Genomic DNA, 249,029 nt, shown 5'->3' on the forward strand with positions numbered 1-249,029 from the left:
AACTGTAGATAGCTCACACTCTTCTCTCGATCTCCAAAGAAAGTTCATATATAAAAACTTCAGTTCTCAGGGCACTCAGCACAGTGGGCCAAGACTCCAGGTCTGTGCTGCAAAGACAAACATCAGAAAGGCTGCTGCATAAGACCTTGGGTTCAGCTGACCAAAAATGACAAAAGATGTTTTGAGAGAAGAAAAGCATCAAAAAAAAAAAAAGAGGTAAAAGAGGCTGGAGTGGGAGGTCTGAGGGATCCCACTGAGAGCGGGTGAAAGTCGATGTTTGGTTTTGATAAGCACACATGGCTTTTGATAAGCATGGCTTTAGAAGTGAAAGATTCGGGTCTTGTGTGAGGTCAGGTCTTTCACACCCTCAAACAGGACACCCTGGCTTCACAACCCAGTGCAGGATGACACACCGAGCACCACTGAAGAGTCCGTTGTGTTTCAGCAGTGGTGAACATTCACACCAACACCTTTCCCCACCCACTACTGCACACCCAGGCAGGCTGCTCACCAGCCCACACACACCAGTGACAGCTGCTATCATCCATTGCTCTGTGCCCAGAATTACTGAAATACTCTGATGAGTTGGGTTATTTCTTATTCTCACTCCACGGCTGTGACTACAGCGTACCTCAGAGATCAGGGTCCCCGTAGGAGATGCTGTACAAACACGCTGCCAAACAACAACCCCTGTGGAAGCGAGGAGCGGAGTAAGGGCCTCCTCGGTGACACTAGAGCAATCCCGAACAGCAGAAGCAGCTGTGACTGCAAGCCCGGGTGTGCATTTCACTAGCATTTATGCAACAGGGGACAGGCAATTTGGAAAATCCAGCTGATTTTCTTTGCAAAGCCCAAGGGGAACCTTGGCAGCACAACCCTCTGTCTGAGCAGTGGAAATAATTATTGCAGTGTGAGCTGTGCTAATGCAGCAGGCAGGGCTGTCCTGGACCCAACATCCACTGCTTCTGGTACTATTTTTAATATGTTTTCACCATGCTTGCCTTTTTTGTGTGTGACAGCTCCTGACAGATCTGCTTTCTGTTGCACTGACCTAGCAGACAGGAAAGGAATTGCATCTCACTGGAAGGTGGCTGGAGGAACAGCTTAATGAATCCTGCTACCCGGCTTTGACTGGGTCAGGGGGTGAGCCAGCACCAGTCACAGCGTGTGCCCCCCCTCTGCATTACTGCAGTGACGCTACCGTGTTCGCCAGAGAAAAGGAGCATGTCAGGAGCGTTGAATACTACAGGGCGGCCTCAATGTCCGCTCTGTCTGGGCAGTGCTCTTCCTCTCTGCAGCTGCCACTCGAGTTGTTCCACCAGTAGAAGCTTGGGGATCATTTTGTCACCATCTGGGAGCTGTTGTAATAAAGTTGGCACTTAACTTGCTTCTCACAAGTAGGGCCAGCTACCTGCTAGCCCCGAGGACTGGAGGAGCCCAGTGGCTTTTCTTGTGGCCCTGATGGTTGCATGGCTGGCACAGGATCAGGGTCTTTGCCGTGAGATGGGCAGAGGAGGGAGTTTGTGCTCCCCTGTGTCATACTCCTTCCCTGGACTCTGTCACTGCTGAGGCTGGATGAAGGCTCCAGGAAAGGCCATTACACTGCCTGAGAAGCTGTGACCACTGAGGTTAGAAAATCCTGTTTCTAATTACCGGAGCTGAGAATTTCCCAAGAGCCTCTGTTTTGGCACTGCAAATCTGTTTGAGCAGGGGCTGGGCTATGTGCCTCCCAGCTGCCCCATCCCAAGCCCTGAGTTCATTCCAGAGTCTAGGCCACAGGGTTCCTCGAGCGTATCCCGCTGCATTTTGGCATGGAGGCTGAGAAGAGGCACCTCTCAGAAGGGGAGCTGTTCTTACACAGAGCCAGGACACAGCTCCATTACAAGCAATCACAAAATCTCTCAGAGTGGCCCATTTCTGACAGGAGTAGACAGGGTCAGAAATCTTGGTGGATAACTGGGACATATACCTGGACAAAGCAGGCTCATCTGTATCATCTCCAAAAGCTGATCTCAACTCTACTCCTAGTTAAGTACAGGGACAGGTCCAAACCAGAGAAAAAAAGAAAAAAAAAAAAAAAAAAAAAAAAAGCTTAGGAGAATTCCACAAAGAAAGTCTTGTTCCAGCATGCGAGCCCTCAGCTCTATCCGTGCCCCCCCCCTCCTGGCAGTGGAGGTGTGATCTGATGCTGGTTTTGAATGATGCTCTTCATTTTTAAGTAGTGAAAGGACACAGGAACTGGTCAAGGGTGAAAGGAAAACACCTGAACATTTAGTGAGCAGATCTTGCTTGGGGGTTCATTTAAACAACAGCAGAGACTTATCAGTGATAACAATTCTCACATATTCAAAACAACAGGGACAAAAATATTTAGAGCTGACCCTCCCCTTGGCAGGCGAGTCTTTGATATCCTGAATTCCCTTCTCAGTGAGGGAATCCAGCTGCTTCTGGCAGCCTGGGAGCTCCGTGCAAGGACCACTCAAAGCATCCACCTCCTTGCTCTGCCGATGGCACCTCCATTGCTGGGCACATTGAACCATCCTGAACTTCGAGCCATAAGTAGCATCCGAGACAACAGTATTCGTGTTGTGCTTCCTCTGATCATTTTCCATATTTAAAAAAAGCCAAATCCAATGGTTACAATCCAACAAACAGGTGGCAAAGAAACAGATTGCTTTAAATTCTTACTTGCAACTAAGTAAATCCCCTGCGATTAGGGCTATTCTTGCTGTGCTAGTTTGAAAACAAACTAGTGGGAGACACCAAGTCAGAATAACAATTGAATGAGGAGGAAAAAAAAAAAAATTATAAAGGCAGATAACACTGAGTTAAACTAACAGAGTCAGGATACAACCTGACACCCTGTTAATCAGGGTGGTGGTAGCAGTCTGGTAGAATGGTGGTTGCAGTCCCCCCGAAGCAGTGATTCTGTAGGAGAAAAAAAAAAAAAAATCTGCTCTTCCTCAGAAAAGTCCAGTGGTGGCTAAGTAGCTCCTGTCCTCTGGAAATCCAGTAGAAAAGAGAGATCTGGTGTTCAGAATCTCAGGTTATACCCAGGATGGAATGCTGGTTTTCTCCCTCTGGGTGGAGCATCTCACCATGGGATAACGAGTCATGCTGTAGGGCATTGATGGGCCGTTAGCAGAAAGATAGTCTGCAGGTGGGGGGGGAATCAAAGAAACACTGCCCCACCTGATTTTGACAGCTCGTGAGGATGGGAATAGAATACACTGCAACCCAGGACATAATCCACCCCTATTATCACCTCCATCATCCCAAATCAACACCTTCCTTAAACTCTACACACGCCCCCCCTACACATATATATACACAGTGAAACCCTACACACAGTTCTCACCTAAGATTAGGTCTCCTTGTGGTACACAATGGGTTTCCCCATCTTTCTGCATTACCCACCAAGTGTAACCAGGTCCTTGAGCAAAGACAATCCCACAGATGGGTTTGCCTTTATCTGAGGTGGGATTAATCCCAACAGTCGTTCCTAAAATACCTCTCAGGTGTGCCACAGGGACTCTGTCTCCATCCACTGTGTGCAAGGGTTCAGACTCGGCGGGACCAGCTCGATTGATGGACCCTCGGGTACTGACCATCCAGGCGGCCTTTGCTAAATTCACTTCCCAATTTTTGAAGGTCCCCCCACCAAGTGCCTTTAGGGTGGTTTTAAGTAGTCCATTGCAGCGTTCAACTTTCAAAGAAACACTGCCCCACCTGATTTCGACAGCTCATGGGGATGGGAATAGAATACACTGCAACCCAGGACACTTGCCAATAGGAGAAGTTTATCTATAATTTTCCATTTTCACAGGGTGTGAGCTCATCAAGACCAAAGTACAGCTACTGTTTAGTGCGACCAGTTCCGCATCGTCCCGTTAAATCACAGCCTCTAGAAATCAGTGGTGCCTGATGACACAGATTAGTTGAGATTTCGAGCAATGCACAAAGCTCTGTGATTACCTTAGAGCCCTTGGATGTGCTTGGGTTCAGGGGGCCATCAGGAGGCTTCAGGCAAACAGAGTCACTCGAGCGAAGCAAACAAACCACCATGCAATGCAGTTAGAGCAGATTGCACAAGCAGCAGCAAAGGGCAAGAAAAAAAAAAAAAAAAAAAAAAAAAAAGCTGCCTTTTTCTGAGGGCTGTGGTAAAACTCGAGTCTGAGTTGTTCAGCATCATCATTCCTTAAGTCACAACTAGTGGGACTGTGGGGAATGGCCAGAGAGCTCATTTTTAAGGGGCTGCCTTGAATGCTTACACAGGAGAGCATGGCTCTGGATGGAAGAGTCAGATACTGCCATGAGCAGAGTGAACCTTTCCCAGTGAAGCAGTGGAAATGAGCCCACTCAGTCTGGGAGCTGACTGTCACCTTCCTGAAAAGAAGGGACTGGGGAAAGAGGGAGAGGGAGGGGAAAGCAAGAACCGTCCCTGTCTGCTCACTTCCTTCACAGCGAGCCCTGTCCGGTGACAACCACTTGCCCTCCAAATGCTGGCTACCCTCTTTTTGATAAGATCTATGGTCCAAGCCAAGGTGACCTCTCGGCACCAGGTCTGCCAAGCACATCCCCTCCCCAAGCCCCCACAGTGGTGTTGACATTTCAAATGGGAACGTGAGGGCAGAGGCATCCCGAAAGAAGATTATTTCCTTGGGCACTGCAGCTCTCTACATTGATCTTGAATAATAAGACCGTGTGCTTTAGTGCTTGTCTCCAAAATTCAGGAAAAGTAAATACGTCAACTAAATTGCTAAGCATGTTAAATATCCATTGTTATAAATTGAAGCCACAATGGATCATAATACAATTAAAATTTTATTAATTATAGCAAGTAGAATATGAGCAAAGACAGCGCTGGACGGCGGGGGAGTCTGCGCTCCGCCAACTGCCGTACTAAGCAGTTCAAACAGTCCCTTTTTATACATCTTTTCTTCCGTGTTCATGAAGTAGTGGAGGTACACTGCGCACGCTTCAGTTGTCGTTAGGGGTCGTTTTCTGCCTCCTGGTGGTCGTTGAGGCCGGAGAAAGAAGTCTTCCTCCTTTGTTCCATAGTTGACCCCTCACTCATATGGCCTTATGTGGGGTTGTTCGTCCTGTTTCTGTCGGTTCCTGGAAATCTGGCGGTTATCTTGCTCAGGCAGTATCTGGTTTGGTTTGTGTAAGCGATTGTGGTTATCTTATCTGACACAAGCGGTGTCTGGTAGCTGTTTGCATAAGCACTTTCATATCCTTTGTTGTCTAGCCTTTACATTAAGCTTAACGTAAATCTTAATAAACAATACCTTAGTCCATAGTTTCTCACACCATTGTCTTTTTAAGTTCAGGTTTCACGACTAATATAAAACATGATGCATAATCCCCAGAGCCGAGCAGGATTTGTGAGGCTGCAGAATGCCACATTAAACTCAAAGCTCCTGGGCCAGTGACTGCGAGTCCATTTTGCAGTAATGAATTGTTTGTTATCGACACATCATAGAGCAGCTGCCTCATCATTCACTGCGCCAGAGACTACAGCACTCGGAGAGGCTCAGAAATCATTCCTGGGTTATGGTACAAAATTATGAGAAAAGAGAGATGCAAGTGTTCAATCTCAATCAGAGCAACGTTGCTGTTCTGTTCCACACCTTAACAGACAATGCTGACCGAGAAAGCAATTGGCATCGTTTTCACTGCCTTGTGTATTGGACTATAAACGCTTTAGAGGAAGGCTTGGCTAAATTAGAGCTCAGAGAGCAGCCCCGGGGCTCAGGAAGAGGAGAGGTGCTCGTTTTCAGCTGCAGACCATCTCCTGGCCTTGCTCACATCATCACTCCGGGCTCCCACTGTGCTGCTGGGAGGGTCTGATAACTGTAGCAAGTGACAAAGCATTCACTTGGGAGCCAAGATGCAATGAAATAAAAGAGGTGCAAAAGAGCTGGTGATTATTTCCTTGCAAATTCACATGCTCCAGGTCCTCAATAAGGCACACAGCTGAACACAAAGCATGCCTTTAATTAAACACACCACAGCAAACTAACAGTACCACTAGGATAAGCCATTAGTAAATCCTCCCTAAACAATTTTCTAATGAACTGGAGTGTCTTTTCATGATTTCCCCCCCTCCATGGGGAGTTGGCTGCTCTGAGCTCCCAGTGTCACCCCCCACAGACGGACCCAGACTCTTCCTGTTTCACCTACTCGTACATCTCCTCTTCTCCTCCTGCAGAGTGAAATTCAGGTCCTTTCCTCTGCCTCTGCTCTTGGATGGAGGGTGAGTGCAGCTTTGCACTGCAACGGTGCTCAGGTGGAGCCAAAGGCTTCTGCCCAGCGCATGGAGGGGGGAGCACTGCATTGACTCCCCACCTCTGTCCTGGGCCTCCCCCTGACCTCCAGCAAGCCCTGGACATCCCAAAACCCCCAGCCCACTGCCCCCTGCCTCTGCTCTGCCTTGTGGGCTCAGCCAGCACTCACCCCTGCAGCGCAGGACAAGATTCCAGACAACCCTGGAAGCCTCTGGTTAAAAAGGGATTGGCTCCCTCAGCTCAGGCTTTTAGAGAGAAACTTTTTCTATTACCATCTTCAAGCCAAGGCAGCAAAATTGAATGCAGCTACAAGGAACAGCTAAGAGCAGAGACCCTATTTTTTGCCAGGCAGTGGGAAGGAAAATGCAGGCTGACTGGAAAAACCTTTACACTGAACCTTATTCTGGAGCAAAGCTGAACTTCTTGAAGGAAGCTACATAATTGCTGACAAATAAAAGCTTAGACTTATTTCTTAGCCTGCATGTAGTACTTTCTAGTAACAAACTGTCACCGAACACTAACACTGCCAAAAACATTTTAATTCTTACAGCTCCCCACTTTATCACATTATTAGGATATTATGCAGGTTTTTGGTTGGTTAGTTTCCATCGGTGATTACTGGTGGTGAACAGCAAAGCAATAAAGTATCTCCAGTGACAGGTTGCACTGCCAGGCAACATCACAACATGAGAAAACTGATTAATCGGGTTGTTGGAGTAAAACAGATTATTGCTACATAATGTGTTAGAGGTTACTGGAACACTTGGCTAATTCTCTCATTTTTATCAACAGCAGTTTCTCTCCCCTTCAAAAGCTCTTAGAAGGGTTTATCCTCAGGGAAACACTCTTTGCCTTTCCCACTACTTACTCATCCTCCAGCAGCCTCCGTGGATTTTGTTAACTGCTCTTTGTGTGTAGTAGGCACAAAACCCCGGAAGGTGAAGCTGTGCAAGCTCAGTAGATCATTGATTTCTCACTGCTATGACCAGTACTAGTCACCACACTCAAGTCAGCATTACAAATACTTGGACTACTGGAGTGCAGCAAAATTTGGAGCATATTCAATGCACATAACCAGAACCCAAAACTTATATTCCACTTAACAGCAGAAAGCCAAAAACATTCTGTATACATTGATCTACATTTTACAACTTAGTCTCTGCTTAGGTTTTACCTCATTTTAAGCAAAGCCTCATCAAGCTTGAAGACTGAGCACTGTATCCCAGAGCAGAGTGCACGCTATTCAGAAAAACAGTTGTTCACCTGACTCTGGTTTTCAGCTACCCCAGTCTCAGGGCCATTGCAACTTTGATGAGATTAACATCGGCCCCAAACATTGCAATTCTGATTCACAGTTGTGTTTTGCAGGTTAAATTCCCAATAGGCCTTCCTTTCCCGTGGTTGTGTAAGAGTTCAATATGAATGTATCAGCACACAGCACTAAGCAGCACAGCAGCTTCTCAGCAGTGTAAATATGTCCACAGTTTCGTTGTCTTTCACCCTTCCCTTGCCACCGTAGAGTGCCACTAAGGAGGGGTCCCTGCATCGCTGTTGAACACCTCACAATGCTTTAGCTCAGCAGTGGCTGCATTTTTGGCTTCAGCCTGACGCTTGGCTGACACAGGATGTGCTTTAAAGGAGAAATGATTGTCTTGTGATTAAACCACAAAAAATAACACAGTGGTACCCAAGAGATCTTGCTAAATTTCTAACTTTTGCCACAGGCTTCCTTAATTTCTTTCTACAGTTTCTCAGCAATTGTATCACGATTCCCTTTTCCCAGCCTCTGCACACCTGGTGTTCAGCACACCCCCTCCACTGAGCAGGGATTGTTCTTCGTTAGGTGTCGGTACAACTCCACAAACCACCCCTGATGATCTCAGACACAGCTCTGGGTACACCTGCAGTGCTCTAATAGTCGTGCTGGTGTCTTCAGTGAACCAGGCTTTTAAGAACAAGCAGCTATAATAAGGGCTTAGCTCTTTCAGGGTTTATTTTATTCACAACTGATTTACTCCAATTTGTAATTTGCCAGACAGTTAAGATGGTCCCCATTTGCTTTGCAAAAGTTCAGCAACGCGGAAAGAAATCAGGTGGGGGGGTGCCAGTTTAGCTTTTGCTGACTGAGTGTTGATGTTCCATACCTCTGCTACCCCCCACACCCACCTCTGAGACCCTCCTGGGGACCGCGCCAGAGATCCGTCTTCCAAGATGCAAGTGTCACCAAGGGGGTGTAGCTCTGCCACACACACTGCAGGAGGGGGTGCGACCTGGGCTGCACCCTGGGACTGCTGTGCAAACACCAAGCCCTTTTGTTCTAGAATAATTTGGAAGCCCTGGAGACTTTCATCAGAAGTGGCACCAATGTGACGTTTGTATTTCATATTCTCGTTATTTACGCAGAGGTCTCGCTCAAGCCAACTCTCTCATAGTTCTGTTTCAAACCCTTCCCCGTCCCTCAGACCTCGGGGAGTTGGGCTTCATTCAGGTGTAGCCTGAGAGAAAACACCACGCAGTGTGTTTGCTTGATTTCCCCGTCTCACACGCCCAGCCTCGCATTCCCGAGCCCAAGGAGCACCCACATTATTAGAGAGGAGGGCACGGGAGATCGTTCATCCCAGAATTCCCCAAAGCCCCCGTGGTGACGGTGCATCCCAGGGCAGCAGATCCAACACCCCCCAGTGCTAACCCCACCGTGCAGTGCCCTTCCTCTGCAGCACTGAAGAGCTCAGCTCCTCGCTCGGCTCCAGCTCCTCGCTCATCCTGCGCTGAGTCAGGAGCCGGGTAACAGCCTGGATCCCCCACCCCTTCATCTACTTTGGGGGCGTCTGCGCTATCTAATGCTGCTGCATAACAGCTGCTCTATTGCCAAGTGTCGACCTGGGCTGTTTTGAGCTATATTATAGCAAAATGAAGCTTAAAGGAGGCAACTGCTCTCATTATAGTCTCAAGAGCAATTCCCAGACATTAGCCATTGTCTACATCAACTCCTTCATTAACGTGTCGTATTCAGACCAGGGAATATGTATACATGCACTCTTTGGCTTCATGCTATCCTCAGCTTAGTTAGATCCATTTAATTACCTCCATTAATAAGCAGTCAGGCTCTTAAGAGTAACAATTTCCTTCTGCTGATCATTTCTCAGCCTCCGGCACAGTAACTGCTGTCTTTTAACTGGTAGGACTGAAGGAGTAAAAAAGCTTTCCAAAGCTGTGAATCATGGTGGAAACTGCAAGCAGTTTTAATGACTAGGGTATTTTTAAAATGCAAATTCTGATACACTTTGCTGTTTTAAATGCCCTGTTTTCTTACAAGAAGCTTACATAATCAAACTCACAGCCTGTGGCTGTAGGCAAATTGTAATGAAGGATGACCATGGCTACCAGAGCACGTGCATGAACGCCAGGAGCCCACCTTAACCGCTGACAGAGAAGGAAGGGTATGGAGCTGGGGTCTGTGGTACTGAGGGAAGTCCCCCTGAAGCACAGGACAGTCTTGGCATCAGTTCCTTCTTGGGCTGATTTAAAGGACAGGTAGCTCTGAAAAGCCCTGCCAAACGTGTCTCAAACAACAAGGCAAAAGTGGGTTTACAGGGATGCAATCAAGTGCTTTTTATCTCTTAGATGAGCACGTTATGGAGCTCTCTCTGTGATTTCGTTTGCCTGTTCTTTAGATAAAATTATATGCTGATTAACATTACTAACCTGTTTGATAGCCTGACAGATGAGCGAAGCCTTATGGACAGCATAAAACCCCTAAACCATCCCCTCACCACCAGTAGCTGTACTGCCTGTAAGGAATGATCCAGGGGCTCTCAGATCCAGCAGTCAGGTTTCCCAAGCAAAGCCAGTGTAGTGGCTCCATAGCAATAAATGCAGACACTGATCACTTCTAGCTGAGGCAAGGCTTGGTTTTGTTGATGAAGGATTTCAGCTGGTTTGAGGTCAGCCTTAGACACTAATTAAAAAAAAAAAAAAAAAAAAAAGCAGCAGCAAAAAAAACCTTCCCATGCTTGTTTCCCCAGGAAGAAACAAAGGAAGGTTTGGAGTTTTTTCAGACATCATGCTCAGCGAGCTCTCAGGAGGCCGAGCTATAGCACTGAGGAGAGCTTTGTGCTGCTGAGCTGGAGAAGTTCACGTCCAGTGCTGGGAGCAGGTGACTTGTTAGAGTTGACCTTCCTCCCAGCTGCTGAGATGTGTCTTTACTCCTAAGGCTCTAAAGTCAGATCTGTTGCAGAATCACTGACAGCTGTAGATTTCCTACTTTGCCCTTTTAGCTACTACTGGTTCTTTCTGTAGCCACTTCCCTGCACCCTCTTCTTCCATAGTACCTGAATGAGAGCTTAGTGCCTTTGCAATTCTTCTGCTACCTGTTCAAAAAGATCCCACTTCTTCCACTCTTCCATGCAGAGTGATTCAAGTTTGACTCAAATGTCTGGCACACAAGTTGTAATAATACCTCCAGAGATTTTATTCTGTAAAAACAGAAGGACCAAGATGCAAAATGCTACTGAAAATGTAAGAGAAATTTGACAAAAGAAAAATCCCACCCTGCTACTCCAAACCTGGACAGACAAGGCTTTAGAGGATTCTTGTCAGAATGAAGTTACCAAAGACATTTGCAATTATACAATACCTGCTTGCTTTTAAAATATAATGGTGCCAGAAATGGTTGATCTACAGCCTATACATTCTCTGGAAAATGTTTTTAATCTAACGAGGCAAGAAATGTTTCAAGATGTTAGTGTAAAATTCATGAGTATTTTTGAGGCACAGGCTGTGCAAAAATAAAAGAGTCCAATGGCTTTTAAGTCAATTTAAAACTATACTGCTTTTCACAGCAAGAAAAGAGTTCCTGGTGTGGGATCTGCAGTAAAGACTCATTCTCTGTGATGGAAGCCGTTTTTAACAGGACCATAGAAACCCAGAGAAGCCAGAACTGAAAATGCTCGTATTAGAAAAGGGCACAATTAATCTCTCTTCTGAAGCTAAGCAAACACAAAACATCGGACTCAGATTTCTAGGCAATGTTCCCATCTGTACAAACGCTGCTTAAAAAAGCAGCTAGTGCTGCTTCTCTTGTACCTGAAGGGCAACCTCCAGTGCTCTCAAACTCCTGCTGAGACATGAGCACATACTACCAATGCAACATTTTTTTTAAGAAACTGGAGTCGCCTGTGTGTCCCTGAAAGAGCATCAGGGCTCTTGGGTGAGTGAGTTCTCCGGGCTGAAAAGCTGCAGAGTCTGCCTTTGCTGCTACATCCATGAGGAGTGACGGCAGAGGTAACACCCTGGCCATTTTCTGGCCATCCCTGAAATAATAAATCTGTGTGTGTGGTAGCTGGGCTTCTGAGCCCACCTGCCTGTCAGCAAATTCAGAGTGGCTGTCAGGAGAAGGAGGACACGCTCTGCTTCAAGTAAGATTTTCGGAGACAAAGTAATTGCAAGACTTAGGACTTTGTACCTCTTGCAACAAAAGTAATGGGACAATCCATGTGCATGCTAGTCATTGGAAAAATTCACGCTCAGCTGCAAGGAGTTCATCAAAAGCTGCTGAAGCAATTGTGCCTTGATTTGTTGCCCTATGTTTTCATTTAGTTTTCTGAACAAGAGCAGCAGTGAATATGAGAGTCAGTGGCCCGTGAAGAAATACCAAATACTAAGGAAGAGAAGCAGAATATATTCCCCCAGCTCCTGAACTGAGAAACCCGTGCTGTGGGCGGTAAATGAGGGGGGGTGGGCTCATCACTAATCACTGAGCAGCCCCATCCCTGCCTCTCCCCATCCCACCTGCAGGGCCCAGCCCTGCTTTGGGCCACAGCTGCTGTTCACAGGGAACCCCGAGCACCCTCAGACAGGGCTCCCTAGCACAGGCCCCCCGAGCAGCCGGGCTGTGCCTCTGCCCCGCACTCGGAGTCTGAGGGATCTGACCGTGTTCATGCAGGGTCTGTCCCAGAGCAAGGAACTGAAGTAACGGTCCCACAGTAGCCCATTCCTCATCATACTAGCAATCCTCTTTCCTGCCTGCCTGTACCAAGGTTGTTCCTTTCCCCCGTTGCGAATTACATGCAGAAAATTTGCTCAAACATCTGCAGAACAACTGTCACTCTATTTTTCTTTTTTCCAATTTATTAATGTCAATTCTGTCTCTTTAAGGCTTCTGCCCAAAGCATACAAGAAAAGCAAAAAAAATAACAGCGTTTCTTCCCTTCATATTAATGTTTCAAAGCAGACTTGGAATCAGTGCAGCAAAGCTGTAAATTATGCATGGCAGGCAACCCTTGCAGCCCTCCCCGAATCAGAGCAGGAGGAGGCGGGGGAGTGTGGTTCTGCCGCTGCTGTTGTGTCCTGCCTGCTTCTGCTCAGCACAGTCTCACAAAACACCATCCTCTGCATCTCTCAGAGCCTCCTCTTTCCCATCCCCTTCTCACTACTTGGGACTCACCAAATCTTTTGCGTAGGAGCCGCCAGAAGCTCCAGCTGCTGGGTCTGGGTTATCACATGCTGGGGAAGGGGGGGGGCAGCGACACGGATTTACAGACGCGCTGCGAGGAACCCTCATGAGCTCCACAGCCGTGGGGATGGTGGAAGGGTGGAGGGAGGAAGGGCTGCGCTCCCCTAGGCAGAGGTGATGCTGGAGCTCTTCCTCTGCCCCATGCCCCAGGAGCGGGGCTTGCTTCAGCCGTTGCTGGACCCCCCCTAGTCCGACCCCCAAAAGCGGAGAGCTCAGCAAAGGGCAGGGATGGCCCAGTGAGCTCCAGCTCTCCAGGCTCCACCAGCCCTCAGGATCACCCCCAGGCACGCGCCGGGGGCCCCAGCCCACAGCCAGCCTGCTCTTGCATCCTGGCACCTGGCCCGTTACTATCATTTTTTGTTCACCTGGCTCTAGCCATTTGCCAGATCTCCCTAGGACACTTGGTGCAGGCAGAAATGACTATTGCACACTCTAAAGAGGAAAGATCAAGGAGCTGACCAAGTGCAGCTGTAATTTAAGCGGAAACAGAGCCGATTGCAAGTGAAGGAGGAGATGTGGGCTGCAAAGCCTTTCAGCCACAGCCCAGGTTTAGGTTTCTATCGGTTTCTTTGATGAAGCACACCCAAGAAATGTAAATGCTGTAGCTGTTCATCACTTTCCCCTGCATCAGGTGGGATGCTTTGTCTTCAGCTGAATTCCTGTGCAGCTCCTTCCCTTTGGGAAGCTCCTGTTACCAGCCTGCACGCCGCAGCTCCCGCCTCCTTCCTCTAGCTTCAGGAGACACCAGGCAAACAAGCTTCTCTCTGATCCAACAACTTCCTCTTGCTTTCCTCACACCAGCAACACTGGGACACTTTCATGGCCCCGCAGTGCCAACCAGTAGCCCAAGGCCCCTGCACACAAGAGCCTTTGCTGGTAAAAGCAAATTCTGAGGCCCTGGGATGTCTGCGCTTCCTTCAGTGGGAGGAATTGGAGGGTCCGGAGCTCATGCAGAATCAATCCCATCCACAAAATTGGAGGGAGAGATGTAAACCAATTTTCCTTTCCACCAGTGGATCCCAAAGCTTTTGAGACATCTGAGGGAGCTGGGTTGTTTGTCTCTATTTTACAAAAGGGGAAACCAAGGCCCCAAGTGAGGGACATTGCTGAGCTGGTCGGTCAGGGTGGACCTTGGGTGCTCCCAGCTCATACCATAACAGCAAGACCCTGTCCACCCCCACTGCTCTGAGCATCTCTGGGCTCCTCACCCTGCAAACCATAAGCCACGAGGGCAGGGAACAGCCTGTGCTGTCTCAAGGCCCAGAGCTGTCCCTGAACCGGCAGGCCCAAGGAAACACTGAATGTGCATGTTCACCCTGGTGAGCACGTTGCCATGGTGATCCTTTGGTGATGCGGCACAGATACAGAGGGGCAGTGAAAAGGACTGTAATTAATTTAAGGCATTAGGAACAATTAGGATTTATTAAATGAAGTTTATTGAAAGAAGCACGTAGCAAACAAATCAGATTCTTAACCCATAAAATAAGGAGATCTTCCTTCTAATGCAGACAATGCCCACTGGAGAAAACAGTCCACAGGAAGGAAGAATGAACTCAATTACCAACCATATACAAACAGCAAATCTCATCCCTCAGCATAACTATTTACTGTTCATGTGAAATGAAAACTATGTGCTGTTAACCCAGTTCATCCAGAACAAGGATTTCTGAAGATTAAGAGGTTGAGAGGAGTAAGTTAGTTGCGGATAAAATACTTTGGTTCAGGGCCGTAAGCAAAGATCCCTGTGGTCAGGATTGATAAAGCCTTATTGAAGAGCAGGAAGGCCATTTGTCATTCTATCAGTCATCAGGAATGATTAAAGGCAAAGGTCTAGAGGTGCCCTCCAGCACAGGAAGTCCTCAAGACACTAACAATCTGACAGCAGCACTACATCTACTCCACGCTTTGGCATTCATCTCAAAATACTCGCTACTGCTATTGCCAAAACCAGGGTGTGAGACCCAGTTCAGTACTTCTGAGCATTGTCTGTCCATCCCCCTGTCTTCATGCTGGGTTTAACAGCATCGTTTCTTTGCATAAACTGTGATAATGAAGTGTGTCATGCTCACTTTTAGTGGGTCACCTCAAAATGATTAACAGCCTCCTCATGCTGCAAGCACTTGGAACAGCTCCTGCCTGAACACGCTGTTGATCTGTGCAAAGAGGAGACTGGGCAGCCAGACCTGCTCTGCAGGGATCAACCCTAACACGATGCTTCAACCCTAAACCAGAGCTGGAGTGGCTCATCTTCGTGGCACTTCACAAATGTGGGGGCTATAAAATCCACAGCCCCTGACAAGGCAGAGGGACGGACGCTTCTCAGGAAAGAGCTGGAGGTTACACTGCAGCGTGGGGTGTGCTCAGCTGAACAGCAGCTCTTCTTTGGAGCACTTTCCAGTGGACATGTTTTTGCAGCTGTTCCCAGCAAGCAAAGGGCCTTGAGCGTACAGCAGGCAGCAAAGAGCCTCTGCAACAACTTTTGAAAATATCTGTCCTGCTTTATTCCCCAAATCCTCTTCTTGGGACCTCCCTGGGCTTCACAAAGGTCAGTGACAAGCGTGGGGATATTTCCCCACTACAATGATGCCACAAAAGCAGAAATACGAGTGCCCAGTCCCATCACGGGATGGTATAAACTGGAATGTAATTAGGTCAGTCTCTAGCTACTTTAAACACAGATGTCCTGATTCAGGAGATTACAGATTTATTGGGTATTGATTAAATGAAAAATCAAATAAGAGCTAGGAGAGTCAGAGATGACTGCAGCAGCCATTTGCCAGCTCTCCCTGAGGGCATTTGAGGCAGGCTATAATTAATATTACACAGTCCTGACAGGCAAGATAAAAGTTCTGGCCAGGCCAGGGTGTAATTTAGCATCTATTTATTTTCCAGCATAATTTATTAACTTGAACAAACATAGTGCGGGCAGATTTGTAGCTAATATGTTATGATTTCTCTGTAAAGGGTGTCAGGAGCACACTACACATGCTGTTGTTCTCTGTCCCCAGACGTGGCAGAAAGCTCCACCGCAAACAAATGAAGCCTCCAGCTGAAAATCCAAGCCTGAAGAGAATTTTGCATACAGAGCTGCCAACTGTCCTCTGTGAGCAGGGAACTGGCTCGTGCCACTGCTATCCCGTCAGTCCCTGGGAAGTTACACCAGCACCAAGCGCCCTCCTGCAGCAGCAAACCTGGGTCATGCAGCTAAAATAAATGCTTTAGCAAACCTCTGCATTCATGCCCTTGGATTAGTGCCTGCTTTTAACACTGTCAGTGACAGGAAATTCTGGCTTCAACTAAATCAATGGCAAAAGTCCCATCAACAACAACGAGCCAGAATTTCAGCCTGGTTCCCATAACCTTGTGCTGCAGCATACATAGCTCTGTCCAAAACCAGTTCTGTTGATCTCAGTTCAGCCTTTGTGGAGCACTGTCCATAATGAATATGGGCTTCAGGAGCTGCCCTTTCCGAGAGCTGGTGTAAATAACAGACATACCTAGGCATAGCTGCACAGGAAGAAGGCAAACCTTGCTTTCAGGTCCCAGCACTCAGCTTTCCTGTACATTTGGGACAGAGACTATTTATTCTGTCATGTTTGATCAGCCCATAGCATCAGAGGCATGACCAGACTGAGTCTTGCATCGACTGTCCAGTGCTTTTCAGAAAGTGAGAAGTTAGTGATGCACACCCCTTGGGATTCATTCGCACTTTCATTGGGTCAATATTTTCTCCCGAAGGAAGACAAGTGTGGCTTTAGGAGAGGGGATGGAGTTTTTACCAATTAAAGCAGGACTCGTTCCTTCTCCTCACTTCAAACACATTACCAATAGTGGAGATAACTGTAAGGAAGAGATTAAATTAGTGAAAAGCTTGAAAAAATGCGGACTGGCATTGCCTATGCCTGTGATGGCCCCGTGCTCTCTCTTGCAACAGCCAAACAGTATTTCAGCAGCAGCCTCCACTGCCTTGCAGGACTGTACGGATGTGGTTAATGGAGATGAAACACCTCGAGACCAGCAAGAGGCCGAGGCACCACGTTTCTCACTGATTGGTATCTCATGAGCGAGGCATAAGTCACAGAGCACTGAAAGCCTGTGGTTGGCAGCAGCTTTCTTGTCCCAGATGAAGCAGATTGAAAAATCCTAAATTAGTTCTACCAAAAAAAAAGGAGAGGGCAGTTTCTCAGGGGTGCTCGGGGGGGTGAAAATGTCCACTGAAAACCACAAGCACTCCTTTCTTTACAGCAGAAAGATAAGTCACAAGAATCAAATTCTTCTGTCAAAAGTCATACAGTTAACTGGAACAACACCCACCCCACCCCCTAAAACAGGTAACATCTACTTTGGTTTTTATTTTCTTAAAACAATTCCTTACCCCTTCCTCCATCTCTACAAAATACCCCCTCCTGTCAGAGGGGGAGGCCCAGACCACAGGCAGCTCCTACCCTGGGTTTATCAGGTGGCTTGTTCCTGCTGTCATTGACAAGAGTGTTCATAATCCTGTGAACCAGGCTGTGGGCCATGCCCGGAGACACAGCGACTCTATTTGTTACTGTGTCTGTGGGAAGGTAACACCAGCTACACACAGAATACTGATTCTGAGCAGCTTCTAATCTCAGAGTTGAAATGACTGCTTAAAGTTAAGCCTGTCTATTGAATATAGTGAAGCCCAACTTCAGAGCACTGGGCACTGCCCTAGCAATAGACAGTCTGACAGTTTATCTTCCAAAACTTCTGGATCAGTTATTATACCTGGAGCCTGAAACTTAATGTGTTTTGTGTGAGAGATGAGCAGCAAGATCACTCAGTGATCTCTCTTCGTCTGAAATCAGACACTCTGGAAAGAGCTGGGAAGTTGGGAGGTGGAAGGTTTAATCACATCGAGTTTATCCAAAGCTGCCTGTCTCTTTCAGATTCCAGATGTTAGAAAACATCTCTGTTTTTCTGAGATGAAACCCCAACTTCTATACTTTAGGGCTGTCTTGAAAACCCACATCAGACTGGAGACACTGTGTCTCAGTGTCAGTCTCTCAGGTCAGTCAGCTTCAGGTGAAGACCCCTCTAGCACCCTGGGGACAGCACAATATGACCTCATAAAAGTCCTTGGGTTTACTATTAGACACAGATCTGAGTATCACAGTTGAACAGTTATTGGCTTTGCACTTTCTGCTGCTAATCCAGTTCACTAACCACTGTCCTGAAAATCCAACCCCCTGTCAGTGAAGAGCAGTATCTCACAAGATGCAACCTCTCATACAGCTGCTGGCCCAGACACTGCACTGCATATTCTCAAGATTAAGGCACTGGCCCAACGTGAATGGAGCATGACACAGCCCAGACCCTGAATCTGGGTGTGCATACACAACTATTTGCTTATTTTCCACAGGGGACTTGAGAAACCCTCTTGATGGAAGTTACTGCAATAGATACATTTCCAGGAAAAGCTTCTAGCCATCAAATGGATGTTTACCAACAAAAAAGCCAATTAGGGCTGAAAAATCCTCAAATGCTTCTGGCTTCTCTCTGGTCTTTTTAAGCACGTGTCTTCCCACCTCCCTGATCTCATGATAAACAGTTACTGCAGAGACTTGGTTGAAGAAGGAATGTTTGTTTTGTCTTTAGAACAAAAAAGGTATGTTTGACAGGTATGATGAAAACATTTATCAGCAACCTACTTACCTGGGAACAGGGTAAATGTGTCTTCACATCACAGTAATATGCGAGCAGGCAGGCTGTGCCTCGCTTGGCAGGATTACAAGGCACACAATTAGTCAGCGAGGCCAAAGATTGTTCTCTGTGCCATTAAGTCCTTTGTGAGCTGATAAGAAACGAATGCCAAGGAGGAACACAAAAGCTTGTTGAGACAGGACGGGGTTTTGCCAACACCCACTCCCTCAGGTTCAGACACACACCACTTCACCCTACATCTGGGCTGCACAGCTCAACGGGGACAGTGCTTACCATCAGTGTACTCATTTTTAAATGATGTAATTTATTTCGATGACAAATGCCTGATAATTTCCAGCAGCTGAAGCATGTTCTACCATCCCCTGCAACAGAAGCAGTCAAGCATCCCTGCCCCAGGGCACTAGCAGTCATCTGGCACGAAGGGAAACTCATCACAGCAGCCCAGACAAAAAAGGCAGACAGGCTCATTAATAGACACACGGACAGCTGACTCAAGATGGAGTTTTTGGACAGTCCAAAAGTGTCCCTTGGACTCACAGGGGATGTCCCAGGAGGTTATGTTCAGGCTGTTCTTCATTATCGGTTTCGGGTCCTCTTCCACTCATCTTTTCTACTGAGAATGTGAGGTCTTCAGGGCATCAAATTCCTTCTATGATGAGTTTATGCATGAATCAAAAAGCCAAGGCATCAGTCTTTCTTGACCTGGTACATAAAAGGAGGTATCTTAACAAATAACAGTAAAGTTAATGTTCCTGGAGAAAGAAGGTGGTGCCGTACAAGAGAACGAGGTCTGGCCCCCGGTACCAAAGGCACCCAACAGAGCATCAGTGTTTTGACATCCCCATGCTTCAACCTTCCCACTGTTCCCACAAGCTGAGCTGAACTGATCCTGATTAGACAATTTAGTGGATTAGTCTGTCTGGGGAGCTTAACCACCAATTATGTGTGCTTCACCTCTGTAGACCTGATAATAACAACAATCGTCATCAATATTTACAGGGGTCTTCGCATTTTCAGAACTTTTTGCAACCATTAACTAATTAACACTCTTAAAAACCTTTGTTTAATTTAGAACACCTTTAGATGGAGGTCATTCCTCCAGCACACAGCTGGGAACATGAGGTATCTCTGAGAACAGCTCTTTCGTTGGGTTTATATGCACATGCATGTGTTCCTACCTTCACATTTTGGAAGAGAAAGAAGGAGAATGGCAAACAGGTTCAGATACAGCTCAGATGAGACCATACACTGCCTTTCCGTGTTCTTCTGTGGGCTCCTCTCTAGCGCTCCATGCTCAGTGACTAACTATTAAGGTTCTTTGAGAGTAAATCAATGCCTTTCAATGTATTTAGCTGAAGAAATCTCCCAAACAATTCCTCTTGAAGCTGTTCCAAGAAACAGGAGCTAAGCCAGGCCATTTTTATGGGAATATGGGTTGACTCACATTTCAGTACAAGTGCAGAAACATGCTGATTTCAGCCCTTTACTGCCTTAGGAAAGAGTCTTGAGCCAATCAAAAAAAAATATTTACATTCAAGCAGCATCTTCTGTGCACAGGCCCTCCATGCACAAGCTCTCCTCATACTCCTCCTCTTCTACACTTACCACAAAGAGGCTACCAACAGTTTTATGCTTTCATCACGACCTTCTGCACAGAAGAAAAGCCCCACTTCTCTCCTCTGGTAGCTCCCGAGAATACTTGGCTTGGCATCGAATCTGCAGTGACATCTCATATCCAGAGCGCCTGGCAGGAGCCCACCTCTGCCTTCAGCCTGCCTGGATGTGCAAAAATGTGGAGGAAGGAGTCACTGGATTTGCAGAGGATTTGAGAGGAGGAAGCTTGCCTTTGAAACCTTAGATATAACCCAGGTAAATTTAGGATCTGTTCTTGCCAAGCAGCATTAGGATAAGGCTTCCAACCATTGCAAATAACAGGAGCTATGCCAGGTCCGGTGTAGCTCAGCAGACAGGCTGGGACAGTATAAAGGTACTAGAAATCATCTGCACGGTACAGAGAGCTGTACGGACAGCACATGAGGGAGAGTGGCAGGAGAAATGGGATGGATGAGCAACCTGAGTGGCTTGAAAACTAAGAGTTGTTTTTTTTTTTTTTGTGAAAGAGAAAGGCACTCAAACACAAAACAGATTATACTGAAAACCCCTACAGGAGGAGCAAGTGGCCTAGAGCTGGATTACATGCCATGAGTATCATCTCCATTTCAGCCCAGATGGCCAACTCATGGGCGCCTGAGTGGGACCAACCGTGTTTATATAAATCCCAGAGCACTTCATCACACACGCACCACCGACTCCAGGCCTTGTTTTCCTCCCAGTCAGGCACTGCGCCAGCTATTCCCTTCCATGCACATTATCCTCTTTCTCTGTCCTGCATGATTTATGTGGCATTTAAATAATAAAATGCATGGACACTGGAATTTATAGCACTCAGAGTAGGTCATTAAATAAATCACTGTATAATTCATATGAACGAACCTGGATCTTGCAGTGGGAGGATTTCATTGGAAAAATCAATCCACATAGTTTATAAAATTGATGGATTGTCAAGGATTTGCAATTTTTAAGTACTGTGTATATTTAGATTAGGAATATGACTGATTTATGCAGGATGACACTTTGGTTTCCACTCACTCAGCCGGACATCTCTGGCTCTGTCCCTCAGCCTTGCCCCTGAAGGATTTTCATCTGGGGAAATCATTGCCCTCTGAGGGAGACAATACCTTCCTCCCTAAATCCTCCAGTAGGAATCTTACAGTGGCCTTTATTAGAGCTGTAGAGAAACAAGGCACAGTAAATTAGTATTTTGTCAGAGCTAACCCTGGGGTGTGACTTCACTGTGAGCCTGGGGGGTGATAAGCTTCAGCAGAAATGGAAAGTCTCAATTGACAGACAAACCCACTATCCTCAGAAAAGGGCCAACTACAAGTGCCAGGGGTAGGCTAGGCCGGGAGGCAGAGACAAGTTGTCTGTAAGGACAGAGAAAACAGTCACAGAGCATTCAGCACAGAAGTTGCACTTAAACAAAACTTGCAAGAATCAAGCTTGCATCTAGCAGCAGCTTAGTAATGATCACTGAAACATGAAGAAATAACAAGAGCTAAAGTTTAAATAAGCAAGTCTGGTAAGAAAGAACTGGTTTACTTGCAAATCCACGGGCCAAAGCAAAGAGGAAAGAAAACCTGGGACAAGGCAAGCCCTACTTTCCTCTAGGACATGACAGCAAGTTAGAAAGATTTGCATCCCAGGGACCTAACGGGACCCAGTACCTGCACACTGAACAACTAGGCTGTGAGAGGCTTAACTAAAGCCCTTCATGTTATATTAATATAATTCTTGGTATATAATTAACTCTGGTCCCTCTTCACCTTTGATAAATTGAGCACTGGTGCCCACATGTGCTCTCCAAATAGCACCATTCATTAGTCTGTCATTCCTGGATGCTACTGTTTCGGGGAAGATGCTAAATCTTACCCAGAGGCAGAAGGATCAGCCACAGCTAGCTCCAACTGGACAGCACAGCTCAACTGGAGCAAAAAATCTGATCACACGGTGCCAGGTAAACATCAGGAGAGAGACCAGGGCAAGTCTCTAAGCTGGGGAATCCCACAGTCCCCAGAAGTCAGTGAAAAGCAGGAGCCCTTCCCCTAATTATTCACCAGGTTTCAGAGTGGTAAAAGTGTCCTTCTCGTATGAGGTCAGCTCAGGTCATTCTCTTGTACAAAATGTGGAGGTATTTGTTTATTGGGTTTATGCTCTCTGTTGCTCTTCCTGAGCCAGAACTCCCTCTTCTTCATGGTTGTTACCATTGAGGTTAACTGCCAGCTGCCTTGGGTGTGCTTAAAGTTGCTCAGAGCTTAGCTGAAAGTTGGCTGTGCAGTTAAAGCACAGGTCTGGGAATTTAGAAGCAATTCTTGGCTCTGATATAGACCCTCTTTATGGCCATGGCACATCACTTAATCCATCTGCCCCGTGCTTCCACCCCTGCAAAAGAAGGTGAGAATAGAAATTTTCTCTTCCTTTGTCTCTCTCCTATTCAGATGGAAGCACTTAAATGAAAAGACAAGCCTTATTTCTCTCAGGACAGTGGCTAACACAGTGACTTGAGGAGAGACTTTTCACAATTACCATAATAATACAAGTAGGTGATAATAAAGGGCAAACCGAGTAACTTCCTTTTCCCCCATCAGGACAAGGCAGCTGTGTGCTGTTTACTTCCTCAGTCAGTCTGTGCTGGCACTGGCACAACTCCAGGCATTTGCAGAGCTCACAGAGCAGAATACATTGATGTGGTGGGTGTTCTTGGATAAAAACATTTTTTTAAAAAAGTTTATCCGTGACAAAGTAGACATTCACAGAATCCACAAAGCCTGCTTATCAGAGTACACGCCATTTTAAGGAACATTAAATTTAAAGACTTAAACCTAAATCACGTTAGGCTCTTTCAAAGCACTGCACTCTTGAGTACAACACTGCAAAATGCGGTTTGCTTGATAAGGTTCACGCTGTGCATTAGTTAATGGGAAATTTTAGGGGTTCTGGTCTCCATAAAGGTCTGGGATACTGTGCTCACTCTTAACCAGCTCAACCCAGAAGGAAATACAGAAACAGATAAAATTCTTGTTCACGGTAGGAAGCTGAAATGTGGATTGAGCAGGATGCCCACTGCGCTCTCTGTCGGGTGTTGAAAAACAAGCTCTATGCACCCCTCTACATCTCCCACTCCAGTAAATCTCATCACTACAATTTATGACTGGATTTGCCCAGCTCAGTCTGTGGCACCTGGAATCCTCCTCCACTGGAGTCTTGACAGGCTTCGTGCTTCTTGAGAGCCTGGCTTCCTCTCTGAAGAAAGCAAAGCTGTGGGTATAACTACTGCTCTGTGGATATAAACCTCCTCTCTACTCCCTGTACACGCTGACTAGATTTAGGGAGTTCAGAGATCAGAGGTTTGCCCACTGTAGCACATCATCCGCCTCTCACTGCTGTAACTGAGGAGTAAGAAAGGTTTTTGGATTAATTCTCAGTTTCCCATGCTGCTTCTCTTCAACAGCATTGGACTCTGCTGATAGATAAAGGGAGGGAAAGAGGAGGAAGAATTAACAAATGAAAGTGAATAAACAAATGCAGAGGAATGTATTTACCAAAGTACCGGCCCAGGTCCAGAGCACAGGGGTTAGTACTGCAAGAGCTTTGTGCCATACCAATAGCCAAGGAAACTGCTCCTTGCCCCCACGGGTGCCCAATTTAAGTAACCACAGTAAGCAAAATTATAGGAGAGGGACAGTAAGTGTTGTAGCCTGCCCTTACTGTATTTGTGTAACTGAAAGCATCCCTGGGACACAGCATCTCTCTCAAATGAGCCTTCATCAAACATCATTGTTTAAAGCCTTTGAAAACAAAGCATCTCATTCATATTCCCAGGCTGCTGGAGTATTTTTGTACCTTTTTTAATGTTAGCACCTAAGAAATAGCAGGTGATTTACATGTAATTTATCAACAATGAGCAGAGGTGTTCTCTGCTTGGAAAAGGGAGCAGGCATTGTTCTGCTTCAACAATTTACTCAATCAATATTGTCAAAGGCTCTGCATGCCCAAGCAGGAAACAGAAGAAGACAAGAGAGTTGAGAAATACTGCAGTGATATTGGTCCTCCATGCTGGACTTTCAATTATTGAAGACTGATTTGCCACTCGTGGTTAAACTACAATGTAAGGAACTGACTGCTTTCATCAGCTGAAAAGCCTTTAGCCAAACCAGAAAAGAACATTGTTCCAACTGATTCCACTTCGGAATGCATTCCCCCCTGAGACTGGCTATGGGTTTTCAGGAAGGTAAACTAAGCCTTGCAAACACTACCAGGGATTGGGCTAACTGGGTTAAAGCTAGCTCTTGTATATCCCTGAAGGGTTTGTGCTGCTGTGTGCTGCCAAAAAGTGAACCTCATCCATATCTTTATAATTGGGGTACTCTTCTAATGGAATTTGGAGCAATCACTGTGGTTGGTTTGGGACTCTCTAGCCCTGTACCAGAGCCACCCTAGAAAGCCAAACAGGAGCAGAGATGGAGCGGACAGTCCATGCAGTATTTACCTTCTCTCAACTGGCTAGTCTCCCTGGCCCCAAATCTGACCCTGGGGCTCCTCTCAGCTCTCTGTGCCACTCAGAGCTCCTGGTGCAGCAGCAAAGAGCAGAGGTTTTTCTCTGTGTGGTACCACCGAGGGTGTTTTTGTGGTGAGCCAGCTCCCCCCAGTGCCATCCCTTTTCCAGGTTGCCATGCAGCAGACAGGCAGCCCTGGAGGGTCAAGCTTGCCCATGTGCCTACTCCCTGCAGAAATCCAATTACTTATCCTCTCCATGCACCAATACTGACCTTGTCACATGGTGAGAAGAACATGCTAGCACTCCTCCAAAACACTATCAGGTACTGTAATCTGCACTTTGCTTCCTGCAGCCCTAGTGGAAAATTTCCTTTTTTTAATCTGGAGAAGGGGTGTGTAGTCAGAGATGCTGGGAAATCCTGTGTCAAAGAGGGTAGGAAGCAAGCAAGGATAGGAGACTGCTGCAATTTTTTTTCTGAAGAAAGTAAACACATCTCTTTAAATCAGGGCCAAAAAGATTACTGGGACAGCAGCTGAGGGAACATCCCTGGGGGAAGATGTCTCACATTGAACAGTCCAGTGTTGATCAATAGAGATTTACTGAGGACAAAAGCAGCTCTCTGATTTCCCCCTGCTGAGGGATTTCTTCCCATGGTGTCTCTCCCAGCTGGGCCTGCGTCCATCCCTGACAGCTCAGCAGCTCTGTCCGGACCGTTGGCCCATTCCGCAGTCACACGTTGCTCATGTGTGCTCGAGCCCCTGGTGTGGGAGAACCTCGAACAAGGGAGATCCCCCAGAGCCCATCCCAGTGCACGGAGAGAATCAGGCTTCTTGCACCAGTCTGCACAGACCACGGCACCTGCTGACAATAAGAGTTTTGCACTCTTGGGCAGTGATTGTGCTTCCCCTCACAGCCAGCCCTGTGACCTTGATATTCTCCATTATCTGGGCAGATGTGTGTACATGCATCAATACACGTGTGTAAGCATAATCTCCATCTAAATATGCCTTCACCCACCCCTGGATCGGGTTTGTTGCTAGAGCATATTTGTACCTAAACAGAAACAGCTCCATGGCCAGGCACTCTGTGAGGAAGAGGGATGGAGAAGAAGGAGAAGCCAAGATCCAATAGTGATCTTCTAAGTGGGCTTTTGATAAATATTCTCATTTTGAGCAGCATGGTAAGCTTGGGAGTCCAGGAGCCCCTGGCATGCTGCAGAAATCTGGGTGCCTTTATTTCACTTGTTTTAGAAAACATTTTATTTGCAATGCCAGCTTGCTCTCACGGCTGTGCTGCCTTCTCTGGGACTGAGGTCCTTGTCACTTTGAAGATCCTAGCTATTTGACTGCTTTAAATTCATTTGTTTAATGAACCTCGGGGGGCCACTGCACTAAAGCATTCCTAAACATGCTCAGAGCTTTGCAGTTTCTCCACTAATTAGGGACTCCTTTGGGGCTAAACACAAGAGGTTCTGCTGCTGTGTTTGAAGCCAGCAGTAAACCAAGACACTGCTGAACCTCCAACTCAAGTGAAGTACTTTAAATAATTTTCTTCCTCTATTTTTTTTTTCTCCCTAATCAATGCAAAGTTGCCAGCCAAAACCACAAATGATTCAGGTCAAGGTGCTCTGCAACAGAAGGAAGCATTTTATTGAAGCATGAATAAAGCAGCCAAGTTCTGCAGTGCACTTTTTTCACATGTGCTCTTTCCTCAATAGACATTACATAATCCTCTCTCTCTTCCACAAGCCCTTTCCTCCATGCCCATTAACCCATTTACTCACTATTAAAGGCTCGTAGCAGCTAAAACTACAGATCAGATTGCTCATCAGTCACTCCCCAGGAGCATGCCAACCTCAGTGCTTGCAAGATCAGAGCATGGCCCAGCTGGCCACCCTCATGCAGGCACAGGCCACACCTTGCATTACTTACAGGGCTTTAGGGTGGGGAAACAGGAAAAATCTCCTTCTGAAGTGCCTCAAAGATGGGGGAGTGTAACAGCTAAGAGATGCAAGACAAAATCCACTCATAGCAGCTTTTTGTAATGCTTCTTTCCTTCGTCTGCAGTGCCTTACAGCTTGTCTGCCAAAAAGGGAAAAATGTGCATGTCCTGGTTTAAAAAGTAAAAATTCATATTTGTCAGAGGGAACCAGGAAAGAAATTGGTATCTTTTGCAATTCACTACAGCAACTTTATTACTCCTCAGAATTTCCCAAAAGAAAGAATAGTCTGCTCAGAATCCACTCTGCAGTGCTCAGGGCACCAAGAGTCCTGCAGAATTAATTGCCAGACAACTTAATTACTGATTAAATAGGAAATCCCCAAATACCATCAGAAAATAATGATGAAACATGTACCACTGATTGGACACACCCTCTCTCACTCCCAGTCTCACTGTAAATCACCTTCCTGTTGACAAACTTCAGAAGGACAAATGTATAACAGGAGGCAGCAGTGGAAAATAAATATAGTTTCATCAGAGAGCTGGAAACCACCTTCCTGGGATAAAGTTGCAGATACCTTATCCAGGACCCCACATACTGGCTGGAGTCGATCTGAAGCCAAGAAGATTGCTCCTTGCCCACCTTTAATTTGGCAGCTGTATCAGTAGCATCAGGCATTCTTCCAGGTGCAATCTCCTGCCTCAGATATCAGATTTTTGATATGTCCCATCTGCCCTATCAAGTGTCGCCAGGAAAGGTAACAAGGCATAAAAACCTCACAGAGTCTTAAAACATCTGTGCCCACAGAGGGCAAATCTGGAGCTGGGAATGGGCTCAGAGTTAAGGCTCATGTTTGGGAAGACAATTCCTGCCCTCAGAGCTCATGGTTCAATGGGAAGGCAGAGCACAACCAAGTCAGGGACTTGTGGTTGCTCACACAGCGCTTCCTAAAGGCAGATACAAGGGGATACGTGCAGGATTAGTGGGTTGTACTAGAGCTATTTAATGAGCTTCCCTCCTAAGCAGAGGATCAGGAACTCAGCAGATGTTTTACACCCAAAACCACAAGGTTGGGCAATGGTCTCTAAAGCAGAGGTTCCTCAGGTCCAGACAGTGCTCTCAGAGTCCTGTGGTCCTCCCCATCTCCCCGTGCTAGTAGTCGCAGCATTTCCACAGGCTGCAGCCTGCTGTCCAGCCTGGCAAAGCCTTTCCCAGCTGGCAATCAAGAAGCACCAGCCACTGGAGGAAGGCTCTCCATCCAGCCACCATCTCCCAGGTTGGAGAGAACAAACCTAGGAAGCTGCCTTGTAATCCTCACAGCTCTCACAAGAGGACACTGCTGTCTAGTTAAAGCCATCAGTACTCCCGCGCTGCTAAATCCAAGACTTAGAGCAGCCTCCCAGGCAGAGCCTGCGGGACTTTGGACCAACCTTCTGTCTGGCCAACTCCTGGGACCTATAACATCTCCACAACTGGTCACTGTGGCCTGAGCCATCTCCAGCACCTTCTGACACTTCCTTACCACCTCCAGAAATAGTCTCTTTCAACAGAAAAACGACAGATGAACACAGCTTTCTACCCCATCCTGTCTCCCTTCTTTGCTCCCTCCACCTGAAGTTTGAGCATCAAGGAAGTGATGTGGGGTGTACCCCTGGCATGCAGAAAGGGACCGCAGTGACTAGCAGAGATACCCTCCTCCCAGCTCTTAAAGGCTGGGAAGCGAGCCAGGCAAATTCCAGCCCAAGACTGCAGTCCCCAGAGCACCACAACCACATCCTCTCCTTTAGAGCCCCTCTTCCCTCAGACCAAATTTCTCCCAGACCTTTACCCCGACAACACAGGAAACGGTATTTGTAGCTCTCCCACTCTCACAGGGGTAGGAACAGCACCAGCCTGCCCCAGCCCCACTTAGATGCTCAGCAGCACTCACATCCGTGAAGTTCAGCCTCAGCCCTCTCGACTCTTTCAGCCCCTCACACAACCACAGCCCCCATCAGTCTGCAATGAAGGTGAAACAGAGCTTCCCCTTCCCAACGACACCTGCACCCCGCTCGGCACCCCGGGCCCTGTGGGAAATGTGGATGTGGATTGTAATAAAACATATACGGTATTTGTTATTCAAATCTCAAGTTACGGTTAAATATAAAAAGAGACTGTGTTAATGTCAGATTGCATGGTAACTGAACTTTGTTGTGGTCAGGCAGTGTTATGATTCTCTTATGTATAAAATTTCTAAATGTTTTGCACTTTCTATGTAAGCTAAGGTTTAAAAGGAAATAAGAAATAAGGCATTATGTATTGAGATAGGGAATTTAAACAATTTTAGTTAGATGGCGCAGGACTGAGGAGCTTGCGCCAAGATGAGGGGGCTATACGTGAAGACATACCAGGGGCTGACACTGTTGCTAAGATATTATTGTAATAATTTATTGTAACTAATTTGCTAAGTTAAGCAGGGTGGGTGTTGTAATAAAAACTATTGTAACTAATCTGCTGGGCTGGGCAAGGCGGGTATGGTACACTTGAACGACCTGTAAATGTTAGACAATTAAATGTAAAATGGGCCATTCAGATTGGAACAATGTAACCCCGCCTAACATTAGATGGGAACAATGTAACTATGCCTTAAAAAAACCTCCACCAAGAACTGATAAGTAATTTCTGTTTGAGAGAAAAAAAAAAAAAAAAAAAAAAGCCCGCCAAAAGGATGAGATCATGAGGCTTTTTTTAAAAAAAAAATCCAATAGGAGAAAAGCGCGCCAAGAGACCAAGGTTTCGAAACTTTCAAAAGACCCAATAGGAGGAGGACCTGCACCCCAGCAACCCAAATGATCCAGTGAAAAAGAGCAGGACAATCATCTGATGAGAAAGGCTGGTTAAAGACGATGACACAAGAGTATAAGAACGCGGGGTTTTTTGAAATTCGGGGTGCGTGTGGCAGAGCTGCGGCTCTCCATGCACCCAGCGCTGCTTTGCCTATTGCCTCTCACCCAAAATTGATTGAACCCAAATAAAATGATCTATTTTTATAAAAATTGGCTTTGTCTGATTATAACATTATCTTCTGGCTCAAACAGAAGCTTCCTATTGTCCTTGAAGTAGTACAAATTAGCAATAGATCACCTCAAATCCTAACACTAATTGGCCTTGCGGTTTAGCTAGGAGCCAGGGAACAACTGAGGCTGCGCAGAAGGGTAAGGTAAAAAGTTCATCAGCGAGGAAGAGGAGATACTTCATCTGTACGACCCTCGCCCAGGAATTTGCGACCACCAAAGGAGCTCAACGCGCAGACGCAAGAGGAGGAGACCTAATTACCATGAGAAGCGAGGGGAGGCGGGGAAATATTATGTTTATGTATAAGCATTCTATGAATATGCATTATTTTGTAATATATAAGCAGGACGAGAGCTGCAAGGGGTGCGCATGCTTGCGGAGGAGCGATCCTCCATGCGCCCGGCGCTGAATAAACATACCCGCTTTACAACTTCACAGTTGTGGAGTTAGTTTTTTCCGCAAGTCAGTATATCGTTTTCATGGTTAAAATCAGTTGTTAAAAGGGAGTTAAAATGGCCGCCGTCTTCAAGCCAGACGCTGTTCTGTCCAGACCTGTCTGGACCATGGATACAAGCACACCTGCCTGAGCCATCCCCTCCTCCTCCCCGGTGGAAAGCCCGCGAACACTCCCTGGCAACGAAAGCCCGCGAAAGAAAAGCCCGCGAAAAGTTGTTTACGACTTCGCAGACCCCTCAGGGAGCACCCCCACCCTCATGAATATTCATGAAGGCTGCACTTTAAAAGGACTCCGATTCGGGATGTCAGGTGTGTGTCGTGGTGGAGCGGAGACTCCTGGCACATCCAGCGCTGTTTTGCTCACTTGCTAAGAAATTTTATTGACCGCTAAAACAAATCTAAAGGTGGTTATTTCCCTCTAAATTGCGACTAATCCATAACATGGATGATGCAAGGGCTGTGGACTGCCCTTGAGGAGCAGAGGGCACGAGAAGCAGAGCTGGCTGAAGAGACGTCCTACATCCTCTCTTTCGCCTTTGCTCCTTCCCGAGGGTTGTTTGCGTGCAGTCATGGCTGGGCTCACCAGAACCCCTGTCTCCGCCAGCCCAGCGTTGCCTGCTCCTGCCCCTGTGTGACAGGGTGTGTATAAAATGTCTTTCCAGGAGGTGGTGGGGCTGAGTGAGAGCCATGGTACAACCTGCCCCCCGCCGGCTGCCTGCAGCCTGCCCTGCTCCCCTCTCCCTGCCGGCACTGCGACCCCCCCACCGCAGGGCAGAGAGGGAGCAGAGAGTGTGTGTGGGAAACGGGGAGGCTGGTAGGGCTTCCCCACACCTCCCCGGCTGCAGCAGAGACTCACTGCTGGGTCAGCATTTGGCGTAACAACTTGCGTGGGTTCCCCCACAGCCACCGCGGAGAGGGAGAGAGTTCCTGGGGAAAGCATCCCCCACGATTCGCCACAGGACAGTGTGGCCCAGGCTCCCAGGTGGGGAGCTGAGCTGAGCCGAGCCGAGCCGAGCTGAGCCCCTCTGCAGTGGGGCAGGCAGAAGGGGGGCAGGGTTTTAGCCGCCCCTCTTCTCGGCGCTGTGCCAGCACACAGCAGAACCGGGACAGCAAACCCAGGCACAGCTGGTGGAAAGCTGCTGCCATCTCCTGGGCAGCCTGTCTCCATCCGCTACCTTTTTCTCATCGGCTGCTTTTCCCAGGCTCCTGTCCCAGCTCGCCACCCCCGGGGGTACCAGCCTTCCCCCGCACCCCCCCGCAGCGCAGGAGCCTCTGACAGCTGCCTGTGCCCGTGGCAGAAGCCATCACCCCTGCAAAGAGGGGGGTACCCTCTGCACAGCGTGATGTCACTTCTGCACAAACACGCTTCCTTGCAAAGGCAAATAAATACCCCGGGCGACAGGGTGACAGCTGCGCTCCTGCTGGGTTTGGATGTGCAGGGCTTGGATTCCACCGAGGCAAACTCCGTTCCCCAAGGAGGTGTTGGAAGTACCTGCACCCCAGTGCTGATGTCTGCCCTCATCCCAGACCCGCTAGAGATGGCACGGAAACACCTGCACGGCTCTGGGCAGATTTCTCTCCCTTGCCCATGGACGGGTTTTGGGATAGAAGGAACTGTAGTGGAAACCTCCAGAAACCATCCGAATGGTGAAACAGGAAGGTGTGCAGTTGTAGCACCAGGACAACCGACAGGTCTTTCTGTCCGGAAAGGCTCAGCAGCCGTAGAAAGAGGACAGGAATGACTTGTCCAAGGGAGTTTGTAGGAGACAGCAGAGACTTCGTCTTCATTCTGGGGAGAGAAGAGGTAGAGGAAGCAGGTAAACCCAGTCACTGTTCTGTAAACAAGCAAGCTCCTGGCTGCTATTTCTCCTCTCTCTTGTAATCAAGGATCGTTTGGGGCCTAACCTCTTGGGCTGTCCACAGCGCTGAACAGGAGACGTGCAGTGACCTCTGCGAACCCGCCAGGAGAGCTCCTGCACCTGGGCTGTCGCACCCTCCTGCCTTTGGCAGGTTTGCATGAGCAAACAGTGACCATTTGCATGAGGATGTGACAAGCCTACTGCTCCAGAATGACCAGGCTCCTTTTAACATACTCTTCAGCAACAGGCCCTGCCTTCCCACACGATGGGATGTAACTTCATGCATGTTTTGTCTCATAGGTGAAGACATACTAAGGTCTGCCAACCTTTCCCTGCCCCCCCAGGCGATCCCAGCCTGCATCACTGTGGTGGTGCAATTCTTACCCCTCCCTGCCCTCCTTGTTGGGCTGCTTGGTGCCAGGTGTGATTCCATCCACATCCCCCCGAGCCATACACCATCTGTGGAGACAAGGACTGATAACCTTGAGGAGCCTGGCCCCTGCCCCCCCAGTTGCTTGGAAAGGGTTATACTGGCCCATCACCTCCTGATGGCCTGACACCCCTGTGCCTGGATGTGATCGGATGGAACAATAAAGGGTTGCATGTTATTCAAATTCTTGTGCAGCTGCCGGAAGGCACCAGACAGTATTTGACAAAAGTCAATTATCTTGGATCCTACAGACTGCGACCACCAGAGAGGCCCTTTGAGCTCTCCTGGATGGCAGCGGGCTGTGACCAGCATCTCCCCTGAGCTGGGAGCCTCTCGGGTGTCGTCTGCTCCAGACGGACGGCCAGGGCCAAGTCCCCCCGCTCGAGGCTCAGTTATCGCCCGTTGAGGAATGCCAAGGCATTGGGAGTGTTTGCTCTGAACTCGAGAGGGAAATTTTCTTTGAGCTCGCTTCTATTTCACCTGTTTATTGGTGTGTGTGTGTGGGTACGTACCCTTACCCTTGTCCCTGTGTGTTTGTCCCTTTTGTGTTCATTTTACCGAATCCAAACCCCTCTGTTCCTGTATGTACATGTCTGGTTTGTGTATGCACATGTACATATGTGTATAAGTTAAGGTACCGTTAAGTAAGTTACAGTGAATATTGTCATTTTAGAACCTGAATAAGTCGCTTTTCTTTCTGAGTTATTTTGTATTGACAAATAGTTGTTAGTTATTAATAAATCTAGATTATTTTTACTAGATCGTTACCATGCTAATACTTTCATCTGAGAAGCCCTAACCCTAACCCTAATGGCCCTAACCCTAACCTGAACCATAATCTTAACTCTAACAGTGCCCTACACCAAACCCTAACCCTAACCCTAACTGTAACCCAGCCCCTAACCACAACCATAACACTAACACTAACCCTAACCATAACCCTAACCCTAATGGTGCCCTAACCCTAAACATAATAATAGTAACCCTAATGCTAACCCTAAATATAATGGCCCTAAGACTAACTGTAATGGCCCTAACACTAATCCTAACCGTAAATCTAACCATAATAGCACTAACCCTAACCCTAACACTCGGCCCTAACCTTAACCCTAACCGTAATGGCCATAAGCCTAACCCTAATGGCCCTAAACCTAATGGTTCTAACCCTAACCCTAAAATTAACCCTAATCCTAACCTTAAACACTAACCATAACCCTAACCTAACGCTAACCCTAATGGCGCCGTAACCCTAATCCTAAACCTAACCCTAACCCTAATTGTGCCCTAAACCTAATCCTAATCCTAACCCTAACACTAACCCTAAATATAATGGCCCTAAGACTAACCGTAATAGCCCTAACACTAATACTAACCCTAAACCTAACCATAATGGCACTAACTCTAACCCTAACCCTAGGCCCTAACCCTAACCCTAAACGTAATGGTGCCCTAAACCTAACCCTAACCCTAACCATAACACTAGCCATAACCCTAAACCTAATGACGCCCTAAAACTAAACCTAACCCTAACTCTAACCCTAATTGCACCCAAACCCTAACCCTAATGACACCCTAACCGTAACCCTAACCCTAATTGCAGCCTAACTCTAAGACTAAACCTAACCCTAACCCTAATTGCCCCCTAACCCTAACCCTAACTCAAGGCCCTAACCCTAACCCTAATTGCCCCCTAACCCTAACCCTAACCCTAACTCAAGGCCCTAACCCTAACCCTAATGGCACCCTAACCCTAACTCTAATGACGCCCTAAACCCTAAACCTAACCCTAACCCTAATTGCACCCTAACCCTAACCCTAATGGTGCCTTAACCCTAACCCTAACATTAATTGCTCCCTAAACCTAACCCTAACCCTAATTGCGCCCAAACCCTAACCCTTACCCTAACTTTAACCCTAACCCTAACTGCTCCCTAACCCTAATCCTAATCGCGCCCAAACCCTAACCCTAACCCTAATTGCGCTTAAGCCTAACCTTAACCCTAATTGCGCCCTAACCCTAACCGTAACCCTAACCCTAATCGTGCCCTAACCCTAGGCCCTAACCCTAACGCTAATTGCACCCTAACTCTAACCCTAGTCAGAGTTTCTGACTCTACCCTCCACAGAGCCTCCTGGCTCACCCTGTACAGGACAGCATTGTACAGGCCTCATCCTTATTTGTGCCTTTATGTTTTCATCTGTGGGGCCAAAGCTGAATATTTAACAGCATCCAGAATAATTTCAACCCCCCGCCACACCACAATGAAACCAGTAAATAATGTGAGGTTCAAGGAGCCAACTTTCATTCCTTAATTTATTTAGATTAGTTTAAGAAAAAATTACTTTCCAGAAGTTTGAAAATTTCTAAATAAACGCTATCCATATAAAAATACAACAATATTAATAAAATCAAGACATTCAGTGACCCATACAATCTTGCCCTACAGCAAAATCAGCTGTTGATTAAAAAACAAGAATAAAAACCACCCATCCCGCCACTCCAGAAAGCCAGAAGGAAACCAGAGAAACTTTGTGAAGCATCCACTGGAATAACAAAATTTAGGGAATGCTGGACCAAATAATAACATGGAGCATAAAGTCCCAAGGCCTGGGCCTTTATGGAGGATACCCTGCCAGCAGGATCTCCAGCTTGTCTTGGAGAGAGGGTCACCTCCCCAGGTGGAGGGTTGGTGGGTGTGCTTATTTTCTCTGTACTTGCACTGGAGTTTTTAAACTGGTTGGGGTACATGAATCCTCATTTCCCCTCCCAGTCTCAATTCTGCTTCCAACAGTTTTGGTGCATATACGGTGTCAGACTGTCCCTGAGACACATGCGCACACAAACCTGCCTGGTGTGAGGGCAGGTCCCAGGCTGCACAGCCAAAAGCAGACCTCTCTGAGCTTCTCTCTGATGAGAAGAGGGCCTTTTCCCTCTCAAGCATTTTCTTGGGTTTTTGTGCTTCGCAGAACCCCAAGTGATGAGGAAGGAATTAATTCATGCAGTGTTCCTTTGCTAGACAGGGTCCGCTCTTGACCATGTTACGCTTTTCTAGCAGAAAATCTAGAACAGAGTGATCTGTGACTTGCTCTAAAACATTTCATCTTGCTCAGATTGCTGGCCCTGGGCGAGGGGAGTGAGGGGAGGATCAGCTCTGGGTCAAATAGACCATTATAATTTGATGTAAAACTTCAGTTACCATCCTAATACACAGAAGTGGTGAATAGTTTTCCTGAGTAGATCAGCTGCCTGTCCTCCCCTGCATACCACAAGCAAGGAGGAAAGGTGCAGCGAAGCTGGGTCGTCTCTTCCTCCTGGCTTCTAGGAGAGCATTTTGACTGTGACAAGGAGGAGCAGTGGCAGCTGGATGACAGCTACGAAAAAGGAGCTGCTCTGAACCATGGAGACGGAGTTGAAGGTGGTGGTTGGTGGTGCTGTGGTTGTTTCCAGTTCTGAAATGGAAGGGAACCCCCAGGGTTAATCAGAAGTCCAGAGGAGCAGCTGAGCTACAGACCTACTCCAAGAGGCTGCATTTAACTCTGATTTCTCAGAAATTAGGGGTCAAAGCCGTGGTAGGGGAATGGGATGTCTGAATATATCCGCTGACATCAGTGGAGCATCACCAACACGGGCTCAAGGCTCCTGGGTGGTCGGGGTTTCTCTGGAGTACCAGAAACATTATCTGTGCTGGCAAAGCCACAATTTCCACTTAGTATCTGTGTGACATAGTGAACAGGGGGATGAAGCCTGTGCCAATATCTGCAGAAATAAATAAGCCTGTCCTCTTGTTTGTAGCTGTTTAATGTCCCTTAAAGCAAAAAGGAAGCTTGAAGAGGTTTTAAGTTCAACATTATAACCTGAAAAACCTCTACTAGCTCTAGCACTCTAGTGTCTGCCTTGTTTCCTGACTGTTGGAGAGATGAGATATTCTTTACCTGGAGGTACAGAGTCCATGTTTTCCCCTCTCCCAAATCACCAGGGCACAAATGAAGCCCTTGCTTGGTGTGTCATTCACCTTGCTGGTTGAACTGCCCCCTTGAAGCTTATTTACCTTTGTTCAGAGTCACAGTCTTGAACTTGGCGGATTTATCAGCAAAGATGATATATGCCCTGTGGAAGGAGGGAAGAGAGAGGACAAAAAATTCAAAGAAGAGAAGCTGAGTGTGTCATGTAGACCCATGGAGGGGTATGAAGGGGACATTAAAAGCAGATGAAGAGACAGGAGCTCTGAAGGTATTCTGAGCTCACTTATACTGCCTTCTAACCATATTGCACTTTTTTTTTTTTTTTTTTAACATCTGAAACACTGCTTCTTCATGATGCTTTGGCTGCTTTACTGCCCTTCTCTGGACAGGACAGGAATGCCTTGACACAGGGTGGCAATTTACTGTGACCATCTGCTCCTAGAATCACAATTAGAATCACTATTGTCATGAACTACTGTGTTCTTCCTTCCCGCAGATAAGGCCATTCGGGCTAATGGCTGCGGCTTGCTTTGACAAATATTTGTCACTGATGCAACTCCATTAGTGTGAATGGAAACAAGAGGGGTGTTCATTCATTTTCACAGAACTAGTCTACAGCCCTACTAATGTAAGCAAGTCTTTCCGCTATAGATAGTCCATGGGGTGACCTCTAGGTATGACTTTACAGAAAAGGTTTCCTTGGGATTTTCAAGCGAAAATCTGAAGAAGGCTCCAGGGGTTTTTTTCAATCCGTGATCTAGAGGTGGGGGTCTTGATTCTGGGCATTGCCAGGAGTTTACACAGACAACTACTGTCCCAACTGAATACTTCAAGGTGGATATAGTCTTACCTTATTTCCACAGAAGGCACGTTACTGCCTGGAGATGTCCAGTTTGCTGCTTTCTGAGTGTCATTTAATACTGCTGTGTTAATAGAACTGCAGTTCTCTCTGTTTGCCACCTCCCATTCTCCCATGGAGACATTTTGTGGGGATAAGGCTTGCAGTAAATAGTTGGCGACATTCTTGTCAGTGATGTTTCTATTGTCACTTATTGTAACTGGAAACAGAGCAAGTTAGACAAAGTAAATTGTCTTTTCTGTAAGACAACCATCTCCAGGGTCCATGCCTTTAGGGTTTTCAGCCAAGGAAGTATTTGCTCGCACAGTGGTCTCTATGTGACACAAGTGTACCAGAAGCCTGCAAAAAGAAGGTGTAGCGTAGCCCTCCCTCAGCCACAGGAAGAACCCTTCTCTGCCCCCTCCCCAGTCAGGGAGTAGACTAGGAGGAACCCCTCAGCCACCAGATCCAGCCCCTGCTGTTGTGGGTACCATGTCTGTAAGTGAAACCAGAGCCCCTTTCCAGCAAATCTCTTCTGGACCCCATGCAAACGGCAGGGGTGGAAAAGCTCAAGGGGACAAGCCTTTGGGCAGTCAGTTCCTCCCTTCAGCCCCTAGCTTAGTGTGACAGACCCCACCCTTGCTTCGCCACGTCTCTGCTCCGGGTCACTGTTAAAGAGCTGTGACTAGTCTGCACAGTGCTCCTGCGTATCATGCTTTTGTTCCAAGCAGAAGTTGGACAATAAACAAATGAAGCAAGAGGATCTGCTCGTCAGGAACGAGTGACTCCCCAGCAGTGCCACCCAGCCCAGGTTGCTTCTGCGTGCTGTGCTGCCGTGGTCCCCTTGGTCCTCAGCACCCTTCAGGTCAGGACTGTTTCAATTAAGCTGCCAAGGCTGCCAGAAGGTACAGGAGCTGATGTGAGACAGTAGCCAGAATCAAACTTGAATTCTGTGCTCAAACAATGAAATAACAGCAGTGAACAAAACACCTCTATTAAAAACCCAACAAACTGCAACGAATGCTCCTTGGGTGAGATCTGAAGGAATCTAGGCCAGTTTACACCAGCAGACTACCTTCTCCCTTGCAGGATGGGATTAGGATGTCTCTCCTCCACTATTTCCTCAGCATTTAGGTTTTGTTGAACCTTAAGGCAAAGGCAGATTTCTCATCAGATCTGGGAAACAGGGTCAGGCTGCCATTTACTCTGTGCCTACATTCTTCATAGTATTAAAAGCTATTTGCTATGATTGATGCTGAATATCTGTCAGCATCAAATCTCTTCACCTTTGTCTTTGCAGCCATTTCCACGGAGAAGGGCAAATTCTCAGGAGGAAGGAAAGGGAACAAAACCACAAAAAAAGAAAACCAACAACAAATTCTGTGTTTTCAAAAGCATTCAAATCCTTCTATGCAAGTTTAGGCAAAAAGATTAAGGGAGAAAAAAGCACCCTAAGGGAGGAAGGAGAATTTGGGACTGCCCCTGTAGACATGATCATGAAATAGGAATAAAGAGGTTACAACTACTGCAATTTACCTATCTCCTACCTGAAATTAAAAAACAAAAACAAAACCAACCAAGCAAACAACAAAAAAGAGTGTTAAACCTCACACCTTTTAAACACATCTAAGAACACAAGACTCAAGAAGCCAGCTGGGTTAGAGGCAGAGGAAACACATTTCTGTGCAGTGTGAAAACAGAAATCTAGACAGGGATGGCTTACCTAGGTAGGTTGTGTTTGCCTTATATGCCGCAGGTGTCACAATTACAGTGAAATTGTTTGTGGTTGCATTCAGGAGCAAACTACATCTTTCTGTCTCTGTATATGCTGGAACGATTAGCGTCCCAGCAAAGAGAAGTTGAACCAAGAAGAGGAATGTTGTCATGATCCACTTTGATGTCTCTGCTTCATGCACCTGCACCTGGGAACTGAGAAAGCCTCACACTTTCCAGCCTTTTTATACTCTGGTTTTGATGAGGTAAATGCAAATATTTCCTCCTCCCCATCCAGCTCACATGTACACACCCCCAATGGGAGGTTTCACTCATGCTTTTAGAGATTACTTCCTTCTACCTGTTTAGCCTCTGAGTGAACTGATTAAAATAAAGTCGTGACCAGCTGAGAGGGATTAATGTGGACAGTGTGTATGTCACTGAGGACCCCACTGTCTGGAAACAAAGTCTCTGCATGCCCATATCCCTTGAGCTGCTTTTGCGTGCTCATTGTCCCTCTAACCTCTTGCAGAAGCACACATTCTGGAAATGTGGAAGAGCATATGCAGTTCTGTTTCCAGCCCTGGTCCAGGCTTTTCTTAAAGGCCAAACAATTTCAGAAAATGTGGAAAACCCAGCAGGGGTACATCCTTGTAGGCATGTTCAAATGTAGCCTTTACTCTTGCTTGGGGAAAGCTGGGTAGCGAAGGCCCAAGAGCCTGAGAAAGGATGGTCTCTTTAACCCTGGACCGTAACCCCCTTTCACAGTTCACAGCATGTCACTGATGAACACAGCAAGTTCTTGTCAGGGGGCAGATTCCGTGATTCTTCTTGAGTGGTACCATGATGAGTAATTTTGGCTGTACCCCTCGAATAATATTATATGAAAAAAAGACCAAGTTCCTCTTTTCACTCTTTCCTCTTTCCTGGATTTCCCCATTCTGCCCTGCAGGCCACTGGCTGGGGTTTTCAGAAGCTGGTTTTGCAAGCTGTCTGTGAGCTGTTGGGGCAGTGCCATGTGCGGTGAGTTCTATCAGCACTGGTGAGAGGGGGAGCGCTGCCCCAGTTCCGCCAGCACGAAGGGTTCCTCCTGCACCCCTTCCGCCTGGCTGGGGCAGGCCAGAGCGAAACCCAGAGTGTGTGACACCCAGTCATTAGAGATCCTGAATCAGCTCCCCTGAAATGGAGAGAGCTCCAGAACCTGTTCCCAGTGCTCATTCTGCTGAGGGCAGTTACTTCCAGCAGCCAAAATGAGCAATACAGTGAATGCGTAGGTACTGCCCATGAGCTGGATCCTCAGGAGGAGAAAGGGATGCTCTTTCTTTCCACCCATCTGTCTTACACTTGCAGACATATCATTTGCAGCCCACAGGAAGCTCCTGTAGGCATTTTTTATGCCCTTGTGCTGTAGTTTTGCCAAGCCCACCTCCTCCAGTGTGTCCCAGGCTCTGCTGAGTCACCCGTGTGGCTGGGCAAGTCTGGATTTCCCTCCCTGTGCTCATCTTCCCTTTTTTCAGCCCCAAATCACCTCGCCCAGGCAGGCCTCACCACCCCACCAGAGGCCCTCAGGTTTAGAAAGAAGCTGTTGTGCTGAATGTTTCCAATAAAAGTTGAACAGAAGTGGGAGAAAAGGGCAAATGCAAGAAAAGTAGATGAGTTAAGGACAGAGCAGCAGGAAAGAGGTCAGAGAAAGAGAGGGTGTGTTCGAGGAGCAGATACATGTTCAGTGATGCTAACATTGGTCTCTAATGCAGAGAGTGTGGAGAAAATGAAAAACTGAGCTTTTCTGGCTTCTTAAATTCACAGAATTGCATAGTCTCGCAGGGCCTCATTTCCTTGTGGTTTTCTTCCTTGCCTTCTTCCCCACTGGGAGCTTCTCTGCGCAGTGTCTGCAGCTCCACTGATGCCCAGGATCAGTGAGCAGCACAGTGCTGAGTTCTGAAATGCTCCACATGTTCCCCACGATGCAGAGAAGCAGGAGAGGGTGCTCTGAGGGACTGCAGGGCTTCAAGTCCCCTGGAAATAGGAACTGTTCTCCCGTACTTACTGCACAACCTTTTCTGCAAGCACCTTAAGGAACGTGGAAAGTAAGTCAGCAAAATGAGAGCAAATGGAATGGGGAAAAAGCAAATAAAAACGGAAGCAGAGGATTTTGCAAGCACAGCTTCACTTGTGATGCTATTTGCCCTTGGCAGCTTCATCTGAAGTCTCCTTGCAAAAGCTCTGTGCCATCTTTCAAGCGGTGAAGATGACTCAGTATCATGTCACTGGAACAAACAGAGTCAAAAATAGATGTGTTTGCCTCTTGGAGATAATTAATTTTTGGAAAAGGCAGGATGGGACTGTGTCACATATATCAAGGAAGACTGCTACAAAACTTATCCAGTGCAAAAGAGATCTTTGGAAGTGATGATGGAAGTGACTGTTTCTTACATGATGTACGCTCAGTGGGGCTTCTCAGTTTTGTTCCTCACTGGTCCTTGAAGAGGTTGAACTTGCTGTGGGAAGGTGGGAGCCTGTGGAAGTAGAAATAGCCAGAGAGCTCTGTCAAGAGGAAGGCTCTGGGAAACAATAAAATTAATATTTTTAGCCCAAAAGATGACTTCATAGTCATTACTTTAGCCAGGGAGAAGCCCATGTAATGAAGCAAATCAAATGGGTGTGAAGCCCAGTGGGGGAAGGGCACTGTGGGAGACTCACATGTGTGTTACAAAGAGGCACTTGAATCACAGGACACGTAAGGCTTTCAAAGTGCCCAAAATATTTGGACCGACCATCTGAGATAAAGCTGGCAGGGCTTAGACTGCTCAGCTGTGCTCAGAGCAGCATTGAAAAACGCTCCCAAGGAGCTGCAGGACCCTGGCAGGGGCTGGCAGAGGAGCCTGGAACACCTCGGGGTCCCTCTGGTTTAACAGAAACAGGCCTAGGGTGGGGAAAGCGGGTGCTGGCCCCTTCTGGCCTGGCTGCTCAAAAGCCTGGTTTTCAGATACCAAAATAAATAGAGCCTCTGGGTAACAAGCAAGCACTGGGCTCCCCAGCCACAGTTCTAATCTGTGGTTCCTCAGTGAACTCAAGGAGGGTTTGGAAATGATTTAGGGGTGTTTCCCCATCGCCCACCCATGCTGCAGGTGTTACGCCGTGTGGAATGACTTGGGGTTTATTCCCTCTTGGCAAGCAGACAGAAGCTATCCTCTAGCACAGCAGGTGTGGTTCCTTCCCTATCCTGTCTTTTTGTCCATTTGTGGGCAAAGCTTAAGCTAAAGCTCTAATTTCTGCAAGCTTCTTTCAAGGTCAAGTCACGGCCATTTCTGAGAAAATTTATGCCATTCTCTGCTTCCTTTCTGCCTCACAGAACCAGCAGGGATCAGCCATTTGGAGCAGAGCCCTTTGCCTTGTTTGTGTGGGGAGGCTCCGCTCTGCCCAGTGTTCCTGTCGATGCCATGCAGGGGGAGGTGTATGGAGGTGGACAGGAGCAGCAGTGAGACCTTGGGCTACAGAACTCCCTCCCCGCCATGTGCTGAGGGAACAGGTATGAGCACAGATGACTAGGACTCTGCATCGCATTTCTCTGTATTCCCCAGAGAAGTGACCCAGGGAGTAACTCAGAATGTGCAGCCCCCCCCATGCCTCATGTCTTCCAGGGGCTCCCTGAGGGCCTGAGATGATCTGGCTCTTAGGAGTTGGATGGGAGGTGTCTCAACAGCTCCCTTGCTGTGTACAACCAGGCTTCTGGGACTGCTGGTCCCTGGGGGATTCCGGCTTTCTGAGCTTCTCAAAGGCTCCATCTCTGCAGACCAGGAGCCCGTGGGAGCCTGATGCTAACTCATTCAGGACTCGTGGTGCTGAGCATCTCTGGGCATAGGAATGGAGGCACTGCAGCGTGGCTCAGCTCAGAGCCTTCTGTACTGACTTGCACAAGTGTCTCTGGTCCCAGCCCCCATTCCCTGCAGCAAATCCACCCCTTTTTCTCTTCCCAGAGTTAAATGAATCTTCCTTTTTGTGGATGGAGGACTGGAGTCCCCAGGTGAACAGCAGCACTTTGAATTCAGGGCTCTGCTTCAGGAATGGAGGTGAAACCCTTCAGCGTATTGGCTGAGAGTTAATAGTCTGGGGATGACTAGAAGCCAGGAAAGCGAAACCTCCTCCCACATGCAACCCAGTAGGAGGAGATGGCAAGCGAGGGGCTGTGTTGTTGGCAAAACTGCAGCAGTCTTGCAGAGAATAAACTGCATGCAACCGCTGGCTTCGGGGCATGGAAATATGAGTCACAGCTAAACTGAGTCAGACTGTCTCTCTCTGGCACTGTGGTTGCAGCAAGCAAAACCATTTAGGTCAAGCAGGGGCTAAGCTAGGGCCAGGGCAGGTGCTGAGGAAATAAAGGGACAGAGTCAGCAAATAGAGTCTTCTGGAGTCCATGTGCTAGTGCTGGATGGGACAGTCTGGTCCGTGCTGCAATTACCCTGCACACCAGGGCAGCACAGCCTTGGCCCTGAACAACACTCTGTTCTGTGACCCGGGAATCCTCCCCACCTGCCTGCTGGCCCTGCATGGCAGAAGGGGACTGTGCCCAGCTCAGGGCAAGGAGAGGTATGTTTGCTCTCAGATCCTCTACATAGGGTTTTCTGGACTGTTTTCTCTGGGTGAAGAACTCAGGGCAGTAGAGATTTACTGGCCTGTTTTGCAAACAGCGTGTTTTGTAAATGCAGGATATTTTTTACTGCTTGGTCTGCTGAACTGGCTTTAAAAGATTCCTTGTCCTGCTCGTGGTGTGGGGTGAATTACCACTGCTGAGATGGGCTCTGCACCTCTGGTCTGTCCAGGGGCTTTGGAGCTACTGGTGTCACAGCAGTTCTCTGTAGCTTCCAGAAAGCAGATGGAGGGTCCTGATACACACAGAATAGATCCATACCGGAGAGGAGACAAAAGCAGAGAAGGGAGGAAGTAGGGCAGGCAGTGCCCTGTGGCTCGCTGGTGTTACAGACTGAATGAGGAATGTATCTTGCATCATGAGGGAGCCGAGAGCCTGCCAGTCTCCCCACATGTCCCAGGTTCGCTGCAGGGAAACACCTCAGTCCTGCTCCTCTGCCAGCTAGGGTCTCAGGCTGTCCCTGGCATAGGATGTCCCACAGACAAACAGCAGAAGGAACCTTCCGTTTTAAGGCACTTTATCCTAGTCTGTTAGCCCTGAAGGGTCTTTATCCAGGGTCAAATAAGAAAAGGTGGATTGTTCTCTGCATTTGCCTCTGAGGGATACGCTCCTGAAAGCCTCCTTGTTATCTACATCAGAAGGGCTGCAGGGAGAGGGAGGACAGGTTTGCTCTGGCAGTTTGCAGGGTAGGAATCTGGTTTGAAGGACAAACATTTTGCAGAAGGGCACTTCCCTAAAGTGGGCAGTTTAACAAGGGAATTTTCCTCCTTGGCCTCCATTGCTTCTTTGTACTTTCTCATGTAAACTTGTGGCCATTTGTCCCCTCCTCTCGTGGGTTTTACAGGTACAACTTCCCATCACGTTGACCTTCTGCCAGCCTGGCCACCTTCTCAGCCAGTGCACCCTGCTCCTGCCCCAAACTCAGCAGGTGCTTCCTCTGGGAGGTGATTGTCACAGATGAAAGTATTGACATGGTAATGATCTAGTAAAAATAATCTAGATTTATTAATAACTAACAACTATTTGTCAATACAAAATAACTCAGAAAGAAAAGCGACTTATTCAGGTTCTAAAATGACAATATTCACTCTAACTTACTAAAGGGTACCTTAATTTATACACATATGTACATGTGCATACACAAACCAGACATGTACATACAGGAACAGAGGGGTTTGGATTCGGTAAAATGAACACAAAAGGGACAAACACACAGGGACAAGGGTAAGGGTACGTACCCACACACACACACCAATAAACAGGTGAAATATAAGCAGCTTAAAGAAAATTTCCCTCTCGAGTTCAGAGCAAACACTCCCAATGCCTTGGCATTCCTCAACGGGCGATAACTGAGCCTCGAGCGCGGGGACTTGGCCCTGGCCGTCCGTCTGGAGCAGACGACACCCGAGAGGCTCCCAGCTCAGGGGAGATGCTGGTCACAGCCCGCTGCCATCCAGGAGAGCTCAAAGGGCCTCTCTGGTGGTCACAGTTTGTAGGATCCAAGATAATTGACTTTTATAAATACTGTCTGGTGCCTTCCGGCAGCTGCACAAGAATTTGAATAACATGCAACCCTTTATTGTTCCATCCGATCACATCCAGGCACAGGGGTGTCAGGCCATCAGGAGGTGATGGGCCAGTATAACCCTTTCCAAGCAACTGGGGGGGCAGGGGCCAGGCTCCTCAAGGTTATCAGTCCTTATCTCCACAGATGGTGTATGGCTCGGGGGGGATGTGGATGGAATCACACCTGGCACCAAGCAGCCCAACAAGGAGGGCAGGGAGGGGTAAGAATTCCACCACCACATAGAGTCATTAGTGTTGGGGTTAGGGTCAGGGTTAGGGTCATTGGGGTTAGGGCTTAGTTTTAGGGTTAGGGTTAGCGTTAGGGCTTCGTTTTAGGGTTAGCGTTAGGGTTAAGGTCAGGGTTAGGGCTTAGGGTTAGGGTTGTGAGAGTTAGGGCTAGGGTCATTAGGGTTAGGGCCTTTAGGGTTAGGGGTTTTTTCCTCCTACAGAATTGTCTGAAATATTAATAGCTAAAACAGTACAGCTCTGATTAATACCTGGCTCTTATTTGTTACAAACAATGCTAACAAGCTTGTCTTGCTTCACAGATATGCTTTTGTTAGCCAAATTTTTCAACAGAGGTTCCATTATCCTCCTCTACTATCATCAGATGCCCCCAGGGCCACTAGCACAAGGGCTGCTCCCCTGCGTCAGTCCTTTGCACTTTTTGTTTCTCTGCTCTTTTGGCATCCTGTCCTCTCCAAATTGTGCTGGGGATGGGATCAAAGGATCTCTCCTCTCACTCCTGCCGCCTTTCTCTGATAATATTACTGCTTTAAGTGAAACTCTCTACCATTTAAGTAGGCAAGTTAAATAAGCAGGATGGCTGCTGGCTTTGACCAAGTGAGCCCTCCAGCTCTCAGCTGCAAGACAGGGCTGGGCCCTCTCTCAGCAGCTCTTACCCACAGCAGCTCCCCGTCTCCCTCCACCTCTGTTCACAGTGACCTTCCCAACAGCTCTGCAGAACAAAGCTGGGCGTTCCATGTTGCTTCATTCAACCTCCCAAAGCACTGTCAGTCCTGGCACTGAAGCGGGCAGAGGTCCTGTGTACATCCCTGCAGCCTTCGCTGCCTCCCAGGCACTGTGCACGCACACAAAAAGCCATGTTACAGGGGCAAAAGTCAATTCAGAGATTGTAAGACTGATGGTTGTCTGAATTCACAGGAACAGCTTCGGAGGGGCCTCCATGTCCGACACACAGTCCCTCATCAGAAGCAACGTCTGGATGATTTATTAACTTGGTCATTGTTGGGGCTACAATGGACTATAAATAACAGCCTAGGGAGTGGCAGAACTTGGTTCAGTCCTAGCTGCTGTTTTTCGCTTTGTTGATCCTTTTGTAATGGTGTCCCTTTTGCTCTGTGCTGTTTCATAATTTCACATGTGATAGGAAAATTATCAATTCCCACTCCCCACACTGCAAAAGCTGTGGCTGAACCCAGAGTCCTCCTGTGACCACTCTGTTTCAAGCACAGAAAACAGAACAGGGGCTGGCACCACTCCTCTTCAATATAACCTGATGATTTATTTCTCCGTGTGACAGGAAGGCAGAACTGGGTCTTCCTCCTCAGTTCCTACTGAACACAACACAGCACATTTCTGGTCTTGCTGTCATTATGCTGCTCTCGACATTTATGTGCACGAAAGCTGGATGTCCTGCTCCTAGAGTACCTCTCCTGGGATCAGCTTTGACCCACCATTACATGAACAGTTGTCCTTCAAACAATTTCATCACTCAGTAACTAAGTTACAGCACAGAGATGCTTAATGTATGTGAGTTAATTCTCTTGTATAACCCTCCTTCCCTAACCTGTGAATTTGGAGGCTGATTCCTCCAGAGACTTCCCTACATGGAGCTCACACACACCTGAAAAGATCAAGACCCCTCTAAGCTGGATAAGGGAGATAATACACTGTAATTTCTTGGGATGTAGGCAATTACAACTCCAGCTCTGATATTGCCAACTCCCTTCATCCAAGCCACTACCCAGTCAAACAATTTATTTCCATCTCCCCAGATCTGCTGCCATTTAAAGTGGAACAATCAGAATAAAGGATATGAATACATCTCCAACATGCAACCCAGCAATAAATGCCCAAGCTATTGTGGGACTTTGTCAGGGCTATGTTGCATTGCAGTAAAAGAGCAGGAATTTGGGCTAGTTTTTTCTGGCCTGGCACCTGACTTCATGCTAATAACAGCAATGGGTTGTGCTATATGGATGTAACCTTTTGTTTGCTTGGGTTTTGTCAACAACATCAACAGCTAAATTACCCTTCTGATAAAGACACCACCATACGTTTTGTGACTCACTGAAGACACCAAATACTTCATGAATCATGAGCAGCTATCATCCAATATGATTTACATCACTTTAGTAAACCGGAATGACACATCACACCAGTGAACCACAGACCAGCAGGAGTGTTCAGATAAGCTGCAAACCCTCCCTGGCCAGAGCCCACACTGCGAAGAGCTGACTGGTTCCACATCTGGGGAAAAGGGGCAACAGTGTGTCACCAGTGTGTTCCCTTCATCTGATGCACTGAGCACTCTCTATTTGCATGACACTGGAATGAACCTTCAGCCAAAGCCATTACCTTTAAGAGGGAAAGAAAAACCAACGCTGGAGTTCCCACGGCAGAGTTTTTGCTCTGCCAAAGAGGGAAGGTTGGAACATCCCTCATCTCCAGCCTTTTCTTACAATTCACTTTTAGAAGTTCACCCAGGAAGTTTGAGCAAATACGAATAAAGGTAAGAGATAGCACAGAATTGGCCCCTCATAAAGCTGTCACAGTTTAAAAGAAAGCAGTCAAAGTATTTTTTGGAACTGTAAAAACTACTTTCTAGCAGAACTGGTAGCTACAGACGGATACTTTACCCTCAGCCTGTAGTAGAGCACAAAGGTTAACTATAATATTAGGCGAGCTTCATTAAACCTCTCTAAATGGTGCTGTTTGCCACCATTATTCAAATGCTTAATTTCCTTGTGAAGCAAGGGGATTATTGCCCCGGCTATCACTTTCTTCATTATATGCATTAAGTTATGTTTCATGACCATACTTACTTACTTTCAGGACATTGCTCACGTGATAAAGAATCACACACAGTACTATCACTTCTGCCTCTGGACAGACAGGTTGATTTTACGGCTCTTAACCACGAGTTGTACTGTAACTGTTCCCTAACTGGTTTTACATGCATTCCTCTTCCAGCACTTAGCTTTCACAGTATGCCTGCAATTTCATGAATCTTCAGAATCATCTGGTTAGTGTTCATTTAAATTCATCTCATAGGTTCTTGCAAAAGATGAGGCTATGCTGAACAGTGCTGCATCTCCTCATCTGCAAATGACAGCAGGAACCTGTAGCCCTGCTGACTGATGCATAGCAAGTGCTGCTTTTGTCTACAAGGCCTTCCCAGTGTGGGATTCTGAAGGTGAAAATACCAAGTAACTGTTGATCATAGCAGCAGTAACATGAGCTGACTGCTCCCTCCAGAAAGATGAGAGAGTTTGATCCTGTTCCTACAGAACTCAGCGTTTTGTGGCTGGACAGGACATACATTTTGCCAGGCCATCTCCTCTCTGGAAAGCTGCTTTATTTAACATGGCACAGCTGTAAATCTCACATCAGCTTGGTGGATCAGGTTTGCAAAACAGGAATATCTTGAGAAAAAGCAGACAACAAATTCTGAGAACCCAAACTGCTAGACTGCTGCAAGAATTCTTGTGAAACATCTGTGTTTGTCCTTACATAACAGATAACCAACATCTAGATGTAGGAGAAACAGTCAGCAGGGTTGAAGTAATCCACTGATCTGATAATGCAGCAGTTTCTGACCAACTGAGCTTAAGCTCATTTCACTTCTCAGAGATCGTTTCTTCTCCTTTATAGACGACAATGTTCTGGTCTGTTTCGTACACTTTGACTTTATAAAGAGTCCCCGTGGGCAGCAGCTTCTTGAGGTTTTCCCAGATGAACACTGCGATGTTCTCTGTGGTGCTAAGAGTGAAACACAAGAAGATTCAGAACTGACAGCAAGGATATTTGAAGGAGCTGTACCCAGAATGGCCAGGCAGGATGCTAAAGGCCACTGGGAGCCATGTGGGCAGCTTTCACATAGTGACCCCCTGAATGTAAGTGAGGCTTGAGCCACTGCCAGCAAACATGGATGAAACAAGGTCTAATTAACAGGTCACATCTGCCTCCCCAAGCTGTCCACAAAGCAGGTTCATGTGACAAGTGCTAGTCTGCAAAAGGCTCCTCAGATGCGAGGAAGGAAGTGGTGCCTTCCTTGGTGTGTGGGACAGCAGGTGCCCCAGCAGGCCTGCACCCGCCTGGCCCAGTGAGGCAGCTGCAGGGCAGGAGGGCACCCAGCACCCCACATGCACGGGTGCATGTCACAGGTGTGTTACACACGCAGGTATCAAGGCTGCTGTTTCAGATGTAGGACTAAGCCTTGAAGAGTGTTCCTTGACCCTGCAACCAATGCCACGAGGAGTCCCCATCACCCACCTCACCACCTCAGCAAAGTAGGGCACATCCTTATCCAGGTTTTTGTGGTCAAGGGGTTCCAGGATCGCCTCCTGCAGAAAAAACAGTGATGGATCTTGTCCCGGTTGGTCAGCGGACTTGAGGTTCAGATCACCACGTGCATGGGACTGGAGTAAGGCAACGGAGTGTAAATAAAGGATAAAAGCCCTCCATCCACCTGTTAACTTCCTAGAGAGACACATGGTACTGCCTCATACCACAGTGCTAAAGCATTTTAGTCTTAAATCATTCCTTAATTTCTTCTTTATTTCCTACCATCATCAACTCACCATGTCTCCACCCTGGTACTAGACAAATTGCTAAGCTCCAACCAGTTGTCCCAGGGGATGTGTAGGAAAATAGTGCTATTACCTGCATATACTCTTTCAGGTCTGTCAGGTTTATAACCATTCCCGAGACTGGGTCAATCTGCAGGGAAAAAAAAAGGGATATTAGTAGCCTAGCTATGTCCTGATTACCAAGGCTGCCATGAGTCTGTACAAATCAGACTGTGAATATCTATGCACTCGGGACATCTGAGTCACAAGAAACTTATCTTTCCACCTTCACACACTGAATACTCCTGTGATGTTCCCAAAGGCTAAATACAAACAACTCCAGTGGTTCCACTCTCTCATAAAAGCTGACACCATGGAGGAAAAGCTCACTGAAACACTCAGTCTTCAAGCAACAATCTAGCCAGGAAAACAGACATTAATCTGCTGGGTTGAACAATCAGGGACAAAACAAGAGACCAGCCTGAGCCCAGGGCATCCTCCCATCTGGAGAAGGCACAGCCACAGGAACAAAATCAGATTGTGTAGTTCACAACATATTTGGGGAATAGAGAAGAGACTTTAAACTTTATTTTCAGTTCTGAATAGAAACCCCCTTTCCTATGAACTGGAAATCCTCAAAAAATTGTTTGGAAAACATCAAACCCGAGGTTCTGTCTAAACAACTCACTCTGCAGAATACACAGAATGGTGACAGAATGAACGGTGAAAAACAACTGCAAAAGCAGAATTTCCTTTTATATTTGCAGTAAAATACCTTGATAAAACAGCAGACAGAATCAGTTACTGTAAGTGCTAAGCCTCCCCGTGGCTCACTAGAGAAGTGAGGTGCCCCACAGATCTGACCAGAGCTATTCTGCAGTAAGGCTCTAGCAGGCTGCAGTTACCTGCCCAGAGGATGATTACAAGCCTTGGACTTAAATATGGTCACTTACAAATCCTTGTTCAAGGCAAGATGAATAGGACAGTGATTACAGAAAACCTCCTTCTATAGTGATGTGTACAGAGTTTCCACAAACACCCCGGGATACCCTAGCAATTGAGCTAGCACTTCAGTACTGCGGAAGATGGGGGCCCATCTCTCCTGCCCCCTAAGGAATGGAAAAAAAATGTTGATCGCACTTACCTCTCCATGAACAGTGACTATAACTGAAAAAAAGAAAATATCAGGTCACGATAACACCATAACCCTAACAACAAAGTACACTACTGATTGGGACAGACAACCCACTCATCGCTAATCCACAAGGACTGGGACTATTTTCATAAAATGGGTACCCACTCCATAAAGAATAATGACTCAGGAGTCACCCAGCTCATCAAAGAAGTCATTCTCCAGGGTCTGATGCCCAGAGACACACCACTATCCCTGAAGTGCCCCTTGCAGGCAGAGACAAGACTACTCCCCGTGACAGCCTGTACCCTGCACACTCCAGGTCAGAGCCTCTAGAGCAACAAAATCTTCTGGACAGCGCAGACACCATGGATACAATCACCAGACACCGGAGACCACAAGATGTGGAGTCAGCTTGTAAGCCTGACATAACAGAATAGCAGAGAAAGAAAGTAAGGGATGAAGTGGCCACCAACTCTAAGAACTACAATTACTGCAAGGTGTCATTTCAACCCAGAAGACCTTTCAACAAAGACACAAACACTTGGAAACATCACCCTTGTAAGCTCAGCATTCCTTCCCACTAACCCCAGGAGCTGAGAACAAAATCACAGATCAGTGGGGAACTCACAAAAATAGACAGACAGTGATTTGAGCCTGGTTGCGATTCTCTGGGGTGGAAAAGCCCCTTTGTGCTCTTTTTCTCACTCTCTCCCCCTTGTTCCCCAAGGAACAGTTTTAGTAGCATCTCCCTAGCTTTTCAGCAATTATTTTTAGAGTGGAAATGTTCTTCTGTGGAAAAGCAAGAAATGTTGTGCCTGTAAGTCAGCTTTAAAATGAGGGACAGGTCTTCACTCCAGCAAACTGTCAACCTGTCCTCCCTGGTAAAGCTAGCAGCTCTGTAGCAGAGGTACCTACAATACATGGTGGTAAACAGGGAGCCAGCCTAGTAACTGGAGAGATTTCATTCTGTGAGCACAGGCTATAGATGGTAGGAGAAGAAGTTGTGAAAACAACACTTAAATAAAGTTTATGGGCTGTTTAAATTGCATGTCTTTTGCTTAGAAAAATCTTCACTCAAAACACAATGATTCTGCAGATTATAATCAAGTTGATTTGATTCATGAAGTGACATTTTGAGGTAAGCGTTTATTATCTAACTTAACAGCTTGCAAACCCATGCCATGGTTTAAACCCCCTGCTCTTGAGAATTCTTTCTAATTCTAAAAAAAACCCAAAACAGCCACGAAAAGCCACACCAGACTGCTGAGACAAGACTGGCCCAGCTCTCCCATGGGTTATGCTGCATTAAAATCATCTACCTGGGAGCAGCCTCTGTCCGGGACTCCACCTGTAAGCCTGGAAACCAGCTCCTTACCTCTGTAGTTGTGTCCGTGGCCATTTGGATTGTTGCATTTCCCAAACAGCTTCAGGTTTTCTTCATCACTCAGTGATTTACTGTGAGAGACAGACACAGCATTTCAGGATCCATTCAGATTTTCGTGGCTTCACTTCAGCTGCAGTTGCTTTCTAGCTCTTCCATCGATTCACTCTCCCAAATTTAACCCACCAGCTTTTCCTACTGAGGAGGCACAAAGAGAACCAGAGGAATATTGGGTCCATGAAATGATGTTGACAATGGGGTGTTTTTGCAGTGGGTTTGTAGGTACAGAGGCAGGTTTCGTAACAAGTGCCTGATGTATACACACTAGAGCAGCAATTCCCACGTGAATACACCAAAATCACCTGGGCTCCCAGGAGGAAGTGCCTGGAGCAAACTGTACACAGAACCCCAGAATTGTTGAGGTTAGAAAAGCCCTTGCAGCTCCTCCAGCCCCACCATGACCCTCCCCCTGACCGTTCCCAACTCCCCCAGATCCCTCAGCGCTGGCTCAGCCCGACTCTTCAACCCCCCCAGGGATCCCGGGGACTCCCCCCTGCCCTGGGCAGCCCATTCCAACGCCCAGGAATGCCTATTTCCTTCTGGAAACCCTTCTGGAAAGAAACATTTCCTAATATCCAGTCTAATAACCTATTATTATTTAACAAAGCTTGGAGAGCTTCTCCCAGAAGCACGAGGACACCTTCCCTCTTTGAATCTTCCTTCTGAAGAAATTCAAGGGCCTACTCCGAGGAGTATTTCAGGTCAAGGGATTCTTTAGGAATGTAAGTTTTGGGAAAAAGGCGACAGTTGAGGGCCGCAGTGATTTCACCACAAACTGGAAGCGTTAATTCGTCCCACTGCGAACCAAGACTTCAGCTCTGCCTGAAGCCAGCGGGTGTCTGGACTCAGGGGTGGCCGCTGCGGCCTAAAGGCCGGAGCCCCGGGAAGCGCCCGACGGGCTGGGCCGGGCTCCGAGGCTGCGCGGCCACGAACGCTCCGCGGAGGCTCCGCGCCCTCCCGCGCCGGGGGGGCTCCCGGGGGGGCCGGGGCCGCTCACCTGTGCAGCCGGTGGCTGGCGCTGAAGGAGACGGCGCGGGAGACGCGCGCCAGCCGCGCTGCGGGCGGTGCCATGGCGGGGCCGCGCCGGGAGCGGTTTCCGCGCTGGCGGAGCTTCCGCGCGGGCGCGGGCGGCTCCATCCGGGGCGAGGGGGCGGCTCGGCGCAGCACCGCCCGCCTCCTCCGGCGGGCCGGCGCTCCCCGGGCGCTCCCCGGGCGCTCCCTGAGCTCCGGCCTTGCCACGGGCTGGTGAAACCCCCGGTCGGGACTGGGTAGAACCGCGCCTAGGGAGTCTGTTTCGCAGCGCTGGGGATCGCTCCAGCACAAGCGCTGCACCTTCTAACAAAACTCTAACGTACCCAAAAAGCACGCATATGCGTTAGATTTCTTGGAAAAAAACAGTCTGATGCTAACGGGTTCTTAGAATTCATTTACATAGTCTGAGCGCGCGTAGTAAAAATAGAGTGAGGGTCTTCTCCCCTCCTTAGGGGTCCCCACGGCCTTCCTCACGCTGTCCCTCAGGAAACTTCAGGTCTCTCCTGTCCATCTCCGTTCACGGAGTTACTTCATCCGTCCTCCAGCTCCTGTTTGTTCCAGCTTTCAGTCGCTTCTCTTGACACTGGTGTCTTCTTAGGCCCTTGTTTTCTTTAGGTTCCTGCTATTAGGGATGTACTCAGGGAGTTTTTCAGACTGTCCAATGTCTGTCTTATCTTTACTAGGCAAGGAGTTAAAGGTTTTAAAACATAAGTGGGTAATGACTACAGAGGTAGTTAGGAAAAAGTAGAAATGAAATTATAGACATTACAGTAAAATACAGGGAAAAAAATAGGGGGGAAAAAAAGCTAGTAAAACATAAGTGATGTCTAACATTAAAATTAAATGTCTGATTTTACAGGTCCCTGTACATTAGCAATTTCAAGTATACTTGTAGCAGCTTCCCTTCACGGCCGTGCCTCCTTGTCCCCAGCCCATGTCTCCTGCACACACGTGGCGATCTCAGATGAGCCAGTGATGCAGAGAGAAAATAAAAAAGGTCGTTAAAGCCACTGTGTCAGCCCTACCAAATGCAGAGGTGTGCCAACAGCTCCAACGGACCACTGCTGTAATCTGCCTCTGGGTGGTAAGTGCTTTCCTGCACCAGGTGTTTACTAGCTGACTTCTCGCTGAATCACTGGGCGATGCAGAAAACTGGAAGCTCTCTGAGAACAGCAGTCAAAATCATGGGAATCAGCAGGAGGATAAGAAGCAGCTGTTATAACGTTTCCACGTGGGCTTCCAGGGGAGGGAAGGATCAGCTCTGAAGGACAAAATGTGAGACGGAAAAACATGAGCTGCATTTTCCAGTTGAATCATTGATGTTCATCCGTGTCCAAGTGGGCTTGGTATGAAGATGGTACAGGGAGAAGTGATGCTGTTGAGTATCTATGAGCTAACCTTGCAGCTTACTTCAAATTCTGCTTTAGAGAACATGCACCAAAACTATCTTGGACTATATGAAAATTCCTCATTTGCATTATCCAGGCCCTGGGCTAGTGGATGCGAGGCCAAGAAATGGAATGACTGGAGATGTGCAACAAAAAAAGTGCATCAGTGAAAAAAGCTCAGGCAGCAGAGGAGCTTTATACAGGGCAGGACTGAGGTTTGCTGCAGAACCAGATCAAAGACCTGAAATTTGTGCATCCTGCCTTTTGTCTTTTCGTTGATGTTCCTCTTTCAAGGTGTTTCATCCTCTCAGTCATCCTGTAGAGGTAATGTTAGCAATGATTCGCCCTGTGGGACAGTTTGACTTGCTTGTGTTTTATTATATTATGACAATTGCAAGAAGTGTGTTTATAAATGGATCAGTGCACAGGGGTGGGCCTGCCAAAGGAAAGCTGGCACTTGTAAGGTGTTTACACAACAGTCCGAAGAGAAACAGTTGGCAAAGCAATACTCACCTGAAGGCACTGCAAAAACTTCATGGATTTAATTCCTACCCACCTAAAATCATAGAACAATTTGGGTTGGAAGGGACCTTCAAAGATCATCAAATTCCAACCCCCGGTCGTGGTCAGGGACACCTTCCTCTTCTTTCACCTCACCAAGAAAAACAAGTTTAAAAAAGAGCAGCAATGGCCACTGTCACTAAGCACTTCCTCGGCATCATTCGGCTTCCAGTCCTGGGGGTGTGACCTGGCTGGGGTTTGTTCTCTCCCGCTGTGGGTGACAGGCTCCAGGAGGGCAACTCCGCTGCCTGACCCGGCAAGTTACTGACAGGGGGCCGGCTGGGAGCCCTGGAGCACCAGCAACGGGAGGTGTTTGCCATCTAGTGGCTTTGTCACGTCAGCTTTGGCATGAGCCTCTCCCTCTGCCTTCTCCCAGTGCTGCAGCCCTGGTGTACAATCCTTGTTTCTCTCCCTTGTCTTTCCCCAAGACCTTTTCCCAAGTGAGGTAAAGAAAGGTCAGAGAAGAGATAAAGCTAGGTTGTTTGGGTAGCGTGAGTCAGCTCTGAGTTGGTTTGGTTCTGTCTGGGCTGCCTCCAGGACATCAGGAGTCAAAAAAAAAAAAAAGCAAAACAAGTTTGCAAATAGGAAGCAAGGGCTTTCCTTCAAACCCTAGGGCACCAGGGCTCATCTTTTGCTCAAGGACATGGTTCAAAACAATCTCCAGTCTTCTCACAATGAAGCAATATAAAAAGTCCTTAAGCCAGGAGAGGAATCCGTTTTCCTGGCAGCCTTCACTTTTCACAGTGTCCTAAAGGCAGAGCCTGCAAGTGAACTGTTACAGAGGGCTCCCTTCAGCACACCTATCCACCCACACCTCAGAGTTCAACAACTGCAGGAGCCTGGATGAGGAAAGAAGCATATGAGAGGATGTTTGGTCTGCTCAACTTCAGAGCAAAGGGATATCAAAGCCGCAGTGGAGCTGTACACGTTCCATACTGGCTGAACTACGAGGAGGGCAGGAGCTGTTAGCATCGGAGCTGGACCCAGGGATGCTGCTTAAGCAGGAGCATGGTGGAGACATGTTGTGCACGTCTACGGGACCATGTAGCATAATAAGGTGCATGTCAGGGTTGCGCCTTGCCTCTTGTGGCACAGCACAAAGTTGGCCAAGGGTCCGGTGAGGGCAGGGAAAGAAAGGAAGAAACTTCACAAGGTTTTATTTGAGGGCACTGTTAGTGTACAGAGGAAAGCACAAGTACAAGATGGTTGCATTGACCTTCTGGAGTTTACTGCAGGCAATTTTTATGCAATTGGGCCCACCTGTTACTAGCTGGTTTTACTCCTCTCTTCTGCTTTACATATTTCAGCCAAAGTCACTGCCCTAAGCACCGATATTCTCTTCCTTTCAGAGCTCATTGCCACCACCTGAAGGTAACGGTCATATTAGTTTCCATTTCCTCCCTGGCAAGCCTTACGCATGGCAGGCTGTGTGGTCTATCAATACAGTCAGAAAATTAAGATAAAGCAGTGGGCTGTTTGAGTGGAGGGCCTTCTGCCTTCCTCAGGTGCTTTGCTGTATGTTGTTAGGAATACAGCAGTAACTCAGAGGTTATGATGGAGACAAAGCAGTTCCTTCATCCAGGGCATCATACAAAGGTGGGAGGTAAAAGAAAGCTGAGGTTTCTTTCTGAGCCTGACCTGGCCCTGAGTGACAAGGTGTTCAGTTAGCGGGAAGTAAAAATGCCGTGGAATCCATAAGGCATTTGCACTGCAACTTCTGCTCGCCCTAATTCTGTGAAGGTCTCTGCATCCAAGACAAGCAGGAAAGCACTTTGGTTCTGCAGGGTAAAAAAAAGAAAGCTGCGATGAATTCCCAGGCTGCACTTCCTTCTGCTGTCCGACCCAGTACATCCGCCACACACCAAGGAGCCCAAGTGTACAACCAGGCCATACAGACTAAACCTGTCAGACAGTTGGCCAGGAGCACTAACAGTCACAGGTGCCACTCAAGAAATGATGACATTCCAAGGTCCACTCCGACTTGAGGTCTGCCTGGCTGTGGCTGGCAGTCGAAGAGGCACACACCTTGGGGAGCAGGGTGCTAGAACTATCTGCCAGAGCGCCTCAAATTCAGTTTTGTTGTTCGGAAGGTATATCTAATGCTATGGGACTTGGATGAACTAGTAGCAGTAAGTTACCTCAGTGGGGGAGACCACAACAGACAAGATGACTCCGCTGTCTTCTGCTGTAGCATTAGGCACTGGCACAAACACAGGCTCTGATGGGTAGGATCCATCCTCCTGCCAAATCTAGCAAGCACAGTAACATATGAATGTGTTTCATTTCATTAATACTTGTCTGCTCCAGTTAGCAGAGTTGCAAGTTGCAGTGCTCCCCACAAAGATACCCAGGCATACTCTGTGCTCCAATAAAATCTATAGTTCAACCTTTTAATTAATTCTTTTGATCCCAGTAGTATGATGGTGCCATTGTTGTGACAGCATGCCCATTGTGCCAGGCATCATGCAACCAGGCAATGAAAAGGGTTCCTATTAATTATTTCATCCAACAGTTTGTGCTGGCACAGGTATAAGCTACAAGCTCAGAAAACACCACCACCCTAGATGGCACAGCCACCTTCACAGCACCCTAGTCCAGACCATGTTGTGCCCAGGCAGTGGAGAGAGAGTCTCTATCACCATCACCACCTGAGGGCATAGCTGCTGCTCCTATGGCAGGCAGAGCCACAGAACCCCAAAGCTGTGCTGAAGGAGGGCACTCTTACTGCAAAATGAGTGTCTGGAGCAGAACAATCAAAATGGGCATCTCTTTCTAAGGATTCCTAACTCTCGCCAGCCTCCAAGAAAGTTTCTGACTAGTAAGTGTTTAACGCTTTGGAGATCATTATTTCCTGCTTAAGGGAGCCACAGGCAAAATTCCAGCTTGTGTTTGCAGTCAAAAATATCCTAAACCTTTTTTTTGCCCAAGTCATAAATATTTTGGCAGTTTATCTCCAACTGCCTATGCTACTTGGGTATTTTCTGTACTGTATGGTAAGAGATGACTCTTCTTCGGCCTGGAAGACACAAGCACACTTTCTCCAACCCTTTCTGTTCCGTCATCTATCTAGGAACCTGGAGTGGTATCCTCTTCTTTTTGGTAAGAGTCTTCTCCTTTTTGGTAAGTGTGCCACATTGATAGGTGCTAGGTGAGACGTGAAATTAGGAATCTCATCTCAGACCCATCTGAACGAAGACCCCTAAAGTGCCTAGTAAATGACACATCTTCAAGGGCAGTTCAGTGGAATGACTCCCATTGCTGAAAAAAGATAATCTCACTTTGCCTCACCTTGAAATTCTTGGTCTCCACATCAACCTTGATCAAAGAATCTCCAACCAAATGCCGAAAACCACATCCATAGACATAACGGTACCTCCTGCCATTGTACTGAGAGTAGTTGATCTGGGGGAACTCCAAGCCCCCAACCTTTTCAAAGCCCTCAGGGTGGAGGTTTTCATGTGTGCACCAGACCTAGAAGAAGCATTACACGAGTGTCACTTTAGCTTTGACTGGGCAGTCCTGACTGGTCCCACCAACCCACTGCACCACCACTGTGGAGAAGAAATGTTTAAAGATGAGCCTGACGTTGCACTGAGGCAGGTGGAAGCACCAATTCTGTCTTCCTTATCTGTTTCACCCATCACAGACCTCAGGAACTTCAAGAATCAGTCTAACGTGAAAAACAGCAGCAAGTCCATGTATTCCTGCACTGCTAGCTCAGAAAATCCCAGGTCCAGCACTCAGCAATCTCATATACAAAGTACACACAGAGATGACTCCACTCAGAGTGGACAAAGCATGTTCTGTACCACCAAATGCAACTGTAGGGCTGTTCAGAGCTGGAACCAAAAAGCACTTCTGTACCCGGGTGAGAGCATGGAGGATTTTGTCAATGAAGAAGCTGAAGCTTGGTCAATTATCATAAAGGCTCAGAATCCACTTAGGCATTTTTGGTAAGTCACAATCTGTCTTCGCTCTCTCATTTAAGCAAATGTGATAGTCATCTTAGTAATGACCAAACCTTGCTTGCTTGCTTGATGGACAAGATCTGAGAAGATAACAGCAGAGGATGGTAACTGTTGCAGGCGATCTTGCCACAGCCATAAATGCAGTTTTTAACACATACCTTGCCATCTGCATCCTTCACAGCCCTTGCCAGTGTATAGGACAGTGGGTTCAGATTCTTCCCCACAGGTGTGTCTGAATTCACATTCAGTGGGAGAACAAAGCGACGAGGGAAAGCTCGGGATACTGAGTCATAAATCTATTGCAGAGACAGAAAGTTATGGTGATGGAGAGAGAAGAGAGTGGCATGTCAGGCTAAGTGCCCTTTTAGGGAACAATTCTGAAGTTTTAGACATTCCTCCCACCCCTGAAATCTTCTTTCTATAGTGTGTTTTACCAAGTTCTGGTAAGGGCTCTGCTTGTTCCAGTACTTTACAGTAGAAAACAAAAAGACAACCAATTAAATGGCTTAGCACTGCTTTCACAGTAACTAATGCTGAGTTGGAAATGCAAATCACCCAGTTATCCTCCAGATCCAGCATTGGGACATATGCTGCACTGTGTTCTATTCAGTTAAAACAGACGTACATTGATTCTTTTTACAGCATGTCCATATATGCCCCACTGACTGGTTGGGCCCTTCTTGCCCAACCAAGCTCATGAGCTAATAGGGGAATTGCACAAAATGGGACCTCCGTGGCACTGAGCAAGCCGAGGGGAGACCCGTGCTGGAAACGCACCCTCTGCAGCCCTATGGTGACTAGTGGCAGTCCCACTTTGGAAGCCTGAGGAATTTCCACATTAATTTAAATAATATGAACCATACATGGCAGAAGAACTTTGTGAGTATATAAAGCTGCATGTGGTTACAAAGCTTCAGAAGAAAAACTGCTTGACTGCAGACTGTCTCAGATCTTTGTGGGATGACAACATGATACGGACACCGACCATACTGCTTGCTGCTCATCTTGGAGCATAAACGTTGGCTCTGTGAAATTAATGGAAGGAAGGGCTTAGTCCAGAGGATGACTGGAAATATCTGACTAAATGATCTACATCAGTCTCTGGAGGAGCCTCCCTCTCCCCTGGATGATGGGGCAAGCAGCAGTTCAATGCCTGCAGTTGGCCTGCATGATTTTCCTCTTCCCTTCCCAGGTACACGTGGGCTCCACGTTTGGGAAGTTGAGGGTAGTGGTGGATTTACTTGGGGAGCAAAGGGGAGAGCAGACCAGCAGCCTCCAGTGTGGCAGACATTCAGTGGGTTGCATGAGAGGAATAATTCCACCATTGCCACTAAAGTTCTGTCCAAGCCAAGTTTAGAACACATAATACTTTCAGCCTCCTAAATAAAATAGGTGGCAAGGACCCTGTTCTGGTGTTTTTCAGTTACTTCAACTCGTAACTCACCAGTTCAATGTGAAACTTCACTTTAATCATATGTGTTAATCTTGAAACCCTATTTTCAAAACCTGTGTTTTATGTAGCCACAGAAAACTGATTGGTTGAGGAACTCTGCCAGACAAAATGTGGTTTTGTCAGCAAGCAAAAAGCACTACGCATGAGTTGGGGGAAAAGACAAATCATGCTCAGGCATGCCTTAGTCTTTCAGTGCAGCATAAATTTAAGATTCTGTTTTGAAATGACTTGCACTTGTGTGTGTGTGTGTACAGTTTAATGGCTCTGCTACTTGTCAGTTAAAGAACGTGGGTGTTGGAAACACATGCCTAATGTTGACATCAGGACACCTTCAGACAGATCAAATTATAGCTCTTTTGTGTTCATAAAAAGCCGAGCAAAAGCTGGAATCAGTTCGCAAAGCAAACGGTCATATAAACACTATGCTGTACTGGAATTAATTAATGTTCACCACATCTTTGCCAAAAAAACCAATACAGGAACAAAAAGACCCTACGGAGACACAACTATATACTTTTCGGATCAGAACTGACTTGCTTCTAGATAGCTCAGAACATAGACAGGGGAAGTTCAGATTTGTCTGAACATGTTGTAGAAATTCCTGCCCTTCACCCACCATATGGTGGGTTTCCAATAAATGCATCTGCAGTACAAGAAACTGAAAGCACCCCCACTTTTCCAGCATATGACCTATGCAAAGTAATGCCTCTTGTATGGCTTCAAACGGTGTTTTTGACAGAGTTGGCCATAGTAAGTCATTTCTGAGTACATGCTCTTGTGAGGTGGATGTGAGGAACAATGTAGGGGTTTCTGTGATGTTTGTGTTTCTGTGATTTACATAATAAAGGCTGGTAATGCCTTTAAACGACAGGTTTTCTTTTGCCCTTTGAAAGTCATGAAAAAACTTATTTTGCATACTTCTTGGGGGAAAAATTTCATTACGCAGGGATATGGAAAATTAGTATCATTAAAAACAATATTTTAAAACAGGAATACATTCTGCGAGGCTCATGGAGATCTGTGTTACACACCAGTTTTAAAAGTTTCAAGGAAATGCTCCACAGAGATTATCTGCTAAATGGAAATAAAAATGCCAACATTTAAATAGAATATAATTTTAGTCTTTTCATATAGTTGTGGTTCCTTTTCCCAGTTCACATCCTCTGCCTCGTGGTCCCCCAGGGTGATCTCCATTGTACTAACCTGAGCCTTGCTTCAGAAAAATAACTCAAGCAGCATGTGGCCCCACCAGATCCTGTTCAGCACAAGTGCAGAGATCTCACCTGATCCAGGCCTTCCCCGCTCCTCCGCAGATTCTGAAGTTTGTAGGTAGCCAGAGTTGTTCCATCATCCTGGCAGCACAGATCAAGGACCACACAGCCATGATCTTCAAAGGCATTGATTTGATGGAAAGTAGCAAAGGGCTTGCTGCACCACTGCCCTGGCAGCACCTACGGTGACCATACGGGAGGCTAAATTCCCCCTCTAAAGATCCCAGCCACACCTCAAAAAGTTTTCTCTTCTCTCCCCCATTTTATTCCCCACTCATTCCTTGGTATTTGTCTTGTGTCTTTGTGTTACAATGGAAGAGCTGCTTTAAGCCTGTCAGTAGGCAAAACCAGATGAAGAAATACCAAAATGTAAAGCAGTCCAGGATAGGGCCCTTGCTGTCATGACTCCATCCCTACAGCATCATTCCCAGGCTATGACTGACCTTTTCATACTCCTCAGTACTCGGGAATTGCATTTCAGTCCCTGTGCTGCAGTCCCAGGAGCCCCAAACTGCTTATTTCTGCCTGTTCTTTTAGGGCTGGCAAAGAAATGAATCAATAAAGAGGAAAATGCAAGCATGAATCCCTTTTCTAGCAAACCTACGCCTGTGCTTATAAAGCCTGTATTGCAGTAACTTCCGGACTGATTCATACAGCTATCTGTGGCTGCTTCCCAGCACTCTTCTCTTGGGAGCTAAGATTACAGCTACAGGCCAAAGATCCACCTACCTCCCCAGTGTGCTTATTCACCACATGGAAGCAAGTATTGTACTGAGGCTCCCAGCTTATCCCTTCAGAAATGGCTCTCCCACGGAGTTTGGAAGTAATAATCTGCAACAGATTCAGCTTGATGGGTTGCTCAATGAAAATGATGTAGTTTTCGCTCATTCCTGAAAAAAAAATGGAAGGAAATATCATCGAGCATTAGGTAAATGAGACAATAAAAAAATCTCCAGGCAGACGGCAGTGAACAGCCTTTTCTGCCTCACAGTAAGTTAAAACCACTTAAATTTCAGAGTTTGAGATAGAAAGCATTCTTACCAAAGCTGTGATAGTAGGAGGGTTTCAACTTATCCATTGGAGCAATGGAGCAGAGCACTTTCGCCCCCTCTAATGTGTCATTACAGTTGGACTTTTGTGGAGGGACCTGAATGATATTATAGACAGACCCTGGAAAGGAGAAAGGGTCTTCAGTACCACTGAGATGTGAGACTTCACCTTCATGAAAACTAAGTCAGGCTCTGTCCCCTTCTGTTTCCCTAGAATACTAGGAACCATGGTCATAGCTAAACTGAGCAGAAAACAAGAAGCCAGTTACCAAGTCGACAGAACAATCTAAAGAGGCTAACCTAGCAAACAAAGAAATTGAAAGGAAGTAGAAGGATCTTCTCAGTCTGGTAGAATGCCATCTAATTTTACTGTCTGGAATGCATTCCTTAGGTTAACCTAGAGTACCCTGTAATAACAGGATCAAGAAGAAAACCAAGTTCATAGCTTGCCTATCAAAGGAAATGAAAATTTTGAGCCTTGGCGATGACTGATGCTCATTTAATAAATCTGAGCATATGGGCAGGAAAGAATGGCACGTTTGAATAGTAATCAGTAGTTCAGTCTCTCCAGCTGAAAACAGCATGTGCTGCAAAGCTAGATATTGCTAAAGACAAAAGGAAAGGAAAAGAACAAGAATGAAAAATGGTCAAAACTGGGCAATTGTTTTGTGAACTGCTACCAGCCTGAGGTATCACATTAAAGGGCAGTTTTCACAGGCCTCAGGCATCTGAAAAAGAAGGCTTTCATGTAACTAGAGGGGAATGTTAACTCTGAGCAGCCATGTCAGTGTAACTAGATCCCAAATAGATGTAATGCTCAAAATTTTGGGAAGAAGAAAAATATCTCAGAAAATTCATCTTTGCTGTAAGTTAGCCAGGGCATTGTAATAATTCCTTCTCTCCTGTATAAACTCTTATAGACCTTATCAAAACCAATTAATGTAAGTGGAAGTCATGGGGCTAATTGTGAAAATTCTTTGGCTGAGCTTCAATGCTGGATGAGACTTTAAAAATCATTCTCATGTTTTCCATAACAGCTTAGGAGAGGAAGAGGGGAATCCATTGGATATTCACAGGCCAAAGTCAGAAGCATTAGAAACTAACTGCTGAGAGAAGCCAAATTTATGAGACAGACTGACACCCTGCAATAAGAACTAAACTTGTTTGCCATTATTTTGACATAAAGAGAAACCGCAATTTCAAAGTCTCTTTAGACACTGAAGTTTCTTCAACACCTGCTCCTTGGAGCAGCAGCAGAGGCAGCCTGTGTACCCTGCCCACGGACCAGTCTCACCATGTTTCCCGTAGGAATTGCCCATGTTGTAGGTTGTCCCATCAGACTCATAATGAGGATGAGCAGTGGCTCCATTCACCGCAACAAATTTGCTCCAGTCTACCTGCAAATGCAAAAGGTTTCCAGTCAGTAGAGAAGTTTCCTGTTGCTCTGTAGCAAGCCACAGCCTTTCTAAATGTCAGCTTTGTGAACGTCTGAGGAAGATCAGCTTGATGATTACAGCCCTAACGTGGGATCTAGACTTAAGCCTTCATTTTGCCTGCAATATTCCTGAAATCCTTGAAAATTAACGAGTTTCTCTCTGTGTTACTACTACCAGTAAAATGGGACTAATGGCACTAGCTATTTCTCTGGGAGACATGATCATTACTAATGGCAGGAAATGCTGACACAGTGCGAGTTTTGCCCATATGAACATTTTAGCTAGGGCCCCATGTAATAACGACAGACAGACAGCTGATCCTGTAGGAGAGAGACTCCTGGGATGCCTCCCTGGGGATCTGAGGGTGTGCTGAACCTGGTATTTTGTGGTATTAAAGGGGCGGTAGTTAGTACTGATTTAGGAATGGTAGAATCCTCCCTCAGTCCTTCTTACAGTTGTCCAGCCCAGCAAATCCCCAAATTCCCTCTAAGGGTGCAGGTAGGGGGGACACAGGGTTTATGCTGTCATTTCACAGGTCATGTTCTTCCCTTAAATACAGCCACACTCCTGTGAGACGATGCACAGAACACACAGGAAGACTTCCACTCTTTTTGTTTATTTGCTAGCATGGGAGAAAATAAAGTGGCAGCTGAACTTTAACTTGACTTTACACTGACTTCATCACCCATTTGCAACAGAGACTTTGAAGGGCCATTTTGGAGCGTGTAAAGCTGTGGGTGTAAGAAGGAGATAAAGGGAACAGATAGGAAGAATTAAGAGACAGGGCAAGAATACAGAACTCAGATGAGTGATGTTAACTTCTTCCTGTACGCACTTTTATTCTTCACACACTGGTAGGTACAGACAAGTCCAGACAAGCAGCAAGTACACTGGAAGAACGCCAGCTGTACCCAAACGGAAATGAGGCTGTATCTGTCTCTCCCCTTGCTTGCTGCTGTGGGCAGTGAGTGAATCTTCACTCATGAAAGCCGCCTTACTGCTAAGTAGATTTTTCAGGGACTCAAGCACCCCGTGAAGAGATGTTTATGGCCATGGGCCAGAGCTGCACTTGTCATTTCTTTTGGAATGTGGATTCCCCCTTGCTGCTCTTAGAAACAGCAAGGAGGGATTCTCCTGTACCGTAAGGTATCACCCTTATCCCATCTGTCCACACCTTTTCCTTCGTTTCAAGTGTTTCCGGGTCCACTTTGTACATGAAGATGTTCTCACTGCTGACATAATAGTCTCCTTTATACACAACGTAGTTCACACTGGCATTGTCACTTGGTTCTGAAATGAAATTCTGGAGTTGTACACAGCACTGTTTAAATTCGCCTGACATTACAGCATGTTAGAGTTGTTTAAACAAATAAACCCATTTGCAATGTCACTGATCCCTCTGTGGTTGATTAGGAATATCTCACACATCAACAAAGGCACTCAGGAAACTGTCTGCACAGGTGAGTTCAGGATAAAAGGACAAGGACTGGTTCTTGTGGAAATCACTTCAGTGAAGCCAAGACAGTCTTCATAATCCACATGCCCTTTGTTTCTGACCTCTTACTTCTTCATCTCCCTCTCCCCTTCCTCCCCAGCCATAGTCCTCTCCTCTGACAGCCACATGAAGAGCGTCAAGCACTGGAAACAAGAGGGGCAAGACTTCAAGCTACAACTTGGGTTCAGGGGAGGGCAGGGCTGTTATTTGTGTGACACAGCTTGGACAGGGAATGCTGCTTTTTCCCTGTTCTCTTTCTCTTTAAAACTGAGTCAAGGAGATGCCTTTTGAGAGCTACACGCACACAACAGCCAGAGCTGTTCTGGCTGCTCCTAGGGGAGCTGAGGCTTACTAGCCAGGCGGCTGTGAATTGCTGAGAAAAAAGTGATTCCCCCCAGCTGGACATCGTGTGTGTGGTGAACACAGAGCCTGAAGCTGATACAGGAAAAGCCTGGAGCACAGGCCTTCTTGTAGTGAGGAATACATGTGTCTGAAGAGTCCAATAGGCAAGGGTGTGCAGGAACAACCTGCTGGAGCTTGGCAAAGAAGATGGGGATGTAGGTAGTTCTGAAATTTTTTGAGAGACCTGGGGTAGGGTGGGGAGTTGGGGAGCTGGGCAGACCAATGAGTGAATGTAGGAGCACCTTTGAAGGGAACGGATGACATGGCAGGACAGGATCCATCTCCTCAGGGAAGATAAGAAGCAGAAGATGGTCACACACATGAGCAACAGGTTGCAAACTTTAGATCTGTTCTGGTTTTAGTGGAAAGTACTTTGCTTGCATTTAAGCCTATTTCTTTCCTGACATAGAAGGAATCCTATAGGTAATGGTACTTCCGTTCCTGTGCAATACCATCTCGCACACTACTCAGCACCTTAGTGCAGGAAGGGAAGGATTAGCCCACTTACCCTACAAGCTTAGCAAGGCAAGGTGTTTTAAGGGCAAAGCTGCATCTCAGATAGAATCAGATTGTAATGCTCATTATCAGGACGGCACAGGGTGTTCTTCGGGGAAAGATTTCTGTTGGAAATGTGCAACAAACTCTGGAATCGAGAGAGCTGAAGTGGCACTAAAACATTAAACCAAATGTGCCTCTCCCAGCTAAGTCTGACACCAACTTGCATTCTTGATGTTGTTGTGCCAAGAAATCATCTTCTAAGAAAAACATGGGCTCAGAATAGGCCTACCAGCCTTCCTCAGGTCTCCCTTTAAACCCAACCACAAGCTCCCCAAGAAAACCTCAGAACATTTCTTATTTCTTAGAAACCCTCTCACGTGGCATCTCAAAGCGTGACATGAAGCGCCCAAAGACACTCTTGCACGGGTCTGGCATAGCCAGTGTCCCAAACTCTGAGACCACGATGCGGTTGTGCTGGCTGTTAGTCAGGTAGGAGCTGCTCTGCAGAAACTTGCTCCGGTATGTCACTGTGCCATTCTCCAACTGGAACTGATGCAACAGGGCCATGCCATCAAACCAATGGTTAAATCTTTGAGAAGAGAGAAAGAAGAGAACAAGAGTTGGGCACTATATGATGTTCTGCTATACTGCTCCCTCTCGCCTTTAGGTTTATTGTTGTTTGTAAAAAGCTAATGTCCAGATCCCACGAACATTTAAACATTCACAGCCTTGTGATGAGTCTGGGAAAATATTTGAATTGTGTGGAACAAATCAGATGTATTTACAGCTGTGGAACCTGAGGTTAGATGCTGACTTTCAGTGAGATTTGGGCTCCCTATATTACTTTTGAAAGTGGACCTCAGGGACTTCTGGAAATGCTAAAGCTTTTGGGCGGAAATAATCTTTACTGGTAAACCAGTCACTGCAGACTTCTGCACAGGGAATAGAAATTGTGGTTTACTGTACAACAAGAATAGCAATTATTACTGAAAGCTGAACCGCACAAGAAGGAGCCTTTAGTTCTCAGGAGGATGCTATCATCTCCGAAACGAGAGATCTCTGAGACTTTGAGAAAACCTTACTGTCTCTGGAAATATGCTAAGATTATCACCTTTGGCCAGTTGCTGCCATCAGCTTTGTTGGAGGAAGAGCCAAATTTGCCAATTAGCGAGAATGTCAGATTCCAAGGCAAAGGCAGTAGTTGCCTTCTTGAAATATTTTAATATATTATTTTAAAAATTAAATGAATTTGCTTCTAAAGCAACTCTCACAATTTAGTGCAATCAACTTTACAAATCTTGCCCCGGAATTTACAGTGCTTGTGGGATGGACTTTTGTTAACGATGAAGGACTAGGAGCGCGGATGTTTTAATCCCCGGCTCTGTTCCCTCATTATACCCTTCTGAGTAAGTCACAGCCTCTCTGTGACTCAGGTTCTCCATCCTTAGTAAGTGAACCATGCTCCTATTTGCAGAGAGCCCACTGGGAGTTTCCAGATGAGGGAGCAACTGTTCTTAAAAGAATAATAACATAAGCATTTCTTCCATCTCTTACTTAAAAAGAAATTACAAGGGGCTCCAAACAGTGGTGAGACATTTGGGGGGTCCCCTTTAGGTTCAGGTAGTGCTCAGGCCAGAATCATTTGACAAAATCACCAAACCTGGACTTACTTCTCCTCACCAAATTCAAACTTCCCAGGACCATTCCTCAGAAGATTGCCATTAATCCATTTGGGAATATGTCCTTTGATCTTCGCTGTGATGGGCTGAGGGGTCTCCTTCACCGTCTGAATTAAGGGTGAGATGCATTGCAAACCCCTGGGGCTGTGGAAGGTGATTTGCTCCTTTGATGTGCTGGGCAGGAAATTCTTTAAACCTGCAAAGAAAGTAGTGTGAACAAAAAGCAGGTAACTAAGATTTTCACCTGAATAAACAGAAAATTGCTCGAGCTTGAGTTTGGATGTCCGCAAGAACAGCATTCAGCATCCCGCAAGCAGCCAAACTGTAGTGGATGTTTAAACTAAAGCTGTGTTCTCATAATACCCCACACATCCACAGGGAGCTGAAAATCTAGTGGATTTAACTCCACGGCAGTTAATCCATTAGAGACACCTGTTCTGCAGTCCAAATCAGGTAATAAAATACATGATGATAGGAAAGAAGAGAACTTTTCTTTTAATTAAAGGTCAAAAAGGCAATCACCGACTTTTTCCCTTGAACAAAAAGTAACCAAAACCAAAAATAATCGCAGCCCCCCCAAAAAAAGTAAGTCAGGAAGAACACAAATGAAACGGAGCTGAAATACATCTACAGGACAGTACAAAACAAATTAAGCAGATTTCCTTGGTATGTAAATACACGATAACAGAAAAGGATCATTTCTGATGAGCCTCGTTTGAATGTAGCATCCCCTTTAAACAATTACAGGACAAAAGCACCAAGCAAGCATGAAGCGATCGGAATGCTGTGTGCGTTATTGGCTCCAGCAGGCTGGCGTGCAAAGCCTCATCCACACAAGGATTGTTTTAGCAATCCATTTAGCTGCAGAGGTGGATTTACCTAGAATGTACACAGGCTGTTGCCTCCCCTCCCAGTGCTGTTGCCTCCTCCTCATCTATCACGGGTTTCATGTCCACAGGTCATGGAGTTCCTTTGCTATCCTGCTTCATCCTCACCACAAGACCACTGAGCCCTGAACTAAAGTAGAACTGATGAAGATTTAGGTGTGAAATACTGATAAAAAAGGACAGCATGGCATACAGAAATCCATTCCTGAACCAGGTCCAGTAGAGACCAGACCACACACTGAACAGAGTCCAGACTGATACTGAACTTCATTCTGGTTTTCTGGAGTGGCAATTTGTTCTGGTTCTACCAGTCACTTACACCACTGCTGCTTGTAGCCTACATACTTTTACAGTGTTACACCACTGCTGCTTGTAGCCTACATACATTTATCCAGGTGATTACATGAAGCTGCTGCACAATTTACCTGTCAGCCTCTGACAGTATGTGCTCACATCTACAGAGCAAATTTGCTATTTTAGACAGAACATCTGCAAAAGAACTGAGTTGGCAGACAGCATCTTTCTATACTTGCTTCTTTAGAACAGCCACAGGCAGAATGGGCGTTAGGCATGCAGGAAGGTAAACTGCAAGATTCCTTCAGTGTAGTTCTCTGGTCTGCCAGTCCTCAAATCCTTCTTTAGATCTCTAATATGGTCAGTCAGCTAGACAAAGAATTCAGGCTGCAGCACTAACGTAATTAACCTCAAACTACCAACATCCTCTCCCTCTTAAAATTCAACTAAGCTCTGATTAAATCCTATATGAAGCAGTCAGATCCCAACACTAGTGCTTCAGAGTATTTCCTTAGACGTAAGGAAGTAGAGGCTTTTCTTACCAACCAACATCTGGCAGGTCTAGTGACAATATTTGCAGAAATGCAGCTTTAGTAGGTCAAGCTACAGTTTGTAAAGATGTATAAAATATACTGAAAAAATGAAAGCAACATGTGCCCAAAGAGACATTTTTGCATCCAAGCCGGAACAAAGATGGCATGACCAAGGACGGCACTACACTGAAACTCAGCGGAGAGCAGTGCAATTACAGACAGGAATTTAGAAAGATAAACTTCACAAAAGAGCCTGAACAGGCCTGGAAAAGACCTCCTGGGTCATCTCCTCCCAAGTGCTGTCCCCAGAAGTCATGTATATGAACTCTGTTTTAAAAGTTACTGTGTTTCTTGGCACTTATTCCCTCTTTGGAAGACTGCTCATCGACCAGATGATTAGAGAAATCCTTTGAATTTACAGAAGGATTTTATTCATAGGACAGTTTATCCCCTTGTTCTGTCAGCACTTGTGTGTGTCTTTGGTACTCCTCCCTCTTGTGTTTACCACACACTGTATTTAGAGCAAGGAATCCTATCACTTTCTAAGCCAAGCAAGAGAAGTTCCTTTTGTTTTCCTTCCCCTGCCTTTCACATGATCATCTTAGTAATCCTTCCTGAAATCTGATCTGGTTAGAATTCATCTGCTTAGGGTTCATTTCAAGACATAACCCAGAAAGTGTCTGAGAACAGGCTATATACTACAAGAATGTGTAAGTTAACACCCTGTCCTATCTGACCAGAAAGAAACAAGCCTAGCACAGTAACGTACTATCTTTCCTTCTGGGAGCTACTCAAATGAGCTGAAGCTCCTGACAGTCATGCATGCAAAATGTAATCAAATCATAATACCCAGATGAATCAAAACAGAAGATTTCAGAAACATGGTAAGTCATTCTAGGACAATGCTGAAAAGCCAGGAGGAGGGGTGGAAAAAAACCACAAAAAAACATAAAAAACAACAAAAAAAACCACCAACAACAAAACCCAAACAAAGCAAAACAAAAAACCCCACCAAACAAACCAAAAAACCCCAGCAGGTTTGCTCTGGTGAGTTCCTTCTGAAGAGATTCAGGACAAGAAACAAAAGACAAAAATAAGCAACGACCTCCTCGAAACTTGGCACAACACAAAAAAAAAAAAAAAATCTTTTCCTTGCATTACGTAAACTGCCTCACTCTTGCAGATCCTAGGTCTGATCTGGAAATAAGATGTTGTCAGGGAGTGCCTTAGGGACCATCATCTCCAAAGCACTGCAGCATCCCAGAGAGGCAAGGGTGGGTGGGTGGGTGTGGTCAGAGAGGTTCTTCGTGGGAACTTTATGCAACCTGCCCATTTTTTTTCTTTTTTTTAAGGAAGCATTACCTTTGCAAAGCACTGAGATTTGATCAGTAGCAGCAGCAGCTGATACCACAGGCTGTTAGGCCAGAGGGGGCTACTGCAACTCATTCCCCTGACAGCACAGGAAAGGCTTGCACTCCTTCCAAAAAAACCAAGCTGCTGCAATACATAGGCAGGACAGTACAATACAGAACAAACACATCAAAGGAAATCTTTTTGTTGCTAATCTGTGAGTGACCATAGCTGTATTTAAAAAGAAAAAAAAAAAAACAAAACACCACACAACACAGTGGCTGCACATCCTACACTTCTTCTCTATAAAAAAAAAACAAACCAAAACAAAACCAACCTAACAAAGTCTACCCTCCAAATGTAATCATAGCTCAATACTAAAAGCTGTTACATTTACAATCTTTTTCTAAAGATCGTAAGCAATTGCTACAGAGTTATCATACCCTGGCATGTCTGTTCATGTACTGTTTCTATTCAAAGAGTTGTGTGCCATGATTTCTCTGCCAGTCACCAACTGACATCCTAGCACTGATTATTTATATCCAGAGAAAGGGGAACCAAGGACAAGGATCTTGAAAAAGTTTCTGTACAGAAGAAGCTACTCCACTTGCTTTGGGTAGCAATGAACCAGGCATTCAGTTGTTCTTAAACAGCAATGGGTGGGTGTTGTTTATCCCCAGCCCGCAACTAAGCACCATACAGCCACCCCTTCGCCCCTCCTCACCCCCCCACTGTAGGACTGGGAGGAGAATCAAAGCCAGGTAGAACTCTTGGGTTAAGAACAGTTTAATAATTGAAATAAAAATAAAGATTAAAATATAATAAGTTATAGTTGTAATGAAAAGGAAGATAAGAGTGAAATAAACCCCAAGACAGACAAGTGATGCACAGTGCAGTCGCCCAGCACTCACTGATTGTTGCTCAGCCAGTCCCTGAGCAGTGAGCCCGCCCTCCCAGCCAACTCCCCCCCAGTTTATATACTGGGCATAATGTCCTATGGTATGGAATATTCCTTTAGCCAGTTTGGGTCAGCTGTCCTGGTTGTGTCCCCTCCCAGCTTCTTTGTGCCCATCCAGCCTTCTTGCTGGCAAAGTATGAGAAGCTGAAAAATCCTTGACTTAGTATAAACATTACTTAGCATCAGCTAAAAAAAATCTGTGTGTTATCAACATTATTCTCATACTAAATCCAAAACACAGTGCTATAACAGCTGCTGGGAAGAAAATTAACTCTATTCCAGCTGAAACCAGGACAGTGGGACGGAAAATCTTAACAGCAGATGGAGGAAACACAGAAGCCATTTGCTAGCCATGAAATTGAAATCACACTGGATATATCAAATCCACTTTGATTTTAACCTACGTATTCAAATCCAAAGCACAGGGACCACCGATATTTGTCTCTACATGCAACTGCGCAGTCTAATTGCTTGACTCAGAAGGACATCCAGGACCAGACTTAAGGGCAGATTTTAGTAAACAGAATGCTCATAGTTGATATTCTTCAAGCAGGGAGAGTGAAGCAAAAATTCTGTTTTCCCTGAGGATTTGTGCAAATTCAGAGTAACCATACAGCTGATTTGGAAATCCTCTGCCACAAGATACAGGCCACATTATGGTCCCTGTAAATCACAGGTTGGAATAAGAGGGCAAGGACACGAGCTCTCCCCCTCCCTTCACCCCAAACTGGAGTTGCTGTCGCGACTCATTTCTGCTGTCCAGACTCTACACCCTCTGCCTCCACCAGGGTTGAACCCCTCGGCTCACCTGAGTGTCCCACACTGATTTCTGAAGTTGTTGCACTTGCCTTGTGTCTGCTCGGAAGTCCCCATACTTGACTCCTTGTTCCAGCCAGCCTGTTGATCTCCCATTGTCAGGGGCTCAGCCACCCACTTTCTTGCTAACAGGCAAAGAAGCAAAGAACATAAAAGAAGTGACAGAAAACACAGGGGGAAAAAAACAAATGAGAAAAGGAGTGGAGAAAGGCTTGTCAAAGGGAGATAAGGGAGAAAAGCAACTGTGAACTGTGCATACACCTTGCATATGAAATATCTGTTGATTTCCCAAAGCCACCTGTAGAAACAGATTCTACACTTCAGGGTTGGTTTTTTTTTTTTCTGACACAAAGAAAGTGTAATTTCTGTGTTAAATATTGATTTACACAATCAAGTCCTTGGAACACTTGTCCTAGATAGGCACTATGAACTGGTGAGGTAGGAAAACTTTGCCGGTGTCACAGGAAACATATCGGATGGAATAAATTTTATTCACGCTTTTTTATTATCACTGTCTCACTCAAATGTCTGAACAAATAATAGAGGGGTTTCTTTTTAATGATGCAACACTCACCTTTAGCTAAATTATGAAAATTCTGTATCAGCAAGCTTTATCAAAACGACCTTAGTAAAAGCCAGGGAAAATCCATAATTTTCAAAAAGATACAGAAAATGAGGCAAGGAAATTTTCAGACTTCTCATGTCACTCAGGTGATCAAAACAAGAAACACAGTTCTTTATGTTCCTACAGAGTTCAAGTTCAAAGCATAATGGAAGAGGTAGAGTGCAAGAGAATTTAAATTTAGCAGAGATCCCCAGTTTAAACAAGATTACACGGTTGTTGCAATCTGCTAGCAGATCAGAAGGGCATCATGATTTTGTGCCTATAGGCTTTTTTCCCAATGGGAAAGTACTTTATCACACCCTGAAATGCTAATACAATAGGTTGTTTCATATGACATTCCCAATGCTAGACTTAGTATTTCGTCATTTATTTTGCATTAATTACTCTGCCACTGAATTTTCTGTCTTCCATCTCACAGCTGTAGTTGATGACACACACCTTACACCAACTTAGTAACGTGCAGCGAAAAAGAAACCTCCTGGACTGTTCCTAAATTTGTATCCATGGTTGTGTTCTAGTGGCACAACAAGGCAGGTTTGAGAAGCTTTCAGATCTCTGGATACCCCAAAAGCAATCCTTTGATTCCAAAGGGGAGAAAACCAGCACTACCATTAAAAAGCAGAGATTCTGGTGAATGAAGTCATGGTCTTTATTGGTTCCTATTTTGTGATGAGAGATCTCACTCTCAAGACAAAAAAAAGTTGAAGTTGTGCAATAATGGCACCGATTGCAGAGTTCGGTGGTGATACAAGATCCCTTGCAGTAGTTTCCCACTTGTGTGTTCAGATCAAAGCTTCAGTAACGTCACCGCTCTACACAATCCTCTGCCTTGCACAGCCCCCTTACCCGTCCCATGGCAGGTTCCTTTGCAGAATCTCCTGTCTTGTGGTTTCCCAGCTCTAAACCATCTGTATATGCTAGTAATCCCAGGGAATCTCTGCAATATATTTATTTGCCGCTGCTGTTTATCTTTTCAATAAATAACCAAGAATTTTTGGCTTCAATCGAACACTTCAAGTCGCTTAGTTCCTAATTTCTGATCAACAGAAATTAAATCACTCTACCAACCTGTGTCAGCAGCAGCTCTTAACAGCAACAGAAAACCCTTTCCCAAGATGCTGGGATAGAAGGATTTGTTTATGCACCTTACCTGGAATGAATTGCATCAAAGAGCAGAGGAAATGCTGCAAATTAGCAAGCAGGAGGCTGATGGCACTCAAAAGGATTTTGGAAAACATATTCCGCTCGGAAGGAGGCATCCGATCGGAGATGGTCACGCAAAGGTACTGCTGCCAGGATGAGAGTGTACAGCCCGCACTGGCTGAGGGTTGGAGAGAGCTGGCAGCCATCATCACTTCAGAATAAAAGCCAGGAATGGCTCTCCTCGCAGGGCACGATGAACGAGCCTCCACTGCACGCCCACAGCTCCGCTCAGGGCGAGGGGGACCCTCTCGGCAGCTGAGCCAGGCGAGCTGCTGAAGTGCTCCAACAGACATTCCCATCGGTGGGAAAAACGCTTTAGCACTCTTTGCCAGTTGTAGCCGGAGAAATTGGAAGAAAGGGGACAAGAGGAGATGTAGCCATGTACTAAGGATGTCAGGATTCAAGACAATTCTTTTAAAAAGTCTCATCACTTTATCTTGTCTTTTTCACCTGTCAAAAATGCTTTTTCTTTGTTTCATAAACCTGAGTAACCATTTTGCACCCCAGAGCATCTCAAGGCTTCGCGAATACCGGTTGCCACACCTGATTAGACCAGGAAGGACCAGTGACGGGCCATGCTCTGCTCTGCCCAACTTAGCCGGGCCCTTTCGTTCAGGATGCCAAGAGGAAGCTGCTAGCTGTTTGCAGGTATTCAACAGCTCTTAAAATCTGTCCTATCCTTTGAGAGACAGCAAGGCAGCATACACAGTACTCTAGGTAGCCCATTACACCGTCCTTAAAATGGGACAGATTATTACTCATCCTAAATTTGCTGCTGCAAATTACTCACACTAAATCTGCTGATTTCTTCTCGTCCTTTCTACAAGACACAGTGAACACCCGACTACTCTCCTTTCTGTAACTCATCTGTGATCATGCCTTCCCTTGATTTGTGCTTTCTCTAAATGAAACAAACTCAGCTGCTTCAACCCTGCCTCACAGATCGTGTTTTCTTCACCCTTTATTATTCCTGTTTCCCACTCTGCCCACTTTCAATAAGCAGACCCATCTCCAACTAAGATCAAACGAGCGCAGAGAACAATGATCCTTTTATGTCTCCCCTGCTACTCTACAGCTAACACAGCTTTTACCACACAATAACATCATACCAACTCTAGCTATTGTTCTGGTTTGTAACATATGATTCCCTTTGCTAAGCACAGTGCTTTTCCCTTGTCTCTTTTGAATTTTATCTTGATTTCAGATTAGCCTTCAGATTATTGAGATCACAGTGACTTTTCAATGTTTGATAGCATTTGTGATCTCTGGTAGCTTGCTGCCATACAAAAAATGAATTCTGTGCTCTAATGTCCTTCTTCTGAATCATTCAGGATAATATGGAATAAGAAAGGCTTGAAGCAGATCACTGTAGGATGCCATCTGGGCCTTTTAGAAAAAAGTAGTATTCTTTTCATTGACCTTTTCACTCATTCATGTGGCCCGTACTGCCTGGTTGCTCTCATTTATATATAGTATCACACAGGACGGTGTCAGTTATCTTGCATCAAGCTATACCTCATCTGTCATTTTCTCGTATTAAGTCAGTTATTCTGATAAGGGAATTCCCCCCCCCCTTTTTTTTTTTTTTTTTTTTTTAATTTATTGTTCCCCAAGTGATTATAAAGTCATTGTTAGGAAATTTACTTCAGACTCTCTACAGAATGGGAGATAGGCTGATTGCTCTATCATTCTTTGCCCTCCTTTTTTTCTGGCTATTCACCCTGATGATGTAAAACACTCACTCTGCTCTTTTCCAATGCTGCCCGATGGTTTTCAAAGACAAAGCATATTCTGTGATTAGCAAAACTGAATTCTGATGAGTTCTAGACAGAATGTCATGAGCCTTAAACACATCTACCACCCTACTCGATTTGGTCTTTTTTTACTATGATCCACATTCCTACATCTATGCTAAAATGCAGTTTCATTTTAAATAAAGTCACAAGTAGCCTTTTCTCAGGGAAGAATTCTCTTCACTGAATACCCAGGCTGTCTCTGCATTATCTGTTCTTTTCCATTTTTAGCTTTTAGATAATAAAAGAGCAATGAAAGGAATGGAGTATTAGTTTTTCATCACTTAGACTTTCTAGATTGTGGAGGTACCACCAAGCTCAGAAATTCAAAAGACAGTCACTGTCAAATAATCCCATTGACTTCAAGAGGGTCTAAATTTTGTCTGTTTCCACATTTAAGGAAAAAAAAAACCACATTGATATTGTTACTGATCTGTCATCTTAGATGTTCTTGTTAATTTACTAAGGCGCTGCAGCTTAAACAACAGGAGGAGATGCTTAAAGAAAACATAGTTAACAGCTGAGCTTTGCTTATCAGATTTGGCAGCTTTAAAGCCAATTAATTTTCTGTTCAAACCTCTTTCAGTAAAACTGGAAAGCAGACAGTGATGGGATGGGTGCCAGCTGGATTTCACGGGTAGCTCATTCCTCAGAGATGGAATCAATGAGTTTTTAGTTTCACATCAGGAGAGAGTAAAAAATTTGGTTTGTTTCTCCCAATACCACAATACGTGAGAGAGGCAATCAGTGCAGAAACACCTTTAGCACGGTAAACAAACTGTAGGCAAATAGGAAAACGGTAAAATTTTCTAATGGTTTAGAAGAAAAACTGTGTAATGAGTATTCCCATATATAGAGACATTGTGCAGAACACTGAAGGGCAGCCAACAGAAAAACACTGTATTTTTAACCTGAAAAGTAATTATGGAAGGCTCCCTTTTAAACAGAAAGATATTTATGTACGAAAACAAACAGTAAGTGGGTATTTCCATCGCTGAAGTATTTTTTAACTTCAAAAGGGTCTGGTTTATTTTCAATGGACATTTTAAAATTTCTGAACTTAGCATTTCAAGCTGGAACTTTATAGAACTACGTATTTTATACATTTTACTTGGTCAGTAGTTATTTTTATACCTATCCTCACATAGATTCATGCAGCAAAAACAGAAGTTGATGCTTTTAGCAATTTAAACCTGATTTTTAAAAACACCTATTTCAAAATCTTACCAAGCTATGAATTACTTTCCTTTAATAAGCATAACCACACTGTTGATAATCTCAGCTCGGTTACTGTGGCCATACTTACTGACTTTACTGTAATGTCTCTTCAAATTCTAAAATCCCCATAACGCCACAAAGATCCCAGACTAAATCATAACATGCAATGACAACCAACTGCTTAAGAAATCACTGTAGAAAACCAAGAGTCATCATTTAGAGAGGTACACCTTGAATTTAACTGCACTTGAACACCAGACTAAGCAGTTCTTCGTTCTTCTAACTATAGTTTTACTCATTTTTATTGGACTTTATGAAGTTTTAAAATGGAGCAAACTCCCGTGAAGTAACAACATGGGTCTGTGCCCTCCTCATCATCTCCCAAGAGAAGAAATTTAAGTTTATATGATCCAATAGTTTTCTAAGTTCTGTTTCTTAATAATACTAAAGCCAAAGGTTTGCAACTTGGATATATTAGCCACATAAACTAAATCTAGATGATCTAACTCCAGGTGATCTAAAAAGGTTGCATAATTTTCCCAAGCAGAGATAAAATGCAGCAAGCTTCTGACTTCACTAACAGGCAAATATTTAACAGTAATTAAATTTGTGTAATTTTTCTTTCAAGACTTACATGAATAACTACAGGTGAATTTCTAAATTCAGATACTTCATACATGACAATTTAAAACTCCGCTTTTTGTCATTATTATAGATGCTCGTAGATTTTAGAAACACTTAGCACAATGTTCTAGAAAATTTAACTTCCAAAACCTTCTTTTTCTCCCACTTTCTTCTGTTTAAACAGCATTACCAAGACTGATTACAAAATGAGAGGCAATTATTAGGAAAAAAGTAAGAGACGGGTAAATATGTTGTAGACTAGTGGTGAGATTTTTGAAAGTCTTTAGATGCTAAAGATGCAGATAGGCACCTTATGGGATTTTCAAAAATGCCTGAGCGTGTTAAGGCACTTACGTGCTTAGGCACTTTGAAAAATCCTACTAAGTACATATCTGCATCTTTAGGTATCGAAATACCTTGGAATATCTCTCCCTAGATGTCGTTTCTCTCATTATTTGTTTTAAATACTATCAGTTTGACAGGTACCACATTTGCTTGTGACTTATCTAACAAGAGGGGGAAAAGAGGATTGATTGAATCTGAAAGGATTTAAAGAGAAAATTAATACACAGTACTGGTGTAAAGATACAAATATATCTTATGCTACCAACAGGGCTATCTAGAACTTTTCTTTATTACATTAGCCACACAATTTGCACAAATGATGCTTTGTACATTTTATTTTTCATCTTTTTTGACAGTCAAATGACAAGAAAGAAAAAGTGCTCCAAAACCTCCATAAGCATCCTTAAATAAACTGGATATACAGCAAACAATAGTGATGTATCTAAAAAGAATAAAAGAGAAGTGTAATTCTAGATTATGTTAACATTATCTAGTTATTTATTGACATTACCAGCAAAGTTTTGATGATGTGCTTTTATATCAAAAGGGCCTTGGTTTTGTATTAAAATATATTTTCAAATTAAGACTTTACACCTCTTTTATACATTTCCCAAAGCAGTATTCTTAATAGAACTCTCCTATTTCTAAACTTTCTTTTCAATTTATTTCTATTCGGAGACAAAATGGAAATAAGAGTGCAAGTACATTGTATTATGATTTTAGCACCAAAACATTTTCTAAAGTAGAAAGAAAAAAAAAAAAAAAAACAGAAAATGGTTAATATGAAATAATCTGAGGTCCTTTTCCACTTACATTGCAAAATTCTGTTTCGTAGAAATGTTTCCATACTACATTCTAGAGCAAGACTGGTTGTGACAATAAAAGAAAAAACCCATCCTTAACCATGGCTGCTTCTGAATTCAGCTGTACTGAACTTCAACAGCCTTAAAGCCAAGCAATGCAAAATTCATTCTACTTTCTTTTTTAAATGCTTCCAGTATTTTCTAGGGATGGAAGAACAGGGACAGCCCAAGAGATGGGCCAACAAAAAAAAGATGTTTTAATGTGTAGTATCCCTTGGAGTCATAGGATTTAAAATGGGTATTTACTATTGTTTTTTACTAACTACCACTACTAGTATTTAGTACTGTTTTTTACTAACTACCTACTATTGTATCTATCTATTTAAAACATAAGTTGCTGCTTAACGTTGTTGAAAGTCTCCTGAACTGCTAGAAATATTTACATAAGCCATTTATGAAACATGCATCATAGCACTCATCATAGTTTGTATTTTAATTCATGAAATATACTGCAAGTTTTGCTCTGCATTTCTGCAATCTAACAAGCTCTATTTAGCTTTGCAGAGTATTTGCAATCACGGTGAATCTCTGTTTCAGACTCTCTCTTTTCTCCTTTAAGTGGTTTTCTATGGTCCTCGCTTCTTTTAGGATTCCATCAAGTTCTTGGACATAAGAAGCATCCATCGCTGCTCTCTCACTTAATTGAAAAAAACCAGTAGTTAAAATCAATACAAACACCACTAACTTTCTCACTACTTAGAACTGCTTTTATGCTTTTCTTAAAAATGTGTTATCAGTGCTCAGTTTCTGACCAAATTAGTTCTCTGTTGTAACAGAAAACAGCATTTTTCTTTCAAGATCTGTGTTCAATAGTTTCCAGTGCTGTCTAAACTGCAGCCACAGTGATCCTTATCTAGAGAAATTAGAAAGGTGCTGTACAAATTGGACAATGTTAACTTGCCTTAAAGTGTGAGCATATTTTGATAGCAAGTTCATAATTTCTTTGTTGATCTCTGTTAAAAGAGAGAAGTAATTTTATTTAAACATTTGAACGAACTTTCATCTCAACATCAAGTTAGGTAATGACATAGTTACTTTCAGTATGTTTAATACATCACCGTCTAAAACTTCTTCCAGTGGTTCAAGTTTGTAAGGGGACTGTGAGCCCTCAGAAAAAGCCGGATCTGTTTTGTCGAGGGAGGACAACTGAGCATTTTCTGAAGCTTCCTTCTAATAACAGAGCACATAAAAAAAAAAAAACCCCAAAGGTTCTACGACATAAAACAAGCTTAGCACAGATAGTGTTTAACTGAGAAAAAGAAGCATTTGAAATATATCTTGAGAGACTGTTTTCAGAGAAAGTGCAAGTGTTGGCTTCACAGCATCACTGCCATCCCTGGTGAGCAGGCACAGCATCCAGGGGAGTGGGTGGGAAGCACCAGTTTGAGAGTTTTGCTTCTATCTGTAAAACCTGCTGTACTTCAGCTCACACTCAAGAAGTCCTACGTAACTGCGTTGCAGGCTTTTTGATCTTTGAGCACTAGGAGAAATTTTACGGCCTCCTCACACAAGAAAGTCATAACATTTCCCTTAACCTACGGAAGGTGACATGGAGCTCTCTGCCTTCCCTCCCTGACAGGAACCGCTAGCAACGCCAGAGGAGGACATGGGGGTGGCGGGTTGTATTGCTCCCCTGGGGCCCGAAGGGTCCGGGTCCTCCCTCCCTTCCTCATACAGTATCGCTCACCTCCATGCTTTTACATTTACTTCTATTTTCATCAGATTTTTGTGTGTTGCTCGTCATCGTTGCCTGCTAAGAAATAAAATGTTGGATTTGGTAAGTGGTTGGCTTGTGCAGCTGGAAAAGAGACCTATAGAAAAATGTGTGAATCCTTTAAGCAGTACTTCTGTGAGCTCCTCTGCAAAGGAGCTCTCCTCCTCACTGGGGAGAGGCAGAGCCTCGAAGCACGGCGACAGCACCGACTGGGGCTGGAGACAGCGGGTCCAAGGCCCGGATGGCCCCGGGCCGGCACTCACAGCCCAGGCGCCCCGAGAAGCGCCGGCGGGTGCGTGAGCTCGGCCTCGGGCTGCTGAGGCCAAGTCTGCCTTGTCCATAAGAGCGTCTGTCCCTCCCCAGCTCTGCCTACGCCTCCCCTGTGCCCCCCGCCCTTGAGGACATGGGGCACCCCTCCGCCCGGGAGGCCTCCCCCTGCCCGGGTCTCTCTGCTCAGGCAGCGCAGGGCTCAGCGCCTGGGCCGCGGCCCGCCTGCCGCAAAGGGGCTGCCAGGCCTCTCCTGCTGGCTGCCACAGCTGGGCCCACCTCTGGCAGGAGGAAACCCCGAAAACGCCTCTTGCTGCGGCGATCCCAGGAAGGAGCGTTTCACCCCAGTGACACGTCTGAGTCAAAGCACGATGAGACCACCTGTAGCTATGTAAAGCTCCGCACTGTCCACTCAAACAATTCCAGTCACATTTTGTCTTCGAAGCATCTGTGAGGGGCCTTGTCACCACTGGAATTGCTGGAACGTTCTGGGGTGAAAGTGAAATGCCAGACGAGGCCAGATGGATACATTTCAAAAAACAAGCCGTGAATTAGTAAAATCTGGGAGATTACTGTCACTAAAATGATTAATGCCACTAAAATAGGTGACTGCCAAGACCAACTTTTTTTCCTAAACAATGAAAAATAAGATTTAATTTTCCTTATGTTGTGCTGCTCTTCTGTAGGTAAACTGTATCTGGTTTCATCAAGAAATGACTGAGTCAGATTACACGATGAGGTGGCTTGCTTACAACAGGAGGAAACCTGACACAACGATTCACAAGAGCTCTGTCAGTATTGCACTTCATGTTGTGAGCCAAAAACATGTAACGCTGCATCAAGTTACTACTTTCCTAAATCCTGGCTTCATTAGCTACAGGGAGGAAAATCATTGCTAGATCTGAAATTATGCTGGAGTAAAGGGAATTTTTCCATCTTTGATTTCTGGTTTTAAGAGAAGAAAGGATCTTAATCTTACATTTCTTATCCAAATAGGCTCTGAAAGTCAGAGCTCAGGACAAGAAATTAAACCACTGAAAGAATGAGAACTAAGCACTTCCCCAAAGTAGAAACAATATTCAATATGTTGCCATGGCCCACTTCATTCAATTCCCCCAAAATATCAGAGATTTTAATGTTACTCGCAATACTATCTAGACCTCAAGAAAATGATGCAGAAGAATACATGAGGAAAATGTTCCTAAAGTGTTTATCTAATTGAGTTACCATTAGTATGCTATTTTTATTAACAGACCACCTGAATTAAAATAAATGAAACATCTGAATTGTTTTACCACTTTCAGTACTTTGTGTATGTGAGTCTATGGAGAAATCTCAGACTAAAAAAAAATAATCATAATTATCCAAACCATAGTTATCTAGGCCTGTAGCTCCTGTAGAATGTCAATAGGCCAAAAATATTAGTGCCAGCAGTTAATACAAAATAAACAGTGTTGACTGACTGGCATTGTTCTTGGTGCTTTTGCACAGATTTTGGTTCCACGTACAATATTATTTAATTTGAATGTAAATTTAAACTGAATGTAAGTTTAAATTTAATGAGAAAAAAATGGCTAAATAATAAACCATTAATTCAGCATTAATTTAAAAAAAAATTATTTTTTTTTGTTGTGGAATTAAAAGTTCGGTATCTGGGAACAAGAAATGAAAGCAGTATCACCCAAATGGGGAACTCTCCTGAATAAAGCTCTGGTGCCCAAATTTTCAAAATATGTTAAAAGTCAGTTGGAGTGAAGAAAATAGACATGAATATTATTTAGAAGGTGAAGAAATTACTCATAGGTAGAATCTTAAAGGGCTGAAGCTGTTTATTTTAGCTGAAAAAGACCAAGAGGCTATTTGATTGTACTTCACAGGAAGGAACTATTTGTTACGAAATGGTTATCAGGAAAATGTACAGAAATGGGTGACCAGAATCAGAAGCCAGCTAAATTTAGAAAGAATTTTTTTTTTTTTTCCCCCTGTAAGAACCAACCATTCAAATCAAGTACCGAGCAGAACAGTTTGCAATTACAGTTTGTAATTACAGTTGTAGATAGAAATCAGCTAGACCTAGGTGTTTAAATCACATTTGTCTCTCTCTCTGGCATACAGGTTTAGGTAAACATCACGCATGTTCTGAATGCCATGTAGCAAAAGAGGAAGTTGAAAGGGGATGATACAATATTGCTGTTGAGACAGAATTCACTGTGTCTGAAAATGGGGACATATACTTCTTATCTGAAAGCAAGAGATGCCAAAACCGTATTTTTATTTGTTTGAAACAGGTTTTACTCTGTTGCTGAATTCTTCTGCTTTTTTCAGTTCTTCTGAATCAATATCATTAGTTTCTTTCAACACCTTTAAAGAAAGAAGAGAAATTTCTAAGCGCACATAGTTTTTGTCTTAACGTGTCAGAAAAATACACTGCTCCCTGTGGGCAGAACAGTCAAAATCCGTTGTTATTAGTAAAACAGACAGTATTTTTTTAGGATTATTATTTCAGATGAAGCTGGAAGATGTGCCTTTGACCTCAAAATTATCTCCCTAGTTTTATCATATAGACATTAAAGCATTCCATACAGACACGTATCGTGCTTTTTTTTTTTTTCTTTCCTCAAAGCAGTAACAGGCACGCAGACAGACAAGAGAATGTCAGGTTCAGTTGGAGGGTTTTTTGAGGTTTGGATTTTTTATGGGTTTTGGTGTGGCTCTTCCCTCCTCAGCACCTTTAGTCCAGTGTTAAAACTTGAGCCTTGTAAATTTACCCACGGAGTTACACAGCTGAAGGCCTCATTGCCTTGCTGGGCAGCATCATAAAATCCAGACCTGGCAATTCCAGCTAATGCTGGCAAGTTCTACAAACTATATAAAATATTAATTAGCCATCCCTAAGTTTGCTTTCGGGTTCCTTACGGCCTTAGTTGTCCCATCACTATCATTGCAGCACCATTTGTCAGAGGGAGCACTCCACAACCCCCAAAGGCAGCACTTACATTCTGAAAAGCATCACGCTCTGAAGTTGCAGCAGTCAGGTCTCAGTAATGGCTAAAACCATTTTATTTAGTTGCCATTAAAACACCTGGGAAACAATTTTACAGCTGGTATATCAGGAGTTATCTATTACTCTGGCTTCAACCAACAGCCACCGTTTCTGTCTGGTTGTTCCTTTGAGAGAAGTTTATCTCCCCTGCAGCTACTTATGTATGAAAAGGATGGAAAATAATTGGAAGATTTCTACAAACGCTCGCGGCACGTTCCTTGGTGTCGGTAGAAAGAACTAGCTACACGCAATGTGTTTTCAATCCTAAACCGGCTTCTTCCGAGGCAGATGCGAAGTTTATGAGCAACTTGTAAGAGCGCGGAGAAGGGGAAGTCGCCGGGCTGAGGGTCAGTGCCCCTTTCAAAACCGCTGCTTGAGACTGCGGACCGAGCAAAGAAACTGCAACACGCCGGCGTTGTGAGAAGACGTCCCCCTCTGACGACATGGGCGTGAGATAAAGGGAGCAGCAAAAAGATGCCTTTAACCTGTGATTTGCATGATTTGCTCTCTCACCCCGGGGAGGGGAAGTGCCGCAGAATAAATGCCGACGTAGACACGTATCTTGGGAAAGAGCGAGCCCGAGTTTCCCTGCAGCCCGTTCAGCCGCCGTGCTCCGCCGGGCGGTGATGCAAGCCGCCGGAGCTGCCCCCCCCCGAGGCGTCCCCCCCCGCCGGACCGCCGCGGAGCTCGCTCCCCTCCCCGGCGCCGGGAGCGCGCAGCGGTGACGCGCCCGCGCAGCTCCGCGCCTCTCGGCTCCGCCGCCCGAGGTAACCTGCGCCCCGGGGGGTGGGGGGGCAGCGGGGGGGGTCCGGCCCCTCGCCCGTCCGTCCCGCCGCCAGCCCGGCACCGCCGCCCCGCGGAACTTCGAGAGCGGCCGGGCCGGCGCGGGGGGGGCTCCGCCGCTGCCCCCTCCTAGCGCCGGCGGGACAGTCCGCCGGGGCACCGGCACCAGCGCCGCGGTCGCAGCAAGCGGCAGAGCTTTGCCCTCCGCCGGGGGGGGGACACGGGGCATCCCTGAGCGAGCGCGGTCCCCGCCCTGTGCCGGGTGCGGGGGGGGGTGTGTGTGTGTGTGAGTGTCGCGGCCCCGCTCCCCCCTGCCCCGCATCCCGGCTTCTCCGCGGGGAAAGTCATTTCGCAGCACCTGCCGCACTCTGCCGAAAACTTTCAGCTTGTGCCGCGCCTTGCAGACGCGCTCGGTAAAAATCCTTCGCTACACCCCGGGGAGGAAGTGCAGTCGCTTTGGGTGTGTTACCCATTAAACCAAGGGCCACCTTTTCCCTTACTCCTTTGTCACAAAGTCCCGCCTGTGCCTTCCACTCTAGAGTAGTCCTTGACTTCTTGGTTTCCTGCGCTACATCTGAGGCATGCACGCTTTGGTGTGGAATTTAATTTCAAAGGCTTGGGTCTACGTCTTCGGAAATAATGGTCACTGTGGCAGAAAGCTCAAGAGTATCGTGTACCTGTCTGGCTGTCAAATGTGTGAGGTTGAGGATATGAACAAAGATAAAACAAATTATTCTTCTGGAGTTCCTGGAGGGAGTTGTATGTTGACGTTAGAGGCACAGTGCAGCACTGGGCTAGTTCTAAATTAACCCTGAAGTGTGTAGAACTGGGGCTGGAACCCTTCAGGTGCAGAAGTTGCTGGTCTTCGGTGATAACATGCCAGCCCTGTGACAGTATTGTGCACTAGAAGAGAGTTAGCCCACGATCTCCCTTGCTTTACGGAGCAAGAAGCTTTGTTCTTAACTCTGCATCCTCTCCAGGTGTGTTTGGCAGAGTGAAGATGAGTGGCGAAGAGATTCTTGTGTGTGCAGTACAACTTGGAGAAAATTTCTGCCTCTATTTTGCAGGTAATTACTACCCACTGCTGAAAGACAGACACGGTGTCTTCTTTCTGCATAGAATATCAAAATCTGATACACAATTCAATCCTTTTTTTTTGGCTGGCATCCCAGGTTTTGTAGAATCTTGTTTTTCCCCCTCCCCGTGTTACCTGAGCAATCCTCACCCACTTAGATGAGTGAGAGTTCTTAGATTATGGAGCCAGGCTGTTCACTGTAAAAACAGTGAGTTTGGGACAGTTGTCCCAGTGTGTTAAGAGGTCGGTACCAGATTATTGCTGAACACCTTAAGCATTTAATAACTTTTTTGGTTTGAATACTGATTAAAAACAATTCCTTTATCAGTCTGATTTAATGTAATTTTCCTATAAGCTTCAGTCTGAAGTACTGTTAGCCAAGTATCTGACTCAGTGAAATATTTGTTGCTTCATACAATAAATTCCTGTAAAGGACACTCCGAAAGGCTGGAATACTGTGGGGTGAACTGGGAATAAGTGGATAACTTACGATCTTCCAGGATAAAGTTAGTCAGAAAACAGTTCCTTCTTTAGAAGCAATTTGTAATGACTGTTACTTGTCCTTTTGCTCACTTAGAATAAAGGTGCCAACAAAACCAAAAATTGATATGCCGTTTATTCCTTGATTTATAGGTTTAAACGGACCTGAGCTGCTCACCTTTAAGTAACCCTAAAACATTTTGCATGCCTCTTGGTTTGGTGGTAACTCCAGTTCTCAGATGACTGGTGGTTTCATCATTCTGCTGAATTTTATTTCTTACGCTCACAAATAAAACAGGCTCTGGGGCTAGAACAGCTCAGCTGGTGAGTCAGTGATGCTGGAGAGCACAACTGAAGCGCGTAGGTGGCTGGCTGGTGTCCAACCTTGCAGAACAAAACTAGATAGAAAGCGGCGCTTTTTTTGTGGGGGCACAGTTTAATGTTGTTTTTTCTTCCCTTTTTTTTTTTTTTTTTTTTTCAATGCTTGCTTGGAACCAAGATGATGATGGTAAGATGAAAGCTCATAATTTCTTAACTTCGTTATCAATTTTACCTGGACTAATCTGCTCGTGCTTACTAACCCATAAATGCTTTGTGTGCCTTGGAGAACGAGTTTTCAAACTGATAATGGCTACTGGAAGAGAGCTACAGCTTCGCCCTCAGAGATGATGTTGCTTTGTTTCTTCCTAAGGTAGAGAGTAGTGTCTCCCCTAACAAGAGAGACCTTTTAATACAATTCTAATTGTTGGGCAAAAGAGAGAGTAATAGCTACAGTAGCTTACTTGATTATGCACAGACTGCTGTATTTTAGGAAATCCCTTCGGGGTTGTTACAAGCTGGAGGTGGAAAGAATGATATGGCCTCCATTTTGTTTGGGATTGCTATTCTAAGAATTTATTTCACCTGGTATTCTTAATGACAAGATTAACCCTGTAGCAAACTGTTAAGATCTGAGGAGATTACAGCTCTTTTAATATTTCTGCAGGGCTGGAATGTGATGCCTTTTGTAAGGAGAAAATTCTCCACAGAGTCCTTCGAAATGTAAATAGCCAGTTGCTTGTGGTTCGACCAGATTTAAACATGGCAGCTTTTGAAGATGTGACAGATCAGGAGATGAAAGCTGGTACGCTATTCTTCAAACATATACTGTAACCACTGCACTGCTGCTTTATTCTAGATGTGCTCTTGCTCTTTGTAATCACTGACTCTGAATGGTAAGACTGCGAGTAAAAAAACTTAATTTGTAAAACTACAGCTAAATTGAGATGAAATTTTCTATCTTATGCATTGGTAATGGATTAGATTCCTGGATTAGAATGAAGCCTGCAGGATGTCCCATGCAGAAAAGGGCTGTTAAGATATTTGGTTAGCTCTGATCACAAACTAAGTTCTTTATCCTTTTTTTGGTTTTTTGTGTTGGATTACAACAAATAATTTAGGTTTAAATAACGTATTTAGCATTAAAAGCTCTTCGTTTCTTCTTACAGCAGTAGTTAACAATGTACTTACAGTTTCGGCTTCAATTTGGGGGGGGGCGCCTTAACAATTCACTCAGAACTGTATTTGTTGAACATACGTATCTACAGATTGCATGTATACAGATACAATCTGACTTACAGATGACTATTTACAAATCCAATTCTCACTTTATGCATGCACGTAAAAGGATTTTAACATCCTACCCGTGCTAACCGGTAACTTCACAGGCTTTCCTGCAAATTTTGGTTATTGAATGACTGCAGAAAGTCAAGTATGTGCTACCAGCAGTCTTAAAAATTCAAGTCCTGGCTCTCCTGTCAGGAAAAGTATCCTGGGAAGACAGCAGTTGCCAGTGGAATGGTAAGGCATAATATGGTTAAGTTGTTCAGCTCTCTCCTGAGTAGACTACTAATAATAAACAATTTATATTTAGGCAGTGGAATGCACTTCAACATTCACTACTACAAAACCACCACACCTTCAGCAGGGATGCCTGTTGCATTCAGCATCCAGGTAGAAGATAAAAGTTATTACATGTGTTGTGAGAAAGAATGTGGGAAAATGATAGTTCGATTTAGGGTAAGTATCTGCTTTCCAGACCTTATGTATGTATATATAAGTAGTAGGCACAGTTAAGACTTGAAACATGTGAGCTGAAACAAAACTGCTCAGCACTTGTGCTGGGACTGACAAATTCCCTTTTTCTTCCTCAGGAAGGAGAAGTTCCCAAAGAAATTCCTGGTGAAAGTAATGTAATCTTTTTCAAAAAGACATTTACATCTTGTAGCTCCAGAGCTTTTAAGTTTGAATACTCCCTAGAACGAGGAATGTTCTTGGCCTTTGAGGAGGAAGGCTGCTTAAGAAAATTAATTCTAAAGAAACTGTCAAGAGAAGATGAAGTGGATGAAACCATGAAGATAAGTTTCTAACTTCAGTCAGAATGAAAGTCACAACCTATTACATCAGTCTTAAAATATATTTTGGCTTTTAATAAAGGAAATCTTACTCTTTCTTCATCTGAGGCAAGCCAGTTTTATGTTTTTAGCTACTATAAGTCAGGACAAAAATGAGCATCTTACAAAGGAAAATAAATTAAAATTCTTAGCAAAAAAAAAAAGCAGAAGAATGTTTTCCGGTCAGATAGAAGGAAAGAAAATTACACAATGAAGAAACATGAATGTGCATGTCTATACAGTCCTGTATAGTTTGATCCCTAAAATCTTTACTGCCTGTTGATCAAACAGCTTGTGAATTCTGTTTCTCACAGATGTAGACATACTTTGGGGAGGGAAAGAAAACCCCTTAGAATAACAGATTTCATAAGGAGACTGGCAAATAAAGACTTTAAGATTTACTTTTTTGCCTCAAGATTATTTCCTGAGCATCTTCATCAATCGCAGTTTCACAGTGACATTCTCACTCACCTTCAGATGAAGTAGAAACAACAGACAATTTTTAATTTACTGGAAATCTTTGCTTAGAAAACTACTAACTTACCTGAAGAATTAAAGTTCTAATAAAGCAGTTTGTCCTCAGAGAGCCCAAGGAAAAAAGAATTATGCTTTTAAAAGTTAACAGTAAATTGTAGGTTAGTGATGAAATGAGACATTTGTCCTTCTAAGAATTTGGAACAAAGGTAGATAGAGCTGGCTCCCATCTTACTCTGTGTATGTGATAATGCAGCATATATTGGGGTCAAGCTGTGAACACCATTTCACATTCAGAGCTGGGCAAGCACTGGATTTCACCAAAACCAAAACTGATGTTGTGTATTCTGCATATTTAATACTGAGGAAATTGACCTGGCATGTATTCTTTTCTCTATGTGTTAGTCTCCCTCTTCTGTTCCAACTCCAGGTAGTGATAACCTGAACGCTGGGTGCAGCTGGGGCCCTTCAACTTTGCCACGCAGAAGAGCCGATACAATTGTCATACCCCAAACAGGCAGAAGTTAATCAGAGAAAACAGGAAGGCCTCTGTCATGAAATGGAGAAAAATCCTCAAACTTGCAGAAGAGATAAGACAAGTCTCAAGACTTGTTTTGGTAAAAGCCAAACCAAAACTATAATTCCAGGAGCTTTAAAAAAAGCAGGGGCATGAAATCACTTGTGCTAACCCTGACTGTCTCAGCTTTTCATGTTTGCTGCTCCTGCCATTTCACCTATCTGGCTGCTACCAGAGCCCCTAGAGGCAGTGGGAAACCAATTTAGAATAAGATACAGCCACCACTGAGTGCGCTACGGCTTAGGAAGAATTCACTGGAGGGGCAAAAACTTGAGAACGTATTTAACGTGTCTGGATACTCAGTAGGGCTGAGTCCCAGTTTTATGTTCCTGATGAATGTTCAAAAATGGGATTAGACCAAATGGTTACAGCCATCACAAGAATTAAGAGAAGTTAACGGTAATTAAAGGGAAGTGATACAATTTCAACAAGATGGAGGAACAAGCAGATACTCGGAGAAACCTTTTAATTTTGCCTCAAAACCACAATGAAGCTCTCAGAGTTGTGAGCCCCTAACATTCCCAGAGCTCTTACACAACTCTCTTCTCACACAAGATATCTTAAATACCACATACAGAAACATCTTGTGTTTGGCCTCAAAAGAGGAAACGACAAACACTTTCTATGATACATGCTCCAGTTGTACAGAGGTACTTACCAATGACTCATACATATGCATCTTCCTCACTATGACAAAATACTGAATGTTACGTTGATACCTAAATCGGACCACATCAGACAGAAGCAACCCTCTCGGTTCTGACCACAAAATTAGCAAAACAAAAGCAACTAACTACATGGTGTTTCCAATGGTTACACAAGTAAATCAATAAATAAAATATTTCCAATCCAGATTTAAAAAAAAATTAAATCAGTAAGTCTTGTAGAATCCCAAGGGCAACTTACTGTTTATTGCATAATCAGACTGATGGTAACACACAATTCTCTTCCTCTTACTATTAACAGTACCACAGAAGTACCATTAGGATGTGAAAACAGCTAACCACTCACTACTACGAAAGTCAGAAAAGATAAAGCAGAGAAGAAAGTTAAAAACCAGCATCTCCTTTCCCTCCGAAAACACTCTAAAACCTACAGACATAATAAAGAATGCTGCCTCCATCTCGTGTCAAGCTATGATGGAAAGGGTGTGGTGGTTGTCATCACACAGGAAAATGTACCGGTGTTTATTTAGGAAAAAAAAAAAAACAAAAATGTTGCAGATGAACATACACATTCTAGGGAAACCATGAAAGCCAGATGCTATTTATGACTCCTAAAATTAATCTGCGAAGGTCTTCTCAATTATTTCTGTATTTTCTAATGGGCTTTGCTCTTGTATTAAGTCACCTCTAAGAATTACAGCCAATACATATTCATAAAAAATAATTTGTTTTATAACATCTAAGTGAAGTAATGCAGAGTAACAGTATGAACAGTAATGTAACAGTATGAATTAGTAGTTGAACTTGATTTTAGAAAAAAAACCCAACAATCTGCAGAGAAAACATTTTTAGTGACCCAAAAGTAGTAAAAATCATGCACAATCACACACACGCAAGTTCTGTAAATTCTTTATTGTATGGATTAAGAAAACAGTATTCCCTTTTCTACATAACTCTCAGGGTCCAAGGAGTTACAGGGTGTGCCTTACATACGGTGCAGTTGTTGTGATGTCAGAAATAAGAGTTCAATTTTCTGCAAGTCCAGTTGGTTTTACAAAACAGGAAACCAAACAACAGTTGTTTTAGGAAAACACTCATTAAAGCTGCCATTACAAGGAAAGTTACCTTCAGCTATGTAAGTCTGTCAGTGATACAACTAACTGCTCCCAGTTTACAGTGCAGCTTAAATCAACTCACTCTCACCTGGACATTATCCACTTTAAATCTACTTTTTGTTTTCTAACTTTTACTGCTGTTGGATATTTCTTTCTGAAAGCCTAGCTTTGAACTCGCTGCAGTACATATATATATACACTATGGACCCTTGGTTATTTGTTTTGCATTAAATGTTGGTAAAAATATGATGAAGCAGAGGCAGCAGTGAACAATCATGTTTGTCAGGAACTCGGTCGCATCTTAGAGGCTCCACAGCATGGCAACAGCCTTGCAGATACCAACATCGTGATAGTTAAAGTAGCAGAGGCCAGCGAAGGTAACAGCTGACAGTACGTACAGACCTGTATTGGCCAGTTTAATGGGTGTATCTCCATGGACATAGTCAGTTATTACCTGTCCAAGACCCCTACAGAATAAGAGGGAGAAAAAAGCTGCAATCAGGAAAGAGCATTCCTCACTGAAATCCACCCAGATTGTGCAAGCATTCTGCTAAAATGGATCAAACACGTAACTTTTTTTCCCCTGATATCATCAGCCTTTCCTAAAGAATGCCCAGTTCCCACCCAAAAAAGAAGACGCCATTTATTTAAAAAAAACCCCAACTTTTCACGTACTCTATTAAAAAATACACATATTGGCTCAGAGTTTTCTTAATGGCACTGAGGAAACAAGGTGTCGAGCACAGCTCTCAGACAACAGCAGCTGCAGAATGTGTCCAAGAAACAGTGGGCAGCTTATCTGACTTCCAAGGACTGAAGAAAAGAAACCAAAGGAAATATCCTTGTTTGAACAGCAAGGTGTGGGACCAGCTATTGTCAAAAATGTACAGAAGGTTCCAAGATGTGCATTTAGATTAGAAAACAGTGGCAATGAAAAAATGAGCATATTCCATTTTTTTTTCCTAGGTCAATCAACTGGGAAGTGAACTCTTGGCCAGATTTAAACTATCTAGCCACAGGAAGACAGAGGATGCTATTAAACCGATGTGGTAGTTCTCTTCCTGAAAGCACAGTTTTATTTGCTTTCTGCAGTGACAGATGTCAACTTGGTAAAAAAAAGAAAACCATCTTTAATGCAAGTTTCCTTCCTAGGATTTTCTCTTGATCTAGCCTGAAGCTGAAGGGCCCATGTTCCAGAAATTAAGATACACTAGTGACCTAGCAAGGTTCAAAGTCCTGCAGCAGATGCCACTGCAAGTGAACACCGAGCTCAGTTTCACTTAGATGGGTTTCTAATACCATAAAGATGTCAAAAGGGGCACAAGGAACCCCTGAATACACAGCGAAGAAGCAGAAAGGGGAAGCAGTCTGAAAGGTGACTACTCTCAAACTGATACAGCTATTTTTTACAACTGGACAGTGCAATAAGGTCAAGTGCAAGCAGCACTTACTCCTACCTTGAGCCTTCCAAAGTGCAAATAGATAAATAAGGCACATGCAACTTGGAATTCACAGGCTGCCCTTCAGCTGTCGTGCTGATAAGGCATTTTTATAGTTCTTCTCTTTGTCTGGCACAGTAAGACTGAGTCACACTAAGACTTCTCAGAAAAACTGGTGCGTGACTTTACAGCATGCTAATTAATTCACACAAAGCAATCACAGGAAAAAAAACAGTGGCCCTGAGACCAAGGAAAGGAATTAGTGAGAAATAGCTGATGTGTGGTAGACACACAATCTAGCTCACAACACGACAGCTTCACTGGACAGAGAAATCTTTATTACATGCCAGCAAAACCAGAACACGATGAACGTGGCTTCAGGTGTCCTGAGTGAGTCTATTCACAGGTTAGTGTCTGACTGATAACCACCTATCTATCTGAAGCCCTATTTCCAACACATTTTAGGACAAAATTTCCTAAGGAAAAACATAGCAAAAGGTGAAAGAAAAACACCTCAAAAATATAAGCAACACTCCTCTGCAGTTTCTGATCAGCTACTAGAGGGATTATCTGAGCTGTTATGGCAAGCAAATGAATGCTTACAATCTTTTTTCTTTTAAAAATATTCTAGCACTGAATACCTATGAAAGTACAAGCAGAGAATTTTTCCTACATAGAAATGCCTTAAAGTTATTAAGACAATGTTTTCCAAGGTTAAGAGTTTAATACTTGAGAAACTTTCCAGCTTAAAAAGAGAACAAAAAACCCCACACAAGTAGGGGAGGAATTCACTCTGAGCTGCACACAAGGCATATTTCTCACGGGGGAAGTCCCTGCACTGTTTATGGAAAAGGGATTTCTAGTATGAACAATCCTGACCCTTTTGTCAACAAGAGACATTCACTAAAAAAATCAAATGTGCGTGCACTGACAGAAAACGTCATCCAGAGAACCCATTTCAACACATCAACCTGCAACAACCTGTTCTATTGCCTGGAACTTCCCCCCATGGTCATACCCAGCATGGCACCCACATGCACATACAAAGAAGTGATGAAATTCTCCAAAGGCAGGCAAGCTTAACTTCACGTATTTTATATTTGAAAGAGCTCAGCCAAATATGTTCAAGGACAGCCACATTTCAGAGTAATTCTCTACTAGATGAGGGCTTCAGGAAGAAGCTCCCAGTCACAGTAAGGCAAGAATCCCTGGTACAACTTCATAAGGGCAAAACTCAGATTTAAGAAAACCCGGCATCCCGATCTTGTCAAAGACCACGACTGACACAGAACTTGAAGAGTAAGGCCTTTGCTTGCATCCTTTCCAGGTGTTTTATACTAGATCAGGAAATGTCAGTAGACTTACTGCCACATACAGATTTAAGACCTAAGGCTTGGAGCCACCCTATCACTTTACTCTTAATTCTGAGGGACCTACTGTGCTTACCAGTGGCCATGGAGAGTGAGGGCTGCAGCCAGTGAATAATCCATGGCTGGTCCAGGATACAGGTAGGCTGCAGGAAGGAGACCCAGCAAGAGGACACTGACAGCTCGCTCACCTGTCCAGTGCAAAGACGCAGCCTTGGAACTGCCTGTAAGGAGAAGTATTTTTCAGTGCAAAGTTCCTGTTTGAAGTGCTGTAATCTTAAAACCAGATACCTCATCCTGAGCAGCACCACACGTTTTTCTCTCTGACCTGATTACTAAGTTTTCATCCAAGCAAAACTTAGGTGCCTTTGAATCACTGCTACAGAATATGCACCTCTTTTACGATGTCTAAAAGGTTAATTTTAAATATTCTTCTCTTTGCTGCTGCTAAGAAAAAGAAGCTTCTTTTACTATAAAGGAAGAGAAGTTCACAGGTAAAGTCAAAACAAACACCAGTCCTACTTTGGCAACCTGTGGTTCAGGCCTAAGGTCCAAGTCAACCATCACAGGAAAGAAGTGTCTCCGAAGGCAAAGCCCTTTTCTCTAATGAATTTCCTGACTTACATACTAGTTACTACTCCCACCTTTTGAGAAATGGCTTTGAGATCCAGATGAACACAATTACAAGTTCCAGTGAACGGCACATCATGATAACTCTGTGCTCAGTTCTGCCCAGGAACCAATATTACTATTTTTAACTGTAAACAGCAGATTAAACTTCTGGGACCATCACAGTGATGTATATGGTCTAGAAGTAGCCTGAAGGCCAAAGGATTTCCGTCCTGCATTGATACTCAGCTGGGTACAATCTGAACCACGTGACAGATGTCTCTAGAAACAGAAATACCAGTTAGGGAGCTCTGTAACCAGCTCTTACTTTTTAGAAACATGCAAATACTATTACGGAGAAAAAAAAAAATCCAAACATCTAGAAGGTTCTGGAGCAAACCAAAACCCTAACAGCATAAGGAATACTTTGAACCAGGATGTCAGCATCAGCCCAGGCTAAAAAAAAAAATAATCAAGAACCGACTCTGTGAAATTCCCTTTATAATACAATAGCCCCAAAGTGCTTACCTAACACACAGATACTCTCCATCCATCTAAACCAAAATGCAGATGTTTTTCTTTGGTTTTGCGAGAAGAAAGAAATTTAGAAAAGTGAAAAGATAAGGAAAGCAAAGGACTTGAAGTAAAGGGAAAGGGACCTAGGCTACAGACTAATTGAGCTGCCCCTGTAGAACTCCCCAACCAAGAAGGCTGCACAGCGCATGCATGAAGGCTGTTGTTAACACCAAGTCCTGAATAAAAAGAAGGAAATGGCTGAGATGTGTTGAAGTCCGTTTCTTTTACGAGCCTTTCTCCATCCTCTCCACTTCTGAGTTGCACTGTAATGACTAGAAAACACCCTTAACCTCCAGTCACAACATTTCTCCTATCTAATTGAGCAACTTGCACAGACCAGAGCTTGGTCTTGCCAAGGTTATTTTTCATCATCTCTGTATAGTCTTGCCACATGGGGAGAGGGAAAAACAAGCTAAGAAATACCCTCTGCCTGCAGATCAGACTTCTCAGATTAATCTCAGTGAATCAGAAGCTCTACTGTTCAAAGAAAGAAGGCACAATTGCAGCGTTTTCGCATTATTACCGCTACTGACCCAAAAGAAACGTTTAAACCCCGATTTCTTTTAAAATCTTTCAACCGTTTTCCCACAGCCGATCATTCTACCACCTTTGTTAACAAGCAGAGGTTTACTTGTCTCACGTTAATATCTCCCATTTAAAGCCTTGCAGCATTCACTCCAACACTGACGCCGCAAACCTGACTTTCACATCCGAGCAGCGTGGAGTCACACGGGCCTTGTTTTAAATCCGAGGCGGGCGCAGAGCTGGGAGGTGCGGGGGACGCGTTCTGGGGACAGCAGTAACCCCACCTCAGCCCCCCCCGCCCCGAGGAAGGGTTAATTCTTTCCAGCCCTTGGCTCCTTGGGCCATTTCAAATCTCCCGCCGGGCCCAGGCACCGGCGGTCGCGGGGGCAACGTTCACACGAGGGACGCGCCGTGGGGGCCGTTCCCAGACCGGGGGGGGGGGGGGTGTGTGTGTCACCGGCTGCCAAACCCGGTGTCGGCCACGGGGACGAGGAGCCCCCCCGCGCACCCCCTCCCCTCCCCGGCCCGCACTCCGCGGAGCGGGACGTACCGTGGCCCTGCTGGGGGGGGCCGTGGCTCTGCCGGGCCGGAGCGCTGGGATCGGCGGCGGCCGCCAAGCCGGCGGGGCGGCGGAGGGTCCCGAGGAGAGCTGCGGAGAGAGCGGGGACGAGCGGTGAGGGCGGGCGGCGGGGCCGGCGGGCGCGGGGCCGGCGGACACTCACCCGTGGGGGCGCCGCGGGGCCGCGCCAGCCCCGCCCGCAGCAGCAGGCCCAGCGCCGCCATCGTCCCCAGCACAAGGGCACCGGAGCGGGAAGTCGCCGCCGCCGCGGCCCTTCCGCTTCCGGGCGGAGGCGGTAACGGCCCCGCCGCACAAACCGGGACGCTCCCGGGCCGCCGCCAAGGCGGCAAAAACCGCTTCGGAGATGCTCGATCGTATCTGAAAATCCATAACGATGGGCCCAGGCGCTCCTCACCGGCACGTTTGATAACGAGAAATGTTTGTGCGAGCGAAGCCAGAGAAAATAAACAGCTTCTCGAACATTCCCCGTGGTGCAGGCACAGCGGCAGCACTGCTCTGCCAGACCCGGGCACACGCGGAACGGCTTCGCACTTGGGAGTGAAAAGGGGAACGAGGACCCAGGGGCACGGTTTTGTACCTCACAGAATCCTCTGGGTTGGAAAAGCCCTTGCAGCTCCTCCAGCCCCACCATGACCCTCCCCCTGACCGTTCCCAGCCCCCCCAGATCCCTCAGCGCTGGCTCAGCCCGACTCTTCAACCCCCCCAGGGATCCCGGGGACTCCCCCCTGCCCTGGGCAGCCCATTCCAACGCCCAACAGCCCCTTCTGCACAGAAATCCTTCCTCAGAGCCAGCCTGACCCTGCCCTGGGCAGCTTGAGGCCATTCCCTCGGGGCCTGGCGCTGGCTCCTTGGCTCCAGAGACTCATCCCCCCTCTCTGCCCCCTCCTGGCAGGGAGTTGCAGAGGGCCAGGAGGTCTCCCCTCAGCCTCCTCTTCTCCAGACTGAACCCCCCCAGTTCCCCCAGCCGCTCCCCAGCAGACCTGTGCTCCAGACCCTGCCCCAGCTCCGTTGCCCTTCTCTGGCCACGCTCGAGTCATTCAATGGCCTTTTTGGGGTGAGGGGCCCAACACTGAACCCAGGAATCGAGGGGCGGCCTCCCCAGTGCCGAGCCCAGGGGTACTTGTTTAGGCGTAGACTAAAGCTGGAGCTGTGCTCAGTCACTGACAATCACCCTCAGCACAGCACGTTTCTGTGATGGCCACTTGCCACTCCAGCCTCTCCTTTCAGCCCTCCACAGCCACCTGGTTCGGTCAGGCAGAAACACATGGCACAGGGAGAACACAAGGACCACCTAGACTCCTCAGGCCTGTGCTCTGTCCCCGGGCTTTACTCCAAAACAATGACAAAAGCATCAAACGTGTCTGGATTTATTTATTTTCTTAAAAGGCTTGGCTGTTCAACTGCAGGGAGAACGGCCCAGTACCAATTTCTCCAGTAATACACTGGGCAGACCAGAGACAGAACACAACACCCACCAAGGCATCTCTGTCAGCACAAACGGTTTCAGCATCCCCCTAGAAAGAACGAAGGAAAGGTAGACACAATGGCCAGCCCACGCCAGGATTCAGAGAGAAGTCTAAAACAAGCAAATGCACTGGTGTCTTTTCTTCATCATTACGGAGGGAGTCACTGCACCTTCAGCTGGAGTGAGAGCATTCCCTCATGCTCCCTTCTGTGTCCAGCTGACCACGGGCGTGCTGCCACAAAGGTCTGCTTTTGTTGGAGGATGGGAAGATAAAGCTACTGTAGGGTTAAATCCAGTGACACTTCCTCTGTTACGAGACTTTTTGTGTCCCCCCCTCTCCTATTGCAAATCTTAGTCATTGATTTGGTAGCCCAAAAAATGCAATCTGTTAAAAACTGAATTTTTAAAAAAATAAAAATGGTGCAAACATGCCTGTTTTCCCCCTGCAGACAGCCTATTTTCGTGCATCAGAGGTCAACCTGGTCACAGAAAAAGGATCTGAAGTTGGCAGGACCAGTCAACCTGTGAGACAGGCCACTGCCCCCCTAGTTTTCTGAACGTCAAGTCAATGAAAAGCACTGCAGGATGCTGAGGCTGTTTTTCCCCCTGTGGGCTGGCAGGATGTGTATAAACCACAGTGTTGAAACAAGTTGTACCACGGGGCAGTGCTGAAAGATAAATACCTGCCTCTGTCCTCTACCTTATGGTTTGAGCTGCAGCCTAGACTCATCAGTCTTCATCTGAGCTGTCCTCTGATTTTTCATCGCCAGCCACCTTCCAGTTCTTCCTCTTGCTCCTCTTCTCTGGTACTTCACTGTGGCTCTCTGACACAGAATTGCGACGTTTCTTTCTCTTTTTTGTGGGCCGTTTCTCTTTTTTCTCCTCGGATTCACTGTCCTCGGAGCTGCTGGTGGTTGAGCTGCTTGCATGAGAAAAGTCACTTTCCTGCCCAGAAGAAGAGGTAGGTTCCCTGGCAGGCACTTTCCGGGTCTTTTTCTTACGCTTGTGTTTCCCTTTCCGGGTGCTTGAAGTCTCCTCTTCTGAGCACTCACTCTCCCGGGAAGAATCTGATGATGTTCTCCCTTGCTCCTTTTTCTTTTTCTTTCTCTTTTTGTGTGATCGCTTTTTTTGCTTCTTCTTGTGCGATTTCTTTGTCTTTTTCCGTCTGTGCGACTCACGGGCAGTTTGCTTTCCCAGATGAGACGACTTCTTCCCATTGATGGCGTTTTGTTCATCTCGTTCTTGCTGGTCACTGTAAAAAGAACAAAGGAGGACCAGAAAGAAGCAGACAGGCAGGCACAAGGCAGCTGAGCCTTTTCTGTCTCAAAGTTTTAAGCAAGCCCATCAATTCGTTCGGCTAGAGCAGGGAAGCAGGTACTTTGACAGGTGTGGTAGGTGCATTTTTTTTTCCAAGTACTTGTTAACAGCTTGGGTCCACACCTTGCTGATACCCCTGCATAAGGTATTTGAGCCAGAACCAAGGAGAATGTGTACTGAAAGCCACTGAGTGATGAAAACTCATTTATAGCAGGTTACTTCAAATCCATATGCCTGGCAGATATTGTACGTAATGACTGTTAAATGTAGTTTAAAATTAATTCTATCCAAGATCTTATTTTACAAGTAAGTCTCCACTCTCCAGGATACTACAAGAATTTATATTCTCCAGATAAGGAGAAACAGAAAATACAGGTGCACTATAGTGGAAAGAAGAACCCGGAGCTGGTATTTGAGAGGGTGTATACTGAGTTGATGTGGATTCAGCCTACTACAGATAGACCTTCCAGATTCACTGCATTTTAGTAACTCAAGGTAAAGCTGACTGTCTAATTACTACTCCCCTCCTAAGACTCAGACAAGGGGGAACCACATTCATGGACTAGATTTTTTTCAGTGGGTGTCTGTAACTAAAGAGCGCTGCTTTTCTGTATTAAAAACTTAAAACTCAGTTGGCAAAATTCCCTGCATAATCGGTCAGAAGATTCTGGATACATTAGTAAGCCTGTGTGCCTTACCTATCTGTATCAAACTCTTCAGGGTACAACTCTTTATAGCCACTGTGACCCCATCTGTAAGAAAGCAGAACCACCTGTTAGGAACAGACAAGGTGTTTAAGGAAAAAATATAATTCCGAAAAGACAGAGCCACAGAACGAACGTGAGTTTAGAAAGCAAAGAACGCCTATCAGAACCTTCTCAACAAAGGAAGGGAGGAAATATGACTGATTTGGTTGGTACTATTTAAATACATCTTATGTTCTCAGACTTTTTTCCACTTCAAATTATGGAAAACTACAACTAAAATTCTTTTAAATAACCCTAGCTTGCATTTTCTCAAGGTTTTTTTAAGATCCTCGGGCAAAGTAATAAATACTAAGCTTAGTTCCCATGCTTAGGACTGAGCTTTTGCCAGCTTACTGTGATTTAGGAACTCTATAGATGAACTCAAACTAGGTATTCTGTGACACTGCAGAAGTTCATGCATGTTACTTATTCATTCTCAAAATGAGAACAAGCATTATTTTATGGGAATACATACTGAACATGTACTAACTTTTTGGTACAGGACTCCAAAAAGGTGTTTTAATTACAGCTATAATCACAGAACATTAATTCCCCCACAGACCTGTCTGGCATGTTGGCTTCACACTCATAGAGCTTTTTATTCCAGGATCGGGCCCTAAGGAGATCATCTTCAACTAGGTCAAGAAAGTGTGAGTTCCTTGTTTTCCAGTCAGCCCTGTAGCCCTCCTCATCAAATCCATCACTGCGCATCCGACTGCTGCAGAAAGAGAACAGTTGTCCTTCAGCTGCCAGCTCTGATGGAGAAACTTTCTGAGCAAGGGGTTAGTCCAGCGAGAGGAGCAAAAATCCAGCAAGTCTTGGATGTCCATCTATGCAAGAAGACCAGCTATCATTTTAACAGACAGTCACCGACAACAGCTCTCACAAAACCAGTTCAGTAGCTAACACTGGTTTTCAAAACTTACTACAACCCTCTGGGCACAGCAAAATTCTTGACAGAGATGCTCCCAATGCAAAATTAGAGGAAGGGGTTATCCTGCCTGTCACAACAAATGCAGTTCTCTAGAATACTCTGCAGGAGCAGCAAAAAAGGAGAAGCTGAAGGAGCCAACTTACTAGAACTGCAATTTGATCAGGTACCAGGACTAAGACCCCAAATCCACAGAAAGCACCAGCATTTTGACTGCTCTCACATGCCTGCGGCTTTAGTTTTGTTTCCTGAGCCAAGCAGCAGCCATGGACTTGACATGAGTCTGAAAGGTGGTGTACCCCAAGATGCTAAAACATTCCTGCAACATTCACTGTAAAGTCTTCATGGTAGTAACCTTCCCCCTGCCCTCCCCAAACCCAGCTTGTGAGATCCTCAGGCACGTCAGAATGATTTAACAGGTACCACACAAGCAGCAGTCAACACTGGTGTGTTACAATAGTGCAGGACCCCACACTGTAACAGTTTTGTTTACTGCTGACCTAAACAGCAATACGTTAGACTTTCCTCACAACATTCTGACATATTACTCAAGCACTTCCTAGCCCATTCCTTCAGAGAGCCCAGCCTACTTAACGCTGTATTTTGAGGACTATACATCTAGATGAAGAGATAAAAGGTTCGACTTGAGCAGAAGTCTGACCTCTTTTCAGGGACTCATTAAGGAGAAAATCAATGCATCTGTAGTCTTCATATATTGTAAACAGAATGCTCTGAAAGTGTTATAACACAAAAGGGTTCAGCAACTAAGTCAAGACAATTATCTCCTCCACACAACTGAAACACACCTGGAGGTGTCCGACAGCATTCTGCTTTGCCTTTTCCAGTAAGTCTCTTCTGTCTGCTTCTCCCACTCCCTTATTTTCCACATTTCTGTCTCTTCCTGAATCTGAAAGTCACAGAAAGGAAACAAGTGTAACATTAGGGAAACTTTACAGAGATGCAGCATGTAAGGTCAGCTCCTAGGTCAACACTCCTGCTAACAAAACTCACAGCAAACTTTCCTATCATACTAAAACTAGTTATTATTTGTAGCTATAACCAAGGTAACCAGAAGAGAACCTCTTGATGGTAATACCCTACCAAAGCACACAGGTACAATACCACCAGAAATGTTGGGTTTGCCTGATTTTATCATCTCAGCCGTTCTGGCTGCCCTGCCTTGTCACTCACTACCATCCCAGACACACGGACTGTTAGAGAACTCGGTATGGAAATACCATCTGGAAGGACCAAGCCAGAATGAGAAGTTACACCACAGGCTGAAAAACCACAGCATGCAAGTTCTGCGTGGTCTGGCACAGATTTATGTTTACGGACACTGTAAATGAGTGATTTCATAAACATAGGAAACAAAATGAATCCTGCTGGATGATGTCAGGATTTAATAGTTTGCTAAAGTTAAGGGAGTTTCTTAATCTTGCACTAAAATACTGGCTGTGCACAGTAACAGAAAGTTTAAATTCCCTGATTCAATTAAAAATACGCACGCAGCACAACAAGAAAAAAAAACAAAACAAACCCAAACAATTAAAAGTTTGCTGCTTTTAAAAAGGCAGACCACGATTTTAGTGAAAGTTCTGAGGGAAGATGTTTTACATAGGGCAGCTCGTACAGGCAAATACACCCGGACATTCCCTCGCCAGGGTGAGAGCTCATGAAAACCAGGCGTAAACCGCAGGCGAGACGAACGCTGCTCACAAGCCCCTTCCCGCCCGCTCCGCGCCCCGCAGCACCGGGGAGGGCCCGGCCCCGGCGGAGCCCCGGGCCTCGCGCTCGGCCCCGCCGCCTGCAGGCGCGGGCACGGGGCAGCGCCGGGCGGAGGAGCCGCCACGGAGCCGGCGGAGGGCGAGGGGCCGCCGGCGGGGCCGCGGCCGTACCTTGTTGTGCGCGCCCGTGTGCCGGATGACGTTCCGCAGCAGCACCTTCCCCACCGGCACCCGGGACATCCTCTCGCCCTACGCGGCCCCGCGGACGCCGGCCCGGCGGCAACCCCCGGGGCCGGGCTGGCGGCCGCTCGCCGGGGAAGGCCGGGCCTGGCTCTCGGCTCCCCACCGGAGGCCGGTTCCCGCCAGGTCGCCTCCGCCCGGCAGCGCGGAGCCGCCGCGGGGCCCCCAGGCGCTGGCGGGCAGCGGGCGGAACGGCCCGGCGGCGGCTCCCAGGCGCGGCGGGCGGCGGGCGGCGCGGGGCCGGGCCCGGGGGAGCGGGGCGAGGGCGCTGGCGGGGCCGGAACTCGCGGCAGCAGGAGGCGGCCGGGGCGGGCGGGCGGGCCCGCGGCCCTTCCGGTCGGCGTCGCTAAGCGACGGCGGGCGGCACGGCGGGCGGCATGGCGGGCGCGGCGGCGGCCGCGCAGCTCTGGGCGCTGCTGGACGAGATGGCGGAGAACGACCCCCGGGGCTACCGCCGCCTCCTGCGGCAGCAGCGCGCCGAGGCCGAGCGGCTCCGCGCCCCGCCGGAGCCTCGCCTGTGCCTGCGCGCCCGCCCCGCGGTGGGTGCGCGGGTTTTGGGGCCCGGGTGCTGGGGAAGGTGGGGGGGCTGCGCGGGCGCGGAGCTCAGCCGCGGGTCGGTCTCTTGCAGGGCGCGGGCGCGGGGCCGCTCTTCATCAACGTCTGCAGCTGGAAAAGGGTCCCGGCGCCCCGGGCCCCCGCCGAGCCGCTGCCGGTCCGCGCGGGGCCGCTGCAAGAAGCGTCTGGCGAAGGAGGTGGGTGCGCGGCGCTGCGCCTCGGCCCGCGCCTGCCCGCGGAGCGCCCGGCGCGGCTGGGCCGGGGCGTGCGGCTGGGCCGAGGCTGCTCTGAGCGCGGGGGGGGAAAAACCGGGGAAGCACAAAAATGGGACGCACCGAAATCCTGAGAAGTGCTCCGGCACCGGGAGCCTCACAGTCGCGCCCGTTAACTTGTTGCCGTGCTCCTCCTCGAACGCGGGCTGCGGGATGGGCACACGGAGGGGTCTCACCTCTGGGTGAGGTTGATAAACTCTGCCCAGAAGCTACAGATTCATTTCCTTTGCTTTTATAATAAATCAAGCGATTATAAAGAATGTCAGCATACGGTACCGTAGCACTAATTCTGACACGTAACTTTTTTTTATAGACGTCTACAGCATTATAGATATTGCATATAGCCCAGATGTTCTCCAGAGGGCAGAAGAAAACCCAGAAAAAATGCAGCACTTGATCCACTTGACACTTAGATTTGTTGAGGAGCGATGCAAACTTGTCCTTTCTTATTTGTACACCGTTGAATCATTCAAACTGAAGGGAAGCCTGGAAAAGATGCAGCAACGTCTGACGGGACAGCAGATGCCAACTCCACGTTTCAGTCAGAGCACGAGGAAGGGTATGTAGAGATCTGCTGTCCTTTCTCTTTCAGATTCTCCAACATTTATTCAGGCTTCATCTCTCTAACCCCAATCCTTGCCATAAGCATAAACCAAATGCTTCTTTAAGAGTTCAGAATAAGGCAGTAGGATTCAGACCAGACTTTAGTTTAACCCTGCTGGCCTACCTGTGTTCATCTGTTTTACAGTTGAGAAACTGTAAGGACACTGAAACAGCAAATTCCCTTTTTCTTATATCCACTAGACATGGGAACTCCACTTGGGTTTGATCCTTTGAGGCGCTAAGTTTCTTTCACTCTAACCTGAGTAAAAGGGATTGCTGCTGTAACTAGTAGTCAAAAACTTAACCTTTAACCTATTGGCAATAAAACCAAATCATGGCTGAAGGAGAAACTGCCAGTGTGTCTTCAGCTGACAAAACTGCTAATTACAGTTAAAACTTTCGTGATACGATTGTCAAGTGGCATAACATTACAGATCTTAGTAACTGAGGGATATGTGTGAAAAACTTATTTTTCTTGAAAGAACTGACACTTGATCAGCTGCTGCACACTCTGGAAGCTGAGGACTGCAGCAACGCTCCCGTGCTCCTGAAGGAAGAAAGTGTGACACAGTCTAAAGTGCATCTGATAGAGGAGATTACCAGTCCTGAAATGCCAGAGAAGCCAAGTGCCCCTGTCTATGAAATGATCACTGTGAAGGATGCAAACAAAAACCCACTCAAAATTGAACTCAGAATTGAATTGCCTAAGGTTAGCTCTGTTTCTGAGTGTGATCTGAGAATTTCAAAGGTAAGACAGCAGAAAGAATAACCTTGTGTTTTCTGTCTAGTATCGAATTCCTAGAAACGCTTACTGCTAATCTGTTGTCAAGTAGTTAATCAAGTATTTTAATTTTCTTGGTTTAGGACGACGTAATTATTGAAGTCCCTGAAAAATACAAATTACAACTAGATCTGCCAGAACTGGTGGATGAAGAAACAGCTACAGCAGTATTTAACAAAGGAAAACGGGTATTGTTGATCACAGTGCCAGTTGCCAAGAGATCTTCAAAGCCTGCCTTCTCTCCAGGTCACGGTCACAGCTGAGAGCACAAAAAGCCTCAAATGAGAATCCTTAATTTTTAGATGGTGATGAGGTTGGTATTTTTTTTAATGACCTTCTAATCTTCAGTGGTGAATACCTTAAATGCCTTTAGAAGATGTATGTAGAGGAACACCAGGACCACCCAACTTGGGAAAAAAAATAAGTAAAGATTGTAAATATTCAGGGAGTACCTGAATATGTCAACAGTTGTAGCAAAGAACCATAAATACATACATGCTTTACTACATCATTAATTCTGCCTTCAGGTATAGCAAGAACAGTTGTGAAGTCTTTTTGCTAAATAATTGGTTACTAGATTCCCATGATTAGAACAGCTCTCACATTTTTTAATGCCAGAACAAGCAGCAGAGTGTCATACACAGTTCTACCAGCTGCCCTGCACGCTGCTGCTGTTCTCTTTAGGACAATTCCTGCTGATCTTACCTGGAGTAGGCTTTGTGGTCTTTTCAGTCACTGAATATGCTTCACCTCACTTCTTACCAGTTTGGTAAGTTCTGAACGAGACCATAAAACAACGGGCTTACTCTGTACTACGCAAAACAGCACATAAAGATTCAAAGCTCAGGAACCCTCAGCATGAAGCTAGCAACCAAAACCAGTCTTGGAGCAGCACTTCAACTAGGAAAACCATCTGCGTTAGTTTACCCAGATACACAAACCACAAAGGAATACAAAGCAACACAAAATTACTTCAGTGATTAGTAAGCATTACTAGAATTAATTGAGAAAGGGACAAAAGTTTAAGTGATCTTAGTTTCATGACTGGTTTAGTAGTAGGGTCATTCTTACGGCTTCCATGACACATTTGCACTACAATCTGTACTGATACCAGATCAGAAACTGCTGTTTCTGATAAATTGGTTTTGAGCTGCAACTTTAAAATGCAGCTTTACAAACGAGTAAGTACTCCCAGTTTTCCCCCTTCTTTCTTTCAAAGAAACTTAGATTTTGCGTTGAAATACTGTTCAGTTGCAAGTCCAAGCTGAAATTGCAGCAGTGCACAAGCTGTCCTGTTGCACCAGGAGTCACCCTCAGCACTCCAAGCACACACAACTCAAAAAACCCTACAGAGTGCAAGTGTTCCAGTCTGACAGTCACTCACAGAGTGTTTCCGCAACATGAACTATTTCGTGTTCTCACTGCAGGAGGAAAGTGGAAGGTCTCCGTAGCCAGAACTTCGAGGTTCTGGTGAAAACTGCAGCAAGGAAGCCAGGAAGATTAAAGTTTGCTGCTGCGTGACAGTAATAAAGCATGTACTACTTTGGAACATTTGTGATGACAGTTTAAAGTTAATAGGGTGAGTTTCACTCTCAGACTGAGAGGCTGAACAGCTCTGACTGTGCTACAGCAGTACAGTAAAGCCACACACAACTGAACAGAAAAGCACCAGAACGTGTTTTAGTAGTTGTCAATTCCAAACATTTAATAGAATGTAGGTTCACTAGAGCAGGTCTGGAACCAAGATATTTTAAGATAATGAAAAAAACAAAACCTTAATGCACTTTTTTTTTTGCTTAAGCCAGACATGAAAACCAGGTATCACAGCAACCGGACATTAAATAGTTCCCACAAAAATATTTAATTTCCACAGTATTTTCTTTCAACATCTTTAGTGAATTTTGTAGAACTTTACAGGAAACAGTACTTGATGCAATATACAGAATAATAGATGAGCTTTAACTTCTTTCTTTTTTTTTTTTTTTAAAAACTTTTCCCCCCCTATTTAATTATCCTGGTCACTCTGTAGTAACTACACAGTCGTCCTTTTTACACTGACATTTCCCTGTGGAAAGTGGAATTTAAGAACGTTCAGCACTGCACCCCTTTCAGGATACAATGACTGGGGTAACTGGACACAAGTCCAACAAACTACTGAAGCATTGTACATACAGTATATACATGGGTAGCACATTCTGCAGCTCACTGGGGCTGGGACAACATAGACAATTCAGGGAAGAACCACAGTACCAATGACTAGTGTCCTATGTTAGAATGCTTGAAAAAAATAATTCCAAACATTCGAGTCATCACATGATTAATATCCACGGATGGGATTATCAGCATGTGTGATTTGCCTATATTGGGTTCCAACACACAGATTCTCTTGAACGTTCTGCAAAACAGTTACTTCCATGTCATCGTAGTCTTAGCATGAGGAATAGCAATTAAAGAGTTTTCATACAAAAAGCACATGTAAGTGAAAGTCCATGAGAAGACAGCACATTCCCTGTGGCATCTGAGAGCTGTGATCCCACAGATATCAGTGCTCTTTCACCTTAAAGTGCTCAAATGGGATCACATAGCTGAGAAGGTCCAGACCGGTGCCAAATTCCAAGGGAGATTTGGAATGCGAGCACTTGGCCTTTGAGAAACTATTCCCAGGCGCTTCAGTCCCTTAGTGCCTCTGTCACACTCACCCACCCCAGCAGAACAGGATAACGAGGGAATTCACCTTCTACTAACTTGCACGTTTCAGTTACCATCTCATCTGAACTCCTGGGAAAAGGTGTTTATAATTCAAATTTCTGAGAACACTGAGGTCATGAAATTGCTTGGTATGTACCCCCCTGTTCATCCTAGTTTAGAAGCAGATGGCAGTATGTGTACTGCCTGCATCGTTTTTAAATCTGGGATGCTTAACTCTGTTTTGGAAGAGTTTGCAAGTTAACTGTATAAAAATACAGTATAGCTATAGTATTGCTCCGAAAAGCACTTTTGCAAACTTTTTTTCTGTACATACTGGTAATAACATTACCAGATAATATAATACATATTTAAAATAAAAAAGGAACTCTTTTAATAAGTCTGAACACTAAAGTCTAAATAGCTTGTTTAAAACAAAACAGTGTGACCCAGGAAAATTTTGCTTGCATGGTTAAATTATAGCAGCATGGTTACTGGCTTTTCAAGGAAATTCTTGAACTCAGCAAGCCACTGTGCTCCAACTGCTCCGTCTACAACACGATGGTCACAGCTAAGTGTAACAGACATCACACTAGCCACATCAAATCTGTGAAAAAAAAAAAAAAAAAAAAAAAAGACAAACGTTAACACAATCATCTGCAGGTCAGTGCCACTAACAAAGCAAAAAAGCTTTTATCAGAGAACCAGCAATAGGAGTTGGTGCTAGTAACAGAGGTTTCTCCCTGTGGACTTTTAAAAAAAGATTACACTAGACAGCAGATCATATTCATTCCTTTTCTACAATTAAAAAACACATTTGTATGTTCCCTTTTTACGACAGCAAGCTCCTCTTCCTTTGGATCACAAGAAGAGCCCAACACGATCAAAGAAAGAGCCATTTTAACCAGCAACCTCCAGTTTCCCCATGTATCAGTGATAGACATCTAGGACTGTTAACAAGCTCAAATAATCCTAAACGTGCTCCTGGGTCTGTGCTAACTCAAGCTCCAAACCTGGTGATATTGCACACGGGACACTTGCATTATAATCCATCCCTTAGGTTTTCCTTAAATGCAAATTTAAGCAAGTTGTTAAAGAGGAACAGGTGCCTAAATTGTTGTGGATCCCAGACCCTTTTCCACAGTTTAACCCTTAAAGAAAGAAACAGCATTTAATTAACTTGCAAAGTAGGTGCAAGAATAAATCTATGGCAGATCATTCCTAGGCACTGTGTTTAACACCCGTGTGACCCTTTTATACAAGATCTCACTGCACTTCTTCAGAAGGTACTGAAAGCAGTACGTCAATAATTCATTTTGGTTTTTACATTATAATCTAATAGAAGTGTTAGAAAACTAGCCATTATTTCAAAGTTTGAATTCAGAAGCTCAGTATATGCAGAATCAGATGAATACTTGCCCTTTCTCGTTATCAGCTGGCACTAGCCTTTTCTCTGAGGAACCAACTGCGAGGATGCAGGCTTGAGGTGGATTGATTATGGCAGAGAAATTCTTAATCCCATACATTCCTAAATTGGAAATTGTGAAAGTACCACCCTGCAAGAAAAACACATTCATAGTCAAATTCACAAAAGCTGTTTCACGTGGAGTATTAACGAAGATGGCTGAAACATCACAAAACAGGCTTTGCTCATTCTGAACAGGGCTTCTGAACAGACGTCAAGGGCAGCAGTGTTTAACAGCAATCCGAGTTTCTCACCTGGAATTCATGAGGCTGAAGTTTACCTTCTCGGGCTTTAGTTGCCAAAGAAACCACATCCTTACTAATGGAAGCCAGGCCCTTGATGTGGGCATTAAACACAATAGGGGTTATAAGCCCTGCAGGAGTACTAACTGCAACACTAACATCCACGACGTGATTTCTGCAAGACACAAGGGAGATGCCAGTTAATTTAGCAAGATAACAAAAAAAATTTTCAGCATTGTTCAGACAACTCTAAATTAAATCTGCAACAGTTATTTCATCTTGCACACTAGCCTTAGATGCAAAGTTCTTAGCACTTTAACGAAAACTCCTCAACCTTTGCATTATAGCTGTTCCCCCCCCTCCTCAAATCCCAGGTCTGCTATTTAGCCATGAACAAAGAAAGTTTCTGGCTTCGACCGTACCATAAACTTACTGCCTAATAACTGTGTCCATCCATGAAGAATTTGCCTCAGGCACCTTCAAGCATGCCAGAGCAGAAGCTTTAATTATGAAGTCATTGACAGAAAGCTTAACGTTATCCGAGACCTCCTGTAAATAGAGATTTGAGGCGTCAGTTTGTCTCTTGCACATTAACTCTATTAACTTGGATATCGCTGCCGTGCAGCCTTGTTTAGAGAAAGCATTAGAAAACAATCCCACTACTTCTAAGCATCAATATTTGAAGTGCATGAATACACCTCCTTCATAATTTAAGGCGGCCCAATCTTTCTTAATGTCTGTTTTTCCCCAAACTTGGGTTAAAAGTTATTATTTTGCTTGAATTTCTACCCTTTTTTTACCCTTAAAAACCTTTTTACCCTTTTGCCCTACTTCCCAGCTGGAAGAATCAAACACCACCAAGCAGAGCACAAAGTGGCCCTCTTAGGGAAGTCAGAAATCAGTGCATGGGTAACAAGTCTTACTCTGTCACAGACAGTCCAGAACTGATCTACAACAGGTAGAAATGGCACTGAAAAAGACTAATTTTTTCAAGCCAAAATGGCACTATCAACAATAAGCAGGGTGGGCAAACCTGTGAGAGAATGCAGCTTTCCCCACACACACATTCTCACCATGCCTAAATGCTTTACCTGATTGAGTTCTTTCCTTAGCACCAGTACTTCTCCCATGTTTACATCAACAGAAAGGTAATAGTGAGGTATTGTTTGTTTAGACTGCATCAGCCGCTGAGCAATGACCTGCAGGTATACAACGAAAACAAGGACAATAAATCCATTTGGAGAGCTCATGGCTGCAATTAATGACCTCTGAGAGGAATCAAGTCTCCTCACCCTCCGAATGTTGCTGATAGGGATATCTGTGAAGGTCCCCACTGGTGCTGCTGCAACTGCAGCAGCTGCAGGAACTGCCTCTGGTGCTGGAGCCTGCAATCAGAGAAAGGCAGCACAATTCACAGCACTGTCCAAACTGTACAGAATAATTCGGTATGTGGGATGAGTGTTGAGACTGAGGTGTCTCTGGCTTAAGAGCAGCAGGTCTTTCTACTCTCTAACCTCACCTCTCCAGTACCCACTAGATTCCTCAGAATTCCTATATTCAATGATTACATCGAATGAGTTAGAAATACAACACTGATACACGCTGCTACGAAGCCCCCAGAGTAGGAAGCCCCGATAGATGGCTGGTTTACATCCAGCAGGGGGGTGTGCTGGAGGGCACTCTCAAACTGCACTTGGCCACATCTCTTCCAGCAGCACACAAAGCAACACTTTCATTGTCTCATATAAATGACAAGCAATGGCACAAGAACAGACCTGGGGACAGGCTGTTGGTTCCTAAGTCTGGTTTTCATTCTCATTGCCTCTTTTCAGCAATGTTGAATCAGCAGGGACTGAGTTCACCTCAATCAGTGAAATACGAAAAGCACAAATAAACGAAGAAAACTTTGTGTTTCTGACAGGCTAAGCTTTACAACCTAACAGTCACCACAGCCCACATAGCATCATAACCAATCCAGCAATAACAGTTCCACACAGTTACTGCGTTTCTCCAGAGCATTTCCATCACTACAATAAAATATCCATTCTTGCAGACCTCGAGCCTACTCACTGGAGCGGCCTTTGGTGGCACAAATGACTCCACATCTTTCTTTGTGATTCTACCATCTGGTCCAGTACCTAAAAAGGTCAAAGAAAAACATAAAGAGGATTTCAATTATTTGTAACAAGGCATTGCTTCTAAAGGCACCAGTTTTATTCAACAGAGGTAAATCACTTAACACAGGCACTGGTGAGGACAGCTGCACAGTCAGCAAGTCTCTGACAGGGATGAAAGAAAAGAACAGGCAAGTATGTACCTAGAGGGACAGACACTTGATAGTGGGAGCAAGGAAGCAGAACAGCAACCTACCTTTCACTTGGGCAAGGTCAATTCCTTTTTCTGCTGCCATTTTCTTTGCCAGGGGACTAACCAGGATCCTTCCTTTCCGGGGAGGTGGCCCAGCTGTGGGGACTGCTGGAGTAGAAGGAACAGCAGGCTGGGGAGGAGCAGCAGCAGGAGTTGCCACCACCTTAACAGAATCAAAGTCGTTAGCTTCGGGATCATTCAGCAAAAGCTTTGAAGGTACAGTAAGAGAAAAGAACCATCTAATTACCAGTCAAGAGAATAGCAAAAATAGTCACTAATCTGAAAGAATTTTCAGATTCAGAGAAGTTTCCCAGTTGCAGAAATTAAATCAAAAACTTCCTTGGGAAGGAGGCCAACTAAGCTGCTGAACCATACACCCAAAAAACCTGAAATAAATAACTTATGCTCCCAGTTTTCAAGGATGAGGCATTATTACTGGCACAAGCAAGAGGCTGGAGAAGAGATCAGAACGAACGACCATCTGCTCCAGTTTTTGGAGGGCAAACTAGCAATCACTTCTTTGGTCACCTGTCACCAACACGTGTTAGCCTTGCATTCAAAGAATCATAAATGTTAATGCTGGAGGCTTAATGCTAATGCTTAATGTTAATGCTGGGCTTCACACTATCAAGCCAGCAGAACAGTTCAGATCAGACTTCTTAATGGTCCCTGTAATTTTTCTCACAAGCCACGAATGGTTCTTACAGGAGGAGGAGGAGGAGGAGGAGGAGGAGCAGCTTGTGCCTTCATGTCAGTTACTGCAGTGTCCTGGTAGTCAGCAAAGGCTGGGATATCACTCTCTTTCTCCACAATGATGCAGAGAGTTGTTCCTAATGGCACATCTCTTGTTCCTTCAGGCACTAAGATTTTTGCCAAGTAGCCTTCTTCCTGCACTTCAAAGCCTGTAAGGGAAAGAAAGAAAACTGGTTTGGTGCCCGATGCAGCTGACGAGTTCCTCTAAACGCTGCTTCTAAAGACGTTGGTAGCTAAAGCGCTGCCTGCTAACTACAGGACAAGATAATCCTTTTCAGTGCAATTAGCAGGGAAGCATCTCCATGCACTGTACATTACTGAGAGATATTTGATGAAGAAATAGAAGTGTTTTAGGAGCTCCAATGTTTAGCTCTCCAACGGATCGAGAAGTTAACAAAATTTCTTTTAGCTGCCCCACAGCTTCACACCCTGGGCAGCCGGGAGAACAGCTGGCACAGAGCCCACTCTGGATCCTCCCCTTTGAAGGGCACCTCATCCATTCTTGACTTTGGAGTTGACTCACCTATTGTGGCTTTATCTGTCTCAATTTCTGCCAGTAAGTCTCCCTCATTCAGTTTTTCCCCAACCTTCTTCTCCCATCTCTGCACTGTGCCCATTGTCATGGTAGGTGACAGGGCAGGGAGAGTGACCTGTGAAGCCAGAGGATACAAGAGAATCAGATTCTGGTAATCCAAAAGGAACACGGTTTTAACTCCTGACTAAATGATGCCAACCTAAAGAACTTGCCAGCCTTTAATGCACTCCTAGATCTGGCTCCATTACAGCAAAGCACAGTGCTGTCCCATATTGCTAGTTTGGCTTCTTTTATCAAGGCCTAAGCAAGAAAACAAGCAAAAGCAAAGAGCATGAAATCTATATAGCAAAATAATTATTAACACCATCGCACTGGGAGTATCTTGCAGCTGCTATCTGCAAGGCTAAAAGGAAGGAAGAAGCAAGTCACTTTGCCTGTGACAAACAGGCAAGGCCCCTTTAAAAGCTATACAGACTTGTCTTCCAAGCAGCACTCGGAGATGCATGTTCTGTGCGCAAACACACGATGTGCGAGCACAGAGCAAAACGGAACAGATAAGGCAGGCAGTGGGAAGTAAGCAAGTCTAGTAGCTAAAACACAAGTCAAATTAAGAAGCCTTTCATTAATTCTCTGTTCAGTGACTGAATGCATAACATCTCAGACAAATCAGTTCCCACGTGTCATCTGTGGAATGAGGTTTTAGTATTCCAGGTTTTCGTTTTCAAACAAATGTCAGAAATACCCCACTACAAAGTGCTCAAATACAACAACAGCGGATATACCCTTCAGTATCTAAGCAAGGTACAAAGATTATCCTCAAATACAACTCATTATCAGTCACCCACACACACATCTGGTGTGTTCATCAGAGTATTCACCGACTTGAGTTCTGCTCTGAGACGTAAGCAGGGCCTTCAGAGCTTATTCGCACTTAACACCAGGTCTTTTTCTACCAGAACTGCCCAAATAATGCAAATGTAGCAGGTTTTTCTAAACTGCTGGAGACAAGTCTCTCCTCTACTAGCAGCTGGGATGCTAAAATTATTTTCTGATAAAAAGCTTTCTGGGACCTCCCCAAACACCCAAACAGTTCAGCTGGCAGATACTCCTGCAATTATAGCTAGTAACTATTGGTAGTAACTGGAGCTAGCAATGCCAAAGACAGAAAAAGAGTATAACAAGCCTTAAATCATCAGCAACGCTCTCTTACCTGCATGTGGGGAGGGTAAGAGCTGCCAGGAGCCTGAGGAGAAGGCTGAGTTGGTGGTGAGGGAGCTGCAGCTTGAGGGGGAGGCACTGAGGCTGCAGGGGGAGCAGATGCTGCAGAATCCAGAGTATAATTTTTAAAGGCATCAACATATTCAGGCCTAGAAGGAAACACAGAACCACAAAACCCGTCAGATGACTGTCTGCAAGCCAAGGCACACAAGAAGCCCCGAGAGAGAAAATTCAACTCAAGGTTTAGCAATATACATACTTTTCTACTGTGATACATATTACAGCCCCAATAGGAACATCTCTTGTTCCTTCTGGCACCAGGATCTTGGCCAAGTAGCATTCCTCCACACTCTCAAAGCCAACTGTTGCTTTGTCTGTCTCCACCTTTGAGAGAGAACAAGATTATCATGGCAACGGAAAAGATCAGTGAGCTCAGAGCCTTCCAGTCTGACCGTGTAGGGTCACAACACACACAATTCTGCACAAATTACCCCGTGGCACCAGCTGTAGGAAAGCATGCTCTCAAACAGGTTACACGCTGCTGCTGCTCAGGAAGAGGAAAAGCAGCAACCAGCTTTGAAAGGCTTGTTCCCAGCAGCATCTGTTGGGATCTGTGATCTTTAACCCAAGATCTGTGTTCAAGCGAGAACCCAGGATGAACACGCAGCTCATCAGAAATGCAGCACAGCCTGTGCCCCCAGGATACCTCTGCTATGAGCTCCCCTTCGCCGATCTTGTCACCCTCCTTCTTCTCCCAGCGTGCGATGGTGCCCATCTGCATGGTGGGGGACAGAGCTGGCAAGGCCACCTGTGAGGAACAGGGCAGTGGTACAACCCAGACAGCCCTGACAGTGGGAACCCCACATCCAGGGCACAGGCTGGGACAGGGGGCACAAAGGGGAGCCCATCTGCAAATCCCCAGCGGGTCAGAACTGCCTCCAACCTGCTGGTAAGGCCCCAGGACAAACCAATACTGGGCTGCTAAGACGGGGCTGACCGAGAAAGGGAGAAGCTACGCCAGGGGAGCCGGAGAGGTACAGGGGAAAAAGACTCGGGGTAAAGGAGGTGGTGGCCGGTGACAGTACAGGGATCTGGGGCAGCAAGGCCATGAGAACCGCGGGAGTGGGGAAGGAAGAGCTACAGTTCCCCAGGGCAAACCGAGCTGCTCGGTGAGGGGGAGCAACACCCGAAGAGAGAAAGCGAAGGGGCTGCCCCCGAGGCAGGGAGGGGTACGGGGACGGGACAGAGTCCGTCCTCGGGGGGCCCCGGTGGATACAGAGGCACGAACATCGGGGGGTGGGGGGCACCCAGGCTGCCTAGGATGGGGGGAGGGGGGCGGCTCTCACCTTCTGGTGTGCCGGGAGGCTGCAGCGGCGGCACGGGACGAGCCGGGGCCAAGCAGAAAGCAGCAGGAGCCCTTCAGGCCGGTGCACGGGGCGGCCCCACGCTGGGCCGCGGCCCAACGGCGCAGCCCCGACCCCCACCGCCGCGCCGCGGCCGGCCCCAGCGGTCCCGAGCGCCCGGGAGCTCCGCGCCAGACCGGGAGCTCCCGCCGCGTCCCAGGCGACGCGTCGCACCAACACCCGCCACATGCTGGAGCCGGAGCCGGAGCTGGAGCCGGAGCCGCGGCCCCGCCGCCGCCGCTCGGTGACCTCCTCTGTCCGGGCACGGCGCCGCACGGCGCGGCGCGACACCACCGCGCTGCCGTAAAGCGCGGCGGGGCGGGGCCGCCGTGTCATGGCGCCGCGGGGGCTGCGGGGCGCAGCGGCGGGGGGCGGGCGGCTACTCGGGGCCGCAGGAGCCCCGCCGGGCAGAGGGGGCGACCTGGGGGCTGGCCCGGCGGCCCCCGGGATCTACCCCAAGGCAGCAGCGCGTACCGGGCCCGCCGTGCTCCCGCGGGGGGCACTCGGGAGAGACGCGTGCTCGCGCCCCCAGAACGGGGTAGAGGAGCCTGCTTGGTAAAAGATGCAGCCTCGCATTTCGCGTCAGTGACAGGAGCTTGTCCCCAGGCAAGAAAATCGGGCTCCAGCCAAACCAGAACATCGTATCTTCGCATACCGCCCACCCGAAATTGCAACAGGCCCACTTGGATTCTCCCTGTCGCTATCGCAGGGCCTAGGTTTTAACGATTCTAGATTTTAGCAATTTAACCGTCCCAGCTCTGCACGCGAACACATAAATCCAGAAGCTATTCTGCGCCGGGATTCAGCAGCCCAGTTCCCCCACACAAAGACTTCCTCTACCTGCCTGGAAAGCAATGCTGCTCTGCAAGGGGGGGAAAGCGCAAGGGCGGGGTGGATGCTCCTGAGCACACAGGACTTGCCCTGGCAGAGCTCGGCCAGGTGCAGCAGTTTACACAACCCTGGGGACTGAAAGAGTGAAATTTGCTCTTGTCAAGGCAGCTGAGCAGAGCTCCTGCTTCAATTTTGTATTGTTCATGCCAGTTGTAAGAGAAAAAGCTAATTTTACTAACAGTTGAAGCCTGCTCTTCAGGGCATCTGATTTTAAGTTTGCTAATTGCACAAGTAGTACAAAATCTATGCTTTCCTAAAACATTGTGGAAAAGCGACAGAAGAGGTTTTCTCCAGGACCTACGGGAGGCTAACCTTAAGCACTCCAAGTGATTTATGCATTATCCCCATCTGTGCTGTATCCTTCCAAAGCCATCTTCTCCTTTACAAGCACTGAACAGACTCAGTTTGCAAACCCCATTTTATCGAGATAACTGGTCCACTAATCCAAGGCTTATCCAGTCACGTATGTCTGGTTTAGATGTACAGATAAAGCTTCACTTTCCTAGAGAGCAGGCTTCAGAATAACTGCCCTAAGAGATGAATGCAAACCTCAGTTTCTATGAAAATATAATTTTACACTGAGCATGTGCATTACAATAGTAAGCTACAAGTATAGGAATAGGAAAGTAACTCTGCAGAAAGTTGGACAGAAATAAACAGATTCAAAAGAGTGAAAAATTCAAGCCCTGGGTATGATATTAAGAGCGCATCCCCAGAATAAATCGACTGAAGTCAGGGTTATAGCAGTGCCAAACTGATTTAAAACCAGTATCTTTTTGCTTTTATCAGAGAGAAACATCTGGTCAACGGCTTTTCCACCTGATACCCCTTATCCCCGTGCCGAGGATTCTGTACCTCCTCCAGACCCCTTTCTGTCAATCACACAAAGGTAAAAAGTCTGAAGGCGGCTGCAGTGTCAGTACAGAAATAATGCTGATCCCAAACTGTTTATGTTTGCAGCTTATCAGAGCAGCAGCTCTTCAGCTTCAGGGACAGCAACTCCAGGAATTCTACCTTGGCTATCGCAGAGGGGAGCTGCACACAGGAACCCAAGAACAGAGCACTGCTATCAGTTCTGTCTCCGGGGATGTCTTCTTTTGTCCTAGCTTACGCGGGATGTTAGCATGGATGAAAGGTATGGACCTTTCTGCCAGCCCCAAAAGCAAGCCTTTTGTCCAGTCTTGCTCCTCCTCAAACACAGCCCATTGTTGCTCTGGAGAGCGTGTGTCCCCACACAGTGCTTGGCTCTCTGGTGGCAATAAGAATATTAAATGTGACCATGGTTAGTCACCTGCACCGATCTAAGAACAAAACCAGGCTGTCTCCTGTATCAGCTAACAACTGTTTTCTTCATAGGAAAACTGGATAGCTATGGGCTAATGAACACGTATCCATTAGAACCTCTGATCACATTAACAGCCTCCCACGTCTGCAGCGCTCCAAAACCAAACTGCTCATCTCTGAGTAGCAGAGGGGGATACGGAACTGGCAACCCCAGACCTTGAAAATGGTCTTAATTTTCTCCATAAAATTCTAGCCTGGGTGCGTGGCTCTTGTTGAAATAAAACTGATGAGCAAAACCTGAAGAAAGAAACACTTGAGAAAAATTTGCAATTCAAATACAATTGATTTCAGTATAACAACCCCATGCTCTCTTTACCAGCCCACTAGAGATCATGCAACAGAGAAACTATTTCCAGGGAGGAAGAAAAATCTGTTTCTTTTCCAAGAGAGATGTATTCCCCCCCTTGCAGCCCACTGATGAACTTGCTCATTGATGAACTTTTCTACTGCTGTCTGTGAGGAGAAAGTCACCATAACAAATTGTCCAGAACAGAAGGCATGTTGTGTTGGGCCAGTCGGGCACAGAGCCACATAAAGGCCTTGAGCTACTTCCTGGACAGTGAAGCAGTGAGAAAATAAATAGTATTGTTGCTGCCTATTACAGCTGGCAAAAATATAAAACCCAGTAGGAATCAGTTGGATTTCCATAGTAAAATAAAGTTACGAGCCCAGTGTTGTGTTAACAGGAGACGATACAAAACATCTCAGCATCCACTAGAAAGTGAGTAAAACACAGTATAATGCGTGCAGAAATATACAGAAAGCACTTGCACTAGTATAAAAATATTCACAGTCCTCAGACAAATGTAAACTGGTACAAAATAATTCCAAGAACAGAAACATGTTTACAAAAGGACATGTCAATATAAAACAGTAAAACCAGGTTCACCCTCCCCTAGCCTCATGCACAGCACAGACACACAGGTAGTCGACAGAAGGGCCACATGGACTGAGAATGAGAAGAGCCTTGACTTGCCTTTTGACCTTCTGAGTCAACAGTGTCTGCTGCACTCGCAGCCAGCCCTCTGGAAGTACAGCTGACTGGCAGAAGGGCAGAGACAGGCAATGCAGAAACAAACAAAAAAACCCACAAAACTGAAAAAAAACCCAAAAACCACTCACAGGGATTTTAGGGCCTGGTCTTTCCTAAGCAGTCATTTAATTCCTGATCCTTCAGGCACCCCAGGAGCAGGCATACCAGGAAACTGGTGGTGTAATTGATGGGGTTTATCCCAGTGGTGTGGGTAAGTGTTTGGTGGCCCTGGCAATGAGTGAACAGCAGCACACGGCGATGCCTGCGCACAGGAGGCGACCAACTGTCTGCCTTGCTGAAAGAGGAGAGGGCAGGAGCAGAGGGAAAGAGCCTCAACAAGAAGAGGGGTTATAAGTACCTCAGGGAAGTAGCTGATTCCAGCTCCCTCACAAATGAAATCGTTCAGCAGATAAGCAAGCACCAAGATCCCACAGTCCCCATGACAACAAAGCAAACCCAGAGGGCCTCAGAAGTCAGTACAGCTTTGGAGAGCAAGTGGGAAAGTAGGGTTAGGACATGGAAGCCTGAGTTTGGGAGAAAGGGAGCTTTGCCAAGCTGGTGATCTTTGCTTTAGACGATGTGTAAAGCCTCCAGAAGACTGTCTTTCCTCCCCAGGTCAGATTTCTATACTGTTCACTCTGCTCCTGCAGCTTGTGCAAGTCCGGGACCAAAGCTAGGTCACACCTTCAGTCACATAATCTAGTGGCTTCTTCTGACTCATGAAGGCAAAGCTTCACATTTTTGCTATCAGTGCAGATTTATGTAATACCATGTACAACAAAACCAGACTTGAAATGCCCAGATCACAGTCTGCAGCACATGTTGCAAGAATGCAGAAGCAGGGAAAGGGAGCAACGCGTCATTAAGGCCTTCAAGGTTCAGTGCACAGGACAAAGCGAGGTCTTTCTTTCCCACAGACCTGTCATTTCAGTCTCAGAACACTGCATTTGGGCATGGAAAGTCAGATGCCAGGCATCCATGCACACAACATGCATTACCCGTTGTTTGCAGAGAAGCCCTCTATTTTGGCAGCTTGAATTGGACTGCTTCCAGCACACAGGCTTTTTGGTCATTCTTTGAGCTCAGCAGCCAGTTACAGGTTTCCATAGTGACAAGACTTAAAAGCTTGTTTAATTTTCCCCATGGTCTTCTTCTACCCAGGCCACAATTTTCCCCTCCCAGCCAGGAATGATGTCATCATCATGGAATACCTACCAAAAAAAAAAAAAAAAAAAAAAAAAAGAGTCCAGTCATGTCTGGAGTCTGGGCACCACTATTCTACTGTGTAAGTAGCATAAGGGACAGGCATTAAGTCAGAAATCCTAACTCAGATTTCACTACACAGCCCAGAGAATGTGTACCTCATCCATCATTCACACGTCTGAGTAATCTTTTCAGGTTTTAGGTGAAAAACAGATTAGGGCCCTTCTTCAACCAGTAACCGTCAAGATTATCATTAGCAAGTTTGACAGGAAAGGTAAAATAAGGACGGGAAACATGCCTTTTCTGATCCATACTACAATCTCCAGCTGTTTCTGCAGAATGGCCACCTAGTCAGCTGGCCCCAGGGAGGGTAAATCTTGGCACTTGTCTTAATCAGTTGGTGACACAGAACTATCCCAATAATCTTTACTGAATCCAACCCACACCAACACCAGACTGAGTATAAACAGGGTTGTAATGCAGCACACAAAGGAAAAGATGCTGCAAACACAGTTCTCTCTGAAAAACCTTTAAAAGCAGGAGAATATTTTTCTGAATAAAGCACGTTCCCCTCACAAGTGTGTCTCGTTGCAGCAGGTTTATAAAACCACTTAAGGGGCAAGAAGCATAGTCCAGGTTTTGGCCTCGTGTCCCCTGAGCCATGCTGTGTCACAGACTCTCTTTGCCAATCGTCAGCTCTTTGCCCAAGGGGCTCTGCAACCCTCAGGCAACTGCAATCACATTCATGTAATTGCTCTGTCTGGGGATGAAAACAGCCCGTTTTAGCACCTTGCAAGAGGTTTCAGCTGGAATAAAATTAATTTTCTTCCTGGTAGCCAGTATAGTGTTGTGGTTTGGGTTTAGTTACAAATGTTGGTAACACACTGATGTTTTGGTTGTTGCTAAGCAGTGTTTATCCCAAGTCGAGGACTTTCCAGCTTTTCATACAGAGGCTGGGAGTGCACGAGAAGCTGGGAGGGGACTCAACAAGGACAGCTGACCAAACGAGCCCAGGGGGTATTCCATACCATACAGCATCATGCTCAGTATATAAACGGGGCAGAGTTAGCCAGGGGTCACCACAGCTCAGGGACTGGCTGGGCATCAGTCAGCAGGTGCTGAGCAATTGTATTGTGCATCACTTGTTTTACATATTCTATTTTTGTTATTATTTTCCCTTCCTTTTCTGTCCTATTGAACCGTCTTTATCTCAACCCACAACTTTTACTCCCCGCCCCTGCTCCAATTCTCTCCCCAAACCTATTGAGGGGGGAGAGTGAGCTAGTGGCTGTGTGCTGCTTGGTGGCTGGCTGGGGTTAAGCCATGACAGGAACTCAATCTACAGCTGTGAAAACAGACATGTCTGTTTGGGGAAAAATTCAAAGATATTATTAGTTTAGGAGCGAGGTGCCCACGGTCTCGAGGGTTGTGTGGTGACACTGAACCCGAAGGGGCTGATAGCTGAATTTCACACTTACCTCCTCCTTGACTGTGCCAAACTCTGGATCCAGGGCTTTGAAGTGGTACCGGTGGGTTCCCTCACGATCGATAGCCACCTTAAAATCCTTCAGAGTCACTTCCCCTAACCTGCAAGGGAAGAGTCTGGCACTATCCCACGGTACATCATTACCAGATTTAGCTCAAGTGTCACTACATGAAATGCAGAGCCACAGCTCAAGTCTAGCTAGGCACGTGGTGGCACTTGGCCACAGGGATGTGAGGAGCGTGCCCCTCCAGGAACACACCCGTCAACCCCAAGGTCCTCTTCAGAGGAAGAGCTGCCTCCTGATTGACCAAGAACCACCTCAAACCAGCCTTTTTCACTTCCCCTTTTGCATTGACACTCACAGTTGTTTTGACAGGAGTGTTCTGCCCTACATGCCACAGTAGAACAGCTTGGCTGCTTTCTCTTGCTCTTGTAAGTTAAAAAAAAAAAAAAAAAAAGAGAGAGATGTATTTCTTGGGCTCTAACACAAATGCATCAGCCAGGGGACTGCTTCAGGCAATTTCCCCAGACAACTGTATTAAATCCAACGCCCAAGTTAAGGCACAGCAAACCTGTGCTAGTGGTCCCGTAAGAGATCAGACTGAAGGAGACGAGCACCTCCCACATCAGTGTCAGCAGGGCAAAGCCAGACCTCACCTCTTTGGTATGTTGACCATGAAAGGTGTGAGGGAGCGGTCGGTGAAGTACAACACTTTGGTGCAGGCACTGGTGCTCATCACGGGTGTGCTGTGAGAATGAGGCAGTTCTGCAGAGAAAATAGCAGGGTCATTGGGGAACAGCCCGTCTCCTGCCACAGCACGAGACAAAAGGGGTGATCTCAGCAAATTTGTCATCACAGCAGAGAACCTGGTGAAGGGAAGAGATTCTTAGCAGGGTGGCTCATCATCCCTGTTGGGAAGGACCAGGTGTTCTCCTGCTCACTGGAAAACTTTGCATTTTAAGGTAAGGTCACCATCCAACTGTGTTGTTAGCACGGAAGATTTGCCTAGCACTGTCCTCCGGGATTAATGTCTCATCCACAGAGGGGCCTGCTGACACCATTTACTCCACAGACACTCTATTCACTACCTCAGCAGTGACAGGGGAACCTTTCTGGAAGAGAAAAACGACTGAAGTGTACCCCATCCAGTACAGCCACATTATCACTGGCCTTTACTTGCAGATGTGTGAAGCAGGATGAAGTTACTGATCATAATCAAGGCAAAAGGTTATCTGTCTCCTCCCCATCCTCCCATTCTAGTTGGCCAGGATGAGTGTTCATGCACGGATTTTTCTCTGCTCATTTGTGTTTCTCCATCTCTGGCTACTGCTTTGTTTCCTGCTTCCCTGCAACACACTGTGCCAAAAGCTGAAGCAGAGGAAGGTTCACACCGAGTGACTCCATAGTTTTAAGATTCCCAGCATGCAGAAAACACTACGGACACCCATTCAAAGGCTTTCTAATTTAACAACTCTTCGGAGCCACGTCTTAGAGCTCTTTACACCCAAGACGTTCTACATTTGTGGCTGCACAACTCATATTTTCCTGCTGCACTGGAGGGGGATGGAGCTGGTGGAAAGAGAGAGGTATAGTTTGCATACAGAAAACATGACTGGGGCTGCTCTAAAAACTGCAGTTTATGGGAGAGGAGGGCGAACCCAGCAAATCCTCCCCACAACCTACTTCAGGCTTCTGAGTTCCTCTCCTACCTTCCTCCACATCTTGCACCTCCAGGGCTACCCTGCTGCTGGACACTACAGTACAGCTGAAAGGTGTGGGCCTCTGTCTTTCCCCAGGACCTACAGTCCCCTACAACCTCAGAGACTTTCTAGGAGAGCTTTACAATCAACATGGGAAAAAACAGCCTTCATGATGAAAAACAAATGTGGAGCTGCTGCAGCTGGAGCCAGAAAACATGGTGCCAGAAAGGGCTGTGCTGTTATGAAAGGAGCTAGGCACTGGGGGGGGACAGGAGAGGCCACTGTACAGTTACCCGTGTCCACTAGATGGTGCAAACCAGCAGAAAAGCTGAAATAACATCACATTTCTCCCTCACCCAAGGGATAATTGTTTGTCAGACTGTATTTATACATAATATTGTCTTATAATATTATATATTTTAATATAATTTTAGAATATTTATATATATTTATACTGCAGTACTACCCAAGTGGCCCAGAGAGACTCCCACTGTGATGGGGCTTTACAAACAAGCAGCCATAGATTGTCTCTGCCCTCTTTCCTTTGCAGTGAAGTCTAATCTGTACTGTCAATGACTAAAGAGAGGAAGGTGAACTCTGGTAAAGGGAATAAGAAGCTGGAGGTCACAGATTCCCAAAGGAATGCTATGCCCCCAACTCCGGCCAGGAAAAACGAGCAGTGAATTTGGCAGTGGGAGGGCAGGAGCTGAAAGGCACTTACTGGATTTGGGAGGCCAGGAGTCTCTACACTCATTTGTTGCTCTGCTTGCTGGTGACTTCCCCCGGATCTAGGGCGAAAAGCCGAAAGAGTGAGAACACAGTATCACTTCCCAGCCGGAGCTCTCATTGCTGCTTAGCTCTGGGTTGTGTGTGAGGGGCAGAAGTTAAGAGCTCAGTGCCCTAGGAAGCCTTTACCCTTCTCTCTTGCCTCTTCTGTGTTTCCATGCGGTACAGCCGTTCCATCAGGCTGGAGATGCCCTGCTCCAGGCTGTCAATGGTGTGGTGCTGTGGATCATGGCCACTGAAACTGTTCCTGAGGCTGCGAAGGGCATCACGAACCAGCTGCAAGTCACTTGTCTGCCCAAGAGACCACAAGTCAGTCAGACTAACTCCAGGCTGCTTTCTTCCCACCTAAAGCCACAGAAGAAACATCTCTAACATGATAATAGCTTCCAGGATATCTGGAGCCCTCATCTGCATCTGGCTGGGAGAAATATCCCTTAGGTGCACTTACCCCTCGGTGGGCTGTGGGAGCAGCTCCTTTTCCTGCTGTCTGGAGGAAGCCATTGCTCTGAGCACTATGACCACCGTAAGCCATCACCTGTTCAGGGGAAGATGCATGTACCACTAGGAATGTGTTAGGATCTCCCCAAAGATCCCAACTGGTGAGCTTCAAAATGATGAGAGGGCATGAAAACTTTCACATCAGTGATATAACTCCCATTTTCTACCAAGCAAACACACTAAGGAGTGTGCAGGCAGCCTTATAATAGGTCAGAGCACAAATATGATTCCTCATACCCAAGCAGAGAAAAAGAAGCAGAGAGAGGAGGGGGCTTGCTGCTACATCAGAGGGCTCTGCAAGCTCTAGTGAGCACAACCAGCGTTCAGGTGGCACTGTGCAGGGACAGGTATTGGGGCTGACACTCTTTCCACCAAGACAGTTCCAAGTGCTCAGTACCAGAGTCAACAGGAAAAGGACAAGAAGCTAAGTCCTGGTCTAACCATTAGCCAGTGTCAGAGCTGAAGCTAGAAGCCAAGAGTCTCTGGCTTGCACTCACTCCTGTGCTCCCCTCACCGTTTCATCACTTAGGATTCTGACACAAGAGGCTAAGCCAGAGTGCTACTGCTGAGAGCTTTGGTAAGCTGGATGCTCTGTGGAGTGTGGCTGCATTGATTGGGGCACTGACAGTGAGATTGCAGAGCCAGGCATCTCTGGAATGAAGTAGATGATTTCTGGAGATAGCTAGAGGGTGCTGGACAGAAACGTCACTCCAGTCTCATCACTCCAGTCTGATGTGTAGACCAAGGCTTCCCATACCTCTTCAGCTTCTCTCTTCATGCAGTGAGCTAGCAGGGCCTCTTTGTGCTCCAGCTCCCGTTCCAAATCCACCTGTGAGGGGAGTAGAAGAGTCAGCACACACTGAGTCACCAACACAAGTGCCAGCTCTCAGGGTGTCAGTGCAGCCCACCTGCTCCATACCTGTTGGTAGCTGGCCTCAGAAAGCTGCCTAAGCAGCTCATCCAGTTTGGTCTGATGCTGCTGTAAATGCCGATCCTTCTGGCACAGTTCTTTCTGCAACACAGTAATCAAGAGAATCAATAGGACAGTAAGGCTCACAATCATCTTCCCATGGCAGGGAAGGTTATGTCATCTGCCAGAATCAGGTGCCTTTACAGGCTGACTTAGTGTGTGTACTTCTAGCTAGATGTTAGAACTGAGTGTCAAAACTTCCTCTTGAAAAGATCAGTCAGGTTGTGTTGCCCGGAGTCCCCCTGCCTAGCAAAGATCCACTACTGAGGCCAGACAACTGTCCCAGAGAAAAGCGATTCCTGAGGGATCAGTGGACAGCCAGGTGACCCAACCTAACTGATAGGCTTCTGCACAAGTATTAGATACTCAGCAAAGCACCATAGAAAAAACACAGTAAAAGATCTACTATAAAAAGCTGTGGCAGAACACAAACCCCATGTGATCCCTCTATCTCAGTGCAAACATCCATGGCTATTGCAACTTATTCACTATCCACAGTGCCATTCCCAGAGGTGACCGAGTGCCAGGGAAACAGCAGTCACATTCACAAAACTGAAGAACCACCAGATGCTGCCCCCAGAAAAGCCTCCAGTGAAGAGAGGTTCCATTACTTTGTATTCTGCCAGTAGCCGGCTTCTCTCTTCAACCTTCCTCTGAAGGTCAACCTGCAAAAATAACACATAGGTGTAGGCAGGTATTCCTAGAGAGTTAGTGACAACCTCTTTACCCCTTGAGCCAAAGGGTGACCTGAGACCAAATATCAGCAGAGTTCAAGGGAGCTAGTGTCTAAAGATATCAACCTCTTGGACAGGACAGTTCCTTCCTTGCCCTCCTCTCTCCAGAGAGGCACTGTACATGGCAGCTCCACCTGTCACAGTGCCTCTTGCCAACTCAGGGAGCTCAGTGAGAAAGGGAGAATGCAGCTGTACTGAAAACATCATGGGAATCCTCTCCCTGTTTCAGCTGAAGGTCTTGGAGGACAGGAAGTAGGAGTGAAGAACGGGAAACTCCAGCCAGTCTCACAGCTGGCTAGTGGACTGTGTGCAGTTTTTACTATGCAGAGACCTTTGACTGATCATTCACTATCCCATGACCCCAAGAACTATGCTGCAACCAACTCCACCCTGTGGCTGCTAAATCCCTTAAGGCCACCAACCTCCTCCTAAAATAATCTAACCCTCAGCAGCACAGTGACTCACGTTCTGGTTGTGCAATTCCTCCTTGTCCATGTTTGCTCTCAGCAGTTCCTGCTTTAGCTGAAGAACTGAAGCATCCTGTTGAATCAGCCTTTGCTGTAAAGCATCCTAGGAAAAGATGTTATCTATAGAAAGGTGCAAGACAGAGGCAGAGATCCTTTCCTGGGAAGGGGGTGACCTAGACCAGTGGCCATAACAACACAGTGGGGCCACTCACAGGGCTGAAATGTTGCCAAGGGCCCAGGAGAGCCAGAGGTATATGGACATCTGGCCCAGTGAGCTCTCAGCCCTTCTGCCTTTCTCTCACCCAAAAGTGATTTCCCTGCCAACATTCTAGCCATCCAGGACAGAGGGATTTCTGTGCTTCTACCTGAACTTCCTGCTCCAGAAGTGGCCTGACAATTTGCTCTTATGGAAGAAAACAACAGTGTCTTTGCAGAGTCTTTTCACAGCCTACAGCTAGTGTCTCCAGCCACGCATCTGCAGCATCCAGAGGGCAGAAAGGGGCCATCAGCCAAGGACACAAGAAAAGTTAAGCTCTGTGTGTGATCTAGTTATGCAATGAAATCCTCTCCGAAAAGGCCAAAGTCAGGACTAATTCTGCACATTTCACTCAGTGTCACCCAGAAGCAGAGGCCCACCTCGGACAGCTACTGCTGTTTGCTTCCTTCGCGGGAGCCTGACAGGCAGCTCTAAAAATACCTCTGCTCAGGAGTAGATTAATATTAGTGTTCAGAACTCCAGAGGAAGAAACTGAGCAAACGGGAGCAAAAGTTGTGAAAAATGCTGAAGATGACAAGAATAACCCTGTGCTCTTTTTCCTCTGCTGTCAAGAATGAGTTCACTGGGCCAATCCTACTGTGTATACCCCAAGACAGAGGGGGGGGAAGCCACAAGAACCAAGCAGGCCTCCTACACCTCGTATTTTGTTTAGGGGAAGGAGACAAGCAGGGACATTTGACCACAATCCTACAGACAGAAAGCGAACCCAGGAGACCTACCTCCTTGTGCCTGCCCTAACTGCAGTCTCTGCCTGGAGCCAGAAACAGACCATATGACTCCCCACCTCCAAGTCCCCTAATACAACTCCCTCCACCATCTGAGATTCCTCAGAGGTGTCTGGTTGCTGCTGGCCCTACTCATGGGCTGCAGCAGACTCTAAGACTTTACTGTTTGTATTTGATGAAATGCTCCTTTCCTCACCTTTATTCCCTGTAGGTTTCGAGCTTCTTGTTTGTATTTCAATAGCTCCTTCTGTAAATGCAACACAATTTCATTAAATGGCATCTTGTCACCTCTTCAGAATCAACCCAAGTCAGTGTTCTCTGTCCCTAGACACCTGCTTCAGAAGAATGCACATCCCACCATCTCCTACAGATCAAAGAGCATGTCAGGCCCCAGGTCATTTTAATAACATGACAAAACAGTTGAGCACCTCCCTAAGGCCTGCTATTAAATCCATGAGAGAAAAAGATTGCCTAGTCCCCCAAATCTGGCCTTCAGGGCAATGTCAAAAACTTCTTTCAGCATCAGAACTGGTCCCAGAGCCAGCACCATCAGAAAGCTGAACTAAGGCAGGCTTGACAGGGCAGGTTCTTCTTAGTTGCATTTATTTCCTACCTGAAAGGTTGTTCGAATCAGACACGGCTAGAAACTTAACAGCTCTCCTGGATAAAGTTTTGTGATGCTAATACAACTCAGAACTCTCCAGCTTCAAGAGCACGCAGGAAAAAAATCTATTTCAGCCTTCATTTAAATTCAAGTAACACTTAGATATTTCTTTTACCAGCACTGGTTTGAAGCAAAGTGGCAAGGCAGTACATATTTTTCTGGTGCTATCCCACAAACTTTATTAACTGTTAATACAGTATAATAAACACTTCCCAGCCAAGTATTGCAAGTGCTCTCTCTAGGTCAATTAATTACTGTCTCAGGGAAGAAGATATCTACGCTCCCAGAGGGATGGAGATCCTGCACAGCAGAATATGGGAACAGAGTCGGAGCCCTAACACGATATATCCCCCATGTCATCCATTGTGTTATCCACCCTCCCCTGTCCCTGCCCCATCCGCCCCACTCCTCCCCATCAATTAGGACAAAGTCTGCAAACATCTCTTGACCAACTCTTGACCCAAAACCTCACTTTCCCCTTCATCCATTCCCCTCTAACCTTAAGGTCTTGATTTTCTTCCACACTCTGATCCAGGCGACTTCGGATTATGATCTAAATGCAAAATAACTTTGGTTATTATTGTGCAAGACACGTGCCTGTGGCAAAACAGTGCAAAGGGCAGCTTGATCAAAGAGATATAGGTACAGCAATGTGCTCACCAGCTGCTCCTCAGGGCAGGCTCCACGTTCACAAAGTTCAAAGGACCCTTCTTGCTCATCCTCAGGTAAAGACCCATTGAGCAACAAAGCCTGGGAAGATGAAGGAAAAAAATCTCCTCTTAAGGAGTTTCAAAGGAAAATAGTCTAGCTGCAGCCATGGCTAACAGTCATTCGTATCAACAGTCTCTAAACAGTATCATTTTCCATTTCTGCTGACCATTCCCCTATTCTCCAGGAACAAACAAGAAGATTTATCCCCTGAAAAAGCTCTCCCAGAGATATCTGTCAGCCAATATTCTTTCCCACAGAAAGACACCAAACAAGGACAACTCAGATTTTCAGGGAGTAAATTCCGTCTCAGGCTTCAGTCCAAGGGTTGCCTTCACTACAACAACAGATTTGAAGTCTAACGCACAGACTGAACCAGGTTTACATTGTAAAGCTTCTCTTCTGGAATGAGACTGAAGTATCCCCTGCTGAAAGAAGCCATCCTCCTAACCACACATCTACAAAACACTTTAGAAACTGGATGTTCAGGGAAGCCTAACTCTATTCTATACTAGACAAGACCAAGATATATTCAGAACCGTTGTCCAAGTGAGGGAAGAGCCCTCGCCCACACAGTCAGTGAAAATCTTAAGCTATGCCCTGTGCTTGAGGAAGGCTACTAGAAGCACAGTATTCACTCCTTCAGCAGCTCCAAGTAGCCCACATGTCTGTAGGAAGATGCCAGAATTCTCACAGTAGACTGAATCCAGCCTGAAGAAGGGAAAAGCATGCACTGTAGGAAGTGTGACTAGAAAGAGGAGGCCAGATCTCCAGCAGGGTATACCAGACTGGTTTTCTCTAGCCTATGGTTTTTACATTGATCTTTCTGTCTCTTCCAGGATTCAGGGCTCCTGGTATGTGCCAGGATGTTGCATAGAACTGGACACACTGGAAAGACTCATGCCTCTTTCTTTCAGTTAGCTTTCTAGTTTATTTCTGTTTGAACTCCATGGCTAAACCCAAAATATCCCATTTGCAGTAACACTCCAGCCCCTAAAGACTTCAAGGCTGACAGGCCCGGTTCTGCCTGCTGACAGAATCTTCCACTAAAGAGCTGCAACTTGCTGCCAAATAGCAATCTGTACTCAGTTAACGCTAAATCGCTTTGGAAAACTGTCTTCTGAGTGCATCCCAAAGTCTTCCCAGCAGGACACTCAAGCAGGAATCACACAGGAACATAAAAAGCTGCCGTGGTTTTAGTGCCTGATGAGGTAAATGTACATCAGGGTCCCTGATACTTCAACGAAACTCTTGTGAACTGGAGGCTTTTAAGTATTGAGTAAGAGGGGGAAAATCAATTAATCAAATCCAATTTCTTGGCTAGCAACATCAGCTGCCTCTTCCTACTCCCAGAGGATGAGGGGGCAGCAGTGGCAGCTGCTCGCCCTCACTCCTGAAACATGGGGCCAGGGTTGGAGGAACAGGACATGCCAGTGCTGCCTCTTCCTGCTCCCAGTGGGCACACAATGCAACCAGATTTTACCAGCGAACCTAGCTGCTTTTTTTTTTTTAAAAAAAAAAAAAGCCTTTTGTTTCCTGCCCATTGTCCACAAGGAAAGGGGCAGCCGGCTCACACCCCACCCTCCCTCCCGGCAGCCTATGCTTCTCACACAATCTCTGCTTTGTTTACTGGCACATAAATATTTACAATTCAAAGCCAGTATGGTTCCCAGCACAAACAGAAAGGAGTATTCCTGAGAGAGTTCAGGGTCTTTACCATATGGATCAGGGGCTCTACTCCCCATGCAAAGTCAAACCCATCAGGCTGAGGGTCATTTGGTCGGGGAGGGACTGGAATAGGTCCGCAAGGAAAAGGTCCCACAAATAAACAGTTGCATAGAGAATGTGCCAAATATTATAGTTCAATCTAGCCCCCTGAAAGACTGATGCAAGCCTATACGACCCCTGATCAGCTCTGTGAATTCTGATTGATTTCCTGACATTTCTTGTCTCTCTGCATTACTTCCAATCGCAAATTGCAGAAAGACTGCTCCATTCTCTCAGGCTGCTAACAAAACCTGCAGGCTGCTAAGCGCCCTGGTGAAGAAGGGAAGTCCCAGCCCCAGCATGTGGGAGAACACTGCTGCATCTTTGCTGGTTTGCACAGTAACATGCGTGCTCTGCACAGTGACAGCACATCCAGGAGTTAGCAGACCGTCATAGGACAGGGGAGCAAGCCAATGAACTCAGCTGGTATCTGAACTCCAACCAAAAGACAACACAGACATAATCACCTTCTAAACACAGGCTTTGTTTTAGATCTCCAGAGTGGCTCTGTTCTTACCTGTGTTCAGTGTGTCCTTTGCCCTCTCACAGTCCACTTAAATTACTATTAGTGACTATCACTGATCTTCAGTCTTCACAGCAATATAACCTTCCTCTCTCTCTCCCTCCCTACTGAATAAGAGCCTCAAATCATGTCAACACCAAGTTTTGGAGAAGCTTGAGCTAAGAAAAAGAAAAGGTTGTGTCTGAATTGCACAGACTGATGTTAAAATCCTTTCTCTGAAACCCTGGTAAATATACTGGGGCTCCTTCCCTGGGCAACCTTGGTTAAGTGTGGTACACAGTGGTTGAAGACAGGCATGCCCTGCCTCAAGACAGACTGGGGCTGGATCCAGCTGTCTTCTAAATTGCATCTGGGACATTGGAAAGGATGGTTTTGGCATTCTCCATTCTGGAAAAGGTGACCAGCACCAAACCACAACTACAGGAGCCCAGAGAGCTTAAACACTGCAAGAAAGGACGATGTCAGAGTGCTCAGTCAGTAGCATTCTGTTGCTGGATAAGGTTTCCACTGGCTGAAGACAATATACCCCAATACACACTATCCACACAATCTGAAATACTCTCATTCCTGATGAACTTTTCCCTGAAGGGACTCATCCCACAGGGTGAGACACAGGGAGGGAAGAGCCACTGTCCCTATTTAACCAAGGTGACCCAAGAGACCAACTGACTTCTTGCACAATCACCCCAGGAGACTTCACTGCACCAGGAGTCTTATTTGACTGTCAAGTTCCAGACCAATGTCTCAGCTGCAAGACAACCTGTCTTCCAGCTACAGCTGGCTGCAAAAGAAATGCATGTGGAAGGGAACACCAGCTGAGAAGAAAATCTATTACCTGCAAACCTGAAATCATCTTCTTTGCTTCCTCCATTTCCTTTTCCAAATGGTCCTGTTGTTCCAAAAGCTGCTCCTCCCATGAATTCTCCAAATATGACCCAGGGTTCCCTGCTTGCCACTCAGGCTGGAAATGAGATTCTGTCTCTTCTGGAAGAGAGAGCAGCTGAATGTGGTCACGACAGACAGAGGAGTCCAAAAAACACTTGCACCACACAATAATTGCTTGCTGCACACTAGCTATCACTCATAAACCAGCACGGCTTCTAATTGGTACCAAGGAAATTGCTACAGGTGTGACACCTTGTCTAATCTCAAGGATTTATGCCTCATTCTTTATGCAAAGGAAGCTTTCCTGCATACAGCTATATCAAAGATATGCACCCTTCCCCTTCATTAACTTTGCTGCATCTGATTCTTGAGTACTGGAGAATTCAAAGCACATCACAGGGGACAACGCACTGCACTGTGTGTGGTAGAAAGTACCTAAGGGGAAGAAAAAGCCACTGTGTGATTTCAAGAACATGTCTTAGTGTTAGAGTGCACCAAGGACCCACTGAAGGCAACGTTAAACACTATCTCTACTTGTAAAATAACATGGCTTTCTCAAAGCAGACAGCACACCTAAATCTGAAAAAAAAAAAAAAGGTTAACAGAAAGTTAACTAGCCTTGCATGCCTTTTCTGATCCCCACAGCATAAACTGGATTGATGGTTAACTATCATCCACTGCCTGGTCCAGGAATATGGATTGGTTTTTTTTCTTCCCTAAGAAGGGATGAGGTTTGATGAGGAATAATCATAGCAGTGCTTGTTAGCTGATTGACCAAAAGTGAGACTGGCCAATGGAAGCTGCTGTGCATCTGTAGGTAAGCAGCTGCAACAGCCTATTGTACAGGCAGCAGGCAGACACAGCACTGCTAAGAACTTAAGGAAGAGCCACAGCCTGCCAGCTACTTCAGCCACTGAGCTAGTCTGTCAAATACTTCTGAAGGAGCACTGGAGCAGGACTACGCTGCAAAGCGCATCCTAGGAGAGCTGCTCTGTCATTTGCTCTTGGGATGGATGCTAACCAGAAACACTCACTCCTAGGCTGCATTCCTGAGAAGGAAAATAAACAAAAAGAAATCACTTCAGGAACTTCTCTGAAAACCTGTCCTTCAATATGAATGAAAATTTTAAATGTAAACTGACCATATCACAGGGCATTTGTGACAATACAGCAATGACTTCTCAGTGCAAACACCACAACAATACTACAACTGTTCAATCCTTGAAAAGAGCCACTGAACCTTTGTACAGATGTGCTGTAAACACAGACCCCTACCCCACGTCAAGTGATGCATCACGGGCTTGACAAGCTCACATGAACTCTTTTAAGGGAATTTTAAATGTTTTTTTTCAACATGGCCTAACGAGGCTGTGATGAAAGCATTCACCCTACAGTGAAAATTATACGTGACACTCAATTATTCTCCAGAGCTTTTTATTTCCTAAGCATTATTTTGCAAGCCTCATAAACATTGCCATATCATGGCATTACTGTAGGGTTAAAAGTTTCAGGATTTAGTTTTATGTGAACAGATACTCGGCATCACATTCTCTACATTTATTTCAGTTACTGGGTTACTTTTCAGCAAGTTTATGATACAAACAAATCCCAAAGAAAGTGTGAGCTGTAAAGCAATCTGCAAGGTACCCGTTTTAGTTTCTGCTTCTTCAGTGTGGATAATCACAAGTCTTTCCTTCTCCTCTGATGGGGCTACAGTGGATTCGCTCTTCGCACTGTGGATAGGACTGGGCGATGTAAGACTGCAGAGGAAAGGAGAAAAGTTACTTCCAGTGCTGATCGATATTGTCCTCATGTAAGATAAAAGTGAACATGCAGGCAGGCTTGTTGAAACTAAGAATTATCTGCATACTAGAGAAGCCATTAACAAACCAAACTGGGAATCATTTTCCATCACTTTCCATCAGTGTCATAGCAGGCTAACCGGTAAGAAGCACAATGTGTCCCTTCATTTTCCTTAGCAGAATGCAAGTTTGAGACTGCCACCACAGAATTCACATACACTCACACAGGGGTAAGACCACAGTCTACTGAAGGTCTGCTCAGAAGCAATTTACTGTGAGCCTTATGTTCAGACTGCAAGCTGAACAAAAAGCCACCCTGGTTTGCGACATCTCTTGCTCTGGCTTTCAAAAGCACCACTTGACTAACTTGAAATTCCAAGAGCAAAATATTTTTCAAAGTCAGATACCACTCACTCATGTTCTTAGGTTAAAACTTCTTGAAAGTACCCACATATTTCCACTGGAGCCATCTCAGATGACTGTGAGGTTCAAGCAATCTTTTTTCAGAAATTCTTCCTAAAGGCATCGCCCAGACAACATCAAAAGGTGGTTGAAGTTCACTGACCCATTCAATGTACCTCTAAAGTTGCAGGAACTAATCCTTCCAAGTGTGAGCAGGAGTTAATTTTTCATTCTCCCCAAGACAGAAACAAAGGACAGAGAACAAAAAGAAAACACTGTGGAAATAATATAATAGGTTTAAAAAAGTAAGAGGCTTCGGCAGCTCGCTGTCTGCATCTTCCCAGCACGGCTGTTACATATTCCACAGCTCTCTCACAGAATCAGAAAAGCCTTGCAATAGAAATGGAAATTACTTGGTAGCAGCTCCTGTCTGGTCCACTCCCACAGCCAGTGCAGTGCTGGCCTACTTCTCATTTACGTTACAGACCCTCAAGCAGTCCAGTTTTAATGGTCCAGACTAAATGGATTTTCACCATGTTAAAGGAAAAGATGAATGCAACTTACTCCATGAAAGAATAACCATCTTCTAACGGGATCTCTAACAGCTACAGTACCTGTCCTTTCCTGCCCAAACAGGGTGTGTGATTGTTAAAGGGGTCCAGGCCACCTGGCTTTGCTCAAGGGTTTACCTTCATGAAGGGTAACTCCATTACAGCAGTCCCAATTAAGCACATTTTACATACAACATTTGTAACCAGCCCCCTGCTCCTGCTTGTTACTGAATGGGTGCTGAGCACAAAGTTAAAATAATTGTTTGGGAGCCCAAAGAGTACTACTGGGTTTGCATTATATTATAAGGGTCAGAGGAAATGATGAAACTTTCAAACAGCACAAGTACAAACAGGAAGCCCAGCTGATCTTACATGTCCAGTAACTCTGAGAAGGATTCTACTTCCTTCTAGGAACAGATCTCAGTATTTCCCCACATATTCTCAGCTGATATTCCAATGTGCCATCATCCTGATAAGGCCACCAAGAAGTGCACTGCTGGTTCTCACCCACGCAAAAGATGAAAGAATGAGAGCTGTGCTAGAAAATCAGTATTAGCAAGTGTTGGGTGAGAAGGTGGTAAAACTGAAGGATGGGGCAGGAGCCGAACTGCAAAGAAGAATGAGTAGGACATAAACACAAGGGGATACGGAGACTAGAAATAACATTCCCCTCTTGCAAAGCCTGCTCCTCTCAGCACTGGATCCACAGCCCAAAGCAAATACAAATAACCCGGGGGGGGGCGGGGGGGAGGTGTGTGTGTGCATATGCGTGTGTGAAGTGCTCACTACGGGTCTCCACAACACAAATAATTACTTAGGTATTCCTACGTCCACAGTCCCCTTTCCAGGCAGTTTCCCTATTTTAAAAGGCCAGGGGGTTCACGCGGCGTCAGTGACAACATCTCAAACCATGCCCAACGGTGAACAGAGCCACTGAGACGCACTCAGATGAAGCAGGAGCACGGGTCAGGTTGCCTCATACATTATGCCATCAAGTTAATGCTGGAAACATTTCTATGGTTTTTGTATCGGTCACTAAACCCATCAGAGTGTGAAATATCCACTGATGTTCTTACTTCTTTAAAGTACATAACAATTCATGATTAAAGCATGCAGAAATAAGTGCTGGGAAATTATAGCTATTTAGGACAGATTTATGATGTAAACGGTTCCACTTTATTCCTTTTAGCAGTTGGTTTCATAACCCATATCCTTTCTCCACTGAGTCCCAGAGTTGCTAGTGCCTGCACAGCCAAGGCTTTAGGGCAACAGCCCCAGTGATAAGTCTGAATCCTCATAATTTTAATCAACACCCCATCCCTGCTGTTTCAAATTACAATGGCAACAATTGCTCACCATTTGACCTGCTTCCCTCCCATGATCCCAATTTAACCTTTCGCCTCACAGAATCCGTTTCCCGGGGAGCCTCAGGATTCTGGCTACAGACATGCCTTGTCCCTTCATATGCTCAGAATTCAGTGCAGAAGACGCCAGCTCCTGTCAAACTACTGGAGAAATATTTGCAAGCCAGACCTCTTCATATTAGCTGAAAGATTCACAGCAGAAACAAACAAACAAACACAAAAAAACCCCCTCAGGGTCTTTGCAAGAAACTGTCGTATGGCAGATCAGCAGCTCCCACACGTGTATTTGATTCCAGAGTCGAGGAATTCTGCAGCCTGGGTTTTGCTTTGGCTGGTTTTCCGCTCGGGTTATTTGTCTCTTCCTGCTGCATTTTGGTCAGCTGCACACCCAGTTGTTTTCATCACAAGGACCGCAGTCTGGATTGCCAGTGGTGTTTCTCATCCCATTCTGCCCTCTTTAGACTCCAAGCACCTGCTGCAGATGCCAACGAACAGGCAAGAGAAGGTGCTCCTGCAAGCAGCGGCTTCTCCGCTCTTCCAGGCTTGGATGCGGTCTCGGCATGCAGCTTCCCAGCCCTAGGCACGGCTTCCTCTTCCTCGCTATCTCCAGCTCCCTCTCCCTCCCGCTGTCACACAGGCTGTGCAAGGCACAGCCTTTTCTCCGAGATGCCTGGCTCAGAGTGGGGGAGGGAAGGCTGGTGGAAGGGGAGGGGAAAGGGAGATGGATGGGTGAGGGGCTTAGTGGCATGGGAATCCATCTGACTTAGGCAAATTTTCCATGAATCATTTCAGTTGCCTTTGCTTATTAGAGCTTTTGTCTCTGGGAATTCTGTTATTCAGGCTGTGAGGTCTCTTATTGAGGAGTTAATGCAGCAACGAGCTGATGCTAGGCAGGGGATGCTGCCCTGGGACACACACGACAGCAGCACAATTAGATGGAGGGGGGTGGCTGTAGTTAATAACCATATCTCTCACTAATAAAAAATGTGGCTTGTTTCTCCCAGCCAGTTCTCATAACAAAGCTAGTACATTTCTCCCTGGAAGGAAAGAGAAATAAGCATCTTGTTTTCATCACGAAGCCTGGTGTCAGCAGAAGCCACCCCCAGGAGCTAGAGGTCAGATTGCTCCCAATTTCTCTGGGTAGATCACTGATCACTTCTGTAAAGATTCTCACCATATTACATCCTATCAGCAATAACATCACCGTTACCATATGGTAAGAGAACTCATGACATCACATTTTCAAAAATTAAAACCACAAAGTGATTTAGGATATACAGAGAAATTTTCACTCATCACTAAAACACAGCCACATATGAGCAAACAGCAGTTGTCCGATAATCCTTTACAGGGTAGAAGAGTACACATTAAATACTCCAGCTACCTTAAACTGAAGGATGAGTGGAGGGAGCAGCATGTTTCACTCACTCTCCTACCAAGATCATGGTTCAAGAGTCAACACCAAAGTCCTGTGACATTAGCCATGAAATCCTGTTGCCAAGACCAGAATTTTTACATCTCCCCCGGAATGACAGCTTCAGAAGTTCACTCTCTACTGACATCATGTGGAGGCAGCAGTCCACTGGAGTTCCCACACTCCCAAATGTCTGTGTCTGTATAAACTGAACCTGACAACGATATATAGCAAGTTTTGGGGATAAGTACAAACTATTGTATTTTTTTTCTCCCCTGTTGGGCCAAGCAACCTTAATTCTCAGGTCCTCTTCGTACTATAGAGCATCAAAAGTGGGATGGAAGGGTAAATTAGTTAACTGTAAAGCTAGAGGCAGTTAAAGGTGATGGATGAGGGCACGATGGCAACGAAGACACAGCTGCAGATCCCCCTGGAACCATATATCTGGATTAAAGACTCGTGTGTTCCTGTAACTGCTGTTCAAATCCACATGCCCCCTCATCTCTACCTCTCTGAAGGGCATGAGGTTTGTTGGTTTAAGTTCTTTTCCTCCAAATCTTTTCCATCAGCTCTGAAATATTCATCCCTTGCACTCTAGCTGCTCTGCCCCTTCCTTTCTGTGAAGCAAGGCAACTCCATTTCAGCATCCCTCATGTCAGCACTCTCTCAAAAGGCTCCACCTGTACATTCAGGTTCCCAGTAAAACCTGTAGCTGTGTATTTCCTAATCCTATTCCCCTGGTCTCACCGAGGGACACACCAGAGCTTTAGACCATTGTAACTCTAAGAGTTCCTAGCTCTTATCTATGCAACCACATCATGAATGAAATCAATTTTATCTGTGGGAGAAATAGCAATAAACCACTGCTTCATGTTGGTTTCTGAGGCTTCATTCTCCACATCATGCAGGAGACTCTATGCTGGGAATCCTCTTTTCTATTAGAACCAGATCACAGCGATAAAAAGGGCTCTTTAGGGAATGTAAGACAAAGGACCACGAGGGGACATATCTTGGCAATAAAGTTCCTTACCCAGAAGAGTGGGACTCCAATGGTGTGTTCTGCTGCCCTTCATACTGCTGCACCAGTGCCCGGACACTCCAGTAGGGGTTTTCAATCTCCTCATCCATGCTGCTATTTCTGGAGATAATAATCACAGAATGAGGGACGCCTCCCCTGATAGGAGCAGAAATGCTTGTCTCCAAGAAGGAGTGTAGGAGAGCTAATGAAAGGAAGGCAATAAGAAGAGGACAGCTAGAAAACTGCCAATTAAGAAAATTCTCCTATCAGGAAGCACTGTCATGTGAGGGAAACACAGGAAACAGGCCCTCCCCTTTTAAACTCATCCCTAATTCTGTCACTAGAAAACTACAAAACCTCTGGGAAGGCAAGGAAAAGAAGAGAATTTGCAAATAACACAAGGACTGGCTTTTCTGAAGAGCTCCTGGCCCAAGGCCTTTGCAAGAGAAACCTTTAGCATTTAATTTTTCAACAAAATATACCATTTCAACCTCATTTCCAAACTGCTTCACAGGTACTCCCTTGAGCCAACATAATATGGGAAAATGACCTTCAGCTGTGTAAATTAAACCCTCAATAGGCCACCATCTGGCTTCCATTTAAATGTCATTACTATTATTATTATAATCCAGATAGCACCTTTCGCAAGTGTTAAATGTGCTTTTCAGAATTACACATTCCTTCTGTACATGGATCACCTCCCTTCATTACCACCAGAACTCCTCCACTGCATCAGCTGATTAATAGCACACAACACTGCATCTGCTTATACAGCAGCAAGCGTAACAGTGCTGTGAACAGCAATGTAGAAGACAGATGGACTTCAACAGGCTCAATACCCCAATTCTGGAAATAACTGTTCCCAAATCTTTAACCAGTACCTGTAGTTAAGACTTTACTTTTGTTTCACTTGAAATGAGAATATCTCCAAGTAGACAGCACCAAGACAGGGCACTGTGCTCAGCATGAAACAGGGAAAATGAGGCAGCAGAGTTCCCTCTGGCTTGGCCATAATGACCTGTTCTTTTGCAGTGAGATAACAGAGATCCCACAGATCTTGCTGTAAATCCAGCAGATTTTGCTGTAAAACCTTGAAAAGAACTTGGGATACCTGCAGTCTTCATGATGAGGCAGCCAGGCCAGGTCAGGACTCCCCTTTGCGAGGCCACAATCTATTTAGGTTTCAGTGAGACAGCAGCACTTTCATTCTGTTTGCACAAAGGGAGCTACCTTGCTACCTTACACTGGGAATCGTCAGGATAAAGAGGCATCTATTTTAAAAGAAATTGTGTCCATCTGCTAATGAACCTCACATAACCAGGAAAAACTCATTACCTCTGTCTGTGCCGGAAAACCTCCCGGCCGGATTGCAAGACATCTTGACGAACATCAGCCAGGGCAGCCATGGCCCCCTGGGCCACCGCTGCAGCGGAGCGAGGCCTGTGACCCGCGGACGATGCTGACAGGCTCTTCCCCACCGTGCCAGCAGGGCTATGATGCATTGCTCTCCCCGAGCCTGGTTTGAAATGAGCAGCTAAGGCCAGGATCAACCTCATGATAGATTTCAAGTTCCCATCAACAATATCTGCAAAATGCAAGTAAAGCCAAGGACAATGCTGTTAACACCAAGTCCCACCAGAGCTGTATCTGACCAAGAGTCTTGAAAAATAATTAAACCCAATGGGACTATGCCACTGAGTGAGGACTATGCAAGAAGGACGGCAGGACAGCACTGATGCTTAAGTCTGCTTGTTTTGTACAGAGCAGCAAACTAACCCCCACCTACAGATCACAAGTTTAAATGCTTTAGGCAGACCCGAGCCTTCCCTCTATGGCCATTTCCAGCTAACAATCCAGTAGGTTATGTGATAATTACTAAGTGATCACTGGAAAAGCACAGCAGTTACTGAAGACTACCACTGTACTAGCAGTCACTTCACTTAGCACAAGTTTACTGCTTTTTTTTAATAGTAAAGACCAGAGAACAGCAATATATTTCTTTAGCAATAGCGTTCTGTACCATAAACTGTTAGTAGCACCTTGCAAATGTTAACCAGTTTAATAATACCGCAACTAGGCATTTCCCCAGCATACAAACAAGCACAAACATGTTGATCTCATGCTTACTGCAAAGATCAGCCATTCTTTCAAACTAGGATTTCTCAAAACAAGTCAGTCATCTGAAACACTCAAAGGCCATTAAATAATAGGAATAGGGCTTCCAAATATCAGAGGCAGCCTAAAAAAAAAAAAAAAATCCAAGTCCTGGAGGCATAAGGGCTGGTTATTACTTGCTTTAGTATCCAAAAAATTAGAAATAGCCAAAATAAGTCACAGTCACTGTTACCTCCACGTCATTCATGGGGAATATGAAGCCATAAATTTGTGGGAATTGTTTCAAGTCCTGGAGTGAGTCAAAGTCAGAACTATGACTGGAGCTCAGGAGCCTGTGTCCCAGAGCCCCGTGCCTGTATCTTATCTTGTGACCATATGACATCATTTCATTGCATATCCAGATTGATACCTTTGTTTTCGTAAGACTTTTACTAGTATTGCTATCATTACTATAGTCACGAGCTCATAAAACAACTTGCAACATTACTGAAAAACAGTACAGCCTCCAGTCTGCCAGCAGCACCACTATGGGAACAGTACTCATTACTCTATACTTAAATTCTAAGCCTCTCACCAAGGCCTATAAGCCAAGAGCTTGTACTCTTTTTGCTAACAAGGGTCATGCACTCCACGCAGTCCATCTCAGCATTTTTCCCCTCTTTCTCATCTGAAGGGCCACAGTCAATAAGAACTGTATCCCCTCCCAGTAGAGTCAAAGAGTAAGGATCAGAGCCTGCCTTCCACCCCACAGATCTACACACACACCCCAGCAATCCTTGTGATACATGACTAAAACGTGCCATAGACATGTGATTTTGTGTATTGGGTCTCTTCCCTACACAGGCCATGCAAAACAGTATCACAGACTTCCAGTGGACCAGAAATATTGTCCCCATATCTCATTTCACAGTAGCAGGTTTGTATGTCCTTTTAGTGAAAGATTCTGAGTCTGTATTCCTCATTACACCATTACTTGATCTTCTGACTGCTCAGTAGCAGAAGAAAAAACACTTTTGTTTCTATACGTTGTGCTGCTACCAAAAGCAGTCAAGAACACCAGTATCATTCAACCCCAAACCCATTATTTTAGCCACAGGAGGAAAAAACCCAAAACTCCCCCACAAACGAATCATTGTCTGTTTGATATGAAACAAACAGGCCTTCAACAGACAGAATAATTTGTGGCAACCACCAAGGGTGCATACCTTTTGCTGATGTCTGATGCATCCGGATCTTTTTTGATGCCACAAACTGTAAGACTTTCTCCACATTTTCCCTCATCTCCTGCTGGCTGGTGGGGTTGACCTGAATGCCATTCAACTTCTCACCAGCTAAAGGAGTAAAAAAAACTTTATTGGGAGAAGAACTGAACCACTTGGTGCTGTCACAGAAATCACTATAGGTGTAGGGCCTGATCTTATCTCTTGTCTGGATACTGCAAGAGACATGCACGGCTTCTTGTCCTGCTTATAAGGTATCCAATATTAGGAATAACTAGGTTGGAGACTGTATTTGGTTTACATGGCAAGGTTTTGGTAGTGAGGGGACTACAGGGATGGCTTCTGAGAGAAGATGTCAGAAGCCAGATGCCAGAAGGATCCAATGCTGGCCAAGGCTGAACCAGTCAGCGATGCTGGTAGCACCTCTGTGATCACATATCAGAAGAGATAAAAACAGATGGACAACAGCAGCCAGGAGTGAGAGACTATGTGAAACGAACAATTCTACAGACACCAAGGTCAGTGAAGGAGTGGGAGAAGTTGCTCCAGGAGCCAGAGCAGAGATTCCCCCTGCAGCCCACAGAGGTCCCCAACGGAGAAAATATCCACTCTGCAGTCTGTGGAGGACCCCACGCTAGAGCAGGTGGACATGCCTCACAGGAGGCTCTGCCCTGTGGAGACCCTGTGCTGGACCAAGCTCCTGGCAGGACCTGTGGCCCTGTGGAGAGGAGCCCATGCTGGAGCAGGTCTTCTGGCAGGACCCATGGCCCTGGGGTCCCACGCTGGGGCAGTCTGTTCCTAAAGGACTGCACGCCACAGTAAGAACCCATGCTGGAGCAGTTCGTGAAGAACTGCAGCCTGTGGGAAGGACCCATGCTGGAGAATCTTGTGGAGGACCGTCTCCTGTGTGTAGGACCCCACGCTGGAGCAAGCGAAGAGTGTGAGGAGAAGCAGAGACGATGCGTAACCAACTGACCACAAATCCCATTCCCCAACCCCCTGCACTGGTCAGAGGGAGGGGGTAGAGAATCTGGGAGTGAAGTTGAGCCAAGGAAGAAGGGGGCATCTCAGCAAGCAGCTCACTCTTCCAAAAATGCCACACACCATTCCTCTGCAAGGTAAACCCTGTCATAACTCCATTCCAGCCTCATGGGAGTTAATATGGTCCTTGACTGGTTTTAGCACATGTTGTGACTGTCTGCTAAAACAGAAGGACTTTAATAGAATTGCATTTATTATTTGCTTTATGATTGTTTTCTTTTAAAGTCACTTCTTCCCCCCGCCCCCGCAAGCTCTGACAGATGTCAGAGCCAAGGCCAGCCCCTTCTAACCAAGATCTAAAACTGCAAGATGAAAAACAGTGCCATATGGCATTACTGACCTACAATCTCAATGAGCAAAGCAAGAATGACTCCATCTCGGAGATCTTGTCTCAGGTCTTGGACTGGCTTTATTGTTGGCTTCTTCTTCAGCTGGGAATTCACCCAGGCCACATATGCCTGTAGTTGTTGCTGAAAATAGAAAACAAAATGTTTGCAGGTCATTGCCATTTCAGGGTAAATTTCATAGCTCTGACTTTTCTCTCATCTTCACAGATCTCATTGTCTTTTGCCCTTGAAAACAAACACCAAGGGCCTCACCCCGAAGCCTGCTGAGCACTGACATCACTGCATGCTGCGGTGCAGCTCACTCCATGCCAGGACAGGAAGAGCAAGCAGGCAGCAGGACAGGACTCATGATCTAAGCACAGCTGAAAAAAAGAGTTTTACATTACATTTAATCTAGGCTGGTGCCAAACCAATACTGTCATCTCCTCATTTTCGGTGCCAGAATTGGTTCACGTACAGCATTTAGAGTCCCATCCACACATCAAGTATGTAGAAAACCAACAATGCAGAAGCAAGAAACCCTGTGTTTACTATTAAACTATGCCACCTACCAAAAGAAACAACCAGGACAGATTTCCTGGAGACAACAGCCTCCCTCCTTAACACTCCCAGTGTCGCTCAATTGTAACAGATGATGCAGCAGAGAAGAGACACCCTGCCGTACAGACCCCTTCGTCCATTTTCTTGGAGATGCATCAGCATTTCTAATGGCCCAGTTTCTATTTCTGTTCATGGGGAAGCTGGCTCACCACAGCACATAACACCTGCAAGACCTGAGAGCAAGGAACACTGCTTTTCCAACAGGTCCTACTGGATGCTGCTTCATATAGCTCTGTGTGTTGCCACAAGGGGAGGACCAGGGAATCTGAAACTCAGGCTTCTGGACAGCGTGAGGACCCATCTGGCCTAAGTGACTGAAAGGCAATGAACAGATTCACATCATCTTTCCCTTTCCAGCCCCCTCTCAGTAGCACTTCCAAGGCTAGTAGGAGCCCTGGTAGCACTGAAATCCCTTTGGGCAGGGCTGGTGTGGTACATGGAGGGTAAACAAACTGATCCATTTATGGGATTACCTCCCTTTTCACTAAGCTTCCCATTATTCTGCCAATGCAGCAGGTTTTAAGTCTCCATTCCATATTATCTCAGCAATGTCAGTCAGTTTATGCTTTTATAGTCCATCAAAGTCACAATTTGATCACAGCTTCACTCTTAATTATCCTGACATAGGAAATCCAACTTTAATCACGCCATGGTTCAGTCTGCTGGTTCAGAAAGGTGCCTGGACCTGCATTCAATCAGTCCCGCTCACTCAGCACAGAGCTGAAGAGCAGAACAGAGGAAATGAGCTTGGGGGACTGCCTGATGGCTTTTGGAAAAAAGGAAGCAGAAGTGGCAGATGTGATGCACGCTTGCTGAAGCAGACTTGGCCTGTCACGTGGACTGGAGCAGCATGCTCTTCTTCGGCTGTAATGGCAACGACGCATGTCAGTTTTGCCTGCCCAATTTCAGAGCTCTTTATTTTCTACTTAACGTGACTGGGCACAGTGGAGAATCAACAAACCTTGACTTTCTCTCTCTTGCACAAGTTGATGGTCCTGTGCTGATTTTCAGAAGGGCAGTGGTAACTCTTGCCAGCTGCAAAAAGCCCCCCCACACACCTCCTGCAATTGTAATTGATCTTGTGGGCACTGAGATTCAATCTCACAACAGTCTAATGCAGTGCCTGAGAGTCCACAAGCTGCCTATTACACAGATTCAGTAAAGCTTTAGTTTACTGAAACAGGTACCAGAGAAAAGAGGTAGGTTTGTTTATAGTAGTACAGCATCCTTATAGACATACGTAATTCATAAGTAAAGATACGTACTGAATAGGGTTGAAGCATGAAAACTGCATCAAAGTCTATGTAATTTAGAGAAAGAATCTTATCACGGTTGTGTTCACAGTTGTGTTTACTACCTTGTTGTCATTTTTCAGATCATTTTACAAAGTTCTAAAGTGTTATATTGTACTAGTTCCACAAGGGCACAGCCCCTTTCAGCCTACAGAAAATGTGTAGTTTTTTATAGAAGTCTATATGGTTCTTCCATTCAGACACTTCTATTTTCACTTAAAGGAAAAATAAAGCCTTTCGCTAAGCAGTTTGTTTTCTATTTCTTTTCTCTGAACCTTCTTCATGCATTCATAAGAAAGCATTTTTGACAAACTTTTAGTCTCTATCTCTTAAAAGCATGAGAAAGTTGACATTGTTATTATTTTAAAAAGTAGCTGCTGTAATACTGCAGTTTTAGATTTCATTAGCAGACTTACTTTGTTGGTTGGTTGGTTTTTGTCCACAGAAACACTCAAACCTTAAAACTACATGCTCCTACACCTTTTGCGGCTGCAGACATCCCAGCTCAAACAATACATGTGCCCCATCCAGTCTCACACAGGTCTCAGCTCTTCTCAATCACCAAGACGAGAAAGGAGATTGGGAACAGACAAGGAGGTGGGTGACATTTCAGAAGTACTTGCCCTTTCCTTCTCCAAGGCTGTCCCCCCTGTGCTTTCACATTGCTTCCTGACGACAGAGTAGGACATTATTACATTTTGTGCCTTCTAAATAATTATCAAAAAGAGGCACTAACCCCAGAGGCAAACAGGGGAACACAACCCAGACTGAGTAAAGGATTCAGTGAGCCTTTGTGCCTAGGAGTCTGCCAAACCAACTCAGGTTCCCTGCTGACAGCTGCTCAAATTCTTAGCACTCCTTGTTTAATTTTTGTCTTTCTAGTTGAGGGGAAAAGATCCAGTGGGACCTATCACACCAATTCCTTTGACGCTGAACTTCTGCAGCTTCATCCAGAACATCAAACTTCACAGGACTGAACAAATACCCCTGGAACTTCTTGTTGGTCTATAACCTGGCATGGCTAACAGCTAGATTGAGGAGCCATCAGGGAGGAACAGCTATTGTTCTATCTAGCTCATCCTCTTCCTTCATAATAATTTAATAATTAGCTGAATAATTCTTCCCTCAATCACTGACCGCTCATGAGTTTTCTACTTCTCCCTGCATTTTGGTCTGAGCTTCTGTTCAGTCAAATCTTAGACTTGATGGGGCTGATGCTGCACCAATATTTCTCTCAAAACCAGGATTTTCAGAAGAAAAACATAACAGTCTAGTCTAAGATTTACTATCCACAGCACATGTTATCAGGATTAGGGTGGAGTTAAGATTAATCCTATTTATGTTAACACAGCTTTGTGTTCCAAAAAAAGGCCAGGTTTACCTGTAACTTGCAATGAGAAGAGCAGCTCCCTTACCTAAAGAAAGTTGGAGCCCAGACTGCTTCAGCTCCTAGGCAGATCACTGTAGAGCGTTTATATCTAAGTCACTCTGGAAGCCTTAAAAGACTTTGCAGAGCAGGAGAAGCCTTTTAAAGCAAAGTACTAGGGGCTACCTACAGTTATAAGGTATTTCCCAACTTGCAGGTACTTCTGCTGGCAAATTACAGGTGAACACTTCAGTAAGCACGAAACACCTCAGAGGAGGATTTGACTTCAGATCACTTACTCAGCACATACCTTGAAGAAGCACCTTAGACCTACTGGCTCTAGAAGAGATGTGGAGGTGAGGAGCATATATCTTTGTGCTTTGAATTGACAGGCAATGATATGCAGGATGAAAACACCTTTCCTGGCTCAGCACAGGTTTTTTTCTTAGCATCTGTAATCCCTTACTGATAATTACAATTAAATGTCATTATCTGGTATTTTCCACAGGTGGAAGAAAAGCAGCAGCTCTGTTGCAAATCTCCTGTCAGCTGTAGGTTTCCTTGCTATTCTCATTTAACCAGTGCAATTCACCACCTGCTGCCCAAGGCTCAGGTTTCTCCCCTCTCAAGCAGCAATCAGTCCAGCCTGCCTGACAGTAAATACAGGTAGGTCACAATGCCTCGATATGCTCCTCTGTCCTTTATTATCCGTACCATCTAAATTACACTGTAAAAGGTTAATTTTAATCTCTTCTGAGATTAGGGTATTGCCTGTTTTGAAGATGGTCAAATCTTCCTTCTTGCACAAAATCCCTCTTAAGCAGGCAGATGTCTTCAGAAGGCCTGACCTCCTCCCTGGCGTGTTCCAGTAGACTCCCCTGACACTCTGCTTCCACGAAGAGATTACTTTTCTGCATTCATTTGATGAATTTGAATCTATTCTTATTGTTGGCTTTACAGAATCAGTCTGGAAGAATGATATTTCTCATGATCTTTACTCTACTCTTCCTTTTATACCCTGCGGATGCTGCCCAAGCCCCAGGTCTGACAAGGTCAGTAATAATAGTCCTCATGCTCTGAGGTTGGTCCCAGTATGAAAGGCATTTAGTGTCCTGGCTGTTCAGAGCACTGACCCAAATGTCTGCAAAGCAAAGCTCAGAGGCTCGCCTAATTGCATCAGGATGTGATGTTTAAGGCCTTGTATGATTTCTAAGCTTTCTGGCATTACCTTAATTAGACAGGAACTGTAATTTTCCATCCCGTGTTCCTCTAGTTTGATTTTTTTTGTTGTTTTCTTTTTGAAGAGGCCTTTGTAGAAGCAGAAAAGAAAACCTCACAAGCAAAGAAAATGTTTCTCTTTGCTCTCAATGCCAGCAGAAATATTTTTTTTTTCTAAAAATTGCTGCTTCAATGTGATTCAGGCTGTTTAATGTACTGAGATAGCTCCTGATGCAGTGAAAACCACACAATTATGACCAGAGTGATGCCAGAACAACCACATGCATCCACAGGACTGCTCTCATAAAACTCTTACTTTAAAGCAGGAGGTGTGATTTCATTCAAAATAACTTACGGTCTGATATGTATTTTTCAAATCTTCTGTAAACAGCCTGTCTCAAGCACAAAAGATGTCTCAGTACAGTGATACAATTTGGAAAAGGAGGCACCCATGCGATCTGGTGCACACCAGGAGACAACAATAGTGTGTGAGCTTCAGGAGACCAGGAGCTCCTTAACCCTTCACCCATACCTGAGCGAAAACATGGACATTTCCCTAACATGTCTGGACAAGAATTTTCCACTGAGTTGCTGAGACCCAGAAAGAAGGATTATTCTGAAAGTCTCCATGAAATTCTCTCCAGCACGTGTTTTCTGTAACTCCTAAAGGTTCAGAAATGTGAAGATGGTACGTGTTCCTTAAACAAATTCACTACCAGTGCAGGCAGGCAACTACTCCATAAGTCTAACATACAGAAAGTCACGTAAAACGAACCTGGCTAGGATGTATTCCTTTGATTCAACAGCCAGACATCCACGCCCCAAAATGTCACTGCCATTTGACGCCAGGTTGCTGCTTTAGGGATAATTTCTGGCACTTTTGCAAGATGTTTCGGTGCCTCTGCGTTTTCCCCGATCTGGTATTGTGAGGCCCTTTTGTCCCAGGGGCAGTGTTCCTATGCAAGCATACGGGCAAAAAGCTGAGCCACAAGAGATCTTTTACTGTAAACTGCCGGTACTTTGAAGCACATGATTCATCCTGAATTATTAAATGGTTCCACTACACCAAAAGTCTAAGGTCTGTCAAAACAAGTTGCAGTGAGACATTCTCTGATGCTTCAGGAAAGTAAAGGAGCATTTTCCTTATTTAGCAGAATGCAGTCACTCGCCCTGTACAGAAAGGGAAGAGTGAAGAGACTGAGCACACAGTATGACTGACCAGTGCCTTCTGCAGGCAAGAACCTTTCATGTGAAGAAAAGGGGAAGGGACTCCCAGTAAGGTTGCCTGGTCCAGGATGAAAGGCACTAAAGGCACATTTAGCACAAAGACTCTGTTCCCCACTCTGCCAGTGACTAGCTATGAATTTGGCAGCCCACTTTACCTCTGTGTGCCTCAGTTTCTAGCTATAAAGCAGTGGTAGTAATTTTTGTGTTCCTTATAAAATGCTTTGATAACAATCTTTGACTGTTACTGTGGGAATGCATTGGCGTATACTCTGCCAAAGGCTGGCCAGTGCTATGCAACCAAGGAATAGCTTGTCTTAGACATACAGTGAACCTCAGGCAGGGATGGAATCATAACTGCTCCACCCCTAATCCTATGTAACAGCAAATACATCCTTCCCTTGCTGACAGTCCTATTACTGGCCAGGCACAAGGGCTTTGGGAAAAATTGCTAGAATTCCTGCTAGAGCAAGAAATAGTCTGCTAAAGTACACATCCATATAAATTCAGCTATGGGAAGCCCCAGCTTTGTTTTCTGATGTCTGTACCTGAGGCTTAGCAGAATCACAATGCAGCGGCTGCCCAGTCTCTTGCAGACCAGACAGGCAGCCTGGCAAAGTTCAGGTGGTTCTTCAGATCCCAGGCTTACTCACTCTGGCCAAGCCTTATTTAAGTGTGCCTGCCCATCCTGTGGCTCCACCAGTGTAGAGTGGATGTAAAATACTAGTAGACTCATACCAAAACAAAGCTGATGTGAAATGAGACTTGGCCTTACTATGTGGAAAACAGTAGCATCTCTAAAGAGCTTCATGTATTTAGTGAAACCCAGGCTCTGAGGGATTTGGCACTACAAGGAACATTTAGTTATGGGCTGGTCCTAAAGGGCTGACCTGGAGGAGGGAGACAGGAGTCAAAACAGCTCTCTTCCTAGTAAATCCTATTAGCTATAAATAGCAGTCATTGCAAGGAGAGGATGAGTGCAAGTTTCTTCTGCTAAGATCACAGTAGCAGGGACATTTTTATCACAGATCATGCATGATATACCAAGGGGAACAGAACGGCTGCCAGAACAGGCAAGCATCAAGTCTATACTGTCAGAAAATTACTTCAACCAGAAAAGCAAACCAAAATCAAACCCAGGCCATTACCCATAGCAAAGATTCAGATCTCACAACTTGGATCCCATCTAACCACCTCAAGTCCACCAAGAGATACAACAAACCTCTAAGAGTGAGGGAGAAAGACTGTATGTGTGGGAAATCCAGGAAATACCTCTTGCAGATGCCACTCAGCTAAGAACCTACTACTTGAAGGAAAACGTTACATGAAGCACTTGGTGAGGGGGCAGGCAATGAGGGAGAGAACAGAGAGCCCTACGCGTGCTGCACCACTCCCTGCGCGGACACCGCTGGGGAGGAGCAGCTCTCACATAGCAAAATGTGCAGGTGTTTACTCATACAGGCAGAGCCCTATGTGCTAACCTTGCATTTCACTTTACTGCTGTTGGGAGACCCTGATTTCAAAACAACCTCTGCTTGGACTCTTAAAAATTCACTGCCGTTTCACTCTCTGGAAAGGAGCCGATCCCTGGCCTGTTGTTCAGTGAAATCTCAGGGGGAAAAAAGTTACTATTTTTAATGACTCATTGCACACAAGCAACTACACAATTAAGATTGCCAGAGGAAATGATCTTCCAACTTGGAAAAGAGAAGGTATACTATTGTTGAAATACAGACACGTTAATGTCTTGGAGCTGTCAGACCCATTTCTAACACATTTCTGTGTGCCCCATCTGTTTTAAAGAGCTGACAGAAGTGTAAGCATGATCTCAAATAAACTGCATTCCCTCAAGGAGAGAACACAAGCTGAGGCCACATGGACAGAGTCACCACAGAAGAGACCCTGCCCTCTATGGTTTCCTTGCATCATAAACTACTGCTCTTAGCAGCCATACATTCCCATGCCACCATCCAGCTGTGGGATTGAATTATTTAGCTGCCTTAGAACAGAATTAAGTCTCAATAAACAGCAGGGAAACACCTTCAAGGCAGGGTAGTCCATTAATGAGAGAGGGACACAAATGGTGATGGCCATAGGGGAGTCCACTACATTTCAACATTAAACAAAAGTGACCCTGCTTTAGATGTCTGCAGGTGACACTGTCCACAACAATTTTGTCCGGGGACTCTCAAAAGGAAGGGAAATACACTGGTCTGCACTTGCAATTTACAGGGTCCCGTTAGCAATCTGTGATTATGTTTATCATGGAGAAAGCACCAATCTAACAGATGCTCGGCGAAGCAGAACAGGCATTAGCTGCAGACAGGACTGCATTTGTCATCACCACTCATGAGATAATGAGGCTGATGGGGTAGCTCTCAGCCAGCAGGATAGACAGAGAGGGAAAAGAATGCAAAGGAACAAAAGAAACTTGCCTGTAGCATCTTGGCTGTGTTGGGTAACTTTCCAGGCATGGATTACTGACCAAAGGCGCAAGATAGAGACACACAAAACCTGGAACTATACCTGGCCTCTAGGTCCCAAGCACGTGTAGGGTTGCACCTGAGCTCTGCACATACACCTAGGAGGTTGCTAGCAACTTACTTGTGTATGTTAATGCACAGATTTGGAAAGCACATCCTTGTATTTCAAGGTATCTAGTCAACCAAAAGAGCCATGTGGCCAGAAGAGAGGCTCTGTCAAAGAAACAAGCAATATCAAAAGAGTCAGCAAGGCAATTCCTGCAATACCCCAATTCACTGCTTGTGTTAAGTCTGATGTTTTATCATTAATCTGTTTTTATACCCAGACATCAGGTTTAGTAACCACTCACTTCCAGCCTTCTAACATCAGAGCGCTGTGTTGGGATCAGACACCTTGGGACACTCTTTCACATTCAGGGACTTCTATAAAAAAGCACCTAAAGTACAAAGAGCTATGGAAGTACAGCTGGTGGATCAAAACCCAAGGCACAGAATTACAGGGCTTCTTGCTCATTTCCAACTCTCTCTGTGAGGTGATGCATGTCCTGGGCAAGTCAGTTAACCTCTCTATACCGTACGTTCTGCACTTGCAAAAGTGATTTTAATTTTACTTTTGTTATAATGTGAAGTGTGGATGTGGTAGAGAGATCCCAAGTGGGAGAGAGGAGAGTGATTCTGGTTTTATGGTGGGAGAGGGTCTTTTATTCCACAGCTGAAGAGTGTCTGTGGGTAAAACCAGTCAGGGTGGGGCTAGCACTGAACGTAAAACCGTTCTTTGGTCCCGTTATTAATGATATTATTTATATAAAGCTTACTATGAGCTTGTGTCAGAGAAAAATCTGCTGCCCTCAAGCACAGAAGTGTAAGCTTGAGCTAAAGCAATACCTCTGCTAGCTAAAACCGAGACCGAGATACTCCGTGGAGGAGGGGATGGAGTATTTACACAGTTACACAGAGCAATCAAAGGAGACCTGTGGCTGGCATGAAGCCGTGAGGCTCAAGTTTCGTACGCAGTTTGTTTTGCCCGTGATGACTGGTGCTGTTAAACCCAAGAGATGAACCAAGAAGTTCATTTTCTGTGCAGAATGGAGTATCGGGGCAGATCAGTCAGGTGGGGCTTGAGCTTTGCAAGAATAGGGAACCACTAAATCCAAACAAAAATCAGCTATGAACTCTAAGAAAGAATAAAACACACCAAGAGACTATCCCTGCTACCAGGTGAGAAAGCAAATAGCAGCCATTGTTTGGTTTCAGCACAAGCCCCCACAATTTTCCTTCCTTTTCAGTTTACAGACAGGAAATTGTGCTCCAGCATGGTCTGCACGATGCACAGCCAGGCAGTGGCTGCCCAGGAATGTTGCACTGACTCCACAGAGTCCAACAGAACTAATTTTTTGTGTACCCTAAAGAGAGAAGCCAACAGCAATCTGCACTCCTCATGCAGTTACAGGATTCTCATCTCTGAAATTTCTTGGTACTTCTCACTCCTTATTTTATGATTTATTAGTCTCCCTAACAGCAAAATAAGCAAGTGAAGAACACTTTAAAATTATATTTTCCTCACCAAGATGAAGTTCAGTCCCCTAGAGATTCAACCTGCAGAACAAGGTGGGGAAAAAAAATCCAGCCAGCCTGCTCTTTGTCAGCCTCTCCCAAGAAATGTGTGTCCACAAAACAGATTTAGAGGCTTTCCAACAGCCTTCAGAAATAGAAACTTCATATACTCAGGAGAGGAGTCAATTCTATAAAATAAACTGTGCTCCATTAACCTTGCCGCAGTTTATATTATTTACTGGTACAACAGTAAAGTGCTGCGAAGGGAATAAAAACTCCGAGCTAAAACCACCAGCTGTAAAACAGGCACGGATTTTTCAAAAAAACTGATTTGCAAACCCCTGGCTGAGCTGCCCGGTTTGCCCTTCTGTTAGTAAGCAGCTCTCCCACCCTGAAATCTTGCTCGTTTTTCTTCTCTGTTCCCCAGAGCACCGGGAGACATAACAGTCCCTGAGAGATGCTGCACAAAAGCATGCTGCCTTGCCCCGGAAAGGTCTGAGTGAGGCTTGGGACATGCATTTACCTCTGTGAAGCCCTCCTGAAGAATATCCAGTAAATTCCCCCTGGCCAAACAGGCAAGCATTCTCCACGAGCCCACCGACGGGCGAGGGTCTCAGAGGACACAGGGGGGATCCTCCAGCTCTGGGCACGACCTCTTCCTCCTCTCAAAGACAAAGAGTTGGAGCTCATCAGGAACCGCATTCATAGTCCCATATGTGCAGCCCGTTACTGCACACAGATAGTTGAGCCAAAGTCGAAGCTTGCACTGGGCATGCTCGAGAGGGAGCTGCCGGGGGAGTAGCGGGAGAGATGTCACACGGTTCCTATGGAAACGCTTCAGCTTACAAGATACAGGCCCAGGACTGAGTTGGGGAAACATGTGAAACCCATTTCCAGCAGTCATTCTCACACAAAACCTGCTGCGTAAAAGAGATTTTTCAAACCCACCAAACACAGCAAGCTCTGTGTGGCGTGGGGGCCGGGAGAGAGTCAAAGAATGGCAAATAGCAGACGCCTTGCTTAGCTAGAAAAGCCAAACGGAAGACTGTAAGAGCCGCCAGCTTTCATTCTCAGCAACCGTTCTGCAGTCCTGCAGCAGCATCAGTGTTGTCAGCAACCTGGTAGAGGCAGGAAGCTGCAAACCTGACCACAACACAGCGAGTAACATTTGCACAGCACTCGGCCCTGCTCGAGCTGTGCTGACAGTGAAGCCGAAAGACGAAAAAAGACAGAATAACTCAAACTAGAATGAAATACAGGTCACAGGATTTTTTCTAAATCAGTAATAACTGCCTTCGTTCCAGAAACAAGTATCAAATATCTCTAGGCTATGTCTCAAACTTCATCTCACCTTACAGGAAATGGCCAGGGGGAAAAAACAAACAAACAACAACAACCAAACAAAAAAAAACCCAAACAAACAAAAAAACCCAACCAAAAAACCCAAACCAAACCAAAAAACCAAACCTCTCAGAATGGATGAAGACCCCTTCTGCCAGGAGCTCTGGCTGTTGGTCCACAGAGCAACACTGCAAGTACTGAACTGTGCCTTCAGATTTCAAAAGATCTCATCAAGCATTTCTAAGTGAGAAACACATTTAAAAACAAGCACGTTTTTCTGCCTAAGTATTGAAGCATGTGGAGGGAAAAGCAATTGCATAATTTTACCGTTTGACGCTGTCACATATAGAGATGCAGCTAAAATATAGAGAGACGAGCAACAGGTAATTTCCCTCTGTGACCAACCCAAGTCTTTCAAAAAAGAGTCAGCCCCCACACCTCCATGACATAAATTATTTATTCGTTTGCCTTCCCTACTTTTCATAATTCAGCAAAAATTGAGATTTTAATGTTTTCATTCATTGTAATATCACATCTGTTAAGCAAAACAACAAATTACTGTGTGGCTTTGCATAAAGTTTTGCAAGCTGGCAATGCTTGTGGTTAGTTCTGGATCCAGTTTACTTTTGAGGCTCAAAATGCCATGAAATAGACATCAATAAATATTTATTCCCATTTTTTGTGAAGCAATCAAGTAGTTTATGCCTTTGAAATTTCAATAAAAATTTCACAGAAAAAATAAGTGGCTTCCCTATCAGACAGAAGGTGACCTAATTTTTTTAAAAAACAAACCCCAACAAGTACAAAACACACTGTGAGCCTTTTCTGTGGACTTTATAATGCCATCCTTGACAATGTCAGAGAAAAAGTTATATTATTATCTGTTTTTCAGTGCTACATAGTAAACATAGATTCATAGAAGACTTCTAATATTAACAGATAATGATGCTGAGGTCACCCCTTCCCTATACCACTTCAGTTTCTGGAACGCAAAAAAAAATTAACTCCAGGTGTACTGAAGTAAAATCAACGCACAGAGAGGTTGCAGATGGCTGTTAGGTGTTCTCTGATTGTTTTTATAATTTGTTTGATGGATTTGATAGCAGATTAAGTATTTTATGCTCATAATCCCTGCAAGCTCTAGATATTAATCCTTGTCCTTTGAGGAGCAGAGAAGCCAAAGGCAGGCAGTTCCTAGCCACAGACTGAAGACATAACCCAAATGTACAGGATTAAAAAAAGAAGTAAAAATAAGAATTAAAGAGTTCATCTGTTCAAACAGCATAAAAATGCAAAGCACAAAAATGATTGAAATGTAAAATACACTGTTGAAATCCTGATGATACACAGAGAACACCAGTTTGTTTATCATGGTCCACCTTAGTGGCATTTAGTCGGTGTCCTGTTGCATTAGTGATAGGGAACAATGGAGCACTTTTAACACTTGTGCTCCACCTGTAAGAACTACAACACATTTGGGCAACAGCAGGATATAGAGTCTGCTATTAAGTCACTGCTTGCAGTGCAAGCTGCATTTATCCATAGAGTTTGTATGTTAAGTCTTGGCAAGCATATCTAGTTTGTCAGGGATGCGGGCTGGCTTTGTTCAGAAATGGGACACGGCTGTTTGATCACCTGAACTCACACCAGTTCCAGGGTCCCTGTATAAGCTCCCTGTGGCACCACCCCAGTGACAGCTTCGTGGTCATATCAGTCCTTCAGTCCCAGGTGCTGCCATGGCACGGCAGAGCGGGACGTATCACACAGCCTGATAGTGAGGGGCTGTCAGCCACATGGATGGAGCAGCTGCTTTGCATGTAAACCACACACAGAGTCCCGGTTTTCCTTTCAGAAACACAGTGATGGATCTGTAGATGTGTAACAGATACAATAGTCAAATGTGGTCTAGAGAAGGGCAATTTCTCCTCGGCCACCCAAATACCACAAATGACAAAAAACCCATGTAGTTATTCGTACCAATAAGCCTTTTTCTCACCCCTTCTCGTTATACACCTGATACCCTGCACAAATCAGAGGACCTAAATCCAGATGTGTCACCCTGAGAAATGCAGACATACATTTTGCTTATGAACATATTGAGAAAACAGTGATGAAGTTGGTTTGGATTGGAGAGACTATCCAAGCCAGAAGCCCTACCCTGCCTGCCTTTTCAGATCAGCCAAGAAAAGCTGGGTCGGAAGTCTGAAATTTAGGTGGTGACTTTCAGTCCGATATCCCGGTTAACAGAGCTTCTACCTACTAGAACACAGGGAAAGGCAGCGTTCTCATTATACATGCCAGTTTCGGGTACAGGCCTGCTCACAGTATGTTTTCCATCAGAGATTTTGTCATCAAAGGTTTGCTCCACATGGGGTTTCTTATCTTTGAAACTCACTATGACAATATGAATGTCAGAGAATAGAAACTAGGCCTTTTCTGATGGCTAGACTGAGAGGCCGAGCATGCTGAGCCATTCTTCTGTTTATTGTGGTAACACAAATGCATGTTGGGTGTATGTGTGTGCTGAAAATACCATTTAAAAATTAAACTCTAGTTCTCACGTCTTTGTGTTTCACTCTGAAATTTCAAGCTTCTTGTAGCAGGAATCATACTTTTCTTTCAGTTTTATAACATCATAATAGATGCCTTTGAATGTTATCTCTGCAAGAAGCAAACAAAACAGCCTCTCATTAAAACTGATGCTTCCTAATTCTCCCTGAAGATTATTCCAAAATGAAGGGCACCGGGCAATAGGGATGACCACATCAACTATTCCTCCTGGGAGTGACCTTCAAAACAAACATGTAGGATGGCAGTTTCGTTGGTGGCATTGCCCTCTCCTGGCCAGCCTGAACATAACCCTAACCCCGAGTTGAATTCCGGGCAAGGGGCATGACAAAGCCCTGTTACTGCTCGTTTTCCTGTTCTTGTGATGAGACTGTCGCAGTACCACCAGTATCAACGCATAAGCCTTCCTTCAAAGCTTCCGTCCAAGGATTTTAAGGATTTATCAACATTCTCTGATTGTTTCTCTTAGCAGCTCTTGAGAAAGAGAGAAAGATCAATGGCCACAGTTCAGTTCTTGCCAATAAAATTTTTGTTGGGGAAATAAAAGCAGGTGAGGCTGATTCAGAAACAAAGGCTGTGAGACCTGTGATGCCATGACTGCAGTAAGAGCAAAAAGAGCTGCCTAATACAACTAATGCCTTTGTGTCACTGAGTGTCCCCTCCCACCCTCCCCATCAAGCATTCAAAACAGAGGTCAGACGCCAAAATGACTCCTGGAAACTCACAGAGGATGCAGCAGGCTGTGATGTGTGTGTGTCCATCAGAGTTCCCATGCTGGGTGTCACAGCGCAGCTCAGTGCCAAGGGGATGGTACTAGCACTCCTTTCCCCTTGAAGCCTGAGAGAAGAAGTAAATGTATTAAGTACAAAGGAAATAATTTTCTTAGAGGGAAAACAGACTTACCAATTAAATGTCTGAATATAACTAAAATAAAAGAGGGAAGTTTCCACCTTCTTTCATTGCCAGCAGAAAATATATCTAAGGGCTACAGACTTAGGGCAGTTTACACATTTTGTATTTTCTTCCACATGTAAAATATGTTTGGTGGGCAGAATCCTACTGAAACACATGCAAAAAAGATTTCTGATTACACTGGCTTACACTGCACGTAGTATCTAATTATCTCTTCCCATTTGTGGGGAGGGGAATCCAAATCCAACAGAAGTCAAATACGCCAGCCAAAGCTGTACAGGTCCCTAGTGTCAAATATTCAGAGTACTGCTTGATTCGGTGCATTTAGCCCAGACAACGAAGATTCATAAATCATTTTAGGAAACAATTCTACATACTGTCATTTCTATTTAGGAGTTTTCTGGTGATCTATATTTTCTTTGCTTAGTCTTCCTTCAGAAGTCTAGAGTGAAGGCTGGTGGAAGGAAGGGTGGGGAAGTTTGGAAAAACTAATAGAATGGATGATGGTAAGATCCCTTGAGAAAGACTGAATGACAGTAGGAATTGCTGGTTTTAATAATGGTTTAAAGGTGGGCAGAAGCGTAACCCTTAGGCAGATGGTCACTATTTTCTTGGTTGCGTCATCCTGGTACCTCTCAATGGACCAAAGTTCAGGGGTAGGACAGGACTGGGAGCAGAGGCAGAGCCAAGGCAGGTTGCTGCATCTGAATCACAGAATCACAGAATCGTCTGGGTTGGAAAGGACCTTGCAGCTCCTCCAGCCCAACCGTGACCCTCACCCTGACCATTCCCAACTCCCCCAGATCCCTCAGCGCTGGCTCAGCCCGACTCTTCAACCCCCCCAGGGATCCCGGGGACTCCCCCCTGCCCTGGGCAGCCCATTCCAACGCCCAACAGCCCCTTCTGCACAGAAATCCTTCCTCAGAGCCAGCCTGACCCTGCCCTGGGCAGCTTGAGGCCATTCCCTCGGGGCCTGGCGCTGGGGCCTTGGCTCCAGAGACTCATCCCCCCTCTCTGCCCCCTCCTGGCAGGGAGTTGCAGAGGGCCAGGAGGTCTCCCCTCAGCCTCCTCTTCTCCAGACTGAACCCCCCCAGTTCCCCCAGCCGCTCCCCAGCAGACCTGTGCTCCAGACCCTGCCCCAGCTCCGTTGCCCTTCTCTGGACACGCTCGAGTCATTCAATGGCCTTTTTGGGGTGAGGGGCCCAACACTGAACCCAGGAATCGAGGGGCGGCCTCCCCAGTGCCGAGCCCAGGGCTCAGATCCCTTCCCTGTCCCTGTGGCCACGCCAGTGCTGACACAAGCCAGGATGCCGCTGGGCACGCTGCTGGCTCCTGTTCAGCCGGCTGGCAATCTGCTCGGGCTGGAGGGATTTTGGGGCCCATTCTGCAAAGCAGGGCTGAGGGCGAGCGAGCAGGGGAGGCCGTGAGGAGCAGGGAAAGGGTCTGAGGCCTGGGAGGGGATGTGTGGCCCCAGGTGTCTCTGGAAGTGGGGTGGGCTGAGGGGGGGGGTTGGAGCCTGGGGCTCAGGGCTGGCAGGTGGAGACCAGGCTCTGGGGGAGGCCAGGTCCGGGGTGGGGGACTGGGGTGTCGGGAACAGGCTGCGATCCCCAGAAGCAGGGTGGTCCTGGGGGCTGAGGAGCCCCTGAGGAGGGGGTGGCACAGGGAGAGCCAGGGCCCGCGTGGGGTGGGGTGGGGTGGGGTGTGATGGGTGCGATGACGGGGTGTGACGGGGTGCGATGGGGTGGGGTGTGATGGGGTGGGGTGTGATGGGGTGCTGGGCCCGCCCCGCCAGAGCCCCGCGCCCTGCAGCCCTACCTGAGCCCGGCGCTGCCGGGAGGCTGCAGGCCCGGCCCGGGCCCGGCCGCGGCGCGTCGCCGCTCGCCATGGGGACGGGGGCGGGACGGGGCGGCCTGGCGCAGGCTCCTCCCGGCCGGGGCGGGGGGACCGGGGCTCTGAGCCCGGGAGGGTGGCGGGCAGCGGCCGCTCGGCTCCTCCTGAGTCGCTCCGGGGCGGTGCAGCGCGGCAGCGGCCCGTCCCCCCCCGGCCGGGAGGGCCCCAGGCCCCGGCCCTGCGCGCCCTCACTCGGGGCCGCGGGTGTGTCCCCAGAGCCGGCAGCGGCCCCCCCAAAAAAGTGCAAATTTGTTAATTAAAACGAAAAATGACATCTTTAATGTTCAAGGAACATTTGATACATTGACACTCATTTAACACCTAAACATAACAACCTCGGGAGACACAGAAGATAACGCTGTGGGAAGCTTTTAATATTCAGTGCAAACCCAAATCCTTCAGAAAAATCCTCATTGCAGAACACGTGGCTTTCACATTTTGTCTGGTCAAAGCCTGGTAAACAGGCAAAGTTACTGTGCTACTCCTGCTCCTATGCAGAGCATTTGATTATCTCCAAGATAAGGCCGTGCTTCAGAAACCCCACGAGGTACCAGCTCGTGATGGAAGCTGGAGCTCCCGAGGGAATCAGATAAACTCCCGCTCCAGGCTCTGAGACTCATTAAAACATAGTTTCTACTGTAGCTCCCACTGGTTCGGAACAAAAGGGCTGATCCACAGGTCAACAGAACTAAGGGACGTGACTAAGTGACAGCAAGTTCCTCTGAGCCAAACCCAGTCCTACTTCTGTCCACAGCAAAACTGGTTTAACTTGATGGATGTGCAAATTTACACCACTCCGGGCCCAGGAGCTTGACCTTAGTGGCTGTCCTGGCTCCAGCTCTCCTGCTGGGTGAGGAGAAACTTCAGTACCACGCACTGTGCATGCCACTGCAGTAACGGGCTGTTTCACCGAAACTGGTTTTAAAAATGACATGTTGAATTCTGCACCTTCTAGAAAACCTTCCGTCTCCTGAACTGTAGTCCATATTTAATAATGTTTCTTAAAAAGCCAATTTCTTCCTGTGATGCAGAGAGCTTGACCAGAACTGAAGCCAGTGTCCCCTTCTAGTTTCTGTACCAGCAATTCAGTGCAAGAAGGTACGAAGTGCTGCCCATCGGACAGCTGGCCCAGCAGAACTGAGTGCTGGGGTGTCCCGTGACTCCCTGACACACTCCGGTAAGAAAATCCTGTGCCCATTCAATCCTCCCCAGCCAAAGGACAGGTTTTTATGCTGGACATGGAGTACAGAAAGGAGCTTAGAGGAGCCGAGAGAGGAACCCTTGGCAATCAAAAGTACCAGCCCTTCCAATGGCATAATTCTGTACCCGTTATAAATGATGGCCCTTCTCTTGCAGGTCTTAAACAGCCCCACTGAGGTCAGCTGGATACACAGGCAAAAACCTTTTTCAGATGGAAAAATACACAGTATATTATAAAAAAGGGGGCCTTCTGCAAATCTTACTCTGGCCTCACAATAGTCCTGCTGAGGTCTATTGGTTAGCACAGGCAGAAAGGTAGAAAAATAGTAGGATTGGTCCTCAAAACAATTCCATTTTAGCAAACACTGCCCATACAAGATTTTTTTTCTTTTTTAATGAGCAGGAACTCCTTCATTCTTTTTACATTTAGTTATGATACGCAAAATGATGTACGTTTGCAAAATGTACCAGGATGTCCATTTTTAAACACTGGCAATAAACAGGTTGTCCCACAACCTGCATTTAGCTATGCAGACCATTATTTAGGAACAGAATGTGCCAAACATTGATTTAGTGCCTGAAGATACTGCTGGGGAGCCCTGTTCAACTGCCAATGCTGCAACTGCCAAATTCACTCCAGTGGCAGGAGCCTTTTGGATGATTGCTCTACTGCATTACTAACATTATTTTAAATCCATAAATAAATTCTCAGAGTTGCATCTGGGAGGGTTAGCAGAAAATACCACATGGTGTGTGCTCTGTTACTGGGTTTTATAGCTAAGACTGAGAGTATGAAATAAGAAAAAATGGAGGAGAAGTCCAAAGCCCTCTGAAGTTGAACAGGATTCCTTCCCAGTATCTCAGGCATGCAGACAGCTGCTGTACTCTAAGGACTGGATAACTGCCCTAAATATAGGCAGTGGCTTTTAAATGGCTGCCTTGAAGTTAAATTGAGAATTTTCCTTGTTTCGTTTACAGTCAGAGCCAAGAGCTCACTACTCAGTTCTGTGCATGTTGGGGTAAAGATGCATATCTGTACAGCCCTTCGGTGAAAGAACTTGTTCTGTACTCCTCAGTTAATTCTGCATTTCTGGCCTTGGTTTTAGTGTGCTGTGCATGGTTATAGAACACTGCCTTTTGAGAAAGGGGGATGCACATAGTGCATGACTGCAGTTACAGTGGCAGGTGATGGAGGAAGACACTGCAGTAGATAATATTAAAGGTTGCATGCCATTTCTTCCTGGTATCCTCCATGTGTCATTCTGCACATTGCAGAATTTTCTTAACATTGACATAAAATCCTGTGGGAACATCTCTCTTGTCCCGGTATTGAATCCTGTATGCCATGTTCCCAAATCTGCAGAGCAGCACTCAGCTGGTCCTCTGCCACAGCAGGAACTTTCTCACTGCAGCTCTGAGCTGTAGTTTTAGCTTTCATCGGCCAAGGAGCAGCTCTGTCTTCTCACAGTGCTGAGAGGAGATGGGTTGCCAGCTTCAGTGGCAACTCATCCAAGGGGAAGAGGTGTTTTTTGTCAGCAGAATCAGATAGGAAACTACTCATCACGTGAGAATAAATATTTCTGTGTCCTCTGATGAGAAATGCAGGTGGAAGGCACAGCCTCTCTGCACTTTCTCAGGGAGACTTCACGTGTTCATGAGGTTAGCTTGCATCTACAGCATCTCTAAGTCTGTAAAATACTTTTGCTGTTGAAAGAGAAGGGGGCCAACAAGCCTTTTATACCAGGGTCCCATTCTTACTGTCATATTTCAGCCTGGGCCGGGGGAAGTTGAGGGTGGCATACTCTGTGGCATTCTGCATTTGTAAGTTCTTCACCTCTGCTGCAGAGCGCTCCCGGACCTTGGTGAACACCTGGATGTCTGCATAGTGAATGCTGTCATCCTGCTTCACTCTCTTGGGTTTACTCACGGTGGCGTAGACAGGAAACTCTGGGACATCTTCATACGTTGGAGCCTTTGGGGAGAAAGAGCTCTGGCAGGTCAGATCCCTGGGCTGCTGCTACACGTGCCTTCCCCAGACCAGGCAGAGACACCCTCCACACTGACCCCAGCACTATCCAACCCTCTGACACCTCAGGTTCAGAGAAGGGTTTCATCCTACTGCTTCCACTGGACTTTAGAGGGAAAAAAATGGGCTTGCATCTCCGCGCAGCAATGCACATTGTTCCCACAGCCATTAAAGGTTATACAGGATGAGACAATTCGTGGCTCTGAATAAGCTGCCCCATGTCCTCCCAACCCATCTAGCCTAGGAAGTGGTGGTCAGCTCTCAATATACAGTTAGGAAAACAACTCTGGGAAGCTGTTTACCTTCCTGCCAGGCTGAAGCTGTTGGCTCTCATGTCTCACATTAGTTCCTGAAAAAGAAACATCAGCAGATCAGGTTAATACAACTGTTTATTGTTCCACTTTCGAATGCAGAAATGCAGTGTCTGTCTGGCCCACGGGCTCTCCCCACCGGACACAAATCAAATTTCCACTTCATCTGACACCCTCAACCCCTAATGCTGTCTCTGAGGCCCACCTCCAAGAAGAAAGCCTGGGCTTGTTTCTTTGGAAAAAAATAAGGTTTCCAGGGATGACAACATGCTATGGACCGCAATGTTCTTGGCAGAACCTAGGAGGACAGACACAGCACAGAGAGCTTCTTTGTCAGGCTCTTGGAGAAGTCAGATCCCGTTTTAACTTTGTTATTTCCATTGCTGCCTGGCAAACATATTTTGCCCAGCATGGTCCAAAGTCCACAACTGGGCTGCTTAGGGAATGCCCTTTATCCTGGGGGACTGATGTCAGATGGATGTTTGCAGCTCTTACAGGAGTTCGATGCAGCTTCTGCTATACTGCTGCTTGAGAGTACTCACATGTGTTTTCATGTGAGACTCTGGTATTTTAAAGATTCTGCTGAAGTCCCTTCCCTCCCTCTTGCCAAACCCCATGGCACATCACAGCCCTTGCTTTAAGTTTTAAAGAAATCTTGCCTCTTGCTTCTACCACCCTTCTCTTGAGGAAGTTTAGGTACAAAAGAGTACGGGGAGGGGACCTCAGCCTCAGGGATCCAGTTCACAGTCAGCCCTAATGTCAGCTAACCAGGGGCTCAGTCACTCCACCTCCTCTTATCCTCTAAAGCATTTTCACAAATCCTTACCTTGCTTTTCCTTCTTTCTTTTAAAAGGTGAAGGACACTTCCTGAAATCAGAGAGAGATATCAGCCCTGAGAAGCCCCAGCCTCTGCTCTTAGAACACCCAAACCCAAAGGCACCACCCCAGAGCACCACATCTGTGGGTAATGAGCAAGGCCCAAGAAGTGTCTCAGAGAAGAGGTATTGAGACAAGCCAGAACCCGAATAAATCCTGCAGGGAGGATGTCCAAAGGGGAGATGTGGGGATGTGTTTCCTCCTTCTGTGACACACTACTATACTCCACAGACACCCCCAAGTCTCCTTGCCTTTCAGCCCTGCCTGGCTGTCCAATATGCATCAGAGCGAATGAGAGCAGATTCCACTTTAGTTTTGCAACTACATTTCCTCAGCTGTATGCTCAAAGATGCAGGGTGCAGAGCATGATCTCAATTGGCATGATCCCTTCTCTTAGGGCCAGAAGCTCTGATAGCCCCATACCCTGCACTTTGACCCCCTTGCCCAAGGAGCAGCTGTGCACAGACCTTGTGCTAATTTAATGTTTCAGACAGTTTTCCTGTTCTCAGTTTTTCCACTTAAAACACAACCAAACCAAACAAGCTATGCACTAAATATAAGCCAAGCCAAACCCTAATCTCGGCTGTACCTGCGTGACCAGAGACAAGCCAAACACAGCTACGTCCCAGCCATGGAATGAACAGGAGCCAAATTCATTCCAGCTGTAACAACAGAGCCAGAAGCTGAGCAGGCTCCTGCAGGCTGGTGCTGGCAGAGGAGCGCAGGTTGTCTGGCAGAGATGTGTCACATTCTGGGCCAGATGCGTGAAGGAAATGTTTTCCCTGCATCACACTCAGAGGGCTGGAGGGGAGCAGGTGCCAGGCCTTGTATGGCTCCTCCTGCGTCCGCATCGCCCGCCCAACTCCGCGTGCAGCTGAGGGTCTCCTGCGGGTCACCAGCCGCTGAGCGTGGGCAACTTGGGCTTTTAATGGGGCTACAGCGTTACCACGCGGTTCCCACACAGTGTGCATTTGCCAGACAGTCCTGCCACAGGCGGGAACACTGCAGTGCCCGAAGCAGAGCTTTGCCTTTGCTGGCTTTTAGAGGTAGTTTCACTGGGTGGGTGAGCAGGACAGTGTGTGTAGTAATGCCTTTGGCACTCTAATGGCAAAACAAAAAAAAGCATGAATGCGGGAAAGAACATGGGAGACCTTCAAAATGGCCCGTAATGATTAACCAGACTTGCTAGACCTGGGAAGTCAAAGGCAGTTTGGGGGAAGGCAGGGTGGCCTATGCCTGTGCAAAAGGCTCTGACACTGCTTCTCGTGGCTCCGCTGTGTGCTGCCCTGCAGAGGCACCTCCAGTCCTCGACAGACAAAATCGGGGGGGGCTGCCCCCAGGACTTAGGGGCACAGCTCAAGGCAGCATTGTGTTGTCTTGTGGTGGTTCTCACTCAGCTCTTGCAGCTTCCTCTGCCACCGTCTCTCGGAGCTTGTGGGCTCTCCAGAGCCCTCCTTGCCAAGGCTTGTGTGCTAGAGCGTTTTGCTTCTTTACAGCATCCAGGCACACTGTGCAAGGTAATTAAAACAGCACCATTTGAGGCAAAATCAGCAGGGTCCCTACCCTCCCTCCTGGGAGGTAGGTTGCAGTATCAGCTTTCCAAGCTGCTCTTGCTTGTTTTGGTTGCCTTCCTTTGTAGGGAGAGCATTAGCAGCCAGTGTGTAGGCTGGAGCTATTCTGAGGCTGTCTGCAGGCTAATCACAGCCAGGCAGGAGCTGGCATCTCCCATCCTCAGATAGGCAGTAATTAGAATGGATGTGGCAAGGGAAACAAGAGCAGGGCAAACCTCTCCCCTCTTCTCAAAACCAGGTCAGACGTGTTGTAACTAACTCACAGCCTGCTAGAAGCGCATTGTATTCTACATGGCAGCACGCATGTCCCTGCTCCTATACCGCTTCCTCCCCTTTCTCCGTGTCACTGCCAACCCGATTTCTACCCCACACAAGCCTGCTTCACGGTGGGTCCTGAATTTTGGCACCTTTTGCTGTCAATGCCCAGCAGAGGCCCCAAGTAGTGAGAATACCTGGGGCCTGCCCTCCACAGGGCCATACTGGCAGAGGTACCCACACCTGAGGGCACACTTTCCTTCATCAGTAACTTTCTTCTGTGAATAAATTTGCTGTAATGTCTTTTCTTTAAAGACTTCGGGAACCTCCTCAGTCTCGTGCTCTTTGTTCTGTCTCCCTTAGGGCCCATGCTTTGGTAGTGATCATGACAAGGATCTTCTGTCCAGGAGAAGGTGAGTGCCTACCTCCTCTAAACCCTTCTGCAAATCTCAGATTTACTTAGGCCCAGGTCTTTGCTGACACAGCTGTGATGCTGAGAAAATATACAGAAATAAAAGCAGTATAGGTGCCTGGAAACACCTGAACTAAAATTAAGTACCATTTTTTTCCCCTCTGTCACCAAGGCAAAGCTATGAATCACAAAAACTTCTGCAGTGGTGCTTCAGTGCACCAGTCTGCTCTTGACTGTGGTCCTGTGTAGCTGTCTGCCAAGCCCGTGTTACCAGCAGCACATTCCCCTTTGCCTTCCTCTCTCCTTGCTCAGAGCCTGTTTGAAGAGCCCGCACTGCACCAGGGCAGCCTGGGAGCCTGAGGCCATTCCTCACCCATGAGAGCTCTGCTTTCTCCTCGCTGCACTTGAGTCACACAGGGGTGCTGGGGTCAAACGGGCCTTTGGCCAGAGCTTTGTCCCCTAAGGCAGGAATCTGACAGAAGGCAGTAGTGACACCACCAACACAAATACCATCCCAGCTTCTTATTTTCCATGCAGCCTCTGGAAAAAAATCAAGTGGGACACTGGAGTCCTGGTCCAGTAGCTTTGGGGTAGCAGAATTAGATACTGGCCCAGAGAAGCCAGTCTGCCACCATGCTGCTCCCCAGATGGAACAGAAAGCGGCTGTCCTGCCTGGTCCTGCACACTTGAGTGACCTTCAGATTCTGGTTTATACTTCCTTTTGAAGGCAGAAATGTTTGTGCACAGCCTGGCACCGTCTGGAGGTGAAAGTGCCACCACAGCATATGCTGTAATGGTGGTGTTTGTACTCCAGAGTCTCTGGCTTTGCCAGGCCGTGCTGTGGCACGGCTCCCCCCACCACACAGCATCTGTAGTGTGTGTGCCTGGCAAGTGCAGCTCTGCTCGAGTGAACCAGCCTGTGCCCCAGCATTCCCCGAGCAGGCCCCTGGCCGCGAGGTAATAACGCTGATGCCCTGGGTGCCTCATTTACCCTCTGCCACAGGGTAGAGGAAGAAAAAAATGGGACTTTTGGTGGGGGACATGTTAAGAACCAGCCTTCCACCTCCCACCTACAGCTCCTGTTCCTACATCCCAAAGTTCTCTGCCCTCCAGCTCAGGACCTGGGTTGGAAGAACCTCCGTGTCCTGAACCTCCTCGTCTGCTTCAGCCACTAGGTGATGCTGTGCCTCTCGTCATTATTAAAAACCGCTGATGAACTTCTAAAACTTTTAACAAATGCAGTGTCGGAGAGAACGTCCTCGGAGCTTCATCCGATAGTTATGGCTCTCCCCCCTGTACCACGCTCAGAGCTGAAATGATTTCCTCTTGGCACGGGATGATGCTCCACTGTGCCTTTTTTTCTGTAAGCAGGAGCTCCAGGACACAACGTGAGCCGGGAGGGGTTAAACTGTCATCCTCCTTCTCTGGGAGAAAGAGCAACATCATCTGAAAAACGTGGCCAGGATTTCCCAAGCGCAAATAAAGCCCAGACAGACAGAGGCAGGGAGAGGGGCTGGGGGACTTGAGAGCAGGATGGGGTGGCTGAGCCACGAGCCCTTGGTGCCAGCCCTGCCCCAGGGGCCCCTCCCTGCAGTAGCCAAAAGGAGCACCCTAAGGTGTGTACCTGGCTGGGGACCACTGGGACAAGGAGAGGGATTTTAGCTAGATCCTTCCTAGAACCGAGCTATTCTCAGCTGCTGGCATGGCTGTGGGAACCCAAGCTGCCAGTCCCAGGAGGTGGCACAGCCCGTCTGGGCTGAGAGATGTGACAAAGCCCCTTCGCCTGCCCCCGTCGTGCCTCTGGCAGGCAGGGGCTGTCCCAGCCCCCTTCCCTGCACAGCAGTGACCCGGTGCCGCCGTGTGAGCTGGCAAGGTGCGGGGCTGAGGGCCGGGCAAGAGCCCAGGCAAACCCCGCACAAGGGACCAAAGCTTGGAAAGGCCACCCGGAGCCCGCTCAGGCTGCCCGGGGTGGCTCTGCCACCCTCACGCCAGCCGGGCGCTGTACTCACCACGGTCGCCCGCAGCTGCAGAGGTTGCCCATGTCGCTCCTTCCTCCATGAAGCAGAAGTGTTTTCTGGACAGGGCGAGCTTGTGTTTCCTGGTTCCTGCTCGGGCCCTGGCTATTCCAAGGGAGTGTCTGGCAGTGTCAGATTTCTCTCCATCGCTGCAGTGAGGCTCTGCGAGGCCCGTGCGTGCCATCTACTGGAGGGCTGGCCCTGGGCTCCCCGTGCCCCAGGGCTAGTGCTCACCTCTTGCTACCCAGGGAGGAGAGGGCAAGGCAGCAGATTGCCTCCAGGCCTCAGCCGTGGGGCTAAAATTCTGCCGTGTGATTTGTACAGTGGATGTCCCTCCGTTATCCCTCTCTCCCATCAACGCCATCCTGCTGATGCCAGCAGTGATGCAAAAGAGGATGGAGGAGGGACTTTCCTGAACAAAAGGAGAAACCCCAGGGTGGGAGCTCTCAGTGCTGTTCCTGCTGTTCCTCACTGCACCTCGAGCAGCATGTCAGAAAATGTGTGGCACGGGCTTGCATCATCTTCTTGGGAGGGAGGTGATGCCCCAGCGAAGGTGAGAGCAGGCTTGCAGGTCTACTCTCAGCTGACCTGTAGAGCTGCTGCTTCTGCTGCAGGCAGAAGGGACACTACTGGGAACCAATTTTTTGTAAAGCTACCTAGATGAAAGTGTACAGATTTGTGCTTTTGAGAATTACAGAATCCCACGAGGGACCTCGCATCATTAAGGACCTGCAATACAGCTCTTAGGCTCACCCCTCAGCATATCAAACAGGAAAATTAATGTGCATTTTACCTCTCTACTTCGGTTGAGAGCTAATTAATTTCTGGACTGAACGACAGATAGCTGATCTCTGGCAGCTCCAAGAGAGCTGCATCTTAATACTGAAAGATACCATGTTAATGTAGTCCTTGAGCAGAAACTGCCTCGCAGCTTTGATTTGGCAGCCAGCCCCAGTTCTGTGCAGGCCCGAATCCCTCATGGGATGTGCTGAGAAGTGGGTAAGTTTTAATTCACCTTTCTGACGGGCTAGCTCAGGAATCGGCCCTCGTCCCCTACTCCCCCTACCGCTGCTCTCAGCCAGGCTGACAGCATCATTTATCATCTGTCCAAGTGCAGAGCAAACGCAAACTGTCCAGAAGTGGCAGGAGAAGGGTTCTGCTTTGGAAAGACCATGGGGCACAGCTGCTCTCTTAGCTCAATCCTGGATGAGCTGCACCGTGACCTGCAGAGCCCGAGCCTTGCTCCGAAATCCCACCTCAGCATGTGGCTGGAGAAATTGCACAGCTCAGCCTGCACCACAGCAACCCAGAGAGAATTTAGGATCAGATGTATGCAGGCAGATGAAATTTAGTCCTGGTCCCAACAGGACCATGTTCTCAGAGTCCTACAAAGACTGGGTGGTGGCAGGAGTCTGTCCCTGCTTGGGAAGTTGCAGACTGTGTGTCTCTGGCTTTGCCACAGACACTGTTGATTTAGTAAGCCAGTGTCTGTTTTGATTTCTGGGATAACTTGGGCTTTGTTGCTTTGTGGAGGAGGAAAAAAAAAAAAAGGATGGGAGCCTGTTCCCATCAGCTCCTTTCACAAATACTGGAACTGTTGGTTTGAGCTCCACCAGAGAAACAGAAAGGCATCACAAACATTGGCAGAGCTGGAGAACATTTGGCTGCCACTCTGCATTCTCTCCTCAGGCTGTGTCTGCAGGGATGAAAGAAAGCATGGCTTCCAGGCTCCTGCTCAGCAAGGCGATCGGGCTATTTTGTGCAAAGCCTGCCAGGGTGCTGACGAACAGCCCAGTGGCTGACACCAGGCAGTGCCAGCCCCCTCTCACTGCATCACTGCTTGGGGCAGCTGTCTTGATGCACTCAGGGATGTCATCTGGGTAACAAGCTGCGCAGCTGGCACAGAATGAGCCTGGAAGTGCCCAGCGATAGAGAATGAACTCGTTGGAGAGCAAAGACAGGGCTAATGAAACCCAGAACTGTGTATTGACTACTAATGCTGAGGGACTGGGACCACGCTGTGATAGGTGTGGTGCAGGCACACAGCAACTTGGCAGTGCCTTTAAAAAATGAAGGAGAGCGAGCTCTGAACTGTTTTGGGCACTTTTGTTTTAGAATCCACTATCCGTGCAGCCCCAGCCCTGGCCACATGCTGTTTTCAGTCCGCAGTGGTTCAGCAACCCACAGCCCTTGTGTTGCAGGCGGGGGGCGTTTCATGCTCTAGCAAGTGCCATGACCTGCATTGATCCTCACTGCTGGCAGGGGCCCTGAGAAATAGAAAATAGCTGCACAGTGGTTCACTCTGGTCTGGATCCCACTGGTGTAAGACCAGCATTACACCAGTGTTTCAGCAACTGAGGAGGCACAATGCATGGAACAGACTCCTGAGCAGGGCATACCTGGCCCTGTGTATTCATGGAGGCAGAGAGCAGAAGCCTGCAGGTCACATCCCAGCAGGGAGAGGGAGAAGTTCTGTCCACAGGGACTTGGAACCTCCTCTCTCTTTCTCCTCTGTGGGAGGGCTGCACTGAGGCATGCCAGGGACCCCCATATTTGGCTGGTGACACAGCATTTTGGCTGCTTTAATTGGCTCTGACAAGACAAGGATTGCAGCTGGCACCTGCTGAGCCCTCAGGGCCATCCAAGGCAGCAGCTGTCACTGACAGCAGCACACATGATCCCTGGCCCAACACCACAAAGACTACCGAGACATTTCTCATGTAGCTGGTAGCATCATGGTGTCTGCAAAAGGGGCCAAATCCATCCCCTCTGTGACTCTGCAGAGAGGCTGGGAAGTCATCAAGGCACCTGGGATCTGAGCAGAGCCTTTCCCTTCAGCATTTTGGGGTTCATTTCCCTCACAAGGATTAAAAAGGTCTGTGGGTGAACAAGACTTATGCCCCATAAACTAGAGGGCTGAAGCAAACAGAGGCTGTGGATTGGTGTTTGTTTACTTGGGCTACCTCCAGTTGCCGGTTTGGAAATGCACAGTGAGCCTCCAAGAGCCCATCTCTCTACGTCTTTTCTCCTCAAGGCTACTGCCCACTGTGGGCAAGCAACTCCAGGGGCACCTGAGCCAGGAGGGCCAGTCCCAGAGGTCCCCCTGGCTGTCCCATGGCCAGAGTCCCTCCAAGTCCCTACTGATGCTACTTCCCCCGGTGAGCTCAGTGCAAACTCTCCGCTGCTCTGCCCTGCACATCTGGAGCAGCCAAGCCACTGTCCATCCTTCCTGCTACAGAGTAGCTTGGCCAGAAGCAACATGAATCCAAGGCAAACAAGAGAAGATCAGTGGCAGATTTATTCCTCTTTCCTCCTGAGAGCTGCAGGCTCTTTTACAGACCAACAAGCACCTTTTATGGTCCTAAAGGTCAGCTCAGAAGCGAGGTACTGGGGTGATTTCTTCCCTCTTTCCAGGACCCTTCTGGACTAGAGCATAGCAGCTGCCCACTGTGACGCAGCCTCACAGTTCAGGGTAAGAGCAGCCCTTGCCATTTGGGGTGAGAGAAGAGCACCCTACATTGTGCTCATTGAGCCCTTGACCTGGAGAAAATGCATTACAGTCCCTCACACTAACACTTCAGTCTCCCTCTTTTTTCAGTCCCGAGTCCCTTTTTCCAGCCATCAGCTTTAAGAAGCAGAATTCTGGCATATATGTGGCTGCTAAACACTGATGGTGAGAAATAGGGGTCTGGTACTGTGGATTCCCCTTCCCTGTCCTCCCCCACCTTCCCTCTGTAAGCCCAGATGTGGGGCCTTTAGAACTCTTCCTTCCCTTTTCCTTCTTCAGACTGTTCTTTCCCCACTGGCTGCTCCTCTTGGGTTATCTTCACCTCGTTGACTCTGGCTTTCACCTCCTTCCCCGTCCGGGGAGCCACAATGCTTAAGATTCCATCGTGGGACAACGTGGCTCTCACCAGCAAGGGGTCAACATCCAGAGGGAGGATGTAGGTCCTGGTGAACTCTCGGGAGATGAAGCCGTGGCGGTCAGCCTTCTGTGGGTGCTGCCCCATCACCTCCAGCAGGTTGTCTACGGTGCGGACAGTGAGCTCATCTGGCAGGAAGTGACAGACATCCAAGAACACCTGGAATTTGTGGTCGTTGAGGCTGATCTCAGAGGTGCCTCGATCCAGCTGCTTATTGATCCGAGGCCTGATGTAGTAGCCATGGTACAGGACAGGGGCTAAGATCTCACCCGGGGACACACCTGTAAATGAGACTCAGTGAGGAGCGTGGGGTTTCCAGGGAAAGGATTGGACAAGGATGGTTGGCAGCAGATAGGGGAGGGTGACAGGAGGAAGCTCAGACCTGGCAAACATCTTGGTTTTGCCACCACATCAGCACAATATGGATGGAGTCTCTTGTGGTTCCTACTTTCGTGTCTCTAAAACATGCACAGATCCAGATGCCTGCCAGGCACTGCCTCCCACCACAGAGCCAAGGGCTGGCATCCAGCTTTTGCATGTCTGCTGGGTGGACAGGGAGGCACTGGTAGGTGCACTGGGCACTCTGCAAAGCCCACAGCCAGGGATGGGCATGGAAAACGCTGACGGTGAAGAAACTGCCCTGAAGAACTAAAGGCCTTTTGTGTGCCATTGTCCAGGGGGCTTTCCTTGGAGCTTTTTGCCTTTTCACGCTGTTGTGCTGGTGCTGAATGGTTCTGCTGCTGCCCACATTCCTTCCCCTCTGCCAGCCACTGCCCGGCTTTGTGCTGAACACCCCAGCTCAGCTTTTCTTCACAGCCCCCGGCTACAAAAACTACCCCCCTGGAGCATTTTGCTCCATGTTTGCACAGCATATGCATGAATGCCAGACCACTGGGGGCATGAGGGAGGGACGGAAGAAACAGCAGTAGGCATGGATGGAGGAAGTCAACCTGAAGAGAGAGACCATGGCTACTCCCTGGATATTCCCCCCTGATTTGACCTGGGTTTTTATGCTCAAAATTCCTTGGCTCCAGCTTCCCTAGCCTGCTCTGGAGCTCAGTCTCCCCAGGGGGACCTCACCAGCCCTTCTGCACCAGAGGAGAGAAAGGTGCTGGGGGGGATCCCATCTCCTTTCTTACCTTCTCCAAAGTTCTGGTCGTAGATCTTGCTAGGGTTGGCAAACTCATACTCCGAACTCATGGGGTAGGCGTGGGGGACAGTCCGTGCAGCCATGGTGTGTCTGGGAAGGGGACTTTCCAAGCACTCACTGCCTCTGAGAGTGAAGGCTGCAGATTGCAAGGTTTTAATTGGGCGAATTCCACAGGGAGGAGTGTGTGATAAAAAGATGGACCAAAATAGCCACACGCACAGGCCCCGGGATGCCTCGCCAGGGTGATGACGGAAGCTTCTCGCTGCATTCCAGCAGGGAGTGCAGGCACTGCCTGCAGTCAGGGATGCCTCAGGAAAATCCCACACCTCCTCCCAGGCTCTGAGCTCCCCTCCCCGAGCAGGGGGTGCAGGAGGCAAATGGGCAGCCATGTACAGCAGGGAGGCACAGAGGTGAGTCGAGGGAGACTGAAGTAGGAAAATGCAGGACAGACCCCAGGCTCTGCTGCCTGTGGTGCTCCCAAAGGCAAGGACCAGCAAGAAGGGTCACTGTAAGCAGGTTCAAGGAGTCCCTGACACTGGTCCTGCTGGCCCTGAAGCATGCCGTGGGGACAGGGCAATAGCTAATGCTGGAGGGTGCTTGATCAGGTTGTGCAAAGTCCTGTGAAGCCATCATCACATCCATCGCCCCACTGTGAGCTTGGGGCCCAAATCTGGCCCTCCTGTGCCCTACACAAAGGAGCTTGATTTTCCCAGAAGCTGAGAAGACAGCTCAAGCCTTTGGTGAAGTGCTGCAAGTAGTTAAGCAGGGCTAGGCAGGATCAGATCCCCCTGCTGACACCTCCACACCCTGAACCACGCTGCTGCAAGCTGGCTGTTCACTGGCCAGGGCTTCGGCACAATGTTGTGAGACACAGGGAAATGCTTGTGACAGAGATCACAAATTCACCAAGGATCTGAAGCTGGCACAGATACAGTTTTATTGAACTGGGGGGGGTGTGTGTGTAGTGTGTGGAGTGGAGGAGTAGTGCCCAGTTAAACTCCCTGTACTCTGAAACCAGAGATTTCCTTGAGTCCATGTCCCTGCTGTATGAGAGCAGGTGCATTGCTGATGATGTAATGGGGAATTGGAGAAGGTATTTATGGCATGAGCTGTTTCACTGAGCAAATTCTGCTCCCTATTCTTGCAGGCAAGCTGAGAGGAAGAGGGTTAGACCCTTTTGCAAAGGACTGGTTGTGCTAGCAATAAGAATGATGTGCCTCTGAGCCAGTAATTGTACTTAAGTTGCAAGCTCTCCGAGGCAGAGACTAGCTCTTGCCCTTTAAGAACAGTTGCTAGGCTGAACCCATTCTCATGATTAGGTTCACAGGCGAGGCAGGAATTAAAATAAATGTGTGAATTAAGATGTATTAGGAGCATAATTACAGGAAATCAGTTTACTGCAGGGGCACAAGCAGATAGAGGTAGTTACATCCCTGAGAAGGCACGTAGCGGCGCAGCACCGTGGTGGCCGCTGGCACGCCGGGTTGGTCTCTGCTTACAGCCCTCTAGATACCCTGAGGTCACAAAGCATTAGGCTCTTCTCTCTCCAGCAAAGTGGTTTCTGTAGTGGGCAAAAGACGAGAGGTGCTGGGCTGAAGCGCTGTGGGGAAAGCCGTCCTGCATTCACACACACACAAAGGTCAGCACGAAGACAGGGAGGTGTTCTGTGCTGCAGAGAGCCACGCTGCCAGGGGTGTCTCAGCAAAGGCCTCCAGGGATCTTTCCTGACCTCTGACTAAAGCAGGTCTGGGGCTTTCTTTGCCTTAAGGAGAGGCAGAGCTCTTCCCAGGCTGGTGGGTGATGTGGGGAGCTGCGGTCTCAGTGCTGGCAGCGGGAACAATGGCCCCTTGTCGTTTTCCCTGGGAGCCAAAGATAGGAGCTGCATTGATCCTGCTGGCATCCAGAGCAGCTGGAACCTCCGCCAAGCCTGCCTGGGACTCTGCAGATAAACAGCACGTGGGGCGCAGGGCGGGCAGTTGGGCAGTTTGGCTTCTTGCTGCCCCATTAGGCTCCTTTTCTTCTTCTCCCCTTCCCCCCTCCTCCTCAGCAGCGTGTTCAAATCCCCCAGACAGCGACTGGGCACTGCTGAAGGGACCAGCCCAGGAGTGGGACAATAAAATCCCTGACACCACTGTTCAAGAGGCCTCGCGGGGGGGGAAGGCCAGGCCAGCTGCACGGGTATAAAGCTGGCCTGCCCTGGCGGCACAGCACTGCAGCACAGTTGTTGGCCAGGCTCCCCCGGCGCACCCCAATGGATATCACCATTCACAACCCCCTGATCCGCAGACCCCTGTTATCTTGGTTGGCACCGAGTCGTATCTTTGACCAGATTTTCGGAGAACACCTGCAGGAGTCAGAGCTGCTCCCTGCTTCCCCCAGCCTGAGTCCCTTCCTGATGAGATCCCCCATTCTTCGGATGCCCAGTTGGCTCGAGACAGGACTCTCTGAGGTAATCTTCCCTTCTTAATGCTCTTTGTTACTGCTGTGGGCACATCCTGGTGGGCCTGGAGCTGGAGACCCGTGAGAGCTGAGAGCTTGGAAGCTGCTTGTAGGTGGCTATTAGGAAAAACCTGGGGAAAAGGGTGCTGCTGTGTTTGTGCCTCTGCTTCTCTGCATTAGGCAAGAACCTCTCCATGCTTTGCTCATCATTTGTGATTGAGAGCAAGTGTTGCCATAGTGTTGGGAGCAGAGGCAAACGGGAGCTGAGCGTGTGTGGCAAATGACTGTAAGCGCTGATGGAAGAAAGGAGGAAGCTTAATTTCCCTGTCTGCTGTGCAGAACTTTCAATCCCACTCCCTCCTGAGAAGCAAACAGCACGGGGGGGTGGGATCCTCATGTCAGGCAGCGTGGGACCTCATGGTTGCTGAGAAAAAAGGGCCCTATTTTAAAGAAGCACTGCTGAGAAGAGCAGCACATACAGGACCCAAAGGATCACGAAGCAGCAGTCTGCTTGCTGGGGCTGGGTCGAGGCATGCATTTCCAACAACCTTGCCTGTTCTGTGAGTCAGCTGTCTTATTTACAAGTAACTTTTAGAGCTATTCTAAGCCAAAGGAGTGAGGTTTTTTTTTTTAATCGTTGCATAATGTTTCCCTTGATTTAGTGACCTGAGTCTGCCTGTCCACTGAAGCAGCCATAATAAGCACCACAGTTAACAACGCCTGACTATCTCAGTGGAGACATCTTCACAAATAATCTAGAAGGAGAAGGAATCACTTAGACTCCTGGGTCAAGCTGTGGAAAGCTTAGAGCTGGCACATCCCAGAGCAGAGCTCCAGGAGGCTCACATGCTCCCTCACCGCAAATGCAGCAGGAAGGAAGAGACAGCCAGCTCATATAGCAAAGTCCCACAAACGTGTCCAAGACAGGCTGAAAATGCAAATTCAACCTCAGGAAGAAGTAAAAAGCAGTATTTGTTAGAGGTGATATAGTGCAAAATGGAAGGGAAGGAGGTGAGGTTTGCAGCAGGTGACTCAGTTTCGGCAGAAGTCCTGCTGCTCAGGTAACAGAGGTGAGCAGTGAGGCAGTGCTGCTCGCCAGTGACACATTCTTTTGGTTACCAAAGAGTGAGGATGCAGGAGGGAGCCTGCAGATGAGCTTCAGTCAGCTCCACAATCAGGGTTTCTTTTGCTTGAAAGACTTTGCAAAATCCAGTCACAGAAACTGGAAACCTCCAGACATTCTGTGAAAAGAACTGGATGTGAAACCCGTATGCCAACTAAAGAGACAGTTTTAACAAATTCAGAAAATCTCTTCCTCACTCCCAAGCAAAACATTTATCCCATGTGATCAAGAGCAAGCACTCACACTTTGCGTACTGTAGTGACAGCCATTAGTGTAACAGGCCAGCAAGGGACAAAGCCCAAAGATCAGTATCCCAGGATGGAATGGAGGTCAGACAGGGCATGTGTAGGTACCAGCTGGAGTCCGGAACTGCTGTATTCTAGGAGCCTTTTCGAGCTGAAACCCTCACCTGCTCTTTTCTGAAGTCACCTCCTTGTTTTTCAGATGCGACTGGAGAAGGACAAATTTTCTGTAAATCTTGATGTGAAGCATTTCTCCCCCGAGGAGCTAAAAGTGAAGGTGCTTGGGGACATGATAGAAATTCATGGGAAACACGAGGAGCGCCAGGTACTTCTACTTTAACTGTGCGACTGATAAAGTCAGTGTGAACTTCCTCATCTATGGTTAAACAAGGAGACTGCAAAACAATCCTCTCCTGTGTTCACCTCAAAAGCTTCTAATGTTTTTTACCAACCAATCCTAATGGAAGATGCTCTCTGCAACCCACCCCCAGCTGATCCCAGACTGGGCAGCAACAGGGTGGAGATTTATTGCTGATATTACATGAACCGTGAACCGAACTGGAAAATCATCTTTGAAATGGGCATTTCTGGGAAGAGGTGAGGAATGCAGGGAGGCATGCAATAAGCTAACAACGAACTGTAATAGTTAAACCTCATAATGAATCAATGCATTACCCTGTGCTGTTACCGTGAGGCTACCTCTTCCTGAAAAAGGCCCATCTGTCAGTTTGTAATCCTTAAAGCTTGTGTTCTGCTGTCAGTCATCCCACTGCTTTCCGGCTCTGGAGACCTCTGTGGCAACCGGGCAGACAGAAGTCAAAAGTTAAGTCCGAAGCTGCATGTAACAGGGTTTGTCAGTCCCCATCTCCCCCCCACCTCCTTGCCAGAAGGAAATGAATATGCATGACAAAGTAGCTATGTCACTGGAATTGTCAGCTCTGAGAGTTTCTGGGAGCACAGAACTGTCAGTCAGGAAATAACAGCATTACTTGTAGCTGGTAGAAGCCTCTAATCCTGACATAGCTTCTGCAAAATTTTTTTGGCTAAGAAAATAACTAGGCACTCTAGCAGAGATCAGCCCATTTGAAAGCTGTGTATTACAGGAGCTCTGGAGACCCTCGGGAAGGGGTGTGTTGGCACTGCGTGTAGGTCTAGCTGCTGCATTTTAGGAATGACAGCACACCACTGTGCAATGAACCAGCCTCTGCCTGGCACGAGCTGGAACATAAATCCTCCTTCCATAAACAGTGTACTTGCAGGCACCTGCAGCCTCGGCAGGGCACTCACTTTGGCCAGTCTTGGCTCTTTAAAAAGGGTGTCTCATAATAAAACCTCTTAACTTTCTGAAAAGTTTTCCTTTGAGAGCTGGAGCTTCCCAGTCTCAGGCTTTATGCAAAGGGCCCATGGTTTAGGTGGAACTGAGTGAACATTTCTAATCAGGGTTGTTCCTTCTCTTCTCCTTTTGAAGGATGAGCATGGCTTTATTGCCAGGGAGTTCAACAGGAAATACAGGATTCCAGATGATGTGGACCCTCTGACCATAACCTCCTCTCTCTCTCTGGATGGTGTCCTGACTGTGAGCGCACCGAGGAAGCTAAGTGACGTCCCCGAGCGCACTATCCCCATCACCCGTGAAGAGAAGCCTGCCATTGCAGGAGCCCAAAGGAAGTAGGCCAAAGTCACTCTGGTGGCTATTCAAGAGCACTTTTCATCAGATGCCAGCTATACTGAATGGCTACTCTTATTATTTATGCTGAGTAAGTTTGCTAACAAATAAAACATGAATAAGCAGTTTGTATTTTCTTGTTTTGAGCACTGAGGACACAGGAAGTGTTGGGTCAAGAAAGCTGTGTAAGGTTGCTGTGCAGGGAAACACACCTGGCATCATTCTTGCTTACAGCTTGAGTGGCAGGTGTGTCCAGGAGAGCTTGTCTTGGTGTTCGGAAACACTTTGCTAGCTTCACTTGGTGTACTCTTAATGTTTTGCAAACATTTAATTGCCTAAGCCTTTTCTTTCGACGTTGCCAGAGGATTTCAGAATGTTTCACAAGCAACAGAAAAGTTTCTCCAGTGGAGATTAGACTGGTAAAACAACTTCATGACAGTCGAAACCCATTTGAACGGTGGGTATTAGATAACAACCGAATGGAACAAAACTGTATCTTAAATCTTTAGAATGACTCACGTTATGGAGAAGCATCCAAGTGCGGCAACCAATTCAGAGCAGTTGCAGATGAGAAGTGCATAGCTGCAGTAAACACAGATATATCCAGAGGAGAAAAACATCCTGCTCTTGTGGTACAAATCACGTCACTTTGAAACTAAGTTGTCAGTGCTCTTCAAACAATGAACAGGATCTGACGTCTACAGCATTAGTCCGACTTAAGCTGACATTGTTGAGTGGTACAAAACACTTCTCAGGTGTCATCAGCTGCTTAGCACCTCTCTTCAAAGGGATATGAGCATAAAGGAAAGTCTGTATTACTGGAATTGAATTTCTAAAATTCATCTCCACAAAGGACAGAATGCCACAGATCTGTTGCACAGATCATCAGACTCAGTTATGACGTGACCTGCTTTCTGCTAAGAAAAAAGTTGTATTAGAAGGGATTAGTTTAAATCTCAAATGAACTGTCAGGACATCCTTCTTCTATGGCTTTAAGTGAGAAAAATAAAATGAAGACTCAGTGATGAGGGGTCATTGTCAAATACCCCAAATCCCACCTAATTGTCAAGGTCTAGTGTTTCCTATTGGCCTATTAGGCTCCAATAAGCTCTTCCAGTTAAGGTGTTGGTTGGGCTCGGCTGACAAGGCACAGGGTGACTGGTGACTTGCAGTCACCTCTGCACACAAAACAAATGACAGAAATACGCATAGGTTACAAACAATACAGCTTAGAAAGCAGGAAGAAAATTCTTCACATGGTGCTACATTTGGCTTTAATGCGTGACAGGTCTTTTTGCGTGAAGGATATCCTTGTAGCACTGATAGCAGACAGGCCTCCTGTTTTTCTGAAGGCATAGTCTGCACATTCTTTTCCTCTCTCTTGCTTTTCCTGCATCCTTTGTGTTTCTTCTCTGAGTGTTGGACACAAGCAAAGAAAATGCTGCCATACAGATTCTATTGTGTGGCAGGACTGAGCTGCTGGGTTGAACGAAGGAGGTTCCATCTCAGGGTGGTGGCTTGGAAACCAGTAGGTTCTCTTTCAAATCCTAAAAGAATAAGCGCAAAAAAAAACTTGAGGAAGTGCAAAATAGTAAGAATATATCCAGAAAGCGCCACTGAGGGAAATCTTTTCTGTAGAGCAAGGGGATTGTTAGGCTCAAATTTTGTGTGAAAGCTCATTGGGGAAAATGATGAGGTTAGCTAGACAAGAACACTTGAAATGCAAATACCACTCCCTGAATGACTTGAAATACCTGTTCTGTGGTGGCACAGGACTCAACAATGAGAAAATGACAGAAAGAGTTCTGTCATCTCTAAGCACAAATGTTGTTCAGAAGCTCCTCTGTAGCCTCACTACAGATCCAACAGACTACTATGTTTCTGTTCTGTGCAGGTACTTTTTATTCTCTGATGCTTTCCCATGCTGTAATCAGAAGAATATGTTGTTTCAAAGCAGTGAGTATACTGAAAAGAAAAACTCACATTTACCATGATTAAATATAAGTAAAAAACTTTAACATTTTATATCTTACAGGCAGACCAAAGTATCTGCAATTGCACTGCTACTTTCAAATAAGTCTAACCTAAGATCACAAAGTTTTGGTGATTACTATTTTGATTCACCATCTGAACATCAAAACAAAGAGAGCTGGACTGGGGCCACTGTTACAAGGAGTAAGACGTGAGTTTAAACAAAAAAAAGCATTCTTCACATCTTTACTCCTGTAGTGAACCTGTTGTAGGGCACTCATCAGAGGAAAGGGTGCTGATTGTTGCCTTTCTACAAGGAACTGGGCTGCAGAAAGGGAAGGTACTCACGGGAGGTTTACCTCTGATGGATTCATAGCTGGGGACGGAAAGGATAATGCCCCGAGTGTGTGACAAATTAAGTGACCAGTGATCATGTCAAGTGAGATTTGCTATATCCACAATAAGAAAAAGCCCAGGGACATAACGTGGGAAGGAAGTGCCTTGGGCTGCACAGTTCTCTGGATATCGTATCGCTCTTCATTCCAGTTCCCCATAACAGTTTTTGCTGAGTAATCATTTTTGTTGCTGGTGCACGTGCAGCCAAACTGGTATAACTCAGAAGTGGTGTCCCAGCCCATCCACAGTTCCCCACAGCCTGTAGCATGCATTGAGGAGCCATGGAGGCAGTTGTACAAACAGATCTTGGACACGATCTGGCAGTAGAAATCAGCAACCCCCTAGGCTCATCTTGGATCTCAAGGGCAGGTGACATGACATGGAATGTTGCCCCTTCCACTCCCCTGGTGACTGGAGAGGGACCTCCTATACTTCCACATGTGCCAGGGGGCATCAGGGAAATGTGTTCCTTCTTGATGACAAAAAGCATTTTTAATTTTTTTTTTTGAGGGGTGGGAATGGTATCTCTTTTCCTAAACTGTGATACTGCAGAGTAACTTTGAAATAGAAAAAGGGATTTACCGAAGACCACAGGGACCTAATGCCCTCACCCCAAAAAGGCCATTGAATGACTCGAGCGTGGCCAGAGAAGGGCAACGGAGCTGGGGCAGGGTCTGGAGCACAGGTCTGCTGGGGAGCGGCTGGGGGAACTGGGGGGGTTCCGTCTGGAGAAGAGGAGGCTGAGGGGAGACCTCCTGTCCCTCTGCAACTCCCTGCCAGGAGGGGGCAGAGAGGGGGGATGAGTCTCTGGAGCCAAGGCCCCAGCGCCAGGCCCCGAGGGAATGGCCTCAAGCTGCCCAGGGCAGGGTCAGGCTGGCTCTGAGGAAGGATTTCTGTGCAGAAGGGGCTGTTGGGCGTTGCAATGGGCTGCCCAGGGCAGGGGGGAGTCCCCGGGATCCCTGGGGGGGTTGAAGAGTCGGGCTGAGCCAGCGCTGAGGGATCTGGGGGAGTTGGGAACGGTCAGGGGGAGGGTCATGGTGGGGCTGGAGGAGCTTCAGGGGCTTTTCCAACCCAGACAATTCTGTGATTCAGTGTGATTCTGTAACCAGGACCAGACATCATAAAATGCCATCAGCAGGTCTCTGCTGGAGGTTGCCTTTGCCAATTTTAAGCCTTCCACTGTCATTACCCATGACCTGACACACTGCCCTTGCCCTGTGCCAGCACCCGAGGGCACACGCATGGAACAGGCAACAGTGAAGCATCGCTCTTCTCTCTCAAGCCCAAAGGTGCCGCCCATCGCAGGCCGGGGGGCGGCAGGTCCCAGCGCGGAGGGTCCCGAGGGGCAGAACCCGGCGCAGGGCGCGGCGGGGCCCTGGGCGGCAGCGGGGGGCGGCGCCACATGACGTCACCAGCGGGCGACGAGCGCGCCAGCGGCCCGTGACGGACGTCATACAGCAGCGCCGGGCGCGCGGCGGGCATGGCGGCCGTGCGGCGCGTCCTGCTGCTCGGGGAGGGCAACTTCTCCTTCGCGGCCTCGCTCTGCGGGGCTGCGGGCACTCACGTCGTTGCTACTTGCTACGAGAGCGAAGAGCAGGTGTCCGGGTGGGGGCGAGCCGCGGAAAACATCCGGCGGCTGCGGGAGAGCGGTGAGTCGGCGCCGGCGGCGCTCGGCCGGCCGGTGGGGAGGGAGGGAGATAGCGGGGGCCCTCGGGCAGAGCCACGTAGGAGGCCGGAGCGGAGAGGGAAACGGTGTCGGTAGTATTCAGCCGTTAGCTGTAACCGCTCTCCTCGTATCGGTGGAAGCAAGGCTGTAGCGCGGCAATGCCGTTTTTCAATCAGGGACCTGGCGCTGCGGTGCCTCCGTAGGAACCGTCCAGTCCCGTTACCGTCCTTCGCCCCTCCTGCCATCTCAGAAGACCGCTTTTGCCGCGAGGAATTGGAGTTGTCCAGTGGACTAAATCGAATACCCTAAAATCTAATCAGACTGAAATAGTACTGCAGCAAGTAGCCAGTGAGCAGAAGTCTCAGCAAGAGAGCAAAGGGAGCCTGGGCTGTCTGGTTTTCCTAAAGCACACGTGTGGGAAGATCCTGGCAGGTGGTCTGGCATGCTTAAAAATGGGCCAGAGGACTTTGCTACCTTTCTTTAAATTTTTCCATAATTATAAACATCAGACTCTTGTTTTTCGTTTATTTTTGAAGGAGCTGAAGTTGTGTTTTCTGTGGACTGCACCAAGCTGAAGGACTGTTTTTTACCAGAAAAAGGAGAATTTGATTGTATTTATTTCAACTTCCCTCACTGTGGGAGAAAGGCTGGGGTAGTGAAGAATAGGGAGCTTCTTGCCCACTTTTTCCGTAGGTAAGTAAACCAGAAGTAGTTCTATGCTAATTGACTGCTGTGATACAGATTTCTAGCTGTGTTACAGGTGTTTTTCTGGCACTATAAAATTTTTGGGTGTGCTAGCGGGATTTTTCTTGTTGCCTGGCTTCCCTTGCAGCTCTGCAGAAGTGCTGACAGAGGAGGGAGAGGTCCACGTGGCTCTTTGCAGTGGACAGGGTGGGACACCTGCTGATCAACCAAGGAGAGAATGGCACAACAGCTGGCAAATAGTGGCTATGGCAGCAGGAGCTGGATTTATCTTGAGTAATGTTCATCCTTTTAGAGCAGAGACTATCCATGGATATAAGTGTACAGGCTACAGGTAACCATCGTGGCAAAACTGAAAAGTTGATTCTCGTGCTCTTATAATGCCTAGCACCAGTATGTTCTTCTAGTATCTTGTTTGCTGGAGAGAGGAACTCCCTTTAATTTTCCTTAAAATACCTCCAGTTCTTTTTTGCCTCTAAGCAGAATAGCCAAGATAAAAATGCAAGCTTCTTGCCAAAGTACCCTCTAAAAATTAAGATTATTTTAGGATTTTAAAGGTCAAAATGGTCCATTTCAGAACAAATGTGTATCTGCTTGGCAGAAAGTCACAAAATCACAGCATGGTTGATAACTGGCAGGCACCTCCAGCAATCATCTAGTCCTACCCCACAGCTCAAAGCAGAGCCAGCTAGAGCAAGTCGCTCAGAGCCACCTTCAGTCTCCATAGATGGACTGCACAACCTTTTTTGTGCAACTTGTTCTAATGTTGGACCATCTGCCCAGTAAAAATATGGTAGTGTTGCATTTTTGTCACCTTGTAACAAGACCTGGGATTCACCAAGAGGTGTGTTAGTGTTACACGGGGTTATCTGTGTAAGGCTTCCTCATGACACGTTAAATACAGGAAACAATCAATGACTTTGCTCTGCTTTTGTGCATTTGTCAGGAGTCAAGATAAATCTTTCTGTGTAGAGGGTGCTCTAAACCACATTTTCACACGAAGCATGCCACTTCTGTATTTCAAACCGATGATCTGCGAGATAGAACTGGAAAGCCAAAAAGTTTCTTTTCAAGTACCACAAGTACTTGTGGATAAAATTAATAGGTAAGTTTTATAATCAGTTTCTGTTTGGTAATAACACACACTCCTGCTCTCAGCAGGAATGACCAGCATAGATGTCGGATAAAATGGAATTCCTTCACTTTCACTCCTTTTATCTTTACAGAATTTCCTGTTCCATTTCTTCTTAAAGTCTCCTTCATGTTGGCTTTTGGTTATGGCCTACTTAAAGGGGTTTTTTTTGTTCTGTAGACTTATTTTTATGGTTGACACCAAGCTGCTATATACCTGAACACACAAATAAAGATGAAAACTTTAATCTGTTTTAATGTAGTGTGGAAGAAATTCAGGAGCTGACTTGGTGTCTGCTAATATCACAGTACCAAGGCTAGCTAGGATAAAAAATGCTAACTTTGGTGAACTGCTACGTACCTTGGAAAATATCCAGGGCTACTATAATTTGATTAATTTCTGTGTTGTAGTAATGACTGTGATGAGTGAAAATGGTGATGCTGACTGTTAAGCTCCGTTCCTTTTTACCAGCAAAAATGCAGTTAATTCTTGAGTGCAACCTGGAGGCAAACACCACTGTCCTGAAAACGTGTTAGTTGTTGCAACACCTTTTATGAAAGACTTGGCTGTTTAAGTTAGTTACTAGGTACCGGCTTAATATCTGAGATTTTTTGGGGTAAATTGCTGCATTCAAATTAAGATCACAGGAAGGCACTGAAAGGGAATCCGTTTGGTGCTGTCTGTAATTTGCACTTTTATCTTTCACAGGGGTTTCCTAGAACTAAATTCAAATCATCCGGTACAGACAGTAAAGGAGAAGCTCACTGCAGAGCTCAGGCAAGCCTTTCCATTACAGAACACTGACTGCTGCCTTCCCCTGCTCCACGAAGGTCACCTCAATGATGTTTGTCACTCAAATACCTTTTGGATCGCTCTGAGCCCAGAGGAGACTCCAAGCACTGAAGAAATGTCTAATGGACTGGCAAAACCCAAATTTTCACATGTTGATTTTTGCAGGGACACAGATAACAATAGCTGGGTGAATGTGCAAGAGGGATGCCACATGCCAAAACAGTATTACCTTAGACATTCACTTCTACCTTATGCTCATGCAATAACACAAAGAGGAGACTTTCTCCCGGGGACACTTTATGTTCTTTCAGGCCCAGTTTTCAGGAAGTGTCTTATCAGTCCTTACTCCATGCCTGTTTTCCATGAGGTGGTTTTTGTATGTGCAGTTAACAGGGGTACAGAGAACAGCTGTATCCGGATGTTGGTGAATAACATTAAAACCAGCATACATTCTCTTCACCAGACTGTTTCCAGCTTTAAACTGAGTATCAGTCTGCAGGAAGCAACGAGCTTTGAAACAGCTGAGCTAAATGACTTTGCTGCATTTGACTCTCATCTTAGTAAAATTCAGTGCTTCATCTGTATGAAGACAGATACTTCAGGCTTCTGTGAGAAGGGCTCCTGTGTGGGAATTATAAGGACGGCTCATTATGAACTAGTAAGCAGTAAACTGGTGGTTGTCTTTGCTTCACTGAATCTTGACCTCCTAGCCATGCTGATCTGTGGAATACCTGACTGGAGAATGCTCTGGACATCAGACACACGGTTCCTCCATCAGTTTCCCAAAGGAGAGTTAAGGCTTTTCAAGAGTTTTTCTCTCTATCCACCTTCTTACGTGCATGATGTCAGCTTTTGGGTTCCTGATGGGGAGCAATTTGATGAAGTTGCTTTTCACACCATTGCTAGGCAGGTGTCAGGTGAAATGGTCATATCCCTCCAGTTAATCGACAGTTTCCAACAGCCAGAGACCCGAAGAAAGAGCCTCTGCTACAGACTGACCTTTCAGTCCTGTGACAAGGCACTGAGCCGCCAGGAGGTGGCAGAGATGCAGCTGCTCTTTCGGAAGGAGATCAACCAACGCTTGGGTGTAGCTCTTCGGTAGAGCATTGTGTGTTGATTTCAGGTGCGTCAGCTGCATCTGCACTTGTTGCTGATCTGGAAAACGTAGCCTACCTAACACTGTGTGTTATTGCAGTGCCTTTTACAAAGGCAGTGTGGACTTTGAGTACCTGCACACATTTTAAATGTGAAGTTCCTGCTCATGAAGACCAGGCAGCTTCCTGTTCTGCCTGTGTGTAATGAAACCTTATTTCAAAAAGTGGAGCCCTTCTTTTCTGTGTGAGACTGGGAGTGCTCAATAAAATGCTTTCTCCAACTGTGTGTTTTCTATTTAGCAACTTTCCTGCCCAACCCAGCAGGGGTAGGTGGGCCTGTGAGCAACTGCTCCTGTGGGACTGCAACAGTCCTGCCTGTGTGTGATGGGGGGAGCAGCCCCCTTGAGAAACAGAATCACAGAATCGTCTGGGTTGGAAAGGACCTTGAAGCTCCTCCAGCCCCACCGTGACCCTCACCCTGACCGTTCCCAACTCCCCCAGATCCCTCAGCGCTGGCTCAGCCTGACTCTTCAACCCCTCCAGGGATCCCGGGGACTCCCCCCTGCCCTGGGCGGCCCATTGCAACGCCCAACAGCCCCTTCTGCACAGAAATCCTTCCTCAGAGCCAGCCTGACCCTGCCCTGGGCAGCTTGAGGCCATTCCCTCGGGGCCTGGCGCTGGGGCCTTGGCTCCAGAGACTCATCCCCCCTCTCTGCCCCCTCCTGGCAGGGAGTTGCAGAGGGCCAGGAGGTCTCCCCTCAGCCTCCTCTTCTCCAGACTGAACCCCCCCAGTTCCCCCAGCCGCTCCCCAGCAGACCTGTGCTCCAGACCCTGCCCCAGCTCCGTTGCCCTTCTCTGGCCACGCTCGAGTCATTCAATGGCCTTTTTGGGGTGAGGGGCCCAACACTGAACCCAGGAATCGAGGGGCGGCCTCCCCAGTGCCGAGCCCAGGGCTCAGATCCCTTCCCTGTCCCTGTGGCCACTCCAGTGCTGACACAAGCCACGCGGGTGGGCGAGGGCGCCTTGCTCCGGCCCGGCGCTCCCGGACTCCCGCCGCCATCCCACGGCCAGTGCCCGCGGCCTCCGGCGGCGCGAGGCGCGCGCAGCCCCCGCGCAGAAGCGCGCAGCCGCCGCCCGTGCCCACACCCGACATGGCGGCCGGCGGCTTCGGCGCCGCCTCCCGTCTCGTCCTGTCCGCCGGCGGCAGGGAGCGGGCGCTCGGCTTCCCGCACTCGACATGGCCGCCAAGGGGGCCCGGCAGCGGCCGCGGGCCGGGGGCGGCGGGGAGCCGGCCCGGCCGCGGTCGGAGGGCGCGGGCGCGGAGGAGGCCCGTCCCGAGTAGGTGTCGGGGGCGGCGGCGGGGCGGCAGGGCCGCGGCTGCAGCGAGCGCCGGGCGCGGGCCCCTGCCCCGGGCAGCGCGCGGCCGCCCCGCGGGGGCGGGTTCTGCCGCCGTCACTCGGGCGGGATCGCGGTTGGGCCCTGGGGGCCCCGCGGCGCCGGCGGGGCGGTGTCAGCTCCGGGCTGCCCGCGCGGCGCTTTTCCGTCTCAGACGCACCGTGAGCCCCGCAGCGGGCGGCCGCCTCGGCGTGTCCTGGGGAGATGGGGCCCCCCCCCGGTCCCCCTCCGGCGGAGCTTTAGTGCGCGGCCTTGCTCCCGGGCTGGGGCGCAGGGGAGGCCCCGGGGGGTCTCCAGCACTGGGTTAGGCACCCGGGGCCGCGGCTCCGGTGCGGTGAGGGCGGGGATGGTGCGTCCGTCCTTGGGAGGGGACCGGCACCCTCCAAGCAGGGACGAGAGACACCTCTGCTCACACGCTGCTTGAAGGAGAGATGCAAATACCAAATGCACTTGTCAGGTTTTTTGCCTGGTGTCACATCGCTAGACTTGATCTTGTTACTGAGTCTTCTTGGTGCATATTTGTATTTTTTTTCTTTGGACTAGATCGTCTGGGAGCAAAGCAGGACAGGTTTGGGCCCCTGAAGGATCAACAGCTTTCAAGTGTCTCATCTCAGCCAGGTTCTGTGCAGCTCTCTTAAGCAACATCTCTGATTGTGATGAGACATTCAACTATTGGGAACCAGTAAGTGGCTTTTTCTCCCTGGAGATACCTGGGAATTTGTAGCTAATACAGGTTTATCTAGAACCTTGTGCTAATCTCTGTGTTTCAAAGAGAAATTTTCTTAAGAATTTAGAGATGGAAACACAAACCTGCCTACTCTGTGCGATGCGTATTTATTGATTTAATCTTGTTGCAGACGCACTACCTCATTTATGGAAAGGGGTTTCAGACATGGGAATACTCTCCAGCCTATGCCATCCGCTCCTATGCTTACCTGTGGCTTCATGCCTTACCAGCCTTGTTCCATGCTAGGGTTCTACAAACCAACAAGGTAAATCAGATGTGTGAGAGCTTCTTTTGTGATGAATAAACGTGCCTTTGGCCTGTGTTAAACATCTGCTTTGTTTGTTGTCAGAGGTAAGAGAAGTAGTGTTTACTAATTTGTTTATAAATACTAACCTCCCTTTAAGGATTTGCAACGAGCTGACTCAATCGGATCCAAGGAAAAGTGACTGTGAAGTTGCAGGGAAATGCTGCCAGGCTTGGGTTTGATTAAGAAGCTGTCCTGGAGGGGGTGGTAGCTCCATGGCCTTTTGAGTGTGTGCAGGGCTCGGGACAATTACCTGGCAGCTGTGGGCTCTCATTCACCCATGTGAGTTTCACCTTGATGCTGTAGAAGCCTGTGTTGTTTCTATGCCAGCTATTAATGCCTGTTTTGATATATTTTTTTAATAAACTATAAAAGATAAGTTAGTATTTCGTAAGGGATATTGCAAACTGAACTTGCAAGAAGTGCTAAAGAAAAAGCCCTGAATGTGCGTTCTGCCTGGGTATCCATTGCCATTCTTGGCATTTTTGTGCACAGCAAAACAAAAGGGGGCTAGTTCTGGTAAGTTCAGTGGGCTGTGTTCACTTTTTGTGTTGTAAAGGACTTCAGTGTCAGAGGTCTAGGCTTCAGGCTGCTGGGATCTTCGGCATCCCTTGGTGTGGGATCTGGGTCTCCAAGAATAGCTTCGTGCACCACTGCCAAACTTGCTCTATCTTCTTCAGAACTTTTGTTCTTGGGACTAACTTGCTAGCAATAGGTGCATAAGCTTCATTGCAAACCTTGTTCAGACTCTGAGTATGTCTCCTAGGTCCTTATCTTCTATTTCCTGCGATGCTTCCTGGCCTTCCTGAGCTGCATTTGTGAACTCTACTTCTACAAGTAAGTATTAGAAACTGTCTACAGTGAATGTTTTAGAGCAATGTGAGTAACATATTTACTTATTACCACAGGAAGTACAGTCTGAAGCTCATGTGTAGATGTGTCTAGTAAATTTGGCTACTTTGCAGTGAACCTTGAAAATATGTTTCTCATGACTCAATGAAATGTGGGTCAGAATTCCACTGTTAGGCCTGCATCTCCATTCCAGTATTTTGTTGGCTACACTCGTTTTCTCACGAATACCAGCAAGCAGGGTGGGAGTGTTATAAACTCAGCTCTGCTGGAAGAGAGACTGGTGCTGTGTTTGCTTATCAGAGTGACTTTTAGTGGAATACATTGATTGTATCTGTCAGTGGTGCTTACATCCACTAAAGGCAGTAGTCTGAACATAAAATTATCCTGTTTAAGTTGGATTTTTATTTTTACCTGCTGCTTCTGTATTTGTGGCTTTCAGACCCTGCAACAGACTTTTCTGTTGTCCATAGTCTGGTTTTGAGAATGTGAGCTGTGGCTTTTTGCATGGTGTGATTTTGAGAGGTGAGAATCTTAGATAGGTTGATGTTGCTGCAGCGGTGCAGCCTCCTGAAGTTCCTGAGATTTGCATCAGCACAACTGGCACAGGTTGAAGCCAAGTCTCTTCTAGGGTTTTGCACGAGTGTAACTTAGTAGGATCTGAAATCCCAGGCTGGCAGCAGTCATACTGCCCTTCAGGATGCCTTCAGTGGCTGAGTAATGAGAATCACCCACCTTAGAGCTTGCAGGATGCTCCATGGATTGTTTGTGGCTCTGCATACATTGGATACTGTTCTTTTATGTATTGAGGATATTTTTGTGGCATATAATTCTCTCTTACCTCCTTAGGGCCGTGTGCAAGAAATTTGGGCTACATGTGAGCCGCCTGATGTTGGCCTTCTTAGTACTCAGCACTGGAATGTTTTGCTCATCTGCAGGTACATTTGCTTAGCAATGACACTAACAGTTACTTTGTCCATAGAAACCAAAGACAGGTCCAGAGAGAAGAAAATCCACAGCACCAAAATCTCTCTAGCAGTCGTTTGTTGTGTTCTGTTGCAGGTATTTCTCGTGGCAGGTGTGATGACAGAGTTAGTGTTGATTCAAATTATGTTGCCTACATCACTGCTGTTACCTTTTCTTTTCCAGGGCATGTTTGTTTCCATTGCTGCCTCTAGTTTCTCTGCAATGGGCCATGCCTTTTAAACAGGGTCTTAGCCTACCTTCCTTGAACATATTTTAATCTAAAGAAAGAGAGTCATATTTTGGCACTGTCAGTTGCTTTTGTGTCCTGTCCCCTCTGGCTGGTTGTACCTATTTGCCTGGTCAACCACTGTAAGACTTAAAAAACACCTGCTGTAGGTATTGAGGAAGGTGTAAAGAGAGACTTTGAGCAAAGGTTTTCTGTACTGTGTGCATACAGAAACATAAAGGGAAATACCACAACTTATGAACGTGGAGATTTCCTGTTTTACTCTTTTTTTTTTTTTTTTTTTTTAAATGTTTATGGTGAGTGTAGAAAGGACTTTCTGTTCATTGTTTTTGCAGTGTCATAGGTCTCCTCATTCTTTGCTTACTTCTCACCAGTCTCTGCCCAGTTGTTTCAGAGACTGTACCCAGTTAGCTCACATTTCCTGCTGCCATTTGAGCAGGTTTGTTTCTTTTTTTTCAATCTAGCAGAATATAGAGGGTGCAGCAAGTGTTACAAGTGGTAACTGTGGATGCTGTCATCTGGTTACCACTGTGGGGTGCCACCGGGGAAAGAGGCATTCATACTTAAAGGAAGTATTTATGGCCTTGCTGAGTAAGAATCCTCTTTTTTTGTGCTTTCAGTGAAATGAGAGTATCCTCTATGGTATGCCAGCCCCAATGGAATGAATGGAAATTAGCCTTGTATTGGCCTCATGCAGTTCTGTTGTAGGAAAGCTGTGCTAACCCCTTTTGTTCCTTGTGTTGCAGCTTTCCTCCCAAGCAGTTTCTGCATGTACACCACGGTGATTGCCATGACTGGCTGGTATATGGACAAGACCTCTGTAGCAGTGCTGGGGGTGGCTGCTGGAGCCCTTCTGGGCTGGCCCTTCAGTGCAGCTCTTGGGTAAGGAGAGGAAGGCTCAGGAGTTTTGCACTTTGTCAAATGTTTCTTGCCTGAGGATAGTGTAGGTGCTGGAGAGCTGGAGGAAGAACCTAGCAAGGACTGAGCTCCCTGCCTAGTCCAGGACCATTACTACAGGCTTCCATAGCCTGATTGCTTTTGAAGAACTTAGGTTGGGAAGATTTCCTCACCCTCATATACTGAGAGTAAAACCTGAGTTGGATGACTGGAATGTGGAGTAGAAGCAGAGCCCAGTGAAGTGATGGGTTTCTTCCAGCTACTTCCCTGCTTGCTTTGAAGGGTCAGGAGAACCTGCAGTGGGGAAGGACAGTCTCCAGTTGATACCTGGTCTCTCTTTCAGGCTTCCTATTGCCTTTGACTTGTTGATACTGAAGCAGAGGTGGAAAAGTTTCCTCAACTGGTGTGTGGTGTCATTGATCCTATTTTTGGTAAGTGCTTGTAACAACACAAAAAGGAAATGAATTGGGCTGGCAATAGAAAGGGTGAGTTCCGTTAAGAAAATCACATGTAGCTTTTGGGCAGTCCAGCCAAAAGCTTCTGGCACTTTAAATAATAGATGATTTCTTCCAGGTGCCCTTGGTAGTTGTGGACAGCTATTACTACGGGAAGCTGGTAGTTGCACCTCTCAACATTGTTTTATACAACGTCTTCACCTCTCACGGACCTGATCTCTATGGTGAGTTTAAGGTGACCAGCCGGGAAGGGAGCTGGCGGTTTTCTTGCTGCTGTCTTACTACCGTGACCCACCAGGTGTTGATTGCCAGTCCTTTTCCTGACGTACTCTGAAGCAAAAGCAGCCTGCAAGCTCTAATGGGGCTGCAGCTCCACCTTTTTGTCACAGGATGTCTCTCTTGAGCTGGGAATCCGCAGGCCATTGGGGTTCTCTACGCTGAGTTAAGCTGCTCTGTTCACTTTCAAGTTCTGTAAAACCGTCGTGAGATGTGTCAGCGTCACAGCAGAGAACTGTTAGTAGCAAACGTGTCTGGATACTACACGAGTGATACATGTGTGAGTTTGTCAGCTTTAATCGAGTTTTTGGCTGTTGTTCCTCACAGGGTGCAGAGCCCTGAGAACGTGGGTAGGAGTGCAGAACCTGGTCTCTGCAGACTCTCCGAGTCCGTGCTGTGCCTTGGGAATCTCCTTGCTTATTGGCAGTGTATGGCCTGTGCTTTGCTGGCCAGCGGAATCTGAGGTTACCATAAAGGGATCTAATCTGCTGGCAAATCATCTGCCTACTAGGGGTTCCCTGGCACTGGCCATTTAGGATACTGTGTGGCCCCAGTCTCACCTTGGTGAACCTGGATGGCAAAGCTATACTGTTTGTTTGGGAGCTGCCACTACACGAAGTTGTTCATATCATGTACTTCTAGAGCTGAAGAGTAGGAAAGTATTGTGTTTCTTGCAGGGCTTCAGAGGGGCTGGTGGAGACTTCAGGGAGTTGAGGTCGCAGGGTGCCTGTGTCAGCTCTGTCATCTGTTTATGCCCTGTTGAGATACTCTAGGAGGGGTTCAGCAGTGCTTAGCAGCAAGGCCTTCTCCGTCAGTGCCCTGCGGGCCGTATTTGTTGGTTCATTTGAAGGGGTGTTTTGGGTGGTGCTGAGTGGTGATTTGTTACTTGTGCTGTGGCACAGCAGGGCAACAGCTGCTTTGCCTTGGTTCTTCATCTCTGCAGGAAGGCTCTGAAGTCTGTTGCTATGAATTTTCTGTAAGTAAACTCCAATCTCTGTCTCTGATAGGTTTTGGCATGGGCTTGTGCCTGACCTTTTCCACACTGGTACATGAGTTGTTTCCAGAAGCCTCCAGGGACCAATCTATTCTGAAGTGTTTTATTCATAGTGACATTCATATAACATCCTCAGGCTAGTAAAAGAGTCTGCTTGAAATTGCTCTTTAATGCAGTGTGGCCAGGACAACACTGTGGGTTTAGAGAGCTTCAAAACACTTGGGAAAAATAACACTACTAGGGGAGATGAAAGGCTGGCCAATCCCTTTTGGCTTTGGAGCTGGGATTTCCCAACTTTCACATGATGGGAGTAGGAACTGCTGGAGGTTGCAGAGCTATCAACCCATATCATCTTCAGTATAAGCACCACAGTATTTTTCCTTTTGTCTGCAGACTGGAGTTCTGGAGACAAAGTTTGATTTTTTTTTTTTTTTTTTTTTTTCTGTTTTTGTCTGTAACCGTACACTCATTTTGGATAAATACAGTCTGTGCAGTATTTTCCTGAGGTGATTAGGTTTCTGCAGCTAAAGGAAACTAGCTTCTAAGCGTAGATCCCTAAACCTGATTCTGAGGCTTTGGGATGCTTTTGTGTACATATCTTCTAAGAATGCACAATTCGTGACAAAAGTTTTGTCCCACTTGCTGTGATCAGAGCCTTGGCTGTGACTTGCAGTGTGATGGCACTTTGGGAAGCTTTGTTCGGCTTGAGTGGAATATGCTGGGGTTGTTTATATGACACCTTGCTCTGTTGAGTTCTGGTTCTGAAATAGAGTGAAAATAAATGAAATGCAGAAAGCAGACTGTTTGTTACACTAGCAGTGAATCAGACCTGCTTAGAATGAGAACTGTGACTCATGGTCAAATTATTGCAGCTTAGTTACTGCTTAACAGCTGAGCTACAGTTCCTGTCTGCATGCAGGCTTTTAGCCTGTGACAAACATAGGGTGGGGCACCTTAGTTTAAGCCTATTTTACAACTCCTCTGCTTTGTCCTGAGCCGCCCTCACCATTGCTGTGGTCAGGCTGTAGCATGGTACCTTGTGAAGTTCTATTAACTTGTGTGTGAGTTTGATTTCTAGAATTGCTCCTGGGGCCTGTCACAGAGCACAAATTCAGACCAGCTTCTGGCTCAGTGCCTGACAGTGCTTCCAGGTGGTTATCCCACGGAGCCGTAGTGCCATGAACTGACTGGGCCCGTGTTCTTCCCACTGCTTTCATCAGTCTGTCTCTCCTACAGCCCACATCTGCTCAGCATGTGGGATACTTGCAGGGAAGTTGCATCCTCTGTCATGGTCTGGAGGCGATGCTGTGGGAGCATGTTGCCATCAGTACTGTGTGTGGAGAGTTCTTTAGTATCCCTCCCTGCTTGAAAGATGTTGTTCTGGGCCAGGACTTCTTGTATGCAATGGGGTTTTTCTTTTTTTTTTTACGTTGCAGTTTTTTCTCAGATCACCTCCAGTCGTTGTGGATAACAAGAATAAAAGCATTTTGCCCTGGGAGGCATTGAGACTGAATGCCTCTGAATGGGTGAGTCATCACAGTGACCAAGCCTATTGCTTTTTGCCTGGTGTCTGTGAATTATTTAGCTTGCTTGTGCAGTGCACTGTTCTCCTCAATTTTTTTTTTTTTTTCTCTCCTCACCCAGAGAAGAAAATTCCTCATTGGAGAGTCCTTCGTTCTTAAGAGCAATCCAATTTCATCCTGAAAAAAAAAATCTGAGAAAGTAGCCTTTTTGTTAAAACTGTGCTTTAGACCAGCTGACCTCTTTATTAACCAAGTCCCTCAGGACACCTCCGGGTCTTGAAGGCTGTCCCAGGCTATCAAATCAGAGACCAGACTAGAGAGTGCCATAGTTAATAACCTTTACTTTCCATAGCAGCTGGGGCAGGTAAAAGGGTGACAGTATGGTCCTGGGTACTACTCTTCAGTAAAGATTTGGCCAACCTAATTGTACCCAGAGGACCCTGGAGGGTAACGGTTTATTTCAGTTCAAGAAGCTTTCTACTTCATCCTGGTATCTTCTACAATAAAGTGGCCGGTGTTTACCAGCACTGGGAGTGGAGAAGCAGGCTATGGAATTCAGTTCTAGTCCTTTTTTATATAAGGAGGGGCCTTGGTGCTTCATGGAAGGAGTTACTAGTGAGGCCTAACCATTGCTAATCCTGCTGGAAGTGTTTAGCATCCCGTACTGTTGCCTCAGAAGAGAATCTGGAGGTGGCAGGGCTGAGAAGAACCCAGAGCCCCCTTCACCCACACTATTTCTAGATGTCCACTGGAAGATTTACAGTGTGATTACTCCAGACTGCCTCACGTTTTCCCTCACAGACATATCCCAGGCAGCAACCCTGATTTCTAGGAAGGGTAGTATGCTTCAGTCCTAAAATGATCTGCTTTCTGCACGTGTTCAAGATCTGTCATGGTAATTATTTAGAATTGCAGTCCTTAAATAAGGGGAGAGTCACCAGGAGAGTCTGGAGGAGGAAGGGACATTGGCAATACTTCAGTGTTGCCATACAGATAACTCTGTCATGTCCTTGCTTGACTTGATCTTTCACTCTACTGTATTCCATGTTCAGCCTTTCACAGGCTGAGGATTGTGCTCATGTGGGACTTTCAAGAATTATGAAGCAGGTGGAGGGAGAGAGAGGGTGACTTTCTAATAATTCACTCCCTTAAGGCCCCCTACTCTCCAAATCTGTAATTGCTATAGCTAAAGGTTTCCTAAATGAATCTCAGTTGCTTGGACTTGGCTTTAGTAACTCCAGTGACATGTTTCTGACATTACTAGTACAGTTTCTAATCCTATTTAACTATAGAAGCTGCAGAGGTTTTGGGTTTTCCTTGCTGCTTTTCAGTTGTCTGATTAATTTCAACATGGACCCTGTTTAAGTGGCTCTGATTGCAGGAAATTGCTGCAGCATGTGACACATGTCACAACAGTGCAGTGATTAAAGCCCCCGCATGTCATTTACTGACTGATTGAGCTAATCACACAGAGAGAGTGGCAAATGTGTGGAGAGGAACTGGCATTCCTTATTGTTCAGGATTTTGAGCATCCTGAATTAAGAGTCCAAATAAATGACAGTTGGACTGGAATTTCTTTCCATTTACAACCTTCGAAGCTTGCAACCAGTACCCAAGTATGTCATGTTGGGAGGCAAAGTTGGCTTGCTTCTGTCTGAAGCTACACTCTTAAGAACAATTTGAAGTAGAGACATTTTAAATAATGTTCGCTCTAAGGAGGTACCAAAACTAGCATCCAGATAAACTTTAGTGGCAGAGGCTTTGCTGGGATGAAGTGTGAATGTAAACTCTTTTTCTTGTTCCTTTTTAGTGCATTTTCTATTTCTGCCAACATGGGATATACATCATCACCCCAGAATTATTATGATCTCCTATTAACATTGTGTGTTTTTGTGTTACTCCTCTGGTACTTCAATTAAAAAGAATGAATTTGGAGTAAAATTTCCTAGTTTTACAAGTTTCTGCCTCTCTTGCTGCGTAGGCTCTGTTGGGCAAGGCTGACTTTTAGAGAGGCCTGTGATTCATGAGCAGCAGATGTGCTATTGACTATGACCCAGTGAAAAAGGAAAGAGAAAAATAATTTCTGAAAAGGAAGACAATGAAGTTTCTTGGGCAGACATGATTGTGAGATACTCTGGTGCCTTTGTATGGTTATTGACTGACTTTCATGCCACTATTATGTTAGTTTTATGGGTGAGGGACAGAACCATGAGACTGCTTTGAGGTGGCTCAGGCTCATTCCATGGGGCTGCACCCTCTATCCAGCTGCAAGATTTTCTGTCCACACCCTTTCCGTTGTTTGGTTCCAATATGCTTACAATGGAGAGAATGGATGTCTGCTGCTGATTATCTCAAGTCTGTGTCAGGCAGAGAAGCTTGCTATTAAATCTAGATCTCTTACATGCATGTATTTAAAAACTCATTGTTTCCTTTTCTCATCCTTTAGGTACAGAACCCTGGTCCTTTTATTTTATCAATGGCTTTCTGAATTTCAACGTGGCATTTATTTTGGCACTGCTTGTGCTGCCACTGACTTATCTCATGGAGTGTCTGCTTCAGAAATTTCATGGTGAGTATAAGACAGCTGTGAGAGCCAAGCACAGACAGCCCAGATCTCAACCTTGTTACTGAAGGGAGAGCTTGCCTGCCAAAGAGCAGCTTTCCTTTACTGGAAGTGAAACTAGGGTTCAAGGAAAGTCTTTGGAGTAATAGGAAAGTTCCTAGAGCTCGTTACTCACTTCAGTGTTGACCCCACAATGGAGCTGCTGTGCAGAAAGAACACGCAGTGAGATGCATCTACTTACGTGCTGTCTGCAAAATGGCAGAAACATGTTTTTAAGGATGATTCTTGTGTTCCCTGCCTTCACCTCAAGAAGAACAACGTTCAAGGCTGAACTATCCATACTCAGAGTAAGCTTAACAAATTGTATGGTACATAACCTTCAGCCAGATGTGCAAATGTATTAGAAATAGCCCTGTCAGAAATCCTAAGGGGGAAAGAAACTATATACCCATTGTTATTTCCATTTTATCTGCAGCTGGAAATGGTTGAGTTATTCTACCTTTATATTATTTATTCTGCCTTTATATTATAGCCTTTAGAGTTATTCACAGAATGTTTGCTGGCTCTTCCATTGTTACTTTTTTATCCCACTGCCAGAATGTTTTCTGCAACAGCTTTAGAGAACAGTTATTTCCTTTTTGATTGTTGGGGCTCAGCCTACACGTAGTCATCCTCTGGTCTCTGCTGCTGCCACCCGTGTCGGGACTGAACCTGGACTCTTCTGTGCACTGTAAAGACACTTCATCTCAAAGGACGAGGCCCTGGCAGGACAGCTTTGCTACTCAGTGCTTGGAGAAGCATCCTCATAGGTGTGATATACTGAGACTAGAAAAAGGAGGAACCAGAATATTCCCTACTTCATGTTGAACTTTCTCTTAAATAAAATGACATCAGTTTAAATAAAAGACATCTGGCAAGTGACTAGAGAGGAGAAAGGTGTTGAGGAAGTGTGAATTCTTCTCTGCTGTTTTCCTAGGGAAGATTCGTTTAGCATCAACAGCAGCCTCCAGATTCATCAGTCCAGCTAGTACTTTGCTCTCTGATATTTTTACTGAATACAGGAAACAATAACATCATAATCCTTGCTGAAAATGTATGTTAACGGGTATTTGCTTATATCTGTTCCTTGGATATGACTGACATACTGTCAGAAACCAGTAAAAGCTCAGCAGGGGATCCTGTAAATGCAAGATTTCCTGCTGTTCACTTGGTGTTCTTGTACTTAACAGCAGGAGCAATTCTGCCAAGTGCTTTCTTCTTATTGTCTGTGAAATGCCGTTAGCTTAATTGCTTAACTCTGCTGTTGGGAGTAGCAAGGGGGCAGAAGAGGGACTGAAAATTGTCAGGCGCTGTAGAACCCTCCTCAGTGTGACTAAAATTCAGGGTAATTGTTGTTATTTTTGAGTCAGTTATTTCCTCTGTTAAGCAAAAGGTGCCTCAGAGACCTTTCATGCTGTTATTTTTGTAATGAAGCAATGAAGGTTGTGGAAACTTCAGTCACTAAACAACCGTTTGTAAGTGGAAGGGTAGGTCCAGAGGAGATTCTTTCTGATCTTTGTATGCATAGCATAACACACAGCAGCAAAACTAGTACTTCTGACTGCCTGTTTAGACATGTCAGTTCTTGATGGACTTTTTTCTCTTGCTTGGATTCAGTAATGCAGTCCCTTATTTTCTGGTTTGGGTCTTCTAATGTCCATTGAACTTTTTAATATTGTAGGAATCTACAAAAATTATCTGATCAAAATTCTATTCCAACTGTCTGGAAGTGTCACCTGGATTTTAGCAGCAGGGCTGCTCGGAACATGGTTTGTTTGTGTCTGAAGGCAGTGGTTTGCATCTGGATAATGGGCTTCTGAATGTGAGAGATGATTGTGCAAGAGGGGAACGGGATAACCCCTCATTCTTACATTACTGCTTTGCTGAGGGTTTGTTTCTTTCAGTTCAGAATCTGGGTCGTCCCTACTGGCTGACACTAGCTCCTATGTACATTTGGATCATGATTTTCTTCAGTCAGCCCCACAAAGAAGAGAGGTTTCTCTTTCCCATCTATCCCCTCATCTGTCTCTGCAGTGCTGTGGCTCTGTCTGCTCTTCAGGTGAGTTTTAGTGGAACGTGTTTTTAAGGAGCTCATACCTTTAGGAAGCATAACTGCTAGCTGGCTTCTTTAACATTGCTTCCCAAAGTTTGGGAACTTTTGCAGTATATCTGTCTGTGACACAATCTGCAGTGATTACACAGTTCAGGACTGTCCTATGCATAACTTTTGATCATCGTCTTTAATCTGTTAACTGGTACAGTTTTCATTTTTGAACCGTGTTTCATGGATAGCTGGTGAGACTCCGGAAGCAAAATGCACGTCTGTTCTAATCCTGAAGTATGTGTGTTGCTGATTTCACAAGTTAAACCATAATCTTTCTGTACAGGTTGATTGAGACTATGTGGAAAACTGTTAGCCCTCTGTAAGATGTGATGTAAAAGCAAAGATATTTGGGATTTCCCCCCTGAGTGTCATACAGAATGAGCTCATCTAGTAATCTTGGACTTGCAGCAGTGCAGGCTGCTTAACAGCCCAGCAAAACAAGATTCATGGCTTTACAAGGTGATCACATGAGGAGCTTGTCTGGGATCATGTAAAGTGGTAAATGGTTGAGAATATTTCCTTGCCACGAATTACTTCATGATAACTTGGAGTTGTTCTCCGATCCCAAGTGGAAATTTCTGGTGAGGAGCAGTTGTGATGTTGTAGTGCCAATACAACACAACATGCAAGAGACATCATGAGGATTAGTAACTCCCTTACAGCCTTGTGCCTCCTTTGTCTACTCTTAAGGAAGCTTTAAGGGGTGGGAATGTGTGTGTGTAGGAAATGCATTTTGTTGTGTCTTAGTAGGAATTCTTCACTGATTTGAAAAAGGAAAAGTGATCTATTTTAGGCATTAGGAAATTGTGTTGGACATTTGGAAGAGCCAAAAATTGGATATTTAGTAAATATTACTTGAAAGACTTCATAGAGTAAATAATTTAGACTGATACAAACCTTTCCAAAGCTCAAAATTATTCATCTTTCCTCTGTTAAAGAGGCACAGGAACGCAGTCACTAGTCCCTCTTAGAGCCTGTTTCAGCTGTTTGACCTCATTCTCCTATTACTCCTTTGTCCTGCTGTGCACTGCTGCTGGCTCCTGGGCTCCCCACCAGCATTGCCTGCACCCCTCAAATCACCCCTGCTCTTCCCCTGGTCAGCTGCTATTCTGACTGTTGATCTCCCATCATCGCTGATGCTTTATGATGCTAAGCTGGAGCACCCCAGATGAGGGTCAGTCCTTGCATTCGTACAGGATCAAGCTCTGTAATATCAGCAGTTTCATGGCTCTGACTGAGAACTGCTACGTGCTCTTGGAACATTCATCAGAGGGCAGTGGTTTAGGACCTTTGCCAAATATGGCTTTAGGAAAATCTAGTGTATATTTCTGTCCTGCACATTTGAACACTTTTTGATGACATTTCTCCAGTATTCAGTATCCAGCTGAGAATTTAGAACTGATTGCCCACTAGTAGTACAAGCTTGTCAGAGCCTGCTCCTCCAAACCACGTGGATCTGACTCTTAACGATAAAAATTCAAACAAGGCGAGAGGAACAGAAACTATATTAGGATAGGAAGTGAATAATCACTCCTGCAGAAAGGCAGAGCAGGAGGGAGGGACCAAGCCAAGTATTGGATGTAGTTCCTCCTGGGTATTACCAGAAAGGCTTTTAAATTAGAATAACCTAAAGGGCTTTTCTTTTAACAATTTCAGAGTGACTTGTGTTTAAAGGTGGATGCAGAATGTGCTGTGCTTTATCCACTTCAAAGCTGTAGCTTGTGCAGACAGGGTAAACAACCAGAGGTCACTTAGTAAATCTGGGTCGTGGAACTTCTCTTAGAGAGGCAGTCAGTCCAGCATTGAAAATGAGGTCTGTCTGTGTAGAGAAGTTCTGCAGAAGTGTCTGAAAGGGACACTTGCTGCTGGTTCATCTAGGAACAACCGAGCTGGGGCCCTGGTAGAGAGCTTGACTAGGGGCCTTCTAGGGAAAAGAGCTGAAAACATTTTAAAATACCCTAGATTATCAGTTAAGAAATGTGACTGAGCCGTGTGACTTTTTATGGGTCTGAATGAAAAAATGAGCACCGAAGATCTGGTGAGAGGTGCAGGTGCTTCTGTAAGGTCCTTATGAAAAGTAGAATTTTGCTAAATGTATCGGAGTTTGAGTAATTTTATATGGTCTTTTTTTTTTTTTTTTCCCCAATCTTTCCTCAGAAATGTTACCACTTCGTATTCCAGCGCTACCGTCTGGAACACTACACAGTCTCCTCTAACTGGCTGGCTCTGGGGACTGTCTTTCTCTTTGGCCTTTTGTCATTGTCACGTTCTGTTGCCTTATTTAGAGGTTGGTATTTTAGATTTGTTTCGTGCTTTCCTGGCTATTGGTGTTGGCAAGTCTTAAGGCCTGCCAGAGTTGTGCTGCTTTGACTATAGCAGCACAGTAGAAATAAGGAACCTCAAAAGTTTGGATGTCGTTGTAGGGGAAGGAATAGGTTTGAATGGTCACCATTAATGACTGATTATGTGTGTGTGTATGTATATGTATCGCTAGAATTATATGTTAAAAATCTGCTGCCCTTCATCTTCAGCCAGTACAACTATACTGATATAAAACCTGTACCCAGACTAGTATTAAAGCAGATACTTTAACTTTCAAACACATGATCCCACTTGAAAAAGTATTTTCTCATGTAAAACTTGTAATGAGGTGCATGTGTCCTTAATGGAGATGGATTAGATACGGTCCTTCAGTACTTTCTTGAATCAGAGCCATGCAGTGAACCTTCCCATGTTGTCAATTTTTTTTCTTTCTTGATGGTAGCCATTGACAGTGAGGGCAGGAGAAGGTGAATAAAGGTGGTAGGGTACAAGCACTTTTAAAGGGAGGGGGAGCTTCGGAAACCAGCCACTTTTGAGCATGGACCAATTCATTTATTCAAGAAGTTATCAGTTAAAAAGTTCTGTATGAACAATTTTTTGTAGTTTTTCAAAAGTAGTCATGTAGATATCGCCCATTTTTTTTTTTTTAGCCTTATTTACTACTTTCTGCCTTCTGTAGGCTACCATGGGCCCCTGGACCTGTACCCAGAATTTCACAGGATTGCTACTGACCCAAGTATTCACACTGTGCCAGAGGGGAGACAAGTTAATGTCTGCGTGGGAAAGGAGTGGCACAGATTTCCAAGCAGCTTTCTCCTGCCAGATAAGTAAGTTGCTTTATGTAAAAGCTGTAATTCGGTGAGATTCATAAGGAGGGACACTTCTCCTAAGAAGTTTTTATGGAAGTAACCTTCAAGACCTTGTACCTCTGTTGACACCAGCGTATGCAAAACAAGGGATTCTGAAGTTTGTTGTCAGCAGATTGTGTTGGCCAGAAGCTACTGAAAATTTGTAGTGGGACTCCTCCTCTAGCAAGGCTGTCTTCCCTCAGGAATGAAATGCCCTTCATTATGCTTTTGGGTTTTTTCACACAAAATGTTATTAGCTCCTGCCTTTTCCTGCTGGGTTTTCTGACACTTCTCTGCAGTTGGCAGCTCCAGTTCATCCTGTCAGAATTCAGGGGCCAGTTACCAAAACCGTTTGCCAAGGGACCAATGGCCACGCGGATCATTCCCACTGACATGAACGACCAAAACAAGGAAGAGCCATCTCGATACGTAAGGATTATATCCCTGTTTTCTTTTCCTTACCTTACTGTATAATTTGTATTAATATAATGCCTATGATTGCACGTCCCTGTTTTGTTTCCCGGGGACCATACAAGTTACAGAACAAAAATGACCTTTCTGCAGCACTTGAAATTTCCCTATTTATGTGAGTGGCTTCTATTTGCATTTTATCTGCCTATTTTTCATTTAAAGACATAATAATAATAATAAAGTAGTAACAATTCCTAGTTTATTGCAATTTTGGGTTTAGTATAATGTGTTACTGTGATCACAGGAAAGTGAACTGAATGAGTAGTTTGAAATTCCCCACAGAAAATGTTTATCACTGAGCAGGGATGGAAATTTTCCTTTGTGCTTTCTTTTAAAATCTAAATGTATTCATAATATTTGCAACTGAGAAGGAGGAACTTAATTTGGAACCTCACTGAAAAAATTGCATCAGTGATTTCAGTGGGAATCTGTTAAGATAATGTATACTGGTATTATTAATTTGTTATTTTTCCTGGTTGTATTGTGTTACCTAAACAGAAACAGTGCACGCATCTGAATATTTCAAAAATATTGTTGGCTAACTACTTTAAAATTATTTAGCAGGTTAAATCTTAGCAGTGCACTAAATACTCTTTGCAGTGCACTAGATATTTAGTCATCCTTTCTCTTTTGTCCTAAGGGTTGAATGAGAGGAACTGAATGCCAGGAGATGCATAGTCCCTTCTTCATTCTCTTTTAGCATCTTAGAGAATAGCTTTGGTATGTCCATATTTTCCTGTGTCCATCAGTACGTGTGAAGCACTCACGTGTACTGAACCAGGTCTCTGGTTTACATGCGTGGGTCTATCCTGCCTGAAGACATCATACGTGTGCTTGTTTACGTGGCTTATGACTTTGACCTTTTAGATATTGTACAAGCACTTGTAACAGAAGCAGATGGAAGGCTGTACTATAACCCAGGAGCAAACTCTGTGGGTAAAAGCAGGCATCTATCTTCTGGGTTAAAGCTCTCTTATTTTGAGCCTCATTATGTAGTTACTGGAAATGGGAAGGAGGCGTGTTCCCACCTGAGAGAAGCTGTCTGCTGCAGTGCATTTAATTTACAAAATCTTTAACTGTGGCATATTTTTAGCACAGACAGCTGGCTGTTGCACAGCCTGTGACTAATGGAGCAAAACACACTTTTGTTTCGTGGTTGTTTCTTAATGTCACCCTACAATTTTGTTATTTCTCATGCAAGCAAAAGGGCCTAGGACATTAGAAATTAGTTATTAAATGTGAATTTTAAATGGGGTTTTAAAACTTCTACTTCTAACCTAGTAACACCAAGAAAACAATATCTTTTCTAAGTTTAGTGAGCTTATGAGTGTAAGCATACCCAGATTTGGAAAAAAAAAAAAAAAGTTAGCAAGCACTGGAAAAGACCATCATAGCAAATAAGTCTAAATAGCATGAGTCTGTTGGTCATTTAAAGGGGAGAAAAGAAATGGTTCAGAAGGATTATCTGAGCCATGGACAGCTTAAAACCAATTAATGGCTGCAGAAATGGGACTGATCTCTCTGTTTCAAGTGTAAGTATCTATTACTGCTCTGCCTGGAAAGGGAAGAGTAAATCTCAGTGTTTCTGTTGCTATGAGACGCTGGGGAAAAGAATGATTTGATCTTCCTGTTATGCAATTCTTCCTTCCTTAATCATGTTGAACAGCACTTAACTTGTACTTGTTCTACTGGTGAGATGCATTTGTCTCTGAAGCTGCTAAGAAAGATATAAGGAGTATTATTTCTTATAAAGATGTATCCAAGCAGGAACAGCAGATTAGGCCTAAAAGCTGAAACTGTTAAAAACTCCTGAATTCAGAGGAAGCTTTTTTTAACCCATTTTATTTTCACTTCTTTTTCAATTCCCTTTAACTCTGTTTTGAACCATAGGAACCACCTGAAGCTTGGTCTCATTTTTGAAATACGCATTTGAGTGATCAGTAAAATATCTCTTGTTACGCTCAAAATGGTTGAACTTTATCTGTGGTAAACAAGACAAGTTCCTGTTGTGCTCTATGTGGCCAGGCTAACGTCCATCCAGACACATGTGGCTGCAGCAGTGCAGCAGCAAGCTGTGCCCTTAGCTCCATCTCTGTACTATACTGTGCCCACTTCTGTTATTCAGGATGTGATCAAATGTAGTTCTCCACCATTTAGGATAGTGGTTCCATCAAATTAAAAAAAAAGAGTGGGAGGAGGAAAAGGAAAGGAGAACAGAAGAAGATAGGCTGTAAATTAGAAATTCCTTGCAGCTCCCTTCACTAAGGCTGACTTCTACAAAAAAATGTTTCAAGGTCTGTACACCATCAAAGTCTTGTGTAAATCACCACATAGATTTGTAGGTGTTGTGTTGGCCCTCTGACCAGGTTGAATATTATCCTTAGTATCAGTGTTAACTCACAAGAATACACTGTGCTCTACTTGGAATGGTAGAAGGGAAAGCTGTCTTTGACCTGGCAGGTAATTCATGTGCACTGGAAGTGCCAGTCCTTTTTGGGGAGCATTTAGAATGTGGTGAGATCAGTCTTAGTGCTTGAGGCAGTAACTTGTCTTTCTCTGAACAATTGTACATCACTTACAGAAAAACCTGGTTAGTGGTTTGGGAGTCTTTTCACTAATGAGCCAGAACCTCTCTGAGGGCCCGGAATTTTCTTTTCATACAGTGCAAGAAGTAGATTCAACATTCTCCTCAGCTGAGTTTACCATGGTGTAATTTCATTTGCCACTCAGTTGTGATGCTACAGAGCCATCTGGTATCCACCTAATTAAATTGTTTTCAGCCTAAATTGTTACAATAAACCCCAAAGATGCTTCAGAAAAGTGAATTCAAGCATGTCCAAGGAAATTTGCAATAACATTTTGTGGGAGAGCAAACTGAAATGTGGGTTCCCTCAAGGAGGAGTTTGAGCGAGTAAGACAGAATAAGACATAGTCGTCCTGGAGAATCTCATCTGCCTGCATTTAAGATAACTGATGGATAGAGGCCTTTGCAAACCTGGTTTAAGGGGCCTTAGCTTTTTATTTGACTAATCCAGCTATAGCTGCTCTGCCTTTTTCTTCGTCTTTTCAGTGTGGCAAACTTAGGCAGTGACTCTAAGGAAATTTTTTTCCTTGCTGAAGGTCATCACACATTACCTTTTTTTTTTTTTTTTTTTTGACTCAATGAGAGGTACACACTATTGTGCAGTCAACAAGACACAACTCTGTGTGTGCGTGTTGTGTTCTGACATTGTTAAAGGGAAAACTGCCACTTGGGAGAGCTGGCCTCCTAAGGAGTGCATACAGATCTCTCATAAAGGTCACGGGCACTCTGTGTAAAAGTCAGTGAAACCAAATGGACCAGGACTTGCTGCTCCCCAGACTTGATCACGCTCCTTCCACCTCGCATGTAACTTACTGAGTCCTCCTCCTGATAGGGTCCTTAAGGCCTTCCCTTCCAGCCCCTGTTACCCTGTTTGCAAAAAAAGGAAATAAATCTGGAGGGGTCTGTTGTTTTACAAAGGTCAGTAATGATCTGACCTTGCAAGAACTCCCCTATAGCCCCTTTTCATTGAAAAGCTTGTGCATATAAAAAGCAAGATTGCAATCTACATTCTGTTCAGAGCCCCTGAGGGATGAACAAGGATCAAGAGTTTGTGTCACCAGCTGCGAGACAATTTTTTGTGTGTGCACTGTTGACAAAATCTGATTATGCTGTGTGATGCTGGGGCCATGGAGCCAGTTTCCAGACAATAATACAGCACAATGATTTGTTTTTGTTGCTGTCTTCAGCGAAAGCTTGTAACTAGTTTACACTGAGACGCATGGTGGAAGTTCTTAGCCTAGTACAAAAATTTCCTTACAGGTCACTTAGCCTCCTCATTAATTTCTTTCCTGAAAGGGCAGTGGGTTGCTCAGTGGAATGTGTCCTTGTTTATACGTGGGAGGGGGAAGGAAGCGTGTTAGAAGTGTGCATCTGTCCTCCTGTTCATGCAGTTGGGAGTTCAAACACCGGCTTGGCAGCAGCATAACGTTTGGGAGGAGCTGGCTGTACCTTTTATTTGTGCTATACTTCAGCCGTGTCTTTTCTGAGAAATCTCAAAATACTGTACTACATTCTAATGTACAATGCTTAGTGACATATCAGAGGCAGAATGGGGATCCTTTGTTCCCTTTGGCAGTTGAGAAGACTGGAGTGCCACAAGGATGGTTTGTGGACCAACAGAGCTAGAAAAAGCATCCAGGAGTTTTGCGCATTCTCTGTTCACAGCCTGGAGATAGAACTTTCAGATCAGTCTGACTGGAAGTGGCACAAGAGCATAAAGTAGTTGCAAGCTTCAGTCCTGTTGACTCCTAGTACCTCTCAGGTCGCTACTGCAAGCTTTGCCAGAAAACTCAGCCAGTACCAGATGTGAGAAAATGTGATCCTTGGCTGACAAAACCTAGTGTCAGCAAAATACTTAAGTACAGAGGCACTAACTGGTAGAACTTGCTTTGCTCCAGTGGCTGAAAATCATTATGCCAGCAAAAGCTGAGCCTTGCTGCTCTACACTGCATCTGTAAGGGACTCATTTTTCTGGTGTATTGTAATGATATAACTACCTTGGTACAATTTAAACATGGCCTTAGGTTTGGGATTATTTCACTTTTGAAAATGTGACTTAGATCACTTAAAGACAATTAGATCTTCAACAGGAGGACATCAGCCCTCATTTGTAACCTGTCCTCTCTTCTAGATCTGTTACACTCAGTGCAGAGGTTTCTACACACTGTAGCCTCTTGTTGGGCTAACTTGTATGAAACTTATTCTACACCTGATGGTTATTATTAAAATTGTCCTAGTAGGAGCTCAAGTCTTCTTTGTAGCTGACAGTTCACGTTTGTCTTGGCAGAGTTTTTACTCCTCAGCAGCTCAAGTGAACATCTGTAGGGGTACCTGTGAGGTGTGGGGAGAAGAGGGCAGGGGGTTGGGGCTGTTAGCCAAAAAGGACACAGGATATTCGCATAAATGAACAGTACACCCTGTTCATAGCTAAGAGCACTCTCCCCAGCAGGAAGGAGAAGGTTGCATAATGCAAGTCTCCTGAGGATGTTGCCCACAGCTCATTTAACTTGGGAGGTCACACACATAATTAATTTCTGTGATGCTTCCTTGAATGCATTTTCATAATTTGGCAGGGTGTTGCCAAATATTTTGGTCAGGGCAGAGGCAGTTACTTGCGTCGTAAGCAGCTGATGAAGGTGTGACTGTGCTGCTATAGGAGAGGCACCATGCGATGTCCATCTGGTGCAAGTAAGGCAGTGATGGTCATCAGTGCTACAGGACAGGTTATTGGTGCACAAACCCCACCGTAATTTGTGCCAGACAACAAGCTTACTCTACCAGAACCACTCGCTGTTTTCCATGATTCTGCTTAAACCCTGCTGTGAGATGACCAGTACCATGAGGCTTGCATGTGACTTGACAGTTCCTCAGTCGGAGAGCCGGCAGTGGTACTTCCTCAGAGAGGGACCCTGGGATGACTCTTCTGTGACCAGAGCAGCAGTGGTAGCTTGTATTCCCCTATAAAGGTTTTACTTGAAAACATTCAGAATATTTTACCATGTATCTTGCATGAAGTGTTTCACCTGTTGCTAAAATTTAACCCCCTTCTCATTGATAAGTAACAGCCTGTATAAATGAACGCATACAACCAGAAAGCTACAGGAAATAAATCATAAGAATGTCTGTCTTTCTGCAGATTGACATTTCCAGATGCCACTATCTGGTGGACTTGGATACAGCAGCTGAAACCCCAAGGGAGCCAAGATATTCCTCCAACAAAGAAGAGTGGGTAACCATTGCCTACAAGCCATTCCTAGATACTTCCAGGTATGCTTTATACCTTTGAGAGGGAGGGAGAAAGGCTGGCAGGTCTGTGAACTGATTCAGTTCGATTATCCACTTGCAAAAATAGCTAAATACAGGGAGGAAAGATATGTTGGTAAATGCCAACATGAAATCCAGTTTCCAGTAAAGGCAACTTGCTGGTCACAGTGGAACCTTTGTCAGATATGTACTTGCAATGTTTATGACCTAGGTTGCTTCAGAGGGTGAAGCTAGCTGAGAAGGGTGGTGAGAAGGATTATTTTTAAAAAGACTGCTTCCTGTGCACTTCTTGCTGAAGTAATGTTTTTTGTTTTGCTTTCTAAAGAAATGAGGTGTGTGCCATCTCCTCCCTGCAGACTTTTGAATCTGCTGTCTCATTTCAGCCAAATTTAAGACAGGTCTAAGCTGGTCTCAAAGAGCAGGAGCTCATAAAGATTTGATGAAAACTGACAGACAGAGAGGAAGCAGTCTCATCGAGTGAAAAGTCAGTAAGATCACACCTTTATTAGGCATCAGAAAATCCATGGAAAAGACCTGTTAGATCTGTTCCCCATTAGTTCTGCTGCTCACTGAACAACTTGCTTGTGTGTCTGAACAGGAGAAGCAGAGATTAAAATTGCTCTGCTCCAGGCTAACGGGTTGAAATCAGGGTTGTCAAACTGGGAATGTTGTTAATACCTTCTTGCAAATACAGAAATCTTCATCTATAAGGGGATGGTTAAACAATTAACATTTAAAGCTCTAGTCATGTAGCTGTGATAACAGGACAGAGAGGCTGACTGCAAAAATCTCTGTAAAAAACACACAGTTTAGTGCTATCCTATTTTCTATGCGAGTCTGCAACTGTAGGCCTTACTTACCACAGGATGGACACAAGTGTTTCGAATCCTCCACTTTCACCCAAGCTTTTTTGTTCATTCCTAACTTGGCTGGGGATTTTTTCTGTAAGGTGTGTGTACATCTGATAGCATCTCAATCCTGACCCTGCTGCAGCCTGCAATGCTGACTGGAATCAGTACAAAGAGTAAAGCTAGAGCCAAATGCATAGCTCAGTACTGAGCTGAGTTCATGTCACTCTCTTCACTCCTTTCATGCTGTTTCTGTATGAGTCACTGACATTTTTCTTTCTTCTTTTTTCCCCTCCTTCTTATTAGGGGCAATTGATAAGATTAAGGAATTTCTCTATTTACAGCTAAACCCCTGCATCTTGCCACACCTAAATATCTGGCTGGCTTCTCAGGAATTTGGCTGAATACACGGGTGGATGTGGTGTTGCAGCGCTGTGCTTCTTAGGGGAAATGCTGTCAAAGTACCTCCTGCCAGCCTGAGGCTGGTAATTTATTTCCAAGCTTGGCAGTGAAGACCTGTACAATCATTTCAGTTTGATATATGATACTGTGTGTTGCACTTAGGTCATCTAAACTCCAGCAACATTCCCAAGCTGTATGCTTTTTGTTGGCTAAGTATCTGGGCAAGCCTGCAGCCAAAGCCTGGTAACCCACCCAGTAGAGGGGTGTTGATTTCTGTGTGTGGTCCTTCATGTCTGGCTTGTGAAGGGAGAGTGCCTGTGGCTGGTCCCACTAGAAGTAATGGCTTGGCTTGTTTTAGCAAAGGTAGCATCTCACCGTGGAGCAGCAGCTTGTGAGAAGCTCAGAGGCACAGAGAGATCCCAAAATTTCAGAGCATCCTGACCCTGATAATGATGAGATGTAAAGGCAGAATAGCGGGGGTGGGAAAGGGGAGCGTACTCCCTGGCTAAGCAATCACAGCGACCTTAGAACAGATCATCAAAAGGTGGTGGGGAGGGAAGGGGATCTTCCTGGCTGCTGTGTCCTTTAGTGGGAGACTGGAATTTAAGAGGGTTTGCAGAGTATGTCCCAAGAGGAGATGAGGCAGGCAGATCCTTAGCCCTGCTGGTGTTGCCTGTCAGCCTCCTCCGCTCTTGTTCTTGTGCTGCATGGAAATTCTCCACGCTGTTCCTTATCAACGCCTCACAGCTGGAGCAGAGGGAGAGATGTGGTGTCTTCACCAGTGGAGGAGGCCAGGTTGCCATAGCAGCAGGTCTGATTTCCATCCCTGCTGTTAGTGCCTCCAGAGCTCCCGCAGTTTGGAGCTCTGGGCTCTGTCCCTTCAACAGTCGGCAGGTGGGGCAGCTCCAGCGCACAGCTCTGGTGAAGGACTAGAAGGGCATGTGGGGGTGTCACCGATACTGAGGGATGAGAGAACCGGCGTGTCTCCCCATCATGTCACCCTGCTTGTCTGACAGATTCTCTGTTCCCCCCAAAAGAAGAACAGCAAGCCAGGACCCATGGCCTGCCTAGCAGGGCAAGTGCGTAGCAGTGGGCACAGCTTTCCAAGACAACTCATGGTACAGTGAAGAGCAGAAAGAACACACCATGCGAGGTCTGATCTGCCCTGGGTTTAGCCAGTGTGTTATTTAAAGGTATCGCATTTAAAATTGAATACTACGGAAAAGGACAAGGCTCTTTTTGTCAGCCCACCCACAACAGCATAAGCAAGAGAAATTTTAGAAAGGCTTTCTGGATTGCACACTTCATAATTTTTTGTCATACATTTTTAATTTCTTTCTGTAATTTGGCCTTTGGAGAAGAGGTAGGGTAGATTGGTGATTGAGGGACTCAGCTGGAGCTTGATAACTCTCATGACTCCGTCCCGATCTCTTAAACCCTCCCTGTGCTACAGTTTCCCATTTGGACCAAGCGTTTGTTAGCTCCTCGCTTATCTCCAGGAGATTGTTGGCAATGAATGAGAGAGTGAGAAGCTTCATAAGTGGTGGCAGGTAAATACCTTTGCATTGTTTTGCGTCAGAGTATTGGAATTTTGCTGCAATGTCCATATAAAGGTTTCCCACAGCAAATGTTCATAGTTGGTCTGTTGAGCTCCTTGCTCTGAATGTGTCATAGCATTCCTAAAATAAGACAGTATTGTTTGCTTTGGGTTTTTTTCCGAGTGTAATTGAGCTTAACTTGCATAAAATAATGGGGCTCAAAGCAATTCTCAGAAGGAGAAATGACACAAGTTTTGCAGTAGATTGGCAGCTGACAGATGAGTTAACTAGAGGCAACTGCAGATCTGCCTAGCAATGGAAGGAGATGCAAGGGTCTGTCTCACCATGCGGACCCAGGCATCACCTCTTGTCCTTTTGTGGAGATTAGAAAACCTCGTTTGCAAAGCAAGTACTACTGGTGTGGTTTTGTGTCTGTTGCTGCAGCAGTCTCCCTTGCTGCCAGTCAGCCCTTGCTTTGCTTGCTCTGTCCTTATCCCAGTCTGTGCAGTACTGAGCCTGCTGGAGTGGGCACTGCAGAGCCTCAGAGGCAGGACGCTGAGAGCTGCCACTCCATCCATCTGGAAGGTTCTCTGAGGGCATTAGTGATGCCCTGAGACTGTTTCAGGAATGCAACAAATACTTCTCTAGTCCGGAAAGTTGTTGTCAGGCCTGATAGCAGCGAAGGTATGGAAATCGCAGCAAAAACACTTCTGTGTTTCTTGTTTCATTTTAACTGGAGACAACAAATCTAGGCAGAGCTGTCTCTCTTAGAGTTGAGAAATTGATCATTCCAGGAGGTTTAGCTGCAGGAGAGCAGCAGTAACACAATTGTAGCAGCATGTTAGGTCCTAGAAGTTGGTAAGCTGAAAGGATCCCCGAGCTAGGAGATCTGTGGGGAGAGTTCTTCCCAGGGTGGGACACACAGGCCTGTGGGTAGAGTCAGCAAAGATACATCAAGAACTCTTATAGTGATCCAGGCTGCTTGCATTTCTGAGCATGTACTTCCTCCCCCCTCCCCTTCCCCAGCTCAGCAGAATGACGCATCTCTCAAATCTGGCACCTGCTTCCACACAATGATTTGGAAATGTCCCCTGCTACCTATGAAGTAAGTGTAAAAACACTATGAAATTGCAGGTTTTTTATAAAAGGGAGGGAGGAACAGAAGAAGTGTCACTTTGAACTGAGCTGTGAGGGAAGCTGCCAGTGTAGATCTCAGGTCTGCAGCTCAGTGGCTGCAGAGCAAGGAGCATTTGGGGAAAAAAAGAAAAAAAATCAAACACCTCCCCACCCAAACTCCAGCTCGTGTTCTTTGAAAATAAATGACCCCAGCAGTTCAATTCGCTCCTGCTGAACTGGAGGCTTCTGGGACTCCCTGCGAGTCTCACATTGACGTCAGCAAGTGCAAATGTAAATCTCAGCTGGCTCTGATAAATGGTGCTGCTAATTGAATTAGAGAGCACTCCAAGCCACCAGCTAATTATGCTCCTCAGGAAGCTGCTTTGCCAAGGTCCATTTAATTCTATATTGGCTGAGTACTCCGAATCTGGCACAGAAAAGGGGAAATATATTACAGCTCCCCACTGAGGAGCACATATTTTCCAGCTCTTTAGGCTGAGCTGTCTCCTTGCTCCAAACACTTGGGTTTTCCATCAAAAAAAATATTCGTAGTGAAAAATTAATGATTCGGTCACCTTGTTCTAACATATCATTACCCTGATTTGGTAAGAGACTTTATCTCATTCCCTTTGATGGTGCTTTGCTCCATGTTACATGAAATGTTTTCCCTACTTCTGTTTTACAACTAGCTAAATTACTACTTAGATGCATGGTTGGTACAAAATTTAACACCTAGACAATAGGTTTTCAGAGAGCTTTGATCTTCGGCTTCCTTTGTATGCCTGTAAGCTAGAAGGTACTAGGTCCTGCCCATGTGGCAGAGATGCAACTTCCTCCTGCCTCTTCTTTCTGCCATTCCCTTCTCTTCTTCCTTCTCATGAATTCTGCTGCCACTGGGGTCGGAAGTTCAGGTTATGAGATGCAGTTAGGAAGAATCTCCCACCATTACATGTATCTAACTGGATCCATTCCCTGTCTGTGAGCCTGGGAGGGGGCACTTGAACGTCTTCACATAGCAGTCCTTGCTTCCATTCCAGAAGAGCCTCCCCTGGCAGTTGAGTTGCTTTCTCCTGAAGTCCTGTAGGGAATTGTCAGAAATACGCTCAGCACCAAACGGCGCTGTGGTTCCAGCTCTGCTGGGCCTGCTGGTAACTGCACATCTCTCCCAGCTGAGGGCTGCTCTGGGTGCTGCAGCAGTCGCTCCACTAGAAGCCAAAAACTGGAAAAGAATTCAGTCTCCCCCTGGAAAGTGGCATACCTCCCAAGCCTCCAGAGCACAGCAAGAGCTGGGCAGAATTTGCCAGTTGCCTGGTTCTGGCCTGGAGCTCACCACTGGAAGAGCATCGGTGTGCCAGCAGCATTGCACTAGACCCTTGGCTACCCACCTTGGAGTGGTTGTGGCCTCGATCTTGCTACTAACATACTGCTTGGGAGCCCTATGCTGATTAAGGCTACACACACTCACAGTCTCTGGGGGACAAATTTAGAAGCAAATGCAAATAGAACATTATATATATTCACTGTCATCCCAACCTCTTCCGTGTGCCATCTGTTGTCTGAGGTTGCTGAGCATGACGAAGCGAGGTGACAGGAGGGAAAGGTTCCCTGTCTGAATTTAAAACTCTGTCATGACCTCTTGAGCCATAGGTGCATCAGCAGACGTGGTACTCTCATGGCTGCTGCTGAGAGCAGGCATCGAGGGCTTTGCTACTGGGTAGTTACCAGCAGCAGAGAGAGCAGCCTTGTGCTCATGTCCGGTCCGAGTCTCTTTTCAGTGAGAAAGTTGCTGCTGAGCAAATACGAAGGCTGACTGTGTAGCTGTGCAGCAGGTATGTTGGTGCTACCATTTACTGTGCTGTATTCAGGGTTTCATGTTTTTATATCTGCAATGGGATTCTCTAAGCACATAAATATTATTTTTGAGATGCCTCTTTTATTTTCTGTAGCCTTTTTTAAACCCATGTCCTTAGACTGGGTAATTTGAACCAATGTAAACTGTTCCCTTTACACTTTTGTAAGTTTGTTAGTGAAGAGTTATTTTGCTGTGGCACCAGCAGCCTGACTATCTAACACCTGGTAGAAACCAAGAACTCCTTGTGGACTTGACAGTTTGAGTAATACAACATTTCACCTTGAAGAGCAGGGTGAACTTCACTTTTGAGGTCTCCTTTGGCTAAATGAGACTTATAGCTCTCCATTCTTGGAGCACATACGTCTTGTTTTGGGGGAGCAGTACAAGAATGTAGATCAGCTGTGGCCTTTATACACCAATTCACTCTCTTGCTATTTGTCATGAGTGCCTGGGCATTATGTATGACATCCAGTGGTGGGAAGAGCAGCTATCTTTCTGCTTTGTATTTCTCATCATTTTCCACCCTTGATATTTTTTTTCCATCAGTCATTCCTGCCTCTCCTTTTTTGATCTTTTTACCAACAGTATTTTCTCTTGCTGTTTCACTGCTGATATAAACTGTGAAACAGGGAACACTGACATTTAAACTGCTGCTAATAAGGGCTGAGTTGCCAGCAAAGTGAAGAGCACATGGAGAGCTTTTGTTGCTCACAGTTGTTTCAGGCTGTCTGCAAACTCAGGTTGGTTACACTGAACTGGCTTAATTGGCAGGAGTTTTTTGCTGCTATCAGCTCCTAGAATATCCTCTTGTTCTAGAAAGCAAAGCTGAATCCTGCATGTTCTGAAGACATGCCATAAAGACCATGTGGGCACAACCATGTGAGCTGCATTGGGCCTGTATTTGAGAATATCAACAAGTAGAAGTACAGGGAGTGTTTCTCGCAAAAAAGAAGAGGAAGCACAGACAGGACAGTAGTGTTTCTGCAGAGCTGTGAGAGAGAGGCACCAGCACTGAGGGTAAACACAGGGCTTAGTTCTGTCACTTCAGCAGTCAGACCCACCATTACTGGGTGCCCACTGTGCTGGACAGTGCTGGCCCGGTCAGGCTGTCAGTGTGTTGGTGCATCTGGGTCCAGAGGAGGGTGTGAACTGGGTGCTGTTGTCTGACTGCTGTCAGCTCCACGTCTGCATTGAGCGACTGAAAGCATTTTCAGTGCTGCAGACTGTATACTCAGGATCTCAGCCATCAGCTGAAGGTGCTGCCTTCCTCTCTGTCCCTGAGCTAAACCGCACAAGGCTTAATTCAACAAATTACTTCATCTTAAACCAAGCACACACCCTGAGCTCTGGGGAATTGTGCTAGTTTCTGTCCCTTTCTTACAACGTAGCCTCAAGCTGGTACTCTACCTTTTCATTTTTTGTGTTCTAAACAGCATCCCAAGCAGCTTGAACAGAGTTGCTTTTTCTTGGTTTTCTTTCTTTTCTTTTTCTTTGCTAAAGGGAATTGCAGTGAAACCACACTATTCACAGACAGCAGCCGTGGTAGCAATGGTGGGTTGTCAGGCTCAGAGAAGGAGATGCCAGAACAAGTTCAGCAATGACACGATGTTCATTAGCCACAAGAGATGGAGGAGGAAAATCAAACACTTGTTTTCAAAGGGATGCCTTTGCTTCTAGTGACTGGAGGGAGGGCTGACCTCCAATTTCCAGGCACTAGGAAATGACAGCTGCAACAAATGTTCCTTGTTCAGAATATACCAAAATTACCATCTTCTGCCTAGTTATTTGCCACTAAGAGATTCTACTTTGAACGTGTTCCCAATTCCAGCACCTCAGGAACTCACAAAGAGCAACCATTTCCAGTGATTCTTTTATTTAGGAACTTTGCTGGGTGCTTTACAATTTGTAAAGGGCCTAAGTATTATCACTGAGCTTTTTGTTCTTTGAAGTGAAGCAATCAGCATTTTTATATCCTAAAGCACAAGCTGAGGCTTGGCAAAAAGCAGGCTTACAAGATGCTGGATGCTGAAAGGAGGCAGAGACTCACAGTTAGAAGCAGGACTTGTAAATTTTAGGAATTCAGATTTCCTTAGTCTCTCTGAGGGTAGACAGTATTTTCTGCCTCAGTTTTCCCTCTCCAGTGTGGGAAGAATACTGCTTTGTCTGGCTAAAAGAGGGAACGTTTCAGCTGAAAAATGCCTTGTTTCGTGCTTGTATGGCATCTTCTGTAACGGGACCCTGCTGCTGAGTGGTGCTATGCCAATGCAAGTAGATATCACCAGTCTTTTCCAGGATGGTCTTTTGCTCCAAGTTGCAGATTGGGAGCTGCTTGTTCTCAGATGAATTCCAGTGAGGCTGTCTAAGAACCCTGCGAGCCTCCAGGGAGATGTAGTTCACAGTGACAGTTCCTGCCATTGTTTTTTGGACTGCATTTTTGAAAGATACCCAGTGCTGCCTTACAATAAGCAAACAAAACACAATTCATCTTTCTTCTGAAAAAGTGACTTGAATTGGATATCCAGAACTTTGGCTGTGTTACCAGCAAAGCTGTGTGAAATTGCAGTGACCAGCAAGCACATGCTAAATCTGTACCATCCCTGACCACTTAGCATGCTGCAAATCAAATTCAAGTGCTGCTGCTGCTTTTCCAAGCTTTATACATCTGTCAAGGGTTGATAGTTTACCAACAATTTGATCTTAAACAGACAAAGAGATAAGCTTCAGTGCTGAGGAAGCAAGACTCTGCCCCAGCTCTGGTTTCAGTAAGTTGCTCAAATTTTTGAAGCTTCTAGCAAGGTTCAGTGCTGCTGCTGAAGGGCATTGTATTTGTCCACTTCACATTTAAACCTGGATTTTACTGTTAGTTTGCTCAGTAAGAGAATACATGCATTTAAAATGTACTCAGCTAGCACAGCTCCAGCAATTAGCAGCCAAAGAAAAGGTACTAATTTGATGCAGCCATTGAACCCTCCATGCTTGAGTACTCCACTGGTCCAATTGTGGGGAATGCTGTGAAATGCCAGCTCCCAGCCCTAGCAGTGCATGGAGCGAATGCTGGCAGCCTGCAGCAAACTGCCGTGTAGGCTTTAGAGCAGTCCATCCCTCTTTAATTCAATACCCTCAACAGAAGATCAGCACAAGACAAAATGCCAGTGCCCATCAAAGCTTCTGTCTGCCCTTCAGACGTGTGTGGAGGAACAGGCAGCCAGAAAGACTGGATAGAAGAGGAGATGCCAGGAGCTAAATGCAGCCTTGCTATTTTTCACCTTAATAGCATGCCCAGAGGAATGGGAGGCCTGCCTGTCTGTAAGATACCAAAGGCCCACAGGGCTGTACTGTCTACTTTTTGGACAGCGATAACCGGGATCTAAGTTTTTTTCTTTTATAATTACACATCCTTCCTGGCCTCTGTCCCCCTTAATGGGTAGTGGGCAGGCTGCTGCTCTTACAAGGAGAAAACGGGACTGGGCTTCATATGGCTGAACCATTATCATTCCTCATACCACTGAGTCACCAGCCCAAATCTTTTGCAAAGCCTCGTTTGTATCATTTTGAACGTACTGGCAAATGAGTGCTTTAAGGATGATTTGATTTTCCTTTCTGGTTTCAGGTCCTCAAAGCTGCTGCGTGCATTCTACATCCCTCTCCTCTCAGAACAGTACACGTGGTATGCAAACTATACTATTCTGAAATCCCGGAGGTCGAAGCAAACCAGGAAAAAAATGGGAGGCTAGCAACACACCTGGGCAACAAAACCAAAACCATCTGCTGACACTCTTGGACAGCTGCCTAAGCCATCTTCAGTTCCCTTTTTGAAAGACTGTGCTTGTAAGATTCACTAATAAAGATTTCCCATGAAGTGATTTCGCTCTGCAAGCTTCCAGCTGTAAAAAGGGTGCATCATCTGCTTTCAGTTCTCAGTGTCAGGTCTCTGCTCTGCCTACACAGAACATATTGGTAAGAAACCATTTGAAAATCCAGCAGCCACCTACAAACATATTATCCCTGCTGCTCCCTGTGTTATTATCTGTTACACCAGAGAAGAGAAAAATGGAGAATAAAAAGGAATGACAGTGTGTGGTTCTGCTCCAGGTTGCAATCTGGCACTGGGAAAATCCAGCTCAGCTTCTCTCTTTCTCTCTCTTGTGCCTCCCCCTCCACTGTCCTCAATCTCCTTAACTAGTGCTCGCCTTCTCCTAGGGAATTTTTTCAGGTAACAACGTTTAGGAAAATTATTTTTTTATTAAAGAAAAATGAAGGGGAAAAGAGGAAAATGTCCGCTGAGAGACAATTAACTGAAATGCACTGAATCTCAAGGAATGAAGTGATGATATGCATCACAGAGAAACAGCCTAAAGTTGCTCTGTCCAGGAGACACTTTCAAGGATAAAGCTGTGCTTTTGGGAGAAAAAACCCAAACTTCGGAATTGAGCCAATTATCTGTTTTAATGGGATCAGTGGTTTTATCTGTGAAACCCAAGGGTTTGTTCAGTATTTATAATTTTTTTTTTTAAGATATCTGTAACATCCTGTGAATTCTAGACTACAGCATCTTAAAATTTCTGGAAAAAGCCAGAGAGGAGAAGGATTAATTATTTTATTTGCAGTTCTGTTTCCCATAATAGACAGTATGTGTTACATTGGTCCAATATGCTTCAGAGCGATGCTGTATTTATTGTATCTCCATTCTAAAAACATGCAGTATGACAAGCCAGATGAAGGGAACTGTTTTCCCTCACATTCTTGGAACTCTACGGGGATGGGATGGCATGAGATGGAGCAGAGAGGAAGTTCCTTTTGCAAAAAGGCTGCACAAGCTCCATGCCACATTGTGACTGTGATTAGATTGGTCTGGGTAGGCAGTGACAGAGAGCCAGAGCAGGTGGGTCAGGAAGCAGAATTGTGTGTTTGGAAGCTGTTGGGATCCAGACAGCAAAGCACATGTCTCTGAGAATACATGTGTTGGTCCGGGTGCAGGATGCAGTGCTAGGCAGGTCTCTTGGCCAGTCTGCAGAGAACTGATGAGGCTGTAATTTAACATGATACTCCTGGGACAAAGCAGGAGGGACTAGATGAGGAGCGAGGCATGGGCTGAATCATAAGAGCATCTTTAGAAACAGGGAAGCATGTTTTGAATGCCCTGCATTTCATTAAGGAGGAGTTTTTTTAATGGCACTGTGCTCTTTTGGAAACACAGCTTATAAAGTGCAAAACATGGCAAGAGCAAACAGTGTGCTGCTCCATTGTGTGGATGATTACAGCATGGAGAATGCAGTTCTCTTCCATTGCACCCTCGCTGTATGGAGGAGCAGTTTGAAGCTGGGACTCTAAATTCACACTTTGAAGGCTTAGGGAACCATCTGTGGTGTCTAAATCTTGGCTCTCTTCAGAGAGATGGATTTCACCCTGTGCAAATACCACCCTTCCTAAGGTGACAGGTGGAGCTTCAAGGTTTTCAGCCAATCGACTGGTGTTTTTTGGTGAGTTGGTCTGGACGATCAGAGTCACATTGCAGATCAATGCTGTAGTGTCTGTGTTCCTCCACCTCCCTCCAGCCAGCTCTACCCTCATAAAAGTTCACATGTGCTGAACGGGGCTCTACAGTGCCAGTAAGTCAATACCAAAACTCTTGCCCAGCTTGTTGCCTCTCCCCTTGCTAATCCCTGACCTTAAATCAAATAAAGAAACAAATGCAGTTAAAGAACCAATTGCACCTTTTTCTGGTGCTGTTTGTGTGACTGTTCCATGTTGTCGTAGCCCATAAGCTCTTGTTTAACATGAAAAGACAGTAAACATCCACTTGAAATGACTGTGGCTGGTTCACCTTCCTCTCTGGTTTGATTTGTGTTTTGGGGTGGTGGTGGGAGACTGATAACTTGAGAATAATTAGGAGTTATCAATGTTTTCCACAAGAATATGACAAATGTTTGGTTCCTGGTAGTAAACACAGGTGCAGCTACAGGTAGTGTACAGCAGGCAGTGTTGTGTTCCAGAGTTTCACGTCAAGGCAGGGACTCCCATTTTGCTGCTTAATATGCAAGCAGGTGGAGTCAGTCCTGCTACCTGGAGAATTTGCAGGCTAAAGAGATGAGGCAGAGAAAGGGAGGGTTGTTCCTGTCATTGATGACAAATCACATTTTAATGCTGATTTCAGGGGGAAAGTTGGGAGTCTTCTGCTGCAAAGATCTTGACCCAACAACTCATTTAAGGTCACACGTGGAGTCTGCCTACAAGTTGTTTCTCATCTAGTGTCTTTGGCACAGAAGCAATCTTCCTGGCAGCAGGTAAAGGAGCCGGGGCCTCTCTTCCTTCAGTCCCTGGTAATGCATAATTGTCATGGGCAGTGCTGCTCAGCAGGCAGAATGTAGCATAGAGGCAGTTTATCAATCCTAGCTGAGGCCACTGGGAATGAGAAGGTGAAGCTGCTGTTAATATCGTAAAGACTGAGGCATAGGTGAGATTTCTGATAGGAAATGCTAAAGCTCCCTCATCTTTTCATAATTCACAATTCAGGACTGTTGCATTCTGTGCAGTGCTGAGATTAAGCCAAAAGCCATCAATAATGAGAAGATGACTAGTAATTAAACAGACTTGATGGAGTGAGCAGGACAAGTCCAAGGAGTATGTGCATCAGGGCCTGAGGAAGAGCCTCCAAGAATCACCTGTCTGCTCAGGTTTAGCTGGATGAAGGACCTTGCTTTTTGAATGCAGATGTGGATGCAAAGAGGTTTGTGCCAAAAGGTGGAGCTGCATCCAAAACAAAACATTTTTAAAGGCGTTTTGTAGTTTGCTTTATGGGTTTTGTTAGCAAGCTTGAGGGAGAAGCTTCTGATTTTTTTGTTTGTTTGTTTTTGCTTTGACCCTAATTAAAGCAAATGTATGATCTCATCGTGAGGAGGCAGGTTTGGGACAGCTAATTTATGATCTCTATTTTAAAAAAAAAAAAAGTCTTGTGGTTTGTGAGCTCGTGGGTAAAGGATCAAGCCACAAATTGCTGATCTGCGTCAGTGGGATTCCCTGCCTAGAGTTGCCTTGGGCAGAGAGGGGTGTTGTGACCAAACCTGTTGGGTAGTACCTGAGGATGGTGTAGTCAATCCACCTTTGGCTCCTTTCTGTCTTTGGAGGGAAGGGCTCTTTGTATTATTCTGGCTGTTTCTGGAAAAGCAGGTATCTAGATGGATTTCTACGCTGCTGGTAGTGTCTGACCTGACACTGACAGAAGCTGGTTTCTTGACAGAACCATAGATGGGCACAACCCTGCTAGATCAGGTGCCTCACATGGAGCTGAGAGATGGCACAACACACTGGCAGGTGGTCAGAGAATGTACAGGGATTACAGGACTTCTAACCTCCTCTTTGCTGGCAGTATTTCTCCACCTTTTAACTGAGGCTGAGAGCACTGCAGGTTGGACAAGTGGTGCTGTGAAATACCAGGACCCAGGAAATTTCATCTTGTCTGAGCTCAACCAGCCTTTGGAATGAGGAGCCCTGAGGTGGAGAGTCCCTGAGGAAGCGCCAGCAGTGAGACAGATGGACACTCTCAGAGATAGGCTGAGGGAAGGCATGATTTCCACAGAACTACTTTTTCCTGCTTGTCTGCTGCAGCAGGATTTAAGGTCCATTTGCAGTTTTTCTCCTGCTTTTTCTGCCTTTTCCTGGGGTTCAGTTATAACCTGCTTCAAAGGCAGGCATATGTGTAAACTGGTCAGCTCCACCGAGGGTTCTGCCTGGGCTGAGGGCCCTCCTGAACTCAGTCATGTTTCCAAGGATGTTCCATGCAAATTTTCTTTTTTGAAAGGAAAACAAAAACACTGCATCTCCACAGAGGTGATGCTTAAGCTTTCCTTGACTCAGGGCTTTTTCCTGTTCAAAGTTTTTTGTCTTCTGCAGGAAAATCATTTGAAGTAATGTACTCTCTTAGAATCCAGGAGCTGAGAGTGTATGACATAGAGGCAAAGGAGTTGAGGCATGTGGAGCAGATACGTTGGACACGAGTAACAGTGAATAAAACGTTGAGGGCTGCTTGTAAGGCTGGGAAGGCTTCAGGCTGGCTTAGCTGGAAATGCCACAGGCCAGCTTTGGGGTGTGACTGCCAGATCTGCACAGGAGTTGGTTGTTCTAGGACACGTTTATGGCAGGGTGGCAGCTCTGCCGTATCAGAGTGCAGCTGCTGTTTGACAACTCTCCGTAGGAATGGGGAAGCACTTTCACTTGCCATGTTGTATTGCCAACACCCAGAAGATTTCTGTAAAGCATGGTGGGGTGAAAAAGCAGACTCTGCATCCTCTGAGTGATACTGAAGGTTCTGGACCAAAGTTTGGTACCTGGGACAGTGATGGTCAGTGTCAGATAACTACTGTTTCCCCTCCCTTATTCCCCTGCCTTGTCTCTAGTGAGCCTAATGCTTAGACAGTTCATAGTTGTGGCCTTGCTGGTAACAGCTTTTTCCTAGGTACTTGTACTAACCTCAGAAGCAGGGACTCTCTTAGTATTGGAGTCCACCTCATGTCCAACAGAAGTTATGGAGTTACTAGGTTGTGTGTTTATTTTGTTGCTGTAAGAAGGGCTCAAAGTAGCAGTGGAGGGAGGCCCTGGTAGTGAAGTTCTGTGGTTTTGAGTTCTAGCTCTTCAGGCACTGCTGGAGGAAAGAGCTGTGAATTTCTTTCTCCTCCAGCATCTGTCAGAACCTGAGCATCATCTCAGCCCTGCTGAGACTCACTGTGTGTCCCGGTGAATAACTTGATCTGCTTGGCTGGGAGAGGTACTAATGAGGCCCCATCTGTCTGCTCTGCAAACTCCAGCTGTGTCTGCTAAGCAGCAAAAAAAGGTCAGGGTGGATGTGTGGGGTGACAAAGCATCATAGCCTAGCAGGACTCGTGATCAATGCCTTCCTGCCCGGTTCTTCATCCAGAGGGTAGCTGCTGGGGAGGACTGTAGAGCTACAGCCAGGATGGGACAGAGGTGCATTTTGTTGTGGGATCAATGAAGAGGGTCTGAGGCTGGATGTAGAGGCAGAGACTCCCTCACCTCCCTCAGACAAGTGCATATGATTGGGTGCCTGACTAGACTGGAGAGCTGGGAGCATGGGTTCTCTGGCAGCTCACTTGTCCTGTAACTCCATGAATCCTGCCTGGGAGGTAAATTACTGGGTGAATGTTCAAACATGATTGACAAAACAGGCTTCAGACAAGTTTTTCTAGAAAAGGCGTTTCTTTGTGTTCTACCCAGCACAGAGAAGGCTGCTCTGGTCTTCTCTGGTTTCGAATAGTCCGTGCGACGGACGTTGTAGCCCTTGCCCTGCCTGGAGTGAGCAAAGAGGCATTTTATGGGAAGTTTCTTCTATTCTGTGTTGAAATGGGCTGTTTGGAAAAACGGTCTCTAGCAGGGTGGAGAGCTGATCCTGCAATTATTCTGCCCCAGAACATGCTGTCCAGGTGCTACCCTGTGCTGCAGAGCCCAGCCCTGTTCTCTCCCTCCTACAAAGAGGCGGCAGTTTTGACCTTTCCTGTTTTTAATTCTCCCCTCCTACTTGTCTGGGGAAGCTGCACTTTCAGTACATTGTATCTGAGTCAGCAAAAAACAACAACTGGGCCACTGGATGTGGTTTTGTGGCGGATTCATAAGCCCCTATTACCAGGTCTGGTTTGAGACCAGGGCAGTGATGAAGCCCTAGCAGAGGCAGTCTGCAGACTTGGGGTTTCACCTTGATTTTGGGGCCAGGTAGCTTGCCACATCCCTGACATTCTTTCCACTGCTGCAGGTGCAGTCCTTGCCTGCATTTCACAGTGCATTGCATCATGGCTTCTTGGACTCTACTTAATGCTGCTGCAGGTGTGAGAAACCAAAGTGGCAAAGCAAGAGGTGCAGTTATCAGGCTCCTTGGCTTCTTACCTGGCTGTGTCAAGACAGTGAGTGGGTGGTTGGCTTTCCCTGGGAGGAGGCTTTTATACTTCTGCACAGCCAGGTTTGCTCCAGCATCTCTGCTGGCTCGGACTGCACCTCTGAAGAGACAGAACCTGCTGGTACCCTGTTGGCTTGAACCCACTGCAGCTGGACTCAGGCCCTCCTCTAACAGCTCCTCGGGAATATGCTCTGGGGACAGGCAGGAGCTTTCCAGCAGCTTTATGCAATGCTGTCTGAATCACGCAATAAACAAGTCCAAACCCTATTATTAGACTTTGGAAACTGCTGCCTTAGAGACAGGTTTGCTTATAAATATCCATTATTTTCTCTCTGGCTCTTCACTAGGGAAGCTGGCAAGAAAAATGGATCTCTGCTTCACCAGAATCTGCCTGTCCCTGATGCTGTTGTTGCTTCTTCCCACCTGAGCTCATCTTCCTCGCTCTTCCAGCCTCCCAAGTTCTAGCTGTGCTAATGAGACATCTGCTCCAATGTCAGCAGGGTGACAAATGCCAACTATTTTGGAGGGGGACGGGAAAACACAAGTAATAAGTAACTGGGCAGAGCACTTGCCATAGTCACCGCAGTGTGTAGGTATGCAAGCCAGCTGCTTTGGTGGCTAAAGTAGAATTACTGGGTCCAACAGCACACTGCATGGCTGTGAGAAAGCCCTGATGGCTCAGGAAACATGGATGACTTCCTTTCTCTGCCTTGTCTGAGGAGGGACAGATTGAAGGCTCGCCAAAAGTCAATGGAAATGCCGACTTCAACAAGCTTTGCAGGAGGCCTCTGGATTGCACAGGCTGTCTTGTAACATGTGAATACATCTGGCCTAAGAGGACTGCTGTCACATTCAAGGCTGTTAGCTTTCTCATCCAAATGAAATAGTCTTCTCCCCGTGCCAAATCTACCCAGCAGAGACTCCCCCAACCCTCCTGCCTGCCTGTGCTGCTGCTTTCTCTGCCTCTTTCAGTTGTTTGGGAGGAGTATTTTTAGCTGTGGGGTGCTTTATCTTCCCTTGCAAAGCTGATTTTATATTTTGTGCACACAGTATTTGCTCCAGGGAATTGGCTTCAGCTTTCTGTTAGAACCCAGGGCTCCTCTTCTTACCTACACTTGGTAGGTAATACCTCTGCTGTACATAAACCCCCCAAAGCTGCTCAGACTGCACCCTGTGTTATTGTCTGTATAAACTGGGGCAGGCACAGAATAGCCAGAACATGCTGTAGATTTGGAGAAGGGATAAGGAAGGTATTTTTTTTTAAATTGGCCAGCTACCCTCCAGTGAATGTTGCTGTTAAGGGTGTGGGGAGGGCTGGTGTGGGAGCTAAAATCACAAAAACAATTCTTATTCTTTCTCTAGGTGTCCTTCTGTGATCTCTGTTTCTTCTAGCTAAGCCTGGCAAAACAGGACAGTCTACCAGGTCAGGCAGTAGGCTCTGCAGTGCAAACGCAGCACTTGTCATGTCGCCACGCTCCCAACACCCTGCAGCTTGCTTTGCAAACAGCCAGAGCCAGTGTCTGGGGCTGCATCCCTGGTGCAGTGAGGAGGTGAGAGGGAAGAGACAGTACTGCATGTCTCCTGTTGGCCACCTGTGCATCTGCTTGATGGGGCCCCCTTTCCAGACACCTTCCTTGCTTGCAGATGTTTTTTTCTCAGGGGAGTGCTCAGAGAACTCACAGGCTTCTGTCCTCTTTGACACAGGGATGGATGCAGAGGGCAATGGGCAGTATCTTTAAGGAGATAAGAGGCTTGGATCACTCCGCAAGTGACACCAGGGAGATACAGAGAGAAGTGTGTGCAGCTCTCTGGCCCAAGCCATTTACACAGGGTACCAAGCAGAAACTAATGGCTTCTATGGAGAGTGATGCAGGACTGTAAATCTCTGCCTCAGGCTTGCTGGTGAATGCCAGGGAGTGGCAGAACAAGCCAGGGTGGCAGGGCTGAAAGAACAAAGGGAGGATGGGTGTAGGGTGTAGCATTAGGAAGAGGCTTTTGTAGTTTTTCAGCCAGGTATATCCAGTGAAGGTGGCGTAAGGCATAGAGACTGTAGGGGAGACACCAGAGAACAGGAGGTGGAACCATGTGGGAGCAGAGGTGTGCTTGTATGAAGAAATTATGTTGGCAAGTCATGGTTTAACCCCAGACAGTAATTAAGCACCATGCAGCTGCTCACTCACTCGTCCCCTCCCCCTGGTGGGATGGGGAGGGGGGAGGTTTTTTTAAAAAGTGAAACTTGTGGGTTGAGATAAGAACAGTTTAATAATTGCAATAAAATAAAATAATAATACTAGTAGTAATGAAAAAGAAGATAACAAAGAGAGAGAAATCCCCCAAAAAAGACAAGTGATGCACAATACAGTTGCTCACCATCCGCTGACCGATGCCCAGCCAGTCCCTGAGCAGCGACCAGCCCCTCCCAGTCAAGTCCCCCCAGTTTATATACTGAGTGTGACGTCCTGTGGTGTGGACTATCCCTTTGGCTAGTTCAGCTCCCTCCCCAGGTTCTTGTGGAGCTCCTTGCTGGCAGAGCATGGGAAAGTGAGAAATCCTTGACTTAGGGTAAGCACTACTTCGCAACAACTAAAACATCAGTGTGTTATCAACGTTGTACTAAATTCAAAACACAGCACTGTACCAGGTACTAGGAAGAAAATTAACTCTATCCCAGCCAAAACCAGGACAGGCATCAGAGGGAAAGATTTGGAGGACCTGCCCCACAAGGAACATGTTCGTTTCCTCTCAGCTTCCAACTGTTTTTGTGATCCTTCAGCTTTTCTTGCTTTCCTTACAGCATCCTCTGCAGGCTGGTGGTCAGTGGTGGCACCTCTAGGAGATAGGGACTGCAGTTTGCAAACGGAGAGCTTTCTCCTTCAGTTCTGTTAAGCTGATCTGCCTTTGGAGGCCATGGCTGACAGAAGCTCATATAAGGGAGTGGGATCACAGCTAACAGCTGGGAATCTCTGATTTAAGCCCCGGTTCCTCTCTTCCAGCCCCAAGGCACTGGTCCCTCCCTGGTGGGAACCATGCTGAGTTTCACCCCACTCCAGCTGGGAAACGCTTCTCCAGCCGGTTCTTCAGGCCCCCAGGAGAGGGCATCGTGCTCCACGAGAAGTGGGGAGTGATGGGGTCTTCAGGGCTGCCTGCTGGGCTGGAAGTCTTGGAGATAGGATGGGAAATTGGGGGGCTTTGCTGCAGGTAAGACCTTGGGTTTCAGGACTGCAACCTTGTGTGGCAAGGCTGACCGTGCTGGGATCTCGCGGGGAGGAGGTCAGTGGCTGATGTCTGAGTGTTTCCCCTCCAGAGGGGCAAATTATAACAGAGCTCCCCGCCCCTGTGCTCTGAGGGCCGGCTCCCAGCCTTCAGCTCCCAACCTTTGTGCTCTGACCTGAGGAGACATCACAGGAGGGTGCAGGATGCTCCTGGAGAGGCTCAGCCAGCAGCTGGCCCCTGGTGCAGAGACAGGGCTATGGTCAGTGCTTCACCTTTCTCAAACATGCTGTTCCTCCTTGTTGTTTCAGTAGCTCTGTATAGTCCTTTCCTTCTGATGATCCTGTTTGTGAGGACCTCAGGTTATAACAGCTTGTGTGTGTGTGTGTCTGAGCATCTCACCAAACAGTCACTCAGGTCGTCTGGTCCATCACAGGGATGTGTCTCTGTCCTCAGCATTGTGCTGCCTGCTGTGTGGATGCTGCATGCATGAGGCTAGAGGGCTGCAGACTTCTCAGCTTCAGATCCTGGGTGCTTGACTGAGAGCAGAGTGCCCTGCCTGAAATCCTGCAGTCAGTGGAAAAAAACTTGAGCATATTCCTGTGCATGTGTTCAATTCCTGTGCAAATTGGACAGCTGCCCGTCTGGGGTAGAGCCTCCTGCAGTGCCTGTGGTGTGTGGTGTGCTTTCCAGATTTCTACAGACATTTAAAGCTACACACTATTGATAGTACAACCAGGCAGGGTGGGAGATGGAGGTGCTGAACAGGCAGGGAGTGAGGAAACTTGATGCCATCCCACCATGCTGAGAGTTTTCCCTTGCTCAGGGATTGCTGATGGTCCCTTTGCTAACTGTGTGCAAGAAATGAGAAGCAAAGCAAGTCCCCTCCCATTCTTAAAGCAGCCCAGAAAACTTTCCTGCCTAATTGGGATTATTTCTGGATCTCATTTTCTCTGGAGAGTTGACACTTATTGACAGATAATCCATGTCTGTAAGGAAAAGTAATGATTAATTGCTTCCTTTCAGTTAGGCTCCCCATCCTCAGTCTCGCAGCATTGGCTAACAAGTTTATTTCTGGCAATCCAAAATAAATAGTTTTCCTAATATAGGAACTGATGCAGAATCCAAGCCTATAGTTGTCTTTCCCAGCAATAGCAGGCCTGGAAATGGAGTCATTGTGAAGGAATAGATGCAATCCTCATTCACTTTTTTGGCATCAGGTGAGAGGGAACTGAGGGAAGAAATGGGTGGTCTGATTTCTGCATTTTGTGAGAATGTGGAGAACAAGGCAGAACTGCTAACTGTAGGACCTTTTTTTTTTTTTTTTTTTTACATCATAAAAACTCCTTGGAATTTTGGCCACAGCATATATTCCGTGCTATTCAGGCAGGGAGGTATTTTCTCCTAAACACAGTGAAAGAAAAGATTACAGGGCGCTCGCCAACAGACTTGGAGTTAATGGCAACGCCCCTTAAATGTCAATTATGGTCTAACATGCATGCTGCATTAATGATTTACAGGAATAGCAGCGTGTGTGTGTGTGTGAGCTGTCATTGTGAGAGTCAGATGACTCTAGAGCTGTGTTACAATCCCCCAAAAGCTTTCTTTTTACTTTGGCTGGCTGACAGTCACCACGTACGATGCTCCAGTTACACCAGTAAAGGCCCGTTCATGAGAAGGACTGTGAATTTTAGTGTTTTATACTGGTGAGTTCATGGATGCATTTTTGTGGACTTTGTACCTAACAGTGGGATGATGAAAACTGTTGATTTGTTTTTTGCTTGGTCTTTATGCCCTAAATAGCTTTGTCCTGTTCTCCGTCAGCTGACTGAAATGCTGATGGTGCTTGGACAGCAAATACTGCTAAGGAAAGCTGGTGCAGGCAAAAGCTGAGTTGTTCAACCTCATGAAAGAACTCCTTGACAAAAGAGGGCAGAGCAGTGTCCAACATCTTCCCAAGAGGAGCTGGGTTTAGTTTCCTGCTCTGCTGGAGCACTTGCTGTTTCTGGCAGTCTGTTCTAACTCCATGGCCATCCTTCTCAGCTGGGACAGGGAGGTGTGCGGAGAACTCAGCCCTGCTTACCCTGAGTGTCCTGTGAATTCCTTGTATGTTTTTAGCTTTCTCTCTGGAGGCTGCAGACAGGCTCTGGGAGTGCTTTGCTCACCAACAGAGCCATTGTGCACATCAGCCATCCAGTACCGCCTTCTAGAAATATCTGCTAAGAAACTTGTAGTGTTTTGTAAGCCCAGTGTGCTTCCTAACTTGCGAGGGCTCCTCCTCTGTGCCAAAACTGCCCTCACTGAAAAGGAGGATGAGCTGGCTTTTTCCATTTAACCAGTCAATATTTACTCTTCCAGGCAAGCTGTTAAAATGCTGTTGCTCTCTTGTTTTGGTATTTGTTTCTCCTGTCTTGCTGGAATATTGCCCCAGAGTCTCCCACACTGGCAGCTCTTGTTTGTGTAGCAATGACATGTGGGCGTTCATAGAAGACAAGGTTGTGGGAGCCTTCCAACGATTGCCAGGTCATGTTTTCATTTTCTGTTCTGAGTGTGGAGTGTGTTTCAGCCCATCTGCTTCAAGAAAGCCTGGAGTTTGGGAAGAGAAAGCCACAGGATCATTTATTCAATCCCAAGGTGAAATTTTCTTTCCACTAAAATCCATGAGAAAACTCCTGTTGACTTCGGTGGAATTTATTTGCATCCTCTGTTATCAGGACAAAGGCATCCCAGGTCTGGTTTTGGCAATTCTCACCTCACCAGTTTCTTGTCTGTTTTTTTTCGTGCTGTATCACTGCATCCCGGGCCTGCAGCCCTAGTGTTCCCCTGCACCTCCAAGGCAGCACCCTGAAATGACTGAACACATAGTAAAAAGTGAGACATTATCACCCTGGTGAGAATGAGGGGTCAGCCTGTGTCAGGGGCATGAGGAGAGCCCTGTCTTCCCTGTCCTGGAGCGCAGGTGGCTTGTCCCTCAGGCCTTTTGCTGAGTTCCATTCAGCCAAGGCAAGAGTTACAAAGACAGTTCCACTTTAGGCTGATAGAAATTAAGCTGGCACTCCTCTTCCATCGCCCTCATCCTAAGAATTATCACATGGTTTTAATCTGCAGTTTTAGCGTGATTTTGCATTTGCTAGGTGCAAGGATACATGGCATTGAAAGAACGGACAGCTTCCATATGGTGATAAATCTCAACCTAAAGCTCAGTGCCACAGATCCATAATCCTCCCACGCTGACCTGTTCGTGGCAGGATACTGGGGCATTCCTTTTCAAAGCCCCAGGGCACACATGTTTTTAATGACATTTAAAGCTGTTTGTCTGTTGACGCTCCCCTACAGAAAGAGAAGGAGTCTTCCTGGTATAGAAAGGGAGCAGAGATGCCCTAAATTAAGAAAAACTCTTTTGAACATGTCTGAACAGATCAGTGCAGACACATTCCCACTCTGACACCGTGTTTGTGGCGGTGGTCGTGTAAACCAGCTCCCATACAGACATCGTGTATCGAGTTGGCAAAGTGTTGCGCCTGTAGGTTGGTGTGACAGAGTGGTTAGGGCAGTTCTGGAGCAGGCAGCTCACAGATGCACTGGAGGGGTCAGTTCTGGCTGCATTTTTTTATGCCTTCAATCCTTTGCATGCTGTAAGCACGGCAAGTTGGGCTCTGGCGATGACGGTTACATTACTTCCTTGAAGTGTAAGGGTAGCAAGGGGATGCTGTCTAGCAATAGCTTTTTTGGGAGTCCTGATAGACAACCTTGGCCAAAGCCCTGGTTTAATGGGACTTTTGTGTGTGTGCATGGATGTAGGCTGTGTGTAACGTTAGCTGGAACTCTGTCACTGCAAGTCCCTTGGTCTAGCAGCCCTCACTTTATTTTCAATTATTCTGACAATTTCCTTATTACTGCAATTTCCTATAATCCCCAAGCATATTTTTTTAAGAGAGGAATTACATTTGCTGCCCTACCTTTCAGTGCACTTGCTGTTGCCTTTCTGGTTCTCTAACAAGAAGCTTGATGATCTCCACCATGCAAATGATTTAGTTTGTCAAAGTTATTTGGCTCCAGTAAGAAACTTTTCTCCTCCACTAGTATGGGAAGGCAGCATCGTCCTTAATTGCATTCTGCAACTTAGCCAAGAGAAATCTATCTTTATGTCCCTGGAGCTGAAGCCAGAAAAAATACCCCCCACTGGTCCCTCATGCTTTGCAACTCCTCACCGAGTGAGCCTGTTTCCAAGTGCTTGTCTCTCCTGAGATTTATAACCACTGCGATAGTTAGCTTGATGGAGAAGATTTAAAGATCTTGTGTGCAGGAAAGCTCCACATTGGTTTGAAGGGTGATTTGCACTAGTTTATCTTCGTTTAAAAGTGCATGTGGGCAAGACTAGAAAGAGTTCTAATGAGAGAGGAAGAGCCTGCCCTGAACAATTCTTGAAACCGTATCTCACTGGTGTGCACTATGTCTGTGCTGGTGACTAGATACAAGCCTCTGGCTTGTGATTAAAGGCACTAAACTTGCTCAGGTCTAGAGTTTAAAATACACCTTTCCTCCTGTGATACCAGTTGTAAGTTTAAGTGCACAGCATCACCTTATCTGTCTGGATGTGCAGTAGCAATGGCATTCTTCCCTGTGATTGAGTATGAAAGCCTGACCTGAGGTCGTTCTGCCTCCCTGATCATTGCAGCTCCAGGGGACTCCCCGGAACGGCCTCTACAAAGTCACTTCAGTGCATCAGGCACCTCCCATTCTGTCCTCCAGACTCCTCTATGTCGTAAGGTCAAAAAACCTGTCCAGTGTTGCTGTGCTAACCAGCAGGGCCCCTTGTCCTTTGGCCAGACTCACTGTCCCCAGCTGCAGTCTCTGGCCTCGGGACCACTGTGCCTTAGTTCTGTGTCTGTGTGGCGCTAACAGGTCTGGGATGGCCCTGCCTAAGAACTGTGAAAGTAGAAATAATTCCTAAAACAGATGTTCACTCGCTGGTACCTCTTGATACCAGCTGGATTATTCTCTCTTGGTAATTATTTGCTCAATTAATACCAATTTTAGTTTGGTTGGCTGCTGTTCTCCCCTTCTGCCCTTTGCTCTTTTAAGTGTTTTGAGAAGTTTGTTCAAAATCACAGTTTCATAAATTCTTGCCCTTTGCTGATGGAGTAAAAAGTACAAGCTGCACAGGTTGGAGAGTGGGGAGAATAAATCCTAGGAAGCCTTGGAGAGAGTTCTAGAAACTGTGTGGAAAAAGGTGGAACCTTTTTCAGGTACTATTTATACCCCTGCAGCAGAGGGAGGGGATTAAAACTCACCCAGCCCCAAATACAGGTTGTCATGGTTTTGTCTTTCAGTAATGCAACTGGGAATATGGTTCCCTAAGTGTGTCAGAGTACTGAAGCCCCAGTTAGACTGGATTGTAGAACACGATGAGGACCATTTGCAGCAGCTGTGGGTCAAAGTGAAATGGGCATTTGTGCAGCTGTAGGGTACAGAGTTCTCCTCTTGCACAACCTTCTGTTGCTTTGACTGCATCATTCCAGAGAGCTTGTATACCACAGCACTTGGGAGCAATTTCACAAGCTAGAAAATGAGCCTCCAGCGCCTGCTTCCCCCCAGCTCCCCTGGCAACACGGGGCAGATTGATTGGAGGGGAATGGATTCTCCAGCTCTTACACGTGTATGGTGTTAGGTAATAACTGAAGAAATGCTGTGGCATGTTTTTCTTGAAGGCAGACTTTCGGATGGTTACATTCCTTTGACCGATGATAATTTACAAAGCTCAAGTGGAATTTTTCAGGTGATTCTAGGTTGACTTGGTGTGCGATTAATGAGCAATTATGAGTAGATATAAATAATAGTGGATTTAAGGGTGTATAGATGCTATAATTAAAAACTATTATAATATTTATTAATGTTTATTTATAGATGGCAAAGGTTGCTATATAATTCTGCAGGACTGGAGTGATACTCTTTTGGAGGGAGCAGCTCCTCTGTTTAATTACAGCAGTGTCTAGGGAGTAAAACCCTGCTCAGACCACTGTTGGTCTCAATGTGTGATCTCAGTGGTTGGAGCCTAGTTAGCTTGCTGGGAAGTGCCTGTCTTTCGTAATGGTTTCTTTCTGTAAGTACATGAGGTGTCTTCCCAAACAGAAAGGCAGGATGATTCCCTAACAGGGCGGTGTGGACATAAAAGGTTGTCTTAGAGCCTCTTTGCTCATAGCATCTAGGACATACTCATGGAAGTAGCTGCTGTGTGCTCTAAGTAACATGTTGGACCTGGTCCTAAATGAAACACTCTCTTCAAAAGTGAAATAATCCAGAAAAGGTGGAGTGATGGGTAGAGGAGATCAGTAAGAGTCTGGTTAGTAAAGGCAGAAAATCTCTGGTGTGACGGGTGCTTTATTCAGGCTGTGTGAATTGAGGTTGCTAGTTCTCTTACCTCTAGATGGAGAGAAGAGCTCAGGATCTTCTAACCCTGTTACATTTCTCATTTCCTATGACAGGAAGGATGGGTTTTGCAGTTAAACTTGCATCTTTGAGCCTCAAAATCATGTTACCAATTGCTGACAAAACTGGTGACAAACCATGCCACACGGAGAAAATGCTTTCTTTGCAAGAAAGGTTGAAATAGAATTTTTTCGTGTTTGCACAGCTCTTGTCACTGTTGGCTAGCAAGCAGAGTTTCGGTTTCCAGCACTAGCTCCTTTTCAAAGGTGGTTTCCAGGCTGGAGGGGAGGCATCTGATACTTCAACATCAGCAGGAAAATACAGCTCAGATGGGGCCAAACTACAGTAAATGGAATGGGGCCTTGTGTGGATGATATGTGCCTCTGAATGCTGGCATGTACCTCTTGAGAGCTCCTGGCATCTCCTACCTCTGGGATCTTGGCCAGAAGTGCACTTTGTATGAAGTGCACAGGAGACATGCAGATTAGCAGCTTTCAGCTAAGTGCTTCCTTTAGCAGTCAGGCTTCCCCAGATACGTAAGAACTTGTTACTGATAAAAGCAGTAGGTAATTGCCTAATCCAGAGGGAAGAAAAGGTCAGGAAAGCAATGTGAAGAGAAATTGTTACTGTCTTTGGGAGGGAAGCTGAGCCACAAAATGCCATGGCTCCAGCAAGCATAGTGGCAAAAATGAGTAATTAAGTGCTTGTCTCTGAGTCCCAGCCTGGAGCTTTCTTGGATGAGGCCATGCTATGGCCCGTCGGGTGCAACACCCTGCCTTCCACAGGTGGGGCAGCGAGGGGACTGAACCCTGCTCGCTCGGGAGGTGATTTACTGGCTGCAGATGGTTAAGTACCATGGGGGGATGACAGACTGTATTTAGGTGGTTGCAGTAGTCGAGGAAGCAGGACTACAGGAAAGATTCCCCGCTGCTCCAGAATGCCTCTCCCTGGGTCTCCCTCCATATGAGGCTCCAATTCTTTCCATGTGTTCACATTGCTCATAGTCCCTAAAAGCTGGTGTCTCTAAAGTCTTTTGGGAAGGAGACAATCCTAGGTGCTGCAATTGATTTCCTAGATGCTTCAATTGATTTCCTAGATGCAAACCTATGTAAGGAAGGCAGATGTATTTGCCTGTGTGCCAGCATCATTTGTGAACGACAGAGCACCGCACCTTCTGAAGGGACCAGGAGCTGCAGGAAAACTGAGCTCCCATGCCCTTTTAGTAAGGACACCCCTTGTAAAGCTTTTTTTTTTTCCACAGCACCTGCCAAAGCAGAGGCTTTGGTGGGGCAGCTGAGTGCTCCTATGGCATAAACATGCAGCTGTAACATTGCAGCAGAAGTGCTGGGCCCCAGGGCGCTGCAGCTGTGTCCTCTTGCCAGCTGGAATTTGCTGCTACAATGCTGGATTGTCAGACATCAGGTCCTAAAACCTGAGATCCCGAGATGGGACGTCATCAGGTGAGGGCTTCAGCTCAAACACTCCTATGCTGGGGAAACAGGAAAGCCTGTACTACTAAACAGGTTGGAGAAAACTGGCTTTCACCTCCCTGCAGTTGCAAACATGCCCTGGGTTTCAGCACAGGGACAGAACACCTTCTCCCTACAAGGGAGATCTTTCTTGAACTGCTGGGCTCCCAAAGACTAACCTGAAAAGCTTCCTTAGAGCCCTTTGTAATAATGCATTTGGCCTGGGACCAGCTCCTGAGTTCAGCAGAGATTATGGTTGTGTTATTCTTATTGGAGTTTTGTTGTTTTACTGTAGCAATAACTATTATCAAATAGAAAGGCTGAGCAAATAGACTCCCTGTTGTAAGTAAATGCTGATATGTTCAGTACTCACAAGCCACAAAGTAACACAGAAAATGTGTTGCTGGGCCCCATCAGATGTTCTCCTGGCTTGTAAAAGTTCAGCTTTATATAGTAAAAAATTACATTCTGAAGGGTTAGGCAAGCAAGCAAGCAAGGGAGAGTGTATGACTTGCAAAGCAGCTGCCAAAGTTTGATTTGAACGTCGATGCATGAATTTATAAGAAAACATGAGCTCATTCCTGGGGAATCTAAAACATGAAGGGCCAGACAGAACCAGCCAAAATGTGATTTTCAAGGTACGCTGTTAACAATGGGCCTGACCCAGAGATCCCTGAAGGTTTTTTGTTTGCTGCAGTGCAGCCTCCCTTAGATGTGTCTCTAAGGGGATCCAGGAGATGTTTAATTTTCTTGTATGTGAATGTAAAGCTCATTATTTTTTTTTTATTATTATTATTATTATGGAAACATGGGGAAGTCTTGCTGGGCAGATGCTCGTCTTGCATTCTCTCAGGGAAAACTATTTGGGAAAGTCCTAGCCTGGAAAAGTCTCTGCAGGTAAACCTCTCACCTTGACCTGCTTACACAAGTAGAAGGGACAGCAGCTCTGTCTTCATTAGGATTTCCACCTGCTTTGAAAGACACTTCTCTAAATGAGAAAGGATGAAATGAAAGACAGCTCCCCATGCAAGCAGCCTTACCTAAACAGAAAAGACACCAAAGAGCAGGAAGGAGACTAATTGTGAGGGCAGGGAGGAGCCGTGTCTGAGGTCCCTCCAAAGGAGTAGTGGTGGCAGGGCTTGGAAAGCTGCCTTCTGCTCATAACCATGGTCATGACAGCGCTGTGCTTCAGCTGTGATAGGCCAGATGTCTGCTCAGCTCAAGTGCTTTGATTTTGGTGGAATTTCAGATTTTTCACGAAAGCTTTTGGGTTTTGTGTGAAAGGTATCTCAGGAAACTGCTCTTGCATCTCCCAACCTGCTGTGTGTGAGAAAGGCAACGTTTCCCTGAATCCCTGCCATGGACTCTTCACTTGTCTCTGAGACAGATGCCTTAGTGGAAGCACAGGGGAAACACCCCTGTGCTCATTTTGCTTCAGTTCTCTTGTTCTTGCCTTTGTTTTACTGAGCAACAGTAAAGACAAAATGGTTTTATGTTTCTTCCTTTCTGGGAATAGGACGAAATGGCAAGTGCTCTCGAAACAGCCACACTTCCGAAGTCTGCACTGCACTGAAGACAAAGCATGAAATCCTTCAACACTGAAAGGAAATTCCAACTTTTGCCTGACTTCAGTGGAGCCAGAGCTCTGCTGCTGAGGACTTGAGCTTTTGGTCTGCCTCTAAAGGAGTGTATTTAAGCTGCTGTGATTGCTTGATTTGGATGGATATTCTTAATAGCCACTAACGGATTTGTTTCCTGGAAGGTACAACAGAAACAAGTCATTCAGCATGAAGAGGGAAACCAGGCAATGATTATTTCAGAGGCTGCCTTCTCTACATGGAGTTGACTTTGCTGCTGGGCAGTGACATCATTCACAGAGCAAGTGCTTGGTGAAGGAGCTGCTGTTAAAGCAGACTGTGTGATGGGAGTGGACATTTCTTACAAACAGCATTTTAAAATTAAATTAATCAAGGCTGAGAAATTTTAAGCTTCTCTCTGCCTTCAGGCAGACCAGGCAGTGAATTTGCTTTCTAGAGCTGGAAAACCTGTTTTATGGGGCTTATCCTTTGGGGCTGCTCTTCCCTGTTCCAAGAGGGGCTTTGTTCCTGTCTGTGTTCTCTAAGGAACAGTCTTTCAGGCATGCCTTTATTGACTCCAGCAACTCCCCTGCAGGCAGGTCAATGCTTTTAGATCACTGCAGAGAAAGGAACAGTTGTGCAGCAAGCCAAAGGTATCGCCGTGAAAAGCCGGAGTTACAGGACAATTTCAAAGTGAGCCATTCAGCATTGGGTCCCACGGCTTTCCAGTAATTCCCAGACAGCAGTTTGCCCTTCAGCTAGCACCGGTTTCTCTCTGTTGGGAACCAACAAGTTCATCCTTCAAGTTCTCAGCTGCAGGCTCACAGAACAGTACCATTGTTTCACAGGCAGTATGGCAAAGTGGTTCTCCCTGCCTTCCTCTAAGATTCACCTTGCTTTGTGGATAAATGGGGGGATCGGTGGACCTTCTCCAGAGAAACCCTCAGAAATGTGTAGCAAAACCATATTAAAGTGCCATGCAGCAGTGGGGAATATGTAACTCTGCTAAATTTACCCACCATCTCACTTGGTGGGTATTTCTGCGTGACCTTGGGAATATCCGTGGTGCCTGGAGCTAAGCTTGTCACTAACGACTAAGGCCTTATCCTCACAATCTGTTTGGACAAGTCAGATTGTTCCCAGTTAGATTTTTAAAACCACTCAGAGCTGGTGTTGAGGTTTTGGACATTTGTTATAAAATAGGGAGTGTTACTTTGTGCTTTTTTAAAAAACCCAAACATTTTTACTTTACTGAGAATTTCTGTCCTTTGAGACTGCAGACTTGGTAGAACTGTCTCCAAAATGCCCTCAGACAGAACAAATTCCTCCCAGGAAAGCTTTTGGCCTTGCCTGCCTTGTGACTCAGACCTACTTCAAGAACAGGGAGAGAGGCACCACTAACCGCAGCTGATCCTGGGGGCTTGAACGCCTCTTGGCAGCAGAAGATCAGATGCTACTGGCCCTCATCTGCCTCTCCTGTTAAGAAATGTTTTGGTCAATTTTCTTTCTGTTTAGATACAGCCTGACTTGGTGTGCTAGCCCATTAACCCCTCACATGCTGTCTTCACACCAGAAAAAATGCTAGAGAGGTAGAGGAGTGTGTTCTGTGCTATTGTGTGAAACCCAGCATGACCCAGGTCCTGGGGGCCTCGCTGGCTACGGGGAGGTCTTTGCATAGGAACAGTGCCTAGGAGGGCAGCATCCCTCTTTCTGTTTTATGAACCAAACCCCAGATGCCATCATCACACTCTGAGTGGATGCTCTCCACAGACTAGGGCATTACCAGGACAGGCTGGGGGAGTTGGGGGGTTCAGCTGGAGAAGAGAAGGCTCCGGGGAGACCTTAGAGCGGCCCCCCAGGGCTGAAAGGGGCTGCGGGAAAGGGGGGAGGGACTCTGGATCAGGGGGTGTGGGGATAGGATGAGGGGTGATGGTTTTAAACTGAAAGAGGGGAGATTCAGATTAGATATTGGGAAGAAATTGTTCCCTGTGAGGGGGTGAGACACTGGCACAGGCTGCCCAGAGAGGCTGTGGCTGCCCCCTCCCTGGAAGGGTTCAAGGCCAGGTTGGACGGGGCTTTGGGCAACCTGGGCTAGTGGAAGGTGTCCTGACCCATGGCCGGGAGTTGGAACTAGATGATCTTTAAGGTCCTTTCCAGCCCAAACCGGTCTGTGATTCTATGATTTGGTAACAAGAAAGCTTTTTATGTGTATTCCATTGTCTCTTCCCAGAGTTCTCCTTTGTGCTTGCTAAAACTGATGTTTGAATCATGTCAGCCTTCCCCCAGTGCCTTTTGCACCAAGAACACCACTAGGACATGTCACCTGTTGCAGGTGTGCAGCAGCCAGACCATGCACGGCCTCCAGAGCACACCCCTTCCCCTCTGGGCAGGTGAGTAGCACAACTCTCAGTCTCTGCTTCTGGAGCACCTGTGCTTGCCCAGCTGCTGCTAAAAAGTCCTGATTGCCGGTGGCACTGAGCACTCCAGAAGTTTCTCCGTGGCTGAGTTGGATGTAGGCAGAGGATGTGGTGCTTGTGTGCTGCATGGGTTGGCTGGTGGAGGCACGGAGGTAAGACCGGAGGAGTGAGGGTGGGTTTGACTGTGGGTGGAGGGGTGTTGGGAGGAGGGCTGGCTGGCTGGGAAGGGGGAGGCAGTTGGAGTGTGGCTGGGGGCTCCGAAGGATTAAAGCAGGTCACTGTCTGACAGGATTGAGGGTTGGTAGGACAGGGAGAGCTGCATCTCTGGCTGCTGGGAGCCTGGTTTCTTGTGAGTCCACGTAGAGCACGTGCTGTGTGAGATGTGGCTGCACTCGGTGGAAAGGATAATGGCTCCCCAGCACCAGTGATTTCGTATGACCACAACCAGTAACGCTGGTGCTGTGTTTCTGTATCCTGTTTGTAAGGTGTCTTTGGGCACTGTACAGACTCAAGAGCACCTGCCCTGAGGGGCTTCTAGCCTTTCCTCGGAGGTGGTTCCTGGAAACCTACAGTCAGATACCAATAACCACTGCTCTCTGTTTGGGGAAAATAGGATGCCCTCGTTTATGCAGATGACTTGATTTCAGAGATGAGGGTTGCTGTGGAGAAGGAGCTGCTAAGTATAGGTCCTTTTGGTTACCAGGTGAAATGTGTAGCTGTTTGCCTTTGTTGCTTTGTAACTGAATGTTTCTGAGCTGCTCAGTGACTACAGGAGGTCTCTTGGCCTGTAAAATAGGTTTCCCCCATCCCCCAGTGACCCAGCTAGGAACAATGGAGGCCTCGCAGGACAAAGCGTGCTGTAATAAAGCTGCCAGAAGCTGACGTTGCTTTCCCTTCTGAGTTTTTCCAGGCTTATTTTTAGGCAGTTTACAATTAATTCTTTTGGAGGGGGGGTGGGGGTGGGGGAAAAAAAGCCATTGTGGCTTCTAAGAACTGTTGATATAAAAATCAGCCCTTTTAAAGACTGGTATTCTGGGATGAATCCCGCAGGGAAAGACAAAAATCTGGGTATGTCATGCCAGGCTCTAGGCAACATGTTCAAAATAAAGCAAAAATGCATGGGTATTTCTTGCACTTTGTACTTTTTACTCAGCCTCCATTTCTGAGTCAAGGGTCAAACATGTATGAGCTGCCTTGGTTTTCTGCTGTTGCTGTGTTTGTGTTTATCTCGATCAACTCATGTCGTCTGAGCACGTCAGAAGGGAGTTATCAGGGCGTCTTGGAGCTCAAGAAATGCTTGCTCAGTGAGCAGACTGTCTTTGTAGACTCTTTGAAGTAGGTTGAGCTTTCCTGATGGTGGTTTCTAGAAAGCCTTCCCCAAAATTCCTCTTGTCATTGTAACTCTTTCTGCTGAAATGAAGTGAATGGCACTCACAGCGTTTGCCTTCCAAGTCCATCTTGCTCTGTGAAGTATTAAATGCACCGGTTAATTGTCATTCATCAATATTTAGGGTAAATAGTTCTGGAGAACCGAGAAACATCTGATCTTTGTAGACTGGCAGTATGAATCAGAGATCTGGCCTCTCCTCAAATATGGGATTAGTTTCAATAAACATTAATAAAACAAGGCAAAGTGCTTGGGGCCACAAGAGTGTCTTTGGAGGTAGAGGTTAAGGGCCTGGTTTAAACTAGAAAGGCTAAAGCTTAAAGCTGTGTGGTTCTAGGAGGAGGTCAGGGTCTTGCTTATTTAACTAGAGCTTGGCATCAGAGGGATATGTGGTAACCCAAGGTATTAAGGGGAAAAATAGCCTTCATGATACCTTGGTTGGATTTTGCTTGTCCTCACTCTTGTTAGAGGCTTTCTGGGGAAACAGAAAGTGTGTTTTGACTTTTCACAGACAATGCTGTAAACAAACATACAGGGGTAGCTTCTCCTGTTCAGCTCGGTAGGAGCCTCAACGCTTTGGTGCCAGGTGTAGCTGCTCCTTCAGGGCAGAGCAATCTGTAAAACAGGTCCAGGGAGGAGCAGGGTCTCATGTGCATGTGTGCTTGGTTCAGGAGCACACCCCCAGCGTTTGGTTTGACTTGGCCTAACCTAGTCCTTGGGCCAGGCTTGTCTGGAGACAGGCAGATCATTGGAGGCTGCTGGACTTGACTCTGTCGGAGGAGAGGCTGAGGGTCTGGGTACCACAGCATCATCCTGCAGCTGGGGGATGCTCACAGAGACCTTCAGTGATCTGCTGTGCTTGTTGGAAAAGGTGATTTACCTTGCGGATAGAAATGGGGACACCTGGGTTGTTATGCCTTGTAACGATAAGCCTTACAGTGGTGAGCTCTGTGTGCAGGTATCCTGGCTGTGGGCATGTTGCTCTAAGGTTTAGAGCAGGATGTGCAGAGTGTGCCTCTCTGTGAGCCATTTGCTGCTGAGCACAAGGCCATCTGGTTTGTGCCTCAGTGATGGGGGCTTGCTGCTGGACCAGGACTCCTAGAATAGAGCTTTTGGGTTTTTTGAGGTTTTGTATGTGTGTGTTGTTGCTTGGTGGGAGTTTTTTACCTTACTGCATCTGGAGGAGTTGGTGGATCCCTTGGCAGGGTAAATACAGCAGCTGTCTCGAGTTCATCAGCAGCTCTGCAGCTTCTCTCTGGCTTGCTGCTGCTCCAGCCATCTTCCTGGGGAAGAGCTTGCTTAGTGCGTCAGAAGGGTTAAAGCACTTCAGAACCTTCCTTGGCTTTCTGTGCTAAATTACCTTCAACTTTTTTGACAAGTAGGATGGCCTAGACAGATGTGTTGACATGGCAACTGCTCCAAGGAAATGCTTGTCAAGAAAGTAGAGCAGCTGGCCTCCAGTCCTGACAAGGTACTGCAGGCAGGGAGCTGCAGCCACTGCCCTGGCTGTGCCCCCAGATCTTGCTGTCAGCACCCTGATTAGTGTGAATAATTCATGTGTCTCTCTAACAGCCTTTAGTGCAGCTGCAGTGATACGAGCAGCGCTAACAAGACTCAGCCGCTAATTTGCTGCATTAATAATAACGTTGTCCTGCTTTCCTCATCGCAGGCGTATCCAGGGAAGGAGGTTAAAGCCGGGTTCTCTGCGTGATGGTTCCAGTTGTTGTTTCCCTCTTCACCCCAGATACACTTGGAGCTCACAGTCCGCGAGGCTTGGGGGTGCGTGCCTCAGCTCCTGACAGGCAGGACCAGGGCTGTAGCTCCTTCCCTGCCTGCTCTGAGGGCAGCAGACCCGGCTTGTTGGAGAAACAGTGTGGCCTAGTGGCTAGGGGGCTGGGCTGAGCTTTGGGAGACGCTGTGCACCTACTGCCCAGATTTGGCACTGGTTTTCTGCGTGGAGGTGGAGGGGATTCTGCCTTTAGAGGTATTTATAGAGTCACTTGCCTACAGTGTCTGCTGTTACTGTACCTACCATTTTCTGGGTGCCGTGGTCTGGGACCCTGACAGTATTTGCTGGCCAGAACGGCTGTGCTGTGCCCCTCATGCAGCCCAGACTTGGTGGGCTGGCTTGTCGAAGGAGAGGACCCAGGGTCTTGCAGAGCCATGAAAAGGAGCTTTGCTGTCTTTGTGGACCTGTAAGCTCCTGATTCTCCAGCCCAGCAGCAAAGTGGCCTCTCTAAGTGACCAAAATGTAAGCTGCTAATTGCAAACAGAACAGCCTGTCCTGGAATAGGAAAAGTTGCCTTTCTGCTCTTTGGCATCTGTGTATCACAGTACCTGGCTCTTGGTGCATCAGCTGAGCCATGGGGCTGTGTACTGTGAGAACAGTATAGCCCTGAGAAGCTCAATGTATTATTTTTTATTTGGGGCTGGTGGTCCTGGAGAATATTTACTTATCCAATGTAGCATTTTCCATGTGAGCAGGCACCTGGACTTCCCAGACTACTCTGCAGCACAGTGTGCTCGGCAGGCTCAGTGGAAAGGGTAATGCACACCCAGGTGATTTCAGTACATGGTATTATTTACCCTATTGACGTCAGCAGCTGCGCACTCTCAGCTTCTCTCCGCTACAGCAGCCTGCGGGAGACAAGCTGCAGAGAGCTTATGAACTCCCTAAATGCACCTAACCTTTCCAGAACTCAGCATATAATTCTCAACTAAGTAAATGTCCATTTGTGAGTATTTTTGGGAACAAACCTCCTATTAGCTTTCCACGTGCAACTCGTTTCGCTCCTCTTCTGCAAACCAACACCGCATGGATTCTTATCAAAACACTGTAGCCTTTATTTGCTGGGAAGTCAGTTCAGCAGGGACTATTACATAAAACCGTATTATGGTACTTTCCTTGCAGAAAATTACCACATTTAAGTACCTTTTTAAGCAAAGAGATCTCTTCTCAAACCACTATATTTAAACTCTTTCCTAACACTGACAGCTCTGTGGGAAAGGGAGCCTTCCCATTAGGGATATTGTATTGAATCCTGGCTGGAAAGCTCTGGAAAAATGGACAGATAGAACTTTCGAAATGAAATGGAAAGGTGAGATCTGGTGTACGAGTCTCCGTTCCCTGAACAGCCTTTTATTGATAGGAATGCTTGTAGAGGAACAAGAACTCAGTGTGTCTCACAGCATAATTCCATTTTCTTTTCAGCAGCAGGTTGGTCCCGGACAGAGCGTTTTGGGCATCCTGGCATTGCCATGCAGCGTTGCTGTTGTGTGCTTCAGTCTCAGCTTTGATTAGTAAGTGTGGCTCTGGCAGTTTGGGTCAGAAAAAGCTGCTTTGATGTCAGCTGAGTGTAACTGCAGCAGAGCAGAGCTGGGTTTGCGGAGTGTTTGAAATAAGGCACTGTGACCCACGTACTGAACTGCCCCTCTCATTTCTGTAGCTTTGGGAGGGACCAAACCTTCCTGTTGCGTAGTCCTGCAGCTGGTGGGAGAGGGAAGATCCCACTCACAGGCTGTGCTGGTTAAAACCAGCAGCAGTTAATAATGCTGTGGCAATTCAGCAAACCACATGTGAGCCTTTATAGGAAGGGAAGGTGATTTTATTTTAAAACAAGCCTAACTTGAATCGGTTACACCCTTGTACCCACGTGCTCGTGAGCGTGCTGTCCTGATGTCTGTGTCCACGTGGGCTGTCTGGGATTCCCTGCAGTGATGCTGAGGATGGGGATGGTGCCTTGGGGCATCCTGCTCGTGTCTGGTTATTCTTGGATTGGTGGTGATGTGCAGGTTTTGTGTTTGGGACGCTGGTGCAAGGTGAACAGAGGCTGAAGCTCACACCCATAGAGATGTTATGCACTGAATTCAGACACAGTTTTAAAGCTACGCCCAGATCGTAAAAGCCCCATCAGCAGAAGAGATGTGTGCTCATTCTGATCTCACCCCACGCATCAACTGTGCTGATGGTCGGGGGCTGCCTCGTGCATTGTGTTCCTGTGCTAGCCTTGCTGCTGATCCATCTGCCAGGGGCTTAAATGAGCAGTCAGCCAGATAACGCTGAAAAGGAAAGCTCTGCTGGCCTCAGGCCCAGCAGAGAAATGCTGTGCTCTGCAACTCTGCAAGGGATTTAAAGGCTCTGACCTAGTCTGTAAGTCAGACTTTATCCCAGTGAGGGGGAGGGCTTTCTCCTCTCTCCACTGGGGTAAGGAGGGCTTAGCCTTGGGGGGCGGAAGTGTCTTCCAGACAGGTTGTAAGGTTAGTTGAGGTAACTCCTTAAGGTGTCACCTTCTTGGGTTTCGCTTTTGCTTTGCCTGCTAGCAGTGAAGGACTATGTCTGCATGGCAGAGCGTGCTTGTGTGGTGCTGTTGGAGGAGGAGTGACCACCAGTCCCTGTGCGCAGCCTGGGTCACCCCGTGATCTCTGGCTGAGGCCCGTGGTTAAGCAGGGCACGCAGGCAGGCACAGGGCTGCACCCCCCTCGCTTGGGTCGCGCCTGAGACTGTACCAGGAGTTTTCGATATCAGCAGAAGAGCAGGGTGTGTGGGAAAGAGCCGTGAGGACGTTGGAGATGTTGAGCTTGGTGTAAAGGCACAGCGTTACTGTATCCTGGCCGAGTGCAGTCTAAAGGCTTCTTGGCACTTCTGATGGATGGGAATGTGGAAGATGATCAGTCAGTTGGTCAGTACTGTTGCAAACCAAGCTACTCATTCTGTTGCACAGTGTCTTGTGTCTCAGCGCATCATACAAACTGCTCAGCTGCAGCTGCCTGTAGCCAGTTGTATCTGACGCTGCTGCACAAACACAACAGGTTCAGCAGTTTTGGGTGTGGGATGAGTGAATCTGCTGGGTACTACACTAATTTTTGCTTCACTTCTCTGAGCATCACACCTTTCTTCCTATTGGGAGGGTTTCTTTGATAAACCCTGAGGGTCACAAGTGTTGCTAGTTGTTGAGAAAAGAGCTAGTGGGATGTTTTTCACATATACCCACACATCCTGACCTTCTATGTCATGTAACTGTTGTTGCAGTCCTAGGGAAAACACCACAGTTCTTCAGTCTGTCTGGTATTCTGGTCTCATGCTCCCTCTGTGAAGAGCTTTTCAACAGAGCTGCTTCTGGAGTTGCCCTTTTTATCTGTGAAGGTGAACTTTCTGCCTAAATTATCCCAGAACAGATTCAGTTCCCTTTCAGTTTTCACCCTCAACAGGACAGTGGTGTAGTGCTTCAAGCAACAGTGCAAGATGAATTTTTCACTGCTGTTGCTTATAGTTCTAGAGGAAGGAAACCAAGGAAACCTCTTTTCTAAGAGGAAAGTCCTAGATTGTCTTAGGCTAAGTCAAAGTAAGCCTATTATTAACCCGCAGATCAGGGTGAAAGGTTTTAAGGAAAGCAGTTAACAGGATGCAGTTCATGAGTATCTGTGGAGTGGGGCTTTTCTTCTCAGGTCTCTTCCAGGCCTATTCAAACTTGCTGTC

General features: G+C 46.4%; 14 protein-coding genes across 26 annotated transcripts; 5 read left to right on the forward strand and 9 right to left on the reverse strand.

The window, feature by feature from the left end:
- Positions 1 to 48,662: 48,662 nt before the first annotated feature.
- On the reverse strand, positions 48,663 to 53,633 carry PTS (6-pyruvoyltetrahydropterin synthase). Its single transcript, XM_074927517.1, has 6 exons — positions 53,464 to 53,633; positions 52,401 to 52,480; positions 51,035 to 51,057; positions 49,985 to 50,041; positions 49,595 to 49,665; positions 48,663 to 49,081 (listed from the first exon to the last, which is right to left on the reverse strand). Exons 1-6 carry the CDS (start codon positions 53,601 to 53,603, stop codon positions 48,940 to 48,942), a joined length of 513 nt encoding a protein of 170 aa, XP_074783618.1. The 5' UTR covers positions 53,604 to 53,633; the 3' UTR covers positions 48,663 to 48,939.
- A 214-nt stretch (positions 53,634 to 53,847) lies between these two features.
- On the reverse strand, positions 53,848 to 75,489 carry BCO2 (beta-carotene oxygenase 2). 3 transcript variants are annotated; one of them, XM_074927255.1, is made up of 13 exons: positions 75,312 to 75,489; positions 73,569 to 73,661; positions 68,690 to 68,894; positions 67,397 to 67,608; positions 65,799 to 65,914; positions 64,483 to 64,585; positions 63,181 to 63,309; positions 62,869 to 63,029; positions 62,152 to 62,319; positions 59,574 to 59,711; positions 58,736 to 58,918; positions 57,586 to 57,696; positions 53,848 to 57,225 (listed from the first exon to the last, which is right to left on the reverse strand). In XM_074927255.1, exons 1-13 carry the CDS (start codon positions 75,418 to 75,420, stop codon positions 57,112 to 57,114), a joined length of 1,842 nt encoding a protein of 613 aa, XP_074783356.1. In that variant the 5' UTR covers positions 75,421 to 75,489; the 3' UTR covers positions 53,848 to 57,111. The 3 variants fall into 3 exon arrangements, with proteins under 3 accessions (XP_074783356.1, XP_074783357.1, XP_074783358.1); XM_074927256.1 differs by lacking the exon at positions 73,569 to 73,661; XM_074927257.1 differs by lacking the exon at positions 75,312 to 75,489 and having other exon boundaries at positions 73,529 to 73,621.
- Positions 75,490 to 79,729: 4,240 nt separating this feature from the next.
- Positions 79,730 to 81,930, reverse strand: TEX12 (testis expressed 12). The gene is made up of 4 exons (XM_074927258.1): positions 81,895 to 81,930; positions 81,266 to 81,377; positions 81,109 to 81,160; positions 79,730 to 80,844 (listed from the first exon to the last, which is right to left on the reverse strand). The coding sequence occupies exons 1-4, from the start codon at positions 81,898 to 81,900 to the stop codon at positions 80,700 to 80,702; spliced, it is 315 nt and encodes a 104-aa protein (XP_074783359.1). The 5' UTR covers positions 81,901 to 81,930; the 3' UTR covers positions 79,730 to 80,699.
- Positions 81,931 to 85,482: 3,552 nt separating this feature from the next.
- IL18 (interleukin 18) lies at positions 85,483 to 90,383 on the forward strand. Its single transcript, XM_074927419.1, has 6 exons — positions 85,483 to 85,998; positions 86,995 to 87,081; positions 88,069 to 88,077; positions 88,555 to 88,692; positions 89,482 to 89,627; positions 89,762 to 90,383. The coding sequence occupies exons 2-6, from the start codon at positions 87,015 to 87,017 to the stop codon at positions 89,975 to 89,977; spliced, it is 576 nt and encodes a 191-aa protein (XP_074783520.1). The 5' UTR covers positions 85,483 to 85,998; positions 86,995 to 87,014; the 3' UTR covers positions 89,978 to 90,383.
- Positions 90,384 to 92,610: 2,227 nt separating this feature from the next.
- Positions 92,611 to 98,182, reverse strand: SDHD (succinate dehydrogenase complex subunit D). The gene is made up of 4 exons (XM_074927386.1): positions 98,071 to 98,182; positions 97,899 to 97,997; positions 95,718 to 95,862; positions 92,611 to 93,299 (listed from the first exon to the last, which is right to left on the reverse strand). The coding sequence occupies exons 1-4, from the start codon at positions 98,129 to 98,131 to the stop codon at positions 93,134 to 93,136; spliced, it is 471 nt and encodes a 156-aa protein (XP_074783487.1). The 5' UTR covers positions 98,132 to 98,182; the 3' UTR covers positions 92,611 to 93,133.
- Positions 98,183 to 99,284: 1,102 nt separating this feature from the next.
- On the reverse strand, positions 99,285 to 104,576 carry NKAPD1 (NKAP domain containing 1). Of its 2 annotated transcripts, none has more exons than XM_074927385.1 (5): positions 104,286 to 104,576; positions 103,194 to 103,294; positions 102,019 to 102,171; positions 101,409 to 101,462; positions 99,285 to 100,645 (listed from the first exon to the last, which is right to left on the reverse strand). In XM_074927385.1, exons 1-5 carry the CDS (start codon positions 104,352 to 104,354, stop codon positions 100,123 to 100,125), a joined length of 900 nt encoding a protein of 299 aa, XP_074783486.1. In that variant the 5' UTR covers positions 104,355 to 104,576; the 3' UTR covers positions 99,285 to 100,122. The 2 variants fall into 2 exon arrangements, with proteins under 2 accessions (XP_074783486.1, XP_074783485.1); XM_074927384.1 differs by having other exon boundaries at positions 102,019 to 102,174; positions 104,286 to 104,574.
- A 97-nt stretch (positions 104,577 to 104,673) lies between these two features.
- PIH1D2 (PIH1 domain containing 2) lies at positions 104,674 to 108,543 on the forward strand. The gene is made up of 5 exons (XM_074927417.1): positions 104,674 to 104,893; positions 104,983 to 105,106; positions 105,495 to 105,740; positions 106,267 to 106,532; positions 106,649 to 108,543. Exons 1-5 carry the CDS (start codon positions 104,732 to 104,734, stop codon positions 106,826 to 106,828), a joined length of 978 nt encoding a protein of 325 aa, XP_074783518.1. The 5' UTR covers positions 104,674 to 104,731; the 3' UTR covers positions 106,829 to 108,543.
- Positions 108,408 to 117,497, reverse strand: DLAT (dihydrolipoamide S-acetyltransferase). Its single transcript, XM_074927416.1, has 14 exons — positions 117,177 to 117,497; positions 116,537 to 116,638; positions 116,090 to 116,214; positions 115,823 to 115,979; positions 114,601 to 114,727; positions 114,030 to 114,226; positions 113,328 to 113,487; positions 113,028 to 113,095; positions 112,250 to 112,342; positions 112,049 to 112,156; positions 111,391 to 111,506; positions 110,970 to 111,132; positions 110,670 to 110,806; positions 108,408 to 109,857 (listed from the first exon to the last, which is right to left on the reverse strand). Exons 1-14 carry the CDS (start codon positions 117,420 to 117,422, stop codon positions 109,728 to 109,730), a joined length of 1,929 nt encoding a protein of 642 aa, XP_074783517.1. The 5' UTR covers positions 117,423 to 117,497; the 3' UTR covers positions 108,408 to 109,727.
- A 1,068-nt stretch (positions 117,498 to 118,565) lies between these two features.
- DIXDC1 (DIX domain containing 1) lies at positions 118,566 to 161,612 on the reverse strand. 8 transcript variants are annotated; one of them, XM_074927444.1, is made up of 21 exons: positions 161,543 to 161,612; positions 159,541 to 159,652; positions 145,163 to 145,292; positions 143,767 to 143,892; positions 141,782 to 142,031; positions 140,459 to 140,566; positions 135,543 to 135,655; positions 133,846 to 133,994; positions 130,673 to 130,762; positions 130,512 to 130,565; positions 129,545 to 129,595; positions 128,345 to 128,449; positions 127,757 to 127,810; positions 127,095 to 127,187; positions 126,933 to 127,004; positions 126,126 to 126,212; positions 125,807 to 126,022; positions 125,613 to 125,679; positions 123,848 to 123,956; positions 123,183 to 123,291; positions 118,566 to 121,712 (listed from the first exon to the last, which is right to left on the reverse strand). In XM_074927444.1, exons 2-21 carry the CDS (start codon positions 159,586 to 159,588, stop codon positions 121,632 to 121,634), a joined length of 2,112 nt encoding a protein of 703 aa, XP_074783545.1. In that variant the 5' UTR covers positions 159,589 to 159,652; positions 161,543 to 161,612; the 3' UTR covers positions 118,566 to 121,631. The 8 variants fall into 8 exon arrangements, with proteins under 8 accessions (XP_074783545.1, XP_074783543.1, XP_074783549.1 ...); XM_074927447.1 differs by lacking the exons at positions 159,541 to 159,652; positions 161,543 to 161,612 and adding exons at positions 153,474 to 153,565; positions 155,430 to 155,633 and having other exon boundaries at positions 118,567 to 121,712; XM_074927442.1 differs by lacking the exons at positions 159,541 to 159,652; positions 161,543 to 161,612 and adding an exon at positions 155,430 to 155,633 and having other exon boundaries at positions 133,846 to 133,991.
- Positions 161,613 to 161,900: 288 nt separating this feature from the next.
- Positions 161,901 to 170,637, reverse strand: C26H11orf52 (chromosome 26 C11orf52 homolog). 2 transcript variants are annotated; one of them, XM_074927595.1, is made up of 4 exons: positions 170,278 to 170,423; positions 165,981 to 166,021; positions 165,146 to 165,192; positions 161,901 to 164,789 (listed from the first exon to the last, which is right to left on the reverse strand). In XM_074927595.1, the coding sequence occupies exons 1-4, from the start codon at positions 170,307 to 170,309 to the stop codon at positions 164,553 to 164,555; spliced, it is 357 nt and encodes a 118-aa protein (XP_074783696.1). In that variant the 5' UTR covers positions 170,310 to 170,423; the 3' UTR covers positions 161,901 to 164,552. The 2 variants fall into 2 exon arrangements, with proteins under 2 accessions (XP_074783696.1, XP_074783695.1); XM_074927594.1 differs by lacking the exon at positions 165,981 to 166,021 and having other exon boundaries at positions 170,278 to 170,637.
- Positions 170,638 to 173,563: 2,926 nt separating this feature from the next.
- Positions 173,564 to 175,745, reverse strand: HSPB2 (heat shock protein family B (small) member 2). The gene is made up of 2 exons (XM_074927342.1): positions 175,346 to 175,745; positions 173,564 to 174,487 (listed from the first exon to the last, which is right to left on the reverse strand). Exons 1-2 carry the CDS (start codon positions 175,743 to 175,745, stop codon positions 174,039 to 174,041), a joined length of 849 nt encoding a protein of 282 aa, XP_074783443.1. The 3' UTR covers positions 173,564 to 174,038.
- Positions 175,746 to 177,360: 1,615 nt separating this feature from the next.
- CRYAB (crystallin alpha B) lies at positions 177,361 to 181,708 on the forward strand. The gene is made up of 3 exons (XM_074927343.1): positions 177,361 to 177,805; positions 179,363 to 179,485; positions 180,629 to 181,708. The coding sequence occupies exons 1-3, from the start codon at positions 177,608 to 177,610 to the stop codon at positions 180,830 to 180,832; spliced, it is 525 nt and encodes a 174-aa protein (XP_074783444.1). The 5' UTR covers positions 177,361 to 177,607; the 3' UTR covers positions 180,833 to 181,708.
- A 2,961-nt stretch (positions 181,709 to 184,669) lies between these two features.
- On the forward strand, positions 184,670 to 188,824 carry FDXACB1 (ferredoxin-fold anticodon binding domain containing 1). Of its 2 annotated transcripts, XM_074927420.1 has the most exons (5): positions 184,670 to 184,842; positions 185,396 to 185,552; positions 185,692 to 185,895; positions 186,508 to 186,666; positions 187,402 to 188,824. In XM_074927420.1, the coding sequence occupies exons 1-5, from the start codon at positions 184,674 to 184,676 to the stop codon at positions 188,585 to 188,587; spliced, it is 1,875 nt and encodes a 624-aa protein (XP_074783521.1). In that variant the 5' UTR covers positions 184,670 to 184,673; the 3' UTR covers positions 188,588 to 188,824. The 2 variants fall into 2 exon arrangements, with proteins under 2 accessions (XP_074783521.1, XP_074783522.1); XM_074927421.1 differs by lacking the exon at positions 185,692 to 185,895.
- A 916-nt stretch (positions 188,825 to 189,740) lies between these two features.
- ALG9 (ALG9 alpha-1,2-mannosyltransferase) lies at positions 189,741 to 222,973 on the forward strand. The gene is made up of 15 exons (XM_074927558.1): positions 189,741 to 189,917; positions 190,518 to 190,656; positions 190,832 to 190,966; positions 191,772 to 191,842; positions 192,704 to 192,792; positions 193,814 to 193,949; positions 194,308 to 194,395; positions 194,538 to 194,643; positions 199,659 to 199,781; positions 201,719 to 201,873; positions 204,076 to 204,205; positions 204,920 to 205,067; positions 205,388 to 205,517; positions 211,280 to 211,410; positions 220,774 to 222,973. Exons 1-15 carry the CDS (start codon positions 189,817 to 189,819, stop codon positions 220,895 to 220,897), a joined length of 1,806 nt encoding a protein of 601 aa, XP_074783659.1. The 5' UTR covers positions 189,741 to 189,816; the 3' UTR covers positions 220,898 to 222,973.
- Positions 222,974 to 249,029: the final 26,056 nt, after the last annotated feature.

The sequence above is a fragment of the Athene noctua genome, chromosome 26 (genome assembly GCF_965140245.1).
Source record: "Athene noctua chromosome 26, bAthNoc1.hap1.1, whole genome shotgun sequence".
NCBI classification, from domain to species: domain Eukaryota; kingdom Metazoa; phylum Chordata; class Aves; order Strigiformes; family Strigidae; genus Athene; species Athene noctua.

Bases quoted from the DNA above. Each gene is read 5' to 3' on its own strand.
- PTS (XM_074927517.1), bottom strand. From the start codon at position 53,603: ATGGAGCCGCCCGCGCCCGCGCGGAAGCTCCGCCAGCGCGGAAACCGC. The intron at 52,481-53,463 runs GTGAGCGGCCCC...TGTCTCTCACAG, and splicing joins GCCAGCCACCGGCTGCACAG to TAAATCACTGAGTGATGAAG. The intron at 50,042-51,034 runs GTAAGTGCGATC...TTTTCCCTGCAG, and splicing joins TAGTCACTGTTCATGGAGAG to ATTGACCCAGTCTCGGGAAT.
- BCO2 (XM_074927255.1), bottom strand. From the start codon at position 75,420: ATGCCTCCTTCCGAGCGGAATATGTTTTCCAAAATCCTTTTGAGTGCC. The intron at 73,662-75,311 runs GTAAGGTGCATA...TTTGCCTGTTAG, and splicing joins TTTGATGCAATTCATTCCAG to CAAGAAAGTGGGTGGCTGAG. The intron at 67,609-68,689 runs GTAAGTCCAGGT...CTCTTCTCAAAG, and splicing joins TTTGAATTTGGTGAGGAGAA to ATTTAACCATTGGTTTGATG.
- TEX12 (XM_074927258.1), bottom strand. The intron at 81,161-81,265 runs GTGATGTATTAA...CTCTTTTAACAG, and splicing joins ACTGGAAGAAGTTTTAGACG to AGATCAACAAAGAAATTATG. The intron at 80,845-81,108 runs GCAAGTTAACAT...TTTTCAATTAAG, and splicing joins AAATATGCTCACACTTTAAG to TGAGAGAGCAGCGATGGATG.
- IL18 (XM_074927419.1), top strand. From the start codon at position 87,015: ATGAGTGGCGAAGAGATTCTTGTGTGTGCAGTACAACTTGGAGAAAAT. The intron at 88,693-89,481 runs GTACGCTATTCT...ATTTATATTTAG, and splicing joins AGATCAGGAGATGAAAGCTG to GCAGTGGAATGCACTTCAAC. The intron at 89,628-89,761 runs GTAAGTATCTGC...TTTCTTCCTCAG, and splicing joins AAATGATAGTTCGATTTAGG to GAAGGAGAAGTTCCCAAAGA.
- SDHD (XM_074927386.1), bottom strand. From the start codon at position 98,131: ATGGCGGCGCTGGGCCTGCTGCTGCGGGCGGGGCTGGCGCGGCCCCGC. The intron at 95,863-97,898 runs GTACGTCCCGCT...TTCTCCTTACAG, and splicing joins CCCCCCCCAGCAGGGCCACG to GCAGTTCCAAGGCTGCGTCT. The intron at 93,300-95,717 runs GTAAGCACAGTA...CTTATTCTGTAG, and splicing joins CTCACTCTCCATGGCCACTG to GGGTCTTGGACAGGTAATAA.
- NKAPD1 (XM_074927384.1), bottom strand. From the start codon at position 104,354: ATGTCCCGGGTGCCGGTGGGGAAGGTGCTGCTGCGGAACGTCATCCGG. The intron at 103,295-104,285 runs GTACGGCCGCGG...TGTGACTTTCAG, and splicing joins ACACGGGCGCGCACAACAAG to ATTCAGGAAGAGACAGAAAT. The intron at 100,646-101,408 runs GTAAGGCACACA...TTCTTTTTACAG, and splicing joins GAAGAGTTTGATACAGATAG to TGACCAGCAAGAACGAGATG.
- PIH1D2 (XM_074927417.1), top strand. From the start codon at position 104,732: ATGGCGGGCGCGGCGGCGGCCGCGCAGCTCTGGGCGCTGCTGGACGAG. The intron at 104,894-104,982 runs GTGGGTGCGCGG...GGTCTCTTGCAG, and splicing joins GCCTGCGCGCCCGCCCCGCG to GGCGCGGGCGCGGGGCCGCT. The intron at 106,533-106,648 runs GTAAGACAGCAG...TTCTTGGTTTAG, and splicing joins GTGATCTGAGAATTTCAAAG to GACGACGTAATTATTGAAGT.
- DLAT (XM_074927416.1), bottom strand. From the start codon at position 117,422: ATGTGGCGGGTGTTGGTGCGACGCGTCGCCTGGGACGCGGCGGGAGCT. The intron at 114,227-114,600 runs GTGAGTCAACTC...TTTCCCTTACAG, and splicing joins GACAGATAAAGCCACAATAG to GCTTTGAAGTGCAGGAAGAA. The intron at 110,807-110,969 runs GTGAGAAACTCG...TTTTTCTTGCAG, and splicing joins TTCAGCCTCATGAATTCCAG to GGTGGTACTTTCACAATTTC.
- DIXDC1 (XM_074927441.1), bottom strand. From the start codon at position 155,489: ATGCTTGCCTGTTTGGCCAGGGGGAATTTACTGGATATTCTTCAGGAG. The intron at 135,656-140,458 runs GTAAGGAACTTT...TTTCCTCTGCAG, and splicing joins TTGGAGTCCCACTCTTCTGG to TCTTACATCGCCCAGTCCTA. The intron at 130,763-133,845 runs GTAATAGATTTT...TCATCTTCCCAG, and splicing joins AGATGATTTCAGGTTTGCAG to GCTTTGTTGCTCAATGGGTC.
- C26H11orf52 (XM_074927594.1), bottom strand. From the start codon at position 170,467: ATGGCACGCACGGGCCTCGCAGAGCCTCACTGCAGCGATGGAGAGAAA. The intron at 165,193-170,277 runs GTGAGTACAGCG...TTTCTTTTTCAG, and splicing joins TGCAGCTGCGGGCGACCGTG to GAACTAATGTGAGACATGAG. The intron at 164,790-165,145 runs GTAAACAGCTTC...TTCTCCCCAAAG, and splicing joins AGCTTCAGCCTGGCAGGAAG to GCTCCAACGTATGAAGATGT.
- HSPB2 (XM_074927342.1), bottom strand. From the start codon at position 175,745: ATGGCTGCCCATTTGCCTCCTGCACCCCCTGCTCGGGGAGGGGAGCTC. The intron at 174,488-175,345 runs GTAAGAAAGGAG...TCTCATTTACAG, and splicing joins CGACCAGAACTTTGGAGAAG to GTGTGTCCCCGGGTGAGATC.
- CRYAB (XM_074927343.1), top strand. From the start codon at position 177,608: ATGGATATCACCATTCACAACCCCCTGATCCGCAGACCCCTGTTATCT. The intron at 177,806-179,362 runs GTAATCTTCCCT...CTTGTTTTTCAG, and splicing joins TCGAGACAGGACTCTCTGAG to ATGCGACTGGAGAAGGACAA. The intron at 179,486-180,628 runs GTACTTCTACTT...CTCCTTTTGAAG, and splicing joins GGAAACACGAGGAGCGCCAG to GATGAGCATGGCTTTATTGC.
- FDXACB1 (XM_074927420.1), top strand. From the start codon at position 184,674: ATGGCGGCCGTGCGGCGCGTCCTGCTGCTCGGGGAGGGCAACTTCTCC. The intron at 184,843-185,395 runs GTGAGTCGGCGC...TTATTTTTGAAG, and splicing joins CCGGCGGCTGCGGGAGAGCG to GAGCTGAAGTTGTGTTTTCT. The intron at 185,896-186,507 runs GTAACCATCGTG...TGCATTTGTCAG, and splicing joins TATAAGTGTACAGGCTACAG to GAGTCAAGATAAATCTTTCT.
- ALG9 (XM_074927558.1), top strand. From the start codon at position 189,817: ATGGCCGCCAAGGGGGCCCGGCAGCGGCCGCGGGCCGGGGGCGGCGGG. The intron at 192,793-193,813 runs GTACATTTGCTT...CTTGTGTTGCAG, and splicing joins AATGTTTTGCTCATCTGCAG to CTTTCCTCCCAAGCAGTTTC. The intron at 193,950-194,307 runs GTAAGGAGAGGA...TCTCTCTTTCAG, and splicing joins CCCTTCAGTGCAGCTCTTGG to GCTTCCTATTGCCTTTGACT.